Here is a 267,403-nt window from a genome sequence, read left to right on the forward strand (position 1 = left end):
ATTGTTATAATCTCAAACCTTTAGACAGCTTAAATCAGTTGCATATCAGAAATTATTTTAGATAATGTAGGGAAAACTTAAATCACCTCTAGATCTGAAGTGGCATTTATCATAATATGACACCCCTGACAGCTAGAGCCTTACTATATGCTAATGCTAGATATCTTTTTAAATTCCCTGTGTGTGAACATGCTATACTATTCTGGTATTAAACTTGCTAAGTACGTAATTCCAGTGCCCCTTTTTCTCAGAAGTTTTTTTTTTTTTTTTTTGCTTTTAGTTTTGGGGGAATCTAGTTTTCCAAGTGCACATTAGTTTGTTCAAGTTCTTGTAATGTTCACAGCAAATATGGATTTATTTTGCTTTGAATAATGCAGCCCATAAGCTTTATTGGTTTGAAAGTTCTCACTACCATTTAATCACATCTTCTAAACATGTAAAACAGGATCTTTAAAAATTATTTCCATATGTCAAAGTAGAGATTTTTCTATCAGGATTTATCTTGTCATCTATAGATTGAACAAAAAGGGGTGGGTGTGATATTGTGATTTATAATAAGAAACATATATTTGTTCTTCATCCCCTGGTACACAGCTCCTAAAACCCTTGAAATTTCCTGAGTGGTAAGAGTAATTAAGATGACAAGCCCCTTTAGCCACATCTGAGTTTATGTTAATGAGATGACTTTTGGAAAGAGAAAAACCACAGGATGGGGGTCAGTTGCCATGGGAACCAGCCATGTAATTAGAGGGTTGGAACTTTCAGATCAACTCCACCCTACCTGCCCTCTAGGTGGAGAGAGGCTGGAGACTGAATTTAGTCACCATTGGCCAGTGATTTAATCATTTATGCCTACATGATGTAGCCTTCATAAAAACCTAAAGGACAGGATTTAGGGAACTTCCAGTGGAGGTACTAGGAGGGTGACATACATAGGAGGGCATGGAAGGAAGCTCAGTGTTCTTCCCACACACCTTGCCTTATGCATCTCTTTCTTCTGACTGATCCTTTGTTGTGTTCTTTTACAAAGATCCAGTAAATAAACTTTTCCTACATTCTATGAGCCATTCTAGCTAATGTTGGGACCAGCCCAGACACAACCTAGGAAGTAATGAGGGTCGGCAGAGACAAATTAAGAGACAAGAGTAAGAGTGCATAAAGTTGGGTCCCAGGGGGCAGACACGAGTAGGATGATGCAAAGGCCCCGAGCACTGGTGACCCACACTATTGAGTGTTTAACCAAAGAAGCATGTGCTCAGGGATGTGGGGGGTGAAAAGGAAGCGAAGCATCAAGCAGGTGATCTATAGCTGTAGCAGTTTGGCATTGCCTTTGAAGGTATAAAGCTTACTCTACTTAGATAGAATCAGCAAACAGATGGGGGAAAGGCTGCAGCTGGAGCCAGCAAGTCTGACCACATTCTGGTGCTTCAAAGAGGTCTTCCTTGCTCCTTGCTCCATGCTCCTTTGAGCATGGAGCATGGTCTTCCATTCACTCCCATCCTGTGCCAGATAAACAGGTCACATGCATCAGCCTTTTTTCACAATGCTCACACTCAAAGAGGGGATTGTAGGAACCTTGGATTATATTATAGCCAGTTGGTCAGAAGCACCAGTGAAAATATGAACATGTGATTGTTGTCTGAAATGCAGATTGATGTCCGAAACTGACAAAATTGGTATCAGTTGTGGAACTGAGCCCTTAACCTGAAGCATCTATGCTGATCTGATTCCAGGTAGATAGTGTCAAAATTTAATTATGGGCACTTAGTGGATGTCCACAGAAAATTGGAGAATGGCTTGGTATGGGGGAACCTCATACACATGTGGTGTCAGAAATGTTGTGACTATAGAGAAAACAATAAGTTTTTCCTACACAATAGCTATAGTACCTACATGATTAATTTGTATAGTATATTCTGTTTTAAAATAAAAAGACTTTGATATTTTTTCAAGTGGCAACATCAGACATTTTTATTTCTGGCATACATACTGAAAACAGGCAACATACTTGCAAAGTTTTCGAGTGAAAAATAGAAATAGTTTGAAAAACTAAATTCAAATTGTCTTTCTGATAAGTTCTGCTACTAAATAATACTACAACATTGTTTACTTTGTCCCCCATAATTGTCCAATTAATATTTAATTAAGTAGACATTGTTAAATTCTATTATTTTCTTAGGAGTGTGATGCTAAGGCAAGGCATTTTGGGAGGTTTTGTAGTACATAAGAAGAATATACTATCTCTTCCAATAAAGTGTATATTCTATAGTGATAGAGACTAAAATGTATGCTACATGTCACTTTGAATTCTGGTATTTATATATGTCTATATATGTAAACATATTAATTTCCAATGATATTTTGCTGCATTTGCCAGTATGTTTATATGAAAATTTTGGTCTTGGAAAATGGTAGGTGCTGTATGGCTTGTTATTTGGGTATGTGTATTTATTTGTATATATTTATGTATTTACCTTTGTATTAACTTGTTTGGAGGTATACTTATGTCAGTGTATGAGAGTACAATTTGATGCATGTATGTTCAGTCCCCATTTGTATTTAAGAATAACTCACATTGCTAAAGTTATTTTTCAGAGTTGATTTTTTTGGCGTTTATGGTTGGCCCTGTCTACACATTCTGCCTCTGCAAATTCAGACCATCTATCAAAAATATTCAAGAAAAAAATAAAAAATAATAATCTAACAATAAAAAATACAAATTAAAAACCAATACTGTATAACAACTATTTGGACAGCATTTACATTGTAGGTATTATAAATAATTTAGAGGTGATTTAAAGTATTTGGGAGAATCTATGGGTTATATGCAAATATGATGCCATTTTATAAAAGTGACATGAGCATCCAAGGATTTTGGTATCCGTGAGGGTTCCTGGAACCAACTAGTCCTCCAGAGATACCAAAGGATGCTGTTTTAAAATAAAGCTACTTCTTTCTTTACCTTTTTGTCAGCTGTTGCCTTGGGTTTACTTATTTAGGAATGCACTTCTGCCGAAAGTTTACCAACGTGTTACTGCTCTCAAGAGACTCTATTAAAATAATTTAAAAGAAAACACATGGCTTGACATAATCATAAAGGTAGGACATGCTTGTAAGAGCTCAGAGAAGTCAGGGTTCAATTCTGATTAGAAACAAAAAGAAAGCTTGTGGAACTCCTGAAATTTGAGCTTTGAAGGATGAGAATAGAGGCATAAAGGCAGGGAGGGAATAATCAACAAAGGCACAGAAGGAAGCGTAAGAAATGTGGAGTATGGTGGTTATCATTTATTCAATAAATATTCAGTGTCAGGCACTGTACTGGGACGTGCTAAAGAGGGGTAGCGGAAGGGCCTCTGCCCTCAAGAAGCTCACAGAAATTATGCATTATGAAAATGTTTATTTCAAAGGGTAATAATAAGGGAGAAATGAAAATCAAGTGAGAAAAAGACTTTAAAATTGTGATGCTAAACAAGCATGCGCTTTAATTTTCTCGGCCGTAGCTCATCTCTAAAACAAAAGTACTTGGTGTGGTTGGACTAGATTTCATGTTTCTGCATTTTATTCTCAAAGTAATGAAAAGTCATTACAGTCTTTGAATGATCTTCCTGCTTTAAAAAGAGTCTCAGATTAAAAAGGGGAGAGAAACAGCAGAAAGGAAACCCATTTTTAAAGTCTAGAAATAAAATTGTGAGGTCCAGAAGTAGAAAAGTTAGAAGTTATTGACATGATGATTGGTTGAGAAGTAGGTAAGAGAAAGGTAAAATGTATTATCTGTTCTTTGGAGAATTTAAAAAGCAAGAAAAAATAGGAAGGTTTCTAAATCTATTTCTGAAGTTTAGCTATCTCTCGTGAGAATACATTTTAAGAGCTTACTACAAAGTTCTCTATTCACTGTCCTACAGGTAAACTCCGATTCATGAACTTAACACACACATCCATGATTTCTTCCTCCTGAATTCCCTATCTTTATGAATTACACTACTAAATACTGTCATCCATGTAAAATAACTGGTAATCAACCTACACTCCTGACCTTAAGTTTTCCAAATCTAGTTGCTTACTAGGTCTTAGAAATGAGTTGCAAAATTGCAAAATTTGAACAACTGACACTTTATGAGATTTGGGCCTGACACTTTATGCCAGTTGATTCCTCCAGGCATTTGCTGATTCTTGAACTGACAGGGCAAAGGGCCAAGAAATCTATTCAAAGAATGCTGGAAGGTTAAATGAAACTCAGCCAACTCATACTAGGGAGGAAAAATTAGAGTATAAATTGTGCCAAGTAGGTGGTGTCCTTGTAAACACTCCACATTCTCAATGTAAACATTATATGGCTACACCCCAAGAGAGGATAAAACCTGTGTGACGAAGTCTTAAAAAGACTGAATGCAATGTCAAGTAAGGTCAGCCTTTTAGTGAAGTAAGTTATCTTCCCCTAATCTAGCTGCCAGCTAGAAAAGAGGAAAGGGTGAATTCTCTCTGGAGGATGGCTATTCAGATTCTGCAATTTTTCATGCACAGTGTGATCAGTCAAAAATTTCCAAAGCCATTAGAGTCAGAGACATCAATAAGAACTTATATATACATTTTATGTACACACACAGATGCATATGCAGAAACAATTATAGAACATAGATCTATACATATGTTAGTATATATACATACACTACCTAGCTCTTGGAGAGGATCTAGAAGCAGTGACACCCTAGTATCAATGAGCATAACCAGACCTTGGTTTCTAAATATTCTCCAAATAGAAGGAACCAGGACTCCTTTGAGAAATGGCTGGTTCTAGGGCTAGGGCAGGGAAAATGCATGATGAGCCTAGAGCATCTAGTAGTAAAGAAAGTAGGTAAGAGCTCAAAAAACAAAAGGATAGGGGCATGTCAAAGGAACATAGGAGCTAACTGAAAGGCCTTTGGTTCCCAAGGCCAAATAAGTATACATGCATCCATACTGATAAACAGGTATGAGAGAAGAGACAACTCTTCCTTATGGAAAAATGCCAAATTGTATATTTAGATTCTCTCCTCTCCAGAGGAAGCTGGACCTGTTGACTTACTTCCCCCGCCCCGCCAAAAAAAAAAAAAAAAAAAATATATATATATATATATATATATATATGGAAAAGGAAAAACTAACTACAGTGAAGAAAATTGACAAGAACTACCTTAAGGCAGGGCTTACCAACCTTAGCACTATTTACATTTTGGGTCACATAATTCTTTGCTGTGGGGAGCTGTCCTGTGGAGTTATTGGATATTTGATACTATCTCTGGCATCTATCCACTAGATACCAGTAGCAACCCTACCCCAGTTAGGACACTCAGCCAACATGTCTACAGCCACTGCTGAATGTCTCCTGATGGGCTTCTCACCTGCCTAAGATGCACTGCCTAGAGGATAATAGCACCAGTGAGTGATGTTATGTGAATATTATGTACCACTTGGTATGATGTTACGAGAAAGTCACTTCAAATTGTAATATTCTTTTTAAAAACCTATAATCCCCAAATTAACTAAAATCAGATATAAAAGAGGGCATGTTACTGCTGTAATTTCAAAAATAAACAGGATTAGAAGAAACTGCTAAGAATAATTGTACATCACAAACTGGAATAACCTATAAATAGACAAAATCCTAGAAACACATAGCCTTCTGATGAATTGTGAAAAAGTAGAAAATCTGAATAGAACTATGACTAGTAAGATTAAATCAGTAATCAAATGCCTCCCCTCGAAAATAGCCCATGACCAGGTGGCTTCACTGGTGAATTCCATAAAACGAAGTAACACCAACTTTATTAAACTCCTACAAAATATTACAAAGGAGGAACAATTCCAAATTCATTTTATGAAGCCAGCATTAAACTGATACCACACCAGATAAAGACACTACAAGAAAACTACAGACCAATATCCCCCATCAACAAAATGCTAGAAAACACAATCCTATAGCAATTTAAAATAATTATACAGCATGTTCAAGTAAGAGTTATTTTTGAAATTCAGAATGGTTCCACATACAAAAATAAATCAAGGTAATACATCACAGTAACAGAATAAAGGAAGAAAGTATGATTAACTCAACTGATGCAGACGAAGCTGACAAAATTCAACACCTTTATGATACACTCAACAAACAAGGAATAGAAGAAGACTACCTCATATAGTAAAGTCCATATTAAAAAAAAATAACCTACAGTAAACATCATAATGGTGAAACACTGAAAGCTTTTTCTCTAGGAGAAACCATATGAGAATGCCTGCTTTCACCACTTCAACATAATATTTAAAGTCCTAGGCAGATCAGTTTAGCAAATAAAAGAAATAAAAGGCATCCAAATTGGAAAGGAGGAAGTAAAATTATCTCTATTTGCAGAGGACATAATCTTACATGCAGAAAACCCTTAAGATTATACACACACACACACACACACACACGAACTAATAAGTGAATTCAGCAGAGTTGCAGGATACAAAATCAACACCTAAAAATCAGTTACATTTCTATATACTGACAATGAACAATCTAAAAAGGAAATGAAGCAAACAATTTCATTTGCAATACAATCAAAAAGATTAAAATACTTAGCAATAAACTTAACCAAGTAAATTAATGACTTGTTCCCTGAAAACTACAAAAGATTGCTGAAAAACATGAAAGAAGGCACATATAGATGGGAAGACATCCTATGTTCAAAGTACCCAAAGAAATCTACAGATTCTTTGCAGTCCCTATCAAAATTCCAATGACAATTTTTGCTTAAATAGAAAAACTAATTCTAAAATTCATACGGAACTTAAAGGGATCTCAAATAGCCAAACCAATCTTGAGAAGCAATAAAGTTGGAGGTCTCACACTGCTGATTTCAAAACATACTATATAGCCAGTCATGGTGATGCATACCTATAGTCCAGGGTACTCAGGAGGCTGAGGTAGGAGGATCCCTTGAGGCTGGGAGTTTGAGAACAGCCTGGTCAACAGAGTGAGACCCCAGTCTTTGGAAAAAAAAACAACAACAACGTAATGCAAAGCCACTGTAATCAAAATAGTGTGATACTGGCATAAAGACAGACACTTGAGGAAGATAAGAAATTTTAATCTGAGGAATGTTAACCTTGTTTAAATTATCAGGCTCAAATAGGGATTGGAATGTGAGAGTAGTCACCTTTTATTCCATCCTTGACCTAACTCATTATTTAAAAGTTGCCTGCTATTGGGACTCTAGACTGTCAGCACCAAGTAGCCATAAATTAAGCTAACAATGCTGTATGCTGGACACCCTAGCTCATACCCTGTAGTTCAACAATGTATAGCCAATTTCTGTAAACCAATGAGAATTCCTGAAACACAGCTTTTGTAAGTTGCTTTCTCCTTTGATTCATCCTTTTTTTTTTTTTTCTTTTAAAGACCTGAGTCTCTCCTTTGCTCTCTGAAGCACTTCCCAGTGGTTCCCAAATTCCAGTCCTCAACCTTGGCCCAAATAAACTCTCTACATTATTAATTTTTCCCACTTTCTTCCTTCAGGTCAATACACAAAGACCAATGAAATAGAATAGAGAGCCTAGAAATAAACCCTCCCATACATGATGAAATTATTTTTGGCAAGGGTGTTAAAACTATCCAATGAGGAAAGGACAATCTTCTCAACAAATAGAATTGGGAAGACTGCATAGTCACGTGTAAAAGAATGAAGTTGGACCCTTACAATATGCTATATACAAAAATTAACAACAACAACAAAATGAATCAAAGACCTAAACATGAGAGCTACAAATATAAAGCTCTTACAAGAAAATTGGGAAACCTTCATGACATTGGATTTGGCAGTGATTCATTGGATATGACAGTAAAAGCACAGGCAACAACAAAACCCAATTTTTAAAATGGGCAAATGGCTTGAATAGCTATTCCTCCAAAGAAGGTATATAAATGGTCAATAATCACATGACAAGATGCTCAACATCCTTAATCATTAGGAAAGCGCATCTTCCATAATTTTCTTTTTTGAGACAGAATATCACTCTGCCACCCAGGCTGGAGTGAAATGGTGCAATCTCGTCTCACTGCAACCTCTGCCTCATGGGTTCAAGCAATTCTCGTGCCTCAGCCTCCCAAGTAGCTGGGATTGCAGATGTGCACCACCATGCCTAGCTAATTTTTGTATTTTTAGTAAAGAAAAGGTTTGCCATGTTGGCTGGTCTAGTCTTGAAATCCTGGCCTCCTGTGATCCACCTGTCTTGGACCCCCAAAGTACTGGAATTACTGGTGTGAGTCACTGTGCCTGGCAGTTTTAGTCTTATTATACTTGATGTGATTATTTACATAAAGTACAGCAAGAATAATTATTTGCCATATAGAATCCTTTTTTTAAAAAAATTGGTTTGGCTGGAACACTATTCCATAGGAATCTCTGGTTAGACTTTTTAAAGCCTTGAGCCCCAGATTCTTGTATTTGAACCTACAAATATGTGTATGAATTGGGTGAACTCCTTTTCTTTCAAGGTCTTATAATAATTTGGGGTCTCCTGGACCTGTCAGAAAGTGACATTCTTTTCCACAGGTCAGAAACCCTGCAAGGGACTACACAGACAAAATATGAGACCAGTTTCTCCAAGGAGCTTTTATTAGTTCTCTAAGTAAACCCCAATTTTTAAAAGCAATCTGAAAGCATGCTATTCCATTCAAAGCCTTAATAAAACAAAATAAAAACTGTCTCTAATTGTGCCTGTTACAAAAGAAGACAGATTCTTATTGCACTTAGGCAAACAACTGTATTGCCACAAATTAAGAATACTCACAAATAATTTTCAAATTCTAGAGAAGTCAACTGGAGAGAAAGAAATATGTTCCAAATTTTGCTTACAGAAGTATACTTTACTCAATTATTAAAAGCTGTAAATAGCTCAAAAGAGAAAAAAGTTTTCTTGATTCTGAAAAACACAACAAAAAGCATCACTGTTTACAATAGCAAAGACTTGGAACCAACCCAAATGCCCATCAATGATAGACTGGACTGGGAAAATGTGGCACATATACACCGTGGAATATTATGCAGCAATCAAAAATGATGAGTTCATGTTCTTTGTAGGGACATGGATGAATCTGGAGAACATCATTCTCAGCAAACTGACACAAGAATAGAAAATGAAATACCGCATATTCTCACTCATGGGCGGGTGATGAAAAATGAGAACACATGGACACAGGGAAGGGAGTACTACATACTGGGGTCTATTGGGGGGAATAGGGGAGGGACAGCGTGGGGGGGGGAAGCTGTGGAGGGATAGCCTGGGGAGAAATGCCAAATGTGGGTGAAGGGGAGGAAGGCAGCAAAACACACTGCCATGTGTGTACCTATGCAACTATCTTGCATGTTCTGCACATGTACCCCAAAACCTAAAATGCAATAAAAAAATTTTTTTTAAAAAGTCAAAGAAAGATTATTTCAGTGTTTTTTGTTGTTTTGAAGCAGGGCCTGGTTCCGTCACTCAGACCAGAGTGCAATGGTGTGATCGCAGCTCACTGCAGCCTCAACCTCTTGGGCTCAAGCAATCCTCCTCCTTTAGCCTCTCAAGTAGCTGTGACCACAGGCATACACCACTACAATGCCCAGATTTTTGATTGATTGATTGTGGAGATAGGGTCTCCCTATATTGCTCAGGCTGGTCTCAAACTACTTGTTTCCAACTCCAGTGATCCTCTGGCCTCAGCCTCCCAAAGTGCTGAGATTACAGGCATAAGCCACTGTGCCCAGCCTATTTTGATCTTCTACTAGGTAAATCCATACAATTAACTCTTGTTCTGCCCAATATTGGGCCAACAGTCCTCATGAACACATCAGCTCTCTATGCAGTCCTGGAAGTTCTTTGTTTTTGGTCTTTTCTATTTCAACGGCACAATCTCTAAAGTTATCAAAAACCTTCATTCAAGAGCACCCATGAGAATTTTATAGCTGATTATAAACCACCTCTTGAAAAGGATCAAGAAAATTATCTGCAGATGACAAAATTATTAGGACAGCCACAGTTAAAGACACAATTAACAAGGAAATCTGGCCATCTCTGTGGCACACAAAAATTTCACATCACCGTAATTATTAGTGATAACAAGTATTGAGACATATCAGAATTATAGGAGTCACCACAATTTTGGAACACATATTATTAACATATTTATATGAATATGACCCAAAGAAAGTTAAACACCATTTTATATTTGACAATGTTTTCTATATTATCTTAATATACCAACTAAGCTCAATATGTCTTTTTTTTTTTTTTTTTTTTTGGACTTCAGAGGACCTAATACTTAAAAAGTTAATTAGAACCAAAAAAACAGACTTAATTTAGAAATTGATCTTGGAAAGTGTTTTCCAGGCTTCAACCTTCTCTAATCAAGCTGACAATGGAACAACCCATACTATACAAGGAGAATCTAAGTCCCTATAAGTCATTAAATCAGTCAGCAAGAGATTTTACAACCTCCAGCATTAGGCAAGGACAACAGTCCAGTTCAGCAGGAAGCAGCTCTAGGAGACAAGACCTCCAGCCCCTTCTCCTTAAGAATAAGGAGAGTAAAATCTCTCAGGGGGAATGAAACAGAGTAGGGGTAGGATTCAGCCAACCCTCACCAATATATTTTTTCATGTATACCTGCTGACCAGACTTTGCAAGTTCTGTGAAGAAACTAAGATAGGCAGCATCCCACCATAAATCTTACTCAAGGTATCATATCTACTGATTGTGGGACCTTGAAAAAACAAAATAAGCAGCATCCCAACATAAATCTCACTCAGAGGAGTTAACCCTATCACCCACATGTGCGCAAACCAGAATAATAACCAATCTTTGACCCATGCTTCATTATAATACTAAAATTCCTGTCCAAGGAGGGGCTTATCTGCCCTTTTATGATTATATGTATTACCAAGATTTCTTACTGTATCTGCACACACTGCCTTCTACCCTGCACATATAGTGACACTCACCTATCTCACAGATTCTGCATGCCACTCTCCTTAAGACACCACAGTGCACTCCCCTAGGGGAGTCAGCCCAAGAACATTTTCCTGTTCTGTCTCTTATGCCCAACCTTTCTGGGGATAAGTCTTAATAAACCTTATCTAAGAAAAGTTTGCCTGGCTTCATCTTCATTTCTATTACTAATTTCTATTGAGAGCCAAGAACCCCATGTTTGTAACAATAATTTTACTCCAAAATACATAAAGCTTAAATTGACAAAACTAAAAGAAGCAATAATTCTATAATCCTAGTGGGAGACTTTCACAATTCTCACATTTGTCTGTTTTATATATTTATTATCATGACCTCTACACACTGAAACAACTCTCACATTTGTAAAAGATAGAACAAACAAAAAGAAATTCTAAGGAATTGCAGTGTAGGTGGACCATTTGATTAACAAAATGGCATCATTGATATATAGATAACAGTGCAACCAACAATGGCAGAAAACTTACTGTTTTTAGGTGCACAGAGAAAATTTACCAAAACTTAGGATGTACTGGTTCATAAAGCAAGCTACAATAAATCTCATCAGATGGAAATCATTTAGAGTAGTGCTGTCCAGTGGACTTTTTTTGGTCCTATTTGTATTGTTGAATACAGGAGTCACTGAAATCAACACAGTAATCACTAGCCAGATGTTGTTATTGAACACTAATCTATGACTAGCGTGGCTGATGAACTAATTTTCATTTCTAATTAGTTCAAATAGCCACATGTGGTTAGTGGCTATCCTATTGGACAGCACAGACTCAGCATATATTTAGACAATCATACAAACTCTCATACATATACAATGTAAATAATCCACGGGTCAGAGAAGTAAGCACATAGAAATTAGAATATATTTTATCAGAATGATAGTAAAAATTGTGGTATACAACTAAAGTCCTGATTAAAGATAAATGTATAGTATTTAGTGTATGTATTAGGGGGAAAAGGAAGATTTCCTCTTTCAAGAATAGAAGAAGCCTGGTTTTCCCTAGAATTTTCACCAGGATAAGTACACCTCAGGACACCCTCCAGGTCTTTGTCAGGTATTACTGCTGAGCCTTTCAGCATCATTAAAAGGAATCTCTCTCCAACAGTTAGCATTCACTTCTCTGGCAGATTGAATCTAACTATCTACAATATGATAAAATATATTTTTAACACTTATTTTTACTCCTTTACACAAGGTACTTGTTATTTGTAAAGATAGTTTTCATTTAATTTCATTTGTTCTGCTTACCCAATAATATAATTACACAGGATCAGTCTAAATTCCAGACTGCCAGTTAGTCTAGGTGGCCCCACAGAAAGCTCCAAAGTCATGAGAACTTTCCTTCCCAGTAAGCCATGCTATAGGGAAATAAGTGGCTATATAAACCAGGGGTTAGCAAACTATTTAGGAAGGCCAGATAGCCACTTATTTTGTAAATAAAAAGTTTTAATGGAACATAGTAATTCCCATTTGTTTATATATCATCTAAGGCTGATTTCTGCTACAATGGCAGAGTTAAATACATGGAACAGAAACTATATGGCCCTCAAAGTTGAAAATATTTACTATCATGTCCTTTAGAGAAAATGTTTGCTGATCTCTGATCTAAATGAGAATTTCCTTCTTTTTAAGATGTTTTACTGACTTCCTGCTGTATAAATGATAGCTTATTGTAAAAAAAAAAAAAAAAAGAAAGACAAAATAACACGTTAAAGAATAAAGATAACAGTCACTTATTGCCAGAAGCCTACTTAGCAAATTGTGTCTATAATGGTAAACTATTTTTTTCCTATTATTATGTTACATTTTACATGTCCATAACATAGCTCTATAAGGTCATTTAAAATTATGCCCATAATGAGTGGATGTTAGTAATTACTTTCCTGGTATTCCTCTTTCCCCTTCCCTGACCCAAAGCTTTCTCAATAATCACACCTGCCCCAATTCTCCTTTAAGTAATTTGCTCTCTTCCTTTCTGAGCCATTAAGGTCTATGAACTTTGAATTTTGACAATTTCAAAATTATATAAAAATCTAAAGAATAATATCCTTTACCCTGAGTCCTCAAATGTTAACATTTTACCATATTTACTTTATAATTCTCTACCAACTCACTCTAATCTACTTACCAATCTAGACATATATCTATATGTAATACATCTAGACATATTACTATACCTATTACTCTTACATATACCTATCTAGGCATATTATATATATAATATGTACATATATATATATAATTTTGGAGGAGAGAAAATGCATACACATTTATTTAACATGTATACATGGGGAGAATCACAGAGTGATTGCCCCACATATATAGTATCTTTGTCCGAATTATTTAAGAGGAAGTTGCAGACACTATGCCCCTTTGACATTTAAGTAGAATAAGATGGGAAAGCATTTTGAGCAGAGGAGTGACATGGTCTAACTATGTGATCTGGGGGCTGTTTTGAGAACTGAGTGAAGTAGGGCAGCAGGGAAGCAGGGAGGCTATTAGCCCGAGCAACTGGAAGGACGAAATTACCATTTTCTAAGCTGAGGAAGTCTAAAGGAGGATATGTTTGGGGAGGAAATTTGCTTCTGGGTATATTAGGTTTAATATGCCTAATTAGTCATGGTGCCAACGCCAGTTTATAAGGCTCCTTATGTTTTCAGGGCCAGAGTTTTCTTTTTTTATGATACTGAAGATTATACCTTCCACCCTTGAGATTGCTGACTCCCACTTGATTGCTGGCCTGGCACTCATCCTGTGCTGTTTTCTTGGAGCCTGACCTCCTCAGTGATTGCTGCTGGAGAAGCTGAATGGTGCAACCTGTAAGTGCAGAGTAGTTGATGCTCTGTGGTGTAAACCGACCAGATGAAGAGGAGAGTCTGCCGAGAAGTGTTCTTTTTCTTCCTCACCCCATAGTAAGGTAAGATGCAGTACTATGGTTCACACAGCTTGTGCCTTGAAAATGATCAGTGAGACTAAGCAAATAACCGTGACTTTAGAAGTTGCAGACAGCTCAGTAGCACTAATATTTGCTCTCTCTCCTTCCCTGCTTCACCTCCCATTGCTTTTCTTGAATTGCATCACCTCAATAATGTCTTAGTAATAGGGTTTTGTCTTAGGCCCTATTTTCTTAGGAATCTAGACCAACACAGGTATTGTAACCATGTGTCCCAGGTTCTTGGCCTCCCCTGCCCCAGGAATGGGGGACGAGGCCCTGGAGGTGCAGTGGGCTTACCGTTCATATAAATATCACAGACCCAAAGAGTTTTGCAGAGAGTGATTTATTAGGCAGAGAGAGAGAGAGAGAGAGAGAGAGAAAGAGAGAGAGAGAGAGATATCACAGACCCAAAGAATTTTGCAGAGAACGATTTATTAGGTAGAGAGAGAGAGAGAGAGAGACCAACGCTGTTGTGGGAGGGGATCCCAGAGAGGGAAATCCATGCAAGTAAGGTGCAGTGGAGTTTTAGCTTTGAAGTTATTCCTGCTCCATTCATGTTCTTGTTCAATGAGAGGAGTTCTTTCAAACTTCCTCTGGAGTGATTGATCTTTGAGTCTGATCCCAGATTGGTTGCTTGGGCCCACAATAGAGCCCTTCCTTCCAGGGCTTTTGGCTGTCTTTTTAAACAAAGAAGCACGCCTAAAATTTTACCTAGCCCAGGCGGGAAAGTTAGACAAAGAACTCAAGGTTCCTGGATGGGGAGGTGGTTGGAGTCATGGCCCTGGGAAAGTTGAAACCACTCCCCTTATGGACCCGGGAAGAGAAGTTAATATAGTCCCTCAGTATCATAGTGGAGATGTTTAGTAGTCAAAGGGATACGTAAGTCTGAAGCTCAGAGATGTCTCTAGGCTGGGGATATAGATTTTCGAGTTGTGGATAGTATTTAACAACATAAGACTAGATGAGATCAACTAGGAGGTGGATATAGGTAGAAAAGAGATCTGAACACTGAGCCCTCAGGCACCCCAATATGTAGAAAGAAGTCCAGAGAGATGAGGAAATACCAGCATTGAGATTGAGAAGAAACAGCTCATGAGGTAGAGAGAAATCAAGAGTGTTATTCTAGAAGCCAAACTAAAATATGTCAATTATACAAAATACTATTGATTGCTAAGCAATATAAGTCTGAGAAATGACAATTGGAATCATCAACACTGAGGTTATCAAACTTGGCTAGAACTCTATGTTGAGAAAAAATTGTATAATATAAAGCAATATCACACCTCTCATTCCTGATATAATTTGTATCTTCTTTTTCTCCTGATCAATTTGGCTAGAAGTTTATCAATTTATTTTTACAAGATAGCTTTTGGTTTAGAGTATAGAAATTCATTTTTTGCTCTTCTTTTTCTGTTTCCTATTTTACTGATTTCCAATCTAATCTTTATTTCCATCCCTTTTTTTACCTTGGGTTTGGGTTTAATTTATACTTATTCTATCTTGTTAAGGTGGAAGCTGAGGTAAGTAAGACCTTTTTTGCTTTACTGCTATAAATTTCCCTTTAAGTAATACTTGAGCTGTATCCCATAGATGATTATGAAGTTAATGATGATGATACTGATTTTAATATATATTTTGTTAAGAACTGTTTTAGGTTCACAGCAAAATTGAGCAGAAGGTACAGAGATTTCCCACATATGCCCTACCGCCACACATTCATAGCCTCCTCCATTGTCAGCATCCCCCACCAGAGTGGTATAGTTGTTACAACTGATGAACCTGCATTAACACTACATTATCACCCCAAATCCATAATCTACATTAGGATTCACCTTTGGTGTTGTATACCTCAAGGGTTTGGGCAAATTTATAATGACATATATCTACCATGATACTATATACAGTAGTTTTACTGTCCTAAAAATTCTCTTTGCTTTGTGGATTTATCTGTATTCACTGATCCACTGATCTTTTAGATGCCTCCAGAGTTTTGATTTTCCTGAATGTTATGTAATTGGAATCATACAGTATGTAACCCTTTCATACTGGCTTATTTCACTTAATAATATGCATTTACATTTCCTCTGTGTTTCTTCGTGGCTTGATAGCCTATTTCTTTTTAGCACTAAATAATATCCCACTGTCTAGATATGCCATAGTTTATTTATCCATTCACCTACCAAAGGACATTTTGGTTGCTTCCAGTTTTTGATCATTACGAATAAAACTGCTATAACATCCATGGGTAGATTTTTGTGTAAACATGGTTTTCAGCTCCTTCGGGTAAATACCAAGGATCACAATTGCTTAATTGTATGCTAAGAGTTTATTGAAAGTTATTTTTTTTTAACCATGAGTGGCTGTTGGATTTTGTAAAATGTTTTTTCTGCATCTGCTGATATGTATATGTGATTTTTCTTTTCAGCCTGACAAAGTTCATTACATTAATCTGTTTTTGAATACTGAACCAGTTTTGCATACCTGGGATAAATCACACTTGGTTGTGTATAATTATACATTGTTGAAGATTTTTGCAGCTATGCTCATGAGAGATATTGGTTTGCAGGTTTTTTTGTAATGTCTTTGGTTTTGTTATTAGAGTGATGCTGGCCTCGTGGAATGAGTTAGGAAGTATTCCCTTCTCTTCTGTCTTCTGAAAGAGATGGTAAAGAATTGTTGTAATTTCATTCCTAAATATTTGACAGAATTTTCCAGTGCACTCATGTGAACCTAATGCTTTCTGTTTTAGAAGGTTTTAAGTATTGATTCAATATCTTTAATAGATATAGGCTTGTTCAAGTTGTTTATTTCTTCTTGTGTGAGTTTTAGCAGATCGTGTCTTTCAAGGAATTGGTCCATTTCAGTTTGGTTATCAAATTTTGGGGCACAGAGTTCTTCACAGTATTAATTTATTATCCTTTTAATGTCTGTGAGATCTGTAGTGATGACCCCTCTTTTATTTCTGACAGTAGTAATTTATGCCCTCTCTTTTTTCCCTAGTTAGCCTGCCTAGAGAGGCTTATTGATTACTGACTTTTTCAAGAAAACTTTTGGTTTCATTGACTTTCTCTGTTGATTTATTGCTTTCAATTTCATTGATTTCTGCTCTAATTTTTATTATTTCTTTTCTTCTGCTTACTTCAGACTTAAATTGCTCTAGTTTCCTAAGGTGGAAGCTTAGATGATTGATTTTAGATTGTTCTTCTTTTCTAATATTCATTCAATGCTATAAATTCCCCTCTTAAGTCCTGGTTTGACTGCATCCCACACATTTTTCGTAAGTTCTGTGTTCATTTTTATTTAGTTCAAAATATATTTGGAGATTTCTTCTTTAACCCATGTGTTATAAAAATGTGTTGTTTAATCCCTAAGTATTTTGACATTTCCTAACTATATTTATTATTTATTTCTAGTTTAATTCCATTGTGGTCTGAGAGCAGACATTGTATGATTTCTACTCTTGTGAACTTGTTAACATGTGTTTTGTGGCCTAGAGTGTGGTCTATCTTGGTGAATATTCCATGTGAACTTGAGAAGAATGTGTATTCTGCCATGTTAAGTGAAATGGTATATAGATGTTCATTATATCCTATTGTTAATGGTATTGTTGAGTTCAACTATGTCCTTACCTATTTTCTGCCTGCTGGATCTGTTCATGTCTGATGTAGGGACATTGACGTCTCTGACTATCATGGTGGATTCATCTATTTCTCCTTGCAGTGTCATCAGTTTGCCTTACACATTTTGACACTGTTGTCAGGCACATACATGTTAAGAATTGTTATGTCTTCTAGGAGAATTAATCCTTCTATCATTATGTAATACTCCTGTTATCCCTGATAGTTTTCCTTGTTTTGATGTCTGCATTGTCTGAAATTAATATAGATGCTTCCACTTTTATCTGATTAATAATAATATAGTATATCTCTCTCCTTCCATTTACTTTTAATCTATTTTGGGAGTTCTATTTTAATCTATTTGGAAGGTGGTAGGAAAAATTTTAGAGGAAAAATTAAAAAGATAGTTTTAGGAAATAGTTACAAAACTTCTTGGAAGGCCGGGGGTTGCATAGCTCATTAAAAGATTTGAGGGAAGGCAGCTGAATTGTCTTGAAAGCTTAGCACTTAAATACATAGAAATGCAGAGGAGTTTATCTAAATAGCTTGTTTACTCAGGTGGTCCTAATACCAACCTTTGATCTTACCTGCACAAAATGTGGGGGACTGTTCTCTGGGGTGGGGGGGTGTTGGCAAAGGTAATTAACCAAAGTTAATTACTCAAGACCTTTGTCATTTAATCTGTACTAAATCAATGTGAACTTTGCCAGCTGGTCAGGGCCATAGCTGCTAAATCTTTACCAGACCCTTCTCAGTATTGATGAGTGGCCTGGAACCTTAGCCAGACTGACAGGTGAAATATCTGTGTCAGTATACATTATTCATTCACAAGCCTGGGTCTGTGGGTCAGACCCTGGCAATCTATTTTTGTTTTTATATTTAAGGTGGGTTGTATTACCTGTAGACAGTATGTACTTGGATATTGATTTTTGATCCACTCTGACAATCTCTTTAAGTTGATGCATTTCAACCATTGATATTTCAAAGTGATTATTGACATACTTGAATTACCATATTTGTTACTGTTTTCTATTTGTTACCCTTTTTTTTTGGTTACTATTTTTGTCTTCTTTCTATGCCTCTTGTGATTGTTTTTTTGTTTGTTTGTTTGTTTCAATATGGGGTCTCACTATGTTGCCTGGCTGGTCTCAAACTCCTGTGTCTAAGTGACCCTCCTGCCTCAGCCACCTGAGTAGCTGGCTCATGGATCTTGTGATTTTATTTTATGTATTTATTTTTTGAAACAGAGTCTCACTCTGTTACCCAAGCTGGAGTGCAGTGGCACAATCTCGGATCACTGCCACCTCCATTTCTTAGGTTCAAGCAATTCTTCTGTCTCAGCTGGGTCTACAGACATATGCCACCATGCCCAGCTGATTTTTTTTATTTTCAGTAGAGATGGAGTTTCACCATTTTGGCCAGCCTGGTCTTGAACTCCTGACCTTGTGATCTGCCTACCTCAGCCTCCCAAAGTGCTGGGATTACAGGTGTGAGCCACTGCGCCCAGCTGTGTCTTGTGATTTTAATTGAGCATTTTATATGTTGCCATTTACTCTTTCTTTGTGTATTTTAACTTTTTTTAGTGTTTGCCCTTAAGTTTGCAATGTATATTCACAATTAATGCAAGTCCACTCTCAAATAACACTGTATCACTTCATAAGCAGTACAAGTACCTTATAAAAACAAAGTAATCCTAATTCCTCCCTCCCATCCCTTTTATCACTGGTGTCATGGATTTCACTTATATATATAAGCATTCTAATATAGGCATTTTATTGCAATAAATTTCCATCTAAGTAGTTTTAGCTGCATTCCTGAGGTTAAAATATTTTTCCATGTCTCCACTCTCTCCTCATCTTTGGGTACTCCAGTTACTTATGCATAGGCTTCTGAAAGTTGTAACACAGCTTTTTGATGCTATATTTTTTCATTATGGATAGTTTCTATTGCTACATCATAATTTTGTCTTATGTTTACTCTATTAATCTAATCCTGTGCATTAAAAAAATCTCAGACATTGTAGTTTTCATCTCTAGAAGTTTAATTTGGTTACTTTTTATGCCTTCTCTACTTAACATGCTTAATATTGTCCCTAGTTTCCTGATCATAGGAAATACAGTTGTAATTGTTTTAACATGCTTCTCTAGTAATTATTTGTCTTGTTCTGGGTCAGTTTTGATTATCTTTCATATTATTGTGAGTTATTTTCCTGCTTCTTTGCATGACTGATTTTGGATTGGATACCAAACATGTATTGTGTCTTGTTGTGTGTTGGGTATTTTAAAAATACACATACACGCACATGTTCATGTTCGATTTAGGGACATTGTACTCTTGAGCTTTCTTCTGGGATGTGTTTATCTTCTCAGGTCTTGCTTTTAAGTTTTTACGCAGTGTTTAGTGTTTATTTTTCTCCACAAAGTAGGCAAGATCCTTCCCTAATACTCTAACCCAGAGTTTCTCAACCTTAGCACTACTGCCATTTGGGGCTGTTTATTATAAACTGTAGGCTACTTAGTAGCATTTCTGGTCTCTACCTACTAGATGCCAGTAGTACCCATCTTCCCCAGTTGTGATAACCAAAAATTTCTCCAGGGGGACAAAATTGCCCTTGAGAATCACTGCTCTGATGCTCTATGAATTGTGAGGTTTTCTACTCTGGCTGATGATACCATTCCTGTCCCTTCGTGAGTTCCAGTGATTTTTCCCTCTAATCCTTTTGGATAGTTCTCTCCCCAAACTCAGGTAGTCTTACATATATGTGCTTATAAGTACTCAACTGAATACTTGAGAGGGACTCTGCAGATCACCACTGTTCTCTTTCTGTGCACTTATCTCCTCTCTGGTACTCTGCCCTGCAAAAGCTGGCCACTTGGCCTCCAGAACTCCTTGCTCCACCTTCTCAACTCAAGAAAACTGCCAGTCTCTGCCTGAGTCCCCTCTCCCCAGGCAAGTAAATGGGCAATTCAAGTTTGCTTCTCTTTTTTTCTCTCATGAATCCTATCTTCCCATTCTTTGCCTGTGTCGGTTATATTTTGTATATTTATTCAGGCAGATCTGATCCCTATACTCCATCTTGGCCTGAAGGTTTTTGTGTGAGTGATTAAAAATAGCATATCTATATGTTAATTAGAAAAGTTCATAAGACAGAAAAAACTGATAATGTGAAAAAGGTGAGGATTATTGAGTATGTCTTTGAGTAGGTGTGAGAAGACAGCTTGGATCCAGTGGAGAGATTAGCCTTAGACAGCAGTTGATCTAAAGTTCAGAGGAAAGAAGGAAGCCCTAAGGTTAACAAACCAATATATAGACACAGATTTTTTGTTTGCTAAATATATATTTGTTGTAAATAATGGTGTGACATAGATGGGGAGAGTATATAGATGTTAGAACACTTATATAGGTGTGTAGAGAACAGAAAATGTTAATGGGATGTTATTAGGATTATGGACTCCGGTGACTTTTTGGGTGCTTTTTATTTCTAAACTTTTCCTATTACCTTTATAAGAAAATATGTAAAGTAACATTTTAAGAATTTAGATATACTAGATGGAGATTGTTTTGTTCAGCTGTTCTCAGCACCTTGTCACATTACTCATTTGCTCAAAACCTCTAATGGTCTCCCATTACATTAAAAGAAAAGTTCTATCAATAGCTAACCAGGTCCTCCATGATCCAGCTTCTCCCTGCCACTGTCAACACATTTATCTTTTTGGCTTCACCTACTCCCCCTCACGTTCATTCTGCTCTAGCCATACTTGCCTCTTTGCTTTATTGAACAAATGAGGCATTGCTCCCATATCAAGTTGCTTTGCAATTGCTGCTTCCATACCTGGAACATTCTCCAGTCTCATGGCTTGCTTCCTTGTACTGTCTTTTCTCCAATGTCACTTTCTGACAGGTTGGCTTCCCTGGCCAACCTATCTAAATTGCAGTCTCTTTCCTTCTTGACATTTGTGTCCCTTTCCTGATTTACTTTCTTCTTAACTACTTGCCATCATATGACATGCAATATGCTCTTTTAAAAAAACTGTTTTTCATCTACTGCTGGTTTTCCACTGCCATGTAGTTTTTCAAACACACAAACAACAGATATAAATCCCAGAACAGTACCTGACCCAAAGTAGGCATTTAAATGTATTGAAAAAAGCTTGCAAAATGTTTTACTCAATTGTGAAAGACATCTCTTTGAAACTCCATCTTGGGAGATATGATTAATCAGATGTACCAGGTGACATAGAACGTTGCTACATTTCCTGCCGTAGACAAGAGCCCACAGGGTGAGGCTGCTCTGATCTGTGTTCATTCAGGTCTTGAGTCCACAGGTCTGAGAATGAAACAAAGAGCCAGAGAACCATGGAGTGGTGATGGAGGTAACTGGAAGGGCTCCAAGGGTTGCATACAGGGGATGCTTGAGGGGCATGCCCCAAGAACAATGGTAGGAGATGGGTACGGCACTCAGCAGTATAACCCCTAGTCTTAAGTTGCAGGTTAATGAGTCTAGAGGAAGAAAGAAAAGAACAGGCAATTGTGTAAAAAGCTGTTCATCCAGACATTCCCAACATCAATATTCAGTTATGATTGGAATGTAAAGTGTATGTGTGTGGTATGTGTTATAGGGAGAGTAGAGTAACAAACAGCAAAAGTTGACAGAGGCCAGATCATGGAAGGCCATGCTAATTTTATTAACTTATATAGTGCATAAAGTCTAAAATTTAAAATTACAAAGGTTTTCTACAAATCAATAAGAAAATACAAATAACCTATATTAATTAGAACAGAAACCCAATTCAGTTATCTTAAACAAGAAAGGGACTTTATTGGCTCACAAAACTTTAAAGTCCGGAGGTAGGGCAGGCTTTAGGCACAGCTGGATCTAGGGCCTCCAGAAAAACGACATCGGAACTTAGTTCTCTTTCCATTTCTGCTAGCATCCAAGTTTCTCCTCAGACAGACTCTCTCCATATGGCACAAATTCAGGCTTACATGGTCCTTGGTTCCTGGGATCACCATAAAGCCTTCTTTCCAGTAGTTCCAGCAGAAGTTCTGTTGAGGGCTCTCCTTAGCCTGGCTTAAGTTATATACCCATTCTTTAATCACTGTGGCTAGGAAGCTGTGGGACTCAGGAGGCCAGGCCTGGTCCTGTGCTCACCTAAACCACAGGGAATGGGTTCCCCACAAATAAATAAGGGTTGTGTTACCAGAAGATGGAGAAAGAGATGCTGAACAAACAAAGATATCCACACATAACCCAACAGAAAGCAGGTAAAAGATACAAACAATCCACAGTAAAACTATAAATGGCCAATAATCATGAAAAGAACCCCAATCTCACCATTTTTGGTAACACGGAAACGCAAAATAAGAAAGGATTCTTTTTTCTTTTTAGCCCAACAGATAAAAACTATCAAGTGGAGGTATGGTTATATGAGGAAATGAATACTTTCCATACAGTTGGTGAATATACAGTTATTAAGTCCTTTGGGAAGACTAAAGGTGGATAGAGAACAAACTCTTTGACCCAACAATCCACCTTACTGGACTCCAGCCTAAAGAAATATTCACATGGATGCACAAAGACATCTGAATAGGATGTTTACTTTGGCAATGTAATAGTGAGAGGAAAAAAAAAAATTAAGGGAATAATGGCATTTTCATAATATTCAATCCTATTCAACCATTAAAGAAATTTAAAGACCTGTTACCTGTTTTGAGACAAAAATTTTAAAAAGCAAGCTATGGAATATGAGATCTTATTTATGTCAAGTGTTTTTACATGTATATATATTTGTATGGAAAGGTGACTAGAGGATATATGTTAAACTGTAAGTGGAATGTGATCGGCAGTGTTGGAGAAAAGGGTCTCTCTATTCAAAGTTGTGTTATGTTTTATACAACGAGAGGATAGTCATTAGACTTTCATAATTTAAAAAAATAGGCAAAAGCAATTCATAATAGGAAATGCAAATGGCCAAGAAACATGAAAAGATGTTCCTCCTCATTAATATTCAAAGAAAAGAAAGAAATTTTGCCTCTCGGATTGGCAAAAATTTTTAAGGATTCAGAGTTGGCAGGACAGTAGGCAAACAGGCACTCTTACTAATGACGGAGTTGTAAATTGATAAAATATTCCTCAAAATTGCAAATGTGCATTCTGATCCAATAAATTTCTAGTTACTCATTCTCCAGAAATACCCACATAAGTAGCAAAATACATGTACAGGAATGTTAACTATACCTTTATCTATAATGAACCTAATCATCAAGCCATGGAGGAATTAAAGGATAGTCGTGCAACAGAAATAGTATATAGTTATGAAAAAAGAATGTCTTCATCAATGTAGGGGGAGAGGAAGCATGTCTCAGTGTAGTGCATGTGAAATGGGGTTATTCCTACTTTATATGGTAGCTGAGAATTAAGAATTAATCCATGATAAAGCATGTCAAACAGTGCCTGCACAGCAACCACAGGTGTCAGCTATTAACACATTTTTGATTAAATAAATATATGCCTACATCTGGAAGAACAACAAACCAATTGTGAGTTCTGGGTAATACCGTGAAAGGAAATATCCTTTTTTCATTTTACATTTCTGTACTGCAAAAAATTCAAACCAGCAATGTTTAATAGCTTTCACATTTGTTAACCATAAACACAAATTTATAAAGGTTTAAGAGTCACCACCCATGGCATGGTGCCTGTGTCCTTGGTCTACCAAACCAGCCAGATCTGAGTTTTATCTCTAATCAGCGACATGCAAGCCACATGATCGCTGAATCTTGCTTTCTTAGTCTACAAATGTTAACTGACACAAGTATAGTGTCTAATCCAATGCCTAGCATGCAGAATTTCAGTACATATGAATTTGTACTTCAACTTCCCTTCAATTTCCATGAATATGAGACATATTGCTAAAGATCAAGTACCAACTGGGTATGACTATAGGGAGCTTAACCTCCAAGACAGAAGAAAAAAACCAGCAAATGCTCAGTGGCTACTGGGCAGATTATCAGCAGTCTGCATGACCTAAAATGACTGCTCATTTGCAAACCAAACAGATGTTCTGGCTATGTCACTGCCTAGCAATTGCCACATCACCACTTCATCAAAAACTAGGCACTTCCCCAAATTTCTGACTATCTGTGTGGGTATAAATGAATGTGTGGATGGAATTTAAAAATTACTACATAGTTATTTAAAATCTATTTGTCTAGTGGGGACTAAGCCTAACCAGAAAGTACACATCTTATTTCCTCCTCTTGTGTGCGACCATCAGTTTGTTTTTTGTTTTTTTTGGTCCAGTCCCTTTTCCCCACAGAGCTTTACCTTAGCCTCAGAATCCTTTCTGAACAATACACAGATACTAGAGTTGGCAAGACAAAAACAGTATGTGCCAACCCTAATACTACTTTTTCTACACTCACATTACCAAGTATCTTTGGCATTTATGATGAATCTATCACAGGGAAGCTTCCTTGTATATACGATCTTAAAAAGCATGACATAACAGCCATTGAGAAGTTGCTCCCTTCTTACCTACTCTGATACAAGAATTCTGTCACCCCAGCTGTCTTCCAAATATGCCACCTCAAAACCTACTTGGAAAGAAGCCAGTTATAAATAAATAAATCAACTCATCATTTATCTTAGAGCAGAGGAGTTTATAGCTTTATTGGACATTGACTTGTTTCCCCTCAGCCACAAAAAGACCCAAACAAAAGTCCCTACATTTCTTGTATAACTTAAAATACATTATATCATTACTACATATTTATACTTCAATAAATCTTAATCTATAAAGCACATTTCTTATAATTGTTATCAGAAAACCTATAAACAAGCTCCATTCTGCCTCACTTCTCCACCAGCTGGCCTTGCATTTATTACTATGCTTTTTAATAGGCTCATGCAAAATCTCACCTTCCATTTTTAAACTTGATCCTAGCACCAGATATAACCAAAATCTCTGAACTAGGAAGTATTTGTATTCACATGGGTCCTTTTCCATACAATGATGCCCATTATAGAAAAGCCTTCTCTCATATTCTATATTTTAACTTCCAGAGTTTTCCACTAAACAGTAGAACCACAGTACTTGGGATTCTCAGCCAAGGAGTATATAATCCTACTACTACAATGTATTACTTTAATACATTTTAAAAAATGTGTTAAGACTGAAAATTAAAAAAAATAATTCAATTCTGATAGGATAGTTAATAAACTAGTTGTTAATAGTCTAGTTGTTTATTTTTTTAAATAGAACAGTCCATTCAACCTAACATGTACGTACAACCTCAATGCTATTAGAGATTGATTAGTTCTTTAAAATGATTTACAAACTTCCGAACTGTGATAGAGTATTGTGGACTCACCTCTGAAGAACACTGGAGAGTCGGCTAGCTCCTTGAGCCAAGTTCTCCTCCCCTTCCAAGTATAACACCCTGGTAAGAGAACTACAGTTCTGGGAACCTTACAGGTGACCTCCCCTGGGGAATGCTCAGACAAGGGGAAGAGGCTAACTTACATAAAACAGCTCTGTACCAAACCCCTATGATTTACAGTGGAAGAAATACCTACCTATTTATGGTAGGAGTACAGTACCTAGCACAGTGCCTTGTCGGTAGAAAATGTTTAATAATAAATGCATGGCTGCTTTTTTTTAGCCTGGTGTTCAACCCTTTTGTACCAAAGGAATAAAAAACAGGTAACCTGATATTTGTCCACCTGTTAGGGAATTTTCTGTCCTTAATAGAGATGAAGGCAAAATAATGAATTCAATCTTCATCTCTTTTTCTAAAAGCCATGATAGACCATCACCCTTATGTTTACATTTGCCCTTTAACCCTGCCATCCACTACAAAATTTTCCCTAGTGCTATAATTTCTACCTTCATTATTTTAAAATTGTTTAGACTGTATACTTTTTAATAATATATGGAAAAACATTATTTTCATTAGTAAGGTAACTCCAAATTATAGAGGATGAGTAGCTTTTGAATTTTCCTGCAGGCAGAATACATTAAGATAAATTCTTGATACACTTCAATTGTAAGATCAAAGTATTTGTATATCTTCCCCAATCAAGATGTCCCATTCACTTTTTGATGTTTTATTACCAACACTTCTTATCTGAGATCTTATGGCTCATTTTGAGGCGTTTAGCCATCCTTTATCCTCTGTTTTCTCAAATGCATATTCAAATTAGGTAAAAGCAAACAAGGGTAAATTTTTAAAAGATGGTTTAAAATAGTTATCAGACTTTGTAATTCTTATGTTGCCTTTTAATATATAAGGTAATGTATCCTTATAAAGAACATTTCAATGATCAATGCAGAAATAATGTTATTTGTCTTAAAGGAAACTTTCAAGAAAGGGACAAAGAATCAGGTAGTTCATTATTTGGAAAAGTAATAGAGGCTATAAATATCACATGGAAAATTTAGGCATTAAGACCTGAATTAAGTTTAATATTTCAGTTTCTAGGCAGGTATGACACCATTTCTTTCAAGATAAAATCGTAATGGTGAGTGAAGATTTTTACATTTCCCAGTGGATTTTCTGAGAGTCAATTGGGAAAAAAACTATTCTTTATCATTTCATATTTTAAAATTCTGTCTTCATTTCTGAAGAAAAAGACCTGAGTGTTGATTCTTTTTTTTTTCCAATTCCTTAAACTTTCACAACATTCAGAAGCTTTTCTGCATTGTGTCTTCTCTGATGCCTAAAAAGATTTGAGCTTTGACTATATGATTTCCCACACTGAATGCATTCATAAGGTTTCTCCCCGGTATGGATTCTCTGATGATTAATAAGCCCCGAATTCTGGCTAAAGGCTTTCCCACATTCAAGACATTTGTAAGGTTTTTCTCCAGTGTGGACTCTCTGGTGTTGCACAAGAATGGAACTTCGGCTGAATGCTTTCCCACACTCAACACATCCATAAGGTTTCTCCCCACTGTGAATTCTTTGATGAAGAATAAGGGCTGAGCCCTGACTGAAGTGTTTTCCACATTCATCACATATATGTTGTTTCTTTCGAGAGGGATTTCTCTTTCTTTCAAACCTGCCCTTGGGGAAACAGGTTTCTCCATATTTAAAAATTTGAGGAACACCCATATTGAGAGTGCCAGGAACTTCATGGGATTCTACTGCTGAAGGAAGCTCCTGCTTTGGAGCTAGTGCTCCATTTTCAGTCCTACCATCATCATCTGAAATAAACAGAAAATGTAAATATCACTCATTATCTATTCAGGGAAAAAGGAACCTAAAAAAATTTTTTTTAGTGAACTAAAATAGCTTGCACACATCTATAAACCACTCTGAAACTGGTGTTAAGGCCTATTCTCAAAAGAGAAAAAAATGAAATTACTCTGAAGTAACAGTGTAACATCATGATATAAGAGATTGTATCTGAATAAAACATAGGCAAGTGGTTTATAAATAGTAGTCAGAAAACAAAGGGCAGAAAGACGGTAGATTATAAGACGTTAGGGAGACAAAGTAATGTGGCTAGGTATGGATAAAACTTTGTACAATAAAAATCAAATAAAATTGGCCATTAGAAAATCATTATAATGTTCTTTTGCTTTGAGAAAATGAGAAATCACATCAAAATATGAAGATGTACATTAAAAAAATATGTCAGAAAGTGGCTATTTCTGAAATGAACGAGACAAGTCAAGTCATAGTCAATATTATATTAAAAGCAGAACACAGGAGTCTTGACAAGAAGGGCCAATGATAAGCTGGGGGCAGCCTATGTTAACTAAAGACATGACATAAAAATTCAGTGTGCCCGTAATAAATGAAAGTTTTCCAATAAAAGAAGCTTGCCCTGTGTGGTATTTGTCATGGTACTTAGAAAAACGGTTATTTCTAAGCCTCAGTGAAATGTGTCCAATTAAAGAAAAGCCTGAATTACCAACATGTGGTACCATCACTCCCATTCAGGCAGAGGTAACACAAGTGTCATTTAAGACTTTTCTGAAACTTCATGCCTTAAGGAGTTAAGATACAGTTCATACAGCGTGAGCAACTGCTTTCAGCAAAGAGGAAAATAGTAAACAATTAACAAAAAGATAAAGTCAGGAGATAAGGCTAAGAGACAGAGACTGAAAGATTAGAGGGGCTTAGTGAGGCTTGGAGACTTGAAAAACAGAGGAGTGAGTGTGAAGATTAAGTGGAGACAAACAGCACAGAGGAAACAGAAATTCCCAAGTGTGGAAGAGACTTATGGGTGAAAAGTCATTCTAAAATCAGATGATGAGAAGTTGAAAATATCAGCCCCATGTATCAAGGATGATGCTTCCCAAACTTTATTGCACAGAATGGCCCATGAAACATGTAAAACTGCAGATTTTCAGCAGACTTAAGCCAAATCCCCAAAGCTCTGATTGGCTGGCACTGTCCCCTTAGATGTGAAGAAAACCTGCTCAGACCTCATTCAGTGGCATCCCAGCATCATCTCCAACTACCTCAAGGAATGATTCCAAAAGCAAAATCAAACAAAATTTCATTTTAGTTCATATAAACATAAGAAAGCAATCCAACAGTTTTAGGAATATACTGGGCTATATCAAAGGATACATAAGTATGTGGTGTTAATTGCCAATATATTGGGAAAGACTGGTCTCAGTGAATTAATACAACTATGAGCTTTTAAAAAAGCTTTTTCTGCATTTAGAGCATATTATAGCCAAAGAGCCTTTTTTTTTTTTTTTTTGCATAAATACTTAGACAAAGGGAAAACATTACTCCAACTATCATTTCTATAAAAGAAGCTTCTTAGAAGAAAATGACTCTAGGTAGGAGGTGAAGAAAGTTAGAAATAGTTAAATATTTAGAAAGATTTCAGTGATGCACAACAAAGAGATTAGAAGAGGCTTCAGATAAGCTTACTATACCAATAGAATTAGGCAGGAGATTGAAAGTAAAAGGATGGAAAACAGATGACAAGTAATACGGAATGCAAAACAGAGGGACTTGGTCTATGGGTGGGTGCTTGCTCAAAGTAAGGCAAATGCTAGCCTGACATGGGCAAGTCTTTTTAGGAAGGAGACTGAAAGGGAAGAAAAGGTTGAAGATGTTAATGTCTAGGAATAAAAGGTCTGAGGCCAGCAAAATCAACTTAATTAGAAATAAATCAAGATCTTGTATCAGGTTGAGAGTGATCTGATTCCCCCCACATCCCCACCAGTGAGAGCAAGCAAAGTTCTGAACAAAAGGCCTACACTCTAGTTCACCCTCTAGCCCACACAGAGTTCTGGTCCTCACCACAGTGCCTTAAGGAATGGAGCTCCCAGGATGCCCACTTGAGCTGGTTCTCCACAGCATCAAGCTCAGAACTTGGTAATCCCTGAGCTTCTTCTTGAGATACCAGGTCCTCTACTAGCACTTCCCGTTTTCGTCGACGGAGAGAAACCTGGAAACAGAAAGATTTGATTCAGAGAAGGAATTTTAATGAGAATCAGAACTAAAAACGTGTAGGAGAAATCCCATAAAACATATATTACAGAGGCCTAGATGGCAAAGAAGCACAGATAACAGGGAGTGGTAGGGGAATGGGGGGAAAGGCATAAACATAATTCTAACTTAGTTGAGTGGAATTAATTCAGCAGCTTTGCCTACTGCGATGCCAGTGCTTCTCAGGAAATGACAGAAGCAAGCTCACCGGTTGTCCAGGGTCATCAAGTTCACTCTCCAAATCCTCCAGCACTGTCACTGCCTCCTCTCCATTCTCTGGATGATGATCTCGAACCCAAGTCTGTAGCTCTTTGGGTAGGATGGCAACAAACTGCTCCAGCACTACCAGCTCCAAGATTTGTTCTTTTGTGTGTGTCTCTGGCCTGAGCCATAGACGGCAAAGTTCTCGGAGCTGGCTCACAGCCTCACGGGGCCCAGGTGAATCCTGGTATCCAAACTGCCTGAATCGCTGTCGGAAAATCTCTGGGTCAGGGAGATGGTTCCAGGGGATACTTGATCCCTCTTCACCATCGGGATCCTCCTCCAACTTCACTCTCAGAATTTTTTCCTCTTCATCTGGAGTTGGAATGATAAGTATTGAATCTTCTTCCACTGACTGTGCAGACATTCTGATTTATAATACTTCAGGAAAGGACAACTGAGGCAGAATATAAGCCTCAGGGCAATACCGCGATTTCTTCACGGTACTCCTGAGGTACAAGAAATAAAAAATACATAAATGAGCAAAAATATCCTAAAAATTTGGACTTACACTGATAAAAGAAGTAAAAGATACTTGTTCTTTGACTGAATTACAAACTTCGTTCGACCAATAACCTACACCAGGAGTTGGCAAACTACAGCTTCATGGCCAAATCTAGCCTGCCGCCCATTTCTGTACAACACTTGCATGAAGAACAATTTTCACATTTTTAAATAGCTGTGGCCTTCACCACAGTGCCTTAGAGAATGGAGCTCCCTAAAATTAAATGAATACCTAATGATATTTTAGAGAATGGAGCTCCCCAAAATCAAATGAATACCTCATGACATGTGGAAATGATATGAAATTAACATGACTGTTTCCATAAATAACTGTATTTATTCATACTTCACACTACAATAGCAGAGTTGAGTGACTACATGGCCTAAAAAACACCTAACACAGTCATGTACTACATAATGACATTGGGGTCAATGAAGGACCACATAGATGACAGTGGTCCCATAAGATTATAATGGAGCTGAAAAACTCAAGATTCACACGTTTGTGGTGATGCTTGTGTAAACAAACCTGCTGTTTTGCCAGTTTAGCACATACAGTTATATATGGAACATAAAACTTGGTAACTAAGCAGACAAGAATGATGAAAAAAAAAAACGGTAACAATAACAAACAACTATGTTACTGGTTTATGTATTTACTATACTATACTATTTTAGAGTGTGCTCCTCCTACTTATTAAAAAAAAATGGCTAACTGCAAAATGGCTTCAGGCAGGTCCTTCAGGAGGTATTATAGAAGGCACTGTTATCATGGAGAAGACAGCTCCACGCATGTTACTGCTCCTGAAAACCTTCCAGTGGGATAAGATGTGGAGGTAGAAAACAATGTTATTGATAATCCAGACCCTGTGTAAGCCTGGGTATGTGTGTGTCTTAGCTTTTAACAAAAAAGTTCCAAAAGCAAAAAAAATTGGCCAGGTGCAGTGGCTCATGCCTGTAATCCCAGCACTTTAGGAGGCTAAGGCAGGAAGATCACTACAGTCCAGGAGTTCAAGGCTCCAGTGAGCTATGACTGCACCACTGCATTCCAGCCTGGGCAACAGAGACGCTGTCTCTAAAAATTAAATTTAAAAATAGCAAAAAGCTTACAGAATAAGGATATAAATATATTTGTACAGCTGTACAATGTGTTTGTATTTTAAGCAAAGTATTATTACAAAAGAGTAAAAAAGTTTAAAAAAAAAACAACAACGTAAAAGTTGGCTGGGTATGGTGGCTCACACCTGTAATCCCAGCACTTTGGAGGCCAAGGCAGGGGGATCACGCGGTCAGGAGTTCGAGACCAGTCTTACCAACATGGTGAAACCCCGACTCTACTAAAAATACAGCACACCTGTAATCCCAGCTACTCAGGAGGCTGAGGCAGAACTGCTTGAACCTGAGAAGCAGAGGTTGCGCTGAGCCGAGATCAGGCCACTGCACTCCAGCCTGGGTGATGGAGCAAGACTCCATCTCAGAAAAAAAAAAAAGTAAAAGTTTGCAAGTGAAAAAGTTCCAGTAAGCTAAGGTTAATTATTGAAGAAAAAAATGTTTTCTTAATAAATGTAGTATAGCCTAAGTGTTCAGGGTTTATACAGTCCATTGGCATGTACAATAATGTCCTAGGCCTCCAAATTCACTACTCACTCGCTGACTTCTCAGAGCAACTTCCAATCCAGCAAGCTCCATTCACAGTAAGTTCCCTGTACAGGCATATCATTTTTAAAACCTTTTATACCATATTTTATTCTATCTTTTCTATGTTTTGATACACAAATACTTAGCATTGTGTTACAATTCTCTACAGCATTCAGTACAGTAACATGCTGTAAAAGTTTGTAGCCTAGGTGCAACAGGCTACACCAGATAGCCTAAATGTGTACTAGACTACACCATCTAGGTTTGTGTAAGTACATTCTGTGATGTTCACACAAGGATGAAATAGCCTAACATATTTCTCAGACTGTAGCACTATTGGTAAGTTATTCATGACCTTATTTACTATATGACCGCTTAAAGAAAAAGTCTGCCAATCATGACCTACTAAGACAACAAACCCTATGTCAATAATCAGAAGAATCCAATTAAGAACCAGACTACTTCAGTGCTTTCTAAATGTGCCTGACCATGGAACCCATTATTTGCAATTCAGGACTGGTGTTTCCTGACACACACAGGTCAACTCAAAAGGAAGATTCGCTTTATTATTACGTGCTTAAAAAAATTTTCTTTACAAAATGTTTTTTTAAAACTTAAATATTTTTAAGGTGTTTAAGAACTCCTTGGACTCAAAATATATGTGAAAAAATGTTCACTTGCTAAGTAACAGATCACATAATACTAAAAAGATCATATGTGAAAGATCACATAATTTTGAAAAATTATCTTGCCCATAATATGTAAATATTCAGTCTTCCATCACACCATATGTACATTGATATTTATAATGATAGGCATTAATCGCAGAAAATTCTATTAAGAAAAGGCACTCACATAAGCACCTTAACTTCTTGGCAGTGGTCCAGTGTCTTGTCCTTACACTGGATGACTCACTCCCCAGCTTCTACCTTCAGGAAAACTGTGTGCTGTTCCTGGACCTTTATTATTTGCACTATCATGCCCGTGCTGTTGTTTATGTCACATACTAGCAACGAGCAATTCAGCCTACTCTATTTATTTACTCAGGGCCCAGAATCTGAACAATAACAACTTAAAAAAATTTATTGTAACTCAAGATGAAGACTGAATCAGAAAAGGCCTTATCAGACAAATAATACATACTGGCTTAATTAAATATTCTGGAGTGTGGTGGCCTTATAAATAAGGTCTACCTAACACTCATTCGTTTCTATTCCAGGACCTGCTTATCAATGGTTTAAGTATCTCTACACAAATTTCTCTTCCTTTTACGTTGTAGAGCATACTACTCGTGGGACATGGAGGGAAGGCCCACGGTCCCAACAACGTTTGGGCAGGGTACCTGGTCCCAGGTGATCGCCTACCTCACTGCTGCATTGACCCGCTGTGTAGCCCGACCCTGGCCCAACGTCCTCTAGCCCCTCTTCCCAGCATTCAGGACAGCAGATTTCAGATGACCAAAAGGCCATCTGTGACAACAGACGCTGTGACAACAGACGCTGTGACAACAGCGTCGGAACCATGGCACTTCCGCCCGCGGCCGGCGAGACTACAGATCCCAACAGCCCCGCGCAAGTCCCGCCCCACTCCCGCCTCCTCCTAACACGACTCCCAGAACCCTCCGCGATACGCCAGGGCCTCGAAATAGAACAAAACCGGCCAGTGGGGGAGGGGGAAGGTGAGGGTCTCGGAGGACACAGAGAGTCAGAGGACTCTCCGCAGATGCCGAAGACCCAAGCAGGCCTCCCGCTCCCGCCTACCTCTCCCCGCCCCATAACTGCTAGGCGCGGAGGCCGCGGCCTGTTCCCCGGGCCTCTTGGGAAGCTGAGGAAGGTCCGAAGCAGGCTTCCCCGCCGGCTCCTGCTAAGACGGCCGGAGACCCTAGCCCGGTGTCCCCCTCCCTCTCATAACGTCCCCGCACACCGGCGCAAACCTCCGGCTCAGGAACCGCAGCAGCTTCGCTGTCCACGGCAGACGCAGAAACGCCGCTAAGAAGCCTTTTCCCAGAAGCCCCTGGCGCGGGCTGCTTCCGGTCTGCGGGCCCGAGGAGGCGGGGAGAGGTGAAGCCCACGTTGCCATGGAGAAGCTCCCGGGCGGGGGAGGGGCGGCCCCACGACAATGACCGCATTGAGGCTGCGCTTGGCCTCGTGCCTCTCCTCGAATAGCCCAGAGTCCTTAGGACCGTTTAAAAGAAAAGAAAAGAAGAGAGAGGACTCTGCCATTAAGATAGTCCTTACAGTTTCGCAAACCCTTTGATATGCATTATCTTGTGGATCCTCTCAGTAATCCCCTGCAAGAAGGAATAAAAGCGAGTATTTGTGAAAGCTTACTACATTGTGCCAGGCGGTCTCGTCGTGCTTTCCATGTCATTTGTTTCTCACAAATAAATGATGTAGGAACTTTCATTATCCCCGTTTAACAGCTGAGATAGTTGAGGCACAAATACCGTAAATAACTTGACAAGAGCTCACAGCTCAGTTGTGGGTAGCAAGATTTGAAACCAAGACGTGATTCAGATCTTTGGCTCCCACTACTTATGTCACGGAGCTTAATTCTGACCAATTTATCTGTCAGGAAAACCAAAAGAGACAAGAGTTTTGGCAGTGATGTCACGGTGAATTTGTAGAATGCATGGTCATTTTCAAGCTGGGCATTTTATACCATAAAATAGCTGCTGACGCAATCATTGAAAATTACAAATCAGACCACTTCATTCCCCCATTTAAAGGCCTCCAAATTATGCCATGATAATTTATGGCGTAAAAACTTTTTGTAATGATCTGTAAGGCCCCTGTGGTCTGTTGCCTGCCTGCACCCCCAGTCCCTGGTGCCCCCTATCACCTCAGCTCTTCAGCTCATTGTGGCCCAGTAGCCTCAGCCTCACAGTCTGCCTTTCATAGCACATGACCCTTCATGGCACTTAATGGAAGTGATTTCATTTATTTACTTGTTTTTTGTTTTGTTTTGTCTGTAAGTCCTTTAAGGGCAAGGACCTTGTCTGTCTTGTTCACCGCACTATCCCATCCTAGTCCCAGGATGCTGACTGCCTTTGGTAAATAGAGAGCTCGATAAATGTTTGTTGAATAAATAAATTGTGAGCTGATTACATCGCTGCCTTTAGGTCACATGTCTGGCATCAGACACCACACAAAGGAGCTCTGTTGTTTAAGGACGTGTCAAAAGTGTAGGTCCAGCCTTCTATAAGCATTCCAGTAATCTCAGGCTTCAACTTTTTGGTTCATTCGGGAAAATGCCCTCCCCAAGGTGCACTCAGACTCTGCTGGATTCATGAATGAAAGAGCAAGTGAGCAAGCAGCTGATGGTATTGCACTGCTTTTCACTCTGACCAGAGCTCTTCTCACAACCCCTGCTAACACTCTTCATTGCAGGAAGCTTCAGAAATCCAGCCCTTTCATTCTGCTTCTTGGATAGGACCAGTAAGCAGCTTGGCTCCTCTTCCCAACCTTTTCCTCTTTTCTGATTCATAAAGGCTAACTGAAGGCATCTTTGTTTTAAGAGTTTTTACATCTAATTAATGTTGGAAGACAAAAGTGATAAATCTCAAAATGAAACCTTGGGGAAGTTAAAAATGTTGCAGAATTTTACAGAACACTTTTCCTGTGATTATATTCTGTTTGTTTGTTTTTGAGACACGATCTTCATCCATCACCCAGGCTGTAGTGCAGTGGTACAGTCTTAGCTTACTGCAGCTTCGAACCTCCCGGACTCAGTGATTATCCCACCTCAGCCTCTTGAGTAACCGGGTATTTTATACCATAAAATAGCTGCTGACGTGATCATTTAAAATTACAAATCAGACCACTTCACTCTCCTATGTAAAGGCTTCTATTTTATGCTGTAATAATTTATCTTGAAATGCTTATGGAAGGCTAGACTTATACTTTTGACAAGTCCTTAAACAACAGGTGTGCTCCACCATGCCCAGTTAATTTTTTTGTTTGTTTTTCACAGACGAGGTCTTCCTATGTTTCCCAGGATGGTCTCCAACTCCTGGGCACAGGTGACCCTCCTGCCGTGGCCTCCTAAATTGAGCACAGGTGACCCTCCTGCCTAGGCCTCCTAGATTGCAGGTGTGAGCCACTGTGCCTGGCTTCCATTCTATTATTCCTAATTCCTTCTAAAATACTAAATGGAAACCACAGTGAGGTTTTCCTCACTAAGTTACTCTTTTGAGGGCAGAGGCCAATAATACCTGCTTTGAAACACCATCCTTCTGAAGTCCTCTGGGATTTTTCCTGAATGATGGCCCTTGATGCCATCTTAAAGATCTAGTCAAGATAGAACATCATGTTCCTCTGGGCAACCTGAATGGAGGGAGCAGATTCATACCAGGGCATGACAACCTTGCACATATCCACATAGGCCACATAGGTAATGCATGAACCACAGCTAATCTGAGTCTTGGCAGAACACCTTAGGATCCTCCCAGAAGATGAGCGCATATGAGGCTTGTAAGCAGCTTCTGCAAGGCCATTTCCCACTCAGCTCCTTGTCTTCCACGGAGACTGTCATGAGGCAGTTTTTCATTGCTTCCTGGGTTCCAATGAGCCATTCTGCCTTACCCACTTAAGGTTATAACAAGGCTTAGCTGCAGCATGGCATTAACCCTCAGCAACAAGGTGTCCACAACGCATGCTGTAGTCATCTAGCCCCTTCTGTTTTGGTGTCATCATTTGGTATCTGAGACAAAAGCTCAAGGAGAGCTGGCATTTCATTTGCTTTCAATGTCTGTGTAAATAATAACATGTCTAAATTCAAAAAGGGCTCATTTCTTTACCAGCCAAATCTTTCAACCTTGCCTTGCCTTGGTAGCAAACATCTGATTCTTAAAAATGAATAAAACAACCAGACATATACTACCTGGCTACCAGAGATATAGAGATAAATAAAATGAAGTCATGATTCCTTTGTTTTTCCCTTTAAAAGAGATGGGGTCTCACTCTGTTGCCCAGGCTGGAGTGCAGTGGCATGATTACAGCTTGCTGCAGCCTAAAGCTCCTGGGCTATAGGGATCCTCCCACTTCCTAAAATGCTGGGATTACAGGTGTGAGCCACCATGTCCAGTTTGATTCCGTCTTTTAACATTACCATCTTGTTAAGGAAATAAACAAACAAACAAAAACAAGTATTCACAAGGCAGTGTAGAAATACTACACTAGAGAAGAACAGAATGCCTGTAATGAGGTGGTGTGCTTAGAGTGAAGAGAGGCACCTTGAAATTGAGGAAGCCAGCAAGAAAAGTTTTCAGGCTGGGCATGGTGGCCTGTGCCTTTGGTCCCAGCTACTTAGGAGGCTGAGGTGGGAGTGTTTCTTGAGCCTGAGAGATTGACAGTGCAGTGAGCTGTGATCGCACCAGCCTTGTGGACAGAGCGAGATCCTGATTTAAAAAAAAGTGTTCACATTGGAAGGAAAGCATAGACCTTCAGATTTGGTGTTATCAGATTCCATCCAAGATTGATTTTTTCCAGGCTTTGGAGCTCTCAATCCTTCCCTTCATCTCAAAAGTATCTCCCTCTGGGCACTTTAAGTACATTGCTTAAAGATTCCATTTTACCTAGTAAGTGTACAGTATGAGGAGTCTTTCAATTGCATATGACTGATAACCTAACAGGCAAGCATTGTTAGTTTCCTACACAAAGTGCCTCCCCTTACTTTTAATACACTTCTGATTTTTTGGATGGAGTGGGGCAACAGTGTAACCAGCTGTAAGCTATAAATTGTAATTGAGCTAAGCTATCCATGACCATTCTGCTTCCCTTAGGCAGATACTTGCTTTGCCTAGCTGGCAGCTAGGAATGAGTATGTGATTCAATGCTGGTCAATGAGATATAAGGAGAAGTAGTTTCTATCTTTGAAGAAATTTATCTAATTCATTTAAGTTGTCAGATTTATTGGCATAAAGTTGTTCCATAATTATTTCCTTAATATCTTTTAATGTCTAACAATGCTAAATATTTCCTTAATATATTTTTATTGTTTGTAGGGATGTCTCCTCTTTCATTCCTGACATCGCTAATTTCTGGTTTCTTTTTTCTTAATCAAGACTTCAAGTTTTGCTTGGGGCTTACCAATTTTATTAATTTTTCAAAGAATCAACTTTTGGCTTTATTTGTTTCATTATTTGTTCTCTATTTATGGAGTTCTTCTCTTTTAATAAAATTAACAGACAGCAAAATATGGCACTTTGGGGGGACAGATATTTCTGAGTTTTAGATTTGTGAAATGACCACCAAAATCATGATACAGAATAGTTCCATCATTCCATAAAACTCCATCAAAGTTGTACTCATCCATTCCCACATCCCTAATCCATGGCAATCACAGATTTGTCATCTATCACAATAGTATTGGCTTGTCCAGAATGTAATAAAAATGGAATCATAAAGTAATATCTTAAGGCTGCTTTCTTTCATTCGTCATAATGCCTTTGAGATTCATCTATGTTGTCACACATATCAATAGTTGATTCCAGTTTATTGCTGAGTAGTATTTGACTTCTATGTATCATAGTTTGTTTATCCATTCAACTACTGAAGGACTTTGGGATTGTTTCTGGATTTGGGTGATTATGATTATAAATATTCATGGACAGAGGCTGGGCGCAGTGGCTCATGTCTGTAATCACAGCACTTTGGGAGGCTGAGGCAGGTGTATCACTTGAGTTCAAGGCCAACCTGGCCAACACGGTAAAACCCCATCACTACTTAAATAAAACTTAGCCGGCCATTGTGGCACGCACCTGTAATCCCAGCTACTTGGGAGGCTGAGACAGGAGAATTGCATGAGGTTGCAGTGAGCCAAGATTGTACCACTGTACTTCAGCCTGGGCAAGAGTGAGACTCATCTCAAAAAAAAAAAGAAAATTCATGGACAGGTTTTTATATGAACATAGATTTTATTTCTCTAGAGTAAATATCTAGAAGTGGGATTGGTGAGTCATATGGTAAGTACATGGTTAACTTTCAAAGAAGCTGCTGAATGGTTTTCCAGAGTGTTTGCACCATTTTGTACCACCAGCAATGCATGAGTGCTCCAGTTGCTCCTCATCCTTAATAGCACTTGGTATTGTCTTTTGCTGCTATTGTTTAGCCATTCTAATGTATGTGTAGTCATATTTCATCATGGTTTTAATTTGCATTTCTCTAAAGGCTAATGATGTTGGACAATTTTTCAGCAGGTTTTTGCCACCCATAAGTACTCATTTATGAAGTGTTTGCTCAAGTCTTCCTCTCCATTAAAATTTTTTTTCTTACTATTGAGTTTTGGAAATTCTATGTTGGATATAAGTCTTTTGTCTGATTTGTGATTTGAAAATATTTCTGAGTCTGTAGCTTATATTTTCTTATCTTAATAATGTGTTTTGTAGAGCAAAACTTGTTAATATTTATGAACATCAATTTTTTTTTTAGATGAAGTCTCACTCTGTAGCCCAGGCTGGAGTGCAGTGGCGTGATCTTGGCTTACTGCATTCTCTGCCTCCCAGGTCCCAGTTCAAGCATTTCTCCTACCTCAGCCTCCCAAGTAGCTGGGGTTACAGCACAAGCCACCATGCCCAGCTAATTTTTGTATTTTTTTTTTTTTTTAGTAGAGACAGGGTTTCACCATGTTGGCCAGTTTGGTCTTGAACTCCTGAATTCATGATGTACCCACCTTGGCCTCCCAAAGTGCTGGGATTACAAGTGTGAGCCACTGCACCTGGTGAACATCAATTTATCTATTTTTCAGTGCTTTCAGTGTCATATCTAATAATACCTAATACCAGACCATGAAAACTCTCTCTTATGTTTTCTTCTGAGAGTTTTATAGTTTTACATTTCACATGGAATATATGATTTAGTTGCATTAATTTTAATATAAGGCATGAACTACAGGTTGAGGTTTTTTTTTTTTTTTTTGTGGATGAGATGCCCAATTGTTCTATTTGATAAAAAGTTCATCCTATGTCCATTGAACTACCGTTTCATCTTTATAAAAAAATCAATTGGTCATATTTCTGAATTCTCTAATCTGTTATATTATCAAGCATGTTATCTCACATGCTTGATTACTGCAGCCTCATGATAATTGACAAAACTCTGGGGTTGGCATGGTGGCTCATGACTGTAATCCCAGAACTTTGGGAGGCCAAGGTGGGAGAATCACTTGAGGCCAGGAGTGAAATTTTGAACTTGAGAATGATAATTTGGAGTATCTGGCAGAAGAGCCTTCTAAGCAGCAAAGCATTCATGAGTGACCTGGCTGCTTCTACAACCTATGATCATGTACATGAGCAAAGAAATCAGCTGAAGCTGGAACTTACATTTAAAAGGGAAGCAGAGAGTAAAAGTTCGGAAAATCTGTAGCCTCACAATGTTGTAGAAAAGAAAAGCCCATTTTCACAGGAGGAATTCAAGCAGGCTGCATAAATTTGAGTAAGTATAAAGGAGCCAAGTGCTAATAGCCAAGATAATGAGGGAAAGGCCTGGAAGGCATTTCAGAGACATTTGCGGCAGCCCCTTCCATCATGGACATGGATGCCTAGGAGGACAGAGTGGTTTCTTGGGCCAGGCCCAGGGCCCTGCTGCCCTATACAGTCTTGGGACACTGTTACCTGCATTCCAGCCACTCCAACTCCAGCCATGTCACATAGGGGCCCAGATACAACTTGGGCCACTGCTCCAGAGAGTGCAAGCCCTAAGACTTGACAGCTTCCACATGGTGTTAAGCCTTTGGGAATGCAGAGTGCAAGAGTTGAGACTTGGGAGCCCCTACCTAGACTTGAGAGGCTATATGGAAAAGCCTGGACATCCGGGCAGAAGCTTGTTGCAGAGGTGGATCCCTCATGGAGAACCTCTATTAGGGCAGTGCAGAAGGGAAATGTGGGGTTGGAACCCCCATGCCCCACTTGGGCACTGCTTAGTGGAACTGTGAAAAGAGGGCCCCAATCCTCCACACCCCAGAATGGTAGATCCATCAGCAGCTTGCACTCTGCACCTGGAAAAGCCACAGGCACTCAATGTCAATCCTTGAGAGAAGCTGTTGGGGCTGAATCCTGCAAAGCCACAGGGTAGAGCTGCCCAAGGCCTTGGGAGTCTACCCATTGCATCAACATACCCTGGATGTGGGATGTGGATTCAACAGAGATTTTGGCACTTTAAGATTTAATGATTGCTCTCCTGGATTTTGGACTTGCATGGTGCCTGTAGTCCCTTTCTTTTGGTGGACTTCTCTTTTTTGGAATGGGAATATTTACCCAATGCCTATACCTTCATTGTATCTTGGCTGTAACTAACTTGTTTTTGATTTTACAAGCTTATGGCTGAAAGAGTCTAGCCTTGTCTCAGATGAGACTTTGGGCTTTTGAGTTAATGCTGGAATGAGCTAAGACCTTGGAGGGGGCGGGTGTTGGGAAGACATGGTTGTATTTTGCAATGTGAGATGGACATGACATTTGGGAGGGGCCAGAGGCAGAATGATATGGTTTGGATCTGGGTCCCTGCCCAAATCTCTTGTCAAATTGTGATTCCCCAATATTGGAGGTAGGGCCTGATGGGAGGTAGGGCCTGGTGGGAGGCCTATTGGGTCATGGGAGTGAGTTCTCATTGAATGGTTTAACACCATCCCCCTTAGTGCTTTTCTTGTGATAGAGTTCTCAAAAGATCTGGTTGTTTAAAAGTGTGTAGCACCTCCCTACCTCTCTCTTGCTCCTGCTCCAGCCATGTAAGAGGTACCTGCTTCCCCTTCATCTTCTACCATGACTGTAAGTTTTCTGAGGCCTCCCCAGAAACTAAACAGATGCCAGCATCATGCTTCCTATACAGAAACAAGTTTCTTTTGTTTAAACCAGTCAGCTTATGGTATTTTTCTTATAGCAGCCAAAACTCACTAAGATAACTTTATATTCTACAACCTTGTTGAATTCCATTATTATTACTAGAAAGTTTTTTGTGGCTTAAGTGGGATTTTTTAGGTAGCTATACATGTTACCCTCAAATTGGGAGCACTTATTTTTAAAATAAACAAACTGTATATATTTTTTTAATTTTTAAAATTAGAGACAGGGTCTCATTTTGTCACCCAGTCTGGAGTACAGTGGCATGATCATGGTTCACTGCAGCCTCAACCTCCTGGGCTCAAGTGATCTTCCCACCTCAGCTTCCTGAGTAACTAACACTACAGGTGTTGCCATCACATCTGCCTAATTTTTAAAAATTTTTGTAGAAATGGGGTCTTGCTGTGTTGCCAGGCAGATCTCAAACTGCTGGCCTCAAGTGATCCTCCTGCCTTGACATCCCAAAGTGCTGGGATTATGGGCATGAACAACCATGCCATGCTGTGCATAATTTTCATATCTTGCCTTATTGTACTGGTTAGGGCTTCTAATACAATGTTGAATAGGAGTGCGGAATATATGTCCTTTTTGTTTTTTTTCTCAATCTTAAAGGGAAAAACATTCAGGCTTTCATAATTATTTATTTTTTTTTTTAATTTTTTATTGGATTATAGGTTTTGGGGTACATGAGCAGAGCATGCAAGACGCTTTCATAATTATTATATTAACTCTAGGTTTTTAGTAGATGCCCTTTATAAGTTTGAATAAGCCTCCTTCTCTTCTTTTCATCCTTTCATCAAATGGATGTTGAATTTTGTCAAATGCTTTTCCTACATCAGTTAATATAACCATGTGGCTTTTCCTGTTGAAACTATTAATATGGTAAATTACCTTGACTGATTTTTGAGTACTGAGTCAACTGTACAGTTCTGGGATAAACCCTACTTGGTTGTGATGTTTTATCCTTTCCTTTCTATACATTGCTGAATTAAATTTGCTAGTATTTTTTTGAAGATTTTTGTGCCTATGTTTATGAAGATATTGGATTGCAGTTTTCTTGTCCAATCCAATATCTTCTATCTTTCTTTGTCAATCTTTTAATCTCTGTCTCATTTAGATTCAATAATTTCTATTGATTTATCACTATTTCCTCTATCATTGAGTCCATCAGGTGAATATTTTATTTTGGTTGTTGCCTTTTTCACTTCAAAAATTTCCATTCGTTTCTTCTTTATATCTTCCATTTCTATCCTGGTACATATCCTTCCATTCATTCACCCTTACTTTCAAAGCATGGTTATAAAACTTGCCTTAAAGCTTTTTTCTGTCAATCCTAACATCTCTATCATCTAGTTGTTGGCATCACTTGATTTTCTTTTCTCTTGCAAGTTGAGATATTCCTGGTTCTTTCTGTGCTAGTAATTTTGCATTGTTTCCTGCACATTTTCAATATTATGCTGTCAGATCCTGGGTATTATTTAAGTAATAAGAAGAATGTTGATGTTTTTGTTTAACAGACAACTGCCCTAGTTACCGTCAGGTAGCAAGTTCTGATTCACATTGTGTGGGCTGTAGTTCCAATGTCAGTTCAGGTTTCAAATATTTCCAGTTCAATTTGGGTCTTTGTGTGTGCCACCCAGTGGCCAATCTGGGGCCTAAGCCATAGTCTATCTTGCAGCTCAGTTCTCAATGCCTGTGATGTGCCAGTTAGGGTCAGCTTCACGCATGCATGCTTAGTTTAGAGGCGAGCAGATGGGGTTCATACAAAAATTCAGGAGACCTCACTCCTCTTTACAATAACTTCATCACTTTTCTGGCTCCCTGGGACCTCCTTTACTAGTTCTTCAGCTAGAAAGCTGGGGTTTTAGTTTCCTGGTTTAGTTCTGCTGTTTACTTCTCCCAACTGCGTTCTGTATCCTGGTCTAAGCAGCAGAGGACACAGAGATAATAAAAGCAATGGGGATTTGGGGATTTGCTCTATGCTTCTGGGACAAAAGCAACTCTGTTCAGAACAAAGTGTTTCTCTCCCTCTGAGTTTAAAGTGCCTTCACAAACCCTGGGTGACAGAGTGAGGCCCTGTCTCTAAAATAAGTAGATAAGTAAATTAAATTAAATTAAATTAGATGCCTTTCCAAAGACTGCTGCCATTGCTGTGCTGCTGACACCACTGCTACTGCCATAGTATTTCCTAAGACTGGAGTGGAAGAGAAGGGAAATAAAGGAATAAATGTTGTATATGGGATTTCCCTATTCTTTGACTCTTAGAACCCCCCTTTCCCACTCCAGACTTTATTAGGGCAGGGATTTTTTTTAAGCAGCTTCATTTTTGTTTCTTCTAATAGTTTTGTTTTTCACTGTAGTAAAATATATGTAACATAAAAATTTGTCATTTTGACCATTTTAAGTTTACAGTTCCTTAGGCCAGAAACAGAACTCTTATCTTGGAACCCTTTCTATTTATTCTCTGTATGCACTTCTGGGTTTCAGGCTGCCTTTGACTCTAGGCAATGAGATGCCAAGGGCGGTAGATAGTAAATTCAATGCTAGTTTCGTAGATTTCAAATTCTGATCTTCTTCCCCAATCTGCTTGCTGTCATTTGCTTTGAAGAGGCCTCAGATAGGTACTACATGCATTTTGTCCAAGCTTTCCAGTTAGTGGGAGAGATGGGGTTAGGTAGAGTATGCTTATTCTATCTTCCCTGGAGCCAGAGCCTTTGTTCTTATTTTTATCATTCTACCCCCACCCTCCCCCACCCACTTGGTTTAAATTGCTTTTTTGTTTTTTTCCCCCTAGTTTCTTAAGGTGTATGATTAGATAATTGATGTTAAACATTTCTTTTCTTCTAATATCGCTACTTAAAGGAATGGTACATCAGGGTTTCAGTCTTCCTTGTCTGTAGTTTTCTCTTTTATTTTTTTCCATTCACATTTATCTGCTTAAAATCTTGCAGTTTTCATAGCTCTTTCCTCCACATGTGTCAGCTTCATCTTTCAGCTGATGCAGCATTTCCTGGCATTGTTACCAGTCATAGTAACATCTGGGAATAGGACAATAACATCTGTATGTCTCCTTTTTTTAGAAGAAAGCAAGCTTTTCCTAGAAGCCATGGGCCAGGCTTCTCATGATGGGTGAGAAGGGCTGGATTGGGTGAAATACTCATTTCTAAATTAAAAGCAGGAGGGGGAATTGTTTTTTTTTTCTCATTTTAAAAAGATGGGGTCTTGCTTTGTTGCCCAGATGGTCTTGAACTTGTGAGCTTAAGCAATCTTTTGGCTTTGGTCTCCCAAAGTGCTAAGATTACAGGGGTGAGCCACCATGCCTGGCTCACAGGTAGAATTGGATGATCATGATTGGCTTGGACTAATCATTTGGGGTGGAAAAAATATTGAGAAGTCAAACTGTAAAACCACCTAGGTGATGAGACTGCTAATAGCCAGAAAATAAAGAATAAAGTTAATTAGGCTGATCCAGCTCTGATGCAGCATGTTAACATGTCCAACTGGAGATACTCTACCTAGAATCCCGACAACTACTTTTAAGATGGATAGACTGGAGCCAGCAAAGCTATGTAGGAAAAGATAGCAAATGTCTATGTGGTTGATCATTAGCTCTGACACTAGCATTCCACACCTTATGGAAGCTGTCTCTCAATGTCATTGTCGCCTTTGAAGAAAAATGACCCTTCAGTTGAAGACAAACCATTTAGCATTTGAAGACAATTAAGATTAATACATCCAGACAATAAGGTACATCCAGTGAGCAAAATTTCAGGAATCAGCAAAGTATTTAAACACATATCTTTAAACAAGAAAGTAATTTTGAATCTAAGAAATTATAACCAATTTTAATATTATTTCCTAGCCATTCAGGATTTGTGGCCTATATGGTCTATTTGAATATTCTTCCAGGGCTCCTTGGATAATCTCATCATCTCTTGTCCTCAATGTTTAGTGGCAAAGGAAACATTATTTGGGCTTATAGTCAGTCAGTCCTTTCACCAAGCAGTATCTGGATTTCTATCTTTCAGATTCTTTGCTTTTGAACAGTGTTCATTCCAAAGGGTTTTTTTTTTTCTTTGCTAGGATATAAGCTTTATTATGGCAGGGATTATTAAAAAAGCAGCTTCATTTTTATTTCTTCCAATGCTTTTGTTTTCCATTGTGATAAAATATACATAACAAAAATTTATCATTTTAACCAATTTTAAGTGTACAATTCAGTGGTATTAAGAACATTCATAATGTTATTCAACTATCACCACTCTACATTTTCAGAAGTTTCTTATCATCTCAGACAGAAAACATGTATCCACAATAACTTGCATTCTCCCTTCTCTCTATCTCCTGGTAATCACATTTGACTTTATGTCTTTGTGAATTTACTTTTTCTAGGTACCTCAAATAAGTGGAATCATATGTGTCCTTTCTCATCTGGTTTATTTCACTTAACCTAATGTTTTCAAGGTTTGTCCTTGTAGCAGGTATCAGAATTTCATTTGTTTTTATGGCTAAATAATATTCTGTTGTATGTCCATATCAATTTTTATCCATTCATATGTAGATGGTCATTTGTGTAGTTTCCACCTTTTGGTTATTTCAAATAATGCTGCTATGAACATTGGTATACAGATACCTGTTTGAGTATCTGCTTTCAGATCTTTTGAGTATCTACATAGAAATGGAATTACTGGATCATACAAGAGTTTTGTTTAACTTTTTGAGGAAACACCAAACTGTTTTCCATAGCAGCTACACCATTTTACCTTCTCAACAGAAATGCACAAGGGTCCCAATTTCTCTTCATCTTTTCTAATACCTGTTTCTTTTTAAAATAATAACCATCCTAATGGGTGTGAAGTGGTATCTGGTTGTGGTTTTGTTTTGCATTTCCATAATGATTAGTGATGCTGAGCATCTTTTCATGTGCTTATTGGCCATTTATGTATCCTCTTTGGAGAAGTGTCTATTCATGCCTTTTGCCCATTTTTGAAATTTCTGGTTGTCATTGAGTTGGAGGGGTTCTTTATATATTGTAGGTAGTAATCCCATATAAGATATATAATTTTCAAATGTTTTTGTTCCACAAGTATTTGAGTGACAACTATGCACCACATACTGTACCAGATGCTTGGGAAACAACAATGAATGAGGTAGCTCATGTTCTCGGGCAGCATGAAATAGTGGAGTCAATACAGAAATAGATATAATCTCCATTTGGCAGGGCAGAAGTTTATCACATTGATTCTGAAATAAGCAAAGGAAAATGTAGTTTATTTTTTATAACTGATAATCTTTTTTTCTTAAATCCCTGCCACATTGGGTGGATGGATGGTGAAAGAGCTGAATTAAATTGTTATATTTAGTTATTAATTATTATATTGAATTATTCAGTCCATTTTAAGTTCAATTCCCTCTCATGGCTATTTCTCACTCTGTCCTTTTCTGCCATCTGCTTGGGAAGCTGGGGCATACATTCCCTGTGATTAGGTGCTGCTATGGATTGGGTGTTAGGTGGGCTTGCTGTTCCAATCTTCCCTGGTTTCTACTCTGGGCAGCTGGTCTGCTGTGGTGCTTGCTCACCAAACCTGCAGAAACAAATCATCTGTTCTTTTGGTTGGGCTGGAGGCCAGTGTGATTTGTCTTCACTTTCTTTCTAGGAAGAGCTATAGGTCCCCAGTAAGGTCTGGTGGGCCCTGTAGCTCTTAGCTACAGGATCCACAAGGTTACTTTGCTCAACTATCCCAAAATACCAGCTCTGTAGTCAGCTATTTTCCAAGGTTCCTGCTGGACACAGAGAACTGCCATATATCTTCCAAGCCACATATTAGCTGATAGAGGCCCTCTACCTAACAATGAATTGCCATTTTTAGGAGAGTTCAGTGTTGGAGCACCAGCAGTCTATTCAACAATTTTCCTCCCAATGCACTCAATGGCAAGGGGGCATAGCCCTCTCCCCTTGATTCTCCCCCCAACCCCCTCCGCAATTCTGCAGGGGTTGGGCAACAGAGGTGAAAGGACATCTGGGCCTAATCCTCTCATTTTCTCACTCACTCTTCCCAGGACTAGGAGAGCCTTAAACATTTTTCTTTTTGCTACTCCATAACTTTTTCCATAGCAAGGTATCATTTATTTTCCTCTTCCTTGGGGCCATATTTGCAATTTAATACTTTAAAAATGTTTTATTTCATGAGATAAATGTAATCATAAAAATAAGAACACACTGATAATGCAATTAAAATAACAGAGTGGTGGTACTCCCCAACCTACTCTTTGGGTGTTAAGGAAGAAGTGGTACCTAAACTAAAACATGAAGAATACATAGGAATTAGGTAACATGTGAAAGCTAGATAGGAGTTCAAAAGGAGTACATGGAAAGGCCCAAAGGCTGGAGGACTTCTGGTAATGCAGAATGGCTGAAGCATAAAGAGGCAATGACAAGCTGAAGCTGAAGTGGTAAGCTGTGGTGGTCAGATCACAAAGAGCCTTAAAAATCTTGTTTAGCAGTTCCGACTTTATCCTAAAAGCAAGGGAAAGCCTATGTTTTAGGCAGGGAAAGGACATGATAATGCCATAGCAAGATTACTTTGATTGAGAGATTAATGCACATGAAAAGGGCAACGTTAAGGGCCACAAATTTCCCCTCACTCAGGGACTAGCCACCATCTTGAATTTTGCCAGTGTAAGCTGGAAAAATATAGGTTTGAAGGTAGGGTCACAACAGCATATTTAAGTGTTGAAGGGATGGATGCAGAAGGAAGGCAGAGAGTGAAGAAACAGAAGAGAGGAAGAATGACTGGCAATCAAGGCCCTTCAGAGGTGCGAATGCTGAGGCTCAGAGGGGAGAGACCCCTCTCTCATTCTTAAAGGAGGGAGAGGAAATGATGGGTAAAGAGTAAATAATTTGGCAAATTTAGTAGCAAGTAGCTGTAAGAGTTCTTACCTTTTTTTTCCTTTAATGCAGGAAGCAAAAGCATAGTTGTTTGCCTATAAGAAGAAAGTGGCAAAGGTGGCAAACATGGTTGGCAAACCCCATGTTGTCCTCAACTCCCATCCGCCCTGCTGTCCCTCTAGAGTTTGAAAATGCTTACCCTACCAGACACACTGGCAACAAGGAAACATAAGCCCAATTTTGGCAGGGTTTTAGGAAAGCTTTTGCTTAGCATGGCTAGCTATCTCTTCCTGACTTAATCCCAGTTCCTAGAGCTGTCACAGCTCTCTCGAAAATCAGAATAACATGAGACAAAGCTAGACCAGTCATCATCCAGCTGCTGATTGAGAGCCAGCAACCCACCTTCCAGATTTCAGGTTGAAAATTCCTATTTGTTTAAACAGCCCAAGATGGATTTTGCATCCAGAAGCATTCCTAACACAGAAAGGCTTGCTGTGTTAAGCCACTGTTGTAAAGAGTGGCTTAACTCTTTACATCTTGAAGGTCCAGATGAAGTGAAATCCATAAATCAATACCAATTTCATTTTGGAGTATTTGCTATCCCTGAAAATTAATCAGTATAATGGGGGTGCCAATAAAATGTTAATTTTTAAAATCCAGTTTAGCTCAACTTATTTTCCTTTTACATAAACTAGTACCATTAATGTATTAGGATACCCACATAACTGCAAAATAATTCGAAGTACACAGAAACACCCTTTAAAAATTCAACATATACTTCGATGATATGATTCACACCACTTTCTGGTGGAGACATTCAAATTATTCACAATAAAGAGAAGGCAACCTTACAAAGTTGATGGCAGTACCAAGTGAAGATGAGTGCTTCCTTCAAAATACTTGATTAGATTCTGTCATCTTATTCACATAGAACCTAAGAAACTCTGTAATTCAGCAGTATTTCACAATATACACATCTCTGAGACATTTGCTATTTCAATAGATGGTTTGTTCCTCTCTTTAATTACAAAGAGAATGAGCCTCAAATAAAAAAAGTATCCTACATTTTTAATGACTGGAAATACAGAGAACTCAATATATATTCATATTCACTAAAGCTACAAAACATAATCACTATCAGAAAATTCTAAATTAAAATTTACATTCACTCCTCCTCCTCCTAATCTTATATTTATCGGCATACTAACTAAGCAGAGTGTGGTAATTCCACATATCTGAAGCTCCTCTAAGCCAATTTCTGGAGTTACTCTAAGATATGGTTGAATTTTCTGAGAATGATGAGTTTTACACTTTATGAGGAACCCAACCAGACAAAGAAGTTGACTATGAGCCTCTTCCCTATTCCAAGGACTTTGATTTCTGATGTTTGCCTCCATACTGGGTAACTATAGCACCATGGAAAACATAATACATGTATTCTTCTAATAACTTTACAGAGTTTTATCAAGAATCTCTGGAAAAGAGATCATTATGTTGTTTGTTTACTGTCAGAATAATTTTAATAACGTATGAGTCAGTAATTTTAAACAGGGAATCTGGCCGAATTAAATACATTTAAAAATTATAGCTACTCATATCCCATAAATATTGTCTTGACACTTATAAACTATAATGGTTAGGTTCAACAATTGTTTATAAGGAATTGCAGTGGACCCTTTGAATTGAACTTCAGGGATTTGTTCATATGTACAAGAGCATCAAAATCCAGGGTCTCATTTCATAACTGTGTGTCTAGAACCTCATCTTACTAAGAATGCAGAAGACTCTGAAAAGGTTGTCTTATGATGCTTGTAACATATTCATAGCTTATTTAGTCCAGAAAAGGGAACACTGAAGCATTGTCATCAGCAGTTAAGGGCTCCCTCTTCCAGTTAAGCTGTGGTACATTTCTCCATTACACATTGCACCTGCCAACACTTGTGGTACAACAGTCTTGTTAGACAATTTGATTCATCTCCCTTTTTTCTTTACATTAAGATGATCATCCACCTTACAGAAGTACCCATAGAATAATATTGTTATGAAAACATTCCTTACGTTTAGCTGACTCCTTGTAAGCATGCAGTCTTATTAATGTTTCCATTGAATTATTTCCAAATTACATTGTGAACAAGATTATTTTTTTCCAACACAAGAAATTAACTTGGTATCATGAATAGTATAGAGGCTCTTGAGACCTTTCATAAGTGATTAAGGCCCTTTATCTTCCTCCTGAAAGTGACGTAGGGCACGTCAGCCTAGTCTTGAAGTACAAATTCTTTTGGGCCTCTGCAATCCTATGTTCATACTTTGAATCTGGTAACAAAAGACAAGAAAGGATTTTTTTTTTTTTTTGAGATGGAGTCTTGCCCTGTCTCCCAGGCTACTTCAGCCCGGGAGTGCAGTGGCACGATCTCAGCTCATTGCAAACTCTATCTTCTGGTTTCAAGCAATTCTCCTGCCTCAGCCTCCTGAGTAGCTGGAATTACAGATGCACACTGCCATGCCAGGCTAATTTTTTGTATATTCGTAGAGACGGGGTTTCACCGTGTTGCCCAGGCTGGTCTTGAACTCCTGAGCTCAAGGACTCCATACACCTTAGCCTCTCAAAGGGCTAGGATTACTGGTGTAAGCCACTGCATCCAGCCAGGAATTTTTTTTAAAGAGTGCTTTAATCTTTGATCTTTAGAATTCTAGTGCTCAAGTTATGAAATGGAGGAGGATATCTATTTTTACACTGAGTAACTCACACATTCCTTCTCAGCGAGGGAAAAAATGTATTTGTCTAAAAAGATATATACTAGTTCATTATATGTGTTAATAATAAAAATAGTAGAAATGTCTGAGAATGTCTTTTCAAGGGCTGCCTAGCAATGGAAATCTCAATTATGTTTGGAATCTGAAACATCAGAATTGACACAGCATTGATAAGCAGAAAAGCAAATAATGCTGACATGAGATTGTCAACCTTCTCTCCTATGGCTTTTATGACCCTTGAAAGGAGACTGGTGTCAACTAAGACCACTGATTTATACTAAGGAGTGTTTGCACCTTGTGTCTTCCCTCATGCCAAAGTAGCTCTGAGTAAATGTTTTGATTCCCTCATGATACTTATGGGACTTTTTTTTAATGTTTCTTTTCCTATGTCTGAAAAGATTCTAGCTCTGACTAAAGGCTTTGCCACAGTCATGACACTTGTAGGGCTTCTTGCCAGTGTGGGTTCTTCGATGCTGAATCAGAATCGAGCTTTGGCTGAATGCCTTTGCACACTCATCACACGCATAAGGTTTCTCTCCACTGTGGATTCTCTGATGTAAAATAAGGGCTGAGCTCTGACTAAAGATTTTGCCACATTCATTGCATTTGTATTATTTTTTCTGAGAAGGGTTTCCTTGTCTTCTTTCAGACTTACCATCTTGTTCATAGGTTCTTCTATATGTGGAACTCTGGGAGGTGTTCATATGAAGGCTGTTGGAAGCATTGTAATGCAGTTCTATGCCTGAAGAAGTCTTTTGCCTTGAAGCAGATTTCACAATTATAGTTTTGACGTCTTAATCTGAAATAGAAAAACAAATGTCACCAGGAAAGAGAGAGAATGATGCAAGTTAAATATACATGATTATTAGCTAGCATATTTATAAAACAACACACATTATGGAGGATGGAGAGTGAATGACATAATACTGAGAAGATTATATAAGACAAAGAGAAAGGTTTACATACTGAGGAGGCAGTCAACTAAACTATAAAGATGCAAAGCTCTGTGGAAAAGACAGAAAAGGGAATAAGGATTAAAAGGTATGTCAGAGACTAAGGAAAGTCTGGAAGGAAAGAAAGGGCTTAAAAAGAAGGAATGATGTATATGTGCCACATTTTCCCTGTCCAGTCTATCATCGATGGGCATTTGGGTTGATTCCAGGTCTTTGCTCAATGAGAACACATGGACACAGGGAGGGGAGCACTACACACTGGGGTCTGTTGGGGGAATAGGGGAGGGACAGCAGAGGGTGGGGAGTTGGGGAGAGATAGCATGGGGAGAAATGCCAGATATAGGTGAAAGGGAGGAAGGCAGCAAATCACACTGCCACGTGTGTACCTATGCAACTATCTTGCATGTTCTTCACATGCACCCCAAAACCTAAAATGCAATTTAAAAAATGAAAAAAAAAAGAAAAAATGGAATGATTGGAGATGAAGACAGACAAATAGAAGTAGAGGAATCTGATGTGGCAGTGGGAGTAAGAAACAAGATTTAGTACTGGAGTATCAATAAACAAACAAAAGCTTAATAATCATAAAGGAATCAATAACTATGCCAAGAAATGAGCTGAGGAAAGCCAAGGGGCCAAAAAGGAATGTGGAAAATAAAGTAAGAATATATAAGTTAGGCAAATAAAGGGAAGATTATAGACTAGGATAACTAGCACCTCAAAAGATCAAGGATAGCTAAGTACCCATGGAAGAAATATCTCTGCTCCTGTATGGATTTGATATTACTGGTTGAACAGCTGTCTGTTGTATTATTTTGTATTACCTTTAACGTCTATGAGAAATGTACATGGCTGCTTATGGGCTGTGGCCACTCAGGCAGCACACAAATCTGGCTTGATGCAGAGGGCCTTATGACTCAGGGTGCCTGAAGCTCCAGCAGAACTGCTAACTCAGATGTGAAAATGCCAGTGTAATTTGGATGCATTACCTGAAGAAATCACTTTAGTTATCCTCACGGTGGCATTTTTAACTGAAGCTGCTGAAAGACAGAAGCTTAAAATGAGTTTATACAAGCAAAGTACAACAGTTTTGGACATGTCTGGGGACATGACTTGGCTGGGGCTGTGACTACTGGGCATGCCTTTATCTGAAGTAATTACATAAATAAGATTATAAGGAACTCAGAGAGTTACTGATGATAAGTGATCCTTTGGGCCCTCCTGAGGCCAAATAAAATAGATGGGATGAGAAAGGAGGTCTGGGGAGAACAGTCAGTGATGGAGTGTGATACTGAGTAGGAAAACTATGAGTTGTTGTTGTTTTACTCTTTAGAATTTAATTGAAAACAGCTCTACCTGCTGTCTCTACAATCTCCTTAGAATCACCCAATACAAGCTCAAATCTTAACATGAGCCCTTCCCAGTTCCTTCTTAATAACATACTCCATAGTTTTCATGGCCTGTTCTCTTTCCTGCTGCAGCAAAATAAATAAACCTAACTTAAAAAGCTACATAAAAATCAAATCAAATGGGTCTAAATAGTTATTATAAAAGGAATTTAAAATTATTTGTTGTATTTATTCACAAATGTGGTATCTCAGTCCGTTTTCTGTTGCCTAGAATAAAACACCTGAACTTGAGTAATTTATTTATAAAAAGAATTTATTGCTTAAAGTTACTGAGGCTGAGAAGTCATAGGTGAAGGGGTGCATCTGGTGAGAGCCTTCTGGCTGGTGGAGACCCTCTGAAGAGTCCTGAGGCAGTAGAGCATTTTATAGTGAAAGGGGTGATCACACTAATAGGCTAACTCAGCCCTTCCTTCCTCTTCTTATAAAGTTACCAGTTCGACTTGTATGATAACCCATTAACTCATTAATCCATGAATGAGCTAATCCATTCATGAGGGCTGGGGTGATAATCCGATTACCTCTCAAAGTTCTCACTTCTCAATACTGCCACACTTGGGATTAAGTTTCAACATGAGGTTTGGAGGAGACAAACTTTCAAACCATAGCATATGGCATACTCATTTATTATTACTAGTTTAAGTGGAAATCATTTTATAAATGGTTCTGTCTCAAATTCATTATCAATATATTCCAAAGTAACCTCAATGATTAGTCATTACTATCAAAATCCTGGCATCAATTAGTACTTTACAGCACTGAGACCAAGGTCATCTTCCAGAAGCTTTGGTAAGACATGACTCAGTACCACAGAAGTCATTTTGTGGCCTTAAGAAATGGCTGTATTATTCTGTCACATGATTCTGGTTCCCTCTGCCTTGTATTGAAAGATCCTGGACCCTCTGCATTCTGTTTCAAATTTCTACAAATCTTAGAAAAATGGGCTGGGCGCGGTGGCTCACACCTATAATCCCAGCACTTTGGGAGGCTGAGGCAGGTGGATCACGAGGTCAAGAGATCGAGACCATCCTGGTCAACATGGTGAAACCCCATCTCTACTAAAAATACAAAAAAATTAGCTGGGCATGGTGGCATGTGCCTATAATCCCAGCTACTCAGGAGGCTGAGACAGGAGAATTAATTGCCTGAACCCAGGAGGTGGAGGTTGCGGTGAGCAGAGATCGCGCCATTGCACTCCAGCCCGGGTAACAAGAGCGAAACTCTCAAAAAAAAAAAAAAGAAAAGAAAAATGTAGGAAAGGGCTCCATGAGGACATTCATTCACAGGTAGAATGTGGTTCTTGCCACACCTAGCTTTCAGGTTGGTCACTTCTGTAGTCACCACCACACCAAGCTGCTGAGTCTGGGATGGTCTCCCTTTCTTTCCTGATGAAAAATACTTTTTTCTGAAAAGACTTTCACTTTTCTAAGTAAACCAAGACAATTTCTAGACTGGAGGTATTAAGTGTCCCAGTATAAGCCTTTTGAGAGCCAGTACTTGCCAAGTAAAGGTAAACAATGTTTTTTAAATCTCTTTTTAAATTACTGAATTTTATTTGTATAGTTTCTTATAAAAATTCCCTCAGAAAAACTCTAACCTTGCTTAGCTATCAGCTATGAACTATGGAAGCAGTGCTGGAGAGGGGAGGAGATCCTCCTAAGTAGGATTTTCCTCTTAATCTCTGGCTTTTTTACGCAGGATGATCATCTAGAAGGAGGGTTTCTGCTCAAATGTTACTTCATCAGAGAGGCCTTCCTACCACTCTGTATAATAAGATCTTATCCCCACTATTCTGTTTAAAGTAGCATGGCCCTTTTATCAAATGAAATTTTACAGAGTTCCAATATATATAAAACAGATGAAAACACAGCTACTCTGTCTGAAGCAGTAGCAAGTAGTTCCAGCCTACAAGGCCTGTAACTCAGCCTTATTTCCACCTTTTACCTTCATCTAACCCCCTTATTGTTTTATTTTTGTTTTTCCCCATAGCTCTTTATTTGTTTAGTATCTGCAGTGGAAGAACAGATTGCTACACAGCTATTTTGGAGCACTTGTAGAAAGTGATGCAAAGAGCAGGTGAGGCCAGTTGAGAATGTGAGGAAGTTGAGAAATGTATATAAAGCACATAAGACAGCAAAGTCACCTGAGCAGCAATATAGGCAATTTTGCTACTAGATCCCACCAGTAACTGAGAAGTTATATAAGAAATGATGATGAGGCTCGGTGGTCTCTAGACTGTGTAACTTAGGGTCCCACAGAAGGGCCTCAAGAGCTGCCTGAAGATAAAGGGCTACTTTAAAAAGGCTTGAAAACCCTGCTGGAGATGATGTCAAGGATTTAAAATCTGAAGACTTTATAAGAATCTCTGAAAAAGAAGCCGGAACAAAATACTGAAGATCTTCATTTAGTAGGACAAATAACAGAAGTTCCCACAGTGAGAAGGAGATGAGAGGGTGAGATTTGAGGTTTCTGGCATAAATCAGCAGAGATGTATGTGGTGAGCAGAAGGCCTTCCACCATGAACTGAATTCTGCCCCCTCACCATGTGGTCTTAAGGACTGAAGCTCCCATGATGCTCCCTGGAGCTACTTCGTCACAGGCATGAGCTGGCTACTTGGAAATTCCTCAGTGATTTCTGAAGGTGCTAGCTTCTCTGCAATCATGTCTTTCCTTTGTCCATAAAAGACCTAACTGAGGCTGAAGAACACCATGAGGTTGGGACTTGAGGATAAAATAACAAAGAAGAAACTATGCAAAAAGTATCCTGGACACAGGACAATGGCGGGAAAAAGTAGAGCCACCTTCTATTCGCTGGGACACCCATGAGTACTTTCACCCCTAAACATCCAGTTGTGCTGAGTGGGAATACAGTTTGAGAGCTCAACTCCCAGTGATGTGCCCAGGCTCTTGATTCAGCCTGGTGGTTCATCTCCACAGGCATCCTTCTTATCTGCTCTGGTCCATCAAGCTCTCTTTCCATATACTCCAGCATAGTCACAGCTTCCTCTCCATTCTCTGGATGATGGTTCTGCACGCAGGCCTGCAGTTCTTTTGGAAGGATGGCCAGGAACTGCTCCAGCACCAGCAGCTCCAGGATCTGCTCTTTGGTGTGCACCTCTGGCCTCAGCCAGAGATGACAAAGTTCCCAGAGCGGCTAAGAGCCTCCCAGAGCCCAAGTGAATCCTGGTAGCCAAACTGCCTGAACTGCTGGCAGAAGGTCTCTGGGCTGTAGCTGCTGCTCCAGCGGAGGATAGAGTCCAGATCACAGGTCTGCTTTTCCTCTTCCATCTTCACTGTCAGAATCCCATCACATTCTTCTGAAGTTTGTCTTAGGAATGATGATGTCTTTCCCAATTTTGTAGACATTTTGACAGGGAAATAGCTCAGTACTGTTAGGCTTTAATCCTCCAGGAGGTGGAGCTCTCCTTATGGACACCCCCTAAATATGATTAAAGAAACAAGTGGAAAGAAGACAAAAGACAAACACTTCTCAGAACAAAACAACTAAGATTAGAAATGTAACATTGTGGAGAACGATCCAAGATGGCCGATCGCTAACATCCCAGGATTGCAGCTCTCAGGGAAGGCGCGGAGAACTAGAGGACGCCACACTTTCAGACAAATTCTGGTCACTCACAAAGCAGAAGATCCCCCAGTGGAGGAAACACACGGGTGGCCAGCGCGACTCTTGTGGCCAGCGCAGCGGTTCCGCCGGCACCTCGGCACGGCAGCTCTCTGAGCAGAGTAAACAGGTTCGGAGGACCCGCATGGGTCCCCAGCAGGACACCAGAGCCCGGCGCAGCGGCTGCGACGGCACCTCGGCGCAGCAGCGCTCGGCGCAGAGTAAACAGGACCAGTTCCCCTTCTGACCAAGGTTTGGAGCCCCAGGAAGGCAGAGTCGCCTACTACGGACACAAGGAAGCCAGACAGGAGAATCCTGGGCAGAAAAGCACCATCAGTTTTAACGCTGCTGCTCTGGCCCTGGGAACTAACAACCTGGACATCCACTCAAGAGACCTAATCTGAAAGTTGGTAATTTCATAGACGACAGGAGGATAAATTTACAATGATGGGAAGAAACCAGCGTAAAAAAGCTGAGAATACTCAAAGTCAGAACGCCTCTCCCTCTAAAGATGATCACAGTTCCACATCAACAATGGAACAAGGCTTGATGGAGAACGAGCGCATCCTGATGACAGAATCACTCTTCAAGGAATGGATAATAACAAACTTCAGTGAGTTAAAAGACCATGTTGTAGCCCAATGTAAAGAAACTAGGAACTTTGAAAAAAGGTTTGATGAAATCCTATTGAGAATAGACAACTTAGAGAGGAGTATGAGTGAATTAATGGAACTGAAGAATACAATACTCCGAGAAGGATGCACAGGTTTAAACACTCGAATTGTTCAAGCAGAAGAAGGGATATCAGAGGTCAAAGTCCAACTTAATGAAATAAAACGTGAAGAAAAGATTAGAGAAAAAAGGATAAAAAGGAATGAGCAAAGTCTCCAAGAAACATGGGACTATGTGAAAAGACCAAATTTACGTTTGATAGGTGTACCTGAATGTGACGGAGAGAATGAATCCAAGCTGGAAAATACCCTTCAGGATATTATTCAGGAAAATTTTCCTAAAGTAGCAAAGCAGGTCAACATTCAACCCCAGGTAATACAGAGAATACCACAAAGATATTCCTCAAGAAGAGCAACCCCAAGGCACATAACCGTTAGATTCACCAGGGTTGAAACAAAGGAGAAAATACTAAGGGCAGCCAGAGAGAAAGGTCAGGTTACCCACAAAGGCAAGCCTATCAGACTTACAGCAGATCTCTCAGCAGAAACCCTACAAGCCAGAAGAGAGTGGGGGCCAATATTCAACATCCTCAAAGAACAGAACCTTCAGCCCAGAATTTCATATCCAGCCAAACTAAGCTTCACAACTGAAGGAAAAATAAAATCTTTTATGAACAAGCAAGAACTCAGAGATTTTATTACCACCAGGCCTGCTTTACAAGAGCTTCTGAAAGAAGCATTACAAACAGAAAGAAACAACCAGTATTAGCCTTTCTAAAAATACACCAAAAAGTAAAGAGCACCAACATAAAGAAGAATTTACACCAACGAATGGATAAAACAGCCAGTCAACATCAAATGGCAGTAACCCTAAATTTAAATTGACTAAATCCCCCAATCAAAAGACACGGCCAAAACCCAATGGCATGTTACATCCAGACCTGTTTCACATGCAAGGATACACAAAGACTCAAAACAAAGGGATGGAGAAAGATTTACCAACCAAATGGAGAGCAAAAATAAATAATAAATAAATAAAAAGCAGGAGTTGCAATTCTCGTATCGGATAAAATAGATTTTATTTTATTTTATTTTTTCCCTTTTTTTTTATTGCATTTTAGGTTTTGGGGTACATGTGCAGAGCATGCAATACAGTTGCATAGGTACACACAGGGCAGTGTGTTTTGTTTGCTTTCTCCCCTTCACCCACATTTGGTATTTCTCCCCTGGCAATCCCTCCCCACCTCCCCCTCCCACTGACCCTCCCCTTTTCCCCCTATAGACCCCAGTGTTTAGTACTCCCCTCTCTGTGTCCATGTGCTCTCATTTTTCATCACCCGCCTATGAGTGAGAATATGCGGTGTTTCATTTTCTGTTCTTGTGTCAGTTTGCTGAGAATGATGTTCTCCAGATTCATCCATGTCCCTATAAACGACACGAACTCATCATTTCTGATTGCTGCATAATATTCCATGGTGTATATGTGCCACATTTTCCCAATCCAGTCTATCATTGATGGGAATTTGGGTTGATTCCAGGTCTCTGCTATTGTAAACAGTGCTGCAATGAACATTCGTGTGCATGTGTCCTTGTAGTAGAACGATTTATAGTCCTTTGGATATATACCCAGTAATGGGATTGCTGGGTCATATGGGATTTCTATTTCCAAGGCCTTGAGGAATCGCCACACCATCTTCCACAATGGTTGCACCAATTTACACTCCCACCAACAGTGTAAAAGTGTTCCTTTTTCTCCACATCCTCTCCAGCATCTGTTGTCTCCAGATTTTTTAATGATCACCATTCTAACTGGCGTGAGATGGTATCTCAATGTGGTTTTGATTTGCATCTCTCTGATGACCAGTGACGATGAGCATTTTTTCATATGATTGTTGGCCTCATATATGTCTTCTTTCGTAAAGTGTCTGTTCATATCCTTTGACCACTTTTGAATGGGCTTGTTTGTTTTTTTCCTGTAAATCTGTTTGAGTTCTTTGTATATTCTGGATATCAGCTCTTTGTCAGATGGGTAAACTGCAAACATTTTTTCCCATTCTGTTGGTTGCCGATTCACACTAGAGACTGTTTCTTTTGCCGTGCAGAAGCTGTGGAGTTTCATTAAGTTCCATTTGTCTATTTTGGCTTTTGTTGCCAATGCTTTTGGTGTTTTGTTCATGAAGTTCTTGCCTACTCCTATGTCCTGGATGGTTTTGCCTAGATTTCCTTCTAGGGTTTTTATGGTGCCGGGTCTTATGTTTAAGTCTTTAATCCATCTGGAGTTAATTTTGGTGTAAGGTGTCAGGAAGGGGTCCAGTTTCTGCTTTCTACACATGGCTAGCCAGTTTCCCCAACACCATTTGTTGAACAGGGAGTCCTTTCCCCATTGCTTGTTTTTGTCAGGTTTATCAAAGATTGTATGGTTGTAGCTATGTTGTGTTGCCTCTGATGCCTCTGTTCTGTTCCATTGATCTATATCTCTGTTTTGGTACCAGTACCATGCTGTTTTGATTACTGTAGCCTTATAGTATAGTTTGAAATCCGGTAGTGTGATGCCCCCCGCTGTGTTCCTTTTGCTTAGAATTGACTTGGCTATGCAGGCTCTCTTTTGGTTCCATATGAAGTTCAAGGTGGTTTTTTCCAGTTCTGTGAAGAAAGTCAATGGTAGCTTGATGGGAATAGCGTTGATTCTGTAAATTACTTTGGGCAGTATAGCCATTTTCACGATATTAATTCTTCCTAACCATGAACATGGAATGTTTCTCCATCTGTTTGTGTCCACTCTGATTTCGTTGAGCAGTGGTTTGTAGTTTTCCCTGAAGAGGTCCCTTATGTTCCTTGTGAGTTGTATTCCAAGGTATTTTATTCTTTTTGTAGCAATTGTGAATGGCAGTTCATTCTTGATTTGGCTCTCTTTAAGTCTGTTATTGGTGTAGAGGAAGGCTTGTGATTTTTGCACATTGATTTTATATCCTGAGACTTTGCTGAAGTTGCTTATCATTTTCAGGAGTTTTTGGGCTGAGGCGATGGGGTTTTCTAGGTATATTATCATGTCATCTGCAAATAGAGACAATTTGGCTTCCACCTTTCCCATTTGAATACCCTTTATTTCTTTTTCTTGCCTGATTGCTGTGGCTAGAACTTCCAGTACTATATTGAATAGGAGTGGTGACAGAGGGCATCCTTGTCTAGTGCTGGATTTCAAAGGGAATGCTTCCAGTTTTTGCCCATTCAGTATGATATTGGCTGTTGGTTTGTCATAAATAGCTTTTATTACTTTGAGATACGTTCCATTGATACCGAGTTTATTGAGGGTTTTTAGCATAAAGGGTTGTTGAATTTTGTCAAATGCCTTCTCTGCATCAGTTGAGATAATCATGTGGTTTTTGTTTTTGGTTCTGTTTATGTGGTGAATTACATTGATAGACTTGCGTATGTTGAACCAGCCTTGCATCCCTGGGATGAATCCAACTTGATCATGATGAATAAGTTTTTTGATTTGCTGTTGCAATCGGCTTGCCAATATTTTATTGAAGATTTTTGCATCTATGTTCATCATGGATATTGGCCTGAAGTTTTCTTTTCTTGTTGGGTCTCTGCTGGGTTTTGGTATCAGGATGATATTGGTCTCGTAGAATGATTTGGGTAGGATTCCTTCTTTTTGGATTATTTGGAATAGTTTCAGAAGAAATGGTACCAGCTCCTCTTTGTGTGTCTGGTAGAATTCGGCTGTGAACCCGTCTGGACCTGGGCTTTTTTTGTGTGGTAGGCTCTTAATTGCTGCCTCGACTTCTGACCTTGTTATTGGTCTATTCATAGTTTCAGCTTCCTCCTGGTTTAGGCTTGGGAGGACACAGGAGTCCAGGAATTTATCCATTTCTTCCAGGTTTACTAGTTTATGTGCATAGAGTTGTTTGTAATATTCTCTGATGATGGTTTGAATTTCTGTGGAATCTGTGGTGATTTCCCCTTTATCATTTTTTATTGCATCTATTTGGTTGTTCTCTCTTTTCTTTTTAATCAATCTGGCTAGCGGTCTGTCTATTTTGTTGATCTTTTCAAAAAACCAGCTCTTGGATTTATTGATTTTTTGGAGGGTTTTTCGTGTCTCTATCTCCTTCAGTTCAGCTCTGATCTTAGTTATTTCTTGTCTTCTGCTGGGTTTTGAGTTTTTTTGATCTTGCTCCTCTAGCTCTTTCAATTTTGATGATAGGGTGTCAATTTTGGATCTCTCCTTTCTTCTCATATGGGCACTTATTACTATATACTTTCCTCTAGAGACTGCTTTAAATGTGTCCCAGAGATTCTGGCATGTTGTGTCTTCATTCTCATTGGTTTCGAAGAACTTCTTTATTTCTGCCTTCATTTCGTTGTTTATCCAGTCAACATTCAGGAGCCAGTTGTTCAGTTTCCATGAAGCTGTGCGGTTCTGGGTTGGTTTCTGAATTCTGAGTTCTAACTTGATTGCACTATGGTCTGAGAGGCTGTTTGTTATGATTTCAGTTGTTTTGCATTTGCTGAGCAGTGCTTTACTTCCAATTATGTGGTCAATTTTAGAGTAGGTATGATGTGGTGCTGAGAAGAATGTATATTCTGTGGATTTGGGGTGGAGAGTTCTGTAAATGTCTATCAGGTTTGCTTGCTCCAGGTCTGAGTTCAAGCCCTGGATATCCTTGTTGATTTTCTGTCTGGTTGATATGTCTAATATTGACAGTGGAGTGTTAAAGTCTCCCACTATTATTGTGTGGGAGTCTAAGTCTCTTTGTAAGTCGTTAAGAACTTGCCTTATGTATCTGGGTGCTCCTGCATTGGGTCCATATATGTTTAGGATTGTTAGCTCTTCTTGTTGTATCGATCCTTTTACCATTATGTAATGGCCTTCTTTGTCTCTTTTGATCTTTGTTGCTTTAAAGTCTATTTTATCAGAGATGAGGATTGCAACTCCTGCTTTCTTTTGCTCTCCATTTGCTTGGTAAATCTTCCTCCATCCCTTTATTTTGAGCCTTTGTGTATCCTTGCATGTGAGATGGGTTTCCTGGATACAGCACACTGCTGGGTTTTGGCTTTTTATCCAATTTGCCAGTCTGTGTCTTTTGATTGGTGCATTTAGTCCATTTACATTTAGGGTTAATATTGTTATGTGTGAGTTTGACACTGCCATTTTGATGCTAGCTGGCTGTTTTGCCCGTTAGTTGTTGTAGATTCTTCATTATGTTGATGCTCTTTAGCATTTAGTGTGATTTTGGAATGGCTGGTACTGGTTGTTCCTTTCTATGTGTAGTGCCTCTTTCAGGAGCTCCTGTAAAGCAGGGCTGGTGGTGACAACATCTCTGAGTGCTTGCTTGTTCGCAAAGGATTTTATTTTTCCTTCACTTCTGAAGCTCAGTTTGGCTGGATACGAAATTCTGGGTTGAAAGTTCTTTTCTTTAAGGATGTTGAATATTGGCCCCCACTCTCTTCTGGCTTGTAGAGTTTCTGCCGAGAGATCTGCTGTGAGTCTGATGGGCTTCCCTTTGTGGGTGACCCGACCTTTCTCTCTGGCTGCCCTTAGTATTTTCTCCTTTTTTTCAACCTTGTTGAATCTGACAATTATGTGCCTTGGGGTTGCTCTTCTTGCGGAATATCTCTGTGGTGTTCTCTGTATTTCCTGCATTTGAGTGTTGGCCTGTCTTGCTAGGTGGGGGAAATTTTCCTGGATAATGTCCTGCAGAGTATTTTCCAGCTTGGATTCATTCTCTTCATCACATTCTGGTACGCCTATCAAACGTAGGTTAGGTCTCTTCACATAGTCCCACATTTCTTGGAGACTTTGTTCATTCCTTTTTGCGCTTTTTTCTCTGATCTTGGTTTCTTGTTTTATTTCATTGAGTTGATCCTCGACTTCTGATATTCTTTCTTCTGCTTGGTCAATTCGGCTATTGAAACTTGTGCATGTTTCGCGAAGTTCTCGTATTGTGTTTTTCAGCTCCTTTAATTCATTCATATTCCTCTCTAAGGTATCCATTCTTGTTATCATTTCCTCAAATCTTTTTTCAAATCTTTTTTCAAGGTTCTCAGTTTCTTTACGTTGATTTAAAACATGTTCTTTAAGCTCACAAAAGTTTCTCATTATCCACCTTCTGAAGTCTAATTCCGTCATTTCGTCACAGTCATTCTCCGTCCAGCTTTGTTCCCTTGCTGGTGAGGAGTTTTGGTCCTTTCTAGGTGGCGAGGTGTTCTGGTTTCGGGTGTTTTCCTCCTTTTTGCGCTGGTTTCTTCCCATCTTTGTGGATTTATCCACCTGTCATCTGTGTAGTTACTGACTTTTAGATTGGATCTCTGAGTGGACACCCAGATTGTTGATGATGGAGTATTTCTGTTACTTGGTTTTCCTTCTACCAGTCTAGCCCCTTCGCTGTACGACTGCTGAGGTCCACACCAGGCCCTGCTTGTCTGGGGTGCACCTGTAGCGGCTGCAGGACAGCGAGGGATGCTACCAGTTTCTTTTACTGCTATCTTTGTCCCAGGATGATGTCTGCCGAATGTCAGTCTTATGGATATAGAGGGGTCAGGGAGTTGCTTGAGGAGACAGTCTGTAGGAGCTCAAGTGCTGAGCTGTGAGCTCTGTTGTTCATTCAGGGCTGCTAGGCTGCTATGTTTAGTTCTGCTGCAACCTAACTCGTAAGAAAACCCCTTTTTTTTTCCTCAGATGCTCTGTCTGGGGCGGGGTTGGGGCTTTCCTTGTGAGTGTCCGCCTCACTGTCCTGCCCAGCTAGGAGGCAGTCTAGTCACTTTTTGCCTGCCAAGGCTCCGCCCTGCTGGTGTGAGGTTCGCCCTTTTCCTGCAGGCTCCGCCCTTCTGCTGTGGTCTCCGCCCTGTTGCCTCAGGCTACGCCCTGCGGAGGAGTCTCTCGGTTGTACCGGGTTGCCTCGGCAGGGGCAGGCTGCGTCAGCAATGGGCGTGTACCTCAGTAGGGGCTGATTGCCTCGGTAATGGCTAACGCCCCTCCCCCGCGGAGCTGCTCTTTAAAAAAAAAACCTATTCACTGGGAGCGTTTGGAATCGCCGTTTTGTTTGTCGCACTGCGCTCCCCCAAACGCTGAGTCCCTGGGATTTCCTGGGCTGGGTCACAGTTCAAGACCCGTTCGGTCTCAAGTTCAGCCCTCTCGGGTCTTAGTTTGCCAGTTCAACAGGGCACCCGTAACAGTGCGCTTTTGTATGGAGCGCTGTGGAGCCCCTCTGCGCTCCTGCACGGGCCGGAGCCGCACCAGCTGCCGGCTACGCCAGCGGAGACCTCTGCCTGGCGTCCCGCGTCTCTTTTATACCTGGGAATTTCCCCGTTCTGTGGGCAACTAAGATCCGTCTGGAAATGCTTCCCCGACTCACCCTCTCCGTGCATCCAGCAAGAGCTTCAATCCTGGGTTGTTCTCACAGCGCCATCTTGAGTCCCTAAAATAGATTTTAAAGCAACAAAGATATAGTGGTAAAAGGATCAATGCGACAACAAGAGCTAACGATCCTAACACCCAGATACGAGATTTAGATTCAATGAGACAGAAAATTAATAAGGATATCAAGGACTCGAACTCAGATCCGGAACAAGTAAACTTAATAAATATTTATAGAGCTCTCCACTTCAAATACACAAAATATACATTCTTGTCAATACCACATCACACCTACCCATAAGCTTAAATGAAACATTGATTGGCCATCATTAATACCCAATTTTTTTCAAAATAAAGCAATATTTCCATTTACTCTCCCTCTTTCTCTTCCTCTTTCTTCCTCTCCTTTACTTATTTTTTTTTTTTCTTTCCTTCTCTCAAAAAAAAAAAGAAATCAACTTGTAAACCTCTAGATCCAGGTCAGCAATGTCTCTCTCATTGCTTGATTTCCTTCCTTCCCTTCCCTCCCTCCCTCCCCGCTTCCTCCCTTCCTTCCTTCCTTCATCCCTTCCTTCCTCCCTACCGTCCTTCTTCCCTCCCTTCCTGCCTTCCTCCCCCCACAAAAAAAAAAAAAAGAAAAAAAGAAATGTAACATTGTATAGGAAATACTGACCCTAGTCTTAATAGAAACCATGCTTATTTTATTTTATTTTATTTTTTTGAGATGGAGTCTCACTCTGTTACCTGGTGTGCAGTGGTGGGATCTCTGCTCAGTGCAACCTCTGCCTCCCAGGTTCAAGTGATTCTCATGACTCAGCATCCTAAGTAGCTGGGGCTACAGCTCCACGCCTGGCTAATTTTTATATTTTCAGTAGAGATGGGGTTTCACCATGTTGGCCAGGCTAGTCTTGAACTCCTGACTTCAGGTGATCCACCTGCCTTGGCTTCCCAAAGTGCTGGGATTACAGGCATGAGCCACCATTCCTGGGCCAGAAACCATGCTTTTAAATAATATTTCTTTAAGAGAACCAAATAGCTAAGACTCATTAATTCATATACATAAGTGATTCACAATTCATTCTGAAAACTATGCCCACAAGGCTACTGAATATTACAGTAAGAGATCAGCCAGGATTGCATAGAAACTCCCAGATAAAGGGAAGCCTGGGAAATGCTATGACTCTGGAGCCAGTTCAAAGAGCCCATCCGTTTTTAGTCTGCTACAAAGAGCTCAAGGAAATAGTCTCATGAAGGAAGTAGTTTTGTGTGAGTTTTTTCAAGTTTTACTGTTAAAACATCATTTCAACATTAAAGGAACCATTAAAAAAAAAAAACAATCAGCTGGGCACTGTGCTCCTGTCTGAAATCCCAGAACTTTGGGAAGCCAAGGTGAGAGGTGGGAGGATCACTTGAGCCCAGACATTTGAGACCAGCCTGGGCAACATAGTGGGACCCCATTTCTATTAAAAAGAAGAAGAAGAAGAAGAAGAAGAAGAAGAAGAAGAAGAAAGAAAGAAAGAAAGAAAGAAAGAAAGAAAGAAAGAAAGAAAGGAAGGAAGGAAGAAAGACAGACAACAACAATAAAGGCAATCACACATTCCTCAATCTGAATGTATTTCCACTTTTCTTCCATATCCATATTATTTACTTACCTATTTAAAAAATTTAGGTTGTTTCTAATTCCACTATTACAAGTAATGCTGGGAGGCACATCTTTATGAATATATTATTTTTCTCCATTATTTCTTCAAGCGTGTCCCAAGGCATCTGCTTGTTGGGGATCAAAGGAAAATAGCAAATTCTGTCTTGCTATGTATTATCAAAAACAAATTGTAAAAGATTGTATCAATTCAAAATTCGACCGCAATCATAGTGACTTGTGAAGGCAATGATTTCTGCAAGTATTACTAGCTCGTTAGCAAGAAAGGGGTAAAGATCGCACTTTATTTGGTATCATTTTACTTTTAAGTATCACCAGTAACTAATTGCATTTTTTTTTTTTTTTTTTTTGAGATAGAGTCTGGGTCCTTCACCCACGCTGGAGTACAGTGGCACGTTCTTGGCTCACTGCAACCTCCACCTTCCGAGTTCAAGTGATTGCCTTGCCTCAGCCTTCCAAGCAGCTGGGATTACAGACAACCACCGCCACATGGGGCTAATTTTTGTAATTTTAGTAGAGACGGGGTTTCATCATGTTGGCCAGGCTGGTCTCGAGCTCCTGACCTCAGGTGATCCTTCTGCCATGGCCTCCCAAAGTGCTGGGAGTACAGGCGTGAGGCACCGCGGGCAGCCTAAACACATTTTTAAAATTGGGTAGCAGATATATGATAGTGTTTGCACAGCTTCAACAAATAATGACTACTTTAAAAATCCTACATCCGCCTCTATCTTCCCTCCTTATGTACCCTGCCATTTGATTTATTTTCTCACTTCAAGTACTGTTCTAGGTATTAAAGAAACAACAGTGCCTGTATAAAGCTGCGAGTTCATAAAGCTTGTGACCAAATTAATGATACAATTTTATGCAATGATGTGCTATGAAACAAATAATAGCAGATACACATATTAATAGAATTTACTATGTGCCAAGCACTGAACTAAACACTTTAGTAAAAGTAAAGTTTAAATCCTCATAAAAAACCCTAGATTTTTATCCTCATGTTGTAGACGAAAATGCAGTCACAGCAAAGCCAGGTACTCTGGCCAAGGGCAAAGCTGGGGTCTGAATCCAGGCCATCCACACTTATCCATGGTACTGTGTAGTTAAGAGGCCAAAGGCAGCAGCGGCCCCTGGGGTGATCCCCTATGCTTTGTCCCAGCGCAGAGGAGGAAGCAGCGGCAGGCAGCTGCGCTCCCACCTGAAATGGGGCCAGAAGAGTCTGAGGGACCAGACTCGAGAGTCGGGAAGGGTTGAGGTCACCGGTTTGGAGCTGTCAGGTACCCTAACGGATACATGAGGGATCCCGGGCTAAAGCAGCCTCTGGAAGAGAGTGGCCGTCCTGTCACTTCAGCACCAGGCGCAGAATCTGCTCTAAACCTGAGCAGGAAGGAACCCTCGACACCGCACGACGGGGTCCCTGGCGGGGAAGCTTCGACCAAAGTCCGGGGCGCCGGGGTCTTTCCGCGGGGAAGCCGCCCTCGGCTAGCCGCCGCTGTGGCCAGGCGGCTCCGGGAGGGCTGGCGTCCGACAGTCCCCCTGACCTCCTGCGCCCACCCCGCCTCCCGGGCTAGGAACCGCCAGGGCCAGGAGGCGGACGACGCGTGGGGCCGGCAGGGGGCGCGGGTTCAGCTGGGAGCGCAGACGCCAGGGGTCCGCGGAAAAGGACCAGGGGAAGGGGTGCGCAGACGCGAGGGGAGGAAGCGAGGTTGCGGGAGCGGAGGGGAGCGGGCTGGGGGACTGGGACGCGTGTGGAGGGCGCTGCAAGGACCCGCGGAGGGAGGGGTGGCGCGGCTCCGCCGCCCGGGGACCACCGCTTCTGACCGCGGCCTGGGGGCCCTCAAGACGCCTCGGCTCTCACCTCCCGGCGGGGAAGCGCCAACGCGGCGCCGTCGGGGAGAAACCGGGTAAGTGCCCGCTTCGCAGCAGCTTCCGGTCTTGGGGGCGGGTTGGGGGCGGGGCCGGGCACGCGGGAACGTTGTCACGGAGACGAGCCGCCGCGGTCTTGCACTTGGGGCTGGGAGAGAGACCGGGAGGCTCGACCGGTGGGAATCCTGCTATTCTGCTCAGTGTTCTGTTCAATAAGCTAGCATTATTGCTTCGGAAAGTACTTTTCCTTACATTATTCATTTACTCCGATAACTCAATAAGGTTATTCCCATTTTACAGATGATAAGTTCAAGTGTCCTGTGACTTGCCGAGGATTACAGAGAGGGTCGAACGGTGTACCGCTGAGTACAGTCCCAATACCATTCCCACTCCTGAAGTGGTTACACTCCCAAGTACTGACGTTTTAAGGGTCAGGTTTGATATCTGCAACCCCATGCTTTCACAGGAGAACACAATAGCCCTTGAAAAGATGAGGACCGACCCACATAAATTTTGTCACAATATATACACATATATTTCCTCAGATAATCTTAAACGGAATTGAAAAATAAGTTTGAGGCTGGGTGCAGTGGCTCATGCCTGTAATCCCAGCGCTTTGGGAGGTCGAGGTGGGTAGATCACATGAGCCCAGGAGTTCAAGACCAGCCTGGCCAACATGACGAAACTTCATCTCTACAAAAAATACAAAAATTAGCCGAGTGTAGAGGCGCTGCATGCAGTCCCCGCTACTTGAGAGGCTGAGGTGTGAGGATCACCTGGGTCTGGGGAGATAGAGGCTGCAGTGCCATAGCTGAGCCACTGCCCTCCAGCCTGGGCATCAAAGTGAGATCCTGTCTTAAAAAAAATAAAAATAAAGTTTGAGCCTAAATGCACCACAGCCCTACCTAGTGGCTTCCTCCTCTGGCCCCTTACCCTAGGGATTCCCAGAAAATGTAACAGGAATTAGGGAGAGGTGCTTGAAAACCACTTGCTAATTAATAAACAACAATAACAACAACAACAAAAAACACCTTTTGGTATGACGGTCCCCCAAAAAGTATGTTAGTACTGGAGTTTGAAGTGAAGAAAAAAGTGGCTGGTTTACTCAGTTGATGACCCTAGGGAACTAGGGAGAGGTCTGGATCCCAATTAATGTACAATGAAACTAAATTTGAAGAAATTCTTGCTTCAAACAAGGGGCTTTCACAGGATAAGACTTTTTGCTGAGGCAGCTGCCAACACAAATAGCAAATAGCCCAAAAGTGCAGGTGGGAATGTGTTTCTGGTGCTGGAGGGTAGGGTGGGTTAAATGACTCATGGCAGTAGAGAATTTGAAACAAGGATAATGCTTGGCAGTGCTGTGCAGTCACAGGAGACAATTTATGGGGAATATGAACAACAGTCAAAAGCTTCAGGGAGAAGGAGGAACTTTGGGATGTGGCAATAGGTCATGGATGATGAATTCATGGGTATGGTCCACCAAACAACTAGATATCAGGGACCAAAGTTAAAAACAACAACAGCAAAAAAGGGAACAGACATAAAAGATTGATTAGAAAAGTTTCACGGGTAGGTAAAGCAAGAACAGGTTTTGTTTGCTGTTTTAATTTTTTTTTTTAATGTTTGGGGGTAGAGTGGAAAGAAATTAGCAGGAACAGGGTCCTAGTCGAGTGAGCACCTACTACATACCAGTTGTAAACACTGGGAATTTTCAATGGTAAAATATAGATTCTTGCTCTTTAGGGGCTAATAGACTAATGAAAGAGAAAGTTGTATAATCTGACTTTTCTAAACAATGTGGCAACATTCTGATGGCGACAACTGCAGGATACTATAAAAGCACAAAGAAGGGAGGTCCTGGGGAAAGATTGGGATTGGAGTTGATGGAGAAAGCTGGTGTTGATATGTTTGAGACTGAGGTACCAGTGGGGGTGTTAGATTTGCTAGATGCAAGATAAGTGGCTGGGAGTGGCTGAAGAGGCAAACAACAGCCTAGTTTTAAGGAGTTTGACAGGCAAAGTAAAGGGCTATGAACTAAGATTTAAACTTAGTGGCATGTGCACATCTGCAATTCAGGTAGGGCTCTCTGGTTGCAACGTGAAGGGCAGATCTGAAGGGAGGCAAAACTCAAGACAGTGACTAACTCTGAAACTGTTGCAAAGATCCAGGATGCAGCTGGTGGAGGTCTGAACTAGCACAGAGGGGGCGAGAATGGAGGCAGATTCTGGAAACACTTGGGAGGCTGGCGCTTGCTTAGATGGAAGGCTGACAGATGATTGGGTAGACAGTGTGTCTTTCAGAGTATGAGTAAGTTTGACAGTGGCTTATGTGGACATCTGAGGGGTTTTGGATAGACTGAATCAGAAAGTGAATGGGATGCTGTCATCAATAACTCTGCACTTAATTGGACATTTTGTGTGATCATGTGAAAATAAATATCAAACATACTCTATATCTGAATGCTTCCCCTATATAGGTATATAAAGATCTCTATGACTTTTACGAACCATTTCTAAACATAATGAAGGGAGAAGGCAATCACTCTTCAATGACATTATAGAGACATTTATTTCTCCACTCTGTACTCTACTTCACCACTCCCTTCATCCCAATGTATTTGCTCTCCACCTGGGTAGAAGCTTTTAGGGGCATGGATCTGTGTCTTGCCTACACACATAACCCTTATCTTCCTTGACCAGAGGTGCATGAAGCAGCTGTGTTATACACAGCTGCCATGTTTCTAAAGGATAAAGAGTTAGAAAGTTAAAAATTTAGCTTCGCCAAGCATGGTAGCTCATGCCTGTAATCCCAGCACTTTGAGAGGTCGAGGTAGGAGGATTGCTTGAGCCCAGGAGTTCGAGACTAACCTGGGCAATGTGGCAAAACTCCATCTCCACCAAAAAAAAAACAAAAACAAAAATTAGCTGGGCATAATGCCATGCACCTGTAGTCTCAGCTACTTGGGAGGCTGAGATGGGAGGATCACTTGAGCCCAGGAAGTCAAGGCTGCAGTGAGCCATGATCACTCCACTGCACTCCAATCTGGGCAACAGAATGAGAGCCTGTCTCAAAAATGACAACAACAGCAACAACAACAAACTTAGGTTTATAAGCAGTGCATGTTCTCACTTATGAGTAAGAGGTAAACATTGAGTGCACATGGACACAAACAGGGAATAATAGACATTGGGGCCTGCTTGAGTGGGAGGAGGGGAGGATTCAAAAACTACCTACTATGCCTATTACGTGGGTGATCAAATATAATCTACACCAGACCCCATGCAATTTATCTGTATAGCAAGCCTACACATATACCCCTGAAACTAAAATAAAAGTTAACAAAAATAAAAATTAAAAAAAAAAATTTAGATTTAGAAATAAAAAGCAATTTGCCTACAATGGAACTATGGTTTCCAAGCAAGTTGTGGATGGGGTGTATGTCTAGGAGTCCAAGTGTAGGTACACACTTGTCAACTTGAAATAATCAAAAGTGTCAGAGTCCAATTTTAAAGAGTTTATTCAAGCAAAAAGCTGGGAATAGCCGTTCAGGGACACACAGACTCCAGAGAAATGGGATCAGTGTTCCAAAGTTAAAAGTGAAATCTTGCTTATATAGGAAGGAGACAAAGACATTTATTCAGGATTACAACAAATTAATTAGGCTGTAACAAATTAATTAGTTACAGTTTTATTTCCTTTTTTTTTGAGACGGAGTTTCGCTCTTTTCACCCAGGCTGGAGTGCCATGGCGCGATATCGGCTCACCGCAACCTCTGCCTCCTGGGTTCAGGCAATTCTCCTGCCTCAGCCTCCTGAGTAGCTGGGATTACAGGCACGCGCCACCATGCCCAGCTAATTTTTTGTATTTTTAGTAGAGATGGGGTTTCACCATGTTGACCAGAATGGTCTCGATCTCTTGACCTCATGATCCACCCGTCTGTTTTCTTTTCCATGCAGTGTGTTTTCTTTATAGTTGGTTTTCATTTCCTTTCCAATTTAAAAGAGTATATTTAACATTCGATCTTAAGGCAATGTGACAATCAAGAAGTCCTTGTGTGAGAAAGGTAAGACAGAGATGAATCTATAATAAAGGTCAACAGTGGAGAGGGAAGGGGGTCTTCCCTGCAGCCTTTTGGCCATTTATAACATTTTATAAAACAATGCAGGTAAGGGAAAAGGCTTAATCTATAATCAGAGAAACAGAAGGTTATAGCTCCCTAAGTTACAGGTGCCTATCATGTGACTCAGGCTCAGTAATAACAAGCCTCCAAGGCCTAAAATAATTTGGAATTCCAGCAGCTTAGATTTCAATATACTTATTTTTACACAAGGAACCGATATGAGAGTTTGTGTGAGGGAACCAGGGGAGCTTATCTTTCCCTTAATGTGAATGAAGTATCAAGCTGGGAAAACAGTCAAGGAAGTGTATTAGTCTGTTTTCATGCTGCAGATAAAGATATGCCTGAGACTGGGCAATTTACAAAAGAAAGAGGTTTAGTTGGACTTATGGTTCCACATGGCTGGGGAGACCTCACAATCATGGCAGAAGATAAAGAGGAGCAAGTCACATAGTACATGGATAGCAGCAGGCAAAAAGAAAAAAAAAAAAAAGAGAGCTTATGCAGAGAAACTCTCATTTTTAAAACCATCAAATCTAATGAGACCCATTCACTATCATGAGAACAGCATGGGAAAGACCCACCCCCATGCTTTAATCACTTCCCACCAGGTCTCTCCCACAACACATGGGAATTATGGGAGCTACAAAATGAGACTTGGGTGGGGACACAAAGCCAAACCATATCAGGAAGTATCCCAAATTGAGTTCATCTTCTCCTCCTTTCACCCTTAATAGGCCAAATTCCTTGCTTTGGTAGTGAAACTGCTGTTAGCTGTATGTTCCAGGCAGAAGTCTTAGGATTCTTCTTAGACATTTTTCGTTCCCTTGTTTATGAAATTCAGTGAGGTCCAAAAGTCAACAGACAAACCTGGGTTCACTCCCCGACTCTGCAACAACCTACTGTGGGTTAAGTCCTTAAATTCTCTAATCCTCATTTCCTGATTATAGAATTGGGATCGTAATAATCTGAAGATTAAATGAAATAATGTAGACAAAGCTCCCCAAGTGATTCCAATGGGCAACTGTATTATTTTCCTGTGGCTGCTGCAACAAATTATCACAAATTTGGTGGTTTAAAACAACAGAAATATATTTCCTCATAGTTCTGAAGGCCAGAAGTCAGAAACCTACTTCACTGGGTGTAAAGTGTCAGCATGCAGGGCAACCCTCCATCTAGAGGCTCTAGAGGAGAATTCATTCCTTTCTTCCTCCAGTGTTTTTTGGCTGCCAACATTCCTTGGCTTCTGGCTGCATCACTACAGTCTTCAAGGCCAGCATCTTCAAATCTCCCTTTACCTCCTTTTCATTAGGATGCACGTGGTTGCATTTAGGGCCCACCCAGATAATCCAGAATAATCTATCCATCTCAAAACTCTTAATTTAAACGGAGCTGCAAAGTTTCTTTTTCCAAATAAGGTAACATTGGTAAATGTGATGTAAACATTTGTAAATGTTCCAGGAATCAGGACCTGATATCATTTGGGGCGATTTTTTTTAAGCTACCACAGCAGCCAAGGTAGAGAGTCTCCATATTTGCTAAATAAAGAATTGTCTCAAAAAAAACTTTGAGAAGACAAGAATTTGAGAGGAATTTTAACCCATGATCTGTAGCTCTTTGTGTACCCAATGTGGTAACCACTAGACACCTGTGGCTAATTACATCTAAATTTTAATTAATTAAAATTAGAAATTCAATTCCTCAGTCATACTTGCCACAGTTCAAGTGCTCAATAGCCTCATACCATAATGGACAGCACAAGTATAGAGCATTTTCATCAGCATAGAAAGCTCTAATGGACATTACTGTGTACCTACTGAAATATGTGTTTCTAGGTACATATGTGTATTTTTCTCAGGGCAGGGTCTAACAGAAGGCACAAGCTGTACATCTTGACAATGACCAGTCTGGTGATGGGTTATATTTAGTCTATTGTTTTAAAATTGAATTGGTTGTTAACTTTTAAAGTTTGTTTTAAAACATTAAAAAGAAAAACAAAATACAAGGTTAGAGGATCATTTGGGCCCAGACATTGGAGACCAGCTTGGGGAACATAGGGCAACCCCACTCATCTCTACAAAAAAATTAACCAAGTGTGGTGGCACAGGCCTGTAGTCCTAGCTACTCAGGAGGCTGAGATGGGAGAATCACTTGATGCGATTAGTCCTGGTAGCTGCTTCTAGCTTAGTCAGAGCTTTGTCTTCTGAGTTAGACAGTGTGAAGGTGACAGTGGTACAGGTCTTCCTGTGGACTAGATACCCCAATTTTGCCTTCCTCTTGATAATGCAGTAAGGACCCCTATCTTATGACACAGGGCAGGAGGGAAGACAGCAGCTCTACAGGAGCCACATCATGTGCAGTCACCACCAGCTGAGCCTTTTCATTCTCCACCAAGGTGGTGACAGTGTTAACCCTGTTGAAAGGACAGGTGACCTCTTAGTGGAGACGTCCCCTTTGCTGGCAGCTGTCTTCTCAGCCAACAACAACAGCCTCTGCTTCTCTTGCTTGGTCTCTGGTCTGTACTTGTGGGCCAGCCTAAGCAGTTAAGGAGCTCATTGGCAGTCCAAGGTCTGGGCAAACTAGTTAATCACAGGAGGCATTTTCAGCCGCTCATAGGAGATAGCCCTTTGCCGCTGAAACCAGATATAGCTGGGCTATTTGACAAAGCAAGGGAGATCCTTTTGGGCTGAATGTCCAGTCCAATGCCAAAATTCTTAGGCCTTTTCTCAAACAAGGAATTTACTACTTTCTTAGCTTCCTGCTTATTCGAGACAGCAGGGGCTGTGGCCATCTTCTTTCCCTTTGGCATCTTGGGCAGCTGGAGGAGAAAGAAAGGAAAATGAATTCTCTCCTCCATCCTCTAAACACTCCTGGCTGTTCCTCTTGTTCTGCAACCTCACATATTATTAGTGTTCTCCATTGTTCTGCCTTTAGTTCCTGCATTTTTCATGCCATAGGCTCTCTGTGGCTAGCTCATCTATTGCCACGTAAAAGGCTTCAACTACCATATCTAAACTAATTAGTTCCAACCTATATCTTGAGTCTGACCTTTCTTTTTTTGAGTCTCCTCTCCATAGAGTTGACTGCTACTAAACGTAACTGCTTGTTTTATCATGAATTCTTCCTCCTTTCCCTCTGCTTGCCTCTTTTCTCCTGTATCTTCTCTCTCCTGGACTAGCACTGCCATTCACCTATTCTCTCCAACAGAAATTTTGGATCTTCTATGATGTGTCTGTTTCACTCGTGTACACATTGCAGGGTCTGCATCTCATTTATCCTTGTGTTCTCTATGTCCATGCTGCATAAAAACATAACAAAAAAAAAGGAGAGGAACATATTGATAAAAGAGTCAGTTCACTACTAGCAATGGGCTTATGAGAGTGGACGGGAAACAAGCAGATGTGAAGTTTGATTCATATTTGTAATGGGAGCCCAGGGTAAACAGGAAGAAATGAAGGATGAGGTCAAAATGTTAAATCTGAAATTTAATGAAGATGATTCAGACAGATTTAAAGGCATATTTACCAGAGAAGACAGATAATCCATGAGGAGGATTTACTTTGGAATAAAAAGCTTAATGGGGCTGGGTGCAGTGGCTCACACCTATAATCCCAGCACTCTGGGAGGCCAAGGCAGGTGGATCACCTGAGGTCAGGAATTTGAGACCAGCCTAACCAACATGGTGAAACCCTGTTTCTACTAAACACACACACACACACACACACACACACACACACACACAGTTAGCTGGACATGGTGGAGCATGCCTGTGATTCCAGCTACTCAGGAGGCTGAGGCAGAAGAAATGCTTGAACCCTGGAGGCAAAGGTTGTGGTGAGCCGAGTTTGCACCACTGCACTTCAGCCTGGGTGACAGAGCAAGACTCCATCTTGAAAATAATAATAATAATAATGGCTTCATGACAATTTGAATGTGAAGAAATGAAGTGAATACATCTCATCCAATACTGAAAATTCACGTCTGGAAAGACAGTAAAGCATGATGAGAAGGAGACATGTTGGAACTTCAGGGTCTGCTATAACGTTGGGTGCTCTGCACACTATCCCATATGAAGTCTTGCTCCCACCTCTCTTCCAAGGCATGGGGCTCCATGTATTCATCTTTGAGTTGGTTCTCCATAGACTAGAACTAAATAGTGATATGTGAGGTGATTCCCTTATTAGTTCCCTCCCTAGGAAATTCATACTGTAACTAATTACTGCAAACTTGGTGGCTTGAAACAAAAGGGATTTATTATCACATGGTTCTGGAGGCTAGAAGTCTAAAACCAAGGTGCTGGTAAGGCCATACCCTCAGTGAAGGCTCTAGGGAGGAAGCCTTCCTTGTCTGTATGATTCCTGCTCGTTGCCGGCAGTCTTTGACATTCCCTGGCTTGCAGCTGCGTCTTTCCAATCTCTGCCTCCGGCATCACATGGCCTTCTTCCCTCTGTGTCTCAGTGTGGTTCCACATATCATCTTTTAAAAAGACACCAGTCAGGCCAGGCACAGTGGCTCATGCTTGTGATTCTAGCACTTTGGGAGGCTGAGGCGGGCAGATCATTTGAGGCCAGGAGTTTGAGACCAGCCTGGCCAACATGATGAAACCCTGTCTCTATTAAATTTAAAAAATATATATATATATATCTGTCATTGTCTTTAGGGCCTACCCTAACAGTCAGGTATGACCTCATCTTAATTAATTACATCTTCAAAAAATGTACATTTCCAATAAGGTTACATTCTGAGGTTCAAGGTGGACACAGATTTTGGGGGGTATTCAACCCAGCACACTTTGCCAGCTAGCAATTTGTTGAAACTCACCCTCCTGTGACTGCTACGTAACATGAAAGGAGACTTTTAAATCTATTTCCTTAAGGCAGAGATTAGAGGAAAGGGGCCTAAGGAAGGTGGCGAGTCTGGGTGGAGGGTAGATTATGACACCAGGGAAACCAACATCAGTGATATCTGGGTGGAGAGATTCAAGCCACAATTTTGAATATACAAATCCTTCTATCCAACTGCCTGATGCTGTTGGAATCTGCCCCTAGGCAAAGGTCAAAACAAAATATGGTAAACAGAATATAAGGCTATAATGGGGTGTATTTATAACCACAGGAAAATATAAGGCTGTACTTTGTGGAGGAGATGAAATGGAAATGAATGTGGTCTGTAATTAATCATCACTCAGCACATTCATAAAATTTCCCAGAAGCAGGAAACTGGAATGAGAATAGGCAAACTGGAAGAAATGCACTGAGCAGTTGTTCTGCCTCCTTCCTTTGCTAGATGACAAAGCTAAAGTCCCCCACTGTGAAAATGTTTATCCCAATGTAGCCAGATAGTAAATGGCAGAACCCATCTTGGACTTTGTATCTCCTGACTCTGTTCTTCTATTTTATCTTGATGCTCCTCAAGAAAATGATTAGAATAAAATTAAAACATAACTTCTTGCAAATTCTGACAATTATTACATAGCAAGAGGATTTGAAGGCAAAGATTAATTCACCTGTGTGTAAGGAAGAGTTCATCTAATTCCTTAGTTTAATTTTAAGTTGTAGAAACAGTGTTTGATAAACCAAATCACAGGAGGAAAAATAAGGAAACACTGCTTAGCAATAGGCATTAGGTTACAATTTGTCAGCAGGAGGCGCTAGAAAGACATTGCGGGAGGAAGGGCTTCCCTTCTGGGTCTGGTGCCCACAGCTTCTCTAGCATTCAGTAATAGCTCCTCCTTGTAGCAGCTTGCTGCTGCATCCTCTTGGGCAGTTTTGTAGCCGAGTGCCTCCAGTGAGATGCCTCCCAGTGAATGGCTGTCTCTTGCACCCTAGAGGGAAGACCTCTGGTAAGTTCTGAAGGGCAGATTTCAGGTAAGTTTCACGACCATGGCAAAACAGTAACTTTTCTGCTATCCAGTGAGCCAAGGCTACGGACTGCAGAGGAGGTGCCTAACAGTCAGGTGGACAAAATGACACTCTCAGTGAATATAAGTCCATCTCTTTCCTTAGTGCTTGCTCAACGGACTGTAAACAAAGTAGACACAGTGGCAGGGATGGAGGCTATGTATGGGCTCAAAAACAGGGACTGCCCCCACTTACCAAAACTGACCTAGCGAACACCACCATGTGTACTTAGTTTGTCAACAGCAGAGGCCAACACTAACGCCTTCAAATGGTCCCCCACCATTTGAAGAGGCCAACACTAAGCTCTTCAATTAGTCCTCGGGAACCAGCCAGCCACCTGGTGGCAGGTTGATTATACTGGACCATTTTCTTCATAGAGGAAACAGATTAATCCTCACTGGAATAGGCATGTATTCTGAATATGGATTCAACTTCCCTGCCTGTTTTACTTCAGCTAGCCTTACTATCTGTGTACTTACGAAATGCCCTATTCATCATCTTGGTATTCTGCACAGCGTTGTTTCTCATCAAGGAGCTCATTTCGCAGCAAATGAAGGATAGCAATGAGTTCATGTCTATGGAAGGAATCGATTGGTCTTACCACCCACATACTCCAACATCTAGAAGCAGCTGGCCTAACTGAAAGTTGGAATAGATTACTGAAAACTCAGTTATGGTGCCAGTTGGGAGACAGCACTCCAAAACAACAGCATTCTGTCTTATAGTGTATTGTACATGCTTTGAATCTGAGGTCGTTATATGATGCTGTTTCTCCATAGCCAGATTACACGGATCTGGGCATCAAGGGGTGAAAGTGAGCATGACCATCAACTCATTTGCAGTATTTTTCTTTCTCTGTCAGAAACTTTGAACTATGCTGGTTTGGAAGTCGTAGTCCCCAGCATAGTTCAAATGATTACAGGCATGGGTCACTGTACCCAGCTGATAGTTGTATTTTGTTACAGAAAAAAAATTAAGAGTTTCTTTGTTGATGTACAGATGTGCTCAAAGATGTGTAGAAGGGTACACGAGTGAGTAGTCAGAGTCCTACTGTCATTTGAATCTCTGTGCTTTTGCTCAAGGTATTCTTTGAGGGAAACTAGCTGACCTTGAAATAGATTATTCTGGGTTGTCTGGTTGGGCCTAATGTAATCAAAGGGTCTACAAAAGTGAAAGAGAGGCAGGAGAACAGGGTCAGATTGATATGATGTGAGAAGGACTCAATCTGCTGTTGCTTCCTTGGAAGATGAAGGAAGGAGCCATGAGCCAGGAATGCAGACAGCCTCTAGAAGCTGGAAAAGGCAAGGAAACATTTCCCTAGTTAGCTCCAGAAGGAAATGCAACACTGCTGATGCTTTGCTTTTAGCAAAGTGAGACCTGTAACAGACTTCTGACCTCCAGAACTAAAATATAATAAATTTGTTTTGTTTTAAACCAGCCAGGTTGTGATATTTTGTTACAGCAGCAATAGGAAACATATACATGCCATAAAAATTCACCCCTTTGAAGTATATGATTCAGTGGTTTTTAGTATAGTTACAAAGTTGTATAGCTATCACCACTATCTAATTACAGCATATTTTAATCATGCCTCAAATGAGTTCCTATGATCAGTTACTCCCCATTGCCTCCTCCTCCCAGCCAGCCCTTGACTGCTACTAATCTACTTTATATCTCTGTGGATTTGCCTGTGCCAGATATTTCACATAAAAGGAATCATACAACATGTGTCCTTTTGGGTTTGGCTTCTTTCACTTATCACAGTGTTTTCAAGGTTCATCATGTTGTAGCATGGATCAGTACTTCATTTCTTTTTGTTGTTAAATAATATTCCACTGTATGCCTATATCACGTTTTGTCTGTTCATCAGTTAATGGACATTTGGGTTGTTTCCACTTTGGGGGCATTCTAAATTATGCTGCTGTAAACATTTGTTTTCAAGTTTTTGTGTGAACATATGTTTCTAGTACTTTTGAATATATACTTAGGAATGGAATTGTTAGATCATATGGCAAATCTCTGTTTAACCTTTTGAGGAACTGCTAAGCTACGCTCCAAAGGGGCTGCACAATTTTATATTTCTGCCACAAATGTATGAAGATTCCAGCTTGTCCACATGCTTGCCAACACTTATTTTCTATTTTATAATTATTATAGTCATCCTAGTGGTTTTAAGGTGGTATCTCATTGTGGTTTTGACTTGCATTTCCCTAACGATTAATGATGTTGGGCATACCTTAAAGTGCTTATCATCCATTTATATTATTTCTTTGGAGAATGTCTATTCAAATTCTTTGTTTTAAAATTGAGCTATTTGTCTTTATATTGTTCAGTTGTGAGAGTGCTTTGAGTACTCTGGATACTAGTCTGTAATCAGATATATAATTTGCAAATATTTTCTTCTTCTTAGTGAGTTGTCTTTTTACTTTTTTGATAGTTACCTAGAAGCACAGAAGTTTTAAATTTTGATGAAGTTCCATTTTTTTTCCTTAGTTGTGTTTTGGTGTCCTATTTAGAAACCACTGTCCAATTCAAGGTCATAAAGATTTATTCCTATTTTTTTCTGAGAATTTTATAGCCTTAGCTCTTGCAGTTAGGTCTTAGATCCATTTTGAGTTAATTTTTGTATATGGTATGTGGTAAGGGTGTAATTTCATCCTTTTTCATGTGGAAATCCAGTTGTCCCAGAACCATTTGTTGAAAAACTCATTCTGACCCATCGTGTTGTTTTGGCACCCTTGTCAAAAATCAGTTGACCACGAGCATATGAGTTTATTTCTGGACTTTCAATGTTATTCTGGTGATCAGTGTATCTATCCTTATGCCAGTACCACATAATTTTGATTAATGTGGATTTGTGGTAAGTTATGAAATCAAGAAGTGTAGGTTCTCCAACTTCATTCTTTCCCAAGATTGTTTTGGTTATTCTGGGTCCCTTGTATTTCCACATACATTTTAGAATCAGCTTGTCATTTTTTTCTAAAACAGGCAGCAGTGATTTTGATAGGCATTGCGTTGAATCTGTAGATCAGTTGGGGAAGTGTTGGAAAACATTACATGTTTTCCAATCCATGAATATAGAATGTCTTTCTGTTTTTTAAAGTCTCTTTAATTTCTGTCAACAATGTTTTATAGTTTTTAGTGTATAAGCTTCCAACTTATTTTGTTAAATTTATTCCTAAGTATTTTATTATTTTTGAGGCTATTGTAAATGGAATGCCTAATGTTATTTTTGGATTATTCATTGCTACTATATATAAATACAATTGATTTTTGTATATTGATCTTGTATCAATTACAAGGGTTCAGCAAAATTGCTGAACTTGTTTATTATTTATTAGTTCTAATCGTTCTTTTGATGGTTTCCTTTTTTTTTTTTTTTTGAGATGGAGTTTCAGTCTTGTCTCCCATGCTGGAGTACAATGGTGCAATCTCAGCTCACTGCAACCTCCACCTCCTGGGTTGAAGCAATTCTCCTGCCTCAATCTTCTGAGTATCTGGGATTACAGGCACCCACCACCATGCATGGCTAATTTTTTGTATTTTTAGTAGAGATGGGGTTTCACCATGTTGGCCACTACGGTGGCTCACACCTGTAGTTCCAGCACTTTGGGAGGCTGAGGCAGGTGGTGCCTTCTTTAGAATTTTTTTCTTCTTATGTTTAGGAACAGAATCATGCTCTGTTGCCAAGGCTGGAGTGCAGTGACGCAGTCGCAGCTCATTGCATCCTTGACTTCCGAGCCTCACACTTAATCCTCCCACCTCAGCCTCCTGAGTAGGGGTGTACTACAGGCATGTGCCATGATGCCTGGCTAATTTTTTAATTTTTGTGTTGCAACAGGTTTTGCTTTGTTGCCCAGGCTGGTAGACTGTTCTTTGTATAATTCATATTATCTGCAAATAAAGATACCTTTACTTCTTCCTTTCTAATCAGGGTGCTTTTTATTCCATTTTCTTGCTCATTTTCCATGGCTAGAACCTGCAGTACAATGTTGAATAGGAATGGTGAAAATGGACATCCTTGTCTTATTCCCAATTTTAGGGAGAAAACTTTCCAATTTTTGCCATTTAGTGTGATGTTAGCTGTGAGGGTTTTGTTATTGTTTTGAGTCAGGGTCTCACTTGGTCTCCGAGGCTGGAGGGCAGTGGTACAATCACGGCTCATTGCAGCCACGACCTCCTCAGGCTCAGGTGATCCTCCCACCTCAGCCTCCTGAGTAGCTGGGCCCAAAGGTTCATACCACCATGCCTGGCTGGCTTTTATGTTATTTGTAGAGACAGGGTTTTACTACATTGCCCAGGGTCATCTCAAACTCCTGATTTCAAGCGGTCCACCTGCCTTGGCCTCCCAAAGTGCTGGAGGTGAAAAGTGTGAGCCACTGTGCCTGGCTAGCTGTGGGTTTTCATAGATGCTCTATATTAGGCTAAAGAAGTTCCCTTCAATTTCTAGGTTTGTTTTTCTCATGGAAGGATATTGACTTTTTGGTTAATTTTTTTCTGGGTCTGTTGAAATAATCACGTGGTTTTTGCTTTTTATTCTATTGATATGGTGTAATTACATCTATTAATTTTCTTTTGTTGAATTGTCTTTCTTAAAAAAACATAGTATATATAATTGTTTTATAGTCCGTATCTGATATTTTCAAATGAAATATTTTTTTCTTGGTTCTGTTTATGTGATGGATTACATTTATAGATTTGCATATGTTGAACCAGCCTTGCATCCCCGGATGAAGTCTACTTGATCGTGATGGATAGTTGTTTTGATGTGCTGTTGCATTCAGTTTACTAGCATTTTATTGAAGATTTTTGCATCTATGTTCATTATGGATATTGGCCTGAAGTTTTCTTTTCTTGTTGAGTCTTTGCCAGGTTTTTGTATCAGGATGATGTTGGTCTCATAAAATGATTTGGGAAGGATTCCCTTTTTTTTGGATTGTTTGGAATAGTTTCAGAAGGAGTGGTACCAGCTCCTCTTTGTATGTGTGGTAGAATTTGGCTGTGAACCCATCTGGACCTGGGCTTTTTTTTTTGGTTGTTAGGCTCTTAATTGCTTCCTCAACTTTAGACCTTCTTATTGGGCACAAAGAAGTTTACACAGCAGCTGGGGGGAGCCCACAGCAGATGGGGTCTCTGAGTGGACATCCTCTTTGTTGATGTTGAGGCTATTTCTTGCTGTTTTTTAGTTTTCCTTCTAACAGTCAGGCCCCTCTGCTGCAGGACTGCTGGAGGTCCACTCCAGACCCTGCTTGCTTGGGAGTCACCCGCGGGGGGCTGCAAAACAGCATCCAAACCAGAGTTCTGGAGTGTATGGAAACATCCTCGATGGCCTCCGTTGGGTAGGAGGGAGTACCCTCCGGCCCGTTGCACTTCGGGGCGAGGCAGCACCCCACCCTGCCTCAGTTTGCCCTCCTTGGGCTACATCCACTGTCCAACCAGTTCCATTGAGATGAACCTGGTACCTCGGTTGGAAATGCGGAGATCACTCACCTTCTGCGTTGCTCTTGCTGGGAACTGCACTCTGGAGCTGTTCCTATTCTGCCATCTTGGCAGAAGTCCCCCCGGCTGAAGTATTTTTTAATTCTAGGTCAGACTTACCCTGAATTTTGTAGTTCAGTTAGCCCGATTGTGAGCATATAAAATAGTTATTTCAGTTGGAATCTCACAACTTGTTTAGACACAATTATGGATTGAGTGTGCACTACTAGATAGATTTTTGCATCATGTTACTTAATTTACTAAGAACACTGTTTTGGGGCCGGACTCGGTGGCTCACGCCTGTAATCCCAGCACTTTGGGAGGCCGAGGCAGGTGGATCACGAGGTCAAGAGATCGAGACCATCCTGGTCAACATGGTGAAACCCCGTCTCTACTAAAAATACAAAAAATTAGCTGGGTACAGTGGCGCATGCCTGTAATCCCAGCTACTCAGGAGGCTGAGGCAGGAGAATTGCCTGAACCTAGGAGGTGGAAGTTGCGGTGAGCAGAGTTCGCGCCATTGCACTCCAGCCTGGGTAACAAGAGCGAAACTCCATCTCAAAAAAAAAAAAAAAGAACACTGTTTTTACTGTGATGCTGTATTTGGCCAAAATTTGTGTTTGTATTAGCATCCCAAACAAATAATATCTTCAATATTGAATTATCAGCTGAATTTGTAGTTGCATTTATAAATGTCAGATGTTTCATTTCCAGCTGAACTCCAAAGCTTGTTTGATTCTATTAATTAGAGTGGGGGGGGGAATTAACTGGCTATTTAAATAATCTGATTTGACTTATAAATTCTTCTGCCTGTGGAGCCAATACATTGATGGCTATGGTTTTTCTTTTTTACATGAATAGACTATATTAGAAGAAAGATCATTTTATCTAAATGAAAGTCATGCTTTCTAGAGAGATATATGCAGAAGCACCTTGTGCTACTACGTGTGTGGCAACAGCTTCTTGGGGCACAACTTTCTCAACATACCTCCTAACTTTGAAGTCGATGTTGATGTTCTTCAGCAGTTTGTGTTTCTGGTTTTTATAGGATCATCTCAGGTTGGCTGATAAATGTTGATAAATATTTCGTCAAGTTATATGGTTATCTTCAACTTTCCTGAGTAATGAAAACTCATTCCTCAATTTCTTATTATATGCGTAGTTTATATTGTGCTCATTGTTGCTGAAAGGGTTTGTTGAAAAATTTTAAAGTATTATTAAACAATTAAATGATTATAGATTTCACCATACAGTAAATGACAACATGTAACTACTTTCTGTACACTCTCCCAGGACTGTTTGCCTGCTGTTTCCTGTACATACATCGTACACATTTAAATCCAGTTTCCCACATTTTCTTTTTTGCTTTTCCATCTCTCATGAGACCAATTGGAAGATGACAGTTTTTCACATTTTCTAAGGAGCTCCCTGGCTGGCCCCTGAGGCTGCCTACATATCACAGGTCATGACCTGAGCCATGGTCCAATGGGCTGATGCACCAAATGGTTGACAGGGTCAGCATTACCAGTGATTTCTCCCACCCGAGACACCGAGGTAGCTATGCCTTGCCACACATCTGCCAGAGCACTTCTTTTTTATCAGCAAGTGCCCAACAGGCTGTCCTGGAAAAGGTGATGCTAGTTACTTTGCATCTGGAAAAGGGTCAGAAAAAGAGTAAACAGTTAAAGTGAGAAAGCTGCTCGTTGCACATGTGTCTTACATACTACTGGGCCACATCATGGCTGAAGTCTTAATGAATTCCAAAGTGAAGATCGACGAAAATCATATGGCTTTTTAAAATTCAACTACTGATGAGAGTTAAATTTTGTTTCTCTAGGGAAAAATGATAACTAAATAAGATGCCAGGACAATGTGTATTAACTGGGACTGTTCTGTACACATCAGGTCCATTTCAGGCAAATCAAGATGTATGATAGCCCTACAAATAACAGACATTAAAAATGAGAATGTGGGCCGGGCGCGGTGGCTCAAGCCTGTAATCCCAGCACTTTGGGAGGCCGAGGCGGGTAGATCACGAGGTCAACAGATCGAGACCATCCTGGTCAACATGGTGAAACCCCGTCTCTACTAAAAATTACAAAAAATTAGCTGGGCACGGTGGTGCGTGCCTGTAATCCCAGCTACTCAGGAGGCTGAGGCAGGAGAATTGCCTGAACCCAGGGGGCGGAGGTTGCGGTGAGCCGAGATTGTGCCATTGCACTCCAGCCTGGGTAACAAAAGCGAAACTCCGTCTCAAAAAAAAAAAAAAAAAAAAAGAATGCAGACGTTGTTACAGATTGGCAGAAATGAAAAGAATAACAATTTGAAATTTAGAAATAGCCATTTGAAATTTATTGAAAATATCATTTTCCAATTTACTGATAGAAGTAAAAATAGGAAATTTTAATAGCCAAATACTGCAAAGGAAATTGAATCTATAATTTTAAATCTCCCCCACTCCCTGCAAAAACTACAAGCCTAGATTGTTGCATTAATGAAATCTTCCCAAACATTTAAAGAAGAAATAATGCCAATTTCAAAAATGTTTAAAGAAGTTAGAAAAATAGAAAATATCCTCATTCTCATTTTATAAGGCCAGGATAACCCTGATGCCAAAAGCTAATAAAAACATTACAAAAAAAAGAAAGAAAGAAAAAGAAAAAATATGGCAAGGTAATTTCACTAACGAATACAGTTACAAAAATCTAAATAAAATATTAGCAAAGTGCCTCAGCAATACATACAATATGATGAAATGGGTTCATTCTAGAAATGTAGGGTTTACTTAATACTATTGGAAAACTATTAAATGTAATTCACTGTATTAACCCAACACAGAAGAAAAATCATATGATTTAATAGATACAAAAAGGTGTTTAATGCAATCAAATCTCTATGTTAAAAAGAGAAAACCAGCAGGCTGTGGTGGCTCATGCCTGTAATCCCAGCACTTTGGGAGACTGAGGCAGGCAGATCAAGAGGTCAGGAGATCCAGACCATCTTGACCTACATGGTGAAACCCCATCCCTACTAAACAAAAATTAGCTGGGCATGATGGCAGACATCTCTAATCCCAGCTACTCGGGAGGCTGAGGAATGAGAATCGCTTAAACATAGGAGGCAAAGGTTGAGATCACACCACTGTGCTCCTGGGCAACTAGAACAAAACTCCATCTCAAAAAAAAAAAAAAAAAAAAAGGAGGATTTTTTTATAAGACATGGTAATATTTGTAGATAACCTATAGATAAATGTAGAGTATTAACAAGTTCAGTATACAACAAGCAACTGCAGTTTTACAGTTCAGCAACGAGTCAGAAAGCAAAAACAAACAAAAAATTAAAAATCCTTTAAATAGTGATTGAAAATTAAACACCTAAAGCATATAGCAAAAGACAGGCACAACTTTTAAGCAAAAAGTTGTGAAATATAATTGAGGGAATCTGAAGGGCTTCCAAATAGCCAGAACAATCTTGAAATAAAACAAATTTGAAACAAACTTGAAACAAAACTTATTCCAAAAATACAGTAATAAAGACAGATCTACAGACCAAGAGAATAGAATGGAGAGTTCAGAAATAAACTATCCCACACATAGTCAAATGCTTTTTTAACAAGGGTGCTGAGACTGTCCAGTGGGGAAACAGTGTTTTCAACAAATAGTGCGGGGAAGATCAGATATCCATATGCAAGAGAATGAAGTGGGACCCTTATACATCATATGAAAAATAACTCAAAATTAATTAAAGACCTAAACGCGCGGCCAGGCGTGGTGGCTCATGCCTGCAATCCCAGCACTTTGGAAGGCTGAGGTGGGCAGATCATCCTGGCCAACATAGTGAGATACCATCTCTACCAAAAAAAATACAAAAAGTTAGCTGGGTGTGGTGACGGGTGACTGCAATCCCAGCTACTTGGGAGGGTGAGGCAGAAGAATTGCTTGAACCCAGGAGTCAGAGGTTGCAGTTAGCTGAGATTGTACTACTGCACTCTAGCCCATGCTGGAGTGCAGTGCGAGACTCCATTTCAAATAATAATAATAATAATAATAATAATAAAAAATAACCGAAACGTAATAGCTAATGCTATAAAACTATCAGAAGAAAACAAGGGAAAACGTCCATGACATTGGATTTGGCAATGATTTATTTAATATGACACCAAAAACACAGGCAACAAAGCCAAAATAGATAAACTGGACCACATCAAACTGTAAAACTCCTGTGCATCAAAGGACACAGTCAATAGAGTGAGAATGCAACTTATAGAATGTAAGGAAATATTTGTAAATCATTTCAGACGGGGTTTAATATCCAGAATGTATAAATAACTACAATGCAACAACAACAAACAAACAATTAAAATACGGGCAAAGGTCTTGAATAGATATTACTCCAAGGAAGATAAGCAAATGGCCTAACAAACACCTGAAAAAATGCTAAATACCATTAATTAGGGAAACGTAAATCAAAACCACAAGATACCACCTCACACACATTAGGATGGCTACTAGCAAAAAACCAAACCAAACAACCAGAAAATAACAAGCATTGGCAAAGATGTGGATAAATTGGAACTCTTGTGCCTTATTGATAGAAAAGTAAAATGGTGCAGCTGCAATGGAAATCAGTATGGTGGTTCCTCAAAAAACTAAAAATAAAATTACCATATGATCCAGCAATTCCACGTCCGGGTATATATCCAAAAGAACTGAAAGCAGGGTCTTGAAGAAATATTTGCCCCCCCATATTCATAGCAGCATTATTCAGAATAGCCAAAAGGTGCAAGCAACCCAAATGTCCATCAGTGGAGGCGTGGATAAACAACAAGTGGCATTTGGTACAATGGACTAAGTATTCACCCTTCAAAAGGAAGGAAATTCCGACACATGGTGATCCTGAGGACATTATGCCAAGTGAAAAAAAAGCCAATCACGAAAAAGACAAACACTGAATTATTCCACTTATATGAGGTACCTAGAGTAGTCAAATTCATACAGACAGAAAGTAGAATGGTGATTGCCAGGGACTGGGAGGAGGGGGAGGTAGCAATGGGCAGTTAGTTGTTTAATGGGTATAAGGTTTTGGTTTTGCAGAATTACAAGAATACTGGAGATTGTTTACACAATGTGAATGTATTTGACACTACTAAACTGTGCACCTAAAAATGGTTAAGATGGTAAATTTCATGTCATGTATATTTTACCACAATTAAAAAAAAAACCCAACAGAGCCTATAAAACAATATTTATGGAGAAAATTATTGAGAAACCAATAACAGGAAAAGTTACTGAAACACACTAAAAAGACCTAAATAAATGGAGTGAATTCCATGTTCATGGACTGATTATAACTTAATTGTAACCTATCATAACCTAATATTTTTAAAATTGCATGTTTTCCCAAACTAACTTTAGATTTGATGTAATCCCAATAAAAATTGAAACACTTTTTATGGAAATTGAAAAACAAATACTAACACTTATATGGAAATACAAAGAGTTAAGAAGAGCAGAGACACTCTTGAAGGAGAATGTGAGGTGATAAGACTTGCTTTATTGGTTATCAAGATTCATTAAAAGGGCCAGGTGTGGTGACTCACGCCTGCAATCCTAGTACTTTGGAAGTCTGAGGGAGGAGAATTGCTTGAGCCCATGAGTTTGAAATGGGCCTGGGTAACAAAGGGAGACCCTGTTTCCATAAACAAATTTAAAAAATTAATCAGAGGTGGTGGTGCACACCTGTGGTTCCAGCTACATGGGAGGGGCTGGAGGATTGCTTGAGCCCAGGAGGTTGAAGCTGCAGTGAGCCATGTTTGTGCCATTGCACTCCAGCTGGGGCAACAGGGTGAGATCCTGTCATCTAAAAAAAAAAATTCATAGATTCATTAAAAGGCTGTAATAACTAAAACAGTATGGTGTTAATGTAAGACAAATAAACATACCAATGGAAGAAATTAGAGGTACCAGGAAAGATTCACACATACATGGATGGCTTGACATGTGACACAAAGATCTTTACAGACTAGCGGGAGAAAGTTTTTTTTTCAGTAAGTAATGCAGAATCAATTATACAAATGGAAAATGTAAAATAAAATTGACGCCTACTTCATACCATATACAAAATCATTTTCAAGTCAATTATAAATCCAATTGTAAAAAGCAAAACATTAAAGATGATGGAATATAATATAGGAAAACAGAAATTTTAGAACTATGACACTAAAACTCCAGTCCCAAGGGGAAAGAAAAAAATGATTAATTTGACTTATTAAAAGTTGGGATTTTTATTTAGCAAAAGACATGGAAATGTGGAATTCCAGGATGTTAGCTGTTCAACAAATAAAAAAGTAGTCTCAATTTGAGCAGCAGCACTGAGAATAACTCCAGTAACTTTTCAAACGGAGAATTATTGGAGAATTCAGACTTGTTCAACAATATTGAGAGGACCACATGGCCTCAGTAAAGATTTTAAGCATTAATTTTGATAAGTACAAAGGAAACTAAGCAAAAATAAAGCAATATAATGATTTTTCAGGAGCAAAAACACAGACGGATGTTTCCAGACAAGGAAAAATAATTATGCAATAGAGTACTACCTCGTTCCTTTATGAAAAATATTTACAAAAATCACACTATGATGAAGACATATCATTACATTGTATTGTAACTATATTAGGAAGCGGATCAACTAAATCCCCGTTTTCTAAGGTAGTATGATCACAGTCTTTGCCTTCTTCTCCACAAGAGGGCGGAAGGTGAATGTGATTTTCCTTCTGTGGCCTGGTCTTCAGACTCTGCCCTTAGCATTTCAATCTAATACATCAAGTATTTTCAAAGCAATGTCTCTTCTCAACCTAAAAAGTGGAAAAGTAGTCTGTAATGATCTGTAACCACCTTTCCGACCCTAAGCCTGGGTCTAGGAAAGCATTTTCGATTGAGCTTGTCTGCTATGCAAGGCACTGGAGTAATAGAAATCATGCTAGACCAGGGGTCATCTAGCATGGGCCGTCCTGCTGAGGCTGTCCCCTCCTGGCTAGGGAACCTGAAGCAAGTGAGTTGGCCTCTTGGAGTCTCCGTTTCCTCATCTATAACATAAAGGCTATTAATGTAATCATCTCATAGGATTGCCCTGGGAAATAAATGAAGTAGAGTTCCCTAAGTGTCTAGGAAATATTTTACATGCACTAAAAGGTTAACTATTATTATTTTTACTATTAATTCCTTATCTATTTATTCCAGAGGAATTGCCAGGGGGCACTGAGTGACCTCCAAGAGTCTCCTCCAATCTCTTTTTCCTGAATTTGTCAAATATGACTCACCATGCATGCTGGTCATTTTCTATATCTGTAAAGCTTCAGAAAAGAAGAGGAGACCTCTGAAGAGAAGGGACAGGCTTTTCCCAGGAATCTGCTCCAGGAGCTTTTCTGTCCCTGCTGGGCCCCGTACCCACCCTCCATGCCTACTCTGTGGTGTGGGGCTGGAAGTGTGTGGCCAACACATCCAACACTTTTGGCCCTGCCAGTGGTGGAGAACAGAGGCTGCTTTGGTTTAGTGCTGTCCATGCTGGCCACAGCAGCAGCCTCTGGCCCCTGGGGCAGTGAGGTAGCTGGTGTAGGCTTGGGGGCTGGGTTGGTAATGACTTCCTCATCTCTAGTTAACTCTCTTCTATTTTCGTCCTCTGGGGCCCCTCCAGCCATACCTGTCAGCCATTGCAATACGTTGGTAATTATTTTAGTTCTTTGCCCTAAATCCTTCTCTGCTTGAAAGAACAAGTGGCTTCTGTTCTCAGACTGTGCGTTGATTGATAGGTGCAGGGGCTTCACCAATCGGAAAGATGTCCCCAGACAAGTGAGGTGCACAGGTCAGACCACAGGCATTATCACCACCTCTGCTCACATTCAGGTTTCTAGATATTAACATGAGCCAGAGGTATATACCTGGTGTATACCAATATATTAATTTCTCTTGTGGTGCAAAATCCTATATACCTTGCAGTAGGGCAGCCTTTCTGGGCATGAGGGGTAGGTTAAACCTTTGCTAACATGTTAAATTATCAGGTTGTGCATTCCCCTTTAGGATGTGTCTGTTTCCTGGCTTTCTCCTGCCTTCCTGCTTTAGAAACACAGCAGTCATGAAGCATTAAACTTCATCATGCACATAACCAGGCACTGAGGATTTTAAAAGGGTGCTGAAGGATAGATAGGGGCTGATTCCCAAGTCATGCTGGAGACTCCCTTACAAAGGAAGCTGCCAAAGACTGGTTTTGTGACTCTAGCTAGCCTCGTATCTTTAGCGTAGAAAGAGGTTTTGAAGGCTGAGAAAAGGTTGGTGATGAGAAAGGTTTTTGAGAGAGTTGCTGGGTGGGGCCTGCATGACACCTTGAAGGGCAAAGAGAATGGGGAAGTTCTTCCCAAGGAGCAGGTTTGGGGCACTCCACTGAGAAAGCTGGCTGGGGTCATTTTATATCCCACCCAAGAGGGCTGCCTAAAGAGCAGAAACCCGCAACAGAGCAAGTTCAGAGACTCACCCATCACATAAAGGCTGAGGAAGGTGTCTTGAGTGACCAGCTGGAAAGAGAGCCCAGAGACTAGGAAGTCTTTGAAAAAAATCCTACAAAGATCCTTCCAAAGAGGAAAGAACTTGCTTCAGAGAGGGCTGATGCCAGACAAGGTTCCATGTTGTGTGAGAATCCTGCTGCCCCACCCTCCTTAGCTGCATCCTAGGTGTGGCCAAAACCCACAGCAAAGGGTGGAGCTGAAGAAACAAAAGAGCTTGGAGGGTAAAGGAGAGAAATTTATCAGGACATGTCTCCCTGCAGGTGGCTGGTCTGCAGTGTGTCCCTGCCATGCAGAGGAGTGAATAATGAAGAACTAACCCCACTGTAGGGGAAATAAATGATGCTTTCTCATCAATTCCCATGAAGCCCCTTTGCTCCACATAAAGGCCAGGCTGGCAACCCACACTGAGGTTCAGAGTTCATGGAGTGACTAAGAGGGATGGCAGTGGCTTTGGGCTTTATTCTGGTGCAAGATCCTGAACCCAAGAGGGTTCCAGCACCACCACTAGGAGTGAGGGACTTTGCTTCTACCTTTTCCCAGGAGCGGGGGTCTCTGCAGAGCTTGAGGTGGGTGGGAGAGAGGATTTGAGGAGAAAGGGGAGGGTACAAGTAGACTGTTGAAGGGAGGAGTGTGAACTTGTCCAAGGATTGTGGTGAGCCTCCTGGGCAGGGCTGGTGCTCTTCTGACATTTTTAAAGGGTCTTCCTGATTGTGACATTGCTGTCCCTCAGCACCTGCTCCTCAGGTCAGATGGGGTTTATGGTTCTGGTTAAGCAGTGCTGATGTTTCACCCCAGTGGAGATAAAGGGTGCAAGGTAGGTAAGGGCATCAGAAAGCAAGTGGGGGTAGCCCAGTGAGGAAGAAAGTGAGACGCTGGCCCTGTAGACCACACCCAGTGGATGGAGGAGTTGGAGCCAGGATTCTATGGTGAGCGAGAACCATGAAGAATTATGATGACCGAACTCCAGGCTCCCAAGCAAGCTATTGAAGGTGGTGCATTTACTTGTGAAGTTAGGCTGTGGGTGTCAGCAGCTGAGGTGTTGAAGAGGGAGAGGATGGTTGTCAACATGATAGAAGACTTGAAGCCAGAGTGTGTGACATATCTATGGTGCCGAAGTGACAGGAGAATGGTGGAGAGGAGCAGGTCGGTCAGGTGCGAGTCACCATGGAATGAGGAGGGGGAGTTGGAAGGGAGTAGAGTTACCAAGTGGAGAGTCATGTGCGATGAGGTTTTCAGGGAGCTCAACTGCGATGGAGGAGAAATGGATCTGAAAGGGATTTGGATGGTTGCAATGACTGGAATTATCTGATTACTAAGTGCGTGCTCTCTCTCTCGCTCTCTCTCTCTCACACACACACACACACACACACAGCCTGAGCTGACCATGGCCTGGACCATTACTCAGCCAAGACAGACTGACCCCCCACTAACGCTCCTTGTCACAGATGGCCTCCAAGGGCTCTTGGACTGGAGAGTGCTGCAGTAGGAGACACAGAGGGCCTGAAGTATTCTCCCTTAGCAGTCCCTCCTTCATTAGAAGTGCAGAACTATTTACTTGGTGCAGGGGCTAGGAAGGTGCCATACCAGGACTCTCTAGTGGCATTTCATAGCTCATGGGTGGCTTAGGCTGGAGTGAACCTCAGCAATGGCACCCCTCTACAGTAATCCTCACCTTCCTGCAGGAACTTCAGACAAATTTCAGTTCACAAATACTCATCGAAGGCTCATGACGGGGAGGGGCTTTCCTCCATGTCTTGAGGGATCAGCCCTGCCTCTGAGAAGCTTCCAGACCTGCAGAAGACAGAAAGCTTGTCTAGGAGTCACCTGAGTCACACAGTGTGAATGTTCACACATAAGGGGAAAGCAGGGGATGGTGGAAGACTTCCTGGGAAAGGCAGCTTCAAGCTGAGCTGGGAAGGAGGGTAAAGTCTTGGCAGGAAGGGAGAAGATTTCCAGGCTGAGACTGGCAATTGGACAAAATTGTAGTTAATAGTTTCTGGTGTTTAAACCCACCATAGGAGTATAGTGACTTCTGCTGCTTGTCTTGACCACGCACATGTGTGTAAGCAAATTGGAAAAAACACATCTGAATGGTTCTTTTCCCACCATGGAGGAGAGTTTCAATATGTTAATGTCATGTTCTTCTTGGCAATTTTGAGACAGTGAAGTTTTATTCAGCATTCTGGTTTGACATATTGCTCTGTGCTTGCATGGAATATCAGATGTGATCATAATCTGTAGATGGGAATCTTGCCTATTTTATATTTTCTGTATTCTGTGCCACAGCTAGAAACAGTGGGCAAGTCCTCAGTGTCCCCATTCTCTTCCAGATGACTTCATTCTCTTCCCTACTGTTTTGTTGATGGTCCTGGGGGCTTTTCCCCATGCCTTTGTCTTCTTTCAGGAGAACCTGTGGCTCCTGTGGGTTTGATGACTCCCCTCCTGATGGAGGATTGGGAGTGAAGAAAGAGAAGACTCTCTAAATCAGGGGAGTGTGTTGGGCCTTGAGTTAGACCCTGAAAGGTCTGTTGAGGACGGAAAGAGTGAGAGTGACAGAGAAAAACGCAAAAGACAAAGGTGGGGTCTGCCACATCAGAGGCAGCTGGTGCAAGCAGGAGGAGGCCTGAAAGTGATTGCAGGAGCCAGTGAGAGACGCTTTGAGAAGCTGGGGGTAGGGAATAAAAGCCAGATTGCAACTGGGCCAAGTGTAAGGACATGAGGGAACAAGTTTTTCAAGAAATCTGACTGAGAAGGGGCAGGAAGAGAAGAGGCAATAACTGCAGAAGGAGTATTCTTATAATGAATGAGGCTTGAGCATGACAGAAAGTCTGCTTTTTGTTTAAATCCTCCTTGGTTGTAGTGTGTTAAAGCCAAGATAATAATCTAGTCAGCCTGTATGGACTCACTTAGGTTTCTGCCTCTGACACAGTGGTAGAAAGCTACTGAGCACATGCATATCACGGTGCTAGTGGTTCTTTGACAAACCTCTGCCCCAAGAAAGTCTAGGCTGGGCAGCAGAGAGTATCTGGATTATTTAGAAGCACTGTACACTGATGACAGAGAGAGAGAGAGAGAGGAAAAATAACTCAACTTAGAAATATCTTTATGTACATGAAGATTGTTTTTAGAAATCTACAAACACCTAGAAGTTAATTATGCTGGATTTAAAAACAAATATCAAAAACTCCTTGAGCTCTAACAGCCTGGCACAGAACTCCTATGGACACCTGGAGTAGGGAGAATTGAATGTGATGATCTCAGTTTAGGAGGGAGTCCAGCTGCAGTCAGAGACCACCGGATCTGATGACCAGGGACACCTTCAGCCGTTCATAAACATGTGCTGTTCTCACCAGCTCCTGAAGAAAAGAGGGTCTGGAAGCCACCATTTCTTGGTTACAGGCAAAGGAGGTTAACTTAGAAGAAATGAGCATATTTTATATAATACAAGCTACCAGGGAAAATTTCATAATGGTCAATGTCTTGGTTAAAATGTGATCAAATGCCACCATTCCTTTTAAAAAGCTACAGTTAAAATTGAATGAATTAATTAAAGTCAAATTTGAACAGAAAATTTAACTACTAAACTAAAGCACATTATGTTTTTAAAGGTCAGCAGATTTCTGTTCCTATTCAAGGTAAACTAACAGATACATATATAACCTTCCACCTGGAACAACAACAACAAAAAAAGGGAAAAACACACAAAATATATGAAGTAATTGTTTGAAGACACCAGACATCAGGCAACAAAAGATAGCGATCCTCGATAAAAGGAAAACAAATGATTGCCCCAGACTATTGACTTGAGATTTTCAGGCAACAGTACAGGGAAGGAGGCCCAAGCAAAGCAAGACCCAACTATATGTTACCTATAAGAAACCCACTGGCCGGGCGCAGTGGCTCACGCCTGTAATCCCAGCACTTTGGGAGGCCGAGGTGGGTGGATCACGAGGTCAAGAGATCGAGACCATCCTGGTCAACATGGTGAAACCCCATCCCTACTAAAAATACAAAAAATTAGCTGGGCATGGTGGTGCGTGCCTGTAATCCCAGCTACTCAGGAGACTGAGGCAGGAGAATTGCCTGAACCCCGGAGGCGGAGGTTGCGGTGAGCCGAGATCACGCCATTGCACTCCAGCCTGGGTAACAAGAGCGAAACTTCGTCTAACAAAAAACAAACAAACAAACAAACAAAAACCCCATTTTAAATATGAAGACAGAAAGACAGAATATACATTCATAATTTCCAAGGGCTATAAGGAAGAGGAAATGTGTAATGACTGCTTAATGGATTTTCTTTTAGGGCGGTGAAAGTATTTTGGAATTACATAGAGCTAGTGGTTGTACAACACTGTAAATGTACTGTCATTGAACTGTGCACTTTAAAATAATTACTTTTATGTTATGTGGATTTCACTTTAAAAAAATGAAAACTAGGCCAGGTGCAGTGACTCATGCCTGTAATTCCAGCACTTTGTGAGGCCAAGGTGAGCAGATCACTTGAAATCAGGAGTTCAAGACCAGCCTGGCCAACATGGTGAAACCCAATCTCTACTTAAAAAAAATACAAAAATTAGCCTGGTATGGAAGTAGGTACCTGTAATCCTAGTTACTCAGGAGACTGAGGCAGGAGGATTGAACCTGGGAGGTGGAAGTTGTAGTGAGCCAAGATGGTGCCACTGCATTCCAGCCTGGGTGACAGAGTGAGACTCCATCTCAAAAAAACAAAACAAGACAAAACACAACAACAACAACAAAAACACAATGAATTAAAAAAAAGAAAGAAAACTAATGAGACACATAGGGGACAAAACTATGTAAATAACCAGCTACCCACAGGAGAGCTAGAAAATAAAGTTATAACACTCAATCTTTAAAATAATTATGCTTGTTGTGTTCATTGAGAGATGAAAGATTAAGAATTTTGACAGAGAAATATAAAGTATATAAAAAAGAAAATTCTAGATCCAAGATGGCTGAATAGGAACAGCTCTGGGGTGCAGTCCCCAGCGAGAATGCAGAGGGTGAGTGATCACCACATTTCCAAACGAATTTTTGCTGCCCAAAGACCAGAAGATTCCTGGGTGGAAAAGTGCCACAAGTGTCCAGCATAGCTGTTTCAGCTGGTGCAGTGGGTCTCCACACAAAAACTCACACAAATCTGGGTGGCTGTTTCTACTGGCTCCTGGAATGCCTGGGAGACAGTCACCCATTCAACTGAAAAACGGGGACTGAAACAGGGAGCCAGGTGACCTGGCTCAGCGGGTCCCACCCCAACAAAGACCAGCAATCTGAAATCCTCTGGATTGAGAGTTTCACAGCAAGCACACCTGGACCTGGGACAGTCCAGCTCTGTGTAGGGAAGAGCATCTGCCATTACCATAGCAGTCCACCACTATTGAGGCATTCCACCACTACCGAGGCAGTCCGCCATTACTGAGGCAGTCAGCCATTACTGAGGCAGTCTGCCATTATAGAGACAGTCTGCCATTACTGAGGCAGACTGTCATTACCAAGGCAGTTCTAACTATACCCCTGTAAACAAAACTGCAAGGGAGTTCACATAGCAGCTGGGCAGAGCCCATGGCAGCGCAGCAATGCCTCTGCTGGAGGCTGTGACTAGGCTACCTCCTCGCTGGGCAGGGAATCTCTGAAAAAAGGCAGCAGCACATCAGGAACTTATAAATAAAGCCCCACCTTCCCAGGACAGAGCACCTGGGAAAAAAAGGCGGTTATAAGTTCTGCTGCAGTGGACGTAAATGTACCTTCCCAGCAGCTCTGAATGAAACAACAGAGCTCACCTCAGCACTTGAGCTCCTATAAGGGACAGGCTGCCTCCTCAAGCAGCTCCCTGACCCCTGTGTATCTGAAGAGACACCTCATAAAGGAGAGCTCAGGCTGACATGTGGTGGGTATCCTTCTGGGACAAAGGTAACAGAAGAAGAAACTGGCAGCAACCCTTACTGTTCTGCAGCACCTGCAAGTGATCCCCAAGCAAGCAGGATCTGGAATGGACCACCAGCAGTCCTACAGCAGAGAGGCCTGACTGTTAGAAGGAAAACTAAAAAGCAGAAAGAAATAGCTTCATATCAACAAAAAGGATGTCCACTCAGAGACCCCATCCAAAAGTCACCAACTACAAAGACCAGAGGTAGATAAATCCATAAAGATGGGAAGAAACCAGCACAAAAAGAATAACACCCAAAACCAGAATGCCTCTCCTCCTCCAAGTGATCACAACTCCTCACCAGTATTGGAACAAGGCTGGATGGAGAATGAGTCTGATGAATTGACAGAAACAGGCTTCAGAAAGTGGGTAATAACAAACTTCTTTGAGCTAAAAGATCATGTTCTAACCTAATGCAAAGAAATTAAAGAACCTTGAAAAAAGGTTCTTTTTTCAAAATTTTTCGAAATTTTTTCGAAATTCTAATGAGCATAAACAGCTTAGAGAAGAATATAAATGAATTGATGGAGCTGAAAAACACGAGAACTTTGCAAAGCATACGCAAGTTTCAATAGCTGAATCAACCAAGCAGAAGAAAGGATATCAGAGATTGAAAATCAACTAAATGAAATAAAATGAGAAGGCCAGATTAGAGAAAACAGGGTGAAAAGAAATGAATGAAGCCTCCAAGAAATATGGGATTATGTGAAAAGACCTAATCTACATTTAATAGGTGTACCTGAATGTGATGAAGAGAATGAATCCAAGCTGGAAAACACTCTTCAGAATATTATCTAGGAGAACTTTTCCAACCTAGCAAGGCAGGCCAATATTCAAGTCTAGGAAATATAGAGAACACCACAAAGATATTCCTCAAGAAGAGCAACTCCACGGCACATAATCATCAGATTCACCAGGGTTGAAATGAAGGAAAAAATGCTAAGGGCAGTCAGAGAGAAAGGTCAGATTACCCCCAAAGGGAAGCCAATCAGAATTACAGTGGATCTCTCAGCAGAAATCCTACAAGCCAGAAGAGAGTGGGGGCCAATATTCAACATCCTTAAAGTAAAGAACTTTCAACCTAGAATTTCATATCCAGCCAAACTAAGCTTCATAAGTGAAAGAGAAATAAAATCCTTTGCGAACAAGCAATTACTCAGAGATTTCATCACCACCAGACCTGCTTTACAAGAGCTCCTGAAAGAAGCACTAAACATAGGAAGGAAAACCAGTACCAGCCACTCCAAAAACGTACCAAATGGTAAAAAGCATCAAAACAATGAAGGAACTGCATCAACTAATGGGCAAAATAACCAGCTAGCATCAAAATGTCAAGATCAAATTCACACATAACAGTATTAACCTTAAATAGAAATGGGCTAAATGCCCCAGTCAAAAGACACAGACTGGCAAATTGGATAAAAAGTGGAAAACTATCGATGTGCTGTATCCAGGAAACCCATCTCACATGGAAGGATACATATGGGCTCAAAATAAAGGGATGGAGGAAGATTTACCAAACAAATGGAGAGCAAAAAAAAAAAGCAGAAGTTGCAATCCTAGTCTCTGATAAAATAGACTTTAAACCAACAAAGATCAAAAGAGACAAAGAAGGGCATTACCTAATGGTAAAAGGATCAATGCAACAAGAAGAGTTAACAATCCTAAATATATATGCACCCAATACAGGAGCACCCAGATACATAAAAGCAAGTTCTTAACAACCTACAAAGAGACTTAGACTCACACAATAATAGTGGGAGATTTTAACACTCCACTGTCAGTATCAGACAGATAAATGAGACAGAAAATTAACAAGGATATCCAGGACTTGAACTCAGACCTGGAACAAGCAAACCTGATAGACATTTACAAAACTCTCCACCCCAAATCCACAGAATATACATTCTTCTCAGCACCACATCACACCTACTCTAAAATTGACCACATAATTGGAAGTAAATCACTCCTCAGCAAATGCAAAAGAACGGAAATCATAACAATCTCTCAGACCACAGTGCAATCAAATTAGATCTCAGGATTAAGAAACTAATTCAGAGCTGCACAACTTCATGGAAACTAAGCAACTGAGTGTTGACTGGATAAACAATGAAATGAAGGCAGAAATAAAGATGTTCTTCAAAATCAACAAGACCGAAGACACAACATACCAGAATGTCTGGAACACATTTAAAGCAGTGTCTAGAGGAAAATTTGCAGCAATAAATGCCCACATGAGAAGCAAGGAAAGATCTAAAATCGACACCCTGTCATCGAAATTGAAAGAGCTAGAGGAGCAAGATCAAAAAAACCCAAAAGCAAGCAGAAGTCAAGAAATAACTAAAATCAGAGCAGAACTGAAGGAGACAGAGACGAAAAACCCTTAAAAAAATTAATAAATCCAGGAGCTGGTTTTTTGAAAAGACCAACAAAATAGACCACTAGCCACATTAATAAAAAAATAAAACAGAATAATCAAATAGATGCAATAAAAAACAATAAAGGGGATATCACCACAGATTCCACAGAAATACAAACTACCATCAGAGATTACTGCAAATAACTCTATTCACATAAACCAGTAAACCTGGAAGAAATGGATAAATTCCTAGACACTTGCACCCTCCCAAGCCTAAACCAGGAAGAAGTCGAAACCCTGAACAGACCAATAACAAGGGCTGAAGTTGAGGCAGCAATTAATAGCCTAACAACCAAAAAAAGCCCAGGTATAGATGGGCTCACAGCCTAATTCTACCCCACATACAGAGAGGAACTGGTACCACTCCTTCTGAAACTATTCCAAACAATCCAAAAAGAGAAAATCCTTCCCAAATCATTTTATGAGACCAACATCATCCTGATACCAAAACCTGGCGGAGACTCAACAAGAAAAGAAAACTTCAGGTCAATATCCATGATGAACATAGATGCAAAAATCTTCCATAAAATACTGGCAAACTGATTGCAACAGCACGTCAAAAAGCTTATCCACCATGATCAAGTGGGCTTCATCCTGGGGATGAGGTCTGTATATGTCCAAGGTATTGACAGGGGTTGCTGTGATCCTCTTTCTTATCTCCTTGCCTTAGGGAGAAACTCTTGCTGGTTCCCAGCTGATCCCAATTTGGGGATGGGGTTATGGAGGCCCAACGTTTCCTCCTGTGGCTATCCCAAGTTTCTGTGCTCACCCTAGAAAACTAGGGTTTCTGTTACTCCTCTAATGTACCCTGGTGCTCTTCCTCAGTTAATCTCATCAAAATGTAGTTGTTATTCGTTGTTCTGTTGTCTTTGTGAGAGGAATGAGTGCTAGGGGCTTCTAGTTGGCCATCTTGCTTCAGTGTGGGAACTTTAGCCCTCCATTCTACATATGTCAGGCTGCTTGAAGCTCTTCCACAGTTTAATGAAGCTTGCTATTTTTTTCCTTTTCTTCTGTCAAGTCTAATCTGCCATTCATTCTTCCAGGGCATTTTTAATTTCAAACAGTGTAGTTTTTCATTTCTAGAAATTTGGTGTAGGTCTTTTTAAAAAAAAAATCTCACATGTTTCTATTTAACTGTTTTTTTTCTTTGTTTTTAAGAGTTTTATGGATTTTTAGGGATTTTAAAGTTGCATGAAGGGCCACGGGGTGAAGAAGTGCATTACTTTGTTAAAACATATCAATCTCTCCCGTCAAGGGCGCCAGACTACCCTGCCTGGCAGGCACGTGCTGCCCAGTGTACCTTACAGCTGCAGCTGCAGGTGATGCAGAGATACCCACTCCATCCTTGCACAAAAACACTGGGCAAACAGCATCTGCCACTTACACTTCTGGCCAATGTCCAGGTTCTGGTGTAACCAACTCTCCCAATGCCACGGTTTCTCCCTTTCCCCAAAACATCTGAGCAGTTTCAGAAACTATCACTTCCTCCAGAGAGACTGGCCAGCCGATGAGAAAACAGCAGCTTTCCCAGCCCTGCCTCCAGGCGGTAAGTCCTCGAGTCTCCAGGCTACCCGCAATTCCAAGACTCACCCTCATCCATCACTCGTTTGCTTACACGCTGAAGGCCCTGGAGAGCAGGCTGGCCAGCCGACGGGAAGTCAGGGCCGTTTTACTTCTTAGTGTGAAATGTGAAACACCCAAAATCCAGATAGAACCTCCAAACAGTCTTGTTTCCTACAGTCCAGAGTGAGGCAGATGCTTGGGGTAGGTGGTGGCGCCTCTCGATGTCCGCACCCCAATGGGTGCAGAGCCAGAACCAGATGGCGGGGCCAGTGGTAGTGGATTTGCAAGCAGGGCAGATCTAAGGAAGATGCCTCTTCATTTCCCAGGACAGAGCAGTGGGTTCCACAGAGAGTGATCAAGAACCCTGGGCAGCAGCCCAAGTTCCCCATATCCACGTGGGGAGGAAGTCCCTGGGCAAAGCAAAGCAGGTTCTCTGGGTTGGTGGGGGGCGGTCTGCAGCTGCTGAGGGCTGCAGACATCTGGGTCCCGAGATGCCTGCTGTGGTGGGGATTGGTGGAGACATTCTGAGATGAGTGACTTGATCCTGGGCCCACCAAGGGGGCAACAGAGGGAAGGTGGGCAGCACCAGGAGGGTCCCACAGCCCAGGCAGGGCTGGGGCCGGGCAGGGGCCCTCACGCCAGTGCAGAGTGCTGTGTGGCCTCGGCAGCAGACAGTGCCAGCTGACCACACCCCATCCCTGGACTTCCCTTTTGACTCAGGAGAGACAACCACAGGCACTGGCCCCGTGCCCACTGGGGGCTACATTTACAGTAACTGGGGGCACGCCGAAAGGCCCAATGGGTGTCATCTCTGATGTCCAGGGAGAGAGAGAGTAGGGTTCGGGGGTGCTGGGAGCCAGCCTCACGGCCTCTCCCTTGGTGGGCTCTGGGCCTGATGGTACAAGCCCAGATCCCCTAGGCTCTGGGTCAGGGGACAGCTAAGTGGGGGATGCAAGCAGAGACCACCAGACCCCTGCAATGACGGGCTGGTCCACTGCTAGATGCTGGACCAAGCTTGGTGCCAACAGTGCCACTCTGGCCGCCTAGTGGCTACCCTGCTGCCCTCCGAGCCCCAGGCCAGCCCAGGCCTCACTTTCCACAGGCAGCTGTGGGCAAGGGGGCCTCCTTCCCTTCCTCTTCCACCGAGAGCATGGCAATTTCGCCACAGCTGCCCAGAGGCGGTTCTGTCTCCTGCTCGGGGTAGTGTGGGCCATGGTCTGCCTCCAGCTCCTCCTCCTCCAACTCTCACTCTGCTGGCCCCGCCAGGCCCTGGCCCTCGGGCAGCTCAGCCTTCATGGTCCCCACAATCACGGTGTCAGCCTTCATGATGTAGATTTTCTCAATCCTGTTATTGGTGTGTTCCGTGGGCACCCGAGGCTCAGGAAGGTCCCTGGGTGGTGAGGGGCCCCCGGCTGGGCTGGCATCCCACAACGGCAGGCTCTCCAGGCTGGCTGCCCCCACGTTGTGGCAGATCTCCAATGGCTGCGCTGGAGGGCTCATTAACTGCAGCTCTTCTGCGTGGGATTCTGTCACCGACACGCCACTCCTCACCTGTGTTGAGCTCCTCCTGGGTCTGGAATCCACAAGCTCCAGCTTGAGCCAGGAGGTCTGGACCGGGTAGCACAGGTGGAGCTTCTCCCGAATTTGCTTCCTGCAGGCCCTCTGGTGGCACAGGAGGAAGGCGCTGGCGCCGACCACCACGGTGAGCACCAGGCTCACCCAGAAGAGCACCGGCCCTGAATCCAGAATGGGCTTACCCGTGGAGGAGAGAGCAATGGGAGCGCTGGTTGGGATGGGCAGTGTCTTACTGGCCTGGGAATCCACCAGGGAGCTCAGGGTGGGGCTGGTGCTGGCGGGCGTCTTGCCATTCTCTGGGGTGAGGATGCAGTCAGGGGTCACTGGGGTTGGCGGCTCAAAGGTGGTGTCCCTCTCAGCTACATCCTGGGGCTTCGTGACCATCACTGCTGCACAGATCGGGTAGGTGACACAGCGGGCACAGGAGTTGGTGACTGACATGGCACAGAACATGCCAGGTCGACATTCGCAGATGCGGGAGGAGTTCCATGCACCTGGCGTCTTCTCCACGAGGTCATCTCTAGAACAGCTCACACAGGCCATGCAGCGGCCGGCCCTGTCCAGGTAGTAGTCTGGTTCACACTGCTTCCTACACTCACCAGACCCCTGTGGACACGGCTGTGTTGGGGACAGACCTGGATGTGAACTAGGCCATCCCGCAGAGGAGGGAGCGTTGGGGGCCATTGTCAATTTAGAAGCAGCTTCCTGGGCGAGGCGGGCAACCCCGCTTAGAGGCATGGTGCTGGCATTATAGATTGCTGGGGACACCAGAGTGGGCTTGGCCTGGAGAATGGTGCCACTGGTGGGGTCCTTGCAGTTCTCCAGGCTGGCACAGGCAGCGCTGACCCCTGGGAAGCCGGCTCACAGACAGTGTTCTTCTGTGCTGTGCCTGGGAACTTGACAATCATCCCTGCTGGGCAAACGGAGTGGAGGAAGCAGCGGGCACAGGAGTTGACGGCAGACATGGCACAGAACATGCCAGGTCGACATTCACAGACACGGGAGGAGTTCCACGCACACGGCCTCTTCTCCACAAGGTCATCTCGAGAACAGCTCACACAGGCTGTGCAGCGGCTGGCCTCATTCAGGTGACAGTCACGGTCGCACTGCGTCCTGCAGTCAACAGACCTCTGTGGGCACTGCTGTGTCGGGAACAGCCCCTCGGGGCATCGGTAGCAGCACCTTCTGATGCTCTCGTTGTAGTGTGGCTGGGGTTTCCACAGGTGTCCTTGAAGGGTCGATCTTTCCCCCAGGTGAGGGCTTGCAGAGCTGGGACAGGATGTCTCTAGCCAGGGCTTTGCCCCTCTGCCCTCTGGGGAGGAAGTGGGGACCACCTCACATTGCCCATTGGAGATGGAAGGGGGCATCTCCTATTTAACTTTTTGAAAACTACAGAATACAGGTTTAATGATTGCCTAATGTCTTTGTCGGCTTACTCTAACACCTGTGTCAGTTCTGGGTCAGTTTTGATTGATCCATTATTCTCAAAGTTAATGATATTTTCCTACTTCTTTTCATTCCCTGATGACTATGTTTTGATGCTAGATATTGTGAATTTTACATTGTTGGGTATTGGATACTTTTTTATTCTGTGTATATTTTTCAGGACTATTCTGGGATGCAGTTAAGTTTCTTAGAAATAGTCTCATCCTTTCAGACCTTACTTTTATGATTCTAGTGGGGCCAGAGTAGTGCTCCATGTATGGCTAATTGCTTCCCATTACTAAAGCAAGACCTTCCTGGGTCTCCTACCCAATAGTCTGTGAATTAAGTTTTTCCAGACTGGCTGGTGAGGATAGGCGCTATTCCCAGCTCAGTGTTAGTGCCAGGCACTGTTCTTCCATCCTTTCAGCTGACTTCCCCTCACCCCCCACCCCCAGTCTTGGGCAATTTCCTCTCACCCCTGTGCTGGTCACTCCTTCACTGAATATGCAAGGTGACCATCTACAAATATCTGGGTTTCTTTCTCTCTTTGTCTTAAGAACCTTAGCCACTTTTATCTACCTGGGACTGTCAGTTCTGACTCTGACTCAGGGAGACTGCTAGGCTCTGCCTGGGTTTCCTCTTCCAATGCTGTAGCCTGGGAACTCTCTCAAGGCAGTAAGTTGGGACAACCATAGGGCTCACCTGATCTGTTTCCTGTCTCTCATTGCTATCTGATGTCCAATGTCTTAAACCCATTGTTTCATATATTTTGTCCTGATTTGTTTGTTTGCTTGTTTGTTTGAGGCAAGAGTATAAATGTGGTTCCTGTTACCCCATCGTGGGTGGAAGCAAATGTTTCTTCCTTTATTTTCTTAATTTGAGATTTTAGTCTCAATAAATGTGTTGTGTATTCTTGAAGTGTTTTCTTGATAGTTATTTTCCTTCTGTTTTCTCTGTTCTTTCTGATGCTCTAGTTATTTAGATATTGGATCTGGACACAGGTATGCAGTGTAAGAGCAGCTAAAAAAGAAAATAAAAAGATATTGGATCTCCTGGACTAACCCCCTCATTTTCTTTTTCTTCCCCCACCGTCCCTGTTTTCTCTCTCTCTCTCTTTCTCTCACTCACATTTTACTTTATCAGACACTTACTCAATTCTGCCTTTCAAATATTCTGTTGAAGTTTTAGTTTCTACTATTATATTCCTAATTTCCAGGAGATCACTCTTGTTTTCTGAATGCTTCCTTTTTTCATAGCTTTCTCTTCTTATTTAATGAACATACTATCACGTCTATCTAGAATATTAATTATACTTTAAAACACTTTCTTCCACTCATTGCATGAATTTTCAAATTCCCTTTTATTTGATTTATATATTTTATGTTAAAGGCTTTCTTCTATTATAAGGTGATTTCTGGTTTCTCATTTACCTAACTATCTATATCTATATACCTATATATGTATATATATATATATATATATATATATATATATATATATATATATATTTTTTTTTTTTTTTTTTTTTTTTTTTGAGACAGAGTTTCGCTCTTATTGCCCAGGCTGGAGTGCAGTGGCAAGAACTTGGCTCATTGCAACCTCCACCTCCCAGGTTCAAGCAATTCTCCTGCCTCAGCCTCCTGAGTAGCTAGAGTTGCAGGCATGCACCACCATACCTGGCTATTTTTTTGTATTTTTAGTAGAGACAAGATTTCACCATTATAAGTCAAGCTGGTCTTGAACTCCTGACTTCAGGTGATCCACCCACCTCAAGCTCCCAAAGTGCTGGGATTACCGGTGTAAGCCACTGCACCTGGCCCTCTCATTCACATTTAAGAGTAGACACTTACAAGCAAATTGGAAGCTCTTGCTTACTTACACAAGAGTAAATTTTATATTTGTAAACAGTAAGCTTTACCAAATTATATATACTCCTCCTTATATCCCTTATTTTAAGGTACTTTCCTTCTTGCTAGCATTCTTCCTCTAAGAGTGTTATCAAAAAGGTTGTGTGTGTGTGTGTGTGTGTGTGTGTGTGTGTGTGTGTGTGTATGTACAGTAAAACTCTCTGAGATTCTGTGTATCTGGGAATATCTTTATTTTATCCTTGTTCTTAGTGGTAATATAGCTGAAAATAAAGTTATATTCATATTGCATATTCTCACCTGTAAGTGAAAGCTAAACATTGAATCCATATATGGTCACAAAGAAGGGAACAACATATGCTGAGGCCTACTTGAGGGTGGAGGAAACGAGGAGGATGAGCATCAAAAAACTACCTATTGGCCAGGGGTGGTGGCTCACACCTATAATCCCAGCACTTTGGGAGGCTGAGGTGGGCAGATGGCCTGAGGTCAGGAGTTCGAGACCAGCCTGACCAACATGGAGAAACCCCATCTCTGCTAAAAATACAAAAATTAGCTGGGCTTGGTGGCACATGCCTGTAATCCTAGCTACAGGAGAATTGCTTGAACCTAGAAGGCAAAGGTTGCAATTGTATTATTTTCACTCCAGCCTGGGCAACAAGAGTGAAACTCCTTCTCAATAACAAAACAAACAAAACAAAAACTACCTATCAAGTACTATGCTTATTACCTGAATGACAATATAACCTGTAGACCAAAACCTCATGACACACAATTTACCTATATAACAAATATTCACATGTATCCCTGACCCTAAAATAAAAGTTAAAAAAAAGAATAAAAAATTTTTGCTCAATTCTTTTTCTAAAATACCTTCAAAACCATCATTCCATGATCCTCTTACACTAACAGTTGCTATTGACAAGTCAGCTGTCTGTCTTGTTCTGAGGTGGCTGCTGGTTCTCTGGAGTGATATATTTTTCTCTTTTTTAAATGTCCTAATGAAGCCATGATACCAGATCTCTTTTTAGAGAAGGATTTGATAGCTCCATGTAATTAAACCCTGCCTACAGGCAGTGTTGTAATTCCCACCACAAGATTTGTGAGACCAGTCACTGAGCACTACCTGCATACTAGATTCTGCAAGCTGAAAGAAACATCCGACCACAGAATCATCTAAATTTTTCATCAGTTTGCTCTTGGAGAGCTTATTATGAGGTATTACATTCAAAGAGGCAAAGACAATGGGAGATTGGCATGCAACCCTGCCCACAAAGGGCTCCAGGTCACCTGGGTTCCATCTAATCAGAACGGAGACAACTGCCTTTGTGTCCCTCCCCAAGGCTTCCACTCAAGCCTGTTCACAGGAATGCTTGGCTTGGTAAAGGAGAGCCCAGGCATATCTGGGTCTCAGATGTGGCATAATATTCAATGTCTATGAAATACAGTGATGCCACTACCGGACCTCAAACTATACTACAAGGCTACAGTAATCAAAACAGCACAGCACTGGTACCAAAACAGAGATATAGACTAATGGAACAGAACAGAGGCCTTGGAGGCAATACAACACATCTACAACCATCTGATCTTTGACAAACCTGACAAAAACAAGCAATGGGGAAAGGAGTCCCTGTTGAATAAATGGTGTTGGGAAAACTGGCTAGCCATGTGCAGAAAGCAGAAACTGGACCCCTTCCTGACACCTTACACTAAAATTAACTCCAGATGGATTAAAGACTTAAACATAAGACCTAACACCATAAAAACCCTAGAAGAAAATCTAGGCAAAGCCATTCAGGACATAGGAGTAGGCAAGAACTTCATGACCAAAACACCAAAAGCAATGGCGACAAAAGCCAAAATAGACAAATGGGACCTAATCAAACTCCACAGCTTCTGCATGGCAAAAGAAACAGTCATTAGAGTGACCAACAGAATAGGAAAAAATTTTTGCAGTCTACCCATCTGACAAAGGGCTGATATCCAGAATCTACAAAGAACTAAGAGATTTACAAGAAAAAAACAAACAAGACCATTCAAAAGTGGGCGAAGGATGTGAACAATCACTTTACAAAAGAAGACATACATGAGGCCAACAAACATATGAAAAAATGCTCGTCATCACTGGTCATTAGAGAAATGCAAATCAAAACTACATTGAGATACCATCTCATGCCAGTTAGAATGGCAATCATTAAAAAATCTGGAGACAACAGATGCTGGAGAGGATGTGGAGAAATAGGAACACTTTTACACTGTTTGTGGGAATGTAAATTAATTCAGCCATTATGGAAGACAGTGTGGTGATTCCTCAAGGACCTAGAAATAGAAATTCCATTTGACCCAGCAATCCCATTACTGGGTATATATCCAAAGGATTATAAATTGTTCTACTACAAGGACACATGCACATGAATGTTCATTCCTGTTCACAGGAATGCTTGGCTTGGTAAAGGAGGAGCCCAGGCACATCTGGGTCTCAGATGTGGCATAATATTCAATTTCTATGATTAGACAATAGCAAAGAACTGGAACCAACCCAAATGCCTATCGATGATAGACTGGACAGGGAAAATGTGGCATATATACACCACGGAATATTATGCAGCCATCAAAAAGCTTGAGTTCATGTCCTTTGTAGGGACGTAGATGAACCTGGAAACCATCATTCTCAGCAAACTGACACAAGAACGAAAATCAAACACTGCATGTTCTCACTCATAGGTGGGTGTTGAACAATGAGAACACATGGACACAGGGAGGGGAGCACTACACACTGGGATTTGTTGGGGGAAATAGGGGAGGGACAGTTGGGGGTGGGGAGTTGGGGAGAGATAGCACGTGGAGAAATGCTAGATATAGGTGATGGGGAGGAAGGCAGCAAATCACACTGCCATGTGTGTACCTATGCAACAATCTTGCATGTTCTTCACATATACCCCAAAACCTAAAATGCAATGAAATTTTTTTTTAATTATCTAGGCATGGTGGTGCATGCCTGTAGTTTCAGATACTCACGAGGCTGAAGCAGGAGGATTGTTTGAGTCCAGGAATTTGAGGCTGCAGTGAGCTATGATCATGCCACATGGTACTCCAGCCTGGGTGACAAAGTGAGACTCTGTCTCTGTAAAAATAAATCAATAAAAATAAAATTCTTTTTAAATGAAAAAAAAAAAAAAAGAAATACAGTGATGCTGCAGGAGATGGGGTTCTTTGGGAAAGAAGTGATGGAAGAACACCATGCTGGACAGTGTACAATTGTGGGTGTGTCAACGCAAGCTTGCTGTTCAGATGAAAACATAGGGGTTAATCCAAACTTTCTTTTTTTGCCTGAAGTAAACTTGAGGATTTTTACTCACTCTCACCAATCTTAGACAAGTACAGTGAGACTTACAGGACTTTCATTTTCCATGAGGTCTCTCAGGAAATTCATCATTCCCTGCCATGCTGAATACACATAGGTGCTCATGTGTCCACATAGACAAAGTCTGCTCAGAAGACGGAGCAGACATATGGCTTTAGTTCAGCTTTCCCCATCTATGGCATCTATGGGGATATATGTAGAGGAGCCCATAGTAGGCAGAATAGTGGCCACCTCAAAGATGCCTATTCCGTAATCCCTGGAACCTGTGGATATGTATACATGGCAAAATGGACTTTGCAGGTGTGATTAATGTATGGAGCTTGAGACGCTGAAGTTATTCTGGATAATCTGGGTGGGCTAACTTAATTACATAATCATTTTAAAGCAGAAATCCTTTTCTAGTTAGGTCACAGAGGTGAAATGAAAGAAAAAGGAGAAATTGAAAGTGAGAATTCAACCCACTATTGAGGGCTTTGAAGATAGAGGAAGAGGGCTTCAAGCCACAAAATTTGACAGTCTATAGAAGCCTATGGAAGCTTGCAACAGCCCTCAGTTTACAACCAGCAAGTAAATCAGTCCTACTACCCAAGGGACTGAATTCTGCCAACAATGCAAATGAGCAGGAAATGAATTATCTCCTAGAACCTCCAAAAAGGAATGCAGCCTGCGGACACCTTAATTTTAGCTCAGTAAGACCCATACAGGACTTTTGACCTCCAGAACTGTAAGATAATATATTTGTGTTGTTTTAAACCATGTGTTTATAGTAACTTATTATAGCAGCAATATTAAGTACCATGGAGTCTTATATAAATGTCAAGAAACAGTCAACAAATGACATGACTGTAAATCGAGGTGCTCCTGATGTATGCAATCTTGAGCACTATCATGCTTCTAGATACAGATCACAAGAAGCAGGAACATATACCATCTATCATCCAGTCACAGACACCACAGATTGTGAAATTCATCCCTACTTTATAGATATTAAAATATGAATTTTAAAACTGATGAACTTCTGGCTAGGCCTGGTGGCTCACACCTGTAATCCCACCATTTTGGGAGGCTGAGGCAGGAGGATCACTTGAGACCAGTTTAAGACCAGCCTGAACAACATAGCAAGACCCCATCTCTACAAAAATAATAATAATAATTAAAAAAAAAATAGCCAGGCATGGTGGCATGCACCTGTAGTCCTAGCCACTCAAGAGGCTGAGGTGGGAGGATTGTTTGAGCCCAGGAGTTTGAGGTTGCATTGGGCTGTGATTGTGCCACTGTCCTCCAGCATGGGTGACAGAGTGAAGCCCCATGCCTAAAATTTTTTTTTAAAAGATAAATGTTTGTTTAAGCTTCGGGACCAATGCAGGCCCTAAACAAGGGAGGTGGGAGGGCACTAGGAAGATTTGATTGGTGCTAGGCCCAGAGGATGTCCTGTTCACCTGCCTTCCTCATGACCTTGCACCTATTCTCCCTCCTCCAATTGTCAGAGCCCCAGCATGGTTTCAGCCAGCAAAAGAAGACAGTAGCTCTGCACCTATTATGTGCTTTAGGTTTAATATCTTCCTTTCTCCCAACATCTCAGGAAGATGGTTAAAATCAAGAGCAGGGTCATGGCCAGCCTTGTAGCACAGATGAGGTTAATAACAAAAGAGTCTCATGAATTAAGCTGCAAGTAAAAACAATTGAAAGAAAGCCCCTTCGCTTATATAAAATAAAATATCTGTCTATAGAGGTGGTATATTCGTTTGTTTTCACACTGCCATAAAGACATACCCGAGACTGGGTAATTTATAAGGAACGAGGTTTAACTGACTCACAGTTCCACCTGGCTGAGGAGGCCACAGGAAACTTATAATCATGGCAGAAGGGGAAGCACATACCTTCTTCCCCCTTCTTCAAGGGGGCAGGAGAAAGAAGAGCAGGGGAAACTGCCACTTATAAAACCATCAGATCTCATGAGAACTCACTATCACGAGAACAGCATGGGGAAAACCATCCCCATGATCCAGTCACCTCCCACCAGATTCCTCCCTTGACACCCTGGGGATTACAATTCAAGGTGAGATTTGGGTGGAGACATAGAGCCAAACCATGGCAGGTGGACACTTTAAATTTTGTGCCTTCTACATTTTTTTCAACGTTGCTTTATGGAAATATTCAAACACACACGAGATATAGAGAGAACATCATAACAAACTCCCATGTGCCAGTCATCTACCTTTAACAATTATCAACAATAATCTGGTTTCATTTCTCCCCACAGCTTGGTTTTTCCATGGGTATATTTTAAAGCAAATTCCAGACGTGATGCAATTTCACCTATAAACACTTGAGTGTGCATTTCCATCAGATAAGGATATTATTTTAAAAATACTTTTCCTGTGACATTATCAAACCTAACAAAATTAATGATTAGAGGTGGACCATTAGGCATGGTGGTATCAAAGGAGAGAGGCTAGCAGTGAAGTGTCAATCTTGTATTCATATTCTATGGCTGCTGTAATAAATTATGGCAAATTTAGTGGTTTAAAATAATACAAGTTTATTATCTTACAGTCCTGGAGGTTAGAAGTCCGAATCAGTCTTTTTTTTTTGAGATGGACTGTCGCTCTCCAGGCTGGAGTGCAGTGGTACCATCTCTGCTCACTGCAACCTCCGCCCACCAGATTCAAGCGATTCTCCTGCCTCAGCCTCCCAAGTAGCTGGGACTACAGGCATGTGCCACCATGCCAGCTAATTTTTATAATTTTAATAGAATTGGGGTTTCACTATGTTGGCCAGACTGGTCTCAAACTCCTGATCTCAGGTGATCTGGCTGCCTTGGCATCCCAGTGAGCTGAGATTGGAGGTGTGGGCCACCGTGCCTGGCCCAAATCAGTCTTAGTGGGCTAAAATTAAAGTGACCGCAGGTGTGCTTCTTTTCTGGAGGCACTAGGGGAGAATGTGTTTCCTTGCTTTTTCCAGTTGCTGGAAGCCACCCACATTCCTTGGCTCATGGCCCCTTCCTTCATCTTCAAAGCCAGCAATGGTACATGTCTCTGGCCATTTGTTTTGGGATTTACATTTTCCTTTCTGCCTCTCTTTTCTACTTTTAAGGACCCTTAACATTACACTGGACCCACTTAAATAATCTAGATTAGTCTCTCTTTTAAGATCAGCTCCCTAGCAACCATAATTTCATCTGCAACTTTAATTCTGCTTTGCCCTGTAACCTAACAGTCACAGGTACCAGGGATTAGAACAAGAACATTTTTGAGGGGGTGTCTACCACAGTCCCCTCCTTAATTACTTATCCATAGGTTTTAGGCATTTGGTTGAGGGTAGGAGCCAAGAGGTGCAAAATAATAACAGGACCAGAAAAACCATGAGAGAAGGGATTCAAGTTCTGCATAAGAAACTTCAGAAGAAAGTCCTCCAGTGTCCCTGTCATAAAGAAAAGGGATATGAAATCTTCACGAAAAGGTGCAAGGCAAACTGAGAAACTCCTTTGCATGACTTGCCACTCTAGGCTGCATTTGGAATTTGTTGGGAGAAGGAAAAGGCCTTTCCTTTTTATCTCTAAACAGAGATTCAGTAATGCCAACTGGTCCCTGGTTGATGGGAAAAATCACTGTGTAACTTTTTAAAGTTATAGAAATGTAAATCAGTGATGACAACAAGTCTTTGGCCCATCTGATAAGGTGGCTGGTGCCCACTGCTGGTGGACCTTGCTGGGGGTCAGAGAGAGAAGAGCCATCAGGAAGAGGGTCGAGTCCCCAGAGTTCCCTCTGTGTGAGTCAGCTTGCAAAAGGTCATGTTGACTTGGATGTGAATCATGCCTATTCTAAACAAGATTAGAAACCCAAGAAAATTATTGTTGAGCAAGGTGTTTTACGACTTTGGCTTACTTCCTCTTTTGAAACATTAGGAAATGTCAAACTTAGGTTGTTCAGATTTATTAGGGAATGTGTGGAAAAGAGAAAAACTGAAAAACAACAAAAACACTTGTGGTTGGTTGACGCACAGCTGTCTCATGGGCATCATTTTTAGGCAAGGACTATCTTTTTGTAAACAAGGGTTTATCTCCCAGACTTCCTTGTTTTTGGATAGCTGATTGCCAGACATTGCCGGCACATGCATACTTACACAGTTATCTATACTCGTTCCTTGCTGCTTATTGCTCATGCTAAACCTCTTGAGGTGTGAGGTTTTTCAAACACTAGCATTTTCAAATACTAACACTTTGACATTCTCGCTTAAATACTTTCTGTATTCTGAAGTTATATTATTAATGTAGTACAAACCTTGTGTTTAGTTTGATTAAACAGCAATGCTTTGCTATGTTTATTTCTTGGAGGGTCTGTGTGTGTGGTTTATGCATGCTTTACACTTTTATTTGCATATGTGCATAAAGCAAACAAGCAAGCAAATAAACAAATGCTGTTCTAGTTCCCTACTAAAGTGACTTTTAAAGACTTATTGAATTATATTTTAGTGAATTTGAGTAAGAGATTTAAGTGCAGGGAAAATTAGAGCAAGCAAAACATTAGAGCATACATAACCATTTTATCTTGGCTCATGGCCCCTTCCTTCATCTTTAAAGCCAGCAGTGGTGCATGTCTCTGGCCATTTGTTTTTAGGATTTAAATTTACATTTAAAACAGACCTGTCCACAGCATGGATTGGGCTTGTATATTTATTTGCTCAGCTTCAAAATTAAGACTAGTCCAGCCTTTGTCCTGGGCAGGCTGTGGTCAACAAGCCACCAATCATCAGTGGGGCCAATGTTAGGGGACTGCCATGGGGACCTCAGATACCCACCAGGTTCCTCTCTCCGGAACTTGGAAGCAGTGGTCTTCCTGGGGGCCACATGGACACTGCATCCATTGCCTTGGGCACTGGATGAGATTATCTTGCTGGGGTTTCCTTCCAACTCTGCCAAGAATGTCTTTGAGACAGAGAGACTGATGGCAAGAAATTGAGCAGGAGCAGCTCTAATGAGGTTCAACTGCAGAGGTTTCAGTGTTGGTTATGCTGTTTGACTTCACTGGGAGCCCATCCTCCAACTTCAAGCACTTCTCAGAACTCATGATTGTTCCTTAATCGGGGACTTTAGAGAGGTTGAGAGACTACTCTGGACACCTAAAGGCACCAAAAAGGACACTCCTTGTGCCAGCGCTCTACTGTCATTCCTAGTGAAAGGCTTCCTTCTCTTTCCTATTTTTTGTGGTTGGCAAAGTATAAAAGGTCTTTCTACTTACTTCAAAAGGAAAAATAGAATGAGGGAGGGAGGGGGAGGAAAAGGGAGAAAGAGAGAGATCAGTTCATCTTTGTTTGGGGAAAACTTTAGTCTATAACAGCAACAAATATCTATTGTGGCGGTGGCCTCAGCCCTGCTGAAGAAAATCCAGGCCACATTAAAATCTGGGGAATTTCAAACAGCGGTGTTTGTGGTGGCCTGCAGATTTCCACTGGCGATTTCTTTAAAGCCAAAGAGTTATAATTAAAATAGAAATGAATCCAATAATTTCTGCCTCCTGTCTGAAAGGATGTAGCTGGTAATGAGAATCACATGTCCAAATTTCAGCTCCTTCTATTTCCAAGCAAGTTGCCCCATGAGAGAAATTCTTTCTTTTCAGCAAATCTTAGTAAACCACATTTTTCCCTGCTCATTAGCTACTGTGGTTTTGCACTGATTTTTGCAAGTCACAGCAATAGAACTCAATCATAGTAAGTGTTCTTATGTCTCTCTCCTTTCTACTTTTTATAAGACATGTCAGGGTGATAAGACTTAATATTTTGTTTCAAAGAGACAGAGATTAGAAGAGTGGGAGGGTTTAGTCTTAGCCAAAAAAGATTCACTGTATCAGAAATGATGGGCTAGGTGGCTTGACCATTGCCACTTGGGATGTTGTTAGGCTAAGGAAGGGAGGTGAGGAGGTGACTAGGTGATGGTGGTGGGAGGGCTGTAACTAGGTGTCCAGGGAGGCCAATCTTGGGAAGAATTTTACCCATTGGGTGAGTGAGGGTCAGATAACATGGTGGCCAACAATGTGCCTTAGAAATGGCAAAGCCTGTACTGGGATGGAATGCTATGGTCACCATGAATAAATATATAATAATGTTTTTCTTATCATCATTACTGACGATTCTGATAGATTTGATCTGTACAGTGCAGATCTATTCAAGCTCTGCAGGACATTCCAAGCCTCCATTCTTTCCACTTGCAGAGCCAGCCCCCAATGGCAAGATGCTATAAACATTCACATACAAGTCTTTGTGTAGACACATGTTTTTATGTGCTTATTAGTCATTAGAATATCTTTTTTGTTGTTGAAATAGCTTCTCAAATCTTTTGCCCCTTTTAAAATTGAATTGTTCGACTTTCTATTATTGACTTATGAAAGTTCTTTATATATTCTAGATACAAACCTCTTATCAGACATGGATCTGCAAATGTTTTCTCATCATCTGTGATTCATCCTTTTTGTAATGGTTTCTTCTGTAGGAGAAATGTTTTTAATTTTGATGAAGCCAATTAATTGCTCATTTTGGTAACATATTGTCCTTTTCATGCCATACCTAAAAGCTCTTTACCCAATCCAAGGCCACAAAGATTGTCTACAATGTTTTCTCCTAGAAATTTTATAGTTTTTGCTCTTACTTTTAAGCCTGTGATTCAGTTTGGGTTAATTTTTGTATGTGTTGTAAAATAAGAGTCTAAATTGATTTTTCTGCATATGTATATCCAAATGTCCTGGCAATATTTCTTGAGGACCATTCTTTCTCAACTGAGCTACTTTAGCACCTTTGTGAAAAATCGATAGACTATAAATAAGGATTTATTTATGAACTCTTAATTCTGTCGCATTGCTTTATATATCTACCTTTATGCCAATATCACATTGTCTTGGTTACTGTGGCTTTGTAGTAAGTTTTAAGGTCCAGTAGTTTGAGTCCTCCAACTTTGTTCATCTTTCCAAAAATTCTTTTGGCTATTCTAGATCCTTAGCATTTCATATACATTTAGGATTGGTGTGCCAATTTCTACAAGAAATCCTACTGAGATTTTGATAGGGATTCTGTTAAATCTATAGGTTAATTTGGGGAAAGCTGCCATATTAATAATGGTGTGTCTTTCAATTCATAAAAATGGAATATGTCACCATTAATATAGATTTTTAATTTCTCTTGTAATGCTTTGTACTTTTAATGTACAAGTCTTGTAGTTCTTAAGTTTATTCCTAGGTATTTTAATATTTTGGATACTGTTGTGAATGAAATATTTTAAATTTTGTTTTTGGATTGTTCACTGTCCATATGTAGGAAATATTGATATTTTATATATTGATCTTTTATTCTGAAACACTGCCAGACCTAGTACCAGTATGTATATGTATATATGCTATTTGTATGTAAAAAGATTTTGTATATACTGGGTCATACTGTCTTTGAATTAAAAACAAAGTTTTACCTTTTATTTTCCAATCCGTATACAATACATTGTATTACTCCTTCTTGTTTTCTTTTATTGACCAGAGCCTCCAGTATTACACTGAGTAAGAGTGATCAGAGCAGATCTCTTTTGGCTTTCAGCCTATATATGTCTTTGGATTGAAAGTATATGTCTTATAGATAATATATAATTGGATTTGCTTTTTAAATTTAGTCTGAGAATCTGTGATCTTGACTGAAATATTTATTCCATTCACCTTAGTATTAATATGGTTAGAATTAAATGTTTCATCATGCTATTTGTTTTTTATAAGCTTCATGTCTTTTCTGACCCTCTATTTCTCTTTCACTGCCTTCTTTGTGTTAGGCAAATAATTTGTATGGTATTTTAACTCCTTGGTTGATTTTTAAACTATAATTTTGAGTTATCATCTTAGCATTTGTTCTAGGAAATACCATGTGCATTTTAACATACCACAATACACTTCAAGCTAAAACTAATTAAATCCAGTAAAATATAGCAACTTTCCTCCGATACAGCTCAAAATCCTCCCTACCCTTCTCTCACTTTTGTCCTATTAGTATCATACATTACTACATCTATTTATATTTTAAACCCAAAAATACAGTTGTTTTGTATATTATACCACTTAAAGAAATAATAGAACAATGCATACTCATTAAGTCTTTTATAATTACCTATATGTTAACCATTTTTAGTCTTTTTTATTTCTTCTTGTGGATTCAAGTTATCAACCGGAGTAATGTTCATTCCCATCTTGAAGGACTTTGTTTAGTATTTTGTGAGGCAGGTCATTAGTGATACATTATCTCAGTTTTTGTTTATCTGAAAATCTTTATTTCTTTCCTATTTGAAGGATAATCTTGCTGATATAAAATTCTTGGCTGGCAAATGTTTTAGTGTTTTGAATATGTCATTCTACACTTTCTGGCCTCCACTGTTACTAATAAGGATTTAACCAAGATTTGTATTATTGTTCTCTTATAGATGATTAGTTTTTCTCTTGCTGCTTTCAGGATTTTCTCTTTGCATTTTGATTTCAAAATTTTGATGTGACTAAGTGAAGATCTCTGTGATATTTCTACATGGGGTACAGTGGGGTTCCTAGATCTGTAGTTAATGTTTTTCATCAAATTTGGGAGGATTTAAGTCATTATTTGTTCAATTTTGATTTTCCTGCCCTTTTCCTCTCCTTTTGTTCTGAAACTCCTCTTACACAATTTTTATGCTTGACGTTGTCTCTTTGGTCTCTGAGATTGCTCATTTTTCTTCAGTCTTTTTTCTCTTTGTTCTGCAGATTGGATAACATTCTATCTATCTTCAAATTTACTGATTATTTCTTCAGATATCTCAAATTTACTACTGATTCCATATAATCTTTGTTTTATTATTATGTTTTTCAGCTCTAGAATTTCCATTAGTTCTTTTTAAAATTTTTCTTTATTGATATTACTACTTGTTGAGTCATTTTCATAATATTTTCCTTAAATTATTTAAGAATAATTTCCTTCTATTTTTTTAAACATATTTAAAATAGCAGCTTTGAAGTCTGTTAAATCAACATCTGGAGCACTCAAAGACCATTTCCATTGACGTCTCTCCTGCCCTCTGCCCACCCCTTAGTATGGATATTTCTTCATTTTTTTTTATGACTCATAAACTTGTATTGAAAATTTCATATTTTAGATAATATAAGAGCTCTGGATTCATTTTTCCTTTTATCCTCAGAGAGTCTTGGGTGTTGCTACCTTATATTAGTTTATAACTTGCTCAGACTTGATCCACAGAATCTGTTGCCCTTCACTGTGCATCTACTGATATCTCTGCTCAGTTTTTAAAAAATTCTTCTTTGTTGGCTGAGCATGGTGGCTCACACCTGTAATCCTAGCACTTTGGGAGGCCGAGGCAGATGGATCACCTGAGGTCAGGAGTTCAAGACCAGCCTGGCCAACATGGTGAAACCCCGTCTCTACTAAAAAAAATACAAAAATTAGCTGGGTGTGGTGGTGGGCACCTATAATCCCAGCTACTCGGAGGCTGAGTCAGGAGAATCACTTAAACCTGGGGTGGTGGGGGAGGTGAAGTTTGCAGTGAGCTGAGATCCTGCCACTTCACGTCAGCCTGGACGAAAGAGCAACATTCCATTTCCAAAAAAAAAAAATTCTTACCTGTTTTTTTGCACAGGTGGAAGGGTTGGCTTCTTATGGGTCACCTTTGTGTCTGCATAGCTCAATGGGCACTCAATAATTGGTCAGAAATTGTGTTCAAATACCACACTTTGCTGCTGGTGGATCTGTGATTAAATTGGGGAATGTATTCAAATTTGGGGCAGTTTTCAATCTCTGCCCCAGGTGTTATGTTAACACCGGGCCCTTTTGGGTCTCCACAGTGCATGCATACAGGTTCCCAGACAGACAGGGATATGGAATGCTTGTCAAGCCCTCAATGCTAGCTCATTTCCATGACCTTCCTGTTAAATTTCTGGTTTATCCAATACTGCTCATCCTAACCAGGATTGCAACTTCAGGCTAGGAAATCTGCAAACTTTTCCCACTTGCTGCTGTCAGGGGATTTCTACTCTTCACTTCAAATCAAGTAAAGGCCTGTCCTGTCCTGGTCAAACAACCATGTTGACTGGACTGGGCCAGATGGCGGAGGGAGTTTCAGCAAGAATGCCATGTATTGGCACTCTTTCTGCTTGAATCTCCACAGGTTTTTGAGAATATAAATCTCTCAATTTGTTTGCCTCTAGTCAATTTCCAGAGCCCTGAAATGATTATTTTTGACAATTTTGTCCAGTTTTATAATTGCTTTGTGGGGAGAGGATTTGTTGACCACTTCACTCCTTCATAACTGGTAGTCCCATCTATACACAGTATATTTCCAAAGAAATGCATTTTATTATTTTAAGCATGACATCTTATTAACTTAGATATGACTGCATACTAAAAAGTAAAGCTAAATTTACTTTTTAGCTGTGGTTAAACTGTGGTTTATTATAGTGTGCCTTTGACATTTTATGATCAAAAACAGAAAAGCTTTTTTAAAAGTCATTTTGAGATAATTCTTAAGATTTCAGGCCTTTGATTTGAATAGTCTATTTATCTGAATAGTAAGAGTCTCATATTTTCATAGCAGGAAATTATTTCAAGCATTTAATTTAGCAACAGGCATATGAATGAATTGGAGCCTAAATTAAAGAATTTCAAATTTATTCCTGACCCTGGTTGTTATTGAGCCATAATACAAATGTTTCCCTGGTGTCCTGTGAGAGATTGAAGGAATTTTGAGGTCATGATTTATATATTTGCCATCTTCTTTTAAATGGATTCAGCTGTAATGCCTGTGGCACCAGGAGAATTTAAGTGTCTGCCTGAGAGCCAGGACTCTGTCCATTTCAAGCTCTTAGCCAGACCACTTCCTCAGATCCTTTTGAGCTTTCTCCTTCTTCAGTCCATTCCAATGACCCCTGGTTTTGATGAGGACATAGGACGAGGGGGCTGCAAGATCAGCACATCTAGCTCTGGACTCTGAGGCCATGTGGTCATCTGGGGAAACTGAGACATCCAGGATCCTGGAAGCAGAGCAAAGAGCCATCTCTGAAGAGGATGAAGAAGACATCTAGAAAAGAAGGCTTTTCTTCAGGAACCACCACACACTTGCCTCTGGATGAAGTTTAAAGCCATTAAGCTTCCCCTTCAACTTAAAGCTCTCCTTCCTTATCTTTCCTGCATGCTCTGGTTTTTATCACTGACAACACCTCATTCCCTAAGTCTCATTGTCTCTCAAAGAGAAGTTTCAAAGTTCATCTTTGTCTCCACAAGTCTGAAAATATCAGATAATATGCTTGCAACTTTATCTTGATGCCTTAATTCCTGCTCCTGGCACTTACACTTCACTTCCCTGTTTTGTCTCCTTCATCCTGCCCAGCCTAGCCCTGGGAGACTCTGCGTCTCCCATATCACTCCCCTGCTCAGGACCTGAGTGTCTCCCTAAGCCATTCCAAGTTCCCCTGGCTTCCTGGGCCTTCCGTAATCTGGCCTGGCCTTATCTACCTCTACCTACTTCCCAACTGGGAGGTGTTGTGGCCATGGCAGAGTAAGGGGTAAAGACCAGTCATTCAGGCCTGTGTGACTGTAAAGCACTGTACCTCTAACAAAAATGTCCTGGCTTTTAGGAGCATAAGAATAATTTTTATACAAAATCAACAACAGAAGCACTCAGATTGAAGCATATTTTTAAAGGTATTGGTGGGAGTGATTCAGAGTCAGCAGACCCAGGGTGTGGACATGAGCTCAGAATGGCTTCTCTGGAGCAAAATCTGTGACTTGATCCTGCAGAGCAAAAGCTGCCAGTCCTTTCTCACCACTGCCTCTTTCCTGGCGTGACATGATCATGGTCAGAATTGTGTTTTCCAAAAAGATCCATTGAAATCCTACCTCAGAGTGTGACCTTATTTGGATATAGGGTCATGGCAGATGTAATTAGTGCAAATGAGGTCATTAGGGTGGGCCCTAATTTAATATGACTGGTGTCCTTATAAGAAGAGGGAAGAGGCTGGGCACGGTGGTTCATGTCTGTAAGCTGAGCACTTTGGAAGGCTGAGGCAAGTGGATCATCTGAGGTCAGGAGTTTGAGACCAGCCTGGCCAACATGGTGAAACCCCATCTCTACTAAAAATACAAAAAAAAATTAGCTGGGCATTGTGGTGGGTGCCTGTAATCCTACCTACTCTGGAAGCTGAGGCAGGAGAATCACTTGAACTCAGGAGGCAGAGGTTGCAGTGAGCTGAGATCATACCATTACACTCCAGCCTGGGTGATAAGAGTGAAACTCTATCTTAAAAAAAAAAAAGAGTGGAGATGATGTGATGTGAAGACACAGAGGGAGGCCAATGTGTGAAAATGAAGGCTGAGGTTGGAGTTACGCTACCATAAGTGAAGTAATACCTAGGGCTAACAGAATTTAGAAGAAGCTAGGAAGGATCCACCCCTAAGGACTTCAACAAGGGCATGCCCTAATCCCACCTTGATTTTGGACATCTAGTCCTCAGAACTGTGAGAGAATAAGTTCCTATCATATCAGTCCAGCCAGTTTGTGGTGCTTTGTTATGGCAGCCCTAGAAAGCTGATAAACATGACGCGCATAGTTTGTCAAAGTCTGTTCACTCTGACTTTGACTTCTACGTATCCAAGATAGCAGTCCCATGTCTGCTCCCTGGGACAACAGCCCACCTGCCCTGTCCTTCTTTCCTGGGCCACCAGGTCCTGCCATGTGTGGGTTTGAGGTTTTGGGAAGCAGGCACATTTAACAGATTGAATTTCGTATTTCCCACAACTTCTCACACTCACGGAGGGAAGTAGAGCTCATTGTGAAATCGGGGCTGTTCTCAGGCCCTAGTGAAGTGCTATCCAGACCTGGCTCTGTGACTCTGCCTGAGGAAAACGGCAGGACTGTGAGGCCAGTGCCCTGGATGCAAAATGTTCTCCTTGGGAGAGGCCATGCAGGGACAGCTGACTGGTGATGATGGCCACAGTGACTCTGTCTCTGGACCCCTCTTGCCTTCTCCTCTCATTCAGGACCCTTGCATAGGCTGTTCCTTCTGCTGGAAACTCTCTAACCCAGCTCCTTCTCCTACTTTGTGCCTCGCTTAAGTGTCACCTTCTTCCTAAAGGGAACGATGTTGTCTCTTCTCCCCATACGCATCCTCCCAGCCCATTCTTTGCTTGTCTCATAACATTCATTATTATTCCTCACTGTTTTACTTGCCTGCCCACTTGTGGTGAACTAACAGTGATGCCAGCTTTAACCCCATTGGCCCCTGCCGTGTAGTTACTCAGCAGCCAGAGGAATCTGTTGAAATGGAAGTCAGATCATATGACTGCTGCTCAGAACCCTCTAAGGCTCCCCAGACCACTAAGTAAAAGCCCAGCACCTTACCATGCCTACTGGGGCCCTTGTGTCCAGTCCCAGCTATGTCCCTGATATATCACCTTGTTCATCACACCAATTCCTTGGTGCCACTGAGCAGGCCAGGTGCTTTCCTGAAATGGGACCTCCACCAGGGACATTGTCTCCCCAAATACCTGCACGGCCACCTCTTTTACCTCCTTCAAGTATTAGCTCAAATGTCACCCTCTCAGTGAGCCCACCTTGGCCACCCTATTTATTTTTAATTAAAGTTTTCATTGTGAGATAACTGTAGATTCACATGCAGTTGTAAGAATGCAGAATGATGCCTGGTACCCTTTATCCAGTTTCCCCCAGTGGCAAATCTTGTAAACCTGTGTACAACAGCACAACCAGGATGTTGCCATTGATACAGTTAAGATACCAGGTATTTCCATCACCACAAGGATCCCCATGTCTCCAATTTGTAGCCAAACACTTTGCTCTTGTGCCACTCCCTACATAAACCTGGTAACCTATAACCTCTTTTCCATGTCTATGGTTTTGTCATTTTAAGAATGTTATATAAATGGAACCACGTAGTATGCAAACTTTGGGAATTGCCTTCTTTCACTCACAATAAATCCTGGAGATTCATGAGATTGTTGTGTGTATCCACAGTCAGTTTCTTTTCATTGCTGATTAGCATTTCATGGTATGATGTAACACAGTTTGTCTGACCATTCTCCAACTGGAAGACTGCTAGATTGTTTCTGGTTTGGCGCTATTACAGATAAAGCTACTATGAAAATTCATGTGTATGTTTTAGTCTAAATACAAGTTTCCATTTATCTGAGATAAATGCCTAAGACTATAATTGCTAGATCACTTATTAGTTGTATATTTACTTAAATAATTTTTTTTAGAGAGAGGGTCTCACTGTCACCCAGGCAGTGGTGCAGTGGTGCCATCATAACTCGCTGCAGCCCTAAACTTCTGAACTCAAGTGATCCTTCCAACTGAGCCTCCTAAGTAGCTGGGACTACAGGCACACACCACTGTACCTGGCTAATTCTAAAATTTTTTTTTATAGAGACTGAGTCTTGCTTTACTGCCCAGGTTTCTCGAACTCCTAGCTTCAAGCAATCCTCCTGCCTCAGACTCCCAAAGCACTGGGATTACAGGTGTGAGCCACTGCACCCAGCCCTATGTATTTATTTTTTAAGGAAGCTGTGGCTATTTTATTTTGAACTGTACTCTCTCAGCCCTTAGCCCATTCCCCAAGCATCTGACACCTTTCTCCCTGTTTACTTTTAGAAGCACTCTTTCAGACACCAAGCATGAAGTCAGACCTCTGACCAGTGTTCCTCTGTCAGGGGAAGGCTTGCCGGGATCGCCAGTGCACAAGAAGGCTGACATGCCCACAAACTGCATAATGCGGTGATGATGACAAGACAGAACCTGTGCAAGAATTCCCCAGATTAAGCACTTTGGTAGATTTACAAGAAAATCACACTGAGTTCAAGAGCCAAGATGGTGCTATCCCTAATGAAAACTTACCACCGCAGGAAAGTTCTAACTCTAGAAACACTCCTGATTTGTGAGCTGACCAAGCAGAGCGGTGATCCAAGCAGACCCGCGCCTCACCAGCAGTGTTTCCAGGCGCCCACCAGTCTCAGGGGAGCAAACTTTTTGCAAATGAGCAGAAACATTCTAGTTAGAAACATTCAGAGAGCGCCAGACTCAGGAGAATCAAGACAGAACTGTATTTCATGCTGAAAAGTGAAAACCAAATAAACAAAGCTCCCTGTCACAGCAACTGGTCAGCTCAGCTGTGTAAGTGAATGGCAAAAACATTCCTGGACTCTGTGGAAGCCTCTGGAAGAAATCCAGAACATTATGTACTTAGCCTGACCGGGGTTGGTTGTTATTACCATAAATTTACTTCTTAACATATCAGTTCCCTTCATTTCAAACATTTGCTTGACATTTGTAGTGATTAGGTGAATGCTGGAAGAAATGATTAAATGATATTGTAGAATAATGCTTTGGCCTGACTCAAAATAGAAATATTTATAGTGTTCCCACTAATGCCAGATGATGTCAGACTGATTATTGTACTGCTTTTTTAAAAAGCACACTAGGCTGAAAAAAATTCACAAACAATCTAAAGTGAGCCAAGGCTCTAAGAGGCTTTGTCTTTATAAACCCTCTTCCTGTCTGCTATTTGGCCCCAGCAGTAAAGCCCATGTGCTTCGATCAGTGTGGTGGATGTCTGGAGCACGGTGGCTCTGGGTGTTGGGAACTCATTTGTCTCATCATCTTAAAAGGAAGCCAAAGACTGGAGAGATGGCTTGAGTATCACTGAGTGCAGAGGTCTGTGCTCCTTCTAGCCTTGTGCTGTGGGATTTGAAGGCCACTGTGCTTTCACTCCTGTAGCTCCTATTCCCCATTTTGCTTCTCTTTTTCTTTCCTCCATGTTATCCCTCCTTTTCTTTTCCCTTCTCCTCTCACTCTGAGCTAAATCTATTAAACTAACTAACTAAACCAATGAGACCTTGGCCTAGAAGCATCAGCCTCTATAGTAGAGACAGAGGTACAGGCACAGTGCAGTAAACCACCCTGCTCAGCAGAGAGCGGAGACTCATTCCTGAGCAACTGGAGGAAGGAGAGGGTGTCTGGGCCCAGGGAGTGGCCTATGCCAGGGTGCAGACCTCAGTGTTACTCTCCAACCCAAGCCCAAGCATGTCCCTGCCCAGATTCACGCCATACCAAGTGCAACCCAGACGCTGTCCTGGTAGCCCAGGGCTTCCTTCCAGAGCATTACAGGAACTACTACAAAGAACAATCACTGTGGTCTCTTTACAGTGTCTTAGGGCAGAAGGTGAGGGTCTCAGGAAGCTTCACTGCAGGCTTCAATACAATCTCTGGGGAAGATTATCAATTTGTGGAAGAAAAGCAGAAGTCATTTCCAGGAAGTCTTCAAAGACTAAACTATAAATGCTTAGTGAGCAGTGCAGGACATGGGTGGGAGGAAAGGCAGGAGCCTGCCCAGGCTTGCAGGGTCAAGAGCCACAGGGAAGACTGTTGTCTTTAGAGTCCATCAGAACCCTAGGGCCTGGATTCATGGGCCGGACCATACTGGGCCATCCTCGGCCAGGCTCATGATGGCTCCTCTGTTAGTTGGCTTGGGCTGCCTTACCAAAGTACTGTAGACTGGGTAGCTGAATCAATGGAAATGTATTTTTCCACATCTCTGAAGGCTGGGAAGTCTAAGGGGAAGGTTCTGGCTGATTTGGTTTCTAGTGAAGGCTCTTTCTGGCTTACAGACAGCTGCCTTCTCCTATGTCCCTGCATGAGATTTCCTCAGTGCCTGTACACATAAGCAAAGAGAGAGAACAGCAGAGAGAGACAGACAAACAGACAAAGAACAAGCTCTCTTCTTATAATGACACTAATTCTATCAGCACCTTACCCTATGACTTCACTAAACTTTAATTACCTCCTTATAGGCCCTATCTCCAAATATAGTCACATTTGGGGTTAGGGCTTCAACATATGAATTTTGGGGGAACACAGTTCAGTCCACAGCAGCTCCGCAGGAAATGGTGTTCGACTTTCCTAAGTAGGGAAGGCCAGGGATTCCCCAGGCATCAACTTGGTTAAGGTCTGTCCATGCACCATGTCAAGTGTCAGTCACTGCTCTATGTGGGGACTGAGCCATAAAGAAGTCAGGGCACCTCGAGTACCCCTGCTCTGGCAAAGACTCAGCTAAGAATGTGGCATGTTGTGCTACACAAGTTCCTTCCAAATTGAACTACTACCGCCCCCCCCCGCCCCCGCCCAAGGCTGATGTGCAGACACAGGAGCTGTGTGCTGGCCCTTAGTCTCGTGGGCTGGACAGAAGGAGAGGGAGACCATCAGTGTATCCTGGATGGCCTGCATGTGAAAAGGCCAGGCATTCTCTGCCTCCTTCCCTCCCTGGTGCAATGGGGATGATACAGCAAATGCTGAGCAGGGCTGCTGTGGCACTTGAATGAGATGTTGCATGTGGCGTCTGAGAAGAAGTGGGGGGAGAAGGGAAGGGAGGCAAAGGCATAAGGAGATTTGTCTCCTCACTTTTTCACGGCTCCATGGGAAGCCCGCCCCTGGGTTGGCAACCCCAGCTGCCATTTCTGTCTCTGGCACTATGCCTCCCTGGTGTCTCTCTCTAAACCCAGACTCTGAAAGAGCCACCACATGTCTAGTAACCAAAATTAGAGGGCTGCTGCTCTTGTTGCTGCTGAATGGAGAGCAAGCTAGCATATGGGCTGAAAGTGCAGGGCAGCTCGACAAACTTAGAAGCTGCTGCAGACCAGAGGGAAAGCCACCTGCTTCAGGAAAGAGGACGTGCATGTGTGTGTGTGTGTGTGTGCGCACGTGCGTGTGTGTATGTGTGTGTGTGTGTGCGTGTGCGTGTGTGTGTGTGTGTGTTGGGGATGAGAGCTGTAGCCATGAGCTCTTCCAGCAATTCGCCATGATCTTGGGAGGCTGCAAACATATCCAAATTGACAGCAAGATTCAGCGTCTTGGATCTCACTCTGTCCAAAGGACAAGGCCCCTAAGTGTGGATGGGACAGAAGTTGCAGTGCCTGCCCTTTTACACAGGGGGAGCACTATGGGGGGGGTGACACATATTGTGGCAGATGTCTGAGCAACATGTCCCCAGAGGCTCTCTGTAGGGATGTGTGTGTGGCAGGTGAGGGGGTGATGGTTGGAGGAGTAGATGCTGTAACCCTGAGTTCCTTGCTCTCTTGTCCCTCTGGGAGGGATAACCCAAGAAGAAGCTTAAACAGAAACATGTGACCCCTGACTTCTGGAGGGTAAGGATAACAACCTAGCTCCTCCGCAGCTCACTCTCCCAGCCATAGTGGGGATGTCTGCTTCCACACCTGGCAGGAAGGAGCAAAGAAGACTCAAACCTTTGGTCAAGTTGTGATATTCTTAAAAAAATAAAAATGATTTAGGCCAAGTATGGTGGCTCATGCCTGTAATCTCAGCACTCTGGGAGCTGAGATGGCTGGATCACTGGAGGTCAGCAGTTTGAAACCATCCTGGCCAACATGGTGAAATCCAGTGTTTACTAAAAGTATAAAAATTAGCTTGGCACAGTGATGCATGCCTGTAGTCAGTCCCAGCTTCTTGGGAGGCTGAGGCACAAGAATTGCTTGAACCCTGGGCCCAGGGGTGCAGGGGCTGGAAGTTGCAGTGAACTGAGATCATGCCACTGCACCTCAGCCTAGGCAACAGAATGAGACTCTGTCTCAAAGAAAAAAAAAGAAAGGGAAAAGAATGATTTAGTTGGAGGCCTCAAATAGGTATCAGGATTCTCCGATATAGAATTGGCAGCCCTAACTTAAGTTACATGAAGTATACTAGCTCCTTAGTTTCCTGAACTGGATGTGGAATAAGCTCTTCTCAATAGCATATTTGAAAATGTCCCTTTTGCCCATTTGACAGGTTCCTAGGGAGCCCCAAGCTGTGCCAGGCAGATGTAGCACTAGAGACCATCAGTGAGCAAACCAGAGGGTCCCCACCCTGTGAGTCTGCACTTTATTGGGAAGAGGCAGACAGTGAGCTGCCAGCAGAGTAAGAAAATTGCACTGTGTGCCGGAAGAAGGGAGGGGTGCCCTGGAAAAAGAAAAGAAAGGAAAAGAAAAAGAAGAGAAGAATGGGCAGTGGTGCCAGGTGCAGTGGCTCATGCCTATAATCCCAGCACTTTGGGAGACTGAGGCTGGGAGGATCACTTGAGGTCAGGAGTTTGAGACCAGCCTGGCCAATATGCTGAAACCCTGTCTCTACTAATAACACAAAAATTAGCTAGGTGTGGTGTGGTGGTACAAGCCTGTAATCCCAGATACTGGGGAGGCTGAGGCAAGAGAATCGCTTGAACCTGGGAGGCAGAGGTTGCAGTGAGCTGAGATCTCACCACTGCACTCCAGCCTGGGTAAAAGAGTGAAACTGTGTTCCCCTCTGCCCCCAAAAAAAGAATGGGCAGTGGCAAGGTGGATAGGGAGGTACAGCTGCGGTCAAGGAAGCCTCATATGGGAGGTGACACATGAGGAAAAAAGGAGGAGCGAGAGTGAGCCAAGGGCATGCGGGGTAAGAGGTTTCCAACCAGGAAGAAGAGGCTGTGCAAAGGCCCCAAGGCACATAAATGGGGGTCCATGGATAGTCTTCACTGGGCCAAGAAGGAAGAGTATGGATACCACGTGGGCCTGGATCAGACTTCTCCATGTGATCTTCAAGCAGTCCCCTCATCTTCTGGTTCTCCAAGTCCCAGGCCACCCGGAGACAGAACAGGCTTTGTGACAATGGGTCCAACCCACAGTCATGCTAAGGCCTCCTCTTCTCCCTAGGGCACTTCTCCCTTGTCTCTGCTTAATCTGTCACTTCCCTTGAGGGCCCTGGTTCACACTCTTCCTCACTCAGCTAGCTGTCTTCATCCCCAACCTAGGAAATCCCCAGTGCCATGCAGCTCCTGGAATTATTCATTTCAGAACCTAGAAAACAACTCCCACCCCTGGAGTTTTCCTGGATGCTCTGTCCCTCACAGAACATTTGATCAGATGGTACATTAGATTTTTTTGAAGATTAGTATCCTATGATTCTGAGAGAAAAATGTAATGCGTTCCTCACTGCCCTAGGATCCAGTGCAGTGGACGTTTTATCCTTCTGCAAACTGCCAAGTCCTAATTACCATCCTCTAGGATCATAACATGATCTTTGAGAACTTACTGCTCTGTTCTACAGATAAGCAAAGGAAATACAGAGTTATATGTACACTGGCCCCAAGACAAACCCTGAAGCATGCCTGCTTGTAAAAGCCTATGATTTCAGCTTTGTTATTTTTTTTGGGTGGGGTGGTCATTTGACTGGTTCTGAAATAAAGTAAACTGAAGACTGTAGCTCTCTGACCCTCTGAATAGCAACATTTGATAAAACTTATTATTGATTAAGAGAGGCTGTCTTCTCTCAACAAGTTTTCTTTCCTATAGTAACTGTTTGCTGTTATTGGAGCCCTCTGAAGTTATTTAAATCCATACCATCTATTGTTACCTGGGCTTCATGTGTCCACAGATTCTCCCTCCAGTTAGACTACCCACTCCCTGAGAGAAGAGGCAGAACATCATAAATCCCTGTCTATATCCCCCATGGAACTGAAGAGCCACAACACACAAAAGTCCTCAACCAACTTGCTGAGTTAATTTGTGAAAGGAAAATAAACCTTAGGACACCGAACTCACTAAGCCAAAGGGAAAAGTCAAGCTGGGAACTATGTCATGAAAACCTACCTCCCTCATAATTTGCCCACTAGGAAATTTCCTGTGGGCCCCAAGACCTTTACCCTATAACAGTTTTGTTGAATTTCACCCTGACAATGTGAATTAATAGCTTATCTTCACAGGTATGGGACAAAGGACAGAACTCAAAGTCATCTCTTTGCTCACCTTACACAAATGCATACCTGATTTTTTCCTCCGCCCTATGTTTATTTCATCTTATGTAAAAATGCAGATTTACTGAGCTAGATTAACTCATAAGTGACTATTCCTCTACCCTTCTCAAATGTGAACAGCTGATCAAAGACCCAAAATAAGGCAATTGGTTGCCTCTTAGCTACCTACAACTTTTAAAAATTTCTTACTCTTTCCCCAATATCTGCCCTTTCTCCTTTAAATATTGAAAACCTCAAAATCATCCTGAGGTCAGGAGTTCAAGACAAGCCTGTCCAACATGGCAAAACCCTGTCTCTACTAAAAATACAAAAATTAGACAGATATGGTGGTGCATGCCTATAATCCCAGTTACTTGGGAGGCTGAGGCAGGAGAATAACTTGAACCCAGGAGGTAGAAGCTAACATATTCATAGATTCTAGGGACTAACATGTGGATTTCTCTAGGGGGCTGTTATTAGCTAATCACACAGAAGTGATGGTGCCCAGTCACACACAAGGCTTAAATATTTTGCCCAGAAGAAGGATACTTCATGACCTTCACATTTCATTGTTCAATCAGGTCACATGGCCACACCTAACTTTTATAAGGTAGAAAGTACAATCACTTCATGTATAGAGAATGAGGATGATAAGAAAATGCCAGGAATCCTGCTTCAGAGTTAGGGGGAAGAATGCCAAAGGCTTTCACTGTCATGGTCCAAAAGATAAAACTAGAGGAAACACAAGTCATAGTTTTCCATTTGGTGAGTAAGTAGCAAATGCAAAGAAACCCTGACTAACCATATTTCAGATGCTGATGAGCCTGTCATGGTTGAGTCAAAAGCCCCAGTGGAGACTAACACCTAGTCTGCTGAAGAGCAGGCTGGCCACAGAGGAAGACTATGTGAGTGAGAGGCAGCCAAGCTTTTCATTATAGCTCATAAAGACAAACATGGAGAAGATCCAAGATGGCCATTTAGGAGAAGCTCAGGATTACAGCTCCCAGTGAAAGTGCAGAGGGTGAGTGGACACCACATTTCCAGACGGATCTTTATTGCCCACAGGAGATTCCCAGGTGGAGGAGCCCCATGGGTCACCAGCGCGTCTCTTTTGGCCGGTGCGGCTGTTCTGCCAGGGCCCCGGCATGGCAGTTCTCCGTACAAAACACACTGGTCTGGTTGCCCTTTTAAGCTGGTGATTGGAGCTCTGGGAAGGCAGAGTCGCCCATTCATCTGATTAAACAGGAGACTGAAACAGGGAGCCACGTCAGGAGATTCCCGGGCAAAAAAGCGCCACAAATCTCAGTGCTGTTGTTTCAGCCAGTGCAGTGGGCTGCCACATGGGAAATCACACAGATCCCGGTGCCTTTTCAGCAGGCAACTGGAACACCTGGGAGAGAGTCAACTGTTCAACTTTTTTAAAAAAAGGCTTTGAGGCAGGGAGCCAGGTGATCAGGCTCGGTGGGTCCCACCCCCACAAAAAAAAAAAATCAGCAATTGGAAGCACTCTGGGTTTAGAGTTTCATGGCAAGCACAGCTGAATCCGGGATGGTCCAGCTCTGTGAGGGAGGGGCATCTGCCATTACCAAAGCACTCCACCCCTACAGAGGTAGTCCACTATTGCTGAGGCAGCCCGCCATTACAGAGAGAGTCCGCCATTACAGAGGTGGGCCACCATTGCCAAGGCAGTTCGAACCATACCCATATAAACAGGACTGCAGGGAAGTTCACACAGTAGCAGAGCAGAGCACACAGCAGCTCAGCAAAGCCTCTGCAGGCAGACAGTGACTGCCTCCTTGCTAGGCAGGGCAGCCCTGAATAAAAGGCAGCAGCACAATGGAAACTCATAAATAAAGCCCTAACTCCCCAGGACAGAGCACCTGGGGAAAAAAAGGGGGGTTATGAGTTGCACTGCAGCAGACTTAAATGTACCTGCCCAGCAGCTCTGAATGAACAACGGAGCTCACAGCTCAGCACTTGAGCTCCTATAAAGGACAGACTGTTTCCTCAAGCAGTTCCCTGACCCTCGTATATCCAAAAAGTCACCTCACAAAGGACTGATCAGACTGACATTTGGCGGGCATCATTCTGGGACAAAGATAGCAGAAGAAGAAACTGGTAGCAACCCTTACTGTTCTGCAGCTGCTGCAGGTGATCCCCAGGCAAGCAGGACCTGGGGTGCACCTCAGCAGTCCTACAGCAGAGGGGCCAGAGTGCTAGAAGGAAAACTAAGAAACAGAAATAACTTCATCATCAACAAACTGGACGTCCACTCAGAGACCCAATCTGAAAATCAGCAACTACAAAGATGACAGGTGGATAAATCCACAAAGATGGGAAGACACCAGTGCAAAAAGGAGGAAAATACCCAAAACCAGAACACCTCTCCTCCTACAAGGGATGACAACTCTTCACCAGCAAGGGAACAAGGCTAGATGGAGAATGAGTGTGATGAAATGACAGAATCAGACTTCAGAAGGTGGGTAATGAGAAACTTCTGTGAGCTAAAAGAACATGTTCTAACCCAATGCAAAGAAACTAGAACCTTGAAAAAAGATTTGACAAAATACTAATGAGAATGGACAACTTAGAGAGGAATGTATGTGAATTGATGGAGCTGAAAGACACAACACAAGAACTTCACGAAGCATGCACAAGTTTCAACAGCCAAATTGACCAAGCAGAAGAAAGGATATCAGAGGTCAAAGATCAACTCAATGAAATAAAATGAGAAGGCAAGATTAGAGATAAAAGCGTAAAAAGGAATGAACAAAGTCTCCAAGAAACATGGGACTATGTGAAAAGACCTAATCTACGTTTGATAGGTGTGCCTGAATGTGACAAAGAGAATGAATCCAAGCTGGAAAATACTCTTCAGGATATTATCTGGGAAAACTTCCCCAACCTAGCAAGGCAGGCCAATATTCAAGTCCAGGAAATATAAAGAACACTATAAAGATATTCCTCAAGAAGAGCAAGCCCAAGGCACATAATCATCAGTTTCACCAGGGTTGAAATGAAGGAGAAAATGCTAAGGGCAGCCAGAGAGAAAGGTTGGGTTACCCACAAAGGGAAGACCATCAGACTCACAGCAGATCTCTCAGCAGAAATCCTACAAGCCAGAAGAGAGTGGGGGCTAATATTCAACATCTTTAAAGAAAAGAACTTTAAACCCAGAATTTAATATCCAGCCAAACTAAGCTTCATAAGTGAAGGAGAAATAAAATCCTTCGTGAACAAGCAAGTACTCAGAGATTTTGTCACCACCAGGCCTGCTTTACAAGAGCTTCTGAAAGAGGCACTACACATAGAAAGGAATAATCAGTACCAGCCACTCCAAAAACGTACCAAATGGTAAAGAGCATAAACAAAATGAAGAATCTGCATCAACTAACAGTCAAAACACCCAGCTAGCATCAAAATGGCAGTATCAAATTCACACATAACAATATTAACCCTAAATGTAAATGGACTAAATGCCCCAATCAAAAGACACGGACTGGCAAATTGGATAAAAAGCCAAAACCCATCGGTGTGCTGTATCCAGGAAACCCATCACACATGCAAGGATACACAAAGGCTCAAAATAAAGGGATGGAGGAATATTTACCAAGCAAATGGAGAGCAAAAAAAAAAAGCAGGAGTTGCAATTCTTGTCTCTGATAAAATAGACTTTAAAGCAACAAAGATCAAAAGAAATAAAGAAGGACATTACATAATGGTAAAAGGATTGATGCAACAAGACGAGCTAACGATCCTAAATATATACACACCCAATACAGGAGCATCCAGATACATAAGGCCAGTTCTTAGTGACTTACAAAGAGACTTAGACTTCCACACAATAATTGTGGGAGACTTTAACACCCCATTGTCAATGTTAGACAGATCAACCAGACAGAAAATTAACAAGGATATCCAGGACTTGAACTCAGACCTGGAACAAGCAAACCTGATAGATATTTACAAAACTCTCCACCCCAAATCCACAGAATATACATTCTTCTCAGCACCACATCACACCTACTCTAAAATTGACAACATAATTGGAAGTAAATCACTCCTCAGCAAATGCAAAAGAACGGAAATCATAACAAACTGTCTCTCAGACCACAGTGCAATCAGTTGGAACTCAGAATTCAGAAACTAACTCAGAACTGCACAGCTTCATGGAAACTGAACAACTGGCTCTTGAATGTTGACTGGATAAACAATGAAATGAAGGCAGAAATAAAGAAGTTCTTCAAAACCAACGAGAACAAAGATACGATGTACCAGAATCTCTGGGACACATTTTGAACAGTCTCTAGAGGAAAATATATAGCAGTAAGTGCCCACGTGAGAAGCAAGGAGAGATCCAAAAATGACACCCATTGTCCAAATTGAAAGAGCTAGAGGAGCAAGAACAAAAAAACTCAAAACCTAGCAGAAGACAAGAAATAACTAAGATCAGAGCAGAAATGAAGGAGATAGAGACGCAAAAAAACCCTTCAAAAAATCAATAAATTCAGGAGCTGGACTTTTGAAAAGATCAACAAAATAGACCACTAGCCAGATTAATAAAAAAGAAAAGAGAGAATAACCAAATAGATGCAATAAAAACGATAAAGGGGATATCACCACAGATTCTACAGAAATCCAAATCATCATCAGAGATTATTACAAACAACTCTATGCACATATACTAGTAAACTTGGAAGAAATGGATAAATTCCTGGACACTTGCCTCCTCCCAACCCTAAACCAGGAAGAAGTCGAAACCCTGAATAGACCAATAACAAGATCTGAAGTTGAGGCAGCAATTAAGAGCCTACCACACAAAAAAAGCCCAGGTCCGGATGGGTTCATGGCCGAATTGTACCAGGCACACAAAGAGGAACTGTTACCATTCCTTCTGAAACTATTCCAAATAATCCAAAAGGAGGGAATCCTTCCCAAATCATTTTATTAGACCAACAGCATCCTGATACCAAAACCTGGCAGAGACTCAACAAGAAAAGAAAACTTCAGGCCAATATCCATGATGAACATAGATGCAAAAATCTTCAACAAAATACTGGCAAGCTGATTGCAACAGCACATCAAAAAGCTTATCCACCATGATTAAGTAGGATTCATCCAGGGGATGCAAGGCTGGTTCAACATACGCAAGTCTATAACTGTATTTCACCACATAAACAGAACCAAAGACAAAAACCACACGATTATCTCAACTGATGCAGAGAACGCCTGTGACAAAATTCAGCTGCCCTTTATGCTAAAAACCCTCAATAAACTGAGTATTGACGGAACGTATCTCAAAATAATAAAAGCTATTTATGACAAACCAACAGCCAATATCATACTGAATGGGCAAAAACTGGAAGCATTCCCTTTGAAATCTGGCACTAGACAAGGATGCCCTCTCTCACCACTCCTATTCGATATACTACTGGAAGTTCTAGCCAGAGCAATCAGGCAAGAAAAAGAAATAAAGGGTATTCAAATAGGAAAGGAGGAAGTCAAATTGTCTCTATTTGTAGACAACATGATTGTATATCTAGAACACCCCATTGTCTCAGCCCCAAATCTCGTGAAACTGATAAGCAACTTCAGCAAAGTCTCAGGATACAAAATCAATGTGCAAAAATTACAAGGATTCCTATGCACCAATAACAGACTTAAAGAGAGCCAAATCAAGAATGAACTGCCATTCACAATTGCTGCAAAGAGAATAAAATACCTAGGAATACAACTAACAAGGAACATAAAGGACCTCTTCAAGGAGAACCACAAACCACTGCTCAATGAAATAAGAGAGGACACAAACAGATGGAGAAACATTCCATGTTCATGGTTAGGAAGAATCAATATCATGAAAATGGCCTTACTGCCCAAAGTAACTTACAGATTCAACTCTATCCCCATCAAGCTGCCAATGACCTTTTTCACAGAACTGGAAAATCCACCTTAAACTTCATATGGAGAGGCATCACACTACCAGACTTCAAACTATATTACAAGGCTACAGTAATCAAAACAGCATGGTACTGGTACCAAAACAGAGATATAGACCAATGGAACTGAACAGAGGCCTCGGAGGCAACACAACATATCTACAACCATCCAATCTTTGACAAACCTGACAAAAACAAGCAATGGGGAAAGGATTCCCTCTTTAATAAATGGTGTTGGGAAAACTGGCTAGCTACGTGCAGAAAGCAGAAACTGGACCCCTTCCTGACACCTTACACTAAAATTAACTCCAGATGGATTAAAGCCTTAAACATTATACCTAACCCCTTAAAAACCCTAGAAGAAAATCTAGGCAAAACCATTCAGGACATAGGCATAGGCAAGAATTTCATGACCAAAACACCAAAAGCATTGGCAACAAAAGCCAAAATAGACAAATAGGACCTAATCAAACTCCACAGCTTCTGCACGGCAAAAGAAACAGTCATTAGAGTGAATCGGCAACCAACAGAATGGGAAAAAAATTTTCAGTTTACCCATCTGACAAAGGGCTGATATCCAGAATTTACAAAGAACTAAAACAGATTTACAAGAAAAAAACAAGCCCATTCAAAAGTGGGCAAAGGATATGAACAGACACTTTACAAAAGAAGACATGAGGCCAACAAACATATGAAAAAATGCTCATCATAATTGGTCATTAGAGAAATGCAAATCAAATCTATATTGAGATACCATCTCATGCCAGTTAGAATGGCGATCATTAAAAAATGTGGAAACAACAGATGCTGGAGAGGATGTGGAGAAATAGGAACACTTTTACACTGCTTGTGGGAGTGTAAATTAGTTCAACCATTGTGGAAGACAGTGTGGGGATTCCTCAAGGACCAAGAAATGGAAATTTCATTTGCCCCAGCAATCCCATTACTGGGTATATATCCAAAGGACTATAAATCGTTCTTCTCTGAGGGCACATGCACATGAATGTTCATTGCGGCACTGTTTACAATAGCAAAGATCTGGCTGGAACCAACCCAAATGCCCATCGATGATAGACTGGACAGGGAAAATGTGGCACATATACACTGTGGAATAATATGCAGCCATCAAAAATGATGAGTTCGTATCCTTTGTAGGGACATGGATGAACCTGGAGACCATCATTCTCAGCAAACTGACACAAGAACAGAAAATGAAATACCACATGTTCTCACTCATAGGTGGGTGCTGAACAATGAGAACACATGGACACAGGGAGGGGAGCACTGCACTCTTGGGTCTGTGGGGGAAAACCAAGGGAGGGACAGCAGGGGGTGGGGAGTTGGGAAGAGATAGCATGGGGAGAAATGCCAGATATAGATGAAGGGGAGGAAGGCAGCAAATCACACTGCCACGTGTGTACCTATGCACTATCTTGCATGTTCTTCACATGTACCCCAAAATCTAAAATGCAATTTAAAAAAAACTAACAATAAAAAAAAAGAAAGAGAAACATAAGCTCAGAGACCCAAGAAGCTGCATAAATTGTAGCAGTATAAATACAAGCAAATCACATTCAGGCACTTCATAGTTAAAATACTGAAAAGCCTAAGTTAAATACAAAAATTTTTTAAGTAGCCAAAGGAAAAAAAGATACATTATAGACATTTAAAAAATTAAGGTTGACATCTCATTAGAAACAATGAATGCCAGAAGACAGTGGAACAAAATGTTTAAAGTGCAAAGAAAAGCAGTTTCAACCTAGAATCTATAAACTACCAAAATATCTTTGAAAGATCAAAGCAAAATACAAGCATGTTGGTTAAACAAAGGGAGTCATCTCTAACAGATTTGCACTCCAAGAAATGGTAAAGAAAATCCTTAAGGCTGATAGAAAATAACATCAGACTGAGCAAGTTAATAAGGTAGAAAATAAATTCCAAACAGGAACAGAAAGTTATTATTGGCAATGCTGCAGACGTAGAAACATTAAATAAAGGATTTGAACAACTTTATCCTCAAGAATATTGACAACGTAGGTAAGATAGGCAAATTCCTTGTGCTATAATTTTATTTACTTATTTATTTACTTACTTACTTACTTATGCTTGTGGAGACAGGGTCTTGTTCTGTTGCCCAGAACGATCTTGAACTGACCACAAATGATCCTTCTGCCTTGGCCTCTCAGAATGCTGGGATTACAGGTGTAAGCCACTGCACCTGATCTAATTTGGTTTTGAGGGCTCGCTCTGGAAAGTTGGCAATAAGCCAACGTATCCACTCTCTAGGAGAGCTTTGACTAGGGAAAAGTTAGGTTCAAGTGTGTGTGTTAGGTGGGACACAGTTAAGAAGTATAACCAAAAATGCATGAGATAGAAGGAATGTATTAAAGTTCTCAGGGATGTTAGGGATGTTGATGGGAGGCTGATGGGAAGTGTAGAGGTAGTAGGGAGCTCAATTAGCAAGTGTTGGGGAAGAGGGAGAGGGAAATGGGGAAAGAGAAGAAAAGGGAAAAGGATGGGAGGGAGTAGGGAAAAGGGAGTGGGGGGACCTATGAGGCAATGCTTGTATTAAGGTCCATAGGTGTTATCCTTTCAGCTTTCTCACAGGGATTGTGAATTACCTAATTTAAAGAAAATATGCGCAAAGAGGGGAACTTATTTTCATGACTCTGGTGTTGATCGTTAGGTTTTATCATGGTTAGCAGCTGTGAGGTGTGTTGAATTTGGGGTCAGTGGGATGAAGAATAAGTGGGCTATGTCACAAATAACCATCACAGGAAGGGGAAGTTTTAACTAGGCTGAAAGAGATGGGTACGACTGGGTTTTCAACAACTTATATAAGGCTTAATAGTGGATGCCAAGCAAGTCTATTAAACACATTTATAATAACTTAAAAAAACACAACATACCAAAACTGACACAGGAAGAAATAGAAAATCTGAAAATCTCCAAGTTGATTTTAAATACTGAATGTGCAATTACTTGCGAGGAAACTTCAGTCACAGATGGCTTTACTAAATTCTATCAGCTTGCAATGCAGAAATTATACCAATTGCACATAAACTGTTTCAGAAAATAGAGGAAGAGGAAATCATTTCCCAATTTTTAAATGTTTTGGCCGGAACAAACCTAATACCATACCAGACAAAAAAAAAAAAAAAAATTACAAGAAAAGAAAACCACAGACCAGTATTCCTCATGAATATAGACACAAAAATCCTTTAACAAAATATTAGCAAATTGAACCCAGCATTTTTTAAAAAGAATAATACAACATAACCAAGTGAAGTTTTTCCAAGGAATTCAGTTTTTTATTTCAATATTAATAAATCCACATAATTCATCACATTGTCAGAAAGAAAGAAAAAACCCATACAGCCATCTCAATAGATACAGAAATAGCATTTCACAAAATTCAATACCTCTTCATGATACAAACTCTGAGTACACTAGGAATAAAAGGGACCTTCCTCAATCTCATAAAAGACATTTTGGAAAAAACCTATAACTAGGCCAGGTACAGTGGCTCATGCCTGTAATCCCAGTACTTTGGGAGGCTGAGGCAGGAGGATGAATTGAGCCCAGGAGTTTGAGACTAGGCTGGCCAAGATAATAAAACTCTCATGTCTATAAAAAATAAGAAAGTTAGCAGGGTATGGTGGCACATGCCTGTGGTCTCAGCTACTTGGGAGACTGAGGTAAGAGGATTGTTTGAGACTGGGAGGTCAAGGCTGCAATGGGCTGTGATCATGCCATTGTACTCCAGCCTGCACAACAGAGCAAGACCTTGTCTCTAAAGAAATAAATAAATCAAAATCTACAGCTTACATTATATGTAATAATGAAATCTTCAAAGTTTCACCTTACCGTGGAGAACAAGGCAAGGATGTACAATTTTACCACTTTGATTCAACACTGTACTGGACATCACTACCCACTGGAACAATAAGGTTAAAAAAAGAAATAATAGGCATGGTGACTCACACCTGTAATCCTAGCACTTTGGGAGGCCAAGGCATGTGGACTGCTTGAGCTCAGGAGTTCAAGACCAGCCTGGGCAATATGGCAAAACCCCATCTCTACTAAAAATACAAAAATTAGCCAGGGGCATGGTGGCATGCATCTGTAATTCCAGCAACTTGGGAGGCTGAGCCATGATAAAGATCATTTAATGGGGAAATGACAGTTCTTACAACAAATGGTGCCAGAAAAATTGAATATTCACATGCAAACAAATGAAGTTAGACCCTTACCTTACACCATATACAAAAATTAACTCAAAATGGATCAAAGACCTAAACATATGAGCTAAAACTGTACAACTCTTACAAGAAAGCAGCGAAAATATAGTTGTGACATTGGATTTGGCAATGACTTTTGGATATGTCACCAAAAGCACAGACAACAAAATTAAAAAATTGATAAATTGGACTTCAACAAAATTTTAAAAGTTTGGTGCACCAAAAGACACTATCCAAAAAATGAAACAATAACTTTCAAAATGGGAAAAAATATTTTCAAATCATATATTTAATAAAAGTCTAGTATTCAGAATATCTAAAGAAGTTTACAATTTAACAACAAAAGGACAACTTAATTTTAAAATGACCAAAGAACTTGAACAGCGATTTCTCCTACAAAGATATACAAATAGCCTATAAGCACATGAAAAATGCTCAACATCATTACTCAATAGAGAAATGCAGTCAAGCAACAATGAGATACTACTTTACACCCACAAGGATGGCTATAATGAAAACAAAACCAAAATAAACATGTGTCGGTGGGTGTCTGGAAAAATTGGAACCCTCATCCATTGCTAGTGGGAATGTAAATTGATGCAGCTCTGTGGAAAACATTTTGGTGGTTCCCGTAAAAGTTAAACATAGAATTATCATATGACACAGCAATTTCACTCCTCGATATATACTCAAAAGAACTAAAAACAGGTATTCAAACAAAAACTTGTACATGAGTGTTTATAGCAGCACAATTTATAATAGCCAAAAAGTGGGAGAAACTCAAGTGTCATTGATGGACAAATGGATGAACAAAATATGGTTTACCCATATAATGGAATATTATTCAACCATAAAAGGGAATGAAATTCTAATATATGCCATAATGAGGATAAACTTTGAAAACATTATTCTAAGTGAAAGAAGCCAGACACAAAAGGTCACATATTATATCATTCCATTTTTATGATTCTTCTTCTTTTCTTTTTTTTTTGAGACGGAGTTTCTCTCTTTTCACCCAGGCTGGAGTGCAATGGTGTGATCTCGGCTTACCGCAACCTCTGCCTCCTGGGTTCAGGCAATTCTCCTGCCTCAGCCTCCTGAGTAGCTGGGATTACAGGCACGCGCCACCATGCCCAGCTAATTTTTTGTATTTTTAGTAGAGACGGGGTTTCACCATGTTGACCAGGATCGTCTCGATCTGTTGACCTCGTGATCCACCCGCCTTGGCCTCCCAAAGTGCTGGGATTACAGGCTTGAGCCACCGCACCCGGCCGTTTATGATTCTTCTTATATAAAATCAGTAAAATAGGTAAGTTCATCGTGACAGAAAACAGATTAGTGGTTGGCAGGGGTGAGAGGGAGGGGGAAATGACTACTCATGCATTGGGGGCTTCTTTTGGGGGATTATAGAAATGCTCTAAAAATCAGATAGTCATGACAGTTGCACAACCTTGTGAACGTATTAAAAACCACTGGATTGGACACTTTAAAAGGCTTTTTATTATATGTAATTTACATACCAATTTTTCAAAAAAAGAGAATCTTTCACAGAAACGTATATCAAAAAATGTGAATACTACTGCTTGTAAATAAATTTTTGAGTGATCAATTATAATAGCAACCAAAAACCAAAAAATATTTAGAAATAAATTTAATAAAATATGTGTAAGCCCTCTACACTGAAACTACAAAACATTGCTCAGAGAAATTAAAGAAGATCTAAATAAATAAAAGGGTGAGTCAAGTTTGTTTCAAAAAACTCAATATTAAGATACTCGTTGTTGGCCAGGCCTGTAATCCCAGCACTTTGGGAGGCCGAGGCAGGCAGATACCTGAGGTTGAGAGTTTGAGACCAGCCTGACCAACATGGAGAAACCCCATCTCTACTAAAAATACAAAATCAGTCAGGTGAGGTGGTACATGCCTGTAATCCCAGCTACTCGGGAGACTGAGGCAGGAGAATCGCTTGAACCCGGGAGGCGGAGGTGGCCGTGAGCCGAGATCGCACCACTGCACTCCAGCCCGGGCAACAAGGGCGAAACTCCGTCTTAAAAAAAAATGATACTCGTTCTTTTCAAATTGATCTATAGATAGACTCAATGCAATTCCAATAAAAATTCTACTAGGCCTTTAAAATTTTTTTCTGATAGAAACTAATAGTCTGATTTTAGCATATGTGGTGCTGCGTAAGTAGCCAACAGGGAGCCTTTGCAGGCTCCAAGAAATCTTTGTTTTATGGAAATGAGCAGCATTAGAACCTCCAAGTAGGAGCAGATGAGTTGGATTTTACTTAACTTGGGGATCCTTTGATTCATTAGTTACTACTCAGGGAAAATGAGAAAACAGCCCAGAGAGATTAATCCTATCAGATCATTCTCTAGATGTGGGCCATACTCAGAAATGAGTTTGGAGATGTTGAAGTCATGCAGTAGCTCTATGGCTTTTTTGATTGGCTGATTGTTGTGTGAGCCTTCTAATCCTTGTTTCCTCTTGAAATGCCAAGTCCATTATTAACTAACTAAGACAACCCATAAGGAGCATTTGACAAAGTACTGGGCATACAGGACACTTAGTAAAAGCTGAGCTGCTCCCTTCCTGGTCCTGGCCCTTTTGGGTCAGGTTTTCTGTGTTGACTCATACACAGATGAAGGTCATGCTCTGGACAAAGAACATAAAACCAGGAAAAAGCTGGCAAAGAGTAGAACACAGGGAATGGGGCCAGAACTGAGATAGGAAGAAGCCCAAGAGACCAGTGAGCTGCAGACGTGACAGGGAAAAAAAAAAACAGTGAGATGCTAGGATTGCAGAGTTGGGCAGGTCTGTGTGACAGGGCTCATGATGTGTATTTCAGTTTTCCAAAGATGTTTGCCATGATTTTTTTCCATTTATTTCTTTCAATTTATTTCTTTATGGCTGGGTGCAGTGGTGGCTTATACCTGTAGTCCCAGCACTTTGGGAGGCTGAGGCAGGCTGATCATTTGAGCTCAGGAGTTTGAGGCATGCCTGGGCAACATGGTGAAACCCTGTCTCTACAAAAAAAAAAAAAAATGCAAAAATTATCCAGGTGTGGTGGTGCGTGCGTGTAGTCCAGCTATAGGGAGGCTGAGGTGGGAGGATTGTTTGATCCTGGAAGAGGGAGGTTGCAGTGAGCGAAGATGGCACCCCTGAACTCCAGCCTGGGTGATGGCGTGAGACTCTGTCTCAAAAAAAAAAAAAAAAAAAAAAAAAAAAATATATATATATATATATATATATATATATAAAAGAAAGTTTATAATTTGAATGGTATTGTAATGTGCTATATACCACAAATAGGCAAATCAAGACGGTAATGTTATATTTTGAGATATTTGTACTGAGAACAAGAGAAGCTTCTTCTTGGATTTCCCTTTGAGACCATCTCTCCTCTTCTCAAATTGTCCCTCTCCCCATAAAACAACAGCAGCACAATAAACACTTGATGGATGAAAATCAGAGACACATATTGATAACCTCACCAACTACTGCAGGGAAGAAAGGACTAGACTTTGCATGTGCACAGTGAGGCATGGAATCTACTTGTTTGGGTTTATTGCATGTAACTATCACTGGAAATTACTGTTTATTTATCACAATTCTATCGGGTAGAATGTGGTGGAGTAAGTGGGCATTCTGAGTCATTTCCAAAAACTCTTTTAAGGGATGTTCTGCAAATAACACTATTTCTTAAGGTAGGAGCAACTTTCACAATCTGTTCAAATCCTAACGAGTAATAGATTATATTTTGAATCAGAATAAGTCAAACCAGAATTTTTAAAGTACATGTGAATAATAGTTCTTGTGGATTGTGTAATAGTTAAAACAGCAGTAAAAAAAGGAAAGTGGATTTCCCACTTAGTAACTAGTTGCTACTTTAGTTAAAATAGCAGTAAAAAAAGGAAAGTGGATTTCCCACTTAGTAACTAGTTGCTACTTTAGTTAAAATAGCAGTAAAAAAAGGAAAGTGGATTTCCCACTTAGTAACTAGTTGCTACTTTATCGTAACTGAAGTTTGAAAGGCAGTGTTTAGGATTCATGAGAAAGATTTTCTTCCATGACACCTGATCAAGCAGTTGCTGCTCCATTCTTTCCTGCAATAATCCTTTATTATTATTATTATTTTAAAATAAACTTTCAATTTTAGAACAGTTTCAAGTTTACAGAAAAGTTACAAAGATACTACAGAGAGTTCTACAGCCTCCACACCAAGTTTCCCCTATTATCCACGTCATAACATTAGTGTGATACATTTGTTAGAATTAACGAACCAATAGTGATATGTTGTTATTAACTGAAGTCCGTAGTTTATTCAGATTTCCTTATTTTTTGTTTTGTGTCCATTTTCTGTTCCATGGTCCCTTCTAGGATATGGGATTACACTTAGTTGTTATGTCTGCTTAAGCTTCTCTTGGTTGTGACGGCTTTTCAGACTTCTCTATTTTTGATGACCTTGTCAGTTTTGAAGACTATTGGCCAGGTATTTTTAAAGCATGTCTTTCAGCTGAGATTTGTCGGATGTTTCCCTCATAATTAGGATACTGGGTGATGGGAAGAAGACCGCAAAGGTGAAATTCTCATCACGTCCTATTAACATGACTTATCACTGTACACGTTATCAATGTGACATCACTGTGGCCATTAACAGGATGGTTTCTGACCTTACCAGGGAAGCATGGAACTCTTTGAAGGATGGGCCAGACCTCAGTTTTCAGGCATATGTCGGAGAGGCTGTGGGAAAAGGGGCTTGAGCTTCAGATTCAGTCATGGAAAAGGGAGAGAAACCCAACCAGGCAGAGATCATATGCCTGCTGGGAAGCCACAGTGATTTACACTGCTGATTGAAGGATTGCTGAGTAAATATTGCTTCCAAGGAGGGAGGATGTGCCCTGCTGGCTGCTCCCACCCAGTCCCTGGTGAGTGGTTGCCCAAAAAGGCTTTTAACTATGCTGAAAGGAAGCCCAGGAATCTTATGGGTGGTGGCGGTTCAGGTGGGAGTAATTTGTGAATATGAGTATTTGCTTAGGAAGCAGAGGTTACGTTTAAAATGTGAGCCTGTTTAAGGGAGCAATCTAAGTAAATTAAGGCGAAAGCATTACATAGATATGGCACAAACCAGGCTGGTAGAAGAAATATGCCTGAGGCTTGAATCCATGGGTTAGGAGCCAAAGGGGATGGGAGCACCCCAGGCTAGCCTGAAAAGGAATTAATTCATGGGTTGCAAGGCCCCAGAAGGCAGGACCCAGGAGGGGTGGTAATAAAACTGTCTGTGCAACCCTGTGGATGTTGGCTATGCTTCCTCCCCAAACCCACTGTGGATGGATGATGGCGGAATGGCATTTCCAGTCTTTTCTTCTTGCTCACCCTCAAGGACTCTGTGCAGCATGCAGGCCAGGATTCTCTCAGGCTGTGGGTTTCCACATGCGCTCCTGCATGGAAAATCCCCCAGCTGCTCCAGGATGTCCTCTGCAGAGCCCCATCCTGTCCTCCTTATCGCAGCTGCAGGCAGCCTGAGCCACATTCCTCCTGCCTGAATCACTGTTCCAGGCCACAGGCTGCCTTGCCTCCAGCTTGGCCTAGGGACCAGGGCATTGTCCATTTCATCATTTGCCAGAGAATGTGGTGTGTTAGTGTTCCTGCCCTTGAGGTCTTAGCCTGGTGACCATGCAAGGCAACAACTGTGGATCTGGGGGACTGCCAGGTTTCCTTGGAGGAAGGCAGAGGGCAGAGGAGTGGACGGGGAAGACTCCTGGAGGAGGCGAATGCTGGGGGATAAGGGAATACTCCAGGTAAAAAGGGATAGGGGATGAGATTGCCACATTGTGGGAAATGAAATGCTGTGTTGAATGAAACTGATTTAAGGAGACACTAAGCCAGAAATTTTAATGGGAATTTAAAAGGACTCTTCTATACCTAGGTTGGAGTTCTAAGGACAGTGAAGCCAGGATACAAAGTCTCAATCCCTTTGTTAGGATCTTCTCTTCAAAAAGTAGTAGGAGGCCGGGTAATGGCTTAGCCTGTAATCCCAACACTTTGGGAGGCCAAGGCAGGAGGATCACCTGAGATCAGGAATTTGAGACTAACCTGGTCAACATGGCAAAACCTCATCTCTAATAAAAAACACAAAAATTAGCCAGATGTGGTAGCACACACCTGTAATCTCACCTACTTGGGAGGCTGGGACAGGAGAATCACTTGAACTAAGGAGGCAAAGCCTGTAGTGAACCAAGACTGCACCCCTGCACTACAGCCTGGGCAACAGAGTGAGACTTGGTCTCAAAAAAAGAGACAGTGGGGTTCGGTGGATGGGGATCCCAGGGAAGGGAAGCCAGGGCACATCCTCCTAGATACCTCTCCTCTTCCCAGGAGCCTCAGGACCATGATCCTGTGTGCTGCTTGAGCAGATGGCCCCAAAATTACTAAACCTCAGTTTCCCTCAGGGTTAAATTGGAAGCAACGGTGCCTGCCACAGAGGGTGCTGAGGAATTCCTGAGGGAACAGTGCAGGGGCCCAGCTCATACAAACAGCCAGTAAGTGGTGTTTGTGACTAATGACAAAATGGGATCAGGCCTCTCCCTAAGGAGGGACCTGCAGGGCAAGAGGCTCAGGGCAGCTAGAGTAGGGAATGAGGCCAATGCTACCTGTATTAGAGCTCTCCCTCTGGTCTTCCCTGTCCCTGCTTACTCTGATTAAAGAGACAGTCCAGGCATGGTGGCTAATGTCTGTAAGCCCAGCATTTTGAGAAGTCAAGGCAGGAGGATTGCTTGAGGCCAGGAGTTCCAGATTGCAGTAAGCTATATTTGCATCACTGCATTCCAACCTGGACAAAAAAGCAAGACCCTATCCCTACAAAACAATAATAATAGTTTTTAAATTAGCCAGGCGTATCTATAGCCCCAGCTACTCCGGAGCCTGAGGTGGTAGGATCCCTTGAGGCCAGGAGTTCTAGGTTGCAGTGAGCTATGATCACACCACTGCACTCCAGCCTGGGTGAGAAAGCAAGACCCTGTCTACAAAAAAAAAGAAAAGAAAAAGACAAAAAAAAAAAAAAACCAAAAACTAGAATTCCTGGAATAATGTGGGTCACAGAAGCTTTAGAAATGGAAGGCACCTCACCACCCATTGCTCCCAGCCCTCTCCACTCCCCTGCCCAGAATTTCATCAAGACAATTTCAGTTCCTTTCCATTCAATGACTCATAAGAGAACAAAACAATAGTTTAAATAAATACTACATCTGGCAAAGCCATTCAGCATTTTTAGTATTACTGTTGGTTTCCATTCAAATATTTACGAAGCATATAAGATGTGCAAGGCTCACTGCTAGGTGTGGGAATGCCAGTGAAAAGTAGTTTAAATTAAATGTGTCCACCTACCCTTCTGCTTTAAACCAAGTGTATTGGCCAGGCTTCTAAAGGAAAACAGAGCCAATAGGCTGTGTGTATACATAGAGGTTCACTTTAAAGAATTGGCTCATGGTCAGGCCTGGCAGCTCATGCCTGTAATCCAGACACTTTGGGAGGCTGAGATGGGTGGATCACCTGAAGTCGGGAGTTTGAGACCAGCCTGACCAACATGGAGAAACCCTGTCTCTACTAAAAACACAAAATTAGCCAGGCATGGTAGCACATGCCTATAATCCCAGGTACTCGGGAGGCTGAGATAGGAGAATCACTTGAATCTGGGAGGCAGAGGTTGCAGTGAGCCGAGATTGCGCCATTGCACTCCAGCCTGGGTAACAAGAGCGAAACTCCGTCTCAAAACAAAAACAAAAACAAAAAAGTCTATCTTCAAAAAAAAAAGTTGGTTCATAAGATTGTCAGGGTTGGCAAGTCTAAAAATTGCAGGGCAGGTGGGCAGGCTGGAGACCCAGGGAAGTTGTGAGTCCAAGGGGGGCCTAGAGGCTTTTTCCCTCTCACCAGGGACCTCAGTTTTGTTTTCCTTTAAGGCCTTCAGCTAGCTGGATGAGGCTCACACATATTATGACAGGTAATCTGCTTTACTCCAAGTCTATTGGTTTAAATGTTAATCTTATCTAAAAAATACCCTCACGAAAAAATCCAGACAACATATGACCAAGTATCTGAATGCTGTGGCCTAGTCCAGTTCACACATGAAATTAACCATCACAGAACGCGATATGGGGTGATGTCTTCTCATGCATGTCGGGCAGGGTTCCTCTGCTTCTCCTTGCCCTCTGCAGGTAGTTCCAAGTCAACTTTCTCCTGCCAGAGGATGCAGGGGCTGAACAGGAGTCCTGGGTGTGGATGCAGGGGCCTGGCTCACAGCCTTCCCTACCTCTAGTGTCTCTCTTAAGCCGCAGGTTCCTTAGATGTAGAGTGAACTGGCCACTACATTTGCCTCAATGTTGTTGTGGGCATTAGATGGAAACAATGTGTGTAGGGTGCATGGTGTGCCATCAGGTACAGTGGCTGTGCTACCAGGAGGGCTAGAGGCTCTGACACAGAGCAGGGCAGAGCAACCCTGGATCCTGATGGGTGGCGGTGGCTTTCCTCATGGACAGGGCAGCAGAGGACAGATGGTCCAACCTCAAGTTTTCCCTAGTTCCATAGGAAAGCATCCGCAATCCTGCCGGCCCAGAGCTCCTAAATTGGGTCTCTCTCACTCTTTGTAAATTATATTGTGTTCTTTCCAAACATTTTAAGTAAGATGTTCGTTCTCCTCCTTCATACCCCCACCCCAAATCCACTCCTTTTTCCAAAGGAGACAGTCATCAACTCCTTAACATAAATCATTTCACATCCTCTCTTACTGATTTTTTTTAACTAAAAAAATGGAGGTTGTCTATATTTGTGATTTTATTGTTGTTCACTTAGCAACATATTATATATATTTTTCAATGTCTAAATCTGACTCCTTGTATACTAGTAGGTTTTTTTTAACTTTCTATTCACTTAAAATAGAGAAGAAAGATAAAGAAGAAAAACAAACAAAAGGCTTCTTACAAATAAAAGATAAACCTCTCTGTAGGCCAATGAAATCAGTTTTCTGGGAGAGCAAGCATATTGCTTAGTCCCCTTTTCTCTGAGAAGAGCCTTGGCCCAGGTGATGCTACAGGAGGTCTTGCCAAGACCCCATGTGCACCCAGAAGTCCTTGCTTATAGGTTCCATTCCTAGAGTGTCCTCCTTTGCTCCTGTAGCAATGTTTGCCTCTGAGGCTGAGCCAAATGCTGTGGGCTGTCTGCCACTCCATAAGCAAACAAATGGGAGCATCGAATTTCAAAGCAAATGGCAACAAGTACACACAAATCCTTAGGTTTCTTTCCTTTTCTTTTCTTCTTTCTTTTCTCTTTTCTTTTTTCTTTTCTTTGGAGTTTCACTTTTTTTGCCCAGGCCATAGTGCAATGGCGCCATCTCAGCTCACTGAAACCTTCACCTCCTGGCTTCAAATGATTCTTCTGCCTCAGCCTCCCGAGTACTGGAACCACAGACATGCGCCACCATGCCTGGCTAATCTTTTGTATTTTTAGCAGAGACAGGGTTTCACCATATTGGCCAGGCTGGTATTGAACTCCTGACCTCAGGTGATCCAGCTGCCTCGGCTTCCCAAAATGCTGGGGGATTACAGGTGTGAACCACTGTGCCTGGCCAGGTTACTGTTACTGTTTTTCTACAAAACCTTCCAAACAGCCAAGCAAGAAGTTTGGGGGATTTGTACAAATGTGTACTTTGAGGAACCTCATTTTTGAGGTATGATGTTGTCTGTAATAATTTTTGTTTGCCAAGATCAGAAATTCTCATCCTTATCTCTAGTGAGCAATTTCCTCCCCAGATGTTATTAGGGGAGATATCAGTCACCAAGGCCCTGGCTGGCTCCCTAATAAAAGCCTTTGCAGTATTCCACACCACCAAACCGCAGGTTGTGCCCTCCTGCTTTCATACTGGAAAGATCTAAAGCTCCAAGCCACCAGGGCTGGTGGATATGACTCATCTTCCTGACCCCAAGGGGTGGAGAGTGGTGTGTTTGGTGCACACTGTGCACCTGTCAGTAGTCAGCATCCTGTAGGCCAGGAAAACACTGACTCTTCCCAGGAAAGGCTTTGACGGCAGTTGGAACAGAAGTACCAGTAGACAGAGGCCACTGAGTTATGGAAGAAAACCAGGCTGGGTCCGGTTGTATGTTTATAATAGGAAGAAGGATCCCTCATTTTCCTGTTCAACCTGGTCATCAAAACAAGTAAACAATTAGCCCCTCTTTTTTGTTAGGGTTTTAAGGCTTGCTATTCTATAGGAAACATGGTAGTACACATGGTGAATACCAAAGGAGGCATAAAACATTAATGATTTCTCTTTTTTTTTTCTTCTTCTTTTTATTGCATTTTAGGTTTGGGGTACATGTGCAGAACATGCAAGATAGTTGCATAGGTACACACATGGCAGTGTGTTTTGCTGCCATCATTAATGATTTCTAAGAGGTCCAGTAGCGTGGTTTCTATTGACTCTTTCTCTCCCTCATTATTCTGGAGGGGTTCCTCCATTCGAGTCCTCTGCTATTTACCCCACGACTCCCTCAAACCCTCTCTCTCCCCTGGCCTCAATCACAGATGGTTGCTTCTTTAGCTGGTTATTTACTCCTTCCCTTGTCTCATAAAAAAGTTGAGCTAGCTTACTAGAATACACGGAACAAAGGATGAAAAAAATGGTCAAAATAAGCAATGAAGAAGGCAAGGAAAATAGTTGATAGAGCCAGCAGTAAGATGAGCACATGGAAACATCTATTATATGATGCTATTCAGGTACTGCAAGTAGGCTTCATCCAAGAGTCCTAGAAGCCAAAGAAATGAGAAATATAACCAAGCAGAAAGTATAAGTCGGGAAAGCTCTGCCTTTCTAATGCACAGACCAGAGGGAGGTGGGTGATCACGGTCCTGAGCTAAGCACTTCTCTGACATTGTCTTACTTGATCCTGACAATCTCATGGGGTGGACATTATTATAACACTCATTTTGCAGATAAGGAAACTGAGACTTCAAGAGTAAGTTAGTAATGTGCCCAAGACTACAGAGTTAGTCAGTTGGCTGAAGAAATGAGATTCAAACCCAGGCTATCAGGCTCTGTGTCTGGGTACTAAAGCAAAAAGCACACCCTGCAGGACCGGGTCGGGGAGTGGGGTTCTGTGGGACATTTCTGAGACAAATGTAATAGGCATTTTTGCAGGGCTATGTCTCCTGACCTCTTTCAATGCAATTCATTAATATGGGCACAAAAGTGTAAACTCCATTGAAATTCAGCAAAAGCAATTCATTGAAGCCAAACAATTTGTCCAGGTGTGTAGTTCTTTGATAATCTAATTTCCTTCTCTATGTAGATGAATGAGCACTGTAGACTCTATAGGAATTAGATCAACAGGTATTTTATTCAAGCCATAGTATGTCATTCTACGCATCCCAAGCCCTCTCTATTAAGATTTATGGCTCACTGGAACCTCAAAGCTGAAGTCTTTGGTCTCCTCACTCTTATGCTTCCTAACTTCTACAGAGAAAATACTCTTTTTTTAAATACTTTAAGTTCTGGGGTACATGTGCAGAATGTGCAGGTTTGTTACATAGTTATACACGTGCCATGGTGGTTTGCTGCATCCATCACTCCATCATCCACATTAGAAAATACTCTTAAATATGCTGACAGCCCTCTGGGACAATGGAACACACAATGAATACCTCTATTAAGAACACTTAGAGGACAACTTTACCTGTCTGTGGTTCTCTTCTTCTAACCTATTCTTTGTTAGATATTTTAGGAATTGGGTAGTTCCTGTATTCAAAACTTCATACCATTTGGGCAGCATTTCTCAAACTTTCAGCATCCATAAGCCAATGCAAGCTAAAGCAAAGCACTAATTTTGGGTAAGATTTCATCACAATTCATGCCTGTAATCCCAGCACTTTGGGAGGCCAAGGCAGGTGGATTACCTGAGGTTGGGAGTTTGAGACCAGCCTGACTAACATGGAGAAACCTTGTCTCTACTAAAAGTACAAAAAATTAGCCGGGCATGGTGGCGCATGCCTGTAATCCCAGTTACTAGGGAGGCTGAGGCAGGAGAATCACCTAAACCTGGGAGGTGGAGGTTGTGATGAGCTGAGATTCACGCCATTGCACTACATCCTGGGCAACAAGAGTGAAACTCCATCTCAAAAAAAAAAAAAAGAAATATTTCATCACAATTTTTAGTAATAAAAACATCACATTCTTTTTGAAAACTTTATTATGCAGAAATGCAAACATATACCAAAAGTGGAGTAGTATAAAGAACCCCTACGGACTTAACAACATTCAGCTTCAACTATAATTGACTCCTGGCCAATCTTATTTCAACACCATTCTCACCCACTTCCGTCTCTCATATCATCCTGAAGCAAATCCCAGATATCATATCATTCCATCCATAAATATTTCAGTAGTTGTCTCTAAAAAGATGAATTCTTTCTTTTAACATTACAATAGCATAATCACAACTCTGTGCGAATTACAAAATATTATTAAGTATCAAAATATATCAAATTCCCAACTGTCTCAAAATTGTAAAGTTTTTTTGTTCGAGGATCCAAATAAGGCCTACACATTCCTATCAGACAGAACATTCTTTTAAATGACACTATTTGTTTCATGCATTTGTAAAATGACATAATTTGCAATCTCTACCCAGGATATCTGTCCTATTTGATAATGGTTCCATAGTCCATTGATTTTTTATTAACCTTTATTTTTAGTAAGTTAAACACTCCCAATTTATAGTCACTGGAAACAGTATCAAATGTCTGATACCTTTTTCCAGTGACTATGGATTCAGAAATTAGAGATTTCTTATTGCAAACATGTTTAGCCCTCCACCAGGTGCCAGATCAATTATGAAACACATAAAAACCTGGACAGATGTATGCTTTAACTTGGGAGATGAAGGGAAATGGGTCCCCCTCACCTACAGGGACTTCCTTCTGGCTCTGAACAGCATTATCTTCAACGTTACAGGTCATTTTAAGTTAAAACCAGATTAATAGAGTCAAACTCCAGTCAGAGCAGACTGGACCTGAGTTTGGTCTTAAGAGGATTTCTCAAGTCCAGCTAATTGTTTTTCTCTTAAAGGGACTGAGTTTATCTTTTGGATCCTGTAGACCAATGCCAGAATTGACCTTGCATCAGAGGTAAATGATCAGTAGATATGCCATGATGGGCAAAGTCATTCAAAGTTGTTAGGAGGACCCTGAAAGTGTCAGCAGGGTATGAGGTCATCCTGAAGCAGGATTGGAGCAGGGCCAAGTAGAAAAGGAAGAAGGTGATGTAGAGATAAAGAGGGAGAAATCTGCAATGGCATTCATATTTCTGACTCCAGCATGGGATGCCATGTAAAAAGGAACCCTAAGTTCACACATACATGCACACACACCCCGAAGAAACCCCCGTGCAAGTTGCTCATGGCCCTGGGATGGAAAGAGCCAGCTGATCTGAGAAGAAAATGTGCCTTAGGTGAAATATTCTCTTCATAGTTATAGCAAATGTTCTCAACACTGGCTGCACATTAGAAGCATCTTGAGAGTTTAAAATACTATGTCCAGGCCCCTGTGCAAGCCAGTGGAATTGGAATTTCCAAGTATTTTTAAACCTCCCTCACTGTCCCCCTCCTGGACACCCCCCACCCACACAGGTGATTCTAATGTGCAGCCCAGTCTGAGAACCACCGGGCTAAAGCATGGACAGCAAGGGCTATTTCAGTATAGGACTGATTAATGAGCAAGGACTCATTATTGGAAATACAGCTTGAAGCTTGATTTGGCTCAGGCTGGACTTCTGGAGCTTGGGGTGAGAAGCAATCTAACCTTCTGGATTCACAGCTCTCCTGTGAAACAAGGTTAGGAGGGAAAGCCTGGCAGGGGAATGGGAAAAGAGGGGTGAGGTGTTCTGCACACGAGCTTCCCTTCTGCTCGGGGAGAACAGTGGTTCTCCACTCCAGTGTGCATCATGATCACACGGGGACATCTGTCAAATGCAGCTTTTTGGGCCCCACTCCCTGGTTCGCTCAGAAGATCTAGTATGCAGCCCAAGAACCTGCATTTTTGCAGGTCTCCAGGTGTCTCTGAGAGTTTATGGGAAAAACATACACCCAGAAACCCTGAGAGGCCTCCAGGAGCAGCAGCCTGTGGGCTCTTTCTGGTGAACATGTGCAGGGAAGGGCTTCCCTCTTTAATCCTGGGCCCTGCCCCTGGACGGGCTGAGCAGTCGGTCTGAGGTGGTGCCTAGCATCAGCGTTAGAAGTGATTTCAAGGCACTGCCCAATTGGGGGCCTTCATGGAAAAGTAGTAGACCTACCCCAAGTTTTCTCTGTACAATAGGAGGTGGAAGCAAAGCAGGAAGGCGCTTTGCTCAGTCACTCCTTGTTTCTACCATAAGGGAAGCTGGCATTTTCCTAGGCTGACAGCTGGCAGGAAGTGCAAGCAGAAACCAAGCAGCAGCAGCTGGTCTTTCAGAGACCATTGATTTCACCAGAAAAGTGGACCTCAAAGCAAACATGCAAATTATTGGGCCCCACCCCAGAGCGCCTACTGCTCAGATACTTCAGGGAGATAGGATCCCCAATCTGTGTCACAACAGACTCCCAGGTGATTCTGATGCTTGCTCGGTGATTATGGGCTTAGGAAAGGCCGCCACCTCTCCAGGCCATCCCCTCAGGTCGCTTGTCATGGAGGCCGGTATAGGCCCCACAGTACCTCTCCCGCTCTCACGGTTTGTTATTGGGAAAGTACCAAAGGATACTGTGGCTGCCAACCTGGAGGAAAGGGGGCCTGGTTCCAGGCAGCTGCCACCTGCATAGGCTGCTCTCCCAGCTGACTTGGCTTGTTTTATTTTCTGTAAGTCTGGAGAGGGGCACAGGAAGGACTTTCCCCAGAGACAAAGGACAGCTGGTGCCTAATCCCCCAAAGCAGAGGCAGCTGTGGTCCAGAAACCCCAGGGCCTGTTTCCACCATCCTCCCTGGGGAAATGCAGGCACAGGGCTGAGAGAGGCCCAGGACTTGTCTCCATACTCTCCTTTCCCTGGCCAAGAAAATGCTTCCTCTTGTTGGAGGATGGATATGCAAACACTTCCTTTATGCATAAGGCTGCAGCCAGAAGGGTGGCATCCTGTACCAAGACAAAAGCCCTTTTGGGACAGAGTGTCAATGCTGGTACCCCACACTCCCAAAGATGGGGGGAGGCTGATCTGAGGCCGAGACACAGGTGAGGACTAGCCGAGTGGGACCGAAAAAGTTACTTTCCTCTTTCTTCTCTGGACCCAAATTTGGACTTCTTCCAAGCATTCTGATCAGAGACAAGGACTAACATGCTCTAAAAGGGGAGTCGCCAGGATAGAAGTAATCCAGACCTATTGTGGACTCACTGCAGAGTCTACATGTGTTACATGGAGTTCACAACTTTAACAAAACAAAAATACAGGGGCTTGGGTTAAATGAAAAGTATGGTTTTATTGTATTTTCTTGTCAAACACCTTTACTTGAGGCAACAACTGAGGTACAATTTAATTCAGCAGGAAATATCACACTCAGAGGGAAAACACACACTCAAAAAAACACTTAAATTAAAGCCAAACATTCTTTCCAAGGCACAGCACTGGCATGTTCAGATTGACAGCAGAATGAGTTTGTTTCCATGAAACAAAATCACGAGTCCAGAGTCTGTTTTTGAAACAGCTTTGCACTTCATCTCCACTTCTTGGGCTCAGGGAACGATGCTCGTGGCCTTCCTTAGGGCCAGGTAGCCAGTGACGACATCAGAGGGCAGCCTCCGAATGTAGGAAAACTCTTCGATGGTGCTGAACCGCAGTTTGCTCTGGGGGTCTGTGTAGTTGGCCTGGGTGGAAAGAGGCACAGGGAAGGGCAGAAAGTTATTGCTGGTAGGGATATTTTAAGTTCAAGTATAAGTTTAAAACTTTTTTCTATTTCCCTGAAAGTGAAATATATTTTCATTATGACTTACTCTGCCACCAAGAACACTAAATCACTCACTGTGGCACAGACTCATTAACTTTCCCAGACTCCAGAAACACTTCAGGGTATGGATGGAAGGGAAATCACCACATCAGACTCTGGGACCCTTATTGTTGGTGCCTCAAGGGCTGCAAGCAATAGGTCCAAGACTGAATTCACAATGGTCATCCCTCCCTGTCTCTAGACTCCTGCCTCCTTCCAACATGTCCCAGGTCTGTGCTCCTCAAGCCAAGAGCTGATGCCCTGCATGCTGGGCACATGCCCCTCCCTGCTGTGCTCCACTTACCTTCAGCATGCTCCTTCCCAGCTCTTCCAACACCCGCTGTGCCACTTCCACGCCTCCTAGGCCACTCTGTTGTACATCACGGGCCACTAACACCCACCCTTCCCCTAGAACTGCAGCTAGGTTCTTCTTGGCAACGTGCAATTCTGATCATGTCATTCCTCAGCATAAAATCTCTCAAAATGGCTCCTCTGCTCTTGGGACAAAGGCCCAAGTCCTCCATGCAGCTCCTTAGCTCTGGGCCTTCCTTTGTCCTCAGCCTCTTCCTCAGCCACATGCCCCTGCTCTCTGATTCCAACTGTCCCCGGCCTCTACATTCCTCCCTCTTACCATGCCCCATCTGTCCTTTCCTTGTCAGGGGACCCCAACTGCAGCCCACTTTGCTCAGTAATCAGGACTCAGCCCCAAAGCTACACCTCTGTGGAAGCCTATTTGTACCCCCTAGGAGGTCAGAGCCCCACCCTCTTTCATAGCAGCACAGCACTCCAGTGGAATGCACATCTCTGTTGCTTTAAAGTTTATCATCTACATGACTCTGATGATGGTCTAGACTATGAGGGTCCATGAGACGGGAACACTGTGGTTTGCTTATCACTGTAGACTGGCTCCTGATGCAACACAGAGTGCACAGAGGGCCTTCAGTCAGGGTTTGTATAACAAATGATTAATGAATGAATAAATAGATGAATAAACAGACAATCAGCACTATCACAGAAAAGAGAACTTGTTTCCCAGACATATCAAAATTCTCTCTTGGTCTCTGTTCCCCATGTGCCAAGTGGAGAAAATAATTCACTAACTATATACCTCAAAGCATGTGGCTTCTACGAATTTTGAAAAAAAAAACATGAGGGTGAGTCATTTTGAACTCCTTTAAAAAATTATAAAAGATGCCATTAAAGTCTAGACAGATAAGATCCAATTATTCAAGTGTGAATGTCTACTTACGTGGCTCATCTTTGTGTGGACCTAGACTCACAGTAATCCTGCGATTTAGTAAGGGAGGGAAGTCTCAATAAAGAAGCGACAAGCTGTCGGGAACTTACTCATAGGCTTCTCATGCGTAAAACGTCTTCCATTTTGCCACTGGGGACTCCCCAGCGTATTTAACTGCTGTGTGTTAGGAAAATGGGATTATTCCTAAAAGGCTAAGATTAACTAATAGCTCTATATAAAATAAAACTTGGATCCCTTGTTTTGATCTAGATGTTACCTTTGTGTCTTCGTTTCCTTTAATGACAGTAAAGGCTTCTTTAGAAAAACAGTGACAAGTATCTTCTGAGGGATCCTGGCTGGGAGGGAAGTTAGGTTAACTAGCAGGGGAGGCTGCCCTGCAGTTCCGAGCAGAGTGCAGGCATGTGTGTCTGGAGATCATCTGGCCTCCATAGACAAACCAGCCTCGGCTGAGCTCCATGTCTGTGGCTGCTTCACTCCAACACCAAACTGTGCTGAGCCGGCCCGCCCAAGTTCAGACCTCACTGCCAAGAGGGCTGCTGAATAAACAGTGCAGAATACAGAGATCTCGTGGCACCAACAAAAACGTTACCAACAAAAACCTGAACAGACTGGACTGGACCCAGGGGCCAGCATCTAGGATTCTGAATAGAAGGAAGGATGCCAAGTGACACCCCAGCATTGAACAAGTAAAGAACTTCACACCTATAGTCCACCCTCCTCTGGATGCCATCCCTTGAGCCTGAGTGAAATAAGCAAAGGCCAACTTCCCAGAGCAAAGTCAGCAAACAGTTTCAAGTCCCCTTGCTGCAGGGTGACAGGCAGTATTCACAGCTTCCCTGTCTCACTCAGAACACACTTTCCATAGCTCTGTAATGAGTGCTGAACACAGGTGTGACCCTGCATGTCTTGCTGCCATGTTTAGGCACAGAGGAAACAGTCACATGGCTGGCTGGGAACAGCTGTGTGTCAATATAAACGTGAACTAGGCTTTACTTTTTAATTATGTAACTTTAAATTATATAAGCAACAGACGAACATGTTCTCCTTTAAAAAAGAATTAAAAGAAAACATCACAGATAAGACTAAAGTCCTCATTTATCACCATCTACCACCCAAAAGTCCTCTGCCTTCCCCTGGAGAAACCACTGCTCAGTGGGCACCTTTCCAGACTTTTTATGTCTACCCCTATACACATATGTAAACACACAAGAGAAATAACCCAATCTATGTGTGTGTATGTGTGTGTTGATTTTTATATATGTGGCACCATGCTGTTAATATTGCTTTGCATCTTTCAATCAACATTACCTCCTGGAAATTTATCCGTGTTGTAACTATGCTTTGAGCTCAAGAATAGTATGAAAATATCTGCTGTGATAGTCCTTGATGTTGCTTCCAACATTTTGCAAATGCTGTCTCTCATAAGCATTTCTGCATAATGTTCTTTGTGCACTCTATTTCTCTAGGGAGCTGCCTATAAGGCACATTGCAAGGTCAGAGGCTTTTGCTTTTTAAATCTCAACAGACTGCTCCAACTGTCCTCCAAATATGCAGTACCAGTGCATGTTCCCACCTCAAAACAGCAATGTATGAAGATACCCATTTCTGTATGTTGGTGCCAAAATGTATAATCAAATGTCTTAATTTCTTCCTCGTTTGATGAGTCTTTCTCCTAATTACCAGTGAAGCTGAATATCTACTCATTGGTCATCTATATTTTTTCTCTGGCAATTGCCTGTTTATATCTTTTTTGCTGATTCTTCTGTGGGATTGTCCTTTAATAAGTTGGGAGAGTTCTTTGTCTATTCAGAATTTTTTATTTCTTACATACAGTGGGGCAAGAGGTTTTAGGTAGTGCGTAACATGAAAAGTCCATGTTACACACTACCTGGAATAATGATTCTTCTTCCTCCTAATCTGTGAAAACCACTGTACTAGCAGATGAGCTGCCTGAAACAGTATGGATAAAGCTGACATTCTAAGGAACTACCCTCCAAGTCTGGCCATAAGCTGTGGCCTCCAGAAACTCAAAATGACACACGGAGAGATTTCCACTTCAGGCCATAACAGAATAAATGGTGCCAGATGAGCTCTCTTGCCATAAACAACTATTACAACAGGTCAAATATATGAGGTAGCTATTTTCAGGCAACAGACAAGAGGTAGCATAAGACCGCAATGCCTGAGAAAAGAGAAGCTTATAAGGTAAGTTCCAGGATCATCCAAACTCTCTGCCTGTGACAATTTCCTGACCATGGGGCAGAGGCAGAGCTCACACAGAGCTCAGTGAACCCACTGAGCTGGGGAGGCAGAGATCAGATTCAGGGGCTACTGGAACATCTGGATTTGGCAAAGCTGAGTAACAGAAAAGGGAGCTTCCCTGGAAGGGAGGCAAAAGTTGGTTTGGGATTTCATGTGAGTCCATAACCATGGCTGGGCTATGCACGTTCAAGGCAAGACTATACAGGTCTTACTGGAGACTGGTTAAGAGGGAAACAGAAACTCCAGAGGCTGAGCAGTGCTGGGAGCTGCTGAAGTGCCAGCCCAGCCAGAGTAGAGAGATCTTTATAACAATAGTCCTAGCACCTAGCTAAGACAACAGAAAGGCCACAGCTTAGGAGCTAAAATCATGCTCGCTTGTGAGTACAGTCTATTCTAGTCTCACCACAACAAAGTCTAACAGCAAACTTCAATAAGACTGGAAGAGGATAAAGAGCTTAGAAGTTACGTGGAACTAAGTTGAAGGAGTTTGGGAAACATCATGGGCCTTCCACAGACCAGTCCTAACAAAGCACAAAACCAAACCTATACCCATTCAAGGTGATCAGTCAGTAACTGAGCTACCCACAGGAAAGAAAATACTCTTCAGGGAAAGATAACAGAATCTAGAGTTTTTACAATATATCATCCATAATGGCCAGCACACAATACAAAATCTTGTAGATGCAAAGAAATAGGAAAATGTGATCCACAGTTAAGAAAAAAAGCAGTCAATAGAAACTGGCCAAGATGAACCAAATGTTGGAGATAGCAGATAAACACTTTAAAGTAGCTATTATGTGTTCAAGGACTATATATATATATATATACACACACACACACACACACACACACACTTAATAACTAAGTAGTCTTAAAAGACAAGGAAATCACCAGAACCAGACCCGAATATGACATAGGTTTTCAAACTATCAGATGGGAAATTTAAAATAACTATAATTTAATACAATAAAGGAGAGACAACATGCAAAATAGAAAGTTATTTCAGGTCAGGCAATGGTGGCTCATGTTGGTAATCCAAACACTTTGGGAGGCCAAGGCAGAAGGATGGCTTGAGGCTGGGAGTTCAAGACCAGCCTGGGCAACAGTGAGACCCCTTCTCTATAAAAAATTTTGTTAAAGTTAGCCAGGTGGGATGGCACATGCCTATAGTCCAAGCTTCCTGGGAGGCTGAAGCAGGTGGATCACTTGAGCCCAGGAGTTTGAGACTGCAGTGAGCTGTGATCACACCACTGCATTCCAGCCTGTATTAGAGAGCAAGACTCTTATCTCTAAATAAATAAATAATTTAAAAGAAAGTTATTTCATCAGTGGTATAAAAACTATAATAATCAAATAGAAAGCTAGAAATTAAAAACATAATTAAAAAGATAAACAATGCTTCCAATGGGCTCATTGGTATACTCAATACAGTGAGTAAAGAACTTGAAGACACATCAGTAGTTACCATCCAAACTGAACCACAACCAAATAAAAATGTTTTAAAAATCAAACAAACCAAAACAGAATATCCAAGAGTTTTGAGACACTATCAAATAGTTTAACATCTGTGTAATTGGAATCCTAGAGGAAGAGAAAAACACGAGGCAAAATAAATATTTGAAGAAATAATGGCCAAGAATTTTCCAAAATTCTTGACAGATACCAAACCACAAATCCAAACCTCAGAGAACATCAAGAATACATACCAGAAAAATAATACCCAGAATCATATTCAGTAATACTCAGTCATATTCAAACTGCTGAAAACAAAAGACAAAGAGAAAATCTTGAAGACAGTCAAACAAGAAACATTACTAAGAGATGAACAAAGGTAAAATTATACCAAACTTCTCATCAGAAACCATGAAACAAAAAGACAACATTTAACCACTGACATCTTAAAAGTGATGAAAGAAAAAACTGTCAGCCCAGACTGAAAATGTCATTCAAAAATACTCACTGAAAATGTCATTCAAAAAAGAAGAACAAGGCTGGGTACAGTGGCTCATGCCTGTAATCCCAGCACTTTGGGAAACCAAGGCGGAAGGATCACTTGAGCTCAGGAGTTTGAGACTAGGTCTGGGCAACAGGGTGAAATCCCATCTCTACAAAAAATTTTAAAAATCAGCCAGGCATGGTGGCATACACCTGTAGCCCCAGTTATCTGGGAGGCTCAGGTGGGTGGGTCACCTCAGCCTGGGCGGTCGAGATGGCTGCAGTGAGCCAAGATGGCACCACTGCACTCCAGCCTGGGCAATATATTAAGACGCTGTCTTAAAAAAAAAAATGAAGAAGAAATAAAAGCTCTTTGGCTAAACAAAAAAAAGGAAGGAATTCATTAGCAGCAAATCTGCTTTATAAGAAATGCACAGTAAAATGTTCCAGTAGAAAAAATATGACATCAGACTGCAACTTAGAAATAACAAAATGAAAAAAGGTGGAAACAGAATGAAATTAAGATAAAAGAAAGTTCTTTTTTTTTCCTTTATTTCTCTAAAAGGGAATTGTCTAAAGCACAAACTAACAGCCATGTATTTTGTTTGTAGCATATGTAAAAATAAACTATATGACAACAAAGAATGAGAGACTGGAATTAGAAATTCACTACTAGAAGACCTCACACTACACACAACATGGTATATTTGAAAATAGACTCAGGTTATTTAAAATGTATATTGTAAACATTATTAATTTTTAAAAGAGGTATAAATAATAAGAAAATAACATTTTAAGATGTTCAGTTAACCCCAGTTTTATCATGAGAAAACATCAGAGAAATTCCAGTAGTGGAGGATTCTACTAAATACTTGACCAGTACTCCTTAAAACAGTTAAGGTCATTAAAAACAAGGACAATCCGTACTGGAGTGACTCCAGAGGAGCCTTCTTAGAAATCCTCCTCTTGGAGGCAGGGCACCAAGATGGCCATGAGAAAGCAACACTGGAATGTAGCTCCCAGCAAATGAGACTCAGAGGGCTAGAGGACTTCATGATTCCAAAGGAGGTGTGGGGTTCATTTTGGTGGGACTGATAGGGCACTGAAAATAGCCCAGGGAAGAAGATGCAGGATGAGAGCTGCCCAGTGGGGCCAAATCAAGAAGGTGGGGGGGGGGGTGCATCCCCACCTGAAACATGGGGGTCGGGGGAATGGGACTTCACCCTCTCGGTGCTCCAGTATGGACCCTGTGCTTACTTCATCCCTCCTACAACCCAGAGTCCACAAGAGCCCTGCCAGACTGTGGGGCACTGTGGGTTGTTGATACAGGGCACCGCCAGTTGTCACACGGACCTGGGCGGAAGCCTGGACTAGCCACTGGGACAGACCGCCCACAGAGGGAGGTAGAATTGAAAGCAGGGAAACAGATCATAAGGCCTCGCAGGCCCCACCTCCACAGAACTTAAACTGAAGCCCTCACTAGAGAGCTTGGCAGCAAATACACCAGTCTGACCCCAACCAGGAAGACTGAGGTCTGGGAGAGATGCCATTGGGAAGGCGGGGCCAATCTCACCTGCAAACAAACTCCAGGGAAAGACCACTCATCCAACAACCTGACTGAACCGGAAAGAGCCCAGCAACACCCTCTACAGGCCAAAAAAGATATACCTCCAACCTCAACAGAAAAAAAGTCCACTCAGAGACTCCTCCTGAAATTACCGACTTCAAAGATCAAAGGAAGATAAATCCATAAAGATGGGGAAAAAAACAGTGCAAAATGGTGAAACCATCAAAGAACAGAACACCTCTTCTTCTCCCAGGGATCACAACTCCTCACCATCAAGGGAACAAAAAAAGACAGAGAATGAATTTGACAAATTGATAGAAGCAGGCTTCAGAAGATGGGTAATAACAAACTTTTCTGAGTTAAAAGACCATGTTCTAACCTAATGCAAAGAAACTAAGAACCTTGAAAAAAGGTTAGATGAAATGCTAACTAGAATAACCAGCTTAGAGAAGAAAATAAACAACTTGATGGAGCTGAAAAACACAGCACAAGAACTTCGCATGGCATACACAAGTATCAATGGCCGAATGGATCAAGCAGAAGAAAGGCTATCAGAGATTGAAGATCAACTCAATGAAATAAAATGAGAAGGTAAGATTAGAGAAAAAAGAGTGAAAAAAAAATGAACAAAGCCTCCAAGAACTATGGGATTATATGAAAAGACCTAATCTACGCTTGATTGGCATACCTGAATGTGACAAGGAGAATGAATCCAAGTTGGAAAACACTCTTCAAGACATTCTTCAAGAGAACTTTCCCAACCTAACAAGGCAGGCCAACATTCAAATCCAGGAAATACAGAGAACACTACCAAGAAATGCTTCAAGAAGAGCAACCCCAAGGCATATAATTGTCAGATGCACCAGGGTTGAAATGAAGGAAAAAATTCTAAGGGCAGCCAGAGAGAAAGGTCTTTCTTCTCACAAAGAAAAGACCATCAGACTCACAGCGGATCTCTTGGCAGAAACACTATAAGCTAGAAGGTAGTGGGGACCAATATTCAACATCCTTAAAGAAAAGAACTTTCAACCTAGAATTTCATATCCAAACTAAGCTTCATAAGTCGAGGAGAAATAAAACTCTTTATGGACAAGAGACTGCCGAGAGATTTCGTTGCTACAAGACGTGCCTTACAAGAGCTACAGAAGGAAGTACTAAACAGGGAAAGGAACAACCAGTACCAGCCACTGCAAAAACGTACCAAATGGTAAAGAACAACGATGCAATGAAGAAACCGTATCAACTAATGGGCAAAACAACCAGCCAGTAACAAAATGGCAGGATCAAACTCAAATATAACAATAGTAACGCTGAATGTAAATGGCCTAAATGCCCCAATCAAAAGACAGACTGGCAAACTGGATAAAAAGTCATGACCCATCAGTGTGCTGTATTCAAGAGACCCATCTCACATCCAAAGACTCACATAGACTCAAAATAAGGGATGGAAGAAGATTTATCAAGCAAATGCAGAGCAAAAAAAGCAGGAGTTGCAATCCTAGTCTCTGATAAAATGGACTTTAAACCACAAAGATCAAAAGAGACAAAGAAGGGCATTACATAATGGTAAAGGATCAATGCAACAAGAAGAGCTAGCTATCCTAAATATATATGCACCCAGTGCAGGAACACCCAGATACATAAAGCAAGTTCTTAACGACCTACAAAGAGACTTAGACTCCTGTACAATAATAGTGGGAGACTTTAACACTCCACATATGATATTAGACAGATCAACGAGACAGAAAGTCAACAAGGATATCTAGGACTTGAACGCAGATTTGGACCAAGTGGACCAAACATTTACAGGACATTTACAGGAAACTCCACCTCAAATCCACAGAATACACATTCTTCTCAGCACCATATTGCACTTACTCCAAAACTGACCACATAATGGGAAGTAAATCACTCCTCAGCAAATGCAAAAGAACGGAAATCCTAACAGTCTCTCACACCACAGTGCAATCAAATTAGAAATCAGGATTAAGAAAAGCACTCAAAACCGCACAATCACATGGAAACTGAACAACTTGCTCCTGAATGACAAATGGATAAACAATAAAATGAAGGCAGAAATAAAAATGTTCTTCAAAACCAACGAGAATGAAGACACAACATACCAGATCCTATGGGACACAAAGCAGTGTCTAGAGGAAAATTTATAGCAATAAATGCCCACATGAGAAAAAAGAAAAGATCTAAAATTGACACCCTATCATCAAAATTGAAAGAGCTAGAGGAGAAAGATCAAAAAAACTCAAAAGTAAGCAGAAGACAAGAAATAACTAAGATCAGAGCAGAACTGAAGGAGATAGAGACAAAAAAAAAAACCCTTCAAAAAAATCAATAAATCCAGAAGCTGGTTTTTTTGAAAAGATCAACAAAATAGACAGACCGCTAGCTAGACTAACAAAAAAGAAGAGAGAAGAATTGAATAGATGCAATAAAAAAACGATAAAGGGGAGATCACCATGGATTCCTCGGAAATACAAACATCAGAGATTACTACAAAAAACTCAGTGTACATAAACCAGTAAGTCTGAAAGAAATGGATAAATTCCTGGACACTTGCACACTCCCAAGACTAAGCCAAGAAGAAGTTGAAACTGTGACTAGACCAATAACAAAGTTTGAAGTCAAGGCAGCAATTAATAACCTAGCAACCCAAAAAAGTCCCGGTCCAGACAGGTTCACAGCCGAATTCTACCAGACATACAAGAGCAGCTGGTACCATTCCTGTTGAAACTATTCCAAACAATATGAAAAAAGGGAATCCTTCCTAACTCTTTCTATGAGCCCAACATCATCCTGATACCAAAATGTGGCAGAGACACAACTAAAAAAGAAAAGTACAGGCCAATATCCATGATGAACATTGATGTAAAAATCTTCAATAAAATACTGGCAAACCGATTGCAACAGCACGTCAAAAAGCTTATCCACCACGACCAAGTAGGCTTCATCCTGGGGATGCAAGGCTGGTTCAACACATGCAAATCAATAAATGTAATTCACCACATAAACAGAACCAAAGACAAAAACCACATGATTATCTCAATAGATGCAGAGAAGGCCTTCAACAAAATTCAACAGCGCTTTATGGTAAAAACTCTCAAGAAACTAGGTATCAATGGAACATATCTCAAAACAATAAAAGCTATTTATGAGAAATCCACAGCTAATATCATACTGAATGGGCAAAAACTAGAAGCATTCCCTTTAAAAACAAGGATGCCCTCTCTCACCCTCCTATTCAATATAGTATTGGAAGTTCTACCCAGAGCATTTAGGCAAGAAAAAGAAATAAAGGGCATTCAATTAGGAAAAGAAGTCAAATTGTCCCTATTTGTAGATGACACGATCATATATTTAGAAGACTCCATCGTCTCAGCCCAAAACCTCCTTAAGCTGATAGGCAACTTTGGCAGAGTCTCAGGATACAAAATCAATGTGCAGAAATCACAAGCATTCCTATACACCAATAACAAACAGAGAGCCAAATCATGAGCAAACTCCCATTTACAACTGCTACAAAGAGAATAAAATACCTAGGAATACAACTAACAAAGGAGGTAAAAGATCTCTTCAAGGAGAACTACAAACCACTGATCAAGGAAATAAAAGAGGACACAAACAGATGGAAAAACATTCCATGCTCATGGTTAGGAATCAAAATTGTGAAAATGGCCATACTGCCCAAAGTAATTTATAGATTCAACGCTATCCCCATCAAGCTACCATTGACCTTCTTCACAGAACTGGAAAAAAACACTTTAAACTTCATATGGAACCAAAAGAGAGCCCACATAGCCAAGACGTTAGTGAGTTATGATCACACCACTCCATTCTAACCCGGGCAAAAAAGCAAGACCCTACCTCCAAAAAAAGGGAAGACCCAACAACCCAACAATATGCTTTCAACAAGAATCCATTTTAAATATATACATAGTTTAAAAGTGAAAAGATCAGCTGAGCATGGTGGCTCATACCTGTAATCCCAGCACTTGGGGAGGCTGAGGCATGAGGATCACTTGAGGTCACGAGTTCGAGACTAGCCTGGTCAACATGGCAAAACCCCATCTCTACGAAAAATACTAAATTAAGCCAGGTGTAGTAGCACACACGCCTGTAATCCCACCTACTTGGGAGGCTGAGGCAGGAGAATTACTTGAACCCAGGAGGTAGAGGCTGCAGTGAGCCAAGATTGCACCACTACACTCTAGCCTGGGCGATACAATGAGACTCTGTTGCAAAAAAAAAAAAAAAAAAAAATAGTGAAAAGATCAAGAAAAATATACCATCCAGACCTGAACAAAAGAAAGCTGGGGTAGGAATATTAGTTTCAGGCAAAGCAGACTTCAGAACAATGAATATTATCAGGGAGAAACAGGGATATTACATAATAACAAAGGAGGCAATTTTCCTCTACACATAATTAATTCGATCAGTGTGTTAAATAAGTTAGAGTCATATTTTCATTAAAATGTAAAGCATTTAAATTATTTTTCCAAACTTATGAGATGAAAAAGGATTAAGAAAATGACTCTTAAGTTCCACCTTCTGCAAATAAGGAAATGGGGGTGCTCTGAGATTCCTGAGCTTTAGCACTCGCCCACTTCCCACTCTTCCAGCTACACTGGCAGTTTCTGAACTGTGTTCCCCAGAAGCACTTGAGCAGTCACTGTGGTGGGGAGTGGGTAGTAAGATAGGTGGCCAGATCCACAGCAGAAAGGTGGGCTCCAGGCTGTTTATATATTGGATTCTGTAAAAGATTTCATTTGGAAAAGGAGTTCTGATGCTTAAAAATAAGTTTGAAAGTCACAACCTTTACCAAAGCATCTGTTTAAAGAACTTTAAATAAGTTTTGTAAATATAATCATCATCTAAAATGCAGGTTTTAAAAACTTCAGCAGTAAAAAAAGAAATATATAGTTGTTTCTTTTATGTTATCTCATATAGTTAACTAGCGGAGATAAAGAAGTGAAACTCGGGTCTCCTGCTTTTTAGTTCGATCTTCCCCGCAGGCTGCCCCCACAGATGCCTCAGTTTGCAGCAAAGAACATACCGCACAAACCTATCACCTATCACCATAGACAGGGTCCAGGCAGGACTGGCGGCGGTCAATACTCAACACTTATCTAATTAGACATTACTGTGAAATCTTTTCCATTTGAAGTTGTAAGAGATATGCTCATACTTACAAGAAGACCTGAAACATCAGAATACTTCTTAGCTGGCTTAAAGGATGGAGGAGCATCAATACTGAAGTCTGGAAAAAGAAAAGATAACTAAACTGGACTTAAAACATTCAAATCCCTTCTCTTTTTTCCTAAAATATTATTTGATAATATTCCTGTAATTTTCCTTTATGATTAAGTAGTCACAGAAGTCTCTGGAGATTACCTAGAGGAGTAGGGGAGGATTCTCAGAAATAATGCAGTATGTCATAGGCCAAGTGCAGGCTCCAGATCTAGCCCCGCCCTATCACCAGGGACCCTTATTCCAGCAGAACCACTGGAAAGATCATCTGCCCACCAGCTATTTTCACAATCTCATACTGCATGAGCTGACGGTGATGAAATGCCAAACAAGCCAATAACTGGATCTGAGCATCCCGACACCCTCATGTCCGCACCCAGATGAGTGAATGACTAGCTCACTTGTCACCCATGTGAGTCACCCCATGAAAGAAGTATAGTGGAGCAGGAGATGGTGAGAACCTTGAACTTGTACTTTCCAGTGACACTAAACAGAACATGTAACCATGTTTTACATAAATTTGGACACAATGCCGCATGAAGTATTTACTCTGCTAAACGCTGGCTCACAAAGTAAGACAGCTGGCTAAGCTGGTTGTCAGGAGCCCTCCCAAATCTGGCATTATACTTGGGCTACCTTGTCTTTGGAAACATACTTTAAGAGTAGACTTCTGAATAAGAAGTTTGTCTAGCAGAAACAACAATATTATCATATCGGGACCTATGACACTAAAAATCACACATCCATGACAACACAAACAAATAGGCTCAATACAGATACAGTTATGAGAAAATGCACACATAATCTCTCCAGGCTGATACCACTATAAAATTCTCAAGCTAAAAATTATTTCCTACAATAATGCAAACACAATAAAATAATGTGGGTTTGTTATAAGACAGTTCCTACTCTGAACATTATAAACACATGGAAGGCTCTAGGCAGCTCACAGTTAGGATCGTTCAGTTGCCACGGCAATGCCCTTTCGGAAGCGAGGATTTGTTTCAGGTTCTTCCAGGTTCTGTTCTTCTTGCCAGCTACCGCGCCACCGTGGCCAGAGTGCTCGAATTAAAGAATTAAAGGCATGGATTATTAGGAGAAACAAAAACCAATGGGGACTACCATTTCAGCATCTGACATTTATGCTTAATCATAACTGTAATATACCTCTCATTCAACAATCATTTGGACCCCTGAGACTTTTTTTTTTAAAGTATTTCACTGTACACGTTAACATGTTAATCTTAGTTTTTTTTTTTTAAAAAAAAGGTTTTCAAATTGTCAAAACCCTTAAGTTGGTGTTGAAGTAGAAATAAAAGACTACTTTTTTATATGCATGTTAAAAAAAAACACAAAGCCTTTATTGGATCTAACTTCGTAGAATTCATTCATGAATTTCTTCATATTTGAAGATAAATTTGCGATGAAGTCAGATTTAAATCCACGACTGCATCTCTAAACTCCCTTCTCGGGACAAGTCTCCACCTTGCAAACTGGGGATCCTGGAGAAGTCCAGAAAGCCCCAGTTGCAGTATGGCAAGCCTTCTGGAAATCTTTTTTTTTTTTTAATCCTATGAAGATGACAGAATAAAATGAAAAAGAATATCAAAATCTATTGCAAACACTGGTAATACTGTATTTCCAAAACTAATTCATTAGAAATAATTTAACAGTATAATCTCAACTGCTGCAATTTATCACCACTCTCAAGAATGAAAGGAAGAGAACCGTATTTTCACTCAACAGCACAATAGCTTCGATTTACCTTTAAAAGCTAATGAGCAAGTATTCTTCTTTTAGTTAAATATTTCAAGCGTTGTCTAAGATTTATGTAAGATCAATGAAAAGGTTAGGGGAACAACCATCATGGAAATGACCCACCGCCAAACAGTATCCTTTAATGAATTCACGAAGGACACCCAAATCCCTGGGCAACGGCACACTGAGAGATCAAGAAAGAACCCTTCTTCTCTTGTCCCCATCTTGCCCATGGGGGAGAATGAGGCGACTGGGACTGAGGGAGAAGGGGATGCCAGTGCTACCCTGGCTATAATCCCAGCAAGATCAGAGGCTGAGGTGTGGCATTTGGCTGTTTGTTCAGCTAATACCTTTGATGCTTACCACAAAGTTGGGATCCTTAAATGGCAAAGGTTTGGTAGCTTTTTCCACAGGTCCTGTGCTAAACTCAGAGGGCACCATTTTATTCTCACTCATGGCTTCCATGCTGATACCCTTAAAACATAAGAAAAAGAGTTTGAAAAAAAAAAAAAAGAGGCAAAGAAGGGATCATGAGCTGGCCCAAAGTCCCCAGTGAGTCAGGGGCTCCCAGTTCTCAGTCCTGGAGGATACTGTAAGCATGACAAGGACAGTCTTACAGCACCAGGCACTAGTGTGGCCATGCTCTGCAGCTGTGAAATTCTTCCTTTGGTTTCTCCAAGCAAAGAATCCTCTAAAAAGAATCTCATCTATTAATGTGATTATTAATCTGGAAAAAAAAAAAACCCACTTCTCAATAAAATGAATCTATGACAAAAAAAAAAAAAAGAGTTTGAAGAAGTCAGTTTCTTCCAGCTGAGTTCCCCACCTCTGCTCTCAACAGGGCATACGATGCCACAGGGCATGCAAGCAAAGACAGTGTGCCCAGAGCGTCAACAGGAAGCCTGCCCCAGGGGAGGGCACACCACACGTGGAGTAGCACCTGCTGTGCAGATGCCACAGGAGAAACAGGCAGGACCCTCAGCTGCCATGTTTCCTGGGTCCCCTAAGTGCCAAGCACAGGGATGGCTGTCCTATCCAAGTTAGCTCATTTAATTCTGACAATCACTCCACAGTAGGCGCTATTATTCCCAGTATACAGAAAAGAAAACTGAGGCCCAGCGGGGACAGGTTCAGGGTCATGTAGTGATTGACCTTTGGATTCAAACCTAGGTTGGGCCAATTCTAAAGCCCTCATTATCTCCATGACACAACACAGTTCTGCTTCCTCTGATCTTATGAACTGTGTCTTGAAATATTTAGACAAAAAAGGTTCAGCCCCTCTAAGGGTCTAGTTGGCCAGAGAACCCAGACTGGAGCTGGTATGCTTAAGGGGCACAACAGGACATGGGCATTCCAAGGAAGGAAAATGGAAAGGAAGCTGGAGGGCCACGGGTCAGCTGGCAGCAGCCAGAGAGTGCCCTGACAAGCAGGCTAATATGGTTTAAAGCAAAAAACCTTTAAGCTAACAATCACAAAGCAAAAACTTCTGATCTGTAATACCATTTCCAATCTTCCCAGACTTCAATTAACTCTAAAATTTAGATGTGATTTACATACAGTGAAATGCACAGATCTTAAATGTAGTTGTCATGAGTTTTGCCAAAAGTTTACATTAGCATAATCCAAATTCCTATCCTTGTCAATACCTTCTAGTCCCAGTGGCAACTGCTGTTCTGATTTCTATCATATTACTTTTGCCTGTTCTATGACTTCATATAAATAGCATCTGGCCAGGCACGGTGGCTCACGCCTGTAATGCCAGCACTTTGGGAAGCAGAGACTGGCAGATCACCTGAGGTCAGGAGTTTGAGACCAGCCTGACCAACAATGGAGAAATCCCATCTCTACTAAAAATAAAAAAATAGCCAGGCATGGTGGCGCATGCCTGTAATTCCAGCTATTTGGGAGGCTGAGGTAGGAGAATTGCTTGAACCCAGGAGGTGGAGGTTGAAGAGAGCAGAGATCGTGCCATTGCACTCCAGCCTGGGCAACAAGAGCAAAACTCTGTCTCCAGAAAAAAAAAAAAAAAAAAAGCATCTAACAGCATGTACTCTAGTGTCTGGATTCTTTTCCTCAGCATAAAGTTTCTGAGATGTGGCAGGGCGTGGTGGCTCATGCCTGTAATCCCAGCACTTTGGGAGGCTGAGGTGGATGGATCATCAGAGGTCAGGAGTTTGAGGTCAGCCTGGCCAACATGGTGAAACCCCATCTCTACTAAAAAATAAAAAAATTAGCCAGGCATGGTGACAGATGCCTGTAGTCCCAGCTACTTGGGAGGCTGAGGCCAGAGAATCACTTTAACCTGGGAGGTGGAGGTGGCAGTGAGCCAAGATCGTGCCACTGCACTCCAGCCTGGGTGACAGAGCGAGACTCCACCTCAAAAACAAAGTTTCTGAGATGTATCCAGGTTGTTGTTTGGATCAGTTTGTTTCACTGTATTTGCACACTACTCAACACAATAGTATTCCACTGTAAGGATGCACCCCAATTGGTTTATTCATTTTCCTGTTGATGGACACTTGGTTCACTGTCAGTCTTCAGCTATTATAAATAAAGCCTCTGTTATGTTTTCATTTCTCTTGGGTAAATACCTAGGAGAGGAATGGTTGGGTTCTAGGGTAAGTGTATATTTAACTTTACAAGTCACTGGCAAATCATTTTCCAGAGTGGTTGCATGTCAAAAAAAGAGGTAAGGCTAAAAGTCATCATGTTGTCATGTGGACCGTGGAAGACACCACAGGATTAACTAAAACATGGCTTATCTACTCTAAGCTGGAATTTCAGCAACTTATTCTGCCAAACTGGTTCTCTCATGCTGATAAGGAGCTCCACTTACTTATCTTAGTAAGTGAAACTCCTACTTGTCTTAGTAAGCGAGTATGGTGGAATATGAACAAATACATTCATTCATCTTGGTGGAAGAAGGGTCGTGAAGGAAAAAACCACTCACTTTGCTGAAATAGTTCTTTGAGTGTTCTCTCCTTCCCAGACCCTCTCCAGGTCTCTCCACCTGAGCCGGGGCTCCAGTCAAGGACTCCAGGCTCTCTCCTCTCCTTTGTTGCCGCCACCTTCTGTCTGGGGTCCCCTTTACCTCATCCTCTCCACTTCCAAGGTCTTTCTTAGCTTTTCTTCCCTCCAAGCTGAGTGCAAATGTCAGCTCTAAGAACTGAGATGCTGCCCACTCCTCATCCTTTTCCTACCATCTGTAGCCATAGTGATTTCTCTCTGCCTTCCTCCCACCCTCCCTCCTCCCCTCTCTCTTCCTCTCTCTCCCTTCTTCCCACAGTCCTTTGCCTTTATCTGGTAACTTCTTGAGCTACAAACTTCAGAGGTGGGACTCTGCAGTACTCATCTTGCCTACTCTAGCCCATTCTCTGCATCTCGGCTAGTGACACACTTGTCAATGCAAGCATGATGATGCTCCGCTACTTAAAACTGGCCAGTGGTTTCTACTTCCCTCTTGGGTAGAAACAAATTCAGGCCTCCTCTCCAGCCTCACCTCTTGTTCCCCATCCTTCTTATATTTTGTCTTTTCTGATGCAATATCCATTTAGCCATTTTCTATATGCTATACTAAGATTATTTTCATTGGTATTCATCCGTGTCAGTTTTAATTTTTCAAGAAAGATTAGATTTAGTTTTTTTTTTACATGACTAACTTTTATTGCTTGTATGATTTTTTTTTCCTTTATGATAATTGCATTTCAACTGGGTACCTGTATTCTGGGAGACCCAGTCTGATAAGGAAGATTTGATTCTCCCATCACATTTAATCAGTAACAAACATTACTTTGTGCAGTTTTAGCCAGCTGTCAATGTTATTTTGCACTGACTATTTTTAAGAGTAACATCTAGTATATTTTGTATATATGATCAATAGTTTATATCAGTGAAAAAACAGCAGCTTTATGATAGAGGCAGGGAACAACAGATCAGAAGAAAGGGAGACAAGGAGAGAGGTGAATGGATGAGGGAAGGGGTAGATTCAGAGAGTGAGAATGCACAGTGGGCTCAAAACATGCTGCTTTATTCAATGAGTCAGACTCTATCACTGCTTCTAACCCAGTGCCTAGCACAGAGTAGGTACCAAATAATGAATGATTCATTGATTAACTGATCAATGTTAAGGAACAAGACAGGGCAGCATGACTGAATGCCAGCATCAGCACTGGAGATGTACATGCTCAGAAGCTCCTTATAAGGAATCATCTCTGGCTGGGATGCAGTGGCCAAACACACAGGAAGGATAACTCTGAAAGAAACAACTGAGTGTGGTTACCTACAGGGGTAGAGGGGAACACAGTGGATAGGCAGGGAGATGGGAATGAAATAGAAAAGTAAATCTTCTCTGAATATAGCTTTCTGTACTTTTTGAATCGTGTTTGAACTTTCTGACTTTTTGAACCATGTTAAGGTTTCATACATTTGAAAAAATAATAAATTCAACAAGGATGGGGCAGGGGATAAAAAAAGGATTTTTAAAACCCTATAAACAAAAATTCACTTGTGTTTCAAATAAATAATATAACCACACTGAAGGGGAGGCAAGAAAGAAATAACCTGAGTAACTATGAATATAGTATTTTGACTATTTAATCAAAGGTTAAAGGCCAAAAAGAACCATACATAGTTTGTAAGTTTGTTTCTCACAGGGGGGTACATGTTAATAATTCTGAAACTACTTTATATGTATTCTAAGATACATAACAAATGTAGGAAAGCAAATAAGAAAAGGAAGAAGGCCAGAATGAGCACTGTGGAGTTGGATTAAAACTAGAGGTTACCAATATGAGCTCACAGTTTTCAATATACATGCAGATAATTACAGAAATAGATATAGAGGCGTGGGGGCTGCAGGTATACACATACATGTATTTCCTAGCCCTGTCCACTGAGAAGACTGGAAACAATGAACAACAGGCAAAGCAACATTCAGATCGTGCCTTCTAAATACAATTGGTCCTCCATATCAGGGGGTTCTGCATCCATGGATTCAACCAACCGCAGATGGAAGATATTTGGGGGGAAAAATGCATCTCGACTAAACATGTATAGACCTTTTCTCCTTGTCATTATTCCCTCAACTGTACAGTATAACAACTACTTACATAACACTTATATTGCATTAGGTATTATAAGTAATCTAGAGATGGTTGAAGTATACAGGAGGATGTGCACAAATTATATGGAAACACTATGACACTTTATATCAGGGACTTGAGGGTCCATGGATTTTGGTCTCCATAAGAGGTCCTGGAACCAATCCACCACAGATACTGAGAGACAAGTGTATTATTGTCTAAGAACCAGTGATCCTTGAAGAAATGGCTGACTCTAAGGCTGGAGCAGAAAAGTATAAGATAAGACTAGAACATCTATCTTGTGGTGTCAGAAAGGAAGCACTTGTGTCAGTTTATTTGGGTTGCCATAACGGAATATCATAGATTGGGTGGCTTAAGCAATAGAAATTTATTTTCTCCAGTTCTGGAGGCAAGAAGTTCAAGATCAAGGCGTTGACAAGTCTGGTTTCTCCTGAAGCTGTGTGCATCCCTGGAGTCTCTCCCTCTTCTTATGTAGGCACCAGTCACCTGGGATTTGGGCCCACCCAGATGACCTCATTTAACCTTAATTACCTCCTTAAAGTCCCTATCTCCACATATAGTCACATTCTCAGATGTACTAGGAGTCAGGACAAAATAATAAATATTGGGGGTGTGGGGGTGCCAAGACTCAGTCCATAAAAGCACCCAAAAATGCATATTAAGGGACACAGGAGCCAGTGTGAAGAGGCTCCTACTGGCCAAATCTCAAAAACTTAAGCAACAATCGAGTATATATATGAATCCAGAATATATGAAGAACTCTATAACTCAGAAATAAAAAGACCGATAATTCCATTTTTAAAAGGGCAAAGGATTTCTTCAAAGAAGATATACAAACAGCCAGTAAGCACATGAAAAGATGCTCAACATCATAAGTGATTAGGGAAGTGCAAATCAAAATCACAATGAAATACCACTGCACACCCACTAGTATGGTTACAATCAAAGACAATTAACATATGTTGGCGAAAGTGTGAAGAAACTGGGACCCTCATACATTGCTGGTAAGAATGTGAAATGGTACAAAACACCATTAAAAACAATCGAGTACTTCCTCAAAATGTTAACCACAGAATTATCGTATGACCCAATCATTTAACTTCTAGTTATATACTCAAAGAGAATTAAAAACACATATCCATGCAAAAACTTGTACACAAATATTCATAGCAGCATTATTCATAATTGCCAAAAGGCACAAACAACCTAAATGTCCATCAGCTGATGAACAGATAACACATTTTGTAAGGTGGGTGGGGCCAGGCACAGGAACTCACACCTGTATTCCCAACACTTTGGGAGGCTAAGGTGGAAAGATTGCTTGAGGCCAAGAGTTCAAAAGTGGCCTAGGCAACATGGTAAGAGCCTGTCTCTACAAAAAATAAAATAAAAAATTAACCAGTTGTGGTGGCATGTGCCTGTAGTCCCAGCTAATCCAGAGGCTGAGGCAAGTTCAGGAGTTCAAGGTTTCAGTATGCCATGACTGTGCCACTGCCTTCCAGCATGGGCAGCAGAGTCAGCCCCTGTCTCTAGAAGAAATAAAAAATAAAACACAAAATGTAGTATGTCCATAAAATGTAATATTATTCAATCATAGAAAGAAATGGCATACTGATTCATGCTCTATCTATCACGGATAAACCTTGAAAAAAATTACACTAATAGAAAGAAGCCAGACACAAAAGGCCAAATATTGTATAATTAATTCCATTTATATGAGATACCTAGAGTAGTCACATTCACAGAGACAGAAAGTAGATCAGTGGTTGCCAGGAGCTGGCAGAACAGGGGCATGGGAAGTGACTGCTTATGGATAACAAGTTTCTCTTTGGAGTAATAGAAATATCCTAAAATTATATATGAAATTGTGAGGGTTACACAACTCAGTGAATATACTTTAAGCCACTAAATTATATACATTAAAAGGGTGAATTTTATAGTGTGTGAATTATATCTCAGTAAAGCTACTATAGATACATTTGTAAAAGAAGAAATGAATAAAGCTAGTAGTGGATTATGACCACAGAATAAAATAAAAATCCATGACATAAACACTGGTTTTTAAAAAATGAATAAAAGGGGTGTTGTAGTTCTGATTACTTGGGAGGCTCAGGTGGGAGGCTCACTTGAACCAGGACGCTGCACTGCACTATGACTGCATCTGGCAACAGCCACTGCACTCCCGCCCAGGCAACATAGCAATATCCCATTTAATTAAAAAAAAAAAAAAAAACAGAAAAAAATGAATGAATGGAAGAAAAGAGAAAGCTCTGGCTCTGGCTCACACTAGGATTCTAACTAATACATCTAAAAGGAATGAAGATTCAAATTAGAAAATAACTATTTGGCAACCACCACAATAACAACAATTTTCTTTTTTTCTTTTTTCTTTTTTTTTGAGACGGAGTTTCGCTCTTTTTACCCAGTCTGGAGTGCAACGGCGCAATCTTGGCTCACCGCAACCACCGCCTCCTGGGTTCAGGCGATTTTCCTGCCTCAGCCTCCTGAGTAGCTGGGATTACAGGCACACACCACCATGCCCAGCTAATTTTTTGTATTTTTAATAGAGACGGGGTTTCACCATGTTGACCAGGATGGTCTCGATCTGTTGACCTCATGATCCACCCGCCTCGGCCTCCCAAAGTGCTGGGATTACAGGCTTGAGCCACCACGCCCAGCCAATAATAACAATTTCAAGCAAAAGCCATCAATGGATATTAAAAGTCACTGGCAAAGTATGAAATAAAATGAGATATTTATAGTCTCAAAGTGTCTTCCCACAAGATACTTCAATACAAACATCCAAGAGAATAACTTTACTTTGGAGAAACCTGGTAGATACCACCTTACTAAGTGCTCAAATCTAATATCATTGGTAATTTGACATCAAGTGCTACAACAGGATGCACTGAAGAAGAAGACAGCATCAATTATCTACTTTTGGCAAAAATGTATAACTCAAATCTAACCATGAGGCCAGACAGGCCTAAATTGAGAAACATTTTAGAAAATAAGCAACCAGTACTCTTCTAGTATCAAGGTCATGTGTAAGTCTGTTTTCATGCTGCTGGTAAGGACATACCTGAGTCTGGGTAAATTATAAAGAAAAAGAGGTTTAATGGACTCACAGTTCTATGTGGCTGGGGAGGCCTCACAATCATGGAGGAAAGCAAAAGGCATGTTTTACATGGCAGCGGCAAGAGAAAGAACGAAAGCCAAGTGAAAGGGGTTCCCCTTATAAAACCACTAGATGTCCTGAGAGTTATTCACTACCATGAGAACAGTATGGGGGAAACTGCCCCCATGATTCAATTATATCCCACTGGGTTCCTCCCACAACACATGAGAATTTTGGGAGCTACAATTCAAAATGAGATTTGGGTGGGGGCACAGCCAAACCATATCTTTCCATCCCTGGCCCCTCCCAAATTGCATGTTCTCACATGTCAAAACCAATCATGCCTTCCCAGCACTCCCTCAAAGTCTTAACTAATTTCAGAATTAACTAAAAAGTCCACAGTCCAAAGTCTCATCAGAGACAAACAAGTCCCTTCCACCTACAAGCCTGTAAATCAAAAGCAAGTTAGTTTCTTCCTAGATACAATGAGAGTACAGGCATTAGACAAATACACCCACTCCAAACAGGAGAAATGGGCCAAAACAAAGGGGCTACAGGACCCATGCAATTCCAAAATCCAGCAAGGAAATCAAATCTTAAAGCTGCAACATGATATCCTTTGACTCCATGTCTCACATCCAAGCTATGATGATGCAAGAAGTGGGTTCCCAAGGTCTTGGGCAGCTCGACCCCTGTGGCTTTGCAGGGTATAGCCTCCCTCCCAGCTGCTTTCACAGGCTGGCATTGAGTGTCTGAGGCTTTTCCAGGCTCGTGGTAGAAGCTGTCAGTGGATCTACTGTTCTGGGCTCTGAAGGATGGTGGCCCTCTTCTCATAGCTCAACTAGGCAGTGCCCCAATGGGGACTCTGTGTGGGAGATTCAACCCCACATTTCCCTTTTGCACTCCCCTTGCAGAGGTTCTCCATGAGGGCCCTGCCCCTGCAGCAAACTTTGGCCTGGACATCCAGGCATTTCCATACATCCTGTGAAACATGTAGGTGGAGGTTTACAAACCTCAATTCTTAACTTCTGTGCTCCCGCAGGCTCAACACTATGTGGAAGCTGGCCAGGCTTGGGGATTGCATTCTCTAAAGCCACTGCCCAGGGTCTACCTTGACCCCTTTTAGCCATGGCTGGAGTGGTTGGAATACAGGACACCAAGTCCCTAGGCTGCACACAGCTGGGGGGCCCTGGGTCAGGCACATGAAACCATTTTTTCCTACTAGGCCTCTGGGCCTGTGATGGGAGGGGCTGCCACAAAGGTCTCTGACTTGCCCAGGAGACATTTTCCCCATTGTCTGGGTGATTAACATTTGGCTCCTCATTACTTACACAAATGTCTGCAGCCAGCTTGAATTTCTCCTCAGAAAATGCATTTTTCTTTTCTATCACATTGTCAGTCTGCAATTTTCTGAACTTTTATGCTGTTTCCCTTTTAAAATTGAATGCTTTTAACAGCACCCAAGTCACCTCTTGAATGCTTTACTGCTTAGAAATTTCTTCTGCCAGATACCCTAAATCATCTCCCTCAAGTTCAAATTTCCACAAACCTCTAGGGCAGAGCAAAATGTTGTCAGTCTCCTTGCTAAAACATAGCAACAGTCACTTTTACTCCAGTTCCCAGCAAATTCCTCATCTCTATCTAAGACCACCTCAGCCTGGATTGCATTGTCCATATCATTATCAGCATTTTGGTCAAAACCATTCAACAAGTCTCTAGGAGGTTCTAAACTTTCTCACATTTTCTGTCTTCTTCAGAGCCCTCCAAAGCTGTTCCAACCTCTGCCTGTTATCCAGTTCCAAAGTTGCCTCCACATTTTCAGGTATCTTTACAACAGCAACCTACTCTATGGGTATCAATTTACTGTATTAGTCTGTTTTCATGCTGCTGATAAGGACATACTTGAGACTGGGTAAATTATAAAGAAAAAGATTTAATGGACTCACAGTTCCACATGCCTGGGGAGGCCTCACAATCATGGTGGAAGGCAAAAGGCACGTCTTACATGGCAGCAGGCAAGAGAATGAGAACCAAATGAAAGGGGTTTCCCATTACAAAACCATCAGATGTTGTGAGAATTATTCACTATCATGAGAACAGTATGGGAGAAACTGACCCCATGATTCAATTATATCCCACCGGGTTCCTTCCATAACACATGGGAATTATGGGAGTTATAATTCAAGATGAGATTTTGGGGGCATAGACAAACCGTATCAGTCATAAGAGACAGAAAGACTAAGGAAGTGTTTCGATTAAAGGAGACTAAAAAGACATGACAGCTAAATATGATATATGATCTTGGATTGGATCCTGAACCAGATAAGGGGCAAGAATAAATCCTGTATATTAAATATCAGTGTTGCATCAGAGTTAACTCCCTGAATTTGATAAAATTCAGAACGATCTCTCCTCACTACCTTCCCAGGCTCCTCTCCAGGGCCTCTGCACATGGGCGTCTGGGCCCTTCTCTTGTCTGGACTGCCCCTCACTTCATCCTTCCCCTATGCACGGTCTTTCCTAACTGTCCTTACATAAGAAAATGACTTTGGTTTTAAGAAATTCACACTGAAATATTTAGAGGATTAAAAAAAAACAGGGGCCAAGTGAAGCCTCCCCAAGGGGCATACCCAGATGCGATGAGCCAGAAGTCATGATCCTGGTTCCTGAGGAAGAAGCTGGAGCTGGCATGCAGGGCAGGAAGGGTGACAAGTAACCTGCTCTTTCAGAGGTGGTGGTGCAAAGGCAAAGGAGAAAGCCCAGGCCCACTGGAAGGAACATGAGGTGAGCTGGTCTAAGGAGACCTGCCAGCATTAGCAGAAGGAAAGCAAACCATTATCCCAATAATCTAACCATTTATAAAGTGTGCCACAAGACTACTCAATGCCCTGGATTGTCAGGAGACTGAGCCTATGAATGGCCTAAATTAAATAAGAGAGATAACCCTAAGAGCTACCCAGTAGGCACCACGTGAAAAGAGAATCCACCACTAGGGATAACTCCAGGTCTAGTTCAGGGTAAACAGACTATGAAAGAGATTTCATGGGGCCAGATATGCTTTAAGTTTCAACTTTATTGTTTGAGTTTCTCATAAAGAATGTAACTACTGATATAATACTATTGCCATCAGGGAGAAAAAAACAATCTGAACTGTTAAAGAGCAAAAAGGACACACTAAAGGGAAGGGAAAAAGACATTCTCCAAGGCTTCCAACAGTGATTACAGAACCATCCTCAGACCTGTCAGCTTCCAAGGTCCTATCCTCAGGCATTGGCATTAGCTTTTTCTTCCACTCCAGAGATGCTCAAAAACTGCATTTCTTTTTTTATTATCTTGTTGTTATTGTTGAGATAGGGTTTTGCTCTGTCACCCAGGCTGCAGTGCAGTGGCACAGTCACAGATCACTGCAGCCTCAACCTCCTGGGCTCAAGCCATCCTTTCACCTCAGCCCCCACTCACAAGTAGCTGGGACTACAGGTGTGCACTACTATGCACAGCTAACTTTGGTATTTTTGTAGAGACAGGGTTTTACCATGTTGCCCAAGCTGGTCTCAAACTCCTGGACTCAAGTGGTCTGCCCACCTGGACCTCTCAAAGTGCTGGGATAACAGGTGTGAGCCACTGTGACCAGCCAAACACTGCATTTCCCCCATTCTGTTTATTCCACTTCCCCAATCCCAGTGAGGAAGCTCAAAGGTGCTGTGTGCCCAATGAAAGGAAAACAATATAGGGGATTCTTCTGACATAGGCATTTTAGTTCCAAGGCCCCAGGGAGACAAGGGAGAACAATGCCAGACAGGGGCCCTCATTGAGATTCAGGCAGACAAGCACATCTGCAGAGATGAAGGGGTGTGGGGTATGAAGAGAGGACCAGAGGTATAAGTCAGCATTCCAGGCTGCAAGCAAGAGTCAAGAGGGGCATGAAAATGACACACTGAAGCACTGGTTTTTGAAAGGGACCCCTCCTGCCAGCTTGCTCACTCCATCCTCTGCCAGACCCCACTGAGAAGTCAGGCTGAAGAGGGGGCAGAGAAAGGAAGTCACCCTGGCATGAACTGAGCCACATCATCCCAGTGCTGCCTCCTGCCTCTGAGATTGTGGCAGGCTCCCTTCCTTCTTTAACCAGAGATACCCCTGCCCTAGGCCAGAGCTGGTTTTATGCTTCGCTTTCCTCTCCCACAACCCCCACATTACTACACATTTCCTCTTCACTTTCCCTCAGCTTAGCCAAGCTGAGACTCTTGTGTCTAACAACAGGATGAGAAGGAGAGAGACCTTTAGTCAAAGGGAACATCAAGTCTGTGAGGCGTGGATGCAATAAGATAAAATGATGCATCGTTTCCATATTACTAAAGCACTATTACCAATAAGGACTTTACAAGATGAACTGTCCTGCCCCAAGATATGAACATCCTAAGAGGGGAGGAAGGAACGCCTAGCACTAAGGGGTGCCCCTCTTTGCAGCACTAACAGAGCTGATGTAGGTCCCAGGGAAGAGAAACCCAGCCTGCTACTCAGGAAGCACACACCTATGGCTGACAGACTGGAGTTTACAAGGCCTAGGTCTCATCCTGCTCTGCTCTGCCTAACTGAAGAGCCCAAATCAATGGCTTCATCTCTTCAGGCAGCAGTTTGCTGGACTCAGAGTAAAGGATAATTTGGGCATTCTGTCTGTGGTTATAAAGAAGGGAGAAAAATGTCCTTTGTCTTATTACTGAAAAGTCAAATGTCAAGTTACATCTCTCTCACAGAATTATTGATTTAAATAGCTGACCCTGGTCTAAAACTGCAAGGTTACTATGGGGTTACTTAAAACAGCAAAAATTCAAAATGCAACCTAAATATTCAATAAAGCCAATTAAATATGAGCATTAATTCCTTGGAATATGATGCAGTCAATTCTCAAAAGACTTTTAGACTTTTTAAAGTCTAATTGAGAAGACTGTAATCATAGAGAAATGTTCACAAACTAATGCTAAGTGAAAAAGGGGGCATATAATGTTATATACCAAGTATAATGATGAAAAATTATACCTACATTTAGAAAACACAAATTATAATCGTTGTTGGGGAAGGAGATTGGGTGACTTTTTATGTCAACTTTAAAAATGAAAAAAAAAAAGGTAATTTTTAAAATAGAAAAGAATAACTCTTAAGACTTAAAAATTATCAGGATTTGTTGGTTTTTTGCTTTTGTTTTTTTACAAAAAGTTGAATAGTGGGAAGATTATTTTTTCAATAAATAAACCAAATCAGTCCAGCATTTTCTGGCTGCCCCTCCAATTATAGAGGATTCGATCATCATCTGCACTCTGCACTATCCTTCAAATGATGCAACTACCGCCTCTGCACTTTAGAAGTTTTATTAGCTGCTTTGCAAATGAAAAGGCTATTAAGTAACTCTCAGTCTATAGGTTAATTAGATTTCTCAGTGCATTTTATCAACTTTAATACACATTTGAAAAGCCTAAATTGTCCTATATTGATCCAGTAAAACTGTTCCCCAAAGCATTTCTCTGCACCATGAATTTGGTTATATCAGAAATCTAATTAACACTCTTCTAATATAGAAAGTGACAGAGTGATATCAAGAGAGGCAGTTAAGAAAAAAGAATGTAGACTCTGGACAGCACGCCTGGGTTCAAATCCTGACTCTACCACTGTGTGACCTAGGGCAAGTTACACAACCTATGTCCTGGGCATTTTTATCTGTAAAATGAAGAGATAACAATTCACAGAGGGTTGTTTGTAGGATTAAATGACAAAGTATCTAGAAAATACTTAGAACAGTGCCTGGCACATAGTATATGCTTCATAAATATTAATTACTATTATTTATCCTTCTTCCTTTCACTTTAACACAGCTGTTTCCCACCCCACCAACATTAATCCTTTCAAAGTAACAGCCAGAGTGAATGGAAGACTGCACTTTAATAACATGATTAATCATTAACTGTTATACTGAAAATATAAATCCACAGACTTGTAATTCTAAGATGATTTATACCACCCCTTAGCAAGCATGAACATTTAGTAGTAATTTCTGCTGAACTAAAGAGATCCAGCTTGATGAAATGATAAAACAAAGTTGTTTTTGTACTATTAAATTATTTAATAGTATTTCCTAACACTGATGTAAAGAATGCTTCTATAAATACTTTCCTCAGAATACTTTTAGATGAAAAACATTCCCTTCAACTGCTGAGGACTTCTAAGCATCTAAATTTCCAAAATTCTTTAAATTTCAACTAAGCATTCAATTTTACTTTAGAAACAGCATGCATATTTCAGGAAAGTTAAATCCACCTTAAGAATCCATGATAATTCATGTTGTCTTTAAAAATATCAGAAAACACTCTAATGTCCTATATGTAAATGTGCTTTGTAAATTTTACAATTCCATGAAAGTTTTACATACTTTTCTTTAAGAATCAAAATAGCTAAAATTACTGAAGTAGGGAAATTTAGGTGCTGAAAGACCTATAAAATTTCTTCTAAATCAAGAGATACAATCATTTATAGAAAAACACTCAACTTCCCCACTAAAGAAACCTTGGGCAACCTGGGTTAATCTTACAATGCGCACAGCTCTGAGCCTAGAATGCCTTCTCCAGCAAACCTGTCCAAGCCAATCTCAGGTCCCTCTGCCTCCCTACCTCTCCTTTGAATACCAGCACCAGCACTGAGGAATCATCCTGCTGTGTCTCACCACAATCGGGCAACAACACCTATAATTAGTTTTGGCTCAAGGTTAGATATTACTGTATCTTCCTTATGCTTTTACTTGTGTGAGGGTAGAATTCCAGTGCACCCCTGCCACACTGCAAGTACCTGAGCTCTGGTGTACACACTTCTTCCAGTTATTCAAGCAAACACTAATCTAGGTGCAGCTACAAAGGGTTTTGCAGATATAATTAAGGTCTCAAATCAGCTGACTTTTTTAAAAGGCGATTATTCAAGTAGGTCTGCCTAATCACATAATCCTTTAAATCTGAGCCCAAAGGTCAGCAGTAAGAGAAGTCTGAAATATCTGAAGCATGAGAAGAATTGGACACAAGAAGATTCTCCACGGCTGGCTCTGAAAATGGAAAAGACCATGTGGCAAGGAACATGGGCAGCAGCTGACAGACAGCAAGGAGACAGGACCCCTGAAGTCCTGCTGCCCCAAAAGAACAGAATTCTGCCAACAACCCGAATGCACCTGCATGCAAATTTCTTCCCAGAGCCTTCTGACAAGAACTTGGCCAACACTTTGATTTCAGCTTTGTGATACCTAGAGCAGGAAGTCAACCCAGTTGCACTGTGTCAGGACTTCTAATCTACAGAACCATGAGTTACCTAATGGGTGTTATTTAAGTCACTACATTTGTGAAAATTTGTAATGGCAGCAGTAGAAAACTAAATACAATGTATGTATGTATGTACATCATTCTCTCCTGGGAGGTTGTTGGTAGTGTGGAGACAAGCTATAATCCTTTGAAATGTCTTAAGCATACTGCTGGGGACCAAACAGAAACACAGTACAATAAATTATTGCTACATGAACTGAATAGAACAGAACAGAAAGGATGAGCAAGTGACACAGATGAGGGTGACCTCAAGAAGATTCCAGGCAGCCCTTGGGGGTACTGTGCTTATGCCTACTTATTTTCTATATGCTGTGGGAAAGGGAACTAGAATGAAAGGATCACAGCAAGGCAAAAATCTAAGGCAACTGGGCATGATGGTTCACGCCTGTAATCCTAACACTTTAAGAAGCCAAGGTGGGTAGATTGCTTGAGTCCAGGAGTTTGAGACCAGCTTGGACAATGTGGCAAAATCCCACCTCTACAAAAAATACAAAAAAAAGTAACCGAGCATGGTGGCACATGCCTGTCATCCCAAGTACTTGGGAGGCTGAGCTGGGAGATCCATTGAGCCAGGGAGGTCGAGGCTGCAGTGAGCCATGACTGTGCCACTGCACTCCAGCCTGGGTGACAAAAGAAGACCCTGTCTCCTCTATTTAAACATTAGCTGCGAAGAGGAGAGTCAAGACAAAAAAAAAAAAGCACTATTTCAGGAAGTACTCTGCCCTTTCCAGATTCTCCTGAGGCTGCTGCTTAGATACAAAAGACGCCCACAGGGAATACTTAGGCAGCCCTCCGGTAAGCAAGCCCTGTAGCCATCAGAGTTAAGATTTCCACCATATTGGATTCCCGGGAATTTCCAGCCTCCTGAAGGCATCTGACCACTCTCAGAAGCCTGTGGTAGTAGAAGTTGATGGATGCACCCTTTGAAGTCAAAACAATTATTCTTCTCAATATGTCCTAGTGATATTCCTTGGTCCTAGCACAGCTGGAATCAAAATGCACCAGTCACAAACAAGGAGCAATTACTCACAATGCATACATCTGGCAAAGGAGTCTAATCAAGAGAATGTAATAAACTTCTAAACATCAATATACTTTTTTTAAAAAGCCCAATTAGAAAAAATAATTAGGCACTCCACGAAAGATCTGGAATGTTCAATTAGCTTATGAAAAGTGATTGATATCATTAGCCATCAGAGAAACAAATTAAAACAAGGCAATACACTACTACACACTTAACAAAATGGCTAAAAGTCAAAATGGCTAACAGTTAAAGACGGACAATGCCCTGTATTGTTACAAATATGGAGCAACTGGCATTCTCATACTTTGCTGGTAATAATGCAACTTCTTTGAGAAATACTGTTTAACAGTTTCTGAGTTAAATGTGTGCCTACCTTCTGACTCAGTATTTCCACTGCATGTCAAGAGAAACAAAAGCATCTATCTACACAAAGACTTGTAAAAGAATGTTAAGAGCGGCAAAAACTGTAAATATTCAAATATTCATCAGTCGTGGTATGTTTATACAATGCAACAGATATACTGAATGAATGAATGACTCTCAAAAATATTGTTTCAAAAAGGAACCTAGGCAGACACAAAAGAGTATGTTCCCTATTGTCCTATATTATTCTGTGATATAGCTAGCCTAGAGTTAGAACCTGTACACTGCCATTTTATAAGAGACAAAACTGTTTCCATACTCCTCACAATGAATGCTAACCTTGGCCTCTGTGAAACTGCTAAAAGGTAAAGCTGCATGCCTTCTCTTATTTGTAACTATCAGAATTGCTGGCCTTTGTTTACCGGTACTGACCAGAGTAAGCACCCCCAGATAATTCCATCCTGGCGCCAAGCAACTGAAAAATCTGTGGACCCCACACCTGTCCAAATAATGTATAAACTAATGTTTATCTTAACCTCTGTAAACCACTTAAGTGGCAATTGGAATGACAAAAGTCCCCTGGCCCTTGAAATGTCCGGAGCCCCCCTCAACCTCGTCTCAGCCTAGGAGGTGATTGACAGCTTTCATTCCCATCTCCACTCCTCACCCCCACTCCCAAGGTGGTTTTGCAGGTATAAAAAGTCTTGTCACCCTTCTTTCTCTGCCACGGGTTGGAGAGACGTGAGTCCTCCGTGGTCGCCGGCAATAAATCCTGCAATTTGGCATACTTTTGTCTTGGTGTTGACTTTCTGTGCTCGGTCTGATACAATTCCATTTATATTAAGCTACAACCCAAAGTCAGTCTATGGTGAAGGGTGGCCAAATAGTGGGCACCTCAGGGAGGGAAGACAATACTGACAGGAAGAAATGCTATCTTGATCCAGGCAGTGGCCATAGCTGTATACATATGTAAAGGGGCACTGGATCTCTACTTTTTTTTGAGATAGGGTCTCACTCTGTTGCCCCAGCTGGACTGGCATGATCATAGCTCACAGTAAACCGTGAAATCTTGGGCTTAAGTGATCCCCTTGTAGTTGGGACTAAAGGCATGCGCCATCTAATTCATAAATTTTGGATGGGAGTTGGGAGGCAGGTCTCAAACTCCTGGCCTCAAGCAATCCATGCGCCTCAAGGTGCTGGGGTACAGGCGTGAGCCAGGACCTGTATTCTTGAAGATTTGTGCATTGTACTGTATGTAAATCTTACTACAGCAAAGTAATATTAAAAGGTTAAAAAAAAAAAAGCACTAACAATTACCTACAGAAGAAAAGACAAGTTGAGATTTCTAGAACAGCCACTGACTGGCTGGGTGAACGGTGTCACACCATACGCTGAGAAGCACAAAGTAACACACTCTATCTCTGCTCTTTTGCTTTGAATAAAATGCAGGAGCCAGACAAAACACTAATCAAGCCACTCCCTGCTGAAAATTTATTGCTGGAATTATGAAGCCTAGATTGCTCAGAGGCCCTGACGTTTGAGCCAGGCGCTGAGCTCGGTGCTTTATAGTCATTACTTCATATCCTTAACAAGCCCATGAGTTAAGACCAAACCCGCTTTAGAATTGGGAAACCAAGGGTCAAAAAAGCACTTTTCTCAGGATGAGAGAAAGCATATGTATCAATACATCTTGTACTCATCCATGCAGGACATTAGGGCGCTATGAACCTCAAAGACACTGGGTAGATGTCTGCAGAATGGACAAGGGGAAGACACGCAAATTTCTGAATGACTGACACTCAGAAGTACTGAACATCATGCTAAAGGCGACCTCCAGGGGAAGAGGCAGTCCTTCTATTAATACTAAGTCAGTAATAACCTCCCCATTTCCTCTTCTATCCTTACAACACAGGGCGTTGTAAGCCCACGTGTCCAAACGAAGGGAAAGAGTAATCATTTACACTACCGGCTAGCGTCTTTCACCGCACCGGAGACACCACGGGCAGCGCCCCCCATTGCGCAGGCGCCCAGGCTCGGCTCCGCCCCGCCGCGTCCCGTTCCGCGCTCACGCAGACGCAGGCCGGGTGCGCGACCGCGTACCTGCGCAAAGCTGGAGGCGCACACTTTTTTCTTCTTACTGGAGCCGTAGCCCCCGCCGCTGCTGCTGTTGTGGGAAGGGCTGGCCGGCCTTTTCTTGCTGTTCCGGACTATTCCGGGAGTGGAAGTGGTGGCCACAATTGGAATTTGAGCCGCCATCACACCCTCAGTCTTCCCCTGGTCCCCCACCTCTTTCCCAGCGCTGGCCCTGGAACTTCCTTTCCGCCGTTACTTCCGTCTTGATGCTGGAAAACCCGGCCTGGACCCAAAGCTGTCGCTGACTTCTCTCGGTGCAGTCTAAAAGGCGGAGCTCGGAACTGCCTGAGGCGTCCGGGCGGGAAGGTGGCAGCGGGCATAGTCCTCCCGTCGGAGCGCTCTGGGCGTGGGCCTTGGGTGGGGCACGTGCCTGGAAATCCCCAGTGATAGAAAAATAGAACATCTCCCAATCTTTTTAAGTAACTACGTTTTAAAGAATTGCGCGTTGTCTTTTCTCACGTAGTCAGAAGAGTAAGTTCTGTTGATGTGTCTGAGTGTAAAGCTGGGGTCATTCTCAGTACACCGCCAAGATACTGGCTTCCCCTTTCGCCCCTCGCTGTCTTCCCCGCGGAAAAGGTTTGATTATAAATAGTGCCCAAATGTATTTGAAGGGTAGAGTGGTTCTTAATCTCTTAAGATTCGCAGACTCTTGAGCATGGAATCTGTGCTTCCTACCCCACCCCCCGCGACCCCCTCCCCCCCATCAAATGTGTACAGACACAGACAAAATTTTACGGATCTCAGGGAGGTCACAGAGCTGCTAAAACCTATGGAACCTCATTCCCCTCACCCGCCTTGTTCTTTGCCTCATTCTACCCTATATTTTTACAAAACCTTTGCGACACTGTGTAACTAAATGATTTATAATCTGGTGGTTAATGTCTTTTTTGGCTCCTGCTAGAATGTAATCTTTATGAGGGAAGGGTCAGTTATGTTTTGTCACTTATCCGTCCCCCCAATCACAGTACCTTGCAAGTCATTGGTGCATTATAAGATTTTTTTTGAGATGGAGTCTCGCTCTGTCACCCAGGCTGGAGTGCAGTAGCACGACCTCGGCTCACTGCAACCTCCACCACCTGGGTTCAAATGATTCTCCTCCCTCAGCCTCCCAAGTAGCTGGGATTACAGGTGCCCACCACCATGCCCAGCTAATTCTTTGAATTTTTAGTAGAGACGGGCTTTCACCTTGTTAGCCAGGATGGTCTCAATCTCCTGACCTCCTGATCCACCCGCCTCGGCCTCCCAAAGTGCTAGGATTACAGGAGTGAACCACCATGTCAAGTCTGTAAGTATTATTAAAGGATGTAATTAACGAATGAACTAAACTACCTGCATTGACTGGTGGAAGCTACTGTGTTCGAATATAGGAAGCTGATGTATATTAGTGTTGATATTTTAAATAAAAAGGCTGCACAATGACTTAGAGGTTAGAGAGAAGGAGCAGTTAGGGAAACCAGCAATACTGTAATGTAATTTCTCCTTTGGAGAAAGGAATAAACCTACTAGTGTTGAAATGTTCTCTCCCTACAGTCTTTGATAAACCAGACGAAAACAAGCAATGGGGAAAGGATTCCCTATTTAATAAATGGTGTTGGGAAAACTGGCTAGCCATGTGCAGAAAGCAGAAACTGGACCCCTTCCTGACACATGACACTAAAATTAACTCCAGATGGATTAAACACTTAAACATAAGACCTGGCACCATAAAAACCCTAGAAGAAAATCTAGGCAGAACCATTCAGGACATAGGAGTAGGCAAGGACTTCATGACTAAAACACCAAAAGCATTGGCAACAAAAGCCAAAATAGACAAATGGGACCTAATCAAACTCCACAGCTTCTGCACAGCAAAAGAAACAGTCACTAGAGTGAATCGGCAACCAACAGAATGGGAAAAAATTTTTGCAGTTTACCCATCTTACAAAGGGCTAATATCCAGAATTTACAAAGAACTCAAACAGATTTACAGGAAAAAAACAAAAAAGCCCATTCAAAAATGGGCAAAGAAAATGAACACTTTACAAAAGAAGACATACATGAGGCCAACAAAAATATGAAAAAATGCTCATCATCACTGGTCATTAGAGAGATGCAAATCAAAACCACACTGAGATACCATCTCACGCCAGTGAGAATGGCGATCATTAAAAAATCTGGAGACAACAGATGCTGGAGAAGATGTGGAGAAATAGGAACACTTTTACACTGTTGGTGGGAGTGTAAATTAGTTCAACCATTGTGGAAGACAGTGTGGCAATTCCTCAAGGCCTTAGAAATAAAAATTCCATTTGACCCAGCAATCCCATTACTGGGTATATATCCAAAGGACTATAAATCGTTCTACTATAAGGACACATGCACACGAATGTTCATTGTAGCACTGTTTACAATAGCAAAGACCTGGAACCAGCCCAAATGCCCATCGATGATAGACTGGACAGGGAAAATGTGGCACATATACACCATGAAATATTATGCAGCAATCAAAAATGATGAGTTCGTGTCCTTTGTAGGGACATGGATGAATCTGGAGAACATCATCCTCAGCAAACTGAAACAAGAACAGAAAATGAAATACCACATATTCTCACTCATAGGCGGGTGAGGAACAATGAGAACACATGGACACAGGGAAGGGAGTACTACACACGGGGATCCATTGGGGGGAATAGGGGAGGGACAGCGGGGGGAGGGGGGAGCTGGGGAGGGATAGCCAGGGGAGAAATGCCAAATGTGGGTGAAGGGGAGGAAGGCAGCAAAACACACTGCCATGTGTGTACCTATGCAACTATTTTGCATGTTCAGCACATGTACCCCAAAACCTAAAATGCAATAAAAAAGAAAAAAAAAAGAAATGTTCTCTCCCACACCCCATCTCCTGTCCTATCCTCATCTAAAAGCTAGTCTTTTCCTCATTCCTTAACTCAAGGACTCACCTCCAACAAACCAGTCGTCACCTAAGCAAACTCTCGCTGCTGCCCCACTCTCCTCCCATTTTTCACCTCCCAGCTCACTTCTCTCCTTCACTGCTCCTGCCCTGGTGAATCTGTACACCATGTCTGCATCCAAGCAACAGCCTCCAGGTGGAAGTTTTGGCCACCATCTTTCCTAATCCATTCCTGACCCCAGACACTGGCTGCCAGAATGGGCTTTCTAAATTACAAATCTAATCATACCACTTACTTTCTTATATTCTTCAGGGCCCTTTTACCTTCAGGGTAAAATCTTTTCTTTCCCCACCCCCAGGATGAGAACATTTTAGCTTGGCATACAAGGTCCTTAATAACTGGACTCCGCCCCATTCTGTTGCTTGGTTCCCAAAACTTAATTCTTTGTGTTCTATCCAAGGACTAACTCTATTTCCTAGAGTGTACATTGTTCTCTTAGCTCATCATATTTTATTATTTCCTCTCCTAGGAATGCTTAGTTCCTTGCCTGATTATCATCCATTTTGCCTCAATTCAGATGCTACTTCCAATGAAAAGCTTCTGTCATCCGACACACCCTCCTTCCCCTTCCCTTTCCCTGTCCTCACACCATGCACTGAGCACGGGGGACCTGCTGGGCTGCTTTCTGTCATCCCTTATTGAGTTCAAACACCCAACTCCCTACTTTTTTTTTTTTTTTTTTGAGACGGAGTTTCGCTCTCGTTACCCAGGCTGGAGTGCAATGGCGCAATCTCGGCTCACCACAACCTCCGCCTCCTGGGTTCAGGCAATTCTCCTGCCTCAGCCTCCCGAGTAGCTGGGATTACAGGCACGCGCCACCATGCCCAGCTAATTTTTTGTACTTTTAGTAGAGACGGGGTTTCACCATGTTGACCAGGGTGGTCTCGATCTCTTGACCTTGTGATCTACCCACCTCAGCCTCCCAAAGTGCTGGGATTACAGGCATGAGCCACCGCGCCCAGCCCAACTCCCTACTTTTAAGAAGTCAGAAAAGTGGATACATGGCCATCTGGCTTCCTGTTACTAAATTCAGTCCTGATCTTGTCTGATTTCTTCCTTTCTGAAATTCTTCCCATGGTATCTGAAACACCACCATTTTTTTGTTTTCCTCTCTCCTAGCCAGTCTTCTGTTACCAAATGGTCGCTAATGCTATTATAGGTATTTCAAAATATATAGTCACATGTCCCTGTAGAGTCACTTTTTAAAAGTTTCCCAGGTGATTCTCATGATCAGCCAGGTTGGCAACCAGACTCTTCCACTGAATCCTTAGATAGTGAGAGTTCCTTGGGGCTTGGTCCAAGACCCTCTGCCCTTCTCAGGCGATACTCTCCCCAGCCATTGCACCAATTCTTAGGGATTCATTTACCATCCAAATGCAGACCACTTTCAGATTTGCATGCCTTATCTGGCTCTTTCTTCAAAGATGCGTACCCAAAGCTGGGCAAAGTGGTTCACGCCTGTAATTCCAGCACTTTGGGAGGCTGAGGCAGGTGGATCACTTGAGCTCAGGAGCTCAAGACCAGCCTGGCCAACATGGGTGAAACCCCATATCTACTAAAAAAAACCCACAGAAATTAGCCGAGTGTGGTGGTGCCCACCTGTAGGCCCTGCTACTTGGGAGACTAAGTCACAAGAATTGCTGGAACCCAGGAGGTGGAGGTTGCAGTGAGCCGAGCTTCCACCACTGCACTCCAGCCTGGGCGACAGAAGGAGACTTTGTCACAAACAAACAAACAAGATGCATAACCAGATGTAAAATTCCTTTCCCAAATATAAACTCAGATGCTTACACACATCTTTCACTCTGCGTGGCAAAAACAGAATTCAGATCCTCTCTTCTCTGAAATGTGTTCCTCCTTTGGTGTTTCCTGTCCCAGCAAATGCCATGATTAGCTACCAGTTCTTCGAACCAAAACTTGGGAGTCATCCTTGACTCCTCCGCTTCCTCCACTCCACACCATAACCATATTCCAGCCACCATCTTTCTCTGGACTTGCAAAGTGGCCTTATGAGTTCTTTTTCTGCTTCCACCTTTGGTCCCTGCAACCCAGTCCCAACATGTCATTCCAGATGATTACTTTGAAGATACAAATGTGCATTTTTCAGATCACACCCCACTCCCGTGCTTGAAACCATTCAGTGGCTTCCTGTGGTCCCTAGAATGAAGCCCATTGTCCATAAGGTGGTTCCAAAGATCCTTAGAGACCTGCCATCTCTCCAGCTTGCCTCTGTCCCAGGTCCCTGCATTCCTGCTCAGTTTTCACTTTTGTTAGTTCCAGCAACCAGCTGTGCCCCTTCTTCCTCAGGCCTTGACACACTGCTTCTCCTGCCTGGAAGCTGCTTTTCTCCCAGCCCCACCCTCCTCCGGTCTTACTAACTTCCACGTACCCTTTCCATCTTGGCTGACACACTATATTTTCTGTGTTCCCTCTCCTCTGGTCTGGTTTGACGTTCCCATTAATCTCAATGATTAGTGATTAATCCCTATTGATTACCTTTTTTTTTTTTTTTAGGAGGATCTTTCTGTGTAGCCCAGGCTAAACTAAAAGTCCTGGGTTCAAGGGATCCTCCCACCTCAGCCTCCAAGTGGGGCTGGGAATAGAAAAGCACATGCCATGCCCTGCTTTATTAAGTATCTTTTGCATGCTAATTTAAGAGGATGGAGACAAGAGCAAACAAAACAGAATATTCCCTGTTTCATGGAGCCCTCAGTCTAGTAGGGAAGGAAAGAAACGTATTTGTCTTCTCAGCTGGACTTAAGCTTCCTGTGGGCAGTTGCCAGAGTTATCAGGGATTGAGTGACAGAGCAACAACAGTTGACAGCAACAAGGAGAGTGTGAAAATGCTAGAGGACATCAGCTTGAGAAACCTGCCCCATGCCCGCCATGATAGCACCAGTTACTGCCCAGTGTTGGCACATATCGGGATCCCATACACCAGCTGCCTGTCTAACTCATGGGTTTCCTTGTCCACTGGTAAAGATAAATTAATACTGATGACCCACATTCTGCTAGCTTATGTGTTGAGACAGGGCCTAAGGCTCCCCTAAGTTCTCTCTCCAGTTATTCCTGAAAACTTGCAGGGTGTGTCTCACCCCTGCTGCTGTAATGTGAGCCCTCTCTTGCACTTCCTCTTCAGCTTTCTTCCTGGTACTTGCTGCTCCTATGTCCCTCACCGATGCCACACTTCTTTTGGCAAAGGCTGCTGGGGCTTTCCCTGGGATATCGATGCCCTGACTGGGGCATACCAGTTAAGCAGCTTCAGCTAAAGTCTTGATCCCAGTTAAGACAATGATTAAGAATGAATAATGTGCCTGCTAAGCTACTATGTATGACTTGAGACACAGAGTGCCTAATTCACTGCCTCTCAAAAATCTCAGTAAGCACAGTAGATATTTGGGCTCATGCTGCTACTGGATGGAAGACACACTGCTCATCTCTTGAAACCTTGTGTGAAGTGTGCTAGTCATGCTCACTGTATGAAACATGGCTGTTCAGTTGACAGGGGACTCCTTGATGAAGGGAAGAAACCCTGAGACTGTTGCAGTCAAGATCCTCAAAATCCCCCAACTCACAGATACTGAAAGAGACAGCTCAGTGTGCGCACCTACTCAGAGCTCTGGGGACATGCAGCTGAAAACAAACCCACTGTAGCGAGAAGCAGATGGAGATCCTCAGAGACCAGTCATAGTCCTCTCAGGAGTATGAGGGCAGCACTCATTCCTGGAACACCATCCCTGAGGAACCTTTCAAAGTAGCCTATGTTTTCTTTGTTGCAGACCAAAGTGTGTTGTTTGGTAAGTGCTTGTGTGTCATAAGCTCACTTGGGCAGACACAGTTTCTTCTTTGTCACTGTTTTCAGAGTATTTCAGGCCCTCGGCAACAATCTGCTAAGTGCTTCATTGTAAACAATTAATCAGTATTAGCAGAGAGAGCAGAAGACAGCTCGGGCCAGTGGATGTTGGGAGAGGCCTTTGCTCACTTCATTGCCTGCTATTTCTTGCCTGACAGCCGCATGGAAATATTTAAAAGCTGGGAAGAGTGACTGAAAATAGGCCTGACCGTGACATTTCCATGGTTCAAGACAAGAATACAACTGGAGGCCTACTTACCATATGCCTTGATATTTAAGTGTACAAAGCAAGCTAATAACGTGATAAAACATGTCTACCCTTCTCTCTTGGCAAATGTGTCTTCGTAACTAAGAAGGCCAGAATGTTCAGATTTCTTGGAGTTCTGCTCCGAATGTGGTAGGGTGTGAAGAGCTGTTCCAACCCTGAGCTCCACTTTTACCCCTTACTTCTCAGGGCATCTGGAAGGAACCATGTATGTGTGCACCTGTGGTAACCCCAATCCCTATATTCAAGCTTCATCCTTCCTCTCCTCAACCTGTATAAACAGCCTCCTCTTGACCACCGCTCAAGCCTTCAGGGATACACATCAAACCCAAGGACAAGGCCCACAGGGGCCCTCCCAGGGGGGCACAGGGCCACTTGAAAATGAGGTTCTGGGGTACCAAGTGCCAGAGCATGTTCTAAAAGGAGGGAGCCATGGACTTAGGTGGCACATTTCCCTGTCCCTATTCAGTCTCCTCTCCAAAGGCAGAGCCAGAAGACAGCCTTCTTGCCCAGGCAGGGCGTCACCTGAAGCCTGTGCTCAGAGTGTTAAGTAGGAAGACACCAGCTGCGGAGCAGAAGCCAGCTGCATGGAGTTCCAGCCTCCCTGACAACTGGAGTGGAAGAGGGGAAGGCAGATCTAGGAGGAGATCCAGTTGAGATGGTAGAAAGTTGAGCTGATTTCCATCTCTAAGCCTGGGTTTTCTTAGTAACAGAAGAGGTAACAGGTAGCAACCCCTGCAAGGTGGAGGGAGAGTGGTAGAGGCTTGGGAAGGGTCATAGGAAGATTGGAAAAACCACCCTTTAAAGGTACCATTAGGGAGAGAGCTAAGAAAGGACCTGTGAGAAACCTCCTGGCAGTGGCGAGTGGTACATCTGCTTGGGCAGGTTGGATACAGCTCAAGTCTCGAGGCACCCTTTATTGTGGTTACAATGTGTTTGGCAACCTTTAGTGGGGTACTACACATCTTACACAGTAGGAAGACATACTTGGTGCATCAAGACTCATACAATCTGCTCTCTGAATTTTGACCTCAACAGATAATACTGCTTTGCAAAGTCTGAATGAGAGAAAATCGTTTTAAGTGTCATTTTGCTTACTGGGCTTACTTCTTAAATCCACACCTGTTAAGTAAACACCAATTTTACCTTACAAATATGGCCCAAAAAGGCTGACAAAGGACTTTCAAAATTGTGGGACCCTTACCTTCCATTGTGAAAGGCCGGATTCTGCTCCCAGGTGGGTATTTTTCTCTCTTTTGTTGCCCACCCTTGTTGATCCCCTTCTGGGCACTGGTTGTCCCTCCTCTTTTACCAGAGGTCCCACCCATTATTTAAAATGAATTATTGTTTTAATACTTACTGTTTGTGCATACCATAGGGAAAGAAAACAATGGTAATTACTATAATTCTCCCATCTCTGAGATTTTTTTTCCCTGTTTTCTCTCTCAAAACCTCAAATTTGCTAATCCTCAGGCTGTGACAGCCAACACCTGCCTTCTTAAATGTCAGTCTGCTTCGATTCTTTTCCCCAGCATTGCGGTTTCTAACCCCACTGCTATGTTGCTTGTTTTGTTTGTTTTCATTCGCGTGTGACACCTTGTTTCTGTGGGCTATACATTAAGATAGTATCAGAGAAGATCAATCCACAAGCTTTGGGCACATTCAGTGGTGGAATAAAACGGAGACAATATGGAACCTTAGAGATGTTCATTGTCTAAGTTCACCAAAATTCCCAAAGACTGAGAAATTGAGGCCTCCTCCAGGGTATCCCGTATGTACCACTCCCTAGACATTGTCACTGCTGCTGCTGCCCCAAAGTAGGTGAGCTAACCAGTCCAGCTCCTGGAGTGTGACCCAGCCCTGGGAACAGGGACAGGGCCACAAGAGGGTGTGGCCACAGAAGGGAGACCCATTCTGGGCAAAGGACCCATGTGAGGCAGGGCTGTCAGCGGTCTTCTTCCTTGCCATGGCACTGGACAGAACCCAAAGGATAGTGGGAAAAGTCCCCATCCCTCACTTTGTCCAAAGAAGATGGCCAATGTTTGGAAGAACAAGAGATGAAATGTGCTCACAGTTTTTTTTAGAAAATCATTTATTCCATAAAGACTCACACTACTCAGATAGTTTATCTCTCCTTTCATCTCTCACACTGAGGCACCTGAATGTTGACTGGGTTCTGACCTAGTCCAGCCACCCTGTCCTCCATCCCAGTTCTCTCAGGATCTTGGGTTTCCAGCCTGGCTCAGCACCTGCCTTGGCTCTCTCTGTCTCAATCCCTGGACTTGCGTGTAAAGTAGCTTCTGGCCTTTTTCTGCCTTGCCCCATATTCACTTTTGCAACTCCCTGACACTGTTGTGAAGCACTTTCCGAAAGGTTCTAGTTTGTTCCTCTTCTACTTGCACTGAGGATCTGAACTTCTTATAAGGATTGGGGATCGTCAGTGTGAACTGAACATCGGTTTTTGTGCTCTGCCATAATGCAAGGAACCTCTCATGAGCAGGTGGATAAGGCATTTCTCCCTATGCTAAATGGCCCTGCACCAGTATGCAGTTTGCTTCTGTTGGGTTATATTAAGAATGGAATTATTGGGTCACAGAGTACAGTTTAATAGATACTTCCATTTGACAAGTGGCTATACCAATTTACCTTCCCACCAGCAGCAAAGGAGAGTTCCATTTATTCTACATCAAGGACTTTTTCATTGCACTTGATACTACATAACTATATTTGCCAAACAAATGCCCTGAGCAAGGGGAGAGGCAGTAGGATATAGAAGAAATCATATTCAGGTAAAACTTTAGGTGAAGGATGCAATTGTTCTGGACCAGGAAGTTATTACTTCTAAAGGAGCGATGATCTATAAGACTGCTTTCATCTATGACAGTCTTGGCTCTTTTTGTGATTTTCATGAGAAGTGCTTCTTTTGTCACATACTTTCTGGTGTCATATACTTTCTGTGACAGGCTCAGGACAGCTATGGGTGGACGCTAAACAGCAGACATATACACATTTGCCATAGATGCACTGCTTCAAGTGCAAAGATTTAATTGGTGCAGGGAAATGACCACGTGAAGGGCTTTGGAAACAAGGGTGGGAAATGAACAAGAGAAATTTGCAAGAAGAGTTCTTGGTCCCAGAGTGGTGTCACTTTGTTCTGGACAGTAAGGCTGAGCTGGCAGGATGGTCAAAGTCTGAAAGAGCTAGTGGCAGAAGCAGTGCTGAACCACCATGGCTGCTGACACACACTTACTCCTTCATGCCTGCACAAGGCAGGTAGGATGCTACTGCCTGTGCCTGTCTCCTTCTCACAAAGCTCTCTTGCAGAAGCTTGAGGTGGGGCACTGGGTGGGTGGGTGGAGCCTGGAGCCTGTGCTAAGGCCCTCACAGCAAGAGAGACTTGAATAATTTCTATCTTACATTTTTGGCTTCTTAGAACAATGAAGTCTCCAAACCCAAAAATGGGTTCAGATATTGGACCAGTAGGGCTCTGGCTACTGATGACACCAAGAGCTAAAGTGATCGCCAGTTGTTCACTCTTCCTGGAGTTTTTAAAAAATCACAACTAAAAAGCATCAGAACACTATTTTGTTTCTTACTTTCTACAGTTAAAGCTCTCAGGATCCACACCTTCAACCCACCCCACCCCAAAGTACACAATTGTCACCCATCCAGAAGTGGCACAACTTCTCAAAACCATGCAAGGTCTGCAGGAGGACTTGCCAAACCAAGAGTCACTACAGTTTCCCATTATCTGAAGCAGCCATCTGCAGGGGAAGGGCTTGTTCCTAGTCCTGGAACATAATGGTTCACGATTCCTAAATTAAAGATTTGAATGCTTTCACTCTGTCGTTCAAAGACCTCACCAGGTACTCATTCTGAGAGCAAAGGAAATCTGTTTCCTCCCACCCGTCCAGATGCCCAGCCACACACTGACAAATGCACACACATCACAAACACACCGATTTGTGTATCCTCCTTAGCCCTTGGTCTTCCTGACCATTACTGTGGGGCTGGCCAGATGAGCTGGCTTTTGTATCACCAGGTGCTCTTCCTGAGGCCAGCTATGGGTGGATTATGAAACTACCACATCTGCCCTTCCTCTCCCCAGCCTCACCTGTCCCCTATATGGTGCTTCCTCCTGAACCTCCTTCTGTCCTGAGGGCTTTTCTTCTACTTCCCCTACCTGCTGCTACAGGGCAAGCAATGAATTAACTCAGTGTAGTAGGATGAGACTCCATACAGAAGAATATGACCTAAAATATCTTATGGATGGGAGCCCCAGCACCTCTCCAAACTCCTGGAGAGCCACTGTAGGCACAGCCTTGACCGTGAGGTTTCTTAAAAGGCAGATGCTCCCCCTGAGAGGTTGAGTGTTTAATCACCAATTCCTCGTGTCCCACTTTGAGTTATTTTTGTCAGATCACTTTCCTCTGAGCCAGGAGAAGTCTTGAGGAGGGAAAGAGCTTGGAAAAGTCAGCAGAGAGAACAGAACAGTAAGGAGGGTACACCTGCTAACAGATCTGACCCAGGGTTCTCATGTCCCATGCCCCTTCCTCTTGCTGACCCACGCCCTTCCTTTGCCCCACTTGAGAGAAGAAGAGATGCAGCCCAAGCTGGCTGCTCACACAGCATGCTCCAGGAGTTGGTCCTGCTGCAATTTGGCAGGTGTCAGTCCCCATCTCCAGCCTGACCCCCAGCCCCACTCTTTGAGTACCTAGTCTAGACCTCGGTCTTCAAATCCCAAGTCCTCATACCTCCCTGTTACATCATCAATGAATCCTATTGCTCCCTTGGTCACTCAATATGAATATAGTAAGTCCAGATGCTGGAATAGCCCTTTGCAGTCTGAAAGCACTTTAACACAGACTTACTCCATTTACGTGCCACAACAAATCTGCCAGGGCTGCTATTATGCTCACTCCATCACTTAGGAAACAGGTTCCAAGAGATTAAAGGATGTTTTAAGGTCACACAGCTACGTAGTGGCCATGCTGGTTTGCATCAGCAATGTATCCGATGTCCCGTCGTGTGCTGGAGAACATCAAAGGCATTCCTGGAGGACCTCTCCCCTCTTCTCAGTGCCAGGCCTGAGCCAGTCAAAGCTCTGATCCTTCTTTATTGCTCACTGTACTGGCCAGACTCTCCAGTACAATGCTGAATAGAAGCATGAGCACAGACATCCCTATCTCCTTCCCGGTCTTCGTGGGAACGCATTCATCTTTGACCCTTAAATATGTTAGCTGCAGGTGTTTTGTAGATGTTCTTTATCAATTGAGGAAGTTCTCTTCTGTTCCTAGTTTGCTGAAAGTCTTTTTTTTCTCTTTTTTACTTTTTCCTTTTTCATACTCCTCAGTCATCATGAAAGTCTTAAATAAGGAATGGAGGTTGGATTTCTTCAAATGCTTATTCTGCATCTGGTAAGGATATCATATACTTTTTCCTTTTCATTATGTTAATATGGCAAATTAGATCAGTTTTTGAATGTTAAACCAACACCGAATTCCTGGGTTAAATCTCACTTGGTTACAATGTATTATCCTTGTAGTAACATTGGATTTAATTTGCTACAGTTTTGTATCTATGTTTGCTACAGTTTTTGCATCTATGTTGGTGAGAGACCTTGGTCTGTAGTTTCTTTCCTTATTATGTCTGCTTTTGCTATTAGGGTAACGCTGTCCCCATAGATTGAGTTGAGAAGTATTCCCTCCTCTTCAATTTTCTGGAAGATGTATGTAATATGTATTATTTCTTCCATAAGTGTTTGGTTGAATTTTCCAGTGCAGATATCTGTAGCTGTTTTGAGGCTCTCTGGGTATTTTTAAATAACCGTAATAATCCAGGAAATGTCAACAACTGAATTCCAATTGCTGTTGTCAGCATCAACATGCTTACCAATAGTATTTAGTGTCATTATTTTTAATCATCCCTGCTAGCTCACAAGAAGAGTGAAGCTGGCATCTGAATAGTGTTCTAGTGGTGGGCTGAGTTCACGAAGAGCCTCTGTCACATTTAACCCAAAGTTTTCAGAAACCAGCAGCTTCTGAGAATGAGTACGACTCCAGATGCCTTAGTGATGTTTTCAACCCCCTCACTCAGGACCCTTGGTCAGGCGGGAGCCCTCAGCACAGCTGGTTCTCACCCCTTCCTCTGCACTCATGGGCTCCACCCATCAAATCGCATATTCTCTCTTTTGCACTCTTCAGTTTTGCTCCATCCTTCCAGGCCCAGCTGGCATCCATCCACCTTCCCTGAGAATCTGTCAACACCTCACAGACCTTTCTCCAAATTTCTGTCACCCTGACAACCAGAACTACACCACTGAGCCCCTTGCTAAGCACTTATGCTATATTCTCATTGGTTCTTGAATGTTTTTCTAACTAGATTATAGGCTACTTTTTTTCATACTGCCTCAGAGCACCTGACATGTGGTTGACTGCTTTAAGAGAAGCCTTATAGCACATTGCATAGGAATTCCTGATGCAATTTCCTGATGCCTGCTTATTCTGCGACAGCTCCACTGGAAAGCAAATACCAGGGAGAATGTCTTTTCATATACAACTTTCTCTCCTAAGCGATTGCCCATGTTATATGTCAGGTCTGCTATCTCTTAAACATTACTTGGCTTTCTTAATGGCAACATAACTGACCTGATTTTTCAATGAAAATTCTAAAAGCATATATGACAAAAGTCAGTGTCTCCTAATATCCATAGCATTTTTAGTTACACTTCATTACACTCTGCCATGAGGCAGAGAAAGCAAATATCATGTTCATACTTCATGAGGCTCATCTTTCCAGCCTTGGCACTGCCCATGCTTCCTCTGGGTTCAGGTTTGGACTCACTGCTGTCTCGGCTGAGCCCCCACTGCCACAATCTATTCCATGCTCCAGGCCTCATGCTGTTCCCTTGGCCTGGAAATTCACCAGGGTCCAATTAAGGTATATCTCCAAGTGAATATTATCTACCCCTAGGTAGAATTACTCCCACTTGAATATACCTTTCAAAAAACAAAACCCACACTTTGATTTGCTTTATCACATACTATTAAAAACATCTTTAGAACTCATTAACAAAATATGCCTTAAGAATAAATATAGAGGTTGAAAGTCGTTTTTATTCTTTTTAAAATTTTGTTGTAGATATGGGGTGTCACTATGTCACTGAGACTAGTCTCTAACTTCTGGCCTCAAGCAATCCTCCCACCTCAACTTCCCAAAGAAAAGTCATTTTTATTGTTGGAGAATTCATATTTCAAAAGGCAGTGAGCATTTATTCTGATGGCCTAAACCCAAGTTATCAGCAGTTATTGAAATATACATTTATCATGAAAACCCACCATGTCTCTTCGTCTCATCTCCCTGTTTTCCAGTTCCTTATTTTTCTGATTCTTGTTTTCTGATTGTTGTTTCATGTGTATCTCCTTGAATGTCTATTTGTGTGTGCTCATGGCCCTGCCTTGGCTAAGGTCTCTGGGGTATTTGGTTTCTCTTCCCTTTCTCTGCCTTCCCCTACTGCCTTCTTGATCTTTTTAGTGTTGTGACCTGGGCTGGATCAGCATTGGGTCACACCAGGTCTTAGCAATCAGGAGTCAAAAAGGACAGTGAGTATTTTGGGCACAGAGAATGAGCAAGATGGAAACTCTCTCAGCCACAGAGCCCAGCCTTAATAAGGGTGGACATCACAGTTTCACTTCTTACCCCAGAGAAAGCCAGCTCAACCATGTGCCTGCATGGTTATTCCCTTCTTATTGAGTCCCTGGAGGCCAACTGTTAGCCTACATGTTAGTTATATATAGAAGGTGCCTTAAAGCCCCTGATCCTAGCCCCAGAGGGGCTCAAATCACAGCAGAGATTAACTGACATATGTTCCCGTGGACTTTATGTAATTATAAAGTTTTGCTCCTATTAGATTAGAAACTATTTTGAGATAAAATAACGCTTTTGCCTTAAAAGCCTAATGGTGCATTTTTGCAACTCCTTCAGTTTACTATACACAGGTTGTGGAGGCCAAAGCAACTCCATTTTAGAAGCTAATCTGCTATGTTGACTTCTAATTAACCTCAGTTCTGGGGAGGCCTGTAAGATTTTCCATTTATATTGTTCCTTGTGTAAGAACAGGTACTTACACTAAATCCCACCCTTAGATCAAGCAACCTTCATGTTATCTGCGCATACATCCCTTCTGAACCTCCTCTCCATTATGGTCTATAATCCCTGGGGTGCAAAGGTAATGGCATAGGGATCTAGCATCTTGTCTCACTGCCTTCTGAGACACAGACTTGACTCCTGTTCATAAGTCCCTATTAAACGTTTTTTTCTCAGAAACTGGATTTGTCATCCTTTCTTCATCCTCTCAGTTTCCTTGAACTTTGGGGTAGGATTGCATAGATCTGTCCAGTGTGAAACACAGGCTATTTTTTGTTTTTTCTTTAGGAGTCATCCATTTTATTTTTTATACCCCAGAGAGCTCATTCAATTCTCTATTCCAGATGTGCATATCTGCAATTGGCAAACACTCCTTCCTCTATCAAATGATGTTCTCTCCAGCTTTCTGCCCAAGAGCTGTCCAGATGAACAGATCAAGGGCTCTCTTGCCCTCTGGAGCCCAGGTGGGTTCAGCCAATGGGGAAACTCAGCAGGAAATAGGTGAGGGAGAGTGGGTTGAAGATATTTATTCCCCTAGTCCCCTTGTGATCTCCTGGCACTCAGCCCAAACCTTCCAAACTGTTACTTCATTAAACTCTCCACAGATTTTCATAATTTGAGTGTGCCATTGATTTCCTGCTGATGGACTTTGAAGTGTTTAAACCATCCAGAAGCAATGCAGGTTGAAATGTTATACCACCTTAGAGTATAGACATTTGAAGTAATCTCATAACAAAGGAGAACAACCAACTCAAATGGGAGCCCTGGGGAGAAATCCTGTGATTTCACTCAAGGCAGCTGTATCTTATTAATAAATGTATCACTTATTTATTGCAAAAGTCCCATAACGACCAAACTCAATGTCCTATAACTGCAACTCCCAGATTGGATCTGATTAAATTCTTAAGATTGTAAGATTATTAGGAAAGGAGTAAATAATGTCAAAATTATTCTAAAACACACCTGAAATTTAGGATCATGAGCATTTTTAAACATTTTCCTCTTTCTTCACAAAGGGTAGCGGGAAGTCATATTTTTGTGCCACTTGTATAAGCAACGCTACTATTATGATGGCTCAGCAGGCTGATTAAGTTTAGGTGAGGCCAAGGTTCAGCTCCAGAAACAAGCCTGCAAAATTTCCCAGGCATTCTATGTCCTGAGCATGTCCAATGCACCAGACCCTTTGCCCAACATGTCACATGCATTGCCACATGTATCCTCAGGTCAGTCCTGTGAAGGGGCCCATGTTATGGAAGGGTCTCTTCCCCTCACTAGCTCCCACACCCCAGCTGTGCTGTGGGCTCCCCAGTTCCATAACAGACTACAAAGGCAAATAGCTCTTCACTTGGAAGGAGATGCACTGGGGACACCACAAATAACTCACATAAGCCTTCCCACCGTCACCTCGCCTGACCAGGGTTGCCAAGTGTGAACCCAGGACTGCTCCATGATACCGGGGTGCTCATATTGTGAGGTAACCCCCCAGAGACCAGAATGTCCCATCTGGACAGTCTCACAGTGGGAAACTGGTTTCTGTCAAAATGTGTACTCCTTTTTCTCACCTCTCACAGGGTGACACCTGAGCGAATAGGAAGTTGGATGTTAGTGCCTGTCATACACAAAGGCTTTGGGGTGGCTCTGGGATTCCTATGTCATAGATGATAATGGCAGTCCCACAGCAGCCTCTTGACAAGCTAAGCTTCCTGCCCGTCCCAGGCCAACCATGTCAAGCACCTTCCAGGCTGTGGAAATGTTAACCTCTCCCCACACCAGGAATTCACCCTGCATAAACCTGAGCCAGGTTCAACATACTTGTCTGTTGGCTGCATGAGCCACCTTGACCCTATATATTATAACACTGAATTTTGGGTGCTTCCCAAAATTCATTATGGCAGTTGTTCTTGCATTCACTTTATTGACTAGGAGCCAGGCAGTTTCAGACAGTATCCCAAGCAAAGAGGAGCAAAGTTGGAGGTCCCAGCAGCTCCAGGGTTCCTTTGCCCCACTGGGTGAAAGCCTTTTGAGGCATGTGATGCTTTTGGAACCCTCCCTTCTTGCCCTGGGTATGTGGTCCTACATGTGGAAGTGACTTTGTCATGCCTCTGGAATGGGCAGCCTGCCTCAGCCTGGTTCCCTGCTGTTTCCTACACAATACGGGCAGCTCAGGTCAGCCAGGACCAGGCCCTTTAGGAGAGCCAAGAGCTGATCTCAGCTATCAGGGACACTTACTGCACAGTGAGAAAGAATCTCGTTTTCAGAGCCTCCTGTGTCTAATCCCATAGGAAAAGGGGGAATGTTACTTCTGTCAGTGTGGCTCCAGTCTTGACTGTTGGCCGCAATGCCCCCAGCCCCACCTCTGGCTGTAATTTTGTGCTGTGGGACTAAGAAGCATTTAGTTCTCAGCTCCCCTCCTTGTCCCAAGACTTGGCATCACATTTTACACATGTGTACACACATGAACATATACACACACATGCACAAAACATATGCACAGCTATACATACATAGCACACATACATGTATACACACATATACACATGTACACAATCACACATAAAAAAAGTCACACAGCTGGGTGCAGTGGCTCACGCCTGTAATCCCAGCACTTAGGGAGGCCAAGGCAGGTGAATCATGAGGTCAGGAGTTCAAGACCAGCCTGACCAATATGATGAAACTCTGTCTCTACTAAAAATACAGAAATTAGCTGAGCATGGTGGCACTAGCCTGTAGTCCCAGCTACTCAGGAGGCTGAGGCAGAAGAATTGCTTGAGCCCAGGAGGCGGAGGTTGCAGTGAGCCAAGATTGTGCCACTGCACCCCAGCCTGGGTGACACAGCAAGACTCCATCTCAAAAAAAAAAAAAAAAAAAAAATCACACTCACTCTCACACATCCACACATAAATATATACCTACATGTTTTCACACACACACAGCATCTTTTCAAGTGGCTTTCTCTGGTGCCCAGGCAGTCGCACCAGTTCTGATTCAAACCTCCCCATCCCCCATCTCCCTTTGATGGGGAGTTGGGGTGCAGATGACAGTGGCCACTGGCCCAGTCCATCCACACCACATTGAGGTGCTATTAAATAAATAATCTCCAGCTTAAGAAGCAGAAGGCCATGATTTAGGATGTGTCTGCTTGTGGTCGCGGCAAGTGGGTTTCTGAAGATCATACCTTCTCCTTCCTCCAGCTATAGACTTGTCTGGAGCAGAGACACTGTCTGACTTATTTTTGTATTTTGTTGATTTGTCTGTTTTTGTCCTAAGTTCCCATCACACACAGGCGGTTGCCGCCTGGTTTTAGTGAATGGCTGAAAGGATGAATAGCCAAACACATCCAGTTATGTAAAGGCAGTGACTGTGCATAATGGTGAAGATGACAGCAAAAATAGATGTTTGAAAGGACAGATGAGAGACAGTGTGAGAAATAAGATAACTTGAAAAATTGTTAATTTTACCTTCTATTTTTTTCTCTCTCACTAACTGAAGAAAAGTCTTCTGCAAAGAAGAGTTGCTTAATTTTTTTCAAGTGATAAATGAATAGCTGGCTCCTAGCCCCAGATCTTCCAGGCTGCTGAATGACATGAGCTGTCCTTGCTGGAATGTTCTTCCCCTCCCCAGGTTACATAGTGCCAGGGTTTGTGTATGTACTGGGGGAGAACCAGCTCTTGTCCTTGCCCCCAAGTCGCCTCTTCAGGTCCCAGGTTCCTTGGCTGCCTCTGTCCCCCGGTTGCCCCCAGGAGTGGGAATCTGGGCCAAGGCAGCCTGTGGTCCAAGTTCCCAAGCAGGGTCACAGGATCCAGGCTGTGAATGGCCATCAGTGGAGCCCGCTGGGGGCCATGATCTAAGAGGCATTGGTCAGCGACAAACTGGAGTAACACTCAAATTGTTTACAACACTATTCACCAACCAAATCCGGCCTATGGCCTCTGGTTGGCAGCCTCTCCTCTCTGGGATCCACCCGTCTCTCTGGAGGCTGCCAAGCAGCTCAGCGCAGATCTCGCAGATGTCAGGACTCCCCATAGCACTAAGAGAGAGAGTGTGTGTGTGTGTGTCTGTCTATTTCTTCCTTCTTTCCGTCCACACCCTGACATCCTAAAAGCTGAGGAAATTAAACTGGTCCACCACCTTCAGCTCCATGCTAGGTTAAAGAGAAGGAAAGAAATTCAAATGGGAGAGCTCTGTGAAGAGTTGTCAGTGACTGGAGAGGTATGTGACCTCTCGCCACAGGGGCGCACTGTGAGGTGGAGTAGGGACAGCAAAGAGGACTGCCCACACCCTGCTTCCATGAGTGCCCTGTGCAGGGAAGATGGAAAGAGTTAGGATTACAGCAAGGGTGACATTTTAAGTTAAATGCCACTGAAAGTTTATAACCTAAAAGTAAAAGTTAGCCTGACATGTTAAAGAGTGAGGAATGGAAATTCAACTAAAAATGTTTCAAGACAGACAAAGAAAGTAAAATGAAGCCATTTCCTGTTCGCACCCCCGCTGGTTCAGCCTACTCAACAGACCATCTTTCTCTAGCCCTGGGAGACTGTTTAGCCTGGGGAAAATTCTCTCCCTTGGAGCTTATTCCAGAACTACCTGGGACTGACCTACGAGCATAGACTTTGGAAAGATCAAAGTCAGTGAGATTTAGAAGTTACTCCACTCACCTGCCTGCCACATCCCTTCTGAGGGAAAATGAAAACAGGGTGAACATCAGCTCAAATGAGAAGGCAGGAAAAAATGTTTAGAAAGTCGTCTCACAAAACATGAGCCCAGGCACACCAGTCAAAAACAAAACATCAGAGGCCAGAGCAGTAAAGAGGAGGGCAGCTCAAAGCAGGAGGCTCCCTAGCCTTGCTTCCTAAAATCTTCCTGTGCGATGGCTCCTTCAACTCACACACACCCTCCACCTTTAGATCAGCCAGACAGTTGCTATCTGGGGCCCCGGGTTTCCTGACTGTCAAAATAGATACCAAGAGCTGGTTCCAGACACTTCGCAGAAGTGGAATTGAGTCAAATATGGTTTCATGGACTTACACAAAAAAGAAACTCTGCAAACTCTGCATAAAGCCACTTCACACCAAAAATGTCCCCAGACATCATCATTGCATGACTGAGGCCCTTATGGAGACCAGTTCTCTCTGCAATTCTCCTAAGGATATATATAGTGCACTCATGCTGTGTCACTCTCTTTGGGACTTTGCAATCCAGTATTCTACTAATTTTAAACATGCATAGCCCCAGCTTACAAACAAGTTGTGTTCCAACAGTGCATTTGGAGGTTGGTTCGTTGGCACCCAGAATTCAGTTTCACATGGAAACCTTGCTAAAACTAATCCATAATTCATGTGTAGTCACACTGGTGGAAAATGATGTTATAATGTGGTAATGAAGTCAAACAGAAAACTATATATACTGTATATTAAAACTGCCCAAATAATAGTACCCTCGCTAGCTTAAAGCCAGGTACCCAGGGGTCTCTCCTAATGCTTGAATGTTGTTGTTTCCTGCATCTTAAGGCCTAATCTGGGGCAAGAAGCCAGTCTGTTATAACATGAAGGGATATGGAAAATTGTGATGGAATTTCTGACAAGTCAGAACCACCCACACATTTCTCCTCGAGGACTTTCCTGAGCCACCTCTGGGATCCTCCACCGTCACTGTCTGCCCACTGACCACTTCCTGGCTCCACCCCACTCTTAACACAGTTTCCCATCTTCCTCCTGCAACTCCAGCAGGGATGAGAATCACACACAAGGTGCTAAGGTTTAGAGGAAGGAAGGGTTGACATTTCTACTTTTAAATTTACTAAAAAAAAAATTTAATTGCAAAGAAAAACAATTTCAAAGGCTCAGTTACCAAGGTCTAACCCAGCCTGACCTGAGGTAGCCAGGGGTGCCCTGGCAGCACCACACCTGGACTCGGGGACTCATGGGTCCACTTCAGAATCAGTCTCTTTCTCTAGATATAGAATGGGTATCGCCATTTAGGGCTGTAGTCCACATAGCCAGGACTGGCTAAACAATTTGCAAGTTCCAGTATAAGATACATATACAGGTCCCTTGTTCAAAGATACTAAAAATTTCAAGACAGTGACAACAAAGCCCGGGCCCCTGCACACAGACTGTGACTGCCCAGGTGGCACAACCCTGAAGCTTGCCCTGAAAATGACACCAACTTGATGGACAACCTCAACCCACCTGGACCGTGTCCAAATTCTTGGAAAAGAAAGGTCATTTCCTGTCCAGATTTCCCAAATGACTCCCTTTAGCCTCCTTTTATTCTGTGGACTATGCCCAGGGCCCTTAAGAAAGTAGACACTGGGTCTGTTGGGGGGAAATAGGGGAGGGACAGAGGGGAGTGGGGAGTTGGGAAGAGATAACATGTGGAGAAATGCCAGATACAGGTGAAGGGGAGGAAGGTAGCAAATCACACTGCCACATGTGTACCTATGTGACAATCTTGCATGTCCTTCACATGTATCCCAAAACCTAAAATACAATAAAAAAAAAAAAAAAAAGCAGAAATCTGTATACAATGTTCTATCAATGGAAAAAAAAAAAAAGAAAGTAGACATTGGTTCCTGGCCACAGAGACTCCTTTTGCCTCCAAGGCCCCAAGTCTATGTGGTAGAGCAGATAACGCTCCAAACCAGCACTTACCTCCACCTCTCACTATGATCCTGTACCAAACAACTCCTATTTACAAACTTTCAAAAATAAGAGCACAGTGTCCCAGGGCTAAGGCAACAGACGTAGGCTGCAGAGGTCACCTGGGTCCTTCTCATCTCAGCATCTGTTTGTTCACTGCACCACACCTTCAGCATGCTGGCTGCACCCATGTCTTTCTTTAGGTCTTTGGCCAACATCAAACCACAGTGTGATGGCTAATTTTAGGTATCAACTTGACTGGGTTCCAGGATGCCCAGACACTTGGTCCAACATTATTTCGTGAGAGTATTTTTGGATCAGATTAACATCCACATTGGTAAACTGAGTAAACAAGATTGTCCTTCCTAATGTGAGCCTCATCCAATCAGCTGAAGCCTGAATAGAACAAAAAGCTTGACCCTCCTGTGAGTAAGGGGGGAAAAAACTCCACCTGCTGACTGCCTTGAGCTGGGATATGGATCTTCTCCCAGCTTTGGACTCAAAGGGAAATACTGGCTCTTCATAGGTCTCAAGTCTGCTGGCTTTTGGACTAGAACTTATACCATTAGCTCTCCTGGTTCTCTGGCCTCTGGACCCAGACTGAAACCACACCATCAGCTCTCCTGGGTCTTCAGCTTGCTAACTACAGATCTTGGGACTTCTCAGCTTCAATAATTGTGTGAGGTGATTCCTTATTTTATTTATATCATGCATATAAACATTTATAATATATTAATTCATAAAATAAATATGAATTTCATATATATATATGAAATTTTATATATATATGCATATCCTATTGGTTCTGTTTCTCTGGAGAATCCCAGTGAATACACTCAGTCTCAGGATTAAAAGTGCTCATAGTTAGGCATGGTGGGTGGCTCACACCTGTAATCTCAGCACTTTGGCCAAGGCAGGAGGATTATTTGAAGCCAAGAGTTCAAGACCAGTCTGGGCAGCAAAGCAAGACCCAGTCTTTATAAAAAATTTAAAAATTAGCCCACGTGAAGTGGTGTATGTCTGTAGTCCCAGCTACTCAGGAAGCCAAAGTGGAAGGATCTCTTGAGCCCAGGAGTTCAAGGCTGCAGCAAGCTATGAGGGCGCCACTGTACTCCAGCCTGGGTGACAGAGTGAGAGCCTATCTCCAAAAGAAATTTAAAAAGAAAAAGGAAAAGAAAGTGCTCATGGTCAAAAGGGTGTAAATGCCCTCCAACCAAAGGCCACCAAGAACACACTTGTAGCTGACGAGGTGTAGGGTGTACTTCTCACAACGAGATAGACTATACACCAGGGGAACCATGGAGCATCTCAATAAGAGTGTGTTATAAAAATCCTATTATGGGATTTGAGCTTTGGGGGTTATTAAAGAGAAACCAAGAAGGCAGAGGCTTTCCCTGGATTGTACAATATCAGAAACTGAGGACAATTCTGTGACTGGTCATGTCAACAAAACTTATCTATGAGAGGGCTCACTAGAGCAGGAGTAAAGTTATAATTGGTTTTTAAAAAAAAAAGCAGCAGTCACTCATATTAGCTAAGGGAGGAATGTTTGTAATTTTTGTGGGTGACACAATAACTATTTTTGTCTGTGCTTAATTAAGCAAAATTATGAAGTGGCCTTGTTTTGTCTAAGTGACCTTGTCTGATGTTGGTGTTCTGAAAGGTTGTTTATGTCCCTCTGCTCCATGTTCTCAGTCATTTCCACTCCCCTGGTTCCCTTTGTTCTACCCCCACACCCTGGCCAGCCCCTGTATCCATGGAAGAGAGCGAAAAGCTCAACTCGTGAGGCCAGGTGGGCTGGGTCTCCCTTGTGCTAGCTTGAAGGGCTCTGGGACCTTCTAAGGGGAGATGCTACAATACACATAGCTTTTATCTTGCTTACTCTGACTCCCTTTCTAAAATCCCTCTACTCTGAATTACCAAAAACCAAGTGCTGTGCTGAGGCCTTTAATACATATTCGCCAATTCAATTATTACAACAATACTAGAACATAAGTACTAGTATATTTGTAACCAAGGTACACATAGAGTTAAAAAAACAAAACACAGCAACAATAACAAAGACCCACCATCCACCCGTCACTGAAAGACCCTTCTTAGGCTTGATCTCTTACACTTTATGCAAGCATGATATTGTGTTTGTATACTGTGGCAAAATCAGAGAACTTCCCTTTCCAGCCTACCCACTATTTGCAGGGTAATCTTCTTACTGCTTGATCCTGGATCATAAACCTGCACTGTAGCCAGGTGTGGTGGCTCACACTTGTAATCCCAGCACTTTGGGAGGCTGAGGCGGCAGTTATCTTGAGCCCAGGCATTTGAGACCAGCCTGGGCAACATGGCAAAATCCTGTCTCTATTAAAGATACAAATATTAACTGGGCCTGGTGGTGCATGACTGTTGTCACAGCTACTCTGGAGGCTGAGGTGGGAAGACCACCTGAGCCCGGGAAGTCAAGGCTGCAGTGAGCTGATATCCCCACACTGTGCTCCTGCCTGGGCAACAGGAGTGAGACCCTGTTTCCAAAAAGTAACAAAAACAAAAAATAAACCACGAAAACCCTACACTGCTCCCTACTGCCTAGAGAGTTAAACTCAAATTCCTTCCATCAAGACTCTTACTAATTTGGCTTTCAACTTCTTTATTGTCTTCAGTTCCCCCTTTCCCCCTAACTGAGCTCTCTACCACGATCAAAGCCATACATTCGTTGGCCCCCTGAACATATCAAATGCATTTCCACATCTGCATTTGAAAGTACTCTTTCAAGCTGAAACATTCCCCTACCTCCATCCAGTCTCAGGCTATCTCTCCTGTTCAACTCAAGACTGACTACATTGTGAAGCTTTTCTGGCATGTATCTTGTGCTATTTTATATTGTTATTCATGTTTTATGTATTATCCCTGTTGTCCCAAAGAGACTTAGGATAGTTTGCAAAACGGCCACAGTAATTTCTCCCATGCTTATATATATGCCCCTTTGCCATTTCTATCCTAAAGAGGTAGTCTATGTCTTTACACTTCAAATCTGAGCTTGAGTCTGAATATGACCTCTTTTGGCCGATGGTGTGTTAGAAAACCCTGAGACCACCAAACAGTTGGCCAACAACCAAATGTGTGAGCAAAGCCAACCTAAATCATCCAGCCTCTGCTGAGCTGGCCTGGATTGGAAAAGCCATTCCAGCCAATCCATGGAATTGTAAACAAAATAAGGAGTGTTTGTTTTTATGTGTCAGTACTTTGAGGGATGGCTTGTTACACAGCCATAACTAACAGATGTAAGATTCTAAGCCCCTTCAGGAGCTAAGCTACTTTACCTAAATCCTCAGAATGTAGCCTTGTACATGGGATCAAGTTCTCAATAAATGTTTGCTTTTGATGATAACAACTGAAATACAGACTGCTGGGAGCTCAGATTTGAAGGATGACAGGCCTAGGCTTCCCATGCTTAAAGCCTAGACAAAGCCAAATGAGTAATATCTGAGTACGTATTAACCTACCTTAACTCTGTAAAGTTTCTGTCATGAAATTCCCTTATCTTGGCCGGGTGCGGTGGCTCATGCTTGTAATCCCAGCACTTTGGAAGGCTGAAGTGGGTGGATCACGAGGTCAGGAGTTCGAGACCAGCCTGACCAACATGATGAAACCCCGTCTCTACTAAAAACACACACAAAAAATTAGTCGAGCGTGTTGGTGCACACCTGTAATCCCAGCTACTCAGGAGGCTGAGGCAGGAGAATCACCTGAACTTGGGAAGTGGAGGTTGCAGTGAGCCAAGATGGCACCACTGCACTCCAGCCTGGGCCACAGAGCGAGACTCCATCTCAAGAAACAAACAAACAAACAAACATTCCTTATCTTACACAACTTACCTGTGCACTAAAAGGTAAGTTGTGGATTCCACTGCTGTAGTGGCAAGAAGGGGTTGCCTTTGGGAGGAGATAGGCAGCCTATGGCAGTGAGTTCTGCTAATTTTATCATTCTTTCATCCATTGATCAAATGTTTATTGAACACCTACCATGTGCCTGGCATTGTGCTGGGGACTAAGAATAAGGAAATGAACAAGCCCTGATCTTGGTTTTCAGAGGCTCTAGGTCTAGAGGGAGACAAGCATCAGAACACATCTGACCATCCCTGGTTTAAGTTCAACAAGAGGTTAGCAGGAGGGCTCCTTTATGCCAAGACCCATGTTCCAGGGCTCATTTCCTGAACAAATTGACCATGTTGCTCTTCGACCTCTTCCACTGGTGAAAATTCGTGGATATTTTCCCAATGCTGTAAGTTCATATGTTCTTAACCAGATTAAACTGCTCACTTAGAAAACAAGTAAAAAAAAAAGTAGTCCTTAGTGATATAATCATCTAATCCCTTCAGAGGTAACAACACTGTCTGTGCAGCTGCGTCCTGAGAACCACAGGTTCTGAGCATCAATACCTCAAACCTCAAGGTTGAAGAACAAAAGACAGTGACACCTGTTACCCTCCACACTATGGTGACATTCTGCCTGATGGCCTAGGGCCTGAAGGTAGCTCCCAGATGGATTATAAAAATGACAGTTATTGGGTATTGAGTGCTTACTGTGTGCTAATCATTTTAAATACTTCCTCTTTTTTAATACTCCCGGCAACCTCATGAGACAGGAACAATTATTTATTCTTTACAGATGAGGAAACCGGAGCACGAAGAAGTTAAATAACTTTCCTGGGGTCACATAGCTAGTAGTAGCAGACGTGGGGCTTGAAGCCAAGTGTTTGTTTTTCATTTTTCCTGAAGCTTCCACAGCTTTAGACCTCATCTGCTAACAGCATTTGTCTGTTAGGAGATGATTCTCTCTCCTTTCTTTTCCTCCTACTCAGTCCAGAGCTTCAGGGTCCCCACAGCCAGGCAGTTATTTGGGTGTTAAGTAACCTTAGGCTACATTTAGCTCTTAGAGGATTGGACGGGTTTTATACACATCTCTTTACTTCTTGTTTGCTTTATCTTTTCATTTTGTTGTTGTTGTTGTTGTTGTTGAGACAAAGTCTTGCTCTGTCACTCAGGCTGGAGTACAGTGGCACAATCTTGGTTCACTGAGACCTCCGCCTCCCAGGTTCAAGCAATTCTTGTGCCTCAGCTTCCCAGGTAGCTGGGATTGCAGGTGCACATTACCGTGCCTGACTAATTTTATTTTTTATTTTTTATTTTTAACAAGGTTTCACCATGTTAGCCAAGCTGGTCTTGAACTCTTGGCCTCAAGTGATACTCCTGCCTTGAAATCCCAAAGTGCTGGGATTATAGACGTGAGCCATTGCACCTCGCCTGTATGTTTTCTCTTTTCTTAAAGCTCAAAACAAATAGGAAAGAGCTTCACCTGCTCCCTCCAGGCAGCTACTGAATGAGGTACTCTGCAGAGCTGTCAGCCAGCACTTAGTTGACACCAGCCCAGCTCCAGGCTGTAAGTGACTTGGGGGAGGATCCAAGACATGCCTGGCACACTACATGCTTGGCACACTAAAGCAGTCCTCGTTTATGAGATGGGGAACAACCTCATCTGCCAGTCAGGTTCCTGCCTTTCTTACTTTTTGTTATAGAAATTTCTAAGAAAGAAGAGAAAACCCTAGAGAGATCACTCCCTGCCTCAATATGGTCCCCAGCTCCGCCTCCCCATCCTTGCTCTTCCTGTTCTGGAGCCACCTTCCTCTTTCTTCTCTCCTTTCCAGCCCAATACTTCCCTCTCTTCTCCCTGCAATCCTCTTCACACACAAGCTCTTTTTTCCCTCTGGTGTAGTTCGACCCTATAGTAATTTCCTTCTAATTCAGATTAGTGTGCCTGTGTTACTATGACAACCTGCTGCTACCAAGGCTTCAGCAAAGCCACTTCTCCCCTATATTTTTAATAGAAAATCTGCACTCTACATCTTGTCCTATCCCACCTGCTACTGCCAATTTGAACAAAACTCCAGCCCAAGATTCCCAAATGTCTTTAAGTATTTTTATACATCATCAATTGAGTTAATTCCAAATACATCTGTGCAATTTTCTCCATGGGGGGTGTACCTGGCTTGCTCAGCAAGGGGTGGACAAATTGAATTTGTACTTATGCAATGGGATTGACAGGAGCTGAACAGTGAATACTGAAGAGGGAGGTGGTTCGGGTGGAACTGCAGCTACCCCACAGGGAAGGCAGGAGCAAACCAGAAACCTGACCCAAGGAAATTCTCCAGGCCACATGGGTCGGGCATGAGCTTGTAAAAACTCCAGCCATAGAAATACCCAGAACTCAGCATACTCTCCAGGCCCTCCTGAGCAGAAGGTCACAAGTCTGGTCCAGAGGAAACAAAACAGCACACTCTTTCGAATCAAGCAGAATTGAATATTATTTTCCACTCTGTCATTGAACTAGCTGTGCTATGTGAGCTTGGGCTGGTTCCTTAACCTCTCTGACCCTCAACAGTTTATCTTTCAGAGTTACTGGGAGACACACTATAGGCTAATGAATGCAAAACAGTCTAAAATAGTTCAGTCTGCACACTTGGTAAGGAGTAACTGCCATTATTACAGTTATTATGAGGAAAACCCTCCGAGGAAGCATCGAGATATGAAACCAGAGCTTGGACACAATAAGCATATACCAAGGTTACCAATATAACCAGGCTAACTGCAGAGCTGATAACCCAACCAGAAAACACAGTCTGGACTCACCAAAATGCAGGATATAAACAATCATGGGAACAACAGCACCAGGCCTCATTACATGTTGTCACAAGAGCAATAAGCTAGAGTTAACCCACAAAGAAACCATGTGTTAACTTCTTCCAGGTCCTCTTCTCTTCTCCTTGGCCTGTTTGCAGCTGATATATGAGTTAGGCAGGCCAAGAACTGGAATGAAGCAGTGTAAGGGAGAGAAGTTGCATTTATTCTATGTGAGAGGGCCAAGTGTGACCCAAAGCCAGGTCCCTGCTTGGATCCAGAAAAGAAGGCTGGGCATACACAGAAGGAACCATTTGACCTGAGCTGGTTCCAAGGGACTCATGAATGTGGGACTGCTTCCAAAGCTTTGAAACTTCATCTCAAAAGATATGGCACACAGATGAGTACTAAATATGCTTACACCTGTAATCCCAGTGCTTTGGGGAACCAAGATGGGAGAATCACTTGACACCAGAAGTTCAAGACCCGTGTCGGCAACATAGCAAGACTGCATCTCTACAGAAAGTAATAATAAAATAAAAAATTAGCTGAGCATGGTGGTGCACACCTGTAGTACCAGCTACTTAAGAGGCTGAGGTGGGAGGAGCTCTTGAGCCCAGGAGTTGGAAGCTGCAGTGAGCTACAAGCATGCCCCTGTACTCCAGACTGGATGACAACCAGCTCTTGCAAGAACTAATTAATGCCCAAAGGAAGATATTAATATATTCATGAGGGAACCAACCCCAGGACTCAAACACCTCCCATTAGGCCCCATCTCTAGCATTGGGAATCAAATTTCAACATGAGATTTGAAGGGGATGAACACCCAAATGGAAGCAAGCTCCAAGAGAAGCTGTCTCCTTCTGTCCTGAGGATGGGAAAGGGAGCCCATAAGACTCAGATAGAGTGAAAGAAATTCCCCTATATTTTTAGTCACTGATTTTATCTCCCACCCAACCCTCCAGGAAACCCCATGGTGGTAACAGTGATAGTAACAACAGCAGCAACTGAATAGGAGCCTGCAATTCTGAGGGAATAGAACCGTTCTCTCTGAGCAGAGGGACTATAGTCCCAAGAGCGTAGAGAACATTTGAATTTCTAAAACTCTGTGTCTATCCTCCCACTGCTTGGTTTTGGAGGAAAGATGCAGTCAGAAATGTGCTACAGAGTGGGGAAGCTAAATTTTCAGTTTCTAGACAGAAGACTAGGAGAAGCAATCCCTGGAGGCCAGAACATGTCGCAGAGATCATGGTAAAGAGAAAATTCAAGAAAGCAATCCCCTAAAGTTATGTATGAACATGTTGGTTTATTCCAGGAATATAAATGCATGGATCTGACCCTAGGCAGCATACCAAAAGTTTCAAGAACTGAGCTATGAACTCAGCAACCACCTGGTTTCCAGATTGGTCACTAGGAGATAGACAGATGAGACATGTCTGAATATCACTGCAAAAACTTGGAATGCTGAACTGATATTAAAACCACAGCCCACTAAAGGCAGGTGAGACTTGGGGCCTAACCATGTTCATTGCCTGCTGAAACAAACAAAAAAAATAAATTTTCTCCATAGTAATCAATTAGGACCAGAGTCTCAATACAATATTCAAAGTTTCCCAAATGAAGAACCAGAAGAATCTCAACAATTCATAAGGGTAAACATAATCAAAAGACATCAGTCTCAAGATGACACATACATTAAAATTACCAAAGGTTTTAAAGCAGCTATTAAAACAAGACACCCACAAATATGAAAGAACAGTCTTGAAATGATTGGAAGATACAAAGTCTAAGTGGAAAGAGACATGATATTAAAAAAGAAGCAAATGCAAACTTTAGAACTGAAATATACAACAACCAAAATAAAAAACATATGAGTAGTCCTCAATAGTAGAACAAAAGTGGGAAAAAAGATCAGTCAACTTGAAGATACATCAATAGAAATTATTCAATCTAAACAACAACAAAAAAAAACTTATTTTAAAAAATGGCCTGGCACAGTGGCTCATGCCTGTAATCCCAGTACTCTGGGAGGCCAAGGAGGGTGTATCACTTGAAGTCAGGAGTTCAAGACCATCCTGGCCAACACGGTGGAACCCCATGTCTACAAAAAATACAAAAATGAGCCAGGCATGGTGGCACACACCTGTAGTCCCAGCTACTTGGGAGGCTGAGGCAGGAGAATCATTTGAACCTGGAAGGCAGAGGTTGCAGTCAACTGAGATCCCATCACTGCACACCAGCCTGGGTGACAGAGTGAGACTCAGTCTCAAAAAAAAAAAAAAAAAAAAAAGAACAGTGTCACCGGGATCTGAGGGACAACAACAAGAACAATAAACTCTAAATTTGAGTCATCAGAGCCCTAAAAAGAAAGGAGAAAGAGTGTGGTTTAGAAAAATATTGGAAGAAATAATGGCTGCAAGCTTTCAAAATTTAGTGAATATTTAAACTTACAGATTCAAGAAACTCAGTTGTATTAGTTCATTCTCATACTGCTATAAAGACATACCTGAGACTACGTAATTTATAAAGAAAAAAAGGTTTAATCGGGTCATGGTTCTGCAGGCTATACTGGCTTCTGCTTCTGAGGAGGGCTCAGGAAACTTATAATCATGGTGGAAGGCAAAGGGGAAGCAGGTACATGGTCACATGGCTGTCAGAAGAGAGAGAGAATAAGTTGCTACATACTATCAATCAACCAGATCTTGTGAGAACTCTATCACAAGACAATACTAAGGGAATGGTGCTAAGACATTAGAAACCACCCTCATGATCCAATCATCTCCCACCAAGCTCCTCCTCCAACACTGGGAATTACAATTTGACATGAGATTTGGGTGGGGACACAGATACAAACTATAGCACTGAGCATACCATAAGGAGGATGAACCCAAAGAATTCATACCCAGACACAAACTGATGAAAACTAAGAACAAAGGGGGGAAAAACAGCCAGAGGAAAATAATATATTATATATAGGAAAAAAAATGGTTAGAATGACTGAATTTCTCCTCAGAAATCCAGGTCAGAAGGCAGTAGAACATTTTAACCTACTGAAAGAAAAGCACTGTCAGTCCAGAATTATACAACCAGCAAAAATATATTTCAGGAATATAGGTGAAATAAAGACATTCTCAGATGAAGAAAAACTAAGAAAATTCATTGTCATTAGAACTGCCATAAAAGAAATTCTTCAAACAGAAGGCAAATGACGCCAGAGGAAAACTTGTAACTTCAAGAATGAAGGAAGAGTAACAGATAGTTAACTAATTCAATATAATAAGTTAGGTTTTTTCCTGTGAATTCTTTAAAATAAGTGTGATAACTAAAAACAAAAGTTAAAACATTGTTTAGTGGGGTTTTTGAGAGCAATTGGTGTAAAACATGGAGAAAATATAGTATGAAGAGGCAGGTAAAGGGAACTATATAAGTGTTCTATAGTCCACTTCAAGTGGTCAGATACTAATTCAAAACATACTATGAAAAGTTAAGTATGTATATTATAATCTGTAAAGAAGCCACTGAAAAGAAAACATATGCAAAGAAATAAGTAAAAACCTCAAAAAATTGAAATAAAATATGAAAAATATTCAAAGAAATAAAAATAAGACAAGAAAGGAGAATAGATGATCAAATACAGAGGGGAAAAAAAGTAACAATATGGTAGATCTAAATCAAAACATACGAATAATTACTTAAATATAAGTTATCTCAACATATCAATTAAAAGACAGTGATTCTGAAAATTGATAAAAAAGAAAAGAACAACATACAGCTATGTGCTGTCAATGTAATTCTCATGTCAGTATAAATATAATGATATAGGTAGATCAAGAGTAAAAGAATGAAAGAAATATACCATGTAATCAACTAATCAAAACAAAGCAAGAATTACTATACTAATATCAAAATAGACTTAAGAGTAAGGAAAAGGGATAAACAGGGACATTATAATAATAGAAGGATTGATTATTGGAAAACACATATTAATCCTGAATATGTATGCACCAAGCAACAGAACTTCAAAATATATGAAACAACTTACAGATTCAAGAAACTCAGTTGTATTAACTGACAGAACTGAAAGAATAGAGAAATATAGAAATAAACTTGGAGACTTTAATACTCCTTTCTCAGTTATTGGTAAAGCAAGTTGACAGAAATCAGCAAAAATATAGAATAACTTATCATGACTACTAGATCTAATTAGCAATGACACATCATTCCACCCAACAGCAGATTATGCCCTTTTTCCAGATGTATATTAAATGTTCATAAAGATATATCCAGAGTCATAAAACAAACATTAACAAATATAAAAGAATTAAAATCATACAACAATTTGTCACTATTAGTAATGGAATTTAACTGGAAATAAACAACAGGGATATATTAATAAGTGGGAAATTTCCAAATATGAAGAAGTTAAACAAAATACTTCCAAATAATCCATGCATCAAATAGGTAGTTTTAGGGGAAATTAGAAAATATTTTGAATTGGAGGAAAATGAAAATAGTGCATATTAAAAATGTGTGAGATGCAGCTACAGCAGTGCTTAGAGGGAAAGTTATAGCATTAAATGACATAGGTGCTTTTCTATTAGAAAAGAATAATATTTTGAATCAACAATCTAAGGTTTCACCTTAACAAACTAAAACAAACAAGGTAATCACAAACCCAAAGCCAATAATTACTTAAATATAAGTTATCTCAACACATCAATTAAAAGACAGGAGAAGGAAGGAAGAATGAGAAGAAATCAGTTAAATTAAAAACTGAAAGGCAATAGAGAAAATCAATGAAAACAAAAAGCAGCCTTTTGAAAATATAAATAAAATTGATTAGTCTTTAGCTGGATAGACAAGGTAAAACAGAGAGGAAATATAATGTACCAATATCAGGAATGAGAAAGGAGACATTCATACAGACCTCATGGACATTAAGAGGAAAGTAAAGGAATACTTCCAACAACTCCAAAGCTATAAACTCAATAACTTAAATGAAATGAACAAATTACTTGAAAGCTACAATTTACAAAACTCAGCCAAGAAAAAAATACGTGACTAGTCCTTTATTAACAAAATTGAATTGTCGTTTTTTTAAAGAAATTTTGAAAAAAAATTCCAGGATTAGATGGTTTCACTGGTGAATTCTGCCAAGTAGTTAAAGAAAAAATAGCATAGATTTTATACAATCACTTCCAGAAAAAAAAATAAGGGAATATACTATGAGGTCAGTCTTATCCTGATACCAAAGGCAAAAGTATAACAAGAGAAGAAAACTAGAGACCAAATTCATCGTTAACATAGATGTAGGAAATCTGAGCAAAATACTAGCAAACTGATTCTAGCAATACATAAAAAGAATAATACTCTACAAGCATGTAGGGTTTATTTCAAGAATGCAAGGATGGTTTTAATACTTGAAAATCAATTGGTGTAGTTTACCATACTGAAAGACTAAAGAAGAAAAGCCACATAACTATATCCATTAATGCCAAAAATAATTTGACATTCTTTTATGATAAAAACTTGAAGTAAAGTAGGGATAGAAGGAAAATTATTTAAGCTGGATAAATAATAGGGCATCTACTAAAAATTTTTTAAAAGCCAATATCATGGCGGGGCATGTACTTTAAAAGCCATATATCATGGCTGTACTCCCAGCACGTTGGGAGGCCAAGGCAGGTGGATCACCTGAGGTCAAGAGTTTAAGACCAGCCTGACTAACATGGTGAAACCCTCTTTCTACTACAAAATACCAGAAATTAGCCAGGTTACTAATAGGTGCCTGTAATCCTAGTTAATCAGGACGCTGAGGCAGGAGAATCGCTTGAACCCAGAAGGTGGAGGTTGCAGTGAGCTGAGATCATGCCATTGCACTCCAGCCTGGGTGACAAGAATGAGACTGTTAAAAAAAAAAAAGCCAGTATCACACTTAATGACCAAAGACTGACTGCTTTTCTGCTAAGATCTAGAAGAAGGCTAGGTGTGGTGGCTAACACTTGTAATCCTAGCACTTTGGGAGGCTGAGGTGGGCGGATCACCTGGGGTCAGGAGTTTGAGACCAGCTTGACCAACATGGAGAAACCCTGTCTCTACGAAAAATACAAAATTAGCCGGCATGGTGGCACGTACCTGTAACCCAAGCTACTCCTGAGGATGAAGCAGGAAAATCGCTTGATCCCGGTAGATGAAGATTGCAGTGACCCAAGATCATGCCATTGCACTCCCATCTGGGCAACAAGAGCAAAACTCCATCTCAAAAAAAAATTCTAGAACAAAACAAGAAGACACTCTCACAGTTTCTATAGGCTGCAGATCCTGATAGTAGAGAAATCCATTTTCCTAAAACATTTAAGAACCCCTTCTTGTTATTTCACTCGGGTGTCATGGTGAGTAGGATATGGGGGCAGTGGCTACAGCCAGGCACCAAAAACAACCTTTTCCAAGGTTGTTACTTAAACTGCTGGTTTAAGTAAAATTGGTGTGCTTTTTCGGTTCCGTATGCTTAACAACTTGCCATTCTGTTGTTTAAAATCTGGCAGTAATCTTTCACCTTATTGCAATAAAATCCAAACTCGTCCTGATTTCTAAAGCCTTGCACCTCCTGCTTCCTTCCCAATTCTCCCATTATGCCTACATTCAATAGGCTTCAGCAACACTGGCTCCCCTCCCCTGTCTCCTTCACCTTTTTCTTTGGTAAATTTTTTTTACTGAGTTATAGTACATGTATAGAACAAGGATATATCATATGTGCATATGTTGATGAATTTTCACAAAGTGAACACAGACATAATCAGCACCCAAATAAAAAGACAAAAACCAGAACATGATTAAAGCTTCATATTTCTCCTTCTTCCACTTACTGTCCCCAAAAGTGACCCTATCTTGAAGCTAGGCAATTTGTTTTTTATTTATTCCTCGAACATCTCAAACTATTTAATTCAGGACTTTTGCATATGATGTTTTCTCTGCCTGGAATATTAAACCTACTTCCAGACACATTCATTCATTACATGCCTGCTTCTCTTAATGTCTCATCTTAAAAAGTCACTTCCTCCAGTAGACTTTCCTTGTTCCTCTCCAACTAAAAAAGCTCTCCTCACATCCTCACTCTGTTACCTATTCATTCTCATTCCTCTCTTGGAAATTATGAGCAGAATTCATTCATTTATCTATTATGTTTACTTGTTTATTTTCTCTCTCAAAAGTTAATTTACTTTATACATTAAGAGAAAAAAGACCAATAACCTCATTGAACAAATGGTCTGGAAAATATGAAGGCAATTAACAAAAATAAAAATGCAAGTGGTTCTTACACATTTGAAAAGCTATTCAAATTTACAGTAAGAGAATTACCAATTAAAAACATGATACCTTTTCTCCCTGTCAGATTTACAAAAAAGTCCAAAAGTTAGACAAAACATTTTGTTGCTAAGGCTATGGAAGAACTGACACATTCATACATTGCTAGTGGGAATGCAAAATAAAGGCATAACCTCCATAGAAGGGATTGGGAATTTGAAATATACAGCAAAACTACATATATATTTACCCTGTGACATAGCAATTCCTTATAAAAATCTATTATAGATACACTAAAAATATCAAATATATGCATAAATGTATTAATGATTGCACTGTTTATAATAAATAGCAAGAGCCTGGAAACAGCCCAATTTTCTGTCAAGAGAAGATTGGAATGAACACAATACTGTACATCCATGCAATGGAGTATTATGCAGCTATAAAAAGGAGTGAAGAAGATCTTTTAAAGTGCATAATCACCAGGATATATTGCTAAGTAAATCAAGGTGCAGAACAATGTGTGTATATACATATGTTTACGTGATTCCGAGGTTAAAAACCATAAGACACTTTCAGTCAAGTCTAGTTTCCATCCCCATATTTCTTCACCTTGTTTCCTCCCTCCCCCATGAGGAATTAATTTCTATAGATTTTAATTAATTCTGTATTTTGGAAATTATGAGCATGTATATTTTTGCTATAAACACATAGGCATACACACACATTAGTTTCCTATTGCTGCTGTAAAAATTTGCCACAAACTTTTAAAACAACAAATTTATTCTCCTTCAATTCTAAAGTCTAGAAGACTGAAATGAGTTTTATGAGACTAAAATTAAGGTATTGGCAAGGCTGGTTCCATCTAGCAGCTTTGAGGGAACATCCATTTCTTTGCCTTTTTGAGCTGCTTGGTGGCCACCTACTTGCAACCCTTTTCTTCTTCAAAGTGAATCACACCAATCTCTGCTTCCATCACACATCACCATCTCTTCTTTGATCTCCCACTACCTCCCTTTCGTAAAGATACTTGTGATTACATTTAGGGCTTACCCGGAAGATCATCCAGGATAATCTCCCCATCTCAAAATCCTTGCTTAATCACACCCGCAGAACTATTTTTGCCAGAAAAGGTAAATTCCTCAGTCTCCAGCAGTTAGGACCTGGATATCTTTGGGGTCATCATTCAGCCTACCAATATACATATTCTTTTTTGCTCATAATTTTTAAATAAAAGGTAAATTAAATCTCTTGGAAAATTTTTACTTATACAGGAGAAAGAAAACAGGGTGAAGAGAGACAGGGATAGAAACTAGATTTGACTGAATGTATCTTGTTTTATGGCTTTGGCACTGGAACCATGTAAATGTTCTCTGCAAGTATAAAACAAAATGCAAAAAATCAATAAAAATTAAAAATAAAATTTAGAAAATAAGTCTAACCATATATCCTACTGGTAGTTTAACCACATACCTCTCTCAGGTAATAATGTGACTTTAAAACACAGTAGTTTGACTGTATATTCCTAGTGAAGTAGATCTTAATGTCAAGGAATTGCAAAAACAAAATAAAACAAAACCCATACTATTCAATAAGCATACTTTTAATAAAAACATTGTGTTATTTGTAAACTATTACGTACTTACATAGTAAAATAATCAAATAATTGAATTTGTTAATATTTTTAAAAATAAATTTTAGCATACAAAAGAGACAAATATCAAATTAACAAAGTTGAGTAAAAGTTATACAGCCTTAAATTTGGATATACCAATATGAAATCTTAATGTATTTTACTCTTAAAAAATATTTTCCAGTCTGTCCACCAAAAGGCATAGAAGCAATGAGCAACCCCATCTCAATAAGCACCTCTACACCCAGGCTGGAGTCTTTAAAGATCATTTCTCACTATAGGGAACTAGGTCTCCATGGAGAAATGTTTGATTTCAGGTCTGAGACATGAAATGTACAAGATGAACCTAAAACATCTTTCATAACAGAAAACAAGGTTACTAGGGTAATATCAAAAGATTCAGGAGATAATTTCATTGGTCAAAGATTAGGTAATAATGCCTGAAGTACATTGAAATATATAAAAACATTAAAATCCATATGCTTATACTAATGCATTTTAGCATCAATCACCTTTGAAGGATGCTAGGGGACTAACACATTCTAAAAATTGGTAAGTGAATTAAATAAATAATTCCTGCATTCCTTATATGAAATATATTTCAGAGAAGTCATATAATAAATGAGACAAATTTCTTTTTTATGAGAAATTCAAGCTATTTAATGTAAAATAAAAGATACAATTAGAATATTACTATTTTGCAGCTCCAATGAAATAATGATTCTAGGCAATAATCACAAATAACTGTTAGATATCACAAGGTACAAGGCTAACAGGATTGTCAGGCTATTTGTTTTCAGCTTTATTGGGGTATAATTAACAAAAATTGCATATAATTAAGGTGTATTGCTTGATGTTTTGATATATGTATACATTGTGACACGATTACCACAATCAAGTTAGTTTGCATATCCAACAGATCACATAGCTGTGTGTGTGTGTGTGAGAACACTTCAGATCTATGCTCTTAGCAAATTTCAAGTATACAATACAGTATTACTAACTGTAGTCACTAGACTATACAGTACATTTCTATAATTTATTAATCTTCCATAACTGAAACTTCGTAACCTCTGACCAATATCTCCCAAATTCCCACAACCCTCAGGCCCTGGCAATCACCATTCTACTCTGCACTTCTATGAATTTGACTATTTTAGATTCCAAAATAAATGAGATCATGCCATATTTGTCTTTATTTGTCTGGCTTCTTTTACTCAGCATAATGTCCTCTGGGTTCTTCAGTCTTGCAAATTACAGGATTTTCTTCTTTTTTAAAGCTAAATAATATTTCATTGTGTGTGTTTGTGTGCATGTGTCATATGCACAAGTATATACACCACATGTTCTTTATTCATTCACCTGTCGACAGATATTTAGGCTGTTTCCATATCTTTGCTATTGTGAATAAGGCTGCAATGAATATGGGAGTGCAGACATCTCTTTGACACACTGATTCCATTTCCTTTGGATATATACCCAGAAGTGGGATTGCTGGATCCATATGGTAGTTCTATTTTTAGTTTTTTTAGGAACCTCCATATCATTTCCACAATGACTGTGCCAATTTACGGCTTATAACAGCTTGCATGTTTCTCTTTCCACTACGACTTTACCAACACTTTTTCTTTTATCTTTTTGATAATAGCCATTCTAACAGGTGTGAGATGAGATCTGTATGGTTTTGATTTGTATTTCCCTGATGGTTAGTGATGTTGAACACCTTTGCTATATACCCGTTGACCATTTGTATGTCTTCTTACAAGAAATTTCTGTTCAGATCTTTAGCCCATTTTTAATTAGGGTTATTTGCTTTTTTTTTGCTATTGAGTTATTTGCAGTTTCTTATATATTTTGGATATTAACCTTTTATCAAATGTATGATTTGCAAATATTTTCTCTAATTCCATATGTTGCCTTTTCAATCTGTTGATTATTTTCTTGCAATTGCTAGGCTTTTACTATTCACATTTATCAATGTTTTTAATTATACACATCAGGTTTCGGGACTAGAAACAGATTTCTTTTTTATCCACAAAAAGATTAACAGCTAAAGAAACACTACAGCATTGGTCTCCTATATCCAGCATGCCTGCAGAGTGCCAGATAGAATAAATGCCCTGTATAAGTGGTAGGTTCACACTGTAAGTGAGATACAGGATTTTTTTTGTTATTGTTTATAAAAAGTAAAGACATCATTCTCCTTCCTCACCTTCTGAGTATCCTTAGAGATCGGATGGAAGCTTCCTTACCCTGACCCTTTGGTATGAAAGTAAACCTCCAAGGGAAAAGAAGATCAGTGTCTTCAGTTTGACAGCTCAGAGATGTCTCCAAGGCCCTGAGCCTCTTACTGCCAGAGTTAAGTCAATCTCTTTGGAATGTGTTCACTATCCAATCAGTCATAATTGCCTTCTAAACTTGCTCTCAGGACAGGAAACACACTTTAGTAGAATTTATTCAAAAAGCCTAACTGTGCAGAAACATATTCTCTACAATCTTATAACCTTATAATAAATGGATGAAGATAATATCACTTGAACTCACAGATTAATCTTATATCACCAAAAAAAACAATCAGGCAGTATATGCATCATGATATGATATAATAGGGAGCTCATAGTGCTGCCTTTGAAGTAGTCTTATCAAATAATCAAACCGAATCTAATCAAACCTCTAGACCTAACTATTAGTTTAAAAGAAGTACATAAAAGAAGAACATGTTAAATGATATCACAGGAGTGCAATCAGCCAAAGCCAGAATCTAGGAAATTCTACAAAATAAATGACTTGATTTCTAGAACAAAGAAGTTGCAGGAAGAAAAGAGGGAGGAGAAATTTAGAAATAAAAAGAGACTTAAAAGATTTACCAACAAATTAAGGTATTTAGACTTGGTTTGGATCCTGATTCAAACGTATCAGCTGGGGTGGGGAAAGGCTATTTATAGACAATAGGGACATTTGAACATTGGCTGGATATTAGATGACACAGTTTACTATTAATAAATTACTACTGATTTTTAAAGATATGATAATGGTATTGTGGTTCTGTTTTAAAAATAGAGTTCTTATCTCTATTTGAAAATTCGAAAAAAAATGTACAGATGGAAGTTATATGATAATTGGGATTTACTTTAAAATAATAGGTGGAGATCCAGAGGGAATGAGGGAGTATAAAAGGAAAAAGATTGGCCATAATTTTGATAATTGCTGAAGCTGGGTCATGTCTAACTTAGGGTTCATTATTCTATTCTTTCTACTTTTATATATGTTTGAAAATGTCCACAATAAAAAGGTTTTGTTTTTAAAAAGTAAGGTTCTGAACCATCCCCTCTCCGTAATGTCTTCTCCCTGCTGTAGTTTAAGTGCAGGGAGGGGGTACTTCCCCTCTAGCTTGTGAGCCCAATTCTGTGGCAGTAGGGTGGGGCTGGGGGCAGTTAGCAGGAAAGCAATGAACAGCCGACCATCAGAGGGTTGGGTATGGCTACTACAGGTCTGACCGGCTCTTTACATGCACTAACTACCTGGGAATATGGTTTTAATAAGAAGCAAGATAATCAGACAAGACTGAATACATACCTCAGGTAGGGTCCAACAGGGCCTGACAGGCTTCTGCTTTCCCCCAACCACAATGACCATTTAACCTCAAACTAGTTAAGTGCTCAGAATCCATCCCCTGCAAGGTGAGGGGAGACAGGAGTGATTATGCATAGGCAGAGCTCTGCTGAAACGTCTGAACGTCAATAAAGAATGCTATTTTATCAGGCTGTTTCTTTTCTTTCTATTTAATTTCTGGCCTGCAAATCTTAAAAAAGCACTTTAATTTTTTAAAAATATTTGTTCTTTTTTTTTTTTTGAGAGAGAGAGAGTCTCACTGTGTCGCCCAGGCTGGAGTGTAGTGGCACGATCTCGGCTCACTGCAACCTCCACCTCCCTGGTTCAACGAATCCCCCTGCCTCAGCCTCCCAAGTAGCTGGGATTACAGGCACATGCCACCACACCAGGCTAATTTTTTTTTTAATTTTTGTAGAGACGAGATTTCACCATGTAATCTCGAACTCCTGACCTCAGGCAATCCACCCACCTCGGCCTCCCAAAGTGCTGGGATTACAGATGTGAGCCATCACACCCGGCCCAAGTATTTGTTCTTAATTATGAAGGTAGTACATATTCACTGAAGAAAATTTTAAAGAACCAAAAATCATAAAGAAAACATTTGGCCGGGCGTGGTGGCTCAAGCCTGTAATCCCAGCACTTTGGGAGGCCGAGGCGGGTGGATCACAAGGTCAAGAGATCGAAATCATCCTGGTCAACATGGTGAAACCCCGTCTATACTAAAAATACAAAAAATTAGCTGGGCATGGTGGCGTGTGCCTGTAATCCCAGCTACTCGGGAGGCTGAGGCAGGAGAATCACCTGAACCCAGGGGGCGGAGGTTGCGGTGAGCCGAGATCACGCCATTGCACTCCAGTCTGGGTAACAAGAGCGAAACTCCGTCTTAAAAAAAAAAAAAGAAAGAAAATATTTAATCCCTCTCTCAAAGAGATCAACTGTTAAACCTTAGATTATTTTCTTCCTGTTATTCATTCAAATATTTACAGTAATGCTGTGATCATTCTCTTTATAGTATTTTGATTGTTTCCCATTTAGCATTACATAAAAATTTTCCCCATGCCATCATGGCTCACTGCAGCTTCAGACTCCCAGCTCATGTAACCCTCCTGCCCTAGCCTCCTGAGTAGCTGGGACTATAGGCACACACCACCATGTCCAGATAATTTTTTGTATATATATATATATATTTTTTTGGAGAGACAGGGTTTCACTATGTTGCCCATGCTGGCTCCAAACTTCTGGACTCAAGTGATCCACCCACCTTGGCCACCCAAAGTGCTGGGATTAGAGGTGTGAGCAATTGCACCCAGCCCAATTTTGCCTATTCTTGAGCTCGATTTAAGTGGAGCTATATCACAAATACTCTTTTATAGCTGACTTCTTTAATTAAATATTAGCTCTGTGATATCTTTCTGTTCTTTAGTATCCTAGTACTTTATTCTTTTTTATTGCTGTGCAGTACCCCATGGTATAAAGATATTAACATTTCTTTATTATACCGTCATGGACATCTGGGCTGTTTCCAATTTGGAGCTATTATGAGTTAAACTGGTATGAACATTCTTGCATCTGCCTCTTTTTAGACATAAGCATATATATCTCTTGGGTATGTATCCAGGAGTAGAGTTGCTACAGCATATGACAAATGTATGTTTAGCTTTGTTAGATATTGCCAAACCATTTTGCAAAGTAGTATACCAATTTACCCCCCATCAGCATCATAGAAGAGTTCTAGCTATTCCCATTCTCACCAACACTTGGTATTGCCCGTCTTTTTATTTTAGTCACTCTTCTGAGTATAATGGTTTCTCCTTGTGGTTTTAATTACGTGCATTTACCTGCTGACTAATGATGTTGAACACCTTTTTACTTGGACATCCTTTTTGCAAAGTGCCTGTTCTATTTTTTAAATTAGGTTGTCTGCCTTTTAAAATTGATTTGTAGGGGTTCTTTATATATTATATCCTGGATGTAGGTGTCCCACTCTCTGGTTTGCCCTTTCACTCTCTTAATCATGTCTATTGATGAATAAGAGTTTTTAATTTTAATGAACTTTATATATCCAACTTTTCTGCTTTAAGCTTTTTGCATCCGAAAAAAAATAATATCTTAATTACCTTTGTTTATTTTGTTTATAACAAAAATAATATCTTAATTACCTTTGATATTAAAAATAATATCTTAATTACATTTGAAGATGTTATCCTAAAGCATCATTTTAATGTCTGCATAATATTTTATTTCATAAATTCATCATTTTCTTATTTTTTAGATACTTAAGTTGCACCTTATTTTCCACTACTATAAATAAAAGTGCTAATATTATTGAGTGTCTTATATGATTCAGGCTCTGTGCTACATTTTTACATTTCTACAAGAACTATCTACTAGTACCTTTTTCATCTCCACTTTGTAGAAAGATAGAGGAAGGCTGAGAGAAGTTGAGTAATTTACTCAAAGCCATATCACTATTTAGTGACAAAGCTGGAATTTCAGTCTAGATTTCTCTGCCTGCAGAACCAGGAGTATAGGCCACCTTGTTATCTGCTTTTCAAATGATTGTTTTCTCAGCATAAATTCCTAGATGTGGACCTTACTAGACTGAAAGTGTAGGAGTATAATGCCCTTGATAAATGCTCTGAGTGTTTCTCGCATTTTAACCTCACATTTGAATATTCACATTTGAAGATGTCAGTCTCTCTGGCATTGTCACACTGTGAGAGGTTGACATTTTCATAGTTATACTTAGAGTAATGGTTACTATATATATATATATATATATATATATATACACACACACACATTTATATTTATATTTATATGTAATATATATATATATATATATATATATATATATATATATACACATCCCAGTTATTGAGAGTTAATTATGGGCCAGCACTTTACACACATAGTTTATCTCATTTAGAACCCACAACCATCCTACAAGTGTTGCTATGCTCCCAACAATTATAAATGCAAAGACAGGGCCAGAGAGAGTAAGGAGTCAATCTGAAGGCATATGGTTAGTAAAAAGCAGGCTCCAAACTCAAAACCTGATCTAATTCCTAATCCCCATGCTTTTTGGCTGTCCCTCAGCTGCCAGCATGGAAGGTGTGATGGGAACTTCTGCTGTCTCCTCCCCTCAGTTTGCCCTGCCCTGTCCTCTGTGCTGTGTGCCTCAGGAGGCAGCCTAGTTAGACAACATCACCCAGCTCCCTGACTGTATGAGTTCAGCCAAAGGGAGGGGCCTGCAGTGTAACCACAGGACCAGCCCAAATTAGGCCTACTCTTTTTTTGTTTGTTTGTTTTCTGCAGAAAGTGATTTATTTAGGTAGAGAAAGAGAAAAAGGAGAGGAAGAGTGAACGCTTTCAGGAGAGAGACAGAGAGAGAGAGGGAGGAAAGGGATCCAAACATGGAATCCCAAGGGGTGTGGAAGAAGGGGACTTTTAACCTGGGGGGAACCCCCACCTTCTCCAAACCCCCAGTCCTACTCTTTTGATAACAGAGCAAAGAGTTACCTTGTAGGTATCACAGAGCCAAAATTGCAAGTCATGTAGCCTGGGCATTTGCAATAGGAAAACTTTGACCTCTGATAACAATAAGCCAATGAATTCTCCCTGTGGAACTAAAAAGACTGTGACATGAGCAGAACTTGAACACCAGGACTCTTTCAAAAGCGAGAGGTCCACTGGCCTAAAAGATCTGGGGTTAGAATCCACCTCAACATGCCTTACCTGACATGCTCAAATGTGAAGCCCTCCCATCAGACCCTGCCAAACCAACATTCCTAAATCCCTTAACATGTTACCCTTTAAAACCTGCCTCAGACCCCAAATCAAGGAGACAGATTTGAGCTGAGTCTCCTATCTCCTTACCAACTGGCTTTGCAATAAACCCTTCTTTTCTCAAAAGCTGGTGCTATAGTATTGGCTTCTATGTGCTTCGGGCAGCAAGCCCATTTGCTCAATAATAGAAGATTTGCAAGAGGAATGAAGAGGGTGAATTCCACATTTTTTTTTCCAGGCTTCCTCCCTGTGGGGTGGTCTCAGCTGGCCCTGTCTCCAGACAAGAAGTCTCCATTCCTGTCAGGGGCTGTCTCCTCCCACAGCCACACTACTGTCCCATGTCCCATGTCCAAGTTCTGATGGCAATGGCCTTCTTTTGTCCCTTCAGTGGGATAACTGTGCCAGTTGTTCCTAACCCCAGAGTTCTAAAGTATCCTTTGTGGTTTCACTTTTTTTTTTCTGGGACTGGGACTGAAAGAATCACCTGAATGACAGTAAGTCTCAACACTATTCCACCAACTCACCCTTGTCCTTCACCAATTCAATGATTCACCTGAATGACAGCAAGTCTCAACACTGTTCCACCAACTCACCCTTGTCCCTTCACCAATTCAGTGATTCATCTGAATGACAGCAAGTCTCAACACTATTCCAACTCACCCTTGTCCCTTCACCAATTCAATGATTCCACCAGAACTCTTCTTACAAATGTTTACCGGTTACATCCAACCCAGGGAAGGCAGTGGTAGAGTCTTCTCTCCCTTCAAGTGCTTGTCTCTCCTCATTTAGTAATTGTGCAACCTCAGCTCTTCAAAACACTTCCAAAAATTATAAATTTGAGGTTAGTTTTCCCCTTTTTATGTTGCTTTAAGAATGGGAGTGATGCTTCTTCCAGCTCTCTAAATCCCGGGTGGAACAAATTGATTCTTCTAAAAAAACGCTTTAGTTTGAAATGATTTCAAATTTTCAGAAAAGTTGTGATTTTATGGCACAGAAAACTCTTCTAGACTCTTTAAGTCAACCAGTTTTTAACACTCAGTCTTTTTTTTTTCTGTTATTCTCTGTCTCTTTATCTGTCTATCTGTATCTGCCTTACTTATCCCAAATCATTTGAGAAGGGGATGTATCATGCTATTAATACCTGTTCATACCTTAGTGTCCATTTCCTAAAGATAGTGATATTTCTTACATAACTCCAGTATAGTTATCAACTTCAAGATACTTAATATTGACATATGCTTTTATCATCTATAGCACATGTCACATTTCTGTCAATTGACCCAATAATGTCCTTCATAGAAGTCCCTGTGGGAGAGACAAGAATTGGCTTAGATCAAGCTTGTCCTACCTGCCTTATTTTGTTATTCTTCTGTCTTGTTTTGTTTTAGGCTTTTAGCAGCCTGAAGCTGTGGTTTTTAGTTTCTTTCTCTAGTAATAAGCAGAAAAAAGGAATGAGGAAGGGGCTTTACTGACCCAACTAGAAACATAAACTAAGGACCTATGAATATATTCTCTCCCTGAACACCCCTGGTTAGAGCCTTTGACCCTAGTCTTGCAAATAGAATAAAAGCTTTAATCTGTAGGGTTAATCAGATAAGAGATAGAGAATAACAAAACAAATGTGGTAGAGTTCTAAAAACTGGTTGATTTAAAGAGTCTAGAAGAGGGGGTTGGAAGGACAAACACTGCTTCTTTTAGGGCTATGGTAAAAATTCACTGTGGCCAGGAATAGGAAAAAAACACCTAAACCCAGTAATAGGGACTTGCCTAAGTCCAAGCCTTCATCAAAACAATGTAGAGTGCACTTCCTTTATGTTCTCCCATGTCAAACTAACAAGTTTTAATTAACAAGTAACAGCAGAATACAGGGAAGAGACAGTCAAGAAACAAGAGCATTCAACAGATCATCTTAAAGGCATAAAACAAGGGAAGATCTAAAGCTCAGAACTGAGCAGACATTGCTCTGATGAACCAACCTTCATCCTAAACAAAAAGTATCCCTATTGGAATTTGAAACTTGCAGCGCCCAGAAGGTGATCATAGTCACAGTTAACCTCACATCCTGTCCAGTGTCTATCTAGATTAATTCAACCCTGGCACAAAAGACCTAACAGGAAAGATATGCCAATTGTCAGGCATAAAAACAATTCCCTCAGGATTTTTGTTCTATATTAGATGTCCAACTTCTAAAAAAATGTATAAGGTTTACAAAAAGGTGTGAAAAAACATATCCCTAAGAGACAGGGCAATTATCAGAACCAGATTTAGATGCGACACAGAAGTTGTAAGTGACAGGAAATTTAAAATAACTTTGATTAACATGTGATTAATGAAAAATGTAAACAACATGCAAGACTGAATGAGTAATTTCAGCAAAGAGATGGAAACTATGAGAAAGCATAATGCCAGGCATGTGGCTCATGCCTATAATCCCAGCACTTTGGGAGGCCAAGGCAGGAGGATTGCTTGAGCCCAGGAGTTCGAGACCAGCTTGGGCAATGTGGTAAAACCCTGTCTCTACCAAAAATACAGAATTTAACCAGGCATGGTGACACACACCTGTGGTCCCAGCTACTTGGGAGGCTGAGATGAGGGAGGTAAAAGTTGCAGTGAGCTGAGATGGTGCCATTGCACTCCGGCCGGGGTAACAGAGCCAGGCCCTGTCTGGAGAAAAAAAAAAATCAAATGGAAATGCCAGAAAGAAAAAAAATCACAGTAAAAACTGACTCAATGGTAGACTCAATGCTGCTGTGGAAATAATCAGTAAACATGAAGAAAAGTTAAGAAACTACCCAAACTGAAATATAAAGAGAAAAAAAGAGTGGAGAAAAAAACAATCAGAACATTCAAGACCTGTAGGACAATATCAGGCTAACATATGCATATTGTAATCCCAGAATGAAAGAGAAAAAGAAGGGGGCAAAAGAAATACATGAAGAGATAATGGTTGAGGATTTTTCATAATTAATGACTAACACCAAACTGTAGATAGAAGCTCAGAGAACACCAAACAAGGTGAATACCAAAACAAGCAAGACACACACTCAGGCAGATCATATTTGAGTTACTGCAAACAAAAACAAAGAGAAAATCTGGAAGGCGGCCAGAGAGAAAGGAAACATTACATGCAGAGGAACAAAAATAAGAATTACAGCAGACTTCTCATCAGAAAATGAGAGGACAATTGAGGGACATCTTTAAAGCACTGAAAAAAAAAAAAGCTTTCAATCTAGAATCCAATACCTAGCAAAAAAATCTTTCCAAAAAAAAGAGAGGGGGGATTAAATGCTTTCTCACACAAACACTGAGGAATTTCATAGCCAGCAGACCTACCCTAGGAAATAGTAAGGAAGGTTGTTCAGGAAACAAAATAAAAGTATCAGACTGAAACCTGGATTTACACAAATAAATGAGAAGAAGCAGAAATAAAGTTGAATGATTTTAAAAGTTTTTACTTGCTCCAAGAGATAACTGGCCGCATAAAGCCTATAGTAGCGATGTATTACATGGTTAAAGCATATGTTAAAGTGAAAGTTATGCCCACAATAACACAAAGACAATGGGAGAAAGCAATCAAGAATATGCTGTTGTAAAGCCATTACACTACATGCAAACTGCTATGCTATCATTTCAAAGTAGACTTTGATTAATTAAACATGTATGTTGTTGTGAAGGTTACAGATATCAAGATGACATCAGTTAAAATAATTTTTTAAGATGGGGTCTTGCTTGTTGCCCCAGCTGGAGTGCAGTTCATAGCTCACTGAAGCCATGAACTCCTGAGCTCAAGCAATCCTCCTGCCTCAGCCTCCCAAGTAGCTGGGACTCCAGGCATATGTCACCATGCAAGGCTATTTTTTTTTAATGTGTTTTAGAGTCAGGGTTTCACTATATCGCCCAGGTAGGTCTCAAACTCCTAGGCTGAAGCCATTTTTCTGCTTTAGCCTCCTGAGTAGCTGGGATTCAGGCACACACCTCCACAGCAGACAAAATTACTTTGTCAGAGCCAAACAAATCAGAGCTGAGAAAGCACAGAGCAGGAAGGCTAGTGCTTGCCTGTTTGAGATTTAGGCTGTCTTAAGCACTTTCTAAAATAACGCCACAAGAAATGTCTTCTTTAGGACTTTTGCAATTCAGATAAGATGCTCTCCAAAGACCACTTTCCCAGTAATGGTATCTCCCACAGATAAACTGATAACTCTGGCTCTGAGCCTCTAGAACCAATAAACTCTGTTTCCAAGCAGCTTATGCATACTTCTCCCTTTTGCCAATAGAGGCTTTTCTTTACCTTCCCCTATTCTGATGCACGGTGGCTTGCCATAGCGGTGTATTCTGGGTTACAGTTCCTTTTGCTAACTCCCAAATAATTTCCTCATTTTAGGTGATATAGTTTACATTTTTGGGAGATCTTATTTTAGGTTGACATTATAAATAACAGGGTAATCACTAAAAAGTATTTAAGGGAGTATACATAATAATTCTGGAGAAGAGATACAAAAAGTCATAAAAATGTTCAAATAACCCCAAAAGAAGGCAGAAACAACAACAAAAAAGATAGAAAACAGAAAAATTAGCAAGATGGTAGATTTTCATTCAATCTTATCACTAATCACATTAAATATACTTAAATGGAGAAAGATTGAACATGTAAACACTAAACAAAAAAAAAGCTAGAGTAGCTATATTAATCTTAGACAAAACAGACTTCAGAACAAGGAATAGTATCAGGGATAAAGAGAGAGATTGCATAATGATAAAGAAGTAAGTTTTCCAAGAAGACAAACAATCTTAAACGGATATGCACCTAACACTAGAAGCCCAAACTACGTGAGCCAAAAACCATTCAAACTGAAAAAAAAAAATAGACAAATTCTTATTACAGTAGAGACTTCAACACTCCTTTCTCAGAACTGAGAGAATGAATAGACAGAAAATCGGTAAAGATAAAAAGACCTGAATGACATAACCAAATCATTGCTCATGTTCTGAAATGCCATGGTAAGGTCCTTCAGCGTGGGTGTTTTTTCGTTTGTTTGGCTGGGCCCATATAATCTGGAGATTCTATGTTATTTCTTTGGTAATTCTTTACCTTCTGATTCTTCCTTCTACTTTTCTGGAATTCCCGTTAGATGTTGAATTCTTACATTAAGCCTCCAATTTTTCTTTATTATCCCTCGTACCTCCTTTAATTCCAGTCTTTGTCTTTTTACTCTACCTTCTTGGAGATGTTTTTCAACTTTACTTTCTACACATTCTACTGAATTTTCATATTACAGTTATATCATATTTTAATTTCCAAATGCTCTTTCTTGTTCTCCAATTATTCCTTTTTTTTTTCCAAGAACTCCAGTTTAAAAAAAATATCTTTTTGAGTATGTTATTTACAGATTTCACTTAAATTGCCTACTGCTTCCTTCATTGTTTCTGTTTTCTCTGGGTTCCCTGTGAGACTTTTCTTAAATGTTTGGTCATCTTGCCAAGAAGGGACTGCTTATATTTAGGAGCTAACTAAAACTTCAGAGTGTACAGAAGGATGAATTTTACTGTGAAGTGATGGGGACCTTTCTGTAGGTTACTCTCGCAGTAGCTTCTAGAAGCACTTTGCTTGGGCCCTTCAGGCTCTCCAGAGAGATTCTATCAATAAACATGAAAGAGGAGTTGTGATCCTGAGCCCAACCAAAACAATGTGTGAAAGGATTGTGAGGGAATTGGGCAGTAAAGAAATTATTGGAATCAAAGAAACTGGTAAATGGCTGTAGCATGAATGGTGGTTGGGAATTCCTTCAACCCAAATAAGGAATCCAAGTTGAAAAAAGTTATGATGAAAATGGAGGTGCAGTGAGGTATAAAATATGTGGATATTTGTATTCTGGACACAGGGCAGGGGAAGAGAGTGAGGTCTCACGATTCAGCATTTGATGCTCCCTTAATTTTTCCTGTTTCCAAGGCCTGCAGGTCACCTCAATCACCACTGCACCTGCATCCCTACATATGAGCCTCAGCGGTCCATAAGACCGTTACATAATTTGAAAAGCCCAGTGCAAACAGAGCTCCTCACTCAGAAAAGCAGGACACTTAAAAATTTACTAAGAGTTCAACATGGCTCTAACAGAGAATTAACCCATACACCATATACACATAAAGCAGGCCCTTCTAGTACAATTTTGCAAAGGAATAATCCCCCTGTGTCCCATTTGAAGGGGATGGTGGCATGGTGAGGGATGGAGACACTAAAGAGAAGGATTGACCTGGTAGTTCCTCTGCACAGGAGGCAGCTTCACAATTCCCTTTCCTGTAGTAGATTTTGTTTTTGTTTTGAGAGATGGGGTCTCACTATATTGTCCAGGATAGCCTCCAACTCTTGGGCTCAAGTGGTCCTTTTTGAGTCCACCAAAGAGGAACCTGGTGAGGTTCTAGGGAAACTGTCTTCCTTCTCATCAGAAAGCTACACTGTAGTCTCTGAGCTTTAGTAAATCAGTTCTCTTTTCATCATCTTTCTGTTTAACCTTTAAATAAATGTGTTCAAATTCTCATCCATTGTTTTTAATGTTCTTTTTCCTTGTGGGTGAATATATTCCTTGTTTCTTTGTTATAATTTAGTGGGGTTTTAGAAAGAGAGGATATAAATGCATAGGACTCATCTGCCAATTATGACCTTGAAGAGGCATCAGTGAAGGGTTAACAACTTCGTGACAACATTGAGCCCGTGGTGGACCTTAGGTGAGGCTGTTGGATTTAAATCTGCTGCTCTCCTAGGTCTGCCAGTTAGCAGTTTCATGACCTGGGCACGCCTAAGTTTTCTTACCTATAAGAACAGGGGTATAATAATACCTTATTACTTGCCTTGTAGCATTGTTATGTAATAAACTGAATCACTACTTGCAAACCCCAAAAAAGTTTATTATTGAAATAGAAAGGGAAAGATGAGTCTCTGATGGTTGGAACAAATGGCACCTCTGTGGAGAGCTTCCCCTTGAAATGGAGCCAAAGGACTTTGAAAACAAGGAAAGGGATCTGCATGAAACTTGGGAACTATTCTTATATTGCATTCTATAGATGCTGATGAACTGGTCCACCGAGGTGACAGTGGCACAGAGTCTAAAGAAACTAGTCACTACTTTTACCTCTGAACTGTTTGTTGGTCCCTCTCTCTCTTTTCCCTTACATTTGCATATACAAGTCCAGGACTGCCTGTCTAAAGAGTCCAGATCTTCCTGTCTTCCCAAAGGTCCAGTTACTGATGAGCGCTGTCAGCAACTGGGATCCCACTGGTATGTGGGGCACATGAGCTGTTCAGCGTTTCTTTGGTTACTAGTGATGGAAACCCAGATAAAGTAAGGTTAAGCAAGAATGTTTTGGCTAGCTTGGCCCAGTTGCTCATGCCTGTAGTCCCAGTCACGTGAGAGGCTGAGGAGGAAGATTTCTTGAACCCAGGAGTTCAAGGCTTCAGTGAGCTATGATCATGCTTGTGAATAGCCCCTGTAATTCAGCCTGGGCAACACAGCAAGACCTTGTCTTGCTAAAAATAATTTTTAAGAAAAAAGAAATATAAAATAATAATGTTTTGGCTAAAGTAAATAATTTATGACAAGGGAGAACAGGCCTCAAAGATGACAGCAATGGGTTCTTTCTCCACTCCCATCTTGGCACAAGCCTGCAGGTGACTCTTAAACACTCATAGGCCATGGCTACTAGAAATTCAAAGTCAGGTTCAAGCTAGTAGCCACTCCATTGCCTTCTACTCTAGTATGTTTAGGGCTTTGTGAGGTTACCTAAGATATTGTTCACAAACCTAGAGATATATGTGTGGAGGTTCGGGTTTCACTTTGAAAAATAAAGGCAGACTCTGCAAGAGTCAGAGAGTTCTTACCTCCTTGGACTTTGAGTGACTATAAGCAAAAAGTGAATGGAATCCAAGAGGGAAGATCAGATTATAACAAAATACAGTCTACCCAGACCTTTGATCCCAGTCCACCCAAGCTAACTTTGAAATGAGCTGTGTAACTCACCAGCATTGGAAATATTCTGGAGCAGAGGCAATTTACCGTACTGCACCTGAATAAACAAAGAGCCATGAAATTGCTTCCTTGTTTTCCCTTAATCAAAAGTATGTTCCCTACTTACAGGGGATACTCATGTTTCTGAATTCATGTTTTTCCTGTCAAAAGATTGACTTTATATTATTCTGATGCCACTTGAGATAAGAGGTAAAATTCCTAGATATATTGGAAGAAATAATATACTCCCCCTAGAAAGAAACTGGGAATGTAAAATTCTGAGAAAGTGAATAGAAATAAAACCTGAATCAAATGTTGTTGACTAGAACCAAAATATGTCAGAGAAGAAAGAAAAAAAGCCAGTGAGTACTGGAGAAATACAACTGAATGAGAATCTATGGAATCTTCTGGGAAAGAAACACAGGATGGATGAATGGATGGATGGATAGATTAGATAGATAGATAGATAGATAGATAGATAGATAGATAGATAGATAGATAGATATACATATGCATTGATACATACAGGCATGACCAAGGGCCTATGCCACTTCTTAGGTGGCACAGATTGAGTAAGCTTTATCTCAGAACCGCTTATAGATGTTCACATATGCTGATTTATAGAAAGACAAGTTGCACTGCTTAAAAAGAACCAAAAAGATTTTTTAATATTTGTAAATTATTAGTCAGGAAACTAAAGGTGTGAGGAATATAAACCATGTTTTTGCTACTTATTTCAAGCTGTCTATGGGGACTATGTGGTTTTTTTGCACAGCAACAATTAATTATTTCTTCAGACACCAACTTGGTGTCCTACAATTCAATTCCAACACTATCTACCTGGTAGCATCTAATCCAACAGCTTAAGGGCTTAGTCCCACAAGACTTACCCCACTTTAGGTGCCAATCACAAGTCCCAAGCTGTCACCTGTACTTCTGACCAACCAACTATAAATAAATTCCATATCCGCTTTTCAGGTTTGATCATTTGCTAAGGAAATATTTGTATTTACATAAAATTTTGTAAGAAAAACACTTACTTGGGTTTATGGGTTTATTATAAAGGATATTACAAAGGACACATGAACAGCCAGATGAAGGTGTACATAGGGCAAGGTCGCAAGGGTCCCAAGCACAGGAGCTTCAGTCCCCGTGTTGTTGGGGTTCACCACCCTCCCTGCATGTGGATGGATTCAACCTGGAAGCTCTTCAATCCTATGTTTTAGGGTTTTTATGGAGGTTGCATCACATAGGCATGATTGGTTAAGTAACTGGCCATTGGTGATTAAACTCAATCTCCAGCCCCTCTCCCCTCTGTGGAGGTAAGGGGGTAGAGCTGAAAGTTTCAACCTTCTAATCACATGATTGGTTGATTGGTTCCTCTGGCAATTAGCAACCCCTATCAAGTTATCTAAAAGCTTTCTGCCACCAGCCATCTCACTGACATTCAAAGGGACACTCATCATTCAGAGATTTCAAGTGTCTTAGAAACTCTTGTGCCAAGAACTGGGGATTAAGATAAAATTTGATACTAAAGTATCTCCTGTCACTCAGGAAGTTACAAGAGTTTTAGAAGTTCTGTCCCAGAAACTGAGGGATAGAGACCCATACACATTTCTCATTATGCCACAGGGATTTTGAGAGAGAAATACAGGAGGGAAATAGTTTTTTACTAGCAGGTATGACACCATTTGGCATTCTGGACCTTCACATAAAAGGCGGGAATGAGAAGTTCCTAACTAGAGATGAAGTGAATCCCATAAGGGCGGGGAAGAAGAGGCTTGGTCAGAGACTGGCCAAGCTGTTCAGGAGGATTTTTAAAATATATATTAGTTTTGGGGGTTGTTTTTCATAAGAAATGTATGAAAACGAAAATAAAAATGATTCAGAAATCCATGTAGAATAAATCTTAAACAATAAATAACCTATGCACAGTTGAAAAACGTTGAAACAGTACACAAGAGGTTTGGACACAAATGTGGAGAAGGATGGAGGGAAAAAAACAAGTATGGCATGGAGAGAGGAATAAGAGGGTAGGAGATTCCCAAGCGTCTCATGAGGAAAGTGGTTGAGAAAGCATAAAACCACATAAGCATGTGGTTACATGCTTATGGCCTCAGTTTCTCCAGTGTGCAGAGACTGGCCACTCAGGTAAATTTACAGTTTTATTTTTATTTATTTATTTATTTATTTGGGATGGAGTTTCACTCCTGTTGCCCAGGCTGGAATGCAATGGCTTGATTTTTGTCTCACTGCAACCTCTGCCTCCCAGGTTTAAATGATTCTCCTGCCTAAGCATCCCAAGTGGTTGGGATTACAGGCATGTGCCACTAGGTCCGGCTAATTTTTGTATTTTTAACAGAGACGGGATTTTGCCATGTTGGCCAGGCTGGTCTCAAACTCCTGACCTCAGGTGATCCACCTGCCTCAGCCTCGCAAAGTGCTGGGATTATAGGCATGAGCCACTGCGTCCGGCCAAATTCTCAGTTTTAATTAACTAAGTAGTCTGATGAAATTGAAAAGTCAAATATGATAGGAGAGCCTATTTTATTAGGTAGCTTATTAAGAAGATGTGCAGCAAACTTGATGAAGTGAACGGCTATTTATCAAGCACATAAGATATGCCAGGAACTGTTCTAGGTGTTGGAAACCAACACTTGCTCTCAAGGAGCTTATAGTCTACAATCTCAAACTGCTATTAAAATTCAAGGTCAAGAAATCGAGACCATCCTGGTCAACATGGTGAAAGCCCGTCTCTACTAAAAATACAAAAAAATTAGCTGGGCATGGTGGCGCGTGCCTGTAATCCAAGCTACTCGGGAGGCTGAGGCAGGAGAATTGCCTGAACCCAGGAGGTGGAGGTTGCGGTGAGCCGAGATCGCGCCATTGCACTCCAGCCCGGGTAACAAGAGCAAAACTCCGTCTCAAAAAAAAAAAAAAATTCAACCAGTATAATGGATATATACCATTAAATAGAATTAGTCGTTCTAGTGAGAAAATAAGGGCATAACTGCAAGAAAATTGTGTTATTCCTTGAAAGCTCAGATACTCAGTCAGTCTTTAAAAAAAAAAAAAAAAACTTGCATGGAAGATGGAAAAAAGGGGTTAAACCAAGGAAGATCTTACAGTATTAGACAGGTGTGTAAGAATGATACCAGGAAAAATAATACATAAAGGAGATGGAGCTTGATTTTTTTAAGTAAACATTTTTCATTTTACTATAGCATTCATTCCTAAAGGCAAAGCAAGAACAATTGTACAACTCAACTTATTTTCACTAACTGAACACATCTATGTAACTAGCACCCAGATGAAAAATCAAAACAGGCTGAGTGTGGTGGCTCATGCCTGTAATCCTAACACTTTGGGAGGCTGAGGCAGGCAGATCACCTGAGGTCAGGAGTGCTAGATCAGCCTGGCCAAGATGGTGAAACCCTGTCTCTCTAAAAATGCAAAAATTAGCCAGGCATGGTGGTAGATGCCTATAATCCCAGCTCCTTGGGAGGCTGAGGCAAGAGAATGGCATGAACCTGGGAGGTGGAGATTGCAGTGAGGGAATATCACGCCATTGCACTCCAGCCTAGGGGACCAGAGCGAGACCTCATCTCAAAAAAAGTGAAAAAACATTGCCAGCATTCCCAGAAACATCTTCTTGGCTCCTACCAATTATTACACACTCCAGTCACCCCCAACTCCTCCAAAGCTAACCACTATAGTTTAGTTTGGCCAAAACCAATTCACTTTCTTAAAATTACTTTGTTTAAGGTATAAACCACACAAATTTAAAGTGCAAAATTAAGCATCACAAAATAAAGACACTGAACATTTTCTTCACCCCTTGAAAGTTGCCTTGTGACTGGACAGTGGGTTAGTTGCTCGCTGCATGCAAAGTCCAGTTAACAAGAGCAGGGTCTGGTAGAAAGAGAGTGGTTTATTCCAAAACTAGCCTGGGGAGGTAGCACAAACATCCGTTCAACCTACAAATGTGCTGCTTCACTTCTGGAGCAGAAAGTGGACACTTTTATAAGGCAGGGGAGGGAGGGAGCAAGAGCGAAGAGTTCTCCTTCTAGCATGGTGCCTTATCTACTGGGCAGTAGAGTTGGTGCCTTCCAGGACAGAGGTAAGTGGTAAAAGTGGCCAAGTGAGCATGCTTTTGACAAGTGCTCCTGGTTGGTGTGAGTTCTGAGGTGACTCACTGCCTAGGCTGATCTCAAACTTCTGACCTCAAGCGATCTTCCTGCCTTGGCCTCCCAAAACACTGGGATTATAGGCGTGAGCCACCTCACCTGGCCTCTGCTCTGTTTTCTGTCACCATACATCAATTTATATTTTCTAGAATTTTATGCAAATGGTATTATACAGTAAGTGCTCTTTATTTTTTGGTTTGGCTTCTTTCATTCAGTGTAATGTTTCTGAGTGCATCAGAGGTTGTTCCTTGATATTGCTGAGTAGCATCCTATTGTATTGGACATACCACAATTTATTTATCCACTCATCTGTTGAACATTTGTGTTGCCTATAGGTTTATGGGTATTATAAAGTTGCTATCAACATTTGTGACCAAGTCTTTGTATAAACTTACACTTTTATTTTTCTTGGGCAAATTACCTGGGAGTGGAATGGCTGAGTTATATGGTAGGTGTACGTTTAACTTTTTATGATACCGCCAACCTGTCTTCAAAGGTGGTGCAATATTTTATAAACTCAACAGCAGTTTATGAAAATGCCAGTTGCACCACATCTTCACCAATAGTTGCTATTATTAGTCTTTATAAATTGTAGTCATTCTAATGAATATGTAGTGGATCTCATTATGGTTTTTTTTTTTTTTTTTTTTAGACAGAGTCTTACTTTGTCACCCAGGCTGCAGTGCAGTGGCACGATCTTGACTCAACTGAAACCTCTGCCTCCTGGGCTCAAGTGATTCTCATGCCTCAGCCTCCTCATTAGCTGGAACTACAGGAGCTTGCCACCACACCCAGATCAATTTTGTATTTTTAGTAGAGAAGTGGTTTCATCATGTTGGCCAGCCTGGTCTTGAACCCTTCAAGTGATCTGCCTGCCTCAGCCTCCCAGAGTGCTGGGATTACAGGCATAAGCCACCATGCCTGGCCTCATTGTGGGTTTTTTAATACGCATTTTCCTCATTACTAGTTGAGTTAAGCATCTAATTATGTTCTTAGTAGCCATTTGTATTATTTTGTGAATTGTCTGAGTGCTTTTTTTTAAAATGCCAAGATCATCAAAAGGACCTTAAATAAATATTCACAGCCAAGAGAAACATGGATAATAATAGATGGGATGCCGGCAGATTATAAGAACAAGGAAGACTCATCATCACCTATTTGCTTTAGTCCTCTGTTTCAAGAAGTACCTTCAGGGTGAGATAAAGAAAAGCAATCCCTCAAACAGAAAAAAATAGCAGCCTCACAAGACAAACTGGAGATTAAGGAAGGGATCTAGTGGTCCATCAATATCTATTTCTCCCTCTTTCTTTAGAACCTACAAATTTTATGTAGACATAGGGTGACCATCCATCAGCCCATTTACCCAGGCTTAAGGGGATTCCCAGGATGCAGGACTCTGGTGCTAAAACCTGAAAAGAGCTGGGCAAACCAAGATGAGTTAAATGGAGATGATTATTTCCCAGCCTCACATTCAGTTATATGTTCTGGCCAATGAAATAAGAGCAGAAAATGATGCCTGAAATTCCTGAGTTATTCACATTGGAGGAAAGAGCATGCCCTCCCCTTCCTTCCTTTCTGCCTTCTAGTGGCTCAAATAAAGAGATGAGAGGCGGGTGATGAAAAATGAGAACACATGGACACAGAGAGGGGACTACTAAACACTGGGGTCTATTGGGGGGAAAAGGGGAGGGCCAGTGGGAGGGGGAGGTAGGGAGGGATAGCCTGGGGAGAAATGCCAAATGTGGGTGAAGGGAAGAAAGCAAACAAAACACACTGCCATGTGTGTACCTATGCAACTGTATTGCATGCTCATCAAAAGGACCTTAAATAAATATTCACAGCCAAGAGAAACATGGATAATAATAGATGGGATGCCGGCAGATTCTAAGTACCCCAAAACCTAAAATGTAATAAAAAAAAAAATCTTCATTGGAAAAAAAAAAAAAAGAGATGAGAGGAAGAGGAGGCACAGCCATGTTAAACTGTGAGATGGAAGCTGCCTCTTAAGAGTGCCAGAGGAACAGGAGAGGATGCTGGATCCTTGATTATTATGGAGCTGCCATAACAACCAGTGGTACCTACCCGGTAGTTTATGTGTCAGAGAAATACACTTCTGTTTTGCGTAAGCTCCTGTATTTTAGGTGTCCTTTTACAGCTGCCTAACTAATGCAATGTATTAGCATGCAATCAGGTAGACTAAATGATTTTAATGGAATTAAATGGAAAGTTGTTTTCCTGGTTGAAGTGAGGAAGGAGGAAGAAAACTATCATTTGTTAGGCATTACATTGAGCATTCTGCTGCTAGTTTCTTTACACAGGATATTTCAATTGTTTTTCACAAAAACCTTACTAGGAGAATTTGTTGAAAGGTACTGAGAAACTAGTCGAAGAGTGTGTTTTTGATCTTTAAAAGAGGGCCAAAGGCATAGTCCATAAGTCCCCAACTGATGAGTTTGATGGCTGGGTCTTTTTGTAGAATGGATTAATAAAGGGAGGTTGGTGAGTAATTTAAAAAGCAGTGGGAATCGCCAGGTTCTAAAATGGATGCACCAAGAACAAGTTTTGTTAAACTTGCCTTGGTTCCACTCTTTTGAAATGGTTGCTATGCTGTTAGGTTAGTAAAATATATACTTACCACAAAGCTATTGACAAAAACATACTTGACAACCATGCAGATTTGTCCTGCGTGCAAGTACAACTAGGTGGAATAATAACTGGTTGGGAAATCATCCCCAGATGGTATCAACATCAGCTTGGAAGGAAATTTCAAGAGATGTGCCTTGATCTGGTTCAATATTTTTATCAGTGATTTAGATGCATAGACAGTGAAGTATTCATGAAATTGACAGATGACATGAAACCAAGAAAGATAGTAAAAGCTAATGAAGACAGAATTTGGCCAAAGCTCTTGCTGTCTAGAATGCATCTAACAAGGTGAAGTGATAAATGTGTGTTTATGCACTCATATTTTTAAAAAACAGACAAAACAAAATAAAACGCCATTCAATTGGGTAAAAAATGGGAGAGAAATGAATTCATTTTAGGTATGGAAAAGAATTGGAGTATTTTAGGTGACAGCCCAAAATGAATCAATAGGGCAACACTAGAGCAGCTCTGGATGACGACATTAATGGAGTGACAGTGTCACTGCAAAGAGGGTATGTCTCTGCTAGCAACATCTGAAGTGTCAGTTTCATGCCACAATGTAAAAGATAGAGAGCCAAGTCCTGGAGAAGGACCAGAGGTGACTCGAAGCTGACCTCAAATATTGGAGGGCTGTTCTGTGGCACTCCTACCCTACACGGCTATGGCCATAACCCCTCCCTCTGGCTCTCATACTCCACCCCACTCTTATCTGGCTATCCACCTGCTCTTAAGCTTCAGCTTGGCACTCTGCTCCTGTTGTTTGTCCTCACATATTGGTTCCTCCTTCTGCTATGTGCTTTGAGAACACTCTCTTCTTAGTGTCAAGGAGACTGGGTCATCACAAGAGTAGAGGAGCTAAGTGTAAACAGCAGGAATGGTTAGGCCCCAAGCACCTCCTCTTAAAGGGGGAGCCTTTACTGACTATTAGTGCATAAAAGAAGGGAGTTAAAGCTGACAACTTTTTAATGTGCAAATTTCTCCAAGCTGTAGAACTTGCTCTGCTTTTGAGGACTAATTTATAGTATGGGGCAGTATAGAGTAGTTATTTTAGATATGTTCTGTACTTGTATGTTTGATACATGCACAGAACATACTGCTCCACATTATCATACTACTGGCCATCATACTATCGAGTCATATATATAAAATATGACCAGAGACAGAGAACTAATTAAAAATAACCATGCCAGGCCGGGCGTAGTGGCTCATGCCTGTAATCCCAGCACTTTGGGAGGCTAAGACAGGTGGATCACCTGAGATCAGGAGTTTGAGACCAGCCTGGTCAACATGGTGAAATCCCATCTGTACTAAAAATACAAAAATTAGCTGGGCATGGTGGTGCATGCCTGTAATCCCTGCTATTTGGGAGGCTGAGGCAGGAGAATTTCTTGAACCTGGGAGGCAAAGGTTGCAGGGAGCTGAGATTGTGCCATTGTACTCCAGCTTGGGTGACAAGAGAAAAACTCCTTCAAAACAACAACAACAACAACAAAAACAGGCCAGCAATCAATGGGCATGAAGTTTGAGTTATGCAGGATCAGTAAGTTTTAGAGATTTGTGGAGCATTGTGCTTATAGTTAACAATACCGCAATACCATACTCTAAGCTTAAAATTTCATTAAGAGGGTGAATTTAATGTGAATCTAATGTCTTTATCACAATAAAATAAAATTAATAGGGGAAAAAAATCCAGGTCTTTCTTTCCTCCAAGGCAGGTATTCCTCCCACAGCACAAAAACAAAACAACCAGGCCAGGCATGGTGGCTCACACCTTTAATTCCAGCACTTGAAGAAGCCAAGGTGGAAAGATCACTTCAATCCAGGACTTCATGGTCAGCATAGAGAGGTCCTATCTCTACAAAAAAATAAAAAATTAGCTGGGCATGGTGGCATGTGCCTGTCTGTAGTCCCAACTAATTGGGAGGCTGAAGCAAGAGAATCACTTGAGCTTAGGAGATCAAGGCTGCAATGAGCCGTGATTATACCACTGTGCTCCAGCCAGGACAATAGAATAAGACCCCATATCCCCCCGCCAAAAAAAAGCCAAGAATAATTTTAAAGGCCAAAAAGAAGTTCTAGAAACAGAAAATATAGTATTTCAAGAATTAAGCAGAAGATCTATTTTAAAAGATGACTTCGACAACATTATAAACCAACTAGACTTAATAGACATGTTGAAAACATAAATAACTCTCCCCCAGCAAACAACTAAAACTGCTGCATAAAAATTTAAAATATATGCACTTGGCTGGGCACAGTGGCTTGTGCCTGTAATCCCAGCACTTTGGGAGTTGCGGCAGGAGAATAGCTTGAGGCCTGGAGGTCAAGACCACCAACCTGGGCAATGTAGTGAGACCCCATCTCAACAACAAAAAAAATTTTAAATAAAATACATGCACTTATAAATGTAGCATGGAGCTTGCAAGGCAGTAAGGAAGCTTCACAGGCCAAAATTAAATAAATGTTGAAATCCAGATAAGAAAGATAGCACTGAGATTGCCTTTCATCTTGAGACCACTTGCCTGGCACTAGTGACCTTGACTTTTCATTAGATGGCCCTTCATGGTGTAACAAATAGGAGCTAAAATCCAAGACCTGCCCAAAGTGCAGAATCTGAAAGGAGATCCCTGCATAAAGTCAGAAACCCCAGGAGTGTAGTGGCAGCATAATGATAGACTACAGATAAATTCACACTAAAGAAAAAAATAGTAAGTAAACTTGCCTAACTTTGACGTTGAGTGAAGGGGGAAAAATGCAGCCCTGATAATGTGTAATCCTCAGCAGGCTTCATATGGGTTTTGGCCTGAATTCAAACTACCCATGAGGTTTTAAAAATCTCAGTTTGAAAATTTAAAGTAATCTCAATCATCCACAGAAGCAAACCAAATCTTTCATGAAAGAAAATACCTTAAATTGTAGCCTCGATGTTTTAAATACTAGGAGCTCACTGTCAGATATTATAGAATATGTGCAAAACAAGGTAACAAGGCCGGGCATGGTGGCTCATGCCTATAATCCCAGCACTTTGGGAGGCCGAGGCAGGTGGATCACAGGTCAGGAGATTGACCAACCTGGTCAACATGGTGAAACCTTGTCTCTACTAAAAATACAAAAATTAGCCGGGCATGGTGGCATGTGCCTGTAGTCCCTGCTGTTCAGGAGGCTGAGGCAGGAGAATCGCTTGAACCCAGGAGGTGGAGGTTGCAGTGAGCTGAGATCATGCCATTGCACTTCAGCCTGGGAGACAGAGCAAGACTCTATCTCAGAAAACAAAACAAAACCAAAACAACAACAACAACAAGAGAAAACAAGATAACGAGTGAGAACAGATAGCACACTCTATCAACAAAGATACCAACTACTGGAATTAAATAATACTAAATAAAAAATAAGCTTGTTTAGTGGATATAAAGAAATTTTAAAAGCGGGAGTCAAAATAAAACTGGAGAGAAAGAGCTAATTAAAAATAACCAAGCATAATTGTAGAGGACCAAAAGACGTCCTAGAAATAAAGCATATAATAACATTTCAAGAATGAGGAAGATCAATAGAAGATGACATATACTATAAACCAACAAAACCTAATAGACACAAATAGAACATTCCATTCAATAACAGCAGAGTATACATTTTTCTTAAGTGCACATGGAACATTCTCCAGAATAGACCATATGCTATGGCATAAAACAAGCTGCAATAATTTTTTTTTCTTTGAGATGGAGGCTCGCTCTGTTACCCAGGCTGAAGTGCAGTGGCGTGACCTTAGCTCACTGCAACCTCCACCTCCTGGGTTCAAGTGATTCTCCTGCCTCAGCCTCCTAAGTAGCTGGCACTACAGGCATACTTCACCACACCCTTATGCATAAGCAATGGACAATCTGAACATAAAATTCAGAAATATTATAATAGCATCAAAAAGAATAAAATACTTAGCAATAAACTTAAGCAGCATAAAACTTGTACACTGAAAACTACAAAACATCATTGAAAGAAATTAAATTAGGGCTAGGTGTGGTGGCTCATGGTAATCCTAGCACTTTGGGAGACTGAGGCGGGTGTATCACATGAGGCCAGGAGTTCGAGACCAGCCTGGCCAACAAAATGACACCCCATGTCTACTAAAAATACAAAAAAATTAGCTTTTGTGTCTGGCTATTTTTTCATTCAGCATGATGTTTTTGAGGTTCACCCATTTTGTATGGGTACTTTGATTTTATTGCAAGGTAATATTCTGTTGTATATACCACATTCCACACCACTGTTAACCATTCTTCTGTTGATGGACATTTGGGTTGTTTCTACTTTGGGGCTCCCATGAACATTTAATATGTACAAGTTTGTGCGTAGTTTTAAATTATCTTGTTTGTATACTTGAGAGTAGAATTGCTGGGTTCTGTGCTAGGTAACTCTATGTTTAATGAGTTGAGGAACTGCCAAACTGTCATGGTGTCATGCACCTGTAACCCCAGATACTCGGGAGGCTGAGACAGAAGAATCGCTTGAACCTGGGAGACGGAGGTTGTGGTGAGCCAAGATCGTGCCACTGCACTCCAGCCTAGCTGACAGAGTGAGACTCTGTCTCAAAAAAATGATAAATAAATAAATTAGACCCAAATCAATATAAAGGCATCATATGCTCATGGATTGGAAAACTCAATATTGTTAAAATGGCGATAATCTTCAAATTGATGTTCAAACTAAATACAACCCCTATAAAAATCTTAGGAATTTTGAAAGATTAATCCAAAAACTGTTATGGCAATGGAAAGGATCCAGAATAGTCAAATTATCTTGAAAAAAAGGATAAAATTGGAGCACTCACACTTCTTGATTTCAAATCAATGCAGTGTGGTATAAGAATACACATATAAATCAGTGGAATAGAACTGAGACTCCAGAAATTATTCTTTACATTTACTTATTTTTTAAAAAGATACCAAGGCAATTCAAAAGGAATTTGTGTGTATCTGCAGGCAAAAAATACTCATTGTGAAATTATTAATTAGAGCCACAATGAGATACAACCACCTCATACCAACTAGAGTGGCTGTAATTTTTAAAATGGAAATAATATGTGTTGGCAAGGATGAAGGAAAACTGGACTCTCACACATTGCTGGTGGGAATGTTGAATCCTGCAGCCACTTTAGAAAACAGTTTGGCAGTTCTTCAACTGATTAAACATAGAGTTATCTACCACATGACCCAGCAGTTCTACTCTGATGTATACAAACAAGATAATTTAAAACTACACACAAACTTGTACATATTCAATGTTCATAGCAGCCCCAAAGTAGAAACACCCAAATGCCCATCAACTGAAGAATGGTTAACAAACAGTGGTGTGGAATGTGGTATGTACAATAGAATATTACCTTGCAATGAAATCGAAGTACCCATGCAAAACAGATGAACCTTGAAAACATCATGCTGAATGAGAAAAAGCCAGACACAAAAGGCTACATATATTGTAGTACTCCTTTTTAATAAAACTTCCAGAATAGACAAAGCTATAAAAATAGATAGTAGGTTAGTAGTTTCTAGGGGTTGGGAGAAGAGGAGAATGGGGAGTGACTGCCAATAAGTATGGAGTTTCTTTTTGGATTGATGATAATATTCTGCATGTAAATGGTGGTTCTGCATGTAGATGCACAACTCTGTGAAAAAGCAGAAAAACACTAAATTTCTATACTTTAAAAAATTAACTTTTTGGTATGAAAATTATATCATCATAAAGTTGTTATAAAAATAATTGATATTAAAAACTCAAAGGATGAATTAAACTACTGGAAAGAATAAGTGAACTGGGATATAAGTCTGAAGAAATGACTTGGAATACAAAAAGATGCAGAGATCGAAAATATACAAGAAAAGTTAAGAGATATCAAGGATAGAGTAAGAATATCTAACAAAGAAAGGAAAGCGAATAGGAGAAAGGCCATATCAAAAGAGATAATGGCTGGTATTTTTCAGAATTGATCAATGATATCAATTCTCAAATTCAGGAAGAACAAAAATATCCAAGAACAACTTAAAAAGAAAAAAAAGAAATGAACAACTAGACATATCATAGCTAGTCTGCAGAACACAAAAGACAACTCAGACCTCTTAAAAACAGTCAAGTGAAATATTAAGTCAGCAATAAAAAGGAACAAACTACTGAAACACCCAGAAACTTGACTAGATATCAAGAATATTGGGCTGAGTGACAAGCCAAAGTACAATACTATGCATGAGTCTTCACTAGTTGCCATAACAAAATACCATAGACCGAGTGGGTTAAACAATATAACTTTATTTTCTCACAGTCTGGAGGCTAGAAATCCCAGATCAAGTCCCAGTAGGGTAGATTTCTGGTGAGAGATCTTTTCCTGGCTTGCAGAAAATCACCATTTCCTTGTCCTCGTTAGGCAGAGAGAATGAGAGAGAGAGAGGGAGGGAAAGAGAGAGAGAGGCGTCCCTGGTGTCTCTGTTTAACCTCATAAAGGCTGTATTTCCAAATACAGTTACATTGAGGGTTAATGTTTCAACATATAAATTTTGGGTCACATAATTTAGTTCATAGCATGCAGTATGATTCCAGTTATGTAATATTTTCAAAAATATAAAATTAGAGAGATGGAGAGCAGATTAATAGTTTCCAGAAGTTAGGGATAGTGGGAGGTTTGGGTGTGGCCATTAAGTGGTAGCATAAGGGAAATCTCTGTCATGATAAAATAGTTCTATATCTTGAAACTACTGAGTGATGCTTACAGAAATCTACATATGTGATACAATGAGATAGAACTATATATACACAATGTGTCAATATCAATTTTCTCATTTTGTCATTGTATTATCTATTTCCTCATTTTGTCATTGTATTATAGTTAAGTAACATGTAATCATTGGGGAAAACTGGTGGAAGGGTATAAAGGGCCCCTCTGTTCAATTTTTGCAGCTTTCAGTGAATCTGTGTTTATTATGAAATGAAAAGTTTTCTTAAAAGCAGCCAGGAGGGGGTCCAAAGTGGCTCCCACCGGAGGTTGTGGCGCTTGCGAAGGCGAGGTCATGAGTTCAAGGCTAACCTGAGCAACCTTATAAGCTGAAACTGATTGGCAAAAAAAAAAAAAGCAGCCAGGAACAAAAGATAGATTACTTATTAAAATTCTGGTCTGAGATATATGAAGAAATTATTAGCAATTAAACCAATAAAATTATCAGTAAATATAAATATTATTCAACTTTCTAGAAGAAATATATATATAATCTCCAAACTACTAAATGCATAACAATAAAGTGAAGGAAAAAAAGCAGAATGACTCTATTTTTTTTTTTTTTTTTTTTTTTTTAGAAACAGGGTCTCACTCTGTCTTCCAGGCTGGGGTACAATGGTGTGATAGCTCACTGCAGCCTCAAACTGCTGGGCTCAAGCCATCCTCCCATCTCAGACTCTAAGCTAGCTGGGACTACAGTTGCATGCCACCATATGCAGCTAAGTTTTTAATTTTTTTGTAGAGATGGGGGTCTTGCTGTTTTGCCCAGGCTGGTTTCTACTCCTGGGCTCAATCATTCCTCCCACCTAAGCCCCCAAGGTGTTGGGATTACAGGCGTGAGCTACCATGCCTAGCCTTGAATGAATTTTTAAATTAAGAAAAGATGAGCTTGCCTGTGGCCATGTAAGACATAACTCAACTCCTCATTTGCTTTGCACCATACTTGTGAGGCCTTCTCCTGCCATGAGGAACTACCTATGCTGGAATTGGGCCACAGCTATAATGAGACAGTCAAGAAAAAGATTAGGAGGATCCAAGAAGGCTGAATAGGAACAGCTCTAGATTGCAGTTCCCAGCAAAAATGCAGAGGCCGCTGCAGGTGATCCCCAGGAAAGGAGGGTCTGGAGTGGACCTCCAGCAGTCCTACAGCAGCAGAGCCTGATGTTAGAAGGAAAACTAAGAAACAGAAAGAAATAACTTCATCAGCAACAAACAAGATGTCCACTCAGAGACCCCATCTGAAAGTCACCAACCACAAAGACCGCAGGTAGATAATTCCACAAAGATGGGAAGAAACCAGCACAAAAAGGATGAAAATACCCAAAACTAGAATGCCTCTCCTCTTTCAAGGAATCACAACTCCTCACCAGCAAGGAAACAAGGCTGGATGGAGAATGAGTGTGATGAATTGACAGAAACAGGCTTCAGTAGATGGGTAAGAACAAACTTCTCTGAGCTAAAAGATCATATTCTAACCCAATGCAAAGAAACTAAGAACTTTGAAAAAAGGTTCAACAAAATGCTAATGAGAATAAACAGCTTAGAGAGGAATATAAATGAATTGATGGAGCTGAAAAACACAACATGAGAACTTCATGAAGCATATACAAGTTTCAATAGCCATATCAAACAAGCAGAAGAAAGGATATCAGAGATTGAAGATCAACTCAATGAAATAAAACAAGAAGGGAAGATTAGAGAAAAAAGAGTAAAAAGAAATGAATAAAACCTCCAAGAAATATGGGATTATGTGAAAAGACCTAATCTACGTTTGATAGGTGTACCTGAATGTGATGGAGAGAATTAATCCAAGCTGGAAAACACTCTTCAGGATATTATCCAGGAGAGCTTCCCCAACCCAGCAAGGCAGGCCAATATTCAAGTCCAGGAAATACAGAGAACACCACAAAGATATTGCTCAAGAAAGCAACCCCAAGGCACATATTCAGATTCACCAGGGTTGAAATGAAGGAAAAACTGCTAAGGGCAGCTAGAGAGAAAGGTCGGGTTACCCACAAAGGGAAGCCCATCAGACTTACAATGGATCTCTCAGCAGAAACCCTACAGACCAGAAGAGAGTGGGGGCCAATATTCAACATCCTTAAAGAAAAGAACTTTCAACCTAGAATTTCATATCCAGCCAAACTAATCTTCATAAGTGAACGAGAAATTAAATCCTTTATGAACAAGCAATTGCTCAGAGATTTCATCACCACCAGGCCTGCTTTACAAGAGTTCCTGAAAGAAGCACTAAACATAGAAAGGAACAACCAGTACCAGCCACTCCAAATCGTACCAAATGGTAAAGAGCATCAAAACAATGAAGAAATTGCATCAACTAATGGGCAAGACAACCAACTAGCATCAATATGGCAGGATCAAATTCACACATAACAATATTAACCTTAAATGTAAATGGGCTAAATGCCCCAATCAAAAGACACAGACTGGCAAATTGAATAAAAAGTCCAAACCCATCGGTGTGCCGTATCCAGGAAACCCATCTTTCATGCAAGGATAAACAAAGGCTCAAAATAAAGGGATGGAGGAAGATTTACCAAGCAAATGGAGAGCAAAAAAAAGCAGGGGTTGCAATCCTAGTCTCTGATAAAATGGACTTCAAACCAACAAAAATCAAGAGACAAAGAAGGACATTATATAATGGTAAAAGGATCAATCCAACAGGAAGAGCTAACTATCCTAAATATATACGCCCCCAACACAGGAGCACCCAGATACATAAAGCAAGTTCTTAATGACCTAAAATGAGATTTAGGCTTCCACACAATAATAATGAGACTTCAATACTCCACTGTCAATATTAGATCAATGAGAAGGAAAATTAACAAGGATATCTAGGACTTGAATGCAGAGCTGGACCAAGCGGATCTAATAGACATATACAGAATGCACCACCCCAAATTCACAGAATATACATTTTTCTCAGTACCACATTGCACTTACTCTAAAATTGACTACATCATTGGAAGCAAATCACTCCTCAGCAAATGCAAAAGAACAGAAATCATAACAAAGAGTCTATCAGACCACAGTGCAATCAGACTAGAACTCAGGATCAAGAAACACACTCAAACCCACACAACCACTTGGAAACTGAACAACTTGCTTCTGAATGTTGACTGGATAAACAATGAAATGAAGGCAGAAATAAAGATGTTCTTTGAAACCAATCAGAATGAAGACACAACTTACCAGAATCTCTGGGACACCTTTAAAGCATTATCGAGAGGGAAATTTATAGCAATAAATGCCCACTAGAGAAGAGCGGAAATATCTAAAATTGACACCCTATCATCAAAATTGAAAGAACTATAGGGGTAAGATAAAAAAAAAAACTCAAAAGCTAGCAGAAGACAAGAGATAACTAAGATCAGAGCAGAACTGAAGGAGATAGAGACACAAAAAAACCTTCAAAAAAAATCAGTAAATCCAGGAGCTGGTTATTTGAAAAGATCAACAAAATAGACAGACCGCTAGCCAGATTAATAAAAAAGAAAAGGGAGGAGAATCAAATAGATGCAATAAAAAACGATAAAGGGGATATCACCACTGATCCCACAAAAATACAAACTACCATCAGAGATTACTACAAACAGCTCTACTCACATAAACCAGTAAACCAGGAAGAAATGGATAAATTCCTAGACACTTGTACTCTACCAAAACTAAACCAGGAGGAAGCTGAAACCCTGAATAGACCAATAACAAGGGCTGAAGTAGAGGCAGCAATCAATTGCCTACCAACCAAAAAAAGTCCAGGTCCAGATGGGTTCACAGATGAATTTTACCAGACATACAAAGAGGAGCTGGTTCCATTCCTTTTGAAACTGTATGAAACAATACAAAAGGAGGGAATCCTCCCTAACTCATTTTATGAGACCAACATCATCCTGATACCAAAACCAGGCAGAGACTCAACTAAAAAAGAAAACTTCAGGCCAATATCCATGATGAACATTAAAGCAAAAATCTTCAGTAAAATACTGGCAAACAGGTTGCAACAGCACATCAAGAAGCTTATCCATCACCACTAAGTAGGCTTCATCCCAAGGATGCAAGGCTGGTTCAACATGTGCAAATCCATAAATGTAATCCGTCACATAAACGGAACCAAAGACAAAAACCACATGATTACCTCTCTTGAGAGTAGATGCAGAGAAGGCCTTTGATAAAATTCAACAGTTCTTCATGCTAACAACTCTCAATAAACTAGGTATTGATGGAACGTATCATAAAATGATAAAAGGTATATATGACAAACCTACAGCCAATATCGTACTGAACGGGCAAAAGCTGGAAGCATTCCCTTTGAAATCAGGCACTAGACAAGGATGCCCTCTCTCACCACTCATATTCAACATAGTATTTGAAGTCCTAGCCAGAGCAATCAGGCAAGAAAAAGAAATAAAGGGTATTCGATTAGGAAAGGAGGAAGTCAAACTGTCTCTATTTGCAGATTACATGATTGTATATCTAGAAGACCTCATCGTCTCAGCCCAAAATCTTCTCAAACTGATAAGCAACTTCAGCAAAGTCTCAGGATACAAAATGTGCAAAAATCACAAGCATTCCTATATACCAATAACAGACAATCAGAGAGCCAAATCAAGAGCAAACTCCCATTCACAATTGCTAGAAAGAGAATAAAATACCTAGGAATACAACTAACAAAGGATGTAAAGGACCTCTTCAAGGAGAACGACAAATGACTGCTCAACGAAATAAGAGAGGACCCAAACAGATGGAGAAACATTCCATGCTCATGGTTAGGAAGAATCAATATTGTGAAAATGGCCATACTGCCCAAAGTAATCTATAAATTCAATGCTATCCACATCAAGCTACCAATGACCTTCACAGAACTGGAAAAAAACCACTTTAAACTTCATATGGAATCACAAGAGACCCCACATAGCCAAGACAATCCTAAGCAAAAAGAACAAAGCCGGTGGCATCACACTGCCAGACTTCAAACTATACTACAAGGCTACAGTAATCAAATCAGCATGGTACTGGTACCAAAACAGAGACATAGACCAATGGAACAGAACAGAGACCCCAGAAGAAACACCACACATCTACAAACATCTGATCTTTGACCAACCCAGCAAAAACAAGCAGTGGGGAAAGGACTCCATGTTTAATAAATGGTGTTGGGAAAACTGGCTAGCAATGTGCAGAAAGCAGAAACTGGACCCCTACCTGTCACCTTACACTAAAATTAAATCTAGATGGATCAAAGATTTAAACATAAAACCTAACACCATGAAAACACTAGAAGAAAACATAGGGAAAACCATCCAGGACATAGAAATAGGCAAGGACTTCATGACTAAAACACCAAAAGCAATGGCAATAAAAGCCAGGATAGACAAATGGGATCTACTTAAACTCCAGAGCTTCTGTACAGCAAAAGAACCATCATTAGAGTGAATCAGCAACCAACAGAATGGGCAAAAATTTTTGCAATCTACCCATCTGACAAAGGGCCAATATCTAGAATCTATAAAGAACTAAAACAGATATACAAGAAAAAAACAAACAACCCCATTCAAAAGTGGGCAAAGGACATAAACAGACACTTTTCAAAAGAGGACATATATGAGGCCAGCAAACATATGAAAAAATGCTCATCATCACTGGTCATTAGAGAAATGCAAATCAAAACCACACTGAGATATCATCTCATGCCAGTTAGAATGGTGATCATTAAAAAATCTGGAGACAACAGATGCTGGAGAGGATGTGGAGAAATAGGAACACTCTTACACAGTTGGGAGTGTAAATTAGTTCAACCATTGTGGAAGACAGTGTGGCAATTTCTCAAGGATCTAGAAATAGAAATTCCATTTGACCCAGCAATCCCACTACTGGGTATATACCCAAAGAGCCATATAAATCATTCTACTATAAAGACTCATGCACACGTATGTTCATTGCAGCCCTGTGTACAATAGCAAAGACCTGTAACCAACCCAAATGCCCATCAATGATAGACTGGTCAAAGAAAATGTGGTACATAAACACCATGGAATATTATGCAGCAATCAAAAATGATGAGTTCGTGTCCTTTTTAGGGACTTGGATGAATCTGGAAACCAACATTCTCAGCAAACTGACCCAAGAACAGAAAGCCAAGCACCGCATGTTCTCACTCATAGATGGGTGTTGAACCACAAGAACACATGGACTCAGCGAGAGGAGCATCACACACAGGGGACACTTGCGGGGGGGTGGGGGAGAGACAATGGGGGTGGGGAGGGAGGGGAGGGTAGGGAGGGATAACATGGGGAGAAATGCCAGATATAGTATGCACCTAAAGTAAAATAAATAAATTAAAAAAAAAAAAAGAAAACTCCCAAAGGGGCTGGGTGTGGTGGCTCATGCCTGTAATTCCAGCACTTTGGGAGGCAGAGGCAGATGGATTACCTGAGACAGGACTTCAAAATCAGCCTGGCCAATATGGCGAAACTCTGTCCCTACTAAAAATACAAAAATTAGCCAGGCGTGGTTTCACATGCCTGTAATCCCAGCCACTCAGGAGGCTGAGGCAGGATAATCGCTTGAACCTGGGAGTGGGAGGTTGCAGTGAGCCAAGATTGAACCATTGCACTCCAGCCTGGGCGACAAGAGCGAAATGTTGTCTCAAAAAAAAAAAGAAACAAACAAACAAACAAAACAGAGAGAAAAGGAAAAGAAAACTCCCACAGGGCAATTTTTAATGTCCTATCTCATCTAACTTAGTCAACACCAGTTAGTTATCTAAGTTACTAACAGATATCCAAAGAAATATAAACATTGTAAGGCCTTCTGAACATGGCAACACCTTTTGAGAGTCGGGTGCGTGGCAACACCTTTTGAGGGTGGGATGGGTGGCAACTGTTTAACAATTGCATGTAGGTATTCTTTGGCAATACAGATCTTTGGGTTTTTAATTTCTGGAACAAGATCTATTGAAAAACTGAAACTTTCTTGGAAGGTGTCCAGGATTGGGAGTAGACAGAGCCAGCTCTACCTGTCCCAAGATACTCCCAAGGGTGGAGCTCAGAGAACTGTATATTTAACAAGCAACTCTGGAGATTTCTGAATCACACTAAGGATTGGAAAATATGATTGTAAGAGATTTCAAGGGTTCAACATAAAAGAAAAATAAGTAAGCTCTTGTTCTATGCTTTAAAATATCAATTTCTCTGGAATATTCGTTGTTTTGTTTCATTGGAGACACAGAAATTATAAAGACATTTGAAGATTATATTCTCACTTTATTCATTTTTTGGGAAACTGTCCTGGGTCTGTATTTCCAATCACATCTCATTCATTCTCTGCTACTTTGAAAAGAGCTCATGTTATTATTCACTGTGATGACAAGAATCTAGCCTTAGACCACATCTAATAGTGTAGCCTCCAGAAAAAGACAAAAATAGTTATAGTTATGGAATGTAATTTCTATAATCCTAAAGAGTATAGCAACAGCCTCGAGAAGACAAAACCTAGCCAGCAAGAAGCTTATTATAAATGTGATGGAGTTACAAGTCAGAAAGAGGAAATAAAAAGAATTATTTTTAACTTCTGTAGTCATTAACTAAGTGAATGTCCTATTGTAACATAATTTGAAATATTTATTTGGAAAAGAATTACTAGAAAAACTAACTTTAGTTTTTAGCAAAAAGAGAAAATACACAAAGAAGTGGCTGACTTTGTTCCCTTCTCACAAAGTTCCAGCATTGAACATTTTCATCATAAGATGCAAAAAGAGCCTCTACACTATCTTATCAGACACAAAGTGAATAATTGAACTCGATTCACCTTATTAAAATTTATTCTGTAAGAGCCACTTAATCATTTTTAGCTGGACTGTGAATCTCCTCCTATAGACTGAAATGATCTGGGAAATAATTGTGCTCATCTTATTTATCACCCACATCTTCAACACTGCTGACTATGTAATGAGACATTAAAAATGCCTATGGGTTAAGTAACTGCTTTTTAAAAAGGACTCATTGTGAACTCACATATCCTTATGAAATTTTAGTATACCAAGTTAAAGACTTCTAAAAGTTTCCTGAGAGCAAAAATAACTAATTTGCAGAGAGATGAGAATCATATCAACTTTCAGATTTTCCAGCTTTCGATAGACTACAATGAAACAATGGCTTCAAAGTGCTCACAGAAAGTGGGATAAGCCATCGAATTTTATGCCCAGCCAGTGTACCAGTCTGTAAGTGAGACTGAAAGAACTCAACATTTAATTCTCCTTCTGGGGGGAAAAAAAATCACTTGAGCATATGCTCTAGGAAAATAAAAATGGAAATCAAAAAAGATGTATATATGGAATCCAAGAAGTAATGGCCACAACTCAGAATAGCAATAAAAAGAACTCCTAGTAAAGGCAATTGTTTCAAATTAAGCACATAGTGAGAGTTGGAGATGAATGTGTTTGATAAGAAAATAAATTCACTTCAGCAATTAAGTAGGGTTTAAGAAGGTGTTTGGATTTACTAATAGAATGAAGGTGATTGTTCTGTTAAAAAGAAAATAAAATAAGACAAATAGAAATTCCTTGAAAAATAAAAAGCTCTACAGCAAAACCACACTTTATATAAAACAAATTAAATGTAGCATGATTCTGATTAGCATATGGGGTGTAATGAATGATAAACCATTTGATCTTTCTGAAGTATTCATCTTGTAGCTACACATATTTAGGAGAAGTGTTCCATTTCCTTTTCTACAAGTCCAACTAAATTTTTTGGTTATATGGAAAATAATATGTATGCAATTATAGTATTATAAGTGCCCTTTAGATTCTAGTTTTTAAAATCAACTTATATACAAGGCATAGAAGATAATTGTAGTTCTAAAACCCAATGGGAATGTGATAAACCTTCATGGTGTAAGAGTTGAGAGATAGAAAGGGAAGAGGAGGTATGAAAATGCAAAGATATATGTAGCCTCATTTTTTTATAATGAAGACTTGAGGGATACCATCAAAAGTTGAATAATCAATGAAACACTTTACCTATCAATTTAAAGTGAAAAGTAAGCCAGTAGAAGAACTATATATAATATAACTAAGAACCTTTGAGAAGAGGAGGGAGACAGGAGTGGTGCTAATGAGCTCCATTCCTTGTCTTTGATACGTGGGACTCAGTAGATA

General features: G+C 41.1%; 3 protein-coding genes and 1 pseudogene across 6 annotated transcripts; 1 reads left to right on the forward strand and 3 right to left on the reverse strand.

The window, feature by feature from the left end:
- Positions 1-22,230: 22,230 nt before the first annotated feature.
- ZNF24 (zinc finger protein 24) lies at positions 22,231-34,421 on the reverse strand. Of its 3 annotated transcripts, none has more exons than XM_008979713.4 (4): positions 34,365-34,421; positions 30,237-30,738; positions 29,840-29,987; positions 22,231-27,774 (listed from the first exon to the last, which is right to left on the reverse strand). In XM_008979713.4, exons 2-4 carry the CDS (start codon positions 30,654-30,656, stop codon positions 27,236-27,238), a joined length of 1,107 nt encoding a protein of 368 aa, XP_008977961.1. In that variant the 5' UTR covers positions 30,657-30,738; positions 34,365-34,421; the 3' UTR covers positions 22,231-27,235. The 3 variants fall into 3 exon arrangements, with proteins under 3 accessions (XP_008977961.1, XP_008977962.1, XP_035126776.1); XM_008979714.4 differs by having other exon boundaries at positions 34,355-34,421; XM_035270885.3 differs by having other exon boundaries at positions 33,796-34,421.
- A 34,308-nt stretch (positions 34,422-68,729) lies between these two features.
- On the forward strand, positions 68,730-189,641 carry LOC144579045 (uncharacterized). Its single transcript, XM_078347984.1, has 2 exons — positions 68,730-69,488; positions 182,675-189,641. The coding sequence occupies exons 1-2, from the start codon at positions 68,878-68,880 to the stop codon at positions 182,787-182,789; spliced, it is 726 nt and encodes a 241-aa protein (XP_078204110.1). The 5' UTR covers positions 68,730-68,877; the 3' UTR covers positions 182,790-189,641.
- Positions 104,476-106,085, reverse strand: LOC100409188 (tumor necrosis factor receptor superfamily member 8 pseudogene; annotated as a pseudogene).
- INO80C (INO80 complex subunit C) lies at positions 154,884-191,997 on the reverse strand. 2 transcript variants are annotated; one of them, XM_035270887.2, is made up of 5 exons: positions 191,754-191,997; positions 173,061-173,171; positions 171,890-172,001; positions 170,882-170,949; positions 154,884-158,536 (listed from the first exon to the last, which is right to left on the reverse strand). In XM_035270887.2, exons 1-5 carry the CDS (start codon positions 191,907-191,909, stop codon positions 158,405-158,407), a joined length of 579 nt encoding a protein of 192 aa, XP_035126778.1. In that variant the 5' UTR covers positions 191,910-191,997; the 3' UTR covers positions 154,884-158,404. The 2 variants fall into 2 exon arrangements, with proteins under 2 accessions (XP_035126778.1, XP_017819433.1); XM_017963944.4 differs by having other exon boundaries at positions 191,620-191,997.
- Positions 191,998-267,403: the final 75,406 nt, after the last annotated feature.

Source organism: Callithrix jacchus, chromosome 13 (assembly GCF_049354715.1).
Source record: "Callithrix jacchus isolate 240 chromosome 13, calJac240_pri, whole genome shotgun sequence".
In the NCBI taxonomy this organism is placed as follows: domain Eukaryota; kingdom Metazoa; phylum Chordata; class Mammalia; order Primates; family Cebidae; genus Callithrix; species Callithrix jacchus.

Coding starts and splice junctions, on each gene's coding strand:
- ZNF24 (XM_008979713.4), bottom strand. CDS start 30,656: ATGTCTGCACAGTCAGTGGAAGAAGATTCAATACTTATCATTCCAACT. Junction 29,988..30,236: donor TTGATGACCCTGGACAACCG/GTGAGCTTGCTT, acceptor TTCTGTTTCCAG/GTTTCTCTCCGTCGACGAAA. Junction 27,775..29,839: donor CCATTCCTTAAGGCACTGTG/GTGAGGACCAGA, acceptor TGTTTATTTCAG/ATGATGATGGTAGGACTGAA.
- INO80C (XM_035270887.2), bottom strand. CDS start 191,909: ATGGCGGCTCAAATTCCAATTGTGGCCACCACTTCCACTCCCGGAATA. Junction 172,002..173,060: donor TTAAGGATCCCAACTTTGTG/GTAAGCATCAAA, acceptor CTTTAATTCGAG/CACTCTGGCCACGGTGGCGC. Junction 158,537..170,881: donor CTGATGTTTCAGGTCTTCTT/GTAAGTATGAGC, acceptor CTTTCCACCCAG/GCCAACTACACAGACCCCCA.
- LOC144579045 (XM_078347984.1), top strand. CDS start 68,878: ATGAGGGATCCCGGGCTAAAGCAGCCTCTGGAAGAGAGTGGCCGTCCT. Junction 69,489..182,674: donor CGCCGTCGGGGAGAAACCGG/GTAAGTGCCCGC, acceptor TGTCTTCTTCAG/AGCCCTCCAAAGCTGTTCCA.